This window comes from Acipenser ruthenus, chromosome 21 (genome assembly GCF_902713425.1).
Source record: "Acipenser ruthenus chromosome 21, fAciRut3.2 maternal haplotype, whole genome shotgun sequence".
NCBI classification, from domain to species: domain Eukaryota; kingdom Metazoa; phylum Chordata; class Actinopteri; order Acipenseriformes; family Acipenseridae; genus Acipenser; species Acipenser ruthenus.
Window position 1 is genome coordinate 21,616,385 of NC_081209.1, and position 288,358 is coordinate 21,904,742.

A 288,358-nucleotide genomic window follows, 5' to 3' on the forward strand; every position below is an offset into this window, starting at 1 on the left:
TAACTAGAACCTTAATTGAACTGACAATTTGCTTAATTAGACCTTGTAAATTGTTTTCAGCTCCTAAAAAGTTGCAGAGTTCATGTTACTTATAAAATGTTATAGCTAACTTGAAATCTGAAACTGTTTAAGAGCTGAAAACAGGTAAAAAGGTCTAATTAAGCAAATGATTAGTTCAATTAAGGGTCTAGTTAAGTAATTGAGAGTTCAGTTTGAATGAAAATCTGAAGACACAGGTGGTCCCCAGGACCAGGGTTGGGAACCACTGGTCTAGCGTGTCACTAGAGTTGAACACCGGGAACTTCTGTTAACACACCCAGGCAACACCTGTTTCACGTGCACACGCGCAGGCTTCAGAAAGGTTAATGTCTACAAAACAGTTTCCTTTGTTGTATAGAGATGCAGTTTGTCAGTAGTACAAAGTTGCTTTTTGTTGTTAGAAGGAAGAATTTTTTTTTTTTTTTTTTTGTGTATGGAATCTTAACATCGCATTTAGAATTGAATACATTGAATCGTAAACTATGGAATCCTAAACTATTAAAAAGCCATTTCAACCCAAAGCAAGATTAGCATTGGTGCTTTAAAGGTTCATAGTTTTGGACGTATAAATTCTGTATTTGAAATTTGAGGGTGTTTGTGCGAAAATGTTTTGTGCAGCCTTTTTGTTTTTGTGTCTAGTGAACTACTGTGTATTTAGTATGGTACTCATTTGAGATGGACTTCAAATTACACTGGAGCGAGCACCACTAATGATTCTTTCAAGAACCTGTACCATGAAATTGTTGTCACTGTAATGACAATGGCAGCATTGTCATTTTATATATATCAGTATTCACATTCACTTTTCTTCACTGGGCTCAGCTGGACAGAAGAGATGCTGAGAGCTCAGCGAGCACATGGCTAACTGGCCCAAGGCCAGTTGGCAGCAGCCAAATAAAACTTAACTCAAAGCATTGTGAGTGCTAATGCCTTAAAGCTATAGTATTTCTTTACATCATATACAGAACGTGCCTGGGAGCCTGCAGTGCTTATAGTAACAGCTTGTCTGTTACAGAGTTGTAAGTTTATGTGCAGTATAAAAATAGATGATCTTAATACATGATTTAGCAGTGATTACTCTAATAACCTGACATCCTTTATAACATGCAGTAACATTCAATTCTACCACTGACCTTATTTTTAAGTTGTTTTTAATTGAAAACTAAAAATGTTCTTTAAGAGTTTGATAGGCATGAAGCGTTTAACAATGACTGCATACATGCCAACAGTCCCTATATGGTTGGGACAGTCCTGATTTCCTAGCAAATGTCCCGTGTCCCAATGCATAGTAAGAAAGTCCTGATATTTACCCGTAGAAAAAAATTATTCATTCTGCACAGTAGAGTTAGTGAAAACCACACGATGTGCTCTTCGTGCGTCTGACACATCTGCTGATCACTAACTTATACAAAGGTAAGAACGCTTCATTATGTCTATTTTACTGTCATGATGGTCGTGTGGTGTTGAGTTGGAGGGATACGTCTATTATATGATAATGAGTGGTTTTTGTGTATGACCCCTCCCATGTGTATGATGCATATGACACCTATGAGATAAACAAACTGGACTGTCAAATGGTCTGCTGATGGTACACATATATAAAATACAAGCTTTAATGTCAAACTGAACATGTTTGCGGGCCCTGTAGTGTGTGATTTTACCTACCAATGTACCCACTTGAAATATTTAGAAAATGGCCACAAACTTTAAAAAATACACGACTTTCTTCCCTTTTATTGGCTATATTTAAATGTTGCTCTCAAAATGCAAAAACCAACAGTGGGAAGTTCTTAGAAACCACGCAGGCCGAATTGTGCCACTTGTAAAACTTACTGCAAATGTGTGTTCTTTCAGAGTTACAACCACATTTAAGCTATTTTTAAAACTTAAACCGGAACACAAACAGCAACAAATGACTTTTATATCAACACGGGTGTATTTATTCTGCATGTCAGACTTTGTGTGCGCTAAGCTATACCGAGACTGGTACGATATATTTATACAACGTGACACATCACCTGCATCACAATAAGCATGCGCCTATACTGCAAAAAAGAAAAACAAAACATCTGCATAATGCTATTTCAAAGAAGCACTGGTCAAATCATTTAGCAAAATCGTTTTTTTTACGAAGAAATTGTAAGCCTTTATCAAATGTTCACCAACACGTTAAAACTATTGTCTGACAAAATCCAACTTTGTTTGCACTGCAAGTTAAAACTACACCCTTTTGGATATGATCTTCGCCAATGAAAATGTAGCCTGTGTCTATGACGCCTCTGCCATATGTTCTAAAGCGCCACGCCCCCAACGTGGATAGAAACGGCACTAACTAGACTGCAGAACCTTATAATACTGTCACCATGCTAGAAAGAAGGTAGAAGAAAGGATGGGAGTTTTAATTTTAAATTCATTTAACTTTCTAAATATTCTTTGATTGACAAAATTACAAACAAACTGGGACCGTCTCATCAGATGAATCAGGCTCTTTTTTTTCCTTTAACCGTTTCCCCAACAGGATACCTTTATTTTGTTTCCAGTTTGGGATTGATCATACATTGTTTTTTGTTTTTGTTTTATGAGAAACCTACCTCCATAACACAGCGTCACACAAAGGGATCCACAGACAACAGACGCATTTTGAATTTGCATGCCATAAAAAGGGTATTCGTATATTTTTAACGAAATGGCAACAGCAGCCCGTGTGGACCATTTTGCAGCAGAGTGCCTTGTATCAATGTCCAGCCGTGCGATTGTCCATGGTCCAAAAGGGAATATAGATATCAAACCAGAAGTAATGTCAGCCCCGAGAAACGGAGAGGATACTAATGAAGCAAATAAAGACCCACTGCTGAAAGATAACTCGTCTCTCTTTGTGGTGGCCAGAATTTTGGCTGACCTAAACCAGCAGACCCCCAGCAATCATGCAGATCAGGCAAAAATAAAAGAAGAAAACAACCCAAAAACCCCTCCCAGAGAAGATGCCGGGTTTCAAAGTGTCTCCTTGCCCAGCAAACGTGATGGAAACACTGCCACACCTACCATCTACACCGACCCCGGTCCCAAACAAAGAAACAAGCGTGGGAGAAGCCGAATTGAGCACGAATCTCCCCAGAAAAAGCACAAATGCCACTATTCAGGTTGTGAAAAAGTTTATGGCAAATCGTCCCATCTTAAAGCCCACCTCAGGACACATACAGGTCAGTTTCACTTTTAAGTAAACATTTTGTTGAATAATATTCATTGTCAAGTTTCCTGCTACGAACTTCTCTTAATCTGTAAACGATTGTGTTTTTGCAAAGTCATTGAACGTCAATGCTGAGAAAATACTGAAAACACAGAATAAAAAAAAGCATATTTGCTGCTTTTGATAATCAGACTAGCAACTCCACCCACTTCACAGTATTTCAGTTTCCCCTAGCAGAACAAAGAGCATATAGATGACAAATAAAAACGAAGACAATCTTTATTTATTGCGTGAAATATCCAGAAAGCAATATTGTTTACATGTACTAATTTAATTGTACTTAAATTAATTGTACTACTTAAATTAGTCTAGTGAATGTCCTGTAGTTTACAGCTGTATCATAGTACTTCAACGAAAGCTAAGTTTGCTGTCTTTTCAGCTCAGAACAGCCGGCGACAGAACGCCCACATTACATTAGGTCTAGTTCATATTTTATCTTTTCCCAATTAAACCGTCGTCGTTGTTAAAATAGTTAAGAAAGGGAATTATCTAGTCGTATGAACCCAAATAATAATGTACAGCATTGGCTGCAATACAACAAGTATACTTTTAAATGTAAAAACGATTACCGGTACTTTTTTTTTTTTTTTTTTTTTTTTTTAAACTCATACACTTCCAAATGGCTGTAGCTACCCATAATACAAAAGACAAAAAAAAAAAGATGTTACATGTAAATTGCTACGTGTGATGTAACCAGTCATAAAGTATTCATCAGCGTAACCTCACCAGTCTCCTGACTAAAATAAATAAATAAATAGCCGTCTTAAAAAAACACTAAAAAGAAAGTTCACAAAATAGGACATCGGTTTAAATGGCACAACGTAATTCTTTAATTATTCGTACCGATATATATATATTACACAGAGTGTTACTGTCTTTTCGATTGTTTGGCATATTATATAGATTAAATAATGTTAAAAGGGGGCTGGAGAGCGAGTTGTGCAGTTCCCTGTCTGGGCTTCAGCTCTTTGTTGTGACGTGCCACACCCCCGCGAGCCAGGCTTCCAGCTGATCTGGCCAGCAACAGACACAGCTAGCAGAGCTCAGAGACTGCTGCTCTCCACCAGGAGGGTGGGGGTGAACAGAAACCCAGTGAAAAGTAACATTTATACTGATTAGATTCCAGGTTTAAAAAAACAAAACAATAGTAAATATGGGGATAAAATACACTATTTAATAAAACTGTACACAATTCTGAACCTGGTGTTTTGATTCCACATCACTCATGCTGATATCTGATAATAGATAATACTGTTTGAACGGGATGGTGGTTTTCATGGTAATCCTGTTCCTATCATTGATTTTAAGTTGTCAAATCCCTTCAACATTTATTGGCAATGTATTAATTGAAGAGGCTTTAACAGAACCATCAAGAGACTTATTATTATTACCCGCAATGGCAACACAATCTGACTACCGTGGTGCCATTCTGTAACTTGAAAATTTGTAGCTGCCTTTGTCTTATCTTTGTAACGTCACTGCCATTGGCGATCATTCTCTAAGGGTGCACTTCCAATGGTTTACTAGGACATTAGTATGCATTTACCATGTGCTTGTTAAACTTTTTTCAGCAATGAAGACTATGTGCATGTGTTGGGGCCTGTGCAGTGTATGCAACAGGAAGCTCAATTTACAAACACTGTCCAAAAGTATGCCCATCCCACTCAACACTATATATACAGTCTCACTATAAAAGTGTAAAAGCCCAATTATTACTCCATGTACAGTACACCCCACATGCTTAGTATAAGGACACCTTTTTATGTTTAAGTTCTGTTACTAATACAGCAGTTGATAGAATGCCTACCCATTTACTGTTGTGAATTTCTCCCAGGTTTGGATGCACTTGAGTACCATTTTAACCATGGGTTCAGTGCACATGCAGGGAGGGTGTATGAGGTGAAGTGGGTGGAAGATGCAAGTCTCTTTCGTGGTTTGAGCTGCAGCCTTGATGTGGTGCTCAAGAGACTGCATTTTAAAAAGACGATTCTCTTTGTCTCCATTATTCTTGGAGGACTACATGTTTGTAGCTGTAACTAACTAGAAGACATTTCTTATCATGAATTGAACTACATGAACAAGCCTTTTCCTGAGCACTTTTTGCATCATCAGAAGCAATGGGGAGGGTTGATACTATTCAAAAAGGTCCCACCCTCTTAAAGTTACCTTAAAAAGGTTTGAATAGCCTTGTGTTATGTACAGTCGTTTTAACTAACAACACTGCCATGTTGCTCCTGGCAATTGCACACCAGCAACATTCATCTCTAGTGGCTATTGACCTACACACAGCAGGAGATTGCTGTTAACAGTCTATTATGTAACTTCCAGCAATTACCTAATGCTGCTGTCATTTCTCATCTTTTGATGCATGGACTAAGATCATCTACAGATCATCAGATGAGCATCATCTTTTGGTGATCTGTACACTAGCCCACAATAAAAGGTGTCTCCACAGACATGTCATGCAGTAACTGTCATATGGATTTATTAACAAAACATCTGCAAGCTACATAACCAGGTGTCGCATTTGAACATATTGTGAAAGCTCTGTCAGTGTTCCTATTTTTCTATCACCTCTGAGCGCACTTCAGCATCATTAAGGTATGTCTTAAACAGAACCGTGAGGAGAGGAAAGGATGGAATACAAATGAATAAACCTACCAGAAGCGGAATGCTGAATCTATCCAAGCCCAGTTGAGAGTCATGTGTGTATCTAAAGTGCAGCATGTGGAAGAAACAAATAGAGACACTTTATCTCAACTCTTATAATCTCACCCACCTTGCATTCTGTGGTAACTCATAAACTTGCAGCCCTGATCTTGTAAAATAGTGGGCTGTCTGTCTTTACTGTTGCATTTGCTGCATATTCTACATTATGGTAGTACATGTGCTTGTATAAATAGCCCAGGTTAAATTACTAACCCCCCCCCCCCCTTAAAGGAGCACAATCCTTCCCTTTTCCATGACTTTGATTGCAAAACCGCTGCAGTTAATATGCCCCCCCCCCCCTGTAACCGCAAGAAAAGACTTTTGGGAAAACAACTATTGCAGACAACCAGTCTAGACTGCACAATGAATTTATACATTGTAATATATTTAGATATGTGGGTAACTATAAACTTACCCAAAGTGTATAACTTATGGGTAATTATGACCTATGGTGAAATTGTTACTACTTTGAAGTAAGGCCTTTTTTTGGTGTTTTATGCTTGTTCTATCAAGTATGGCTTTCATGTGATTCATTTTGCCTTTGCTTGTTTTTAATGTAGCCTTGGTGCAACTTCCACACAATTAGAGTAAAGGGAATATCCTTTACACAAGAGGCCAATGGCAATGCTTAACAGTTTTAACCCAGAGAAAAGAGCCAGTAACCAAAAAGACATACAATTTGTAGATAATTCCCCCCCCCCCCATATGTGTTAGAACTAACTATCTACATTTTCAATTCCTGAACCTGTTAGTTGTTCTGGGGTGTTTTAATACACATGTATAATATATGTGTAGTAGCAGTATGCCAATGCTAAAACCAGTTTAAGTTGCCTGTAGCACATTGTACACAGGTGCTGGCGTGTAAGATGGCCACGTTGGCCCTTCATGTCTGGGTTTGGCCAAGCTTGCTTTAAGCAGTGTATGACACCTGAGCCCATGTGTGGCTGTTTAGCAATTATATCTGAGCTGCTTTAAAACTGTGTAGTCTAGACAACTAGAAGTTAACCAAACATTAAAACAGAGGTGTATTTATGTTATTGTCTCATCTGTGAATGGTGATACAGCCTTCCCTCCAGAAGCAAATGCCTCAATGCAGAAAATATTTGTCTGAGCCCATGACAAATATACCGTAATCATTCTTTGCCAGAACCGCAACTTTTCTGTCACACATTGCATCATCTACATTCTCTAAGTATGTCATTTTAAATATAAAAAATAGGACCAAACCTGGCATTTTACTAACTTATGAAGACAAAAATACTAGTACAGTAACACAGTTACAGAAGTTCGTCACAGATTTCCTTTCTTTAAGGATTTAAACAGTGGTGTTATTTAGACCCGCCACCATTTAATAGACCCCTCGTGCTTTAACATTGAGAACAGTAAATCAGAACGAGAGCACACATTCACTGTGAATGAGACCTTGTCTCAGTGAGTAACATTCCGGTTCACTGTAAAGAAGCCCATTCAGTACCGTGCCATGAGCAATACATTGTTTTTGTTCTGAGGACTGGGGGTCTACTCAACTAAAGCCAATGGTTAGGTCATTGAAATGAGATCCTTTGTTAGGTTATGAAAGCAAACACCAGCATGCCGGTCTCTGTAGAACAGACATAATTTAAACGCTAAAATAAGATACTCCGCTATTTAAATTAATAGACACACACTAGAAGCTTTACTTGTGTACAAGGGTTAGCCAACAAAAATTGGAAACACTTGCAATATATCGTACAGACGTTTGTGTAAATGGGTTCTCTCTCACATTCATTTGGTATGTTAGGAGACAAAGAGCGTGCTGCCCTTTAATAAATTAGTTATCACTACGAATGTTGCATTGCCTTAGTTGCATTTCTAGGTTTTTTTTGTTGGGAACAGAAACGAGTTGTTAAATGCAGCTGTTGCTCCGTAATAAGGCCTTATGAGAAACACCTTTGTTTGATTAAAAGAAAGCCACAATAGCTTCAGTCCGAGTGGGGGTCTCGCGTTCTCATATTAATGTCAGTTGTTTGGTAACAGTCGAGTGAAACAATGAGCTCACCGTCTCATTTGTTCAGTAATCAGAGAATGTAGGTCATTTCAGTTCAGGCCTGAGTCAGCCTGGCATATCCTGTGGCTTTCAGTTCTTGCGCATTCAGCAGGTTTGCAGAGCCTCTACCAGGGAGCAAGGGAAAAGGTTTTCCCAGCCCATAGACACAGAAACGTCAGTATGAAGGTGGAGTGCTATTTCTTTCTAACCAAACAGCACATCATGGAGTGTACATTTACACTTTGGAGTAAAAGCTTTGGAAGCAAACCTCAGTGTTAATGGATTCAAATAGGGTCTAATTATGCATATCCTGGGCTTAGGATTTGCATGGCTACTTAGTTTCATAAGCATCACAGCTGTGTCATGTGGAGGAGGGGACTGCAGACCCACTAAATATTGTAAACAGATGCACAGTAATATAAGTGTTTGTAATTGTTTATATTCATGTTTTAGAAAATAAAACACAGCTATAGTTGAAGATGGATACAAAAATAAGTAATGTAGACTAGTCTTGTTTTAAAGTTTGTCATTATAGCAGCATTGTGTCAAATTGGTGAATAACCTATGAACTGTTATATTGTAAAATATATAATAAAATGTTCCTTCTGCCTTAACATGTAATGCTAAATGGCAGGCCATTAAGTAGCAAATGCATGCCTTTGTATGAGTGGTATGAGTGTGAGAAATTGTAATTTTTGTTTCCTGTTTGTGTGGGCTAGTTTCTGTTGTTATTCACGCATCATTACTTCAATAAATCACTGTACCTTGATGATATTCACAATAATCATTGTAGTATTGCAGGTTACCTCATATACAGTAATGCCCAACCATTGTAGATAACATACTACATGAAGCTTCTAGTAGTGCAGAGGGTGGGGTAAGAGGGCAGCGAAATGTATCACCTTTGCTGTCTTCTTAGTAATTATGCCTGGATAACTGGAACTCTGTCTGGAGACCTTGAGGCTCAGTACAGGATAATGATTCTCCTAATGCTGGAAGTGCACCAGTGTGCAGTACCTGGTGTGCTGGCAGGATAAACAACTGGACAGGTATCTGGAAAATGTATTACATTGTCATAATCATGTTTTCCTTGGGGTTCCACCTGTTAACACTTCCATTTTTTTCAACCTTCACTGAATATGTGTTGTTTATATCATTTTCTGTTTGCCTTTTTAGTGGTATTAGTTTCTAATACCACTTTTTTTTTTTTTTAAATTGTATTTTTATTTTCAAAAGTTTAAACTATAACATATTGGGGAATGTTCATACATTTTTTTATCATGTTGATTTTATAAATAATGTATTTGTGTATTAGAACGACCTTGTACTTAATTTAAAAACTACACAATACACTAAGGCTGCTGCAGCACCTATATTTGGCTTGCATATTGTTGGCAATGGTCTAAACATTTATTTTTATTATTTCACTATTGGTAGGGTGAAAGGGTTTCTCAGTGCCTTGTTTTCTTCGATAATCAATCTCTCATGAGAATCTGTAGATGGCAGTTGAGCCCCTGCGTGTTGGAGTCTGGAATTCTCAAAATAGAACAGCGAGTTCCTTGGGAGTTGGTGCTACTAAACCGAGCCAAGATTAGAAAAACCACAAGGCTTGAGCTGGAACTTCATTTGCATAATGTTTTTTACACCCAGCATCCTGACATAACCTTTCCAGGCTGTAAACAGCATTAATAAGTTCAAGGCTCATGCTCTCCTCCCGGAGGCTCAAACCTAAAAGCTAATTGGTTGCAAATGCTTATTTTCTTTGTTGGCATCCAGTTAGCTCCCATGCATGCAGAATGGTGCTTTTTAATTATGGTCTTGATGTTGTTTTATAGCTAAGACTTTTATATGGTAATAAAATATATTTTACTTGTAGTCTAAAGACCAGTTTATTTATTTTATTCTTTTCACCTGGTAGGCTATTCCATACATTCATAACTGACCGTGTAAAAAGTGCTTCCAAACTTCTGAAATTTAATTTGGTTTACATTTATGCCCTGTCTAGGTCATACTGTGGCCTGTGTGCACTTGATGGCTATTCTATGGTTTGCTTAAATAAGTAAAACCTGGAAATGCTCAAACTTCTCAATGCAACGAATGACCTTTTTCAATCTCTGTACGCAAAAAAGACTGGGTATGTGAGAAGCAAAGTATAAAATGGTTTAGGTTGTAAACTTTATGGTCACATCCCTTTTTGAAGTTCGATCAAACCAAACCATCACAAAGCTGCTGAACTCTATAGCACCTTCCACAATGGCATGACTGGGACGACCTGCAGACTCAGCATTTACAGCCTGTTCCACTTCTGCTTTGAGAACCTGTGCAAATGAGACAGACGACCTCCAGTGTGGCTGCATGCAAACAGCTTCATTATGTTGTGTCCTGTTTCAGTAGCATGCAGATTGTAGCAGGTTTGGGTGTAAAGTTACCAAACATCTGTGTCTGATCTTCCACATTACATGAGCACCTCTGCTGTGAACAGCCTTTTGTCTCAGGCTGCTGAAAATGGGACCATAATACCGCAAACGAACGTGCTGCCTCGGATAAGCCAGTGCCTCGCTGCTAATCATTTCTGATATTTTGAGATTAAGTGTTGTGATTCCACCCTAATGTGCTCATCAGCTCCATCATGAGTTAATCTAAAGCTCACTAAAAAATCAGCCTCCACTATTTCAATGACAAAAAGGAAAACTTTTAATCAGAAACGGTACATTTAGAAAACACTAGAACACTTGGACAAAGGCTATAATATCTGTTTTACAGTCTGCCTAGACTTGGAGGAATATTTTCAATGTACTGCCTTGTGCAAAATCCCTCCCCCACTTCCCACACACACATTTTATACAATCAAAGGAAGAAAAATGTTGTACGTTGATTCGTAGATACAGATGGGCATGTTGTTTTGAATTTAATTCAGTGTTGAAATCAGATTAAGCTTTGTTATAGTAAATAAAATAGAAAAAACTATGAGCACGTCCACACACAAAAACACACTCCTTCGATTTCAGCCATGAACGCTTAAATACAGACAACTCAATTGCAGATGCACCAAGTAAAACACAGCAGGGGTTTAATCAATTTATGGACAGGGTTTTGATAAACTAAAAAAAGCCTGCCATAACATTGTCAATAGGGTGTAGGACTCTCATGGGCAACCAACGTTATTTGGCTTGACTTTTTATATTTCTATTGTGACTGCAACAGGCATGAAGGGCTTAAATATATGATCAAATACAGGATGCTTGGAATTCTATTTGCATAATAAAGTAATCAGGGATGTGAGGGACAGCCAATTTGCACAAGGCCTGTAATAAAGAATAATTGGTTTATGGCGTCTTCAATGATTTTATAACATTTACGAAGATTTAAATGAAATGGCCCCCTGAAGTGCTTCCCCAGCGGCCCACGTAATGCTGTGCTCTCCTCGTGTACACAGAACTTGTTTCCCCTGCCCAGCAGCCTTAGGATGGTGCTTAAACAGGACTTTCTAGGCAACCAGTCTTTTTAAGACCCCAGCAGAACAATGCTGAGGTCTGCAGGGTTTAAATTACAACAGGCAGGAAGAGAGAGATCAGCAGCTTTGTGAGTTAGCCTTCAGGAAGTCCCATACTTCAGCCCTGGGATTCAGAAAAAGGGATAGTAATGGGATACACATTGAGATATACTGTGCTTACTCTTATTCAGTGCCTCATACATTTATGGAGCTGTGCTCATCTCGGTTGTCTAACATTGTGATTTACTTTAATGTGCTAAATGAATGGGTTGGCCAACCTAGATCTACAGTGACTACTGGGACTGCAGAGAAGAAAGAGGAAATTATGTAACGGTATCTGTTTCAGCGAATCAAGTATAACCCCCCAAACAGGACACTCATGCAGCCAACAGCACTGAAGAAAATGCTGAACAGTATAACTATGGTAGTATAACTATGGTAACAAAGTACTATAACATATAGTGGATTCAGATAACTACTGTACATTTATGAAGGAGTGCATCTTTCAAATGAAAACCCCCTGGTTTTCATTTACATTTAAATACCCTTTTGAGTGTATTTTTAAACTGGATTCATAAGCATGTAATTTGTGAACGAGGCCTTTTCATTGTATCAAACTGTGGGGCAATATTCCAAGGACTAAAGATGTTTTAAAATAACATGAGTGGATATTGAAGCAAAGTGAGTCCTGATTGTTGAGTACATGTTTAAAGACATTCCACACAAGCAATGATGAAAATGTATAACATACAAAACAAAGCTGAGCCAAAATTGAAGTGTAGTTCTTTTGGCCCTGCCTCCATCTATGCTCAACAATCTCTATAAGTTATCTACATTTGTAGAGCTTCATATAAACAAACATTCTCTGAGACTGGGGCTCCCGAGTGGCGCATCCAGTAAAGGCGCTCCGCGCGGATGTGCCCTATAGTCTGGAGATCGCAGGTTCGAATCCAGGCTATGTCACAGCCAACCGTGACTGGGAATTCCTAGGAGGCGGCGCACAATTGGCTGAGCACTGCCCGGCTAGGGAGGGCTTAGGTCAGCTGGGGAATCCACGGCTCACCGCGCATCAGCAACCCCTGTGGCCGATAGGGCGCCTGTGGTTCTGCAGTGGAGCCGCCAGATCTGTGTTGTCCTCCGGCACTATAGGTCTGGTGGCATTGCTGTGGATCTGCAGTGTGAAAAATGACGGCATGGCAGGAGCACGTTTCGGAGGACGCGTGTTCCAGCCGCCGTTTCCCGAGTCGGTGGGGGGGTTGCGAGCGGGGAGCCGAGGATACAGATAATAATTGGGCATACTAAATTGGGGAGAAAACCGGGGTAAAAAAATTGGTGAGGACTAAATTAAAAAAAAAAAAAAAACATTCTCTGAGACTGGTTGTTTTGTCTTTTTTTTCTCAGTAAAAAACTTTCTTTTGTTGTTTTAATTTAATCCATACTGGTGTATTTTCCATTAAAGAAGTCTTTTATTTAAAAAAAAAAGAAAAAAAAAAACTTTTATTCAAATTCCTCAGAATTGCATAGTCCCACTAACTCCTTGGTTTTACCAGTTTTATATCCCGCTATAAAGTATGGTAACTCTCAGCACATCCCAATCTGCTTGCTACAGAGGCAAGCTCTGCCTAACCTTTATTCCAAAGACAGGGTGCTTCCAAACTATTAATCTTACACAATTCTTGCTGTCTTCTATTTGGCATTCCTATGCAGCCACACTTTAGTCCTTCTTGCAACTTATTTAGCACCAAATAATTCAATAAACTGTATCATCAGTCAGAGTGTGCAGCAGAGTACAAGAAAAGCAAGGCCCAGCAGGAGCTCTGTTGTCTGTGGTGGAACACCAGGGTGTGATTTGATGGGGGGAATGGGGGGGATTTTCCTGGCTCTGCTTTTTTTTTATCCCTGGGACTGCACTTCTTCGGGAAATTTGAAACCCATTTAAAATTATAAATGTATGCTGCATCGGTTTTACGCAAACTGACTTAAAAAAAATCTCAGTCTTAGCACTTCAGATCCATAAGATCAGTAGCACATTGTATGAACATGATTTACAAAATGGAGTTTGGTTTCACTGGAGCCGGATGGTAAAGTTCGGCTGTATAAAGTGGATCAGGCTCGGATTCCACTCACCCGTCATTGTCATCCAACAGTAGTGCTGTATGCACCGTAGCAAGGCAAATTGACCAATGAAAATCAACAGCTGGTGTATTTCAAACTGTTATTTTTTATTATCATCGGAAATGCATACTATTACTAAAGAAAAAATAAATGAAGACAGAACGCTAAAAATGCTTTGTAGCCCCAGAGCCAAAGACTGGAACTTTTACCCACCGAGTTACCCACGAGTCACCCGCTGAGCAGAGTGGAGAAAAAAGGCCAAGATTAACAACAATTAACTTCTGTAGATTAAGCTGTTAAAATACATATGCTGTATTATGTTCCATTTATTGTTGTTACACTCTGTGTAGTTATCAATGAGGTTATGTGCAACAGTGCAAGTATTTGTCATGAGTGTGTTTTAACATTATTTTAGTTGCTGTAACGTAGGTAGTTTTTGTTATTGACTTTTGGTACTGTATCCAAAATAATAATAACTGTATTTACCCTGCATGATGGCAGATGTTTTATCAGTTGGTTCAGTATAAATAAGTAACCTAGTGATTCTCTTAACTGTTTAAATTGTGTACTACAGATGTATCAAGGCTTGCCCTGATGTTTTGAAGGCCACATGTACACTGTGTTTACACTTACAAGTTTGGGTCACAGATTGCTTTGCTATGGCTAGCAGTAAAGGTTCTTATCGGATTCAACACCTGCTCACACTTAGTGTGCATGTTTTCAGCACAAGCAAGGGAGTGGAAATGCTTTCACTGGTTCGGTACACAACCATGAACCGAATCACCTCAAACGTCAGTAATACAAATTTCTATTCCTTTATACATACCTCTATTATGGTACGATATATCAAGTATCACGATTCATTGTGTATCACCCCTACTTATATTTAATAATAATGTTATTGTTTAAAGTTGATCAGAGTAGCTAGATGTCCAGAGGCAATTCTTTAAAAATAAAATAAAAACACATTCTTAATGGTGCCTGACATGGAGGAAACCCCCCTGCCACTAATGTAACATTTCATAGAACACAGAGCTGCAACATGCACACTGGTGGAATAAGCTTTTTTAAATAGGGCCCAAAAACCTGTACACGCCTGTGACGGGGTACACCTGTGCATATTTTGTATGTGTTGTATTATGATTTAAATATATTGTTTAGTGTTTAAAAACATGTTATATTGTTTTACAGCATGGATGGGGTTAAAATCCCCCATCCAGTTAAAATTCGTGCGTAATGTGACCATCTCCCAATGAATCAAGTAATTACCAATTAGGAGATGGCCACATATATAAAAATGAAGCAGCCACTCCTGTTGGGTGAATGACAGTTGGAGAGTTTGAAGAAAGGAGATGGAGAGACAGTAAGCATTATAAAACTGAAAACAATTGCTATTTGTGCTGGCTTTACAACAGCATGATACTTGTTATAATTATTGTCTGTTTTGTTTTGGCTAACGTGTCTTCTTGTTTATGAAGTTTTTTTGTTTTGTTTTAGTTGATAAATACGAGCTCATTAGCGACTCGCCCCCCGCAGGCCTTGTGTGTGCTTGTATTTCCTAGTCTGTAACGTCCCCACCAAGCCGTCCTGTTCACAAAGTCCCAGTAAACTGACTGAGACGAAATATGAAAAACTGTCAATGAATGCTTACTTTGTATTACTGTTGGGGAACTGGAACGACAGACAAACCCGTAGATACTTTTTACAGAAAATACAGGCATTTTCTAAAGATGAGGGTAATAATCAGTACCTCCCTCTTGGTAAAAAATGTCAATAACACTAGTCTTGGTCTATAAAAAAACAGGAACTGGAGCGGTTCTAGCATTTTGAGTCATTCAGCCTTCATTTGTCTGTCTATACAGATAAAGATCAAATAGAGACACACGAATCATATAGGCCTTCTGTATTGGAGGTAAATTGAGTAACTTTATGCCCCAACCATGACTGTTTATCCTAGGGCTAACACCCCCTCTCCCCTTTCTCAAAATAAATAGGTGTCTAAATCAACAATGTGAATGATATTCCAACTGGTTCATGCAGTTTCAAGCCCATAAGGAGTGTTAAATGTGTTACAGGGTAGAAAAAATGAATGGCCTTGGAATATCAACTTTACCATAGAAAATTGGCACAACCAGTTATTTTTTGTTCCTAGCTTTAGAAACTGAACTGAACTTCCAACACCTCCCGACCCTTCAGAAACCCTTAACAATACAGAGTTCTAAAGAAAAATAATTAAAACATTGAATCGCTTGATTCCGTACAAGACCCACAGTATTCTGAACTAAGCTTTTCATACTCGCTGTTGTTACACAAAAGGAATATGAAGTGCCTCCCACACAGTTAGAAAAAGTAAAACCACACAAATATCACTGATAGTTGACAAGAAGCTAACGTCGAGTTTCATATTCTTAAACCTTTCCTATACTGTTAAAATACATCCCTGTCTTTTTAATCTTCATAAAATTATAAAAGAAAAAATTACAATTACTATATTCCACCTCTGGATGTAAATCACGGTAAACCACTTTTTCATGATATGGACAACTGTAATGTGTAATTCACTATACTATAAATTAATATGTTGTCTGGAGGGTGCCTCTTCTTGTCATTATAAAACACTCATGAGAAGGAGCATATTAATGTTTAGGATTTGCCATAATCCCAGTACATTTTCTCCTGTGTACAGATGTCATCTGGTGCATTGAATTTACGGCACAATTCTAAGTTAAAAAAATTAGATGACTTCTCTTAATAGACAGCCTGTGCACAACACACAAACTTTTATATTACAATGATTTTCTGTGTCCCAGTTTATAAAGGCAAAGAGCTAGAAATTTGACATGATTTGTTCTCCTGTTCTTGAGTTTGTCCAGCACCCTGAGGTTAACGCTTCTGTGAAAGGAGATCAGTAAACATCTTTATAATGCGGGCTCTCCCAACAGTACAGTTCCCTCATAGCATTGTGCACTGAATGAGTTGTAGCTATGAGGACCTTTCCCCTGCACGTGCTGTTATCTTAACTCCAAATTTATGCCCGATCCACACAACCTAAATAATCGCTTCAGCGCATGTTGAAACCATGTGATTGCCATTCACTTCCTTAACAATCTATTTAGTGAAATTGGGAATCTATTACATTTGGTCAATTAATTACACATCATCATCCTTAGAAAGATTAGCACAGTAATATGTTTTAAAGGTTTAAAGTATTCAGAACAAATCAATGACAGATACAAGTCAGGAAGGAGGGACATTGCTCAACTGCACTGGGAAACTTTTTTTTTTTTTTTAAATGGGAAAGGGGTGAAGTCAAAGTGAATTGAGTAAGCATTTCCACTGTTTTTCCAGTGTTTATTGGCTATACACACAATTTCATTTGTATCATTTATTGATTTAAAATTGAAAATCAGAAGCCCTAATTATATAGCAATTGCTACTACAACGATGCTCTCTGTTTTTCATATTCTGTATATAAAATATGAATGTTACCATGGAAACGTATTTTGTCTCTTTTCAGGACCCCATTTCCCGGAGGGCATATCTAGGTAATAGCGGGGCAGTTGGAAACAGGTTACAACAACCCTAACACAGTCTGCAATAAAGCATAAAGTTACAGGAAGCTTCGAGTTTGCTCTTTTGTTTATTCGGTTAGCAAAGAATGATCAGAAATCAAACAATTGGTAGCTAAAATATAAAACACATATGGGTAAATGCTCATTACTATGGAAACACAGTTTGTGTTTTCAAACCAAACACAATATGTAGAACTGTTCACAATTATATAACAATATCCTACTAGACTACACTTCCTTGTGACCCTCTGGCAGCTTCCTGAGTTTATTTTGCAGCCACAACAAAGGGGGCCACTGGAACACAAAACGAAAGAACATCTGCAGATACATTTATTTACATCTAAATCTCCTTGATATACAGGCATTGGGCAGGGTTTCCCAATCCTGGTCCTGGGGACCCACTGTGTCTTCTGGTTTTCATTCCAACTGAGTTCTCAATTACTTAATTGAACCCTTAATTGAATTATTTATTAGCTTTAATTAGACCTTTTTAATTGTTTCCAGTTCATAAACAGTTGGAGAGTTCAAGTTAACTATACCGTTTTATAAGTAACTTGGCAACTTTTTAGGAGCCGAGAACAATTAAAAAGGTCTAATTAAGCACATTATTAGTTCAATTAAGGGTTTAATTAAGTAATTGAGAACTTGGTTGGAATGAAAACCAGAAGACACAGGGGGTCCCCAGGACCAGGATTGGGAAACCCTGCCCTAGAGAGCCAGAGTTGTGCACCCCAACTGTAAGAATTCTATAGGGTAGCAACTGGTATTCTAATGGTATTGTGTAAGCCTCTTTCTGCACGCTTTTTTTGTTTTTTAAAAGATAATGGAACATGTTTGAGCACTCGTTGATATGAAAGATGAGTGGAGCATTTAAACTGTTGCAGATATGATCTTCTTCACTGTGCTACTAATAGCGACCACAGAGCAAAACAATAATAGGTCTACGCAGAGACACCAAGTCATCCCCATACTCTGTGTCTGCACTCAGTATGGTTTTTGCTGAGGTCAGGGCTTTGCATTCAGAGGGAGGCCCGTGATATGCAAACAAGCTTCCATGAGAAGGCCGTGTCGATGAGAACGTGGGTTGCCCTTCAATCCCACCAACCTGCAAGTGCCATATGTGATGGAATGTGGTTAAAACAAAGCTTTAGGCTCCCCAGACATGATGCCACGAGGGGATTCCTTCAAAAGTGCTTTGTTCAACAATGCCATTCAGTCAAACGAAATACTTATGATGGAGCAGTTTGAAGTTTTACTGGTATTTCTTTTACGTTTCTTTTTGCACTGCTCACAATTATTTCACTTTACCTCACCCTTCAAAGACCTCTTTGAAACAATGCAGACAAAGGCCACGTTGTGCCGTTTCAGGTAAACAGGAAGAGTTTCAGCTGCAGATCTCTAACATGCAGCTGTGTGTTTTTTTTCCATGTTGATGAATGGTTCAACCGAAATCAGATAACACCAGGAGCTGCTGTAAATGACCAGGATTATGAGCAATGCACGCATTAGGATGCTGGGAATAGACACAAGTAGGAATTAAAAAAGGGGTTTCTGAGTGGTGCTATTAGATATTATGCTGTTAAGATCATCCAAATGTATTCTTATTCAGGTGCTGTACAAAATAAGTTTAGCATTGAAAGCTGTTAATTGTTTTGACAGAACTGTACTTTCCGAGGATTAAACTTGCTGCAAGTGTGCGCTGACTCGAGCAAATGAGCAGTGGTTTACTGTAGACACATAAATCATTGGCCAAGGCTGGAACAGATGTAGCTAGTTAATTGAGCAACGGTAGTAGCATTGATTTAGTTAATATCAATATCTTGTTTAGGGAGTTTTGCTAACTGAGTGCAGAATTAATTATCCAACGCATTTAAATCAAGATGCCAAATTTACTTTTTTTTTATTTTTGGCACTTGTAAGCAAAATTCCCTTCTTACAGACTTGTTGTATTGCTCCTGCATAATTGTGTGTGTGTTTGAGTAGGGTGCACTGTATCAGTCCCCTGTGGAATCATATGATGATAGCATTTGTGACCTTCATGTTCTTATGTGTATGTGTCCAGGTGCTGAAGTTACACGTTACTTACCGTATCACTATTTGATAAACCAGTGATAATGCACTTATTTTCACACAATCTGGCATGTGTTTTTTGCATTGTTTACTGAACCACTGGCACTGAGCGAGAACATTTATGTAACTACTGTACCTGTAACATAACCACATCCCTTCAAGCCATATACTGTCTGGTTGCTAGCTAGTTAGGTTCACATGCCTGATAAGACTCTCATACAGGGTAATTAGGTCACTGTGTTCACCAAAATAAAGCAACAGTCAAAAGCTTCCTAATTACTTCTCTCATTCTAAGAAAGGCAGCCTGGTGTGTTAACCCATGGCAGTGATTCAGAAAATCTCTTGCTTATCAGCAGGGTGTGATGTCACAGTGAACACCAGAACCTGCCAGAAAGCAACAAGCAAAAAAAAATTCTGACTAGAATTTGTCAATCACCCAAAGGCATCCTTCGTGTTTTTTCAAAGGAACAAGATGTACTTGATGCAGCCTATCCTTGGCATGCTCTCAACACTATGTTCTTTTTAAAAGCTGGAGTACAAGGACTGTATTTAAGTACTGTGGTCACATTGCCTACAAATGAAATACAATAAAAGTACATTTGTAAAGATTCAGCAAACATAACATTTGTTTGGACCTAGAGGCATTATATGGGTGCAAAATCCTCAACACCTACCATAGCATTGTCAATGGGGTGTACTGTAGAGCCATTACAGCTAGGTCAAATGGTGCTAGTTTGACTGGAAAGCGTTTAAAATGCTCAGGCATGTTTCACAATCGCTTTCTATCTATCTATCTATCTATCCATCTATCCATCTATCTATCTATCTATCTATCTATCTATCTATCTATCTATCTATACACTGATTTATAGTTCAAATGTATACCATAATGGTTCAAGAATGACATCTTTACATGCAAGTGGACTCTTTTAGATGCAGAATGTGTTATTCTGAATAAGGCAGGGTTTGAGTCTGCACAGCAAAGAGCCTCATTCCAATCTTCATTTAAACTTTACCAGCACAAGACACATAGGTTCAAGTTTGAAATGCATTTTGAAAATGTATGTTTCATTTCTCGTGTTGCTGCGTACTACTTTTTGAGGTGAACAAAATTATTGCAGTTTATAAATTGGTTTCTGGGGGGTATTCTTCAGATTCAAATACTAGTATTCTCTCAATCAGACCTCTAAGATAAGGCTCAGTGAAGTTGGTCTAGTTCAGCACCAGATGTCATATGGGATCAAGTCCGGGTGATCAGTTTTGAGTAGCTGGTTTGCCTGATTTACTGTATAAATAGGTTACGCTGTATGTGCGAGAGGTCTAGTTCGTTAACCCTATAAATGCTGTAAGTGAATTTACTTGAAGGGGAAACTCTTTGATTGCTTTGATTACAGTTCAAGCGTCCACGCAGCTTATAGGAACAAAACTAAAATCTTGCTGCTGACTTTTCAACTGAGCCATCCGGGTAATTGAAGCATTTAAAACAAAATACGAATCTGTACGTAACAAAACTGGGACTGGAATTTTAAAGTTATTGGGTAAATAAATAAGCAACAGGTGAAGTAACAAATATGACTGGGTAAAGATAGCACCTGTAACCTTATTATAAATATGAGGTCCTACATATCCATAAGTACATGTCTTGCAGAAAACAAAATACAGGGCTAGAATTGAACTGTACTTGTCTGCCGTACAAAATAACATTGGGCAAAAAAAAGCACAAAAAGGGTAGCCAGTTGTCATAGATTCAATTATAAACTCAAGATGAGGGGGCCCCATAACACAGGCTGTGTATTGAGCTATTGAACACGGGATGATGTAAGTGTCTGTCAGAGGCTTGGTGCTGCAGAACTCATCAGGAGACAAATCCGTTAAGATCAGGGTGCAGACTTGGGTTGTCTAGACTTGCTTTGCCTAGTAATTATTATGGCTTTGTAGCCTAACAGTAAGCGGGGGTAAGGGAGCTCCCTGTATGCAAAGTTACATAAGTAAGGGAGAGAGGGAGGCAGCTTAGATGTGGCTTTGTGTGGTTTGGTTCTTTCAAATAGTTGGGGGGGGTGCTGTCAGGGCATTAACTTTAAAAAAACAACATCAGCACGCCTATGAACATTCGACGCACAGCTAACAACAGTTCTTCAAATGCTTAGATAATGGTGCTATCACAACAGAATCACTTGAAAGCATTTTGTCACAGTTTGAACACAGATTGTCCTATGAACGGGTTGTTACGAATGCTGGCTGTGTTAGTACAGCAAATTATATGTGCTTTGTGTTTAGTACAGTGACAATACTGGTCTTAAGAATTCTGTTACACTAGGGTTGTGCTAAAGATATGTACCTTTCCCTTTGAAGAGTAGCATTGCTATAGCCAATAGCCGCACAATATCGAGCGGTTAGTGGAGGCACCCATACGTAATAATGTCACTTGCTATAAAATCCATAACTGCTGGATGAATTGTGAGGTGCATGGTGCACTGGATCAGAAAGACATTATGAACTAAGTAATGACCCACTAGAAATGATCATCTCCCAAAGTACTACATGTCACACTTGCCTATTATATCTTCAGAATTGCTTGCCAGAGTTTGATGAAGCTTTACATGGATATTTGAAAGCTTTATCTTGAGAATCTGGTTTTCCTAAAACTGGCCACATCTTAAGTGCAATTCATGTATGTAGGTCAGCTATTGATGTCTGTATGTTGGGGATATGTACAGTATGTTACTAGGCACACTTTGTCATGTGATTGGAGTTTGAAGTTTTACTGGTATTTCTTTTATCATCTTTTATCATCAAGAGAACTTTAAAGAGGAAATGGTTTTAGCCACAACATTTTTGCAAATGTAATACTGGTAACATACCTGACAGTTAATACTGTCCCTTATACTGTGCTGTATAGCGAGTCTCTTATTGTATAAGAGATGTCATCTCCTGCAGTTTGGATAAGAAGACTGCAAAGCGAACCAGCTTAAAAAACTGTGAGAAATGTCACACCACAGATTAACTTCTTATAAATCACAAAGCCACTACTAGGGAACTACTACAGTACAGTATTATGCCACGGTTGCTTGATTTCTTATATATCATTTATAATGGTCTAATAATGTTACGTCTCTTATGGTTCTTTTGAGCTAGAGGACTGCTGAGTGTATTGCAAGTAGTGGCTTTGATTTACTAATCTCTGTTGAAGGTTATGGTGCTTCTGCAGTGTATTATCTCATTGGGGTGTGGTACTAGGTGGGCTGAACAATAGCTGGGTCTGGAACCATATCTGGGATATCACCGCTTTGATCACAAACCTTGTCCTATGAGCTGTTTGTGCGATTACCATCGCTGGCTCTGTTAGTAACATAACTGCACTAGTATATCCTGCAGCTCTTTCCATCGATTGTGAGCACTGCAGCAGCATTTTTTATTTTTATTTATTTTACTTTTCCATCAATGCTTCTGGCACTAAACCATGCCATTTATACATGAATGTTAGTAGTGCTGTAAGGACTTTGTGAAATGCTACAGGACTGTCACTTTTAGCCTATGCAATAAGAATAGTTTTCCAAGCGGATTTGGGAAGTGAAGAATCAGTAGAGGTCTATGTACTTTTTCTAACTGACCTCCTCCTGTTCAGATAACGCAATGTAAGGAATGTGCAGTGTACAGTACCATACTGTTCTCCCTTTTAACTGCATTAAACCAATAGGCCCCTGTTCTGTTCTGTTCTGTTTCCGCACTGTGTGTACCCAGGCTGATCGATCTTGTTTTCTAGGAGCTGTCTTATTGATTTAACCCCTTTTCCAATTTGTTAACAACAACCGCTGACGAGGAATGCCTCTGAGCAACCTGTGAATTTGTCGGCGTTCAGACTCTCGGATGCCTTCTACAAGTAACGATTTGCTGAAAGGAGCAGCACACAGCTGTTACTTTGAGAGAGAACTGTGTGTTTGGACAGCATCTCTGCCAGTGAAGGATATTCGTGCTAGGTGTTTTTATTGCATTGTGCATGTTACAGGAGACATTTGACACACCTGTCTCCGCGCTGTCAGGTGTAGGGCTGCCACCCTTCCTTGCTCATTGCGGTTGACTAACAGGTTGGTGCATGTTTTATATATCGCAATACCAGGAATCCCACTTGCATAACAAATTAATCAATCAGTCATGCGAGGGAGGGACTGCCCATTTCACCAAAGTGTGTGCTATATATGGCAGGTAACCCCTGTTTTATGTCACAGATCACAAGATTCCTCCAATCAAAATAACAGTTCCTATGATGAGGTGAACTAGCTGTGCAGGGTGATTTATGGGATAGTAGAGTGTGGGTCTGTTTTACAGAATGAATTGGGATGAACTGATCTAGTGCTTTATAAATGTCATATCCTCACGGCTTTTCTTGCAGCCCAATCAAATTGAGATAACAATAACACTGCTATTACTTCCTTAGTGACAGGCTCTTTATTGTACAACTACTTTACTGCTTGAACATACCTACTGTGTCTTTGCTCCCATCTACACCAGTTTAAAAGCTATGTATACCACATCCTGATACATAAACTTTATGTTAAAGAAAAGCCTGTAACAATGCACAGTACAAAGGTTTGTACTGTTAAGTTAGAAACACCTTCAATATGTAGCACATACAAGTGCAAAAGGCAAAACCTGACACATGTTCTGAATATATATATAAAAGCTGCATTACCCTTCGTAAAATATAACCCTTTTTTGTTGACTTTCCGCTACTGCCTTCACCAGTGTTAGGTATTACTTCTCTTATTGTATCAGTAACACATGCGTTTCCCTGTTGCAAGATACAGTCATGATAGGGAAGATGGCAGATTAAAGACTTTAGTTGGTGCTTGGTTGGCAGATGATTGCCTGTCAAGACCTACATACATTTAAAATGTAACAACAGAACCTTCCCTTTTTAAAGTGTTGTTTCAATTTTTAGTGCTGCATTTCATCATTCATCAGATGTATTTCTGTAGTATGAAAAACGGGTTATTCTTACTGACAGTCAGCGGTATATCATTAAAGCTTCTCTGCTACTAAAGGTATCAGGTGCAGCTCTTGTTAAACTCCAGGGCTGCCTCATGGTAACAGGAACCTCTGCGCTGTCCTTGAACCACTCACCTTGTCTGCACAATCAGCATTTCCCATGGGCTATTTATTCAACAGGTGATTTGCCATCATATTAAGCCTGCTGCAGTTGTGTGTGTACCATCTATCTTGAGTGTCAAATACACTTCATGTTTTTTTATAGGAAATGCTGCCTATGTGCCCTCAGGTGTTATAACATATTTATAAGCTGTCTGTATACTTGTAGGGCATTCACTCTCCTGAATTTTACTTGGTATATCATTATATCCATTTATGTATTTATTTTTTGCTTTGCCTCTTTAGGTGAGCGCCCCTTTCCGTGCACCTGGCCCAACTGCAGCAAGAAGTTTGCCCGATCGGACGAGCTTGCCCGCCACTACCGCACCCACACCGGAGAGAAGAAGTTCGGCTGCCCGCTGTGTGAGAAGCGCTTCATGCGCAGTGACCACCTGATGAAGCACGCCCGGCGCCACGCCGATTTCGAGCCTGGCATGCTCAAGAGGCCCCACAGCGCTGGCACCCGCACGGGCTCCCTCAGCGACTACAGCCGCTCGGATGCTTCCAGCCCCACCCTCAGTCCAGCCAGCTCGCCTTAAGCCCTCCTTGCACTGGACGCCCGCACTTTTGCCTCGGCCCGACACTTACGTTGCACGTTTTGTGAGCACCCCTCTGCTGTTAATCTGCTTACTGTACTGTACTGCATACGTAGCTGCCTAATATTAGTGCAATCTCTCGGGCAAATACTCTCCAACCTCTCCTGGCTTCTGGATGTATTTCTAGCTCTATAATTGTAGTGCTTTTGTTTTTTTTAGTTTTTTTTTCCCTGTTTTATAACTTTGCTTCAGAGATCTGTTAAAGGTATATTTAAATGTATTTTAAACAAACAAACAAACAAACAAAAAAAAACAAAAAAATAATCATGTCTACACCTCAGGATAACTTATAACTGATTGCACAATACAAGCATCACTTTACTCTTTGAAATTCAGCTGTGTTTGAATTTTGTTCCCCTCTCAGGGATGGCCTATCATGTTGAAAGAATGAACACAATGAAGATACACCCTTACTACAGCCTTACAGTCAACAAGATTTGCACTCTTGACCTTTTTTTTTTTTTTTAATTATTTTTTGTTTAGTTACAGTTAGTTTTCACGCTGTCGAGGAAAACTAGCACTGGAATTATTATTAAGTTAATCTAAGGGTTTTTCATATTAGAAATAATACTTACCAGACAAAAGTGGGGGACTAAAGGAAATAAAGGACCACTTGCTGATACTTTTGCGACTGGAAATAACACACCTTTTTTTATTTTCATTTCAACAAAACATTTCTCTGGGCCCAAGAGATTCGGTTCAGGCTTGTGGCAACCCAAACCACAATGCCTTGACACAGGTCTATATGGTATTTAAAGGGAATTCCTTCACTCTGTAAGGAATCATAGGTTAAACAATGGTCTATTTTCATTTGTAAAAGCTGACGAACCTGATCAAATTTCTGCCTGTTGGAAAGCAGCTGTTTCATAGTTTTAAAACATACAGATGAAATGCTTTTTATTACTGGGAAGGAGGCGAGACCTTATTCATCAGACTAGCCGAACAATCATGTTCCCTTTTCTACAAGAATCGGCTGCACTTGAATATTAGAGTAGCACTGACTTTCATTTCGTTTTCCTATGCACATCTCTACCTTTGGTTTTGCAGGTGTTGAACAGGACCATCTGTAGAATTATCCTACTCAACTACCCTATTTTAGCTTCTTAGTCAACTTTGTTGGGTCACTGCTCGCATTTGTAAATACCTGTATCCCACAAGGAATAATTTACAGCATACAAAGAGGAATTTAAGTTTTAAAGCTCCTGATTTCTGCTTTTCATGCAGCAGGAATTCAAAATCTAAAGCCAAAAGGAAGGCATGATGCAATTTTATTAAATTTGCAAAAGCAGTGCCAAATCATTACAGCTTTCTGAATCATGCTAATTTGTTGTTCTCTCTCCCCATCAATTTTTAAACTTGTTGGAAAAAAATAAATAAATAAATCAGTGATTTAATTAATGAAGGTACCCCTCAGGCATGAAAAATTGATTGCTTGGGCCCAATGCTTGCAGAAGAAAGTTATAGAGAATTAAGACTCTCTTGGAATGAAGGGGAAGGTAATTGTTGCCAAGACGAATATATGAAACCTTTCTCAGTGCTTCATTAACTACAAGGAAAAATGTGGGAATTCAATTAATTATTTACAGTAAAATACTTTTTTGTTTTTGTTAAAGGAGTCAATTTTCTTACCTCTTAGCACTAATAAATTTGTCCCTCGTCTCCCTTTTGTTTTGTTGAATATCTTGTGCTTGTATTTTACACTTCAATTTGGAATATGCAGATATTTCAAAGACAATGCTTTAGAAGTAAGTTACTGCTGCATGTGACCTAAAGAAGAGGAAATGATATCAGAAAGAAACCATTTAAATAAAAAAAATGATCTGTAGATCCTGAATGTAAGAGGAGAAGAAGCAAAATAATAGGGAGATCTTCAATGCTAGAAAAGAGGGATAATTTTGCTCATTTAAAGAACGTGTAAACCTTTGCTTATGAGGGGCGGAATGAAGGAATGTCCAGTACAGTGTCTACACACAAAGGAAAAATAATAAAATATAAAGCACATCACAGGCCTATTCAAATTAGCATCTAATTTGGCATAACTGTGGTGGTTGTTTTGTCACAGAGGAACATGGAAAAGGATTACCTTTCAATCTGATTGATTAACAAGGGGAATGGGTGACTCTCATTTTGTTGGTCTGAAAAAATAACACATCACCCCTTCTCCTTGGTTTTTCGAGGACCAATATGACTACACACTGCTGTATGATTTATTCTATACGGTACTTTTATAATACGCTGTAATCACAAATGCTTTCAGACAGGATGAGCATTAAAGGGCAGATATTGTGAGAAGGATACATGGAGTCAGTAATGGAATAGAATACCAGTCATTCAAAAGGAATTTAGTTTTGGAAACTATCAAATAGCAGCTTTCAAACCATGACCATAGACATCTGAATTCTGAATTTGCTTCTATACAAATGCATGTAGTGTATTTGCCCTAGAGAGTACTTTTCAAGGGTTTAAAAAAGTGAAATATTTAGTGGATGCATAGTACATATACTTTTTACTGTCAACAAGTCTGTGAATTAACAGAATTGTGAAAGGACCTTTGGTGCAAACAGATTTGTTCTGATAAGAATTTGCTCTCTGGGTCCTTAAGGTGTTGGTGAGTCTAGGCTGTCAGGGCCTGCCAAGTCCCCACTGCTATTGTGGTGCTGCACGCCCTCGTTAGAGACAGGAGAGAAGTGGGAATAGTACCTCAGCTGTAAACTGAGAGGAATGCTTCTCATGAAGGAAGCAGGTGTGAGTGTGTGTGTGAATGGGCTGCCTTGTCTGTGTGCCTCCCCCAAGGGCCTCTCCTCTGGGCCACCAAAAGGCACATAATCAGCTCTTTTATTTGTGTTTTATAAGCCAACTCCTCTTACAAAAATATACTGCAATAAACTGCAGCATGACACAGCATTTAAGAGCACAGTAATGTTGTGTTGCTCTCTGGTGAAGTAATACTGCAGGAGAAACGCCAACTTGAGTATGCTTGTGTCCTAATTACCATGTATCTTATCTAGAACCTTTGGTCCCATAGCCAATGACTTCAGGCCCCATGGCTATAAACCAGTTTGATCTAGAAAACAAGACACTGAAGGCAGTCCTTGATAGTACAAGCTAAGGGAATTATTCCAGGAATGATGAAAGGAGGAACAAACTGGAATATGAAATCCTAATCCTCAGATCAAACTGATCCCAAAGCAGACTTGGTGGGCACTGTTCAAATCCAACTAAAGACTCTCACAATTTGACAGTTATTAGACTGTTTCTTCATGTGTCTTCAAATACCTCTTTTCTTAAGTGTTTTGAAATTCTTTTTAGATTGGTATTTAAACCCAGCTCAGTAACACTTTACAAGTGGGCTGGAACGAGGCTGTTCATATGACAAATTGATCATGAATTGATGATAGCTTCTTTGGAATTAAATCGGAAATACTGTTTTAGTTCATCAAGTTTCCCGTAATTAACCCATACGTATCCTTTCAGAATATCACCATTTCAAAAAACAGCATATTGGGTGCTGTTGCTTAGTCTGCATTAAAGCAAGTATTTTTGTAACCGTAGAAACAGCAACCACCGTGTTTTCAACTATTAGCCTTTTCACTGGTTAAATATATAGTTCAGCAATATGTCCTTTTAATGTAGGTATTCACACAACAGAGAACTACATTTTGACTCCAGACTTGCAACAGGCACTTTCTTTTTTATCAGCATTTTAAGTAATGGGCATTATGGGCCTTTTTTGCAAAGCTTTACGGACCGTTTTAAGTAATATTTTTTAAGGCCTGTTTTTTATAGAGTGTTAATTTGTAATTTAATATATCAAATGTGCTTTAAAAAACAATTCTTAACAAAACAATTCTCTAAAATGGTCCTTTGTGAATTGGGCCCCGTATTTCAGGTGGTCCTTTATTCCCCCTTGGGTAGATCTAATAGGTTCTTGTTTATTTAACAGCTACAGTGTTTCAGGGGGGTGTACCATGTATCCAAGTATATATTATTATTATTATTATTATTATTATTATTATTATTATTATTATTATTATTATTTTAATAAAAGGCCTATCCGCTTTCAGTAGGGAGCTGTCATGTTATTGTACAAAGAACCACGAATGAACAGAAATGCAAAAATTGACTGAAAAGAGATGGGTATTTTCTTTTAAAATCTAATGTATATGTGTGTTTTATATTTACCTGTTGTTGGTTTATCATACAATTTCTAGGTCAGTATGAAATCTGGGGAAACACTGTTTTTATTTTGTGTTTTGTAACTTACAATTTGTCTACTGGAGAAGCCATTTTGGCAGCATGCAGAGTGGTTTCAATGCATTTGACAGTGTCTCGCTGGGTTAAACAAACCCAAACCCAAGTTGTGCCACCTTCTCCTGAAACTAAAACTCCCTTTTGAAGCTACTTATTGGAGGGTGTGCTAAGGCTTATGACAAAGAAAGGAATTCTCCAAGCTTTTAAATTCAGGCAACTATTTTCTTGTTATGCTTTTTTTATGTTTTTGTTTTGTTTGTTTTTTTGTAAATGTGTATTCAATAGCTTTGAACAGATTTAATCCACTTCATACTGTATTCAGTATACTCCGAGACCATAGCATTGTGAAGTAGTATAGCGCCATCTCATTTTTATGTTTTTTATTGGCTAGGTAAAAAAAAAAAAAAGAGGGTCCAGGAGTTATATGTTTGTACAGGATAACACATGTATTTGGTTAATACAACAAGACTCCAGTTTACCATGCTTAAATCAAATTTGACGACCATTTCTTTCTCTTCCCAAGCTCGCTTTCTGAAGCGAAAACAGTTTGAATTCTGGTTTTGGTCTGCAAATAGTGACCACACAAATTTTAGTCTATTAGTGGTGCTGCACCCCTCATCCCAGCACAGTAATATAATCGGTGAAATTAACTTTTTACTCTGAGACGACAAGGAATGTGCACAACCTTACAGTCAGCTACTTAGAAGGTCTGAAAGGATTTTTAAATGGACTCTGCCCTCAGCTTTAACATTTTTAGTATTATTTTACCAAAATAAATTCCAAAAAACTTGCTTTAAAACGTCCCTGTATAAAATTTTAACCTGTATTCGTATCCAATACATTCTGTTAGTTTACATCCTTATCATTATTCACTTATGAAATGTATAAGGTGACCATGTGGCTCCGTGTTCAGTGGGACAGTTTGGAGTAGTTCAGGCTTTTCAACTCACAGCCCAGTGCATTCTGGTAAGCGTAGTCCTGCTTCTCTTAAAGGAAAGAATGGTACCTGAGACAGGTAAAACGTACCAGAATGCACTGGGTTGCCATTTGAAAAGCCTGAACTGTCCCAGCTGAACACACAGCCATATGGTCACCTTAGAAATGTATGGGGTTTATGTTAAACATGGTCTGGCACTTAGAAGCCATTTTGGTGGTAGTTGTGTTTTAATTCAAACTTTTAAAAAAATTAACAGAAAGCTGTGATCTAAATGAAAAACACTAGCTAATAATAATAATAATAATAATAATAATAATAATAATAATAATAATAATAATAATAATAAACAATTACCAAAAATCCGCGGATGAAAAAATATTTAAAATATTTGATGGTGCCACATTGTACTTAATTAAACACGTCTTTATTTCCATTACATTAAATAACAAACAAATACAAATTACAATAATCCAAATTTGTCGGCACAAGAAATGCTCTAGTTTTGTAGGTGTGCGTGTGTTTTGTTATACGTATGTACAGCACTGTGTATGTAGGATAGGGTATGTCTTTGTCCCTTGCATTTAGAATTCTTTGGCTTGATACAACTGGGATTTGTGTCTAACCAACCCATTGGGTTCAGGTGGGTCTAGTTTGAAACATTTAGAATGTAGTGTATGTTTCTATACAATAAACTTTGCAGTTGTGTGTGTCATAGCTCTACAAACCTGTAGATTTGAATCTTCTGTTCTTTTCAAAGTGAATGCATACCCATTCCAAAGGATTACATTTAATCTGTTTGCTGCTTTGCATTAAAGCAACTTGTCATTGTTTTTGTATTGTTTGTACTGTACTTTTGACTATGAGCTGTGAGCAGTAGATTTAGGTACTTTTTAATTGCAGTTTTAACACATTTCTTGTTCTGTGTATTTGATTAAATTTTTTTTTTCTTTCTTTCATATATATATATATATATATATATATATATATATATATATATATATATATATATATATATATATATAAACTTTACCTATGTAGCAGGCTGGTCCGTTGTTTGGAAATCGATTGAAATACAATTAGTGTATTAAAAGTTGGCTTAAAGGGAATTTTTTCAGTTAAATTATTTTTTTTTAGATGTACAAAAACAGGCTTTTGATATTGGTTTAAAAGCACCTTTTTTTTTTTTTTTGGTTTGTTTAAAAAAAAAAAAAAAAAAAAAAAATTGCTACAGTTTGATATTGTGATTGACGTGCTTGGTGATGTGCTGAAATAACGTTTTGGTAATAAAAATGCAATGATTTTACCAGTCAGGTTTTTTTCAGGAATACAGATTACTGTAGTTATATAGTGTTTATTTTATAGGAAGTGTGACATGTCTATGTAACCAATATATAATTCTTTAAGTGAGTTAAAAGACTAACTCCTGATTTAAACAACAAAACATTTATAGTATCACAGCCTCTACTGGTACTATAGTTTAGATTACATTCAGGCCTAGACTTCAAGTGGGAAGGATGTAAAAAGGAAAGCATCTCTGATTGTACTCCAGCTTTCATCTGTTAAGCTTCTTTCTAATAAACTCATTGAGCTAATATGGCTATTCTACCAACTGAGCATGGGATTGTTAATGCCTGCCTTGTTCCATTATAAAATGCAAATTTAATTTAGAAACTCAAAACCACCTGAACGAAAAACAAAATGATTTCAAAGTACCAACCAGCTTTCAAACGTTTGCTGGCACCTGAGAGTTTTTCCCATGTAAATGTATGAAATATATAAACTTACAATAATTTGGGCGGTTTAGAATCTGTATCACCGTGAGATAAACTGTGCAGAAATATAGATTGTTATATGACTAAGAAATACAGCATTACCGGTTTAAAATAAAAAAAAGTATAATTAATAAAGGGCCAGACATGGGTACTAATACAAGTCCTCCTAAAGTTTGTTGTGGGGTATGGTACTGAAGAGTGCTATGAAAAGGATCTTTCACAATCAGAATAATCAATTAGTGGTTTATTAATAACAAAAATAAGTGCCCTACACAAACTGCATTTCTTTCCCCATGTTAGCGAATTCCAGCATCTTCTTTAATATCTTGCAAGCAGAATTGCATATTACTTAATAATGAACAAAGCCTGCTTTTTAAGGAATTGTTTTATAATTTTGAATTCACCATGCGATGCCTGTTTTAGTGACCTGCCGGTGCTGCTGTTTTTTTAAAAATGTGTGAAGCACCAGTGTTACTTGCTTTGTAATTTTAACTTCTGCTTAATGTGGGCCAGTTTTATTTTCCATAAAGACATCCAATGTGCAGTGTATCATATTTTTTCAATCAACCAAAATCACTACATTGAAGTATTACAGTTGTACAGTTCCATAGATTATATGTACATATAAATGTGCTGGTCTGTTGTTTCTCTGCTGTACCTTTTTATTATGTATGTATTTTTTACTTGGTAGATTATATATTGTGACTATGTCCTATGCAAAAGAAAATTAACAGAATTGTAACATATTTTTTGTTGTCTTAACTTGTATGCATGAATTAGTGAAGTTTACATTTGGAAATAAATTCTTAAATAAGAAGATGTGTGTTCCTCTTTTTCTAAGGTGTTTGAAGGATATTTATTCATAAAATAATGAATGATGCCCCAGCCAGACTGCTCAATTAAAGGAGTTATAACAAGGATTCTAAATTCGTTATCTTAACTTTTCTCTTAACTGTTAGCATGATTATTTCAGGAACCCCATGTTTTTCATGTATAATTTTAAATGTAGCGACTTTTTGATTTATGATTGTTTTAAGTTATGCATATGAGTTATAATGTTTTTTTTTTTCTGTAAATGCTTTAGTGTAATTAAGGTACGGATTGGATTTACAAAGACATTCACAAAGACAACCGTTGAATCGTTTGTTTACTAGACTTAGAATACATTTTTAATTTCACTCAAAATGTTCAGATAACTTTTTAATGAGTAAATGTACTCAAAAGCCCTTGCTCATTATAAAAAAAACACAGCTTTGGAAAACCTGGCCTTTTAATGAGAGAAAACTGAATGTGAAGCCCTACTTCACCTATGGGATTGGTGCAGCAGTTTTCCATAGGGGGGAAACCGGTTTTTAATGAAGCTCAGTTTCCCGAGGAGGTTTTTACTATACCCAGGTGCTTTATTGTCCCCTGAACACCAGAGCCCCACTCTTCACTACCTGTAATTTACTGCAGTACAGGTGTGGCTCCTGTGTTTCCATGGAGTTCATGGCACAAGACAAAAGGGGCTTTGGTATGGATCCTGTGCTGTGCAGTGCTCTATACATCAGATACACTGGAAGGACACATCTTAGACTACTGTAGGTGGGTGTCGGAGGTCCCCTTCTGGGCTAGAAACGAGGACTGCATCTCCCTTTGTATAAATGGCATCCTAATTATTAAACATGGAGATGGGAGATTTTGGGTGGTGTGTGAACTAGCACATTGGAGCTTAAAATGACAGTTCAAACAGGGTTCCATTCTAGAGCTAGAGTGCGCACCAAGGTATACTTATTTATTGTAAGAGCTCTTCATTGAAACATCATTCAAGCTTGTCGATATCCAAAAGGTAAGCGAACAAGCTTGGCGTCAATCATATACATCACCCGCCTTTCAGGGTAACATCCAATCAGAAAATAATTTTGATTCTGATTCGTTAAAACCAAGTTTAGCATTAATTGCCGCCTAGGTCCTTATTGGAACATTGTACCACAAAAGACAGAAGATAATTAATAAACAACCAACATTTTAATAAAAGCTTTTGATCCCTTCATATACAGCTCTATTCGTAGTGTGTGCCAATGCTCCGGTCCTGGTTCGAGGACTCAAATACCTACTACATTATTATTATTATTATTATTATTATTATTATTATTATTATTATTATTTATTTCTTAGCAGACACCCTTATCCAGGGCGACTTACAATTGTTACAAGATATACTATATACTACCCCGTAAGAAGCACTATCACCACATTAACACTATTGTCAATAAAATCACATGTGTAAACTCTGCAGTCAATGTGCTTACTGAGACCACTTATCATGTTAAATAGTCAATAAAAATAAAAGGGAAAAGTGGGGCATGCATTGGAAGTATTATTTTCGTCACTGCTTTTCGCATATTGATCATTTACTGGAAGTATTATAATTGCAATACATGGACCCGTATTTCCAGGAAATGTTGTCATTCTCACCAGCTCAACTAGATCTACTGAAAGGAAGTGAGACTGAAATTGACACATCATATCATTTTACACATTTTACTATAAGGAGCCGTCTATTAATAAAACATATCTAAACATGTTATTACTGTTTTAATATTATATTGCAAGTGGACAGCTTCAGTGAATGTAACCAGCATGCAGGGGTTATATAACCCTGCAAATATGAAGTCCCTACCTCAAATGGTGGTATATTGCCAAAGCATTTACCACCAAGTTACAAAAATAAAGCAAGACGTTGATATACAAGCTCATACATTTTTGCCACTGCAGTTCTGTAACATTAGCATGGTGAGTGTGGTGGTAAATGTGTTATGAATATAGACCTAATTAAAAAAACACTGCAGTGCTCCTCTGTTATAAAGCTGCCCTTTATACTGCGGAACAGGTTTTAAGTCGGTATGGTCATGGATCTCATTTGCCCCACAGTGCCATTACACTAGCACTTGTATTCTCATTATAAGGTGGAACACAAATGGCTCTTGACTACAACACTATATGCTTTGTGCTGAAAAGAAATCTTCTGGGGAAGACACGTTGTCAGAAAACCAATGAACAGCAAAAAAGAGTACTTCACATTCACATGTGCCTAAAGAGTGGCAAACATTCAGAGGGGAAATCATTAACATATAGGGTGTTTATCAAATCATTTATTTAATGAATCCCTCAGATAGATTTTGACAGAATAATAACAACAAAAATAAAATAAAATAAGAGAGCTTTAATTTTAAGAAGGCACCCTTCAACGAGACTAGGTTAGCACGTACAGTAAGGGACATATATTATCATAAATAGCATGGCCCTGTTACATGTAAATTCAATAATACATGACCCTACATACTGAGTAATGTAAACATGCAACTTGTTTTTTAATTTTAGCAACATATGAGGATTTTTATGTATCTCTTGTGACACCAGCTGTCTGCTAGCATGCTTGATGTCAGTTAGCCCTGTAGGTTACCCAAAGCAACCAAATAGGATAAGGAGGGGTTGCAGTGCTGTTGACGTGCAAGCTGCAAGAGGAGCACGGTTCAGTATTTCCGGCTGAAAATGTGGGAAAGAATATAGACCAGTAGTCACTGTCCCAGCTATATAGAGTGCTCCTGTGCAAAACATTAGTACAGTATAGTGCATGACAGAGCTGATTAATCCCAAACCAGGGATCTGATGACAGTTTAAACTGGTCTTTTTATTTTGTAATAGTTTATAAAAAAAGGTTACTATATATGAACTAACTGTTAACAACATTTGTACACCATTTGTTAACATGTTAGCAAGCTGGTTGCTAAAAATAAAAAACTATAACAGTGCCGTGTGAACAGGATGTGATGTCAGACCAGGAAATGCAGGACACAGTATTGTGAGTACATGCGCTGGTACGCAGATTTATTAAACAAACAAAGTAAATATTTAGACAAAACAAAACGGCACATTGGCCAAAATAAACAAACAAAAACCAGTGAATTAACCCCAAAACAAATATCGTGCTGGTCCTCCAGCATGAATAGCAATTGTTTTATATTTTCTGTTTGTTTCTTCCATTGTCCAGTACAAACTCATCAACCCCGAGTGAGAAATTTGTGATGCTTTTAAGCAGCTGTGTTGGGACTTGATTGCTAATCATTCAGTCTTGCCTTGGCACAGTCTGCACATGAAGTAATTGTGACTTTCTCGTGGCCACATAACAACATACATATTAAATCACCCGTGCTACACAACCCAAACTATACAAAACAACCCAAATACACCCATGGGGCGGGGTTACTCTGTCACATGCCTCTTAAAATAACGTGATCCATTTGAGGAGACTTGTAGTTATGGCAAATTAAACTAATCCTATATAAGTACCATATTGAAACTATAGTAAATACTGTTCTTTTACTTTTACTATTAGGTATTGCACATCATAGAAGGTGGAAGTTGTAATGTTGGACTGTATAATGTGAAGTAGTGAACCTGTAGGGCAAAGGCAAAGTTTTTGGAAAGATTAAAACCATAAACCATTTTATTATATTCAACTACCAATAAACAGCAAGGAACAGGAACATTATTGTCCTGAGCAAAAAGTTTTATACTTTTCAAAGTGTTCGCAATTTTGCCTTTGCACTTGCATTGTCATGGTAATTATTAGAGATTTGAAATTCAAATGATGTTATTGATGCACAATGCGACTGACATAATGTTAAATGCATGCATTCATGAGCCGAACACTCTTTTAATGATAAACTTGAGGCTAATATATTCATGCACAGTTTTTAAATGCACAACATCAACATGCTTTTATACAGATTGCAGGCCTTTAAAACTATCAACAGTCAACCAAATGGAAAACCAATTGCAGTGGTTTTAATAATGCAGAGCTGATGTATGATGTGATAAAAAAAATCAGGTTTAGTGTTTGTTTTAGTGGTGTTTCAAAATAAAAATATTGACCAATATCCAAGTTAGATCTAACAGGTACTGACACAGCATGATTGAGGCAGACCAGATTTTAATGTGCCTCCCCAGGTGAGATTTAAATATCAGCAACAGGTTGATTGTTTTTTGTTTTTAAATAAATGTACCCCTTTTTTTCTCCCTAATTTAGAATGTCTAATTATGTTCCCATCACCGCTGCAACTCTCCACAACGGCTCAGGAAAACTGAAGATCAGTGGACATCCTCCAATCCCACCGTCAAGACAATTGCCCCTTTATACCCAGGATCACAACAGCGGATACCGGAGAGCTACTGACCCTGGAGGCCTAGTCCTGCAGGTGTCTTTCCTGATTTTACCTTCCAAACCCATGGGTCAGTTTTCAAAATGATTATGAAAGCATAATTTATGCAGGCAGTTATACAGTGTTGTGTATACTTTATGAAGGTGTTATGAAGCCTACATACTGTCCTATTTAAATGACCAAACCACATGTTTCCTCTCAGTTGAGAGAACAGTTTGCTGGGTGAACAGTTTCTAAAATAAGCCAACAAGACATTTGGCTACTTTATGTGACGTGGTCTGGGATTAATGTCAGAACCTGTCCTTGTAGTCTAGTCTCAGAACTTAGCCAGCAGGGCTTCACTTGTGTTCAGCTTTATCAGTGGGTTATCATCCTCTGTTAAATAATTGATAAACCCTGGCAGTCCTCCATCTGTTTATATAACCAGAGAGGTTGAGTATCCAGTTCAAAGTGTGCGTGTGAGGGGGGAGGGGAGGGTGGGGCTTATGATCCACTAAATCTACCTGCTGAAGAGCCCCTAGACTCAGAGAAAGATGGCTTGTGATGGAAAGCCCTTGACTGAATAGTATAACTATAGCATTCACCCTGGGGCATGGGGGTCGATCTGTGACAGAAATCACATCCTGTTGAATTATGCATATATTGCAGGAGGCAGTGCAATTACAGTGCAATTTCCATTGTAATCATAAAGCTTTTTTACTGGAACTTGAACTGATAATATGCAAATCCAAGGAACCAAAAAGCAACACAAGTTTAAAAACTGGATCTTGTATGATTTATACAACGAACTGGCCCCCTTTGTGACCTGCTATGAAAGGAATACTGTATTTGCCAGCTCATTGAGTTCAGGTGGCTCTGATTACATCTTTTGGTTTTACATTTCCAGGTGTATCTGGTGAAAACATCCTGATTAATGTTTATGTGGATGTGGCTTACTTATTTTTTAGCATCCTTCTCATAACATCCACTATACAACTTACTTTAGGTTATATTAATAACAACATAGTCAAGATTTAACACATAGTTTATTGGTACATTCTTTAATTCACAATGAATTCACATGAAGGATGAATTGAGAAAGACAAATGCGTGTCATAGAAGTGTATTTCAGTATATCACCTTTTAAGTTTTTTATAGTTATGGATGAATGATTCAACACATACAGTGTACTAATGTCTGTTCCTTAAACAATGATCTATGAAGTTTATTTTGTTTTACTGATCTTTGCTGTTGTTTTAAATAACCAGTGGAAATAAACTGAAAAGAATTACAATGGCACTGAGCTTTATAATCAAATGCAAAGTCTTCACTTTTTCAAAGCATGCAATAAACTAGCAGCTGTCCCTAGTAATGACATTTGTCAAGGCCTTGGTTTTGTGGATTTTAGATAGACCAAGATGGTGGACGAGAAGTGCAAAGAGACAGCAAATCTACACCGAGACGTAGCTGCAACCAGGGGACTGAAATGGAGTGGTAACATCAGAGAAAGGGGTGGTGGGGACATCTAAAAAAACTGCAGCCGCATTACAAACCAGGCAGGCGCATCGTTCAGAAAGCATCTGCCGGAGGTAGATACTGTACATTTTAATAGGAAAGGCTGAATATGTATTTAAAATGGATTGAAAATAGACTTTCTTTCTACCTGGTCTTTTTCAGTAGCAGACGTTGGCTAGTCCATGTCTCTCCAGCCCCAGCCTTCCTCTGTTATTATCTACTGAGGTAATTCTTGTCTCCCCAGAAGCTAGCAGAATGGAATAGACTGGAAATATAGGAACATACAAGAAACTGCCATGTATACAGTGCACTGTGACATTGTTATTATCTGCCTACAGGAATGCTGTGTGCCAGTTCAAACCGCCTACACATTATAGTTACAACCTCAGACAGAAATCAGCAGTCAAACTGCCAGGGTGTGTGGGTCTGAATCTGTAACATATGTATTACAGGCAGTGTTATTTATTTAAAGACTCTGCTTATACACACAGCGAAGAAGTGCATATAATACTAAGTGCCATGGAAATTATCATATGTGAATGCTTTCTTATTCATACTTGACCAAATATCTGTACAGGTGGTATCAAAAAATGTCAAGCGGAAAGGCCTCAAAGAAAATTAGACAAAATGAAAGGTTCCTGAGTTATTTTCAGTTTCCATTCTACGTGTCGTTAGCCAATGACCGTGCATGTACATGATTTGGGACTGTTTTGCAGAAATCAAAATCAGAGTATTATTTTTTTAAAAGACCACTTCCGTTTGTATGACTTGAAACCGTTAACCCAATAACACTATTCCAAGAAACTATGTTTACATGACTTTTAAAACCAGATTTACTTTTAGATAAACTATTTTGTCTGTATTGGAATTTTTGTGTGTAAGTAACCACGCCAACAAACTTCCAACTGTTCTGTGTTACATACCAAGGCTGTGGGATGAGGCCTGTTCCCAGATAAGAATAAATTAAAGACAGACATGGATACAAATCTTGAATAGTTAATGTTTGTCCAGGAAAAAGTATCCAGAAAGCATTGGGGGGGGGGGGGGGGGGGGGGGGGGTGTTATAAAATTACAGGATGAAAATTAGGACTGCCACTTAAGAATGAGATTCAATCACAATTGGCGTTTTCAACTTATTTTCAAAAACAAACCAAAAAAAAAAAAACACCCACTTAATTTCCAGTAAAGCATGCAGCATAAATTAAATGTAATAACAGGAAGGAATGATACATCTGCTATTTAAGATTACATGTATTCATTTGAGTTTTTGTTGTACACTGGAATGGTTGAAAAGAGTCGATAAAATATGTATTATGATTTATTGTAATCTTCATTGTAAATCTTTCATGTCATTTTTGAAACAGTTGATTTCATGTCTGTCAAGATCATATTAGTTTAATATAAAAACAAAATTTAGATACCTAAAGCACTCTCATTGGTGTTTAATACATGAGTTAGTCATGGTCAGATTAACCATCAGGTTTATTTAATGATGATGAATTTGTGTGGTCTTATATATATAAAAAATAATATTTATTGAAATATTTGTAGTGTCATTTCTTTCAACACACTCACTGTAAAAAGTGTTTGCTGTCTTGCTTGTGGCACACTTCTAACAACTTACATACTGCCTGTTAACCCCTTTAAACCTGAACTGCTTCAATTACTTTATTGAATTGACCCTAGACATCTCCTCAACTGAGCTGAAGCATTACCTAATTAAGGTCACCTGTGAAATTAATCATCTCTGCCGTTTGTTTTGATTTTGTTTTTGTTTGCTAGTGATGTGACTGGTTTTGGTTTGCTTACTTTTCTGTTGTAAATAATCCAGGATTTACAACAAGAGGAGTATGATACTTTGGACAAAAGGGAACCTGGCTTTCCAGTGATACGTTGTGTATAATAGTGGGCGATGGGGCATTGTGTTACCGTAGCATTTCATTTCATGAAAACGTACTGTATAGTAAAGGAAGGTTAGGAAACTGTATCCCTTTGACCTCCATGTTGGCTTTAGCTGCACTGTGGTCTACTGGCAATACTGATTATGTTTGAACCACAATGACAGCAGTTTCCTCTTGCTCGTACAGTGGGTTTTGTCAGCTGTCTGTGTGTGTGGAGGAGGAGATTTAAACGGAGGTTGTCCACACTGTAATGTCCTATTCATACTGTAATATATTACCACATATGGTTAATAACAATTACTACAAACTTTTTTATGCTGTGCAATATAAAATCATATCGGACCCCAGTTAGCACTAATCTTTAAGTAACTAAAGTTACCATGTATATATTCAGCCCTGCCAGTCTCCCACATGAACAAGGTTGTTGAAAAAGGTCTTTGGAATCTGGTGGAAATGCTGTTTGTGATAATTCCAGCTTTTGAATTTAGAACAGGGGCTTTTATTGTAGGCTTACAATGAAAAGTTCCAAGCACTGGATTTTAATACATGCGCCAGAAGCCTTTTAAACCACGACCTATCACGAATAGCAAATGAATATTAAACTCGGAGACAGCTGTATAGAAAGGGGCTCAGAAGTGCACTTAGGAGTGGAACTTTGTGGGAGTAAGTGTTTGCGCTATGAAAGGGGAGGGGGGTTCAAATGACATTTGTATTTGTGACGAGGTAGGCTGAAGCTCTCTGTAGGAAGGAATCGTTTAAACTGACTCTTTTTGTGTGCGTGTGTGTGTGTACCAATTATTGCACCCACGCTGAATATTTTTAAGCCAAAAGCAGGAAAGCTGGAGAGGAGAAGTCCTTTATGCTGAACACAGACCAGTGTTCTGTCAGGCTGTTTGACATTTTACGTGGGCTGCTTTAAACTGTTCCCATCCTTTTAACCTATTTTTAAGAGATCCTGCCTTCCACACAGTCAGTGAGTGTTCTTGAGTACTGCTGGTGGAGTAGCCAATAGCCACAGCCACAGACACATTACCTGAGGGTGTACAGTGTGCAGTCAGTGCCACCCAATCAGGGAATACCAGCGTATATCCATGAGGCCTCACTCGACCCAAAGACATTGGAATTTAACCCACATTCCGACCCTCCATGGCATGACGTCTCTAGACTGTTAAATTTGCATTTGTACTAACATATTTCACAGGGAAGAACATGAGGGAATGCTTGTAACATTTTGGCTGTTGCTTGTTATAACAAAATAAGGGATGTGAAACACAGACAGTATCAATGATTCATGAAATATCTTTATCGTTTACAGAGGTGCGGTGTGACACATGATCAAAAGCACTACATTGCTCCTTTCAGTCTTGTAATGGTTTGTGCATCATGAATAAATGTGATTTACAGTTGGTATGTATGGATACTATGTCATCTAAGTTTTGCTTTTTATCATCAAGGATCCTTTTATTTGACTGTTTTAGCAGCCCAACACCATTAGATATGCATCATATCCTGACTTTATTACACCCCTAATTAACATTATAGGAAAAACAAACCTGGAAATAGCTGATATACACTACTGTTGATAATTGTATACTGGACTCCTACATTAGGTAAAAAAATGTTGGTGACTATTATACCAAATGATGGCATGAATGATTAAAGACACAATGGGGGAAAGAAAGTTACAAAACACATTTTTAAGGGCATTTGATTTCAATATAAAAGATAAGGTAATTTGTCTCCTTAGAAAAAAAGTGACTTGAGAGAATGATATATGGTATGGGACATAATGTATTTTTTATTATTATTTTTTTACAAAAATCTGATAATTGGGAGTCAATGGGGAATTTCAGCTGAACTGTTACACACAAGTGATAATAAGCATATGGAACAATTTACTTAGGAAGGCCATTGAAGTAGAGAGTATGGCTGGCCATTAGCTAGATGCATGTATTGATAATGAGAGATTAAAAGGGGTACAGGGAGAGAGCAGCACAAGGGTAATAAGGAAGCCAAACACAAGGGGTAGACTTGTCAGGTCTAATGGCCATTTCCTGTACAACTTCTTATGTTTTAACTGCTCCAAAACGTTTGTAAATAATCAACTCTTGGCTTTTTCCACTATGACTACATACTGAAAACAAATAAGCTGGCATCTGTACATGGTCCTCACCACTGTATCTAATGTGTTCAAGTACAGCAATGTAAAATAAATGGAACACTGCAGCTAATAAATTGTAAAACACTTGGCATGGTTATGAAATATTTACTGTTCAGTTCCCCTTTGTAAATCATTTTCTGTTTCAGTCATCAGATCCTGGAGGCTTTTAAAATGCATACGTTTAAAGAATCCCTGGGGCCTTAAAAAGACACTTAAACAAGTCTTCTCTTTACGTTTGAAGGGTCATTCCATTCCACTTTTAACAGATACAATGAGATAATGAACTACTTTAGTGTTTGGACCAGGGTTGGAACAAAGACCAGGACTGGACGGGCCAACTTTGGCCACCACTGGTTTAGATGGTACACCATTAACCTGTACACTTACAACCAGGGTGGGGTCAATTCCTGTATTTCAGTTTTTAAAATCAATTCCCAATTCCAATTCCTTTGAAGGAACTGGAATTGGAATTCATATTTTAGAGACATAATTATTGTTGTGACTGTTCAACTGCTTTCATTTGAAGCCAATTTAATTGACTAACAGTGACTTCAATTTAAGCAGTTTGTTGCCGTTGTAAGAAGCTGATTTTAACTGAATATTTCTAATTGCAATTTGTATCAATGGTGTGTTGGAATTTATTAAAAATGATTGGGAATTGGAGATTGGGAATTGATTTTAAAAGGGAATTGAACCCAACCTTGCCTACTACACCATGTTATATGTTATATATTTCTTAACTGTTGTATTTCTTGCATCTGTCAGGGCCAGTGTTGATTCAAGGAAAACTGTTTATTTTTTTGTTTTTAAACCCTTGTTGTGAGTTGTTTTAAATACACTGTTTTTCAGGAATATTTTGGAAGCTGTTCTAGACCGTTGTTGTTGGCATCTTTAAGTAATTGAAAGCTTTGTGAATAGGGTTCAAAAACGTGGACTTTTCTCCTTTCAAAAAGTAGGATCAAAATACTGACCAAGGTGAAGGCTTTGGAAATATGCCACGTTGTTTTTTGGTATTAGTAGTTCTTATGAAAAATATTAAAACAGTTTAAAGAACTGATGTCCCAGGTCACATAAAAAAATCCAGATTCCAGGAACTCCAGAACTATGATTGCAAATAACATAAAAGGTAAGGGAAAGCTTAAAAAATAAGTTAACTGTAATTTAAAAGCATTGTTCTTTCATGCCTTACAAAATATAAATGAATCATTCATCCCATATTTCTTTCTTGCCAGTAGACCATTTATGTGAAAAAGCTATGTGATGAATGGGAACTGAATGTACCAACAGCTGAATCTGCATTTAACCCACACACAAAGAGATTTCTGCTACAAAGTGATTTCACCCGCATGTTTACTCTGAGGCTAAATTTCAGTTTTCCATTAAATAATCTACTTTTAATGCAAGTGTTTTTTTTATGGCTAATATTGATTAATGCTGTACAAAAACATGAATATTTATTAGCAACCTCACCACCTCCTATTGTGTTACCTTTTTTAATCAAGTAGATTACTTAGAGCAAGAACAGCTGCCACTAAAATGACATGAAAGACTAGATTATAATTGGGGGGGGGGGGGGGTGGGGGGGGGGGGTTAGAGGTAGATTCCAGTGGCAAAACTGAGCTTTAACTACATTGGATTTCAGAGTATTATTTGCATTTTTATTGTAAAGGGTATACATTTTAGACACTGGCCCGTATTATTAAGTTGGAATGACGTGCACAATGAATTTGATTTAAAAAAAAAAAAAACTGCTAGAAATTTAGAAAATGCATTTCCTTAGAGAGCTCATCTGGATTGGTTTCAACTGTCTTGCAATTATATAATGGCTCAAAGTTTGGTTTCATCTTACATTTTTCACAAATTCACATTACCGTTTATTTGCATGGAATTGTAATGTTCAGAAGCTGCAATGCATCAGTAGGGATCCACTTTCCCCTAGTAACATGTGTTGAAAATACCCCTGCTTTTAAGGTTAGTATATTAGCTGGGGTGACTGGCAATTGTGTTATATGTCCATGTGTTATTGAAACACATTTGTGCTTTTTTAATGGGAAGGGTTGTGTTTTTTTGGTTTTCAATTAAGTCTTTACTTAAAAAAAATTTTTTTTAAAAGAAATAACGAAGCATTCAGTGTGGGTCTCTATTTCTGTTTGTAAGTCCTGTTAGGGGTTTTCATACCCTGATAAACCACAGCTGGATTTTTAGAGCATTTTACAGCACCACAGAATCCTCCTAGATTGCATCAACCAGGTGGATTCTATGGGGTGAATTCTACAGGGCAGTAAAAGGCTCTAATTAGATGTCCAGGTTTGTTCCCAATGCTGTAAAATGCTTGAAAATCCAGCTGTGACTTATCCTGGATGATCAAATCAACCTCTTAGTTTGTTGTTTGATTTTATAAAGGCAACAAGAACAGAGCTGATGGAAAGGCAAATGTTTTTATCTCCACTGTTTTAAAAGGTAGAACATGTTTTTTAAAAGTATGATATTGTTCAACATCCACTTCCCCCCTTTCTTTTAAAAGACTGCAAACTGGCAAGTAATGCCAGTGCTGACTAGTTAATTTTACATATGGAACCAATACCTAGTTCTACACAGAATCGGTTCTTAGTTCCTCTGCTGTTGTAAGACAGGATACAATAGGAAATGCTATATTCTATATTCTGACTCATTCCAGCTCAAGTAGACCCAGTTCTGGTAAGGTGTTTTCCCCCATTTGTGGTTGATGATACATAAACCACCTGTGATTGAGAAAATAATGCCAGGGCAGGTGTCCTGTACATTCAAAAGAAGAGCTGTGTAGCTCATGTCGTACATGGTGTGAACTGTCTGAAAGAGGAAAATATACCCATTTTCATGACCTTATTTTTTCATGGAGGAGGGGATAGCATTTTCCAACAAAAAGTAATTTTAATAGACTGAAGTCATTGATGTAAAAAGTCGATTAACCCCAAATCTGTTCACTTCAGCTGGAATGTGATATGTAAACTGTTATTTAATACTGTTCTGAAAATTGTTTTTAAAACAAAAGCTGCCAACCTTCATTCTGGGAACTTGGGCTGTTCAGTAGCTTGTTACTTTGGTTAGCCACTTGCACACATTTCTACTGATAACTATCTTGCCTGGTACAAATTGTTTCTGGGACGGTGAAGTCCAATTTTATGCAACTCCCCATGTATCACTCGCATGAGGTCAAACATTGTAAACAAACATTAAACCAGTAACCTTCAAAGCCCCAAATGCTAGCATGCTATCCACAGTGTAAACCAAACCAATAAACTATTCTTTCACAGTTACATTACACACATTGCTTTTGCTTTCTAGTTTTCACATGCCCACCCCTTCCATTGAAATGACCATTTCAGTAAACTGCTGATAACCCAATAGTCACAGCAATCAAGTTACCAGTACGTTACATCTTGTTGGTGAAAAATGTCATGCATATTTCACTCAGATTGGATACACAACACTTAGCTGCAGATTTTTTCAGATCAGTCCATGTATATTGGATGGAGTACTGATGATTGTGAAGGCCATTCCAGAACTTTCTTTTTTCTTCCAGAATTCCTGAGTTGACTTGGCTGTATGCTTTTGGATCGTTGACGTTTTGGAAGATAAACTGTCTGCCAATCAGCCTACGAGCGATTGGTATCATTGTACTTTGTAGAGTGCTTTGATACATGGCTGCATTAAGTTGATCTTCAATCATATGAATGTCTCCAGTCCTTGACCTGTAAAATCACCTCCATGTCATGTTCAAACCACGTCCATGTTTAATGGTAGGTACGTTCTCTTCATTGAAAGCTTTCCCTTTTTTTTCTCCAAACATACTGAGATCCATTTTTGGGGAACATTTTTATTTGTCTCATTGGACCAGAGAATTTTGAAGAATGCTTCAGATTCCTGTTCATATTTTTTTGTAAATTTTGTCCGGTTTGTTTTATGACTTTTCTTTTAAAAGTGGTTTGTAGTGAGGTCTATGTGCATGCAACTCTTCTGTGCTCAGGTGCCTTTGTACACCATTATGCCTAATGCTTCTAAATCGTTCTTCAAGTCCTTGGCTTTTAATGTTGCCATTTGTTTTAGCTGCTCAGATAATTCTACTACCTGCTTACCTGTAATTTTCTTTGGGCGCCCACTTCTTTCAAGCATTTCAGTTGAATTTGTTGTGGTGCTTCTTGATTATTGCTCTGATTTGTGGATTTTGGTATTCCATTCTTCTTTGATACTCTTCTGTAACGATTTCCTTTGTTGTAGTCTGCTATGGGTGCTTTTCTTAAACATGAATCCAGCTATTTTGTCTTGACCATCATCTGCTGTGTTGCCAAAACGTTCAATAGATGTTGGAAACCATTATCTGTTTTTCTGGCTATTGACTTTACAATGCAGCTTAGTTACTGTATAATGGTTTTCAATCAATTCATATATTTTTTAATTAGTTCTATTACATTTTTACAGACTTTTAATGTAAATGTCCCAATACTTAAAAATTTGAAATTAAGAGCTTTTTTTATTTATTTATTTTTTTTAATAAAGATGGTTTGTTTTTAATCTTTTTCATAATAATTAGTGGCTAATCATCTTAATATATAAAGAAGAAAGTTTGTCTGTCTGTCTTCCTTTATGCATTCGGAACCTGCAGGAGCCAGTGCAACCACACTTTGCATGGCCTCCTCTTTCATCCAGGGGAAGGTTGAGGGCTATGTTTGGATCCAAAATGTTGACCCCGGGGTACTTTATTTAGTTACCGCATTGCTGGATCACAGCAATAGCCATGTATCTCAAATTAAAGAAACCCACAAAACCAAAAAAATAAATAAATTAAAAGAACAAAAATGTTAAAAAAATTTAAAATGGCAAAAACCAAAAAAAAAAAAAAAAAAGTGGTAAGGGGTCCGAGCGCACTGTGTGACACCCAAGATCGGTAACTTATAGGAAACCATAAGGCTACCGTTCCCCAATTTGTCACGCATGAAATATTGAAATATTGAATTTCCCCGGGCAACGGCGGGTACTTCAGCTAGTGTTCACTAAATGCTTGTATTTTCTCTAATGATCTTATATTAAGTGTAGGGTGCCAATACTTTTGTCTGTGACTGTATAAGAACCAAACCTTCAGACTCCATAATAAAAAGCGCTTAACACTCCATCATTTGTAAGAAAGTATTGCCTTCTAAACTTTCGAATGACAGTAGGAAGGCTGACTGGGTGCCAAAACAAGAATCTCAACCCTAATTCAAAACAAGTACTAACCTACCCTGCTTTATATTGGATGTTGTAGAGTGGTGTAAGGATTGTAATACTATCAATAAAGCTGTTAAGCAAATCAAAGTCTGTTTTATGAACTAGCAATTATAGAGCAGCACTTGTCCCTTTTTTATTTATGACAATAAAAAGTGCTTTTCCTGGTACCACACCCTTGTTTAACAAGTAACCAAAACAGCACAGACAGTTTCCTATGTCTGCAGTTCAGAATACACTATCATAAGATGGTATTTACTAAATTTAGTTACAGGATATTGTAGGTTATTTAAATAAATAACTTCAACATAGAATAACACTGAACGAATGAACAAGGTTATGTACAGTAGCTACGGGACTAAATGACACTGACCATAATATTTTATAGAGTAAAACTAGGTTGTGTTTAAATTAGCAATAATGCATCTGAAATGAAGTGATGTTAAAACATTGCTGTTTAGTGTAATGTTAAGAACTGTGTCTTACTGTATCTGGTAAGCTGATTTGTATGGTTCATATGTTCTGGATCATTAACCAGCTGTGAATGAGGCCTAAAGGATAACCCTGCAGAGGTTTGCAGAAACTTATAAAGCAGGAATAAAACTGAGACATCTTCAGCTGAACATCCAATCCTTGCTGTATATTCAAATAACAGCCATGCTGCTGGTCAGGGTGGGGGTCTAGTCCTTTTTTTCAAATCAATTCCCGATTCTAATTTCCATTGTAATCAATTCCAATTCCTTTTACGACATTGGCTTTATTGAGCAAATATTTATACAACTTGTCAAACACATGCAATTACACAATTACAATGTAAATATATCCCATCAATTCGACTTGCTGTTACTACAAATCATCATGAGCTGCTCAAGTGTAGAATCTGTCAGGTTACACCTTTCTGGGCGGAGGCTTTCCCAGCACCTGTTGAAGTTTTTTTTTTTGGCATCGCAGCAAAAATCTACCTGCCTCTCCTGTTACATAACTATCTGATAGGCTTGGTTAGTCTCCGAGTCCAGTTAAAAGCACACTCCCCTAACCTGGCAGAACATGTTAGTCCCTGCACTTCCTCCTGGAGCATAAATTACTGGAACACAATAATTTATGAGAGACTGATGCTGATTTGTCACCAAGAAAAAGGCTTTCATATACGCAGGGGAGGCCCAGGGCTCCCGAAATGCATATTATTACATTTGGCACCCATCTAACCTCTAAACCTGCACCCTAAGGACAGACAAACAATGGGAGCGTTTACAAAGTATAAAATACCTATTTATACAGCAGAGTATATAGAAAAAATAAATCTGCAGTGTATTTAAGATACGGAACGCCTCCAGGCTTCTAGAACCTGTTGCTTATTGTTACTGACTGTACTCGGTTTTGTTAACCACATTGTCACTAAAGTCCCCCTGTTCCTGGTCTGGCAGCTTCTAAAAGCATATTACATCACTAAGGCAATAAGATAATCCTCTACACTACTGCATTTACAGCACTACATCTCTATATTCATTTCCCAAGAACAATTTAATAGGACACAGCAGTGCAATCATTTTCTTAAATTGCACTGTAAACTATGGAATTCCTGCCCCATAATTTAACTTTATAAGTACATATTGTAGTATACCAATCTGCTTTGTCTGCATACATCACGCTTAAGGGATATCAAAGTGTGAGCACATTTTCAGCATTCCTCAATATCGAGCTGGAAGCTCGTTGACATCCGCTGGGTGTAAAGAGGTGATTGGCTTGATCGTGGGATTGGAGGGCGCCAATTGACCTTCAGTTCTCCTGAGCTGTTGTGGGGATTGCTTCGGTGTGGGTATGTAATTGGACATTCTAAATTGGGGAGAAAGAACAGACCACTTTGTGCACCAAGGTTTATTAAAAAAACATCTAACAGTGCATGGGAGTCTTTCCGTCTTTAAAATATCCACAGCAGGGCACTATTTTCAGCGTCAGCATTTAGATCCACTACCTTTTACATACAGTAACTCGAATAGCTCTCCTAAAGGCCTATTCAATTGATCTAAATGCTGCTGTCGTTTAAATCATTAAGATTTGTCTAAGTAAAGTGCAAGGTTTCATATTAAACAGTGGTGGTTTTCAGTTCCGCCAGTGTTTTAGATCAATAAATAGACTCCATTGTCTGTAATGTAAATCAAGTCTAATTTATACAGGATTATTGGTTATAACCACGTCACTTCAATCGGTTACTTTTCAGCAGAATCAGGTTTTAATTTTTCACCAATACTGGCAAGGTTAATTGACCCTTGTGGAAATGTTTCCACAACAGCAGGATGGCTTACAGGTGCAGTAATTATCTGACACAGTGCAGTCTCTACTGGTTGCACCTGGATGCTTTGTATTTCAGTATTTCATGTCTCAGGGTTGCAATGGAAACTCTTTGTTTGTGGTTGAAAAGGGGAGTTCTCCAATTAAAGACATTCTTTAAGGGAGAATGCAAACAAAGGAAACTTTCATACCACTTCTTATAGAAACTTCTCAAGCAACAAGTTTGTGGGGACATTTTTCCATAACGGCATCAGATCAATTTAAGTCTGAGAAACTTCAAATAAATGCTTGTTAATGTCAAGTAGTTACCTTGTGTGTCCTGGCATTTGATTGGCTTTGACTAATTCTCTTGTTATGGTGTGGTTTCTATTGCTGATACCTTCAGTTCCACTAAAGTTCAATAGGCACTGAGAGGATACACAGTGTTTCTGGGTGAGTAATGCAGAAATAATCAATATGTGAGGGAAGACATCAACACTGACGGATGAATCCTTGCGTTTATGTCTTTTCTCATAAATTGATTATTTTTGACTTGCCCACCAAGAACCATAATGTTTTCTGTTTATCCCCATTTGTAATTAACCATTTACTTCAGATAATATGTTTAATTAATTTAGTTTAAACGATAAAAAAATGCTGTTGCTCTAGTCAAAGCTGCCATTAATATGAAGAATAAATCACCACAGAGCAGCACTCGCCTCCATGTTATTCCCCCCGATGCTGTCTGTCAAAGGACCACCATTCATCTTTCCCACAGATTGAGTGCAGGATGACACAGGGTTTGAACACAGGAGAGCAGGCTCCTCAAAAGATGGTTCAAAAATAAGAAACGGTCTTGGAAATGAAACTTCACAATGATAGCCTATAAAACAGCAGGGGTTGGCTGAGTTTTAAACGGAGTATACCTTTAACAATAGCACAAGTGGTAACAGTGGTAAACTTGGTTTAACAGGTTTAGCAACAGCTCTCAATTAAAGTGTACCACTGGAAACAGTGTTGCTCTGCTGAATGGATAGATAATGTGAAGCCATCACTCTTTAAAGTGATTGTAGCTAGCAAAATGATTCCTTATATTTTCCACTTCACGCACTCCCAATACAATCGAATGTCTCAAATGTGTAGTGTTTGAAAGAAATCTATTTTTTTTTTTTTTTTAGCAAACCTGTATTTTCATTTTAAAACATGGTACCAGGTACTATAGTAGGTCAAATAAATTCCTGTTGCTTTTAGATAGTCCTGCACTTTCATGGTCAATGCACCTGCCAGGAAAGGGTCATTGCCCCGCCCCTTCAAGGCCTTCTTTCCTGTCAGTAACGATCCTGCAGCTTTTCCCCTAATGACTGACATGCTTGACCCCGAAGACACTGTTTAGGTGAAATAATCTAGGCAGTGCAAGTGTAACAGATTTTCTGGAAGACAAGACAAGCAAACTGAGAACGTTCTAGTGCAGCCTAGATGTCCTGTTTTTAAAATAAAAATACATGTTTTGATATCGTACTGTGTGTTTCTTTCAAAACTGCACTTTTGAGACCTATATAGAGAATGAGAAAGCAGGACAGGTAGGATTTCTTTTTTTTTTTTTTTTTAGCTACAAACACTTTAAAAGCAGAATTGTGAAAGCAGGGAACGGTAAACGCGTGGTTTGAACACAGGTTTGTCTTGCATTGTTTAGATAGTGTGGATAGAGTAAATCTGTTGCCAGACCTTTTGCAGGTTATCGTTTTAAGGGAGGGACTAGGAGAGTAACCTTCAGAGTCCTTATTGCATAGTTTTCAAAATAAATTCCCAAAGTGGAGTGAGTTAATCCGGTAGTCAATAAGCAGCTCAGTGCAGTAGATGGTATTGATTTATTAACAGCAAGACTTGGTCATGTCATATATAACTGAACAAAATGTCTTTAAACTTTGGAAGCCAGCGATTCTATTGTGTAACATGAAAATTGTCCAGATTCAGAGCAGATGGCAATTTAAATTCCAGTATGCCAGATTTCCATCTGCCACTGGGAACTTGTTCATTTCAGCAGATCAAGATCCCATCTATTTTAATTGGGACTCTATCAGCCCCCGGATTGGAGGCTAGCAGAACTTAATCTCTCACACTTGCGCTGATGATGGAAGTTACCTAATGCGTGACCAATGTGAAGGACACGAGAGGCAGGTTCTAAATCTGACTGCAGACAACATGTGGGCAGAACATGGAGGCTGTGAATATAATATACTGTCAGGGAAATATAGGAGGCTGGTAAAATGATTTCTAATCAGCAGTTATACAAAAACACGACCCAAAGGTGAGCTTTGACTGTTGTGTGATGTCGTTGCAGATCAGATTGGATAAAGCAGAGGTAACCGGCGGCAGCCTCAGTCTGAAATGGGAACACGATCAGATGAGACCTGGATCCATGGTACAGATGGAAATGTTGTGTTCATTTGACCTTTTACACACATGGCCTTACTGAGGAGTCAAACAAATTTCATAACACAAACTGAAGGCTTTACAACGGGAATATTTTATTTCTTTATTTTTGTCTCCTTTTGTAAGGTTTTGACTGACAAACATGGCAGTATAATAATAATAACTAAACAGGCTTTTGTTGTTTTGTTGCAATTGTTGTAGTGACTGGCAATTGTGCAGAGTAAGTGACGTGTGTGTTTTTTTTGTGTGTTTTTTTTCAGAGTGGATTTCTTACGTTAGTCCTGCGCACCATTTCACCTAATAGTCTTTGGTAGGGAACCCTAGCTTTTAATATAGGGGATGAATATCAAATATGTAGGGTTAGGCCCCCTGTTCCCCTTAGCAAAAGCCTTTGTAAGGTATGATTGAATAACACGTGAATGGGTCTGCAGAGGTGCACAAGCAGAGGTCTTGTTGCAGTGCTTCCCTCTTAAATAGAGGGCTGTATCTTGTGGGTTTAGCACAATGCAGAATTCACTTCTAATAGTCTACATTGGTACCACTTGTCACTGATTATCCCTTGCAAAACAGTAACATACTAATTCTATACACAAGCATAGTGCAATAATATGATGCTAGTTAATTACTGCTAGCCTGCTAAGTGTGTTTTATTACAAGTGGAAGACCCAGAGACCACAGTATGTGACACTAGGATCAATTTGAAAGAGTTCAGAGGTATTTTTTTTATTTTTTTTATTTAACACAAGACCTGCATAGCTGTCAGATCTGGATTTGGTCACTCTGTTCAGATTTTGAACAAAGGATTGGTAGTGACGTGTGTATTCAGTTACCATGTCACACTGGAGCACTGTAACTGTAGTAGAAAGTGCCAGTCTGCATTTAGTAATTTTGTATACGCTTCTCCCATGGTTATTTACATGTGATCAGATAAGTCAGTGCCAGTTTTAGTAGCTGCATGTAATAAGGTGTTTAAAAAATAAATAAATAAAATAAAATAAACAATTTCATGCCCATCCCTGTATGTATATAATGACAGCTTGTCCAGAACATAAGTTAAACTTAAAGTAATATATAGAGAATAAAAAATAAAGCAACTTCATGTATATGAATTATTACATGTCTCATCTACCAAAAGCTAAATATTCATAACCTAAAACACTTCTTTACAAAGCTCTTATTTTTTCTTTTTTTTTTCAAGGTTATTTTCTTCTAACAGTTCTGCAGTAAAACAACCTACCAAAGTGACAACTGTGTCCGTAAGAAAAAGCGCAATATTGCTTTGCGGCATTTTGTGAAAATAATATAAAAATAATTTCTATATTACAATTTAACCTTGGCTTGTAAATTCCCAACATATCACATTCTCTAGTCCACAAACAAAACACACAAACACCTCTCTGTTTTTTTTTTTAAAACAATAAACTATTCTTTTTTTCATTATTTACATCAGCATCTAATGTGCAAATGAATAATTTAAAGTAGTGTACAATTCTCAAATTAATATAAAACAATATTTTACATTTCTAACGGTGAGAGTCCATGAAACTTGCATACAAAGAAGGAAGATAACTGCAGTATGAGTACAAATATAATTTGAGCTGAAAAAACAGTTACAGTCATGGTCAGGGAGAACATTCAGTACAGTACATTACACTATAGCATTTTGCATACCAATACATTTAAGTGCAGCCAAACACAATGTACTAACTTGGAACACTTTAATAAACTGTACCTGTGTGCTACTACACTAAACAGTGGAACTGACCTTTCGGAGTGACTGAAAAATCGTGAGTATATTTTGATGTCTATTGTAAATTAGACTGTAGCAGCACTTCTCAGAGTTGGTTTGCTGTACAGCATCACCTGAAGTATCGTTAATGCATAAATGGACCAGAGCTTGACAGGAGCGCCTGCCTGTCTGCTATTTAGAGATCAATTTGATCACCATTTTACAACACTGGGTATCCTCCTGGATTGTATCAGCCTCATTGTTGGTGTTGGAAGCTGCAGGTCAACCTTTGCCAAGCCATGTTTTAACATAATCTGCAGGTTTGAACAATACAAGTGGCTGACTAATCTGAAGAAGCGGTAGGTTTTTGTTGGTTCATACGGTTCATGATTTGCAAACTGTACAGTTCACACCTGTCAGACAAAAAGGTACCGGATCTGGGATCAGGTGCAATACGGCACAAATGAACCCCTACGTAGATATCCTAGAATTACCACTAAAAATAGGTGCCAGCTCCCTCAGCGCTTTAAAAATGTGCTGTAATAAAATCTGTGGATCAAATTCCCCCACTTGGTCATACGGCCACCGCACAGTGCAGCATGTCAGTTTTGACAGAATTCAGGCGTTCAATTCCATTGAGAAAAATATTTAAGCAAGCAATTGCAGCTATTACTATTGCTAAATCTGTAACGCCAAAACCTCTAGGATACATCCAATTCAGGCTGGTTCATACCGCGATCGCGCATCCGTAGCTAAGGGAGATTACTCGTCTTGATAATCATGTGACCTCTCTCTGCTCGCCCGATAGACAGTGATCGCCAGGGTTGAATTCTAGCTGGTTGCATTGCACAACCATCTAGTCGCAAGACTGAAGTATGAACCAGCATTTATGTTCGGGTGTGTAAAAGATCACTGTGGTAGTCTTATCTGTTACCTTTATTAAGCTATAGCCATATTATTCTAATACCTGTCAATCTGGTGGCAGTAGGACTATTAATGCTGGCGGGCAGTGCATTAAACTTTACAAGCTAATCAAAGGAACTGTCTGTCGGGCACACCTACCATATATACTGAAGCCTGCATAATAATTTTACAACATTAAATACATATTTTCAGTGTAGCCTAACTTGGGTGATGCCTTTAATGTAGGTTGTTACTTCTCGTCAGCGTTTTCTAGTTGGTTGTTTTGATCACCAAGCTGCACTCCTGTGTGTCTTTGCCTGTGCATAATGTGTCATGAACACTATTTCCTTTAATGTAGAACTTAAATTAGCAAGCAAAAAGCTCTGGGGAGTATTCTATTTCACTATACTATACCTGAGAACAACTGCAAATCTATACTTTTCAAATGGGCAAAATCCATTTTTTAAAATTGTTTTTTGGCACGTGTGTTCTACAGGAATTTGTGCATGTTAGCAGCAACTGCTTTTTATATCTATCACAAGCGTAGCAGTGAGAGGAAAAAAGAAAACTAGCATTTTTACTTAGAATTGTCGCTGACTAATGTAAAGCAGCAGGATTTAGCAAGCAGTTTAAACAAACAGATTTAAAAACCTGTGTTGACTTTATTTTTTAGATTTCGGCTGCCAGACATCTTGTCAGGTTACAGACATGGCTTGGATCTGCAGTCTGCTGTATTGCTTAAACCAAACTGAGTTTCTATGGCTTTTTTTTTCTTAACCTGTACAAAACCATAGGGAGAAGCCTTATGGTAGCATTATAATACATACATTTACACCAATGCCTTTATTGCTGTAAGAAATGACTTCCAAACATTTGTATTTTTCTGGAGTTTAAATTTAATTTCTAATGAGTTAAACATCCATGAAGACATAAGGATTTATTTTTATGGACATAGTCAATTGTACACATCCTTCTTACTCTGATAATTTGGTTCAACGTGTTGATTTCTACTGATCCTTTTTTTTATCTCTTTGCACGTCATCCCTGATCTTTGCTTTACCCAGATATTTGTTATCTTTTATGTGCTACACACTGTGTTTTTCTCACAGTGCAGCAATTATTTATGTTTATGCCAAAGAAGTTGTCAGCAATTAAGAGCAACAGGGTAAAGTGTGGGTAACCTTTTTGATTTATTGAACTAAAATGTATCTCTAAACTAAATTTTGGAAAAATAAAAATCCCTGGCCAAAGCTGTAAATGGAATTCTCAGCTCCACAAAGTGTAATATCAAGTGACAGTGTCCCTTGATATTGAGAGTAGTATTGAGAGAAGTAACAAGAAAAAAAACATAAAACAGTTATTTGTAATAGAGTAGGACATTTGTTATGATCTACTGTAGATAATTCACTAAGTGCTGAGGAGAAGATTCTATCCTTTAGTGCTTCAGGACAAAAGAGGACTCCTGTTGACGCTGCTTCAACCAGCTGATAACGTGGGCTGGTGCTGCAGTATAGACTATCCAAGCCTGTGGTTCTTGCCTTCCTTTTCTCTATGTTTCATCTCCTCTTTGTAGCAGTACGAACAGAAGTTGTCAGTCTCTGACCGGCCGTAAAAGGAACAGTTCTCCTTCTTGCACCGTTTTTGTTGGATCAAGTAGGGTGGGCACACTGTGCTGTGACCTTTGGTTCTGTCATGGTTTAACCAGGCCTGGGGAGAATCCTCGTCTGCATATTCCAAACAGTCCCGAACATCGTTCGCATTGAAGCCATTGGTGTAAGTGTGGGATTTGTGATCCCCAGGCATGGAGTAGGACAGAGACTCTACCGTGTTCACTGTACGGATCCCTGACAAGCGAGCCGGGCTGTAGCTCTGAGAGGACAGTGAGCGGTTCTGCTGGGGATATGTGGCACACGTCTTTAGGGTGCCAACTTTGGGCTTGTATGTGTTGTCCTGGAAGTTTGAGGACTTCAAGTTGACATCTCCAAGATGAATGACACTTTGCCTCTGGATAGGTGGGGTATGGCTATAGTGGGCAGATACTGGGATGGGCCCAGATTTCTTAGCACCATTGCTAGGCGAGGAGAAAGAGCCCGGTGTGGGGCTGTGCCGATCCTGCAGTTTCAAAACCAGCTGCGAAGTATGGCTTTGGTGCAAGACTGGAGAGGAGTCCTCTCGCGGTGAGCTTTCTGCCTTTTCTTTCTGGAACGTTTCCTGCTCTGGTTTCTTTGCAGCTGTCCCATTGACAACTGGCTTCTTTTCAGACTCCTTCCTCTTCTGCTCCTGCTCTGCACTGAATCGTTCCTGGGCGTTGGTTAGGTAAAAGCTAATCATCTCCTCATGGAACTGGTGTCTATGGCTGGTCAGAAGTAGACCTGCGAAGATGAACTTTCGTTCCCCTTGCATGGCTGCTCTGAGGATGTTCAGACTCAGCTTCACGTCGGTGCTGTACTTCCATTGGTCTGACTGTTTCTCACCAGGGGGTTTCACTGAGCTGTTGCGCTTCTCCACTGGAGATGTTCCTGATGCCCTATCGGTGGGAGATGGGCTGGTAGTCTTTTCCGACGGGGAGGTGCTGGAGGACTGTCCGGATTCCTCTTTGCTCCCTTTGCGGGATTTTGATTCCTTCTTCTTGTTCTTCTCGCCGTTTTCCCCATTCCGGCCATTACTCAAGTTGGATTTGTTGATTTTTCCATGAACCAGGCCCCCCAGCCCTCCCATGTTCTTCTTCAGCTTGATCCCCAGGGTTTTGCTAAGACTTCCAAGTTTGTTAGCTACAGAGTCTGTCCGGTTCTTGTCTTTCTCCTTCCTCTGCTTGTCCTTCTCCTTTTCTTTGCTGGGCTTGCCGTTGTTGATGTTGGAGTTGCTGCAGACAGATTCTCGGTCGGAGTCCATGGAGTCAGCCAGCGACTGGACGTCCTCGCCCGCTGAGGCTGTGGGAGACTCTGGCTGAGCCAGAGGAGCCTGAAAGGGGAATAAGATTACAGTGCTAGTCATGATTTTTCCCAAATTCAACGTCAAGTTGAAGGTTTTACCTTGCCATGTTAGAAAGCAGGTGATTTGCCACCATAAGAAGGTTCACAATAGCACTTGTCTTTTTATTATGCTTGCAGTCATCATGAGTGGTTCTCATTCTCTAATATTGGGTTAAAATAATTGCTCTATAAATCTGTCTTTTATAGACTTTGAGCTTGATTTTGAGCGTGTCTGGAAAATTCTAACTGCCTAGCAGTGGAAAGACTTCCTTAGTCCTTTCAAACCATGTGACAATGTGACCTTTCAACTCAGCTGGCCCAACCTTCTCTGTATGTATAGAGGTGGAGTAGATGGGACCATCGAAGTTGCAAGGCAGTTTTGAAGGGAATAAGGAAGTTTGTTCAATGCTAGGCAATTAGACTTCTCCAGACAAGCAGGCACAGGTTCAGACAGAGGTGGAGAAAAATGTTAATAACTCAATATTGGGTCAGCAGATATTCTCTATCATATACTACCCCTCAATCATTCAAGCAACAGATCTGAGAAATGAAACATATAAAACAAGCTGCATACCCTTGTTTCAGATGGAATGCGGATCCATGTTACATTCATGTAGTTGTGTAGCAGGTTAAGCTTTGCTTCCAAAGACAGGATAAGACTACAGGTGGGGGAGAAGAAGAGACATTTCAATTAACAACCACTGACATTTTTCAAATGAATTTCCAGACATGCCCTTTTAGCCCTAAAGCTCAGCCTCTTTCTGTATTATAAAGTCGCGAGAGCTTAAAATCAGAGATGTTTACTGTGCATGTATGCTATTGACTCCCTAAGAATAATACAAGTACACGCTGTGGATATTCTATAGGGCCAGAATAGCACAGTTTTGACTTTATTAGGTGTCCAAAAGGATCTGGAGACACAAGTGACCATTCTTCAATGATGACCAATTTCAATTCCTTCAAGGAGTTTGGAGTTTGAAATCTACAGCAAAGATAATACTCCAATATGGCCATTAGCACCACAACCTCTGAGATTTTCTCAATATGAAAAATCTGTCATTTGCGCTGTCTTGTAGGATAGGACGAGTGAGTAGTTAATAAATAAAAAACGTCTTCGCCGACCGCGCCTTTTGAACAGCTGTGCAAATCAACCGGCAAAAATCAGCAGATCAAATGAGGCCCAGATTTTAAGTTATTTTGATTTATGTAGAGGAAGAATTCAACAAATTCTGGATGTGTATATAGTCAACAAAATGCTGCATCAAAGAAAATACACATTTATTACCAGAGAAATTCATCAACATACTACATGCATAACAAATCAAATACAACCCAACATACATATGAGGCTGTCATTCCATTTCTGGTTTTTGGTGACAATGAAAAAATGAACTGAACTAACAAAAGAATTACAGCCTTATTATGTACAGTGGGGTATATATTATTTCTAATGTAATATCTTCCAAAAAACCCAAGCGATAAAAAGAGATCAGCCAGTTCAATTTGATTAGATTTTTTTGTGTGCAGCCCTGTATGTTCGGTGCACTTATTCTAGCCCAACATGAGTAAACATGGCTTAATCTTGTATCACTATTGATTTCATTATTTAAATGGAACATGCCGGCCTGTTAGCTTCATTACAATACTGAATCATTGGGTCCAGGCGTCCTGAAGAGCAAAACCTCATGAATAAACTTAATGCCATAATGTCTTTAGAAACCGACACGTCTACTTATGAGAAAGTAGCTCGGAGGTACCCAAGTGTCTCAGGGATACGTCCTCATTTAAATTCACTACAAAGACTAATTATGCCTGTTCTAAGCAAATGCTTGATTAGTATTTCTGTACTTCTATCAAAATTAATGAAGAGCAAATTATGTAGAAGAGACCGAGTATACTCCTTTTGTCTTGAGAATTTAAATTTAAAAGCAGGATTTCGAGTCTTGTGTTTACCATTTCCAGCTGCATGACTTACTTGGCCAGTTTGGTGTTGTCGCTGTCATCCTTCCCCCACTCCCAGTCCTTCCCAGGATCAACAGCAAAGTGCAGTGGCAGCAGCTTGTGTTCAGAGTCAGTCAGAGGAATTACCGCTAGAGAGAAGAAGAGCAGAGGATTTATTCGGAGATTCTGGAAGACTGAAGAGACCGAGGCACTAGTTTAAAGGATTTCCTCTTGACTGTTCATTGTTGGAAGGCCTGACAGTTTCTTTATTAGTGAGACCACGAGCAGTACATTTGGGACATGTTACCAGGTTTACACACACAAACTCTTGTACCGTTTGCTCTTGCTTCAGTGGGTGCCTGTTGGAAATGTAAAGAATGTAAATACTGCCATACATGGTTTTAAATATTTGGTAATATTTTATGAGGGTTTACTTCACAAGGTCATTTTGAAACTACCAGTTTAAAAATGTTTGCTTCACATAGTGACAGAGTAGCCAGAAAGCTTCAAAAGAGGGAGGAAGCTTGTGCACCTGCAACTAAAACTACTGGTAAGACAATGATGTCTGGTTTCTGGGTGTACAGGCTAGACTGAAACCACATTTTAGTGTAAAGTCTTTAAACTGCAGCTTTAAGACAGGGTATCATCAAAACAAGAGTTGAGTTGCAGGATACATTTTTTTATCTTTTTTTTGTATCTGTGTAAACATATCTTGTGTGTCCTGACCACATTACACATCACGCCCCCAGATCGGTACATATGTAAATGTATATGGCTGGCGCGACAGTCTGGCTCTAGGGATCTGCCCCTATCATCTGATTTGCAAACACAAGCTGTATATTCTACAACATGAACTACATTTCACAAGTGATTTCTAAATGTTTGTATAATTCACTATTTTAATGGATTAGATGATCACTCTCCGCATCTCAACTGGATTAGTAAACCGCTCTTCTAATCCAGTTATAACCTGGCTTTCACAGTCTTTCTGCACCTGCCTGCTTATCCTGTAGTCAGGAAAACTGGAAATGTACATCGGTGGCGTTTTAGTGCGGTTTGCTTATATAGCTGTTTAAGACAGGCCAAGCACATTTCCTGATAATTAATTAGGCTAAGCTGTTTCTCTGCATGGAAAGGGTCAGAGAGACGGGTTTATAAGAACCCTGAAAAGTATACAGTGTTCATCAACTTCCAACCCTGTCATACGTTGCTACACTAGGTGGCACCCAGGTTTTTGGTTGGGATCATAATGTTTAAGCAATATTGTACATGTTAAGATTAGTCTAACCAGTGCTTGACAAAGCAGACTGACTGGAGAAGCATACACAATCTTGTGGGATATCTAAGCAAATGTATGAAGTTTGTACCCTCATCATTGTAATGTCTGAACAGAAAAAAACGAAGGTATGTGTGTTGCTTCATTTTTGTTTTGTCTTCAATAGAGCAAGAGCATACTGTCGCAAGCTGAAATGTATGTGCATTTTTCACACCAAATAAACATGAGTGAAATATTTCACTGAGCAGTTAGGAGACACGTTTCCCTTCTCTGTTACTCAAAGCGGTTTCTAACATGCATGTCCTCTGTTTTATTGTCGGATACAGACAGGCAGCAGCTAAGCAGGTTTCACAATACCATTTAAGATGTGCGCTTGATAACTGGTAACTGTAGCTATCATGCAACAGTTGCCATTCCTGCATAGAAGTTTTTCAATATATTTTAAAATAACAGTATAGAATAATAACCTGTTTACTGTGAATGTACTACATGCACATTTATATTCCAGTCTTAAATACCACTCCTCCCCCCAAAAAAAATAAAACACACACAAAGGCTACAATACTTTTACAGATGTCGGTACCATGGAAATGTATGTATGAGAATACACAGTATGTGGAATAACTAATTGTACAAATGTCCATGCAAGGTTTAATCATGTTGGGTTTCCCAAGATACAGCCCAACCACGACTTCTGCACAGGTCACGATGACCTTTAGAACCTCAAGGACCTTGTGATTAGGGATGTCATGCCTGCACCGAGTTACAACACAGAGTTCCATCCCTGTCCGACGTGGAAAGCACCATATAGGTCAGCAAAAGTTATTTTGGCGGCTGCCTGACAAACAACAAAGATGTTGATACAGGGGGAATGGTTTGCAGGAGCCATGAGAGGTGCTGTGCTATGAGTAAACAGTGGTGCTTGTAGAAACGTGTACAGGCAATGTCAGATCAGATGGGTAACATGTTGTCTAAATAGTTATCAAAATACATTTTTCATTCAGCCATGCATACAGGGTTGGGGGTCGATTCCTGTTTTTCAATCCTGAACATTTTTCCTTTTGTCAGCTATGTCAGCAACAACACTCAAGTGTGTTGCAAACAGGTTCAGCCGATTATTTGTCTTTTGAATGCAAACATCGAGTGTCTGATACTCAAGGGCTGAATTTGATGGTATCCATGGCAACACCAGCATGTCATCCTATCAGATGTGACCTTGTTTTCTGTACAGGTATTCCACAGGTAGGCTGATATAATTGGTTAGGGCCACTGTCTGGGTTAAGAGAGAGAGCAAAATGCTGTGTTTACACAACAGTATTTGTTTAAAAATAAGAAAAAAGGTGGACCTGATTTTGTGTTGCAGAAAATACATGGGTGACATACTTATCATAAGTAACTTATGTGATGCTGTTTTAGGTGTCTGGAACAAAACAATGTTTTCTTTCCTTCTTCTTGGGTGTTTTTAGGTATCGGGTGTAAACCCAGATGCCTTTTTTTTAAAGCTAGGTTTTATTTGACCATCTTTGTAATGTGTTTGTTTTTACAAGAATATTAACATTTCAACACAAATTAGTTTGAATTCAGTGCCAAAATGAAAACCCCCCAATCGTCATTCACATGCACATGCACTGTTGGGTTACACAAGTCTGCCCTCTAGTGGGAAACAGCAGCACCTACAAGAAGCTCCCATCAACACACCCATGTTTACATGTCATTGTCTTGCCACAGTAGAGTGACTAGCTGTTACACTTAAACAGAAAAGAAAAGTTCAGAGGCAGGGATGAAAGTAGCTTGGTATCCAAGGGTCCAGGACTGACTTTTAGCAGAAAAAAGTCCTACTCTAATATTTACTGAAGGATCTCAAGCTGCTAATGTACAGGTGCTGTTTAACATAAATACATGGGCATTAGCAGTTTGAGTGTAAATGTGTTTATCTACGCAGTGTGGAATTTGAAGGATATATTTTTAATGCTTTCTCCATGTAATTCTCTACCCCTGAAATATCAATAATATTGGACTTGATCAGATCAAAAGATACACATAGGCAGGCTTTGTTCAGAAGCAACAATCCTGTCAAATGTACTCCTGTCTTCATTCATAATAATGATGATGCAGTATTTATCCCCAAAACAACAAACAATTAAAACTGAAATGCATTTGTCCAGGAAATGTATTTCCTATATTCCTTTCTAAACTGCACTCATTCCACAGTTGTAAGATTTAAACACCTGAACCTAACCTTTGTCACGAGTAACATTTCATAATTGTTTTTCCTGATTGGATCCATGATTGATTGGGACGCAGTTGTAATAGATGTGTCGTGCACATATTTTATACTGGCAGTCTGATTTGTAATTTTTTTTTTTTTTAAGGGAGAATGCTTTCTTGTAACACAATTGTGGGTGTTTTGTTCCCACACCATTATTGATCTGTACTGCTATTTCAAGCAACTCTTTATACCAAAGCGATCCAGAAGATGGCAACAAAGCAAAGCTCTATTTTACCACAACAAAACAACAGCCTTCCGGTGACTATGACAGCATGATCATTTTTTGCACCACATAGAGTGTGGCTGAAGGGCACTGTTCTGCCATCTGTGCCTCCTAAGACTGTGTTTGTGTGTGAACGTGATAAACATAAAACCCGGGGAGCATGTCGTTTGCACCAACAGCCTCATTTGTGGGCCGAAGAAAAAGTTACGCAAAAGCTGCAAGCAATGTTCAATGTGTTTAATTCAGGAGCTAACTTCTGTCTTGGCATATATAATCATGGTTTGTGCGTAACCATGGAAACCTGGTTTGCGTTTTGACAATCTGTGCTTACTGCATTAATAACACTCGCTAAATGAAACAAGCTTGGGTTCTTTGATACCACAGAAAATTCAATTTGTTGTATTGTGAAATGAATGTGTTAAATCTATTCATTCTGCAACGCAATACACGGATTAATCTTGAAAGAGCAAATTGATTAAGAAACTGAGGTGCTGATTTGTCCGCTTGACAACATTTCTAAATGGTTTCACGTTATCTCTAGGGAGGTAACATTCATGTCAACCTTCAGTGACAGCTATCAATAGTATTCAAGGCAGGTATACTTAAACCTACCTCTCATTGCAGTCTCAGATTTATGCAAATACTTCATGCAGCTTTTATAACACACTGACTTCGCAACTGCGTATTTCTGGCAGACTGAGGCAGAATCGTGGCTTTGAAACTGGCTACGACGCTGCATGCAAAATTGAGATGGATTTACAGCGGGAGGTGGTACATTGTAAAAAGCAGAGAATGCTGGACACTCTTATTTTAAAATGGTGTTCTTTAGAATTGATTGTAAGTACAACACATATTTTTGCTTTACTCATTGTAAGGTCAGTTGTAGTATATCATTGTGTAGTATTATTTAAGCCTACTTCTTTTTTTTTTTTTGTTTTACACACCTGTGAAGTAAACGTGTGAAGTTCTAAGTTTGGGTATTTCATGTTTCTCATGTTAATTTGTTAACACTAACATTTAAAACACATGTATTTCAGCACCATATTTGTACAACTACAGTATATATCGTTCCATATAAATACATACAAACGGGCTTTTTAGCAACTTTCGGTTAATTACAACGTTTTGCTGGGAGAGGTTGTTAAGAGAGGTCTGTAGTATTTTATTATTATTATTTGTTTATTTAGCAGACGCCTTTATCCAAGGCGACCTACAGAGACTAGGGTGTGTGAACTATGATTCAGCTGCATAGTCACTTACAACTACATCTCACCCGAAAGACGGAGCACAAGGAGGTTAAGTGACTTGCTCAGGGTCACACAATGAGTCAGTGCCTGATGTGGGATTTGAACCGGGGACCTCCTGGTTACAAGCCCTTTTCTTTAACCACTGGACCACACAGCCTCCTATGTAATAAAGCTACCATAGACCTAGAAATGTTATAATATGATTTGTATATGTTTAACATATGCTTATATCCTGATGTAACTATCACTGACACTGTTATCTGCTCTGTTATTGAATCGTATTTTGTCATATACTTGTACTTGCTAGAACTGAAGTCATTGTATTTTATCTTGCTCTTAATTGTATTAATACTTGTACTGTTCTTGAAATGTATTTTTGTTTATGACTGTAAGTCGCCTTGGATAAGAGCGTCTCCTAAGAAATTAATTAATTAATTAATAATAATAATAATAATAATAATAATAATAATAATAATAATAATAATAATAATAATAAGCAGCATCAAATATAATTTTATAATTCATGAAATAGCCTACCAGAAGAAATAGTAGGATCTAAAAAACACAGGAAACACTAAAACAATTAAATTGAATGGCTGCTTCTTATTCTTACGTAAAATGCTATGATAGTTTAAAAGAAAGAAAGAAAGAAAGAAAGAAAGAAAGAAAGAAAGAAAGAAAGAAAGAAATTTAAACTTTTAAAATCCTGGGTATAAATAATTTACCCGATTTCAGTCTATTAGATTCAATACTTATCTAAGTTGTTCTGTCATCGCCGTTACTTTGACTGACATAATTTATTAGACTAATATCATGCCTAATAGCCTGGAATCAACTATCCTGGGCATAATACTTGGGGCTAAACAGCCCACACTGCCTGATGTAGAAGTGGTGCTCTAACCATGAATATGCTGCTTCTATTACCCTGAGCACTAGATCAAAATTACAGCACTTGGTGCCAAAGTAAACCTCAAGGCTTTTAATACTGGAAGCAAGACCAAAAATAATCTTGCGAGTTGACACAGGCTCAATTTACACATACGTCAGCATGCCACAGCAGCAAAAACAGCCAAATGGAACCAATTATTCCTGGCTTATTTGAGGGGTCATTCAGGTACTGCCTGTGTGCTTTGGACACCTCTGTACTTCAGTAAATGTGTCCTTGTGTGACATGAAGTGGCAGCGACTGCTCTTAGTCCTATTAGACCTATTAGTCCAACCAAGTTTCTGTATTTCTAGCCATCTCTGAGAAATTTAATATTTATCAACATAGTCTTCAGTCACTTGATTGAACTGCTCCTTACTCCATTATAGTCTAGTAAATGTATCCTTGGATTCCCGTCTAAACGTACCAGTGATGTGCCAGTCTATGGGGTTGTTTTGGGACTTTTAGTATCCGTCCCAAAATGTACAGTGAGGCGGGGTCTGTGTGTGCTATATATGCCATTGTCTAGTCAGAACAATTAAAAATGTACAGTGAAGCGGGGTCTGTGTGTGCTATATATGCCATTGTCTAGTCAGAACAATTAAAAATGTACAGTGAAGCGGGGTCTGTGTGTGCTATATATGCCATTGTCTAGTCAGAACAATTAAAAATGTACAGTGAAGTGGGGTCTGTGTGTGCTATATATGCCATTGTCTAGTCAGAACAATTAAAAGTGGTATATATGTTAAGTGCACTGTGCCTTTCACATCTGGAGGCCTCACAAGTTAGCTTAGTCCCACAGTTTTTCAGCACAGTTATCATTGATATATCTAGAGGTTAAAAACATGGCACTGAAATGGTTAATGCTCACTGAACATCACTTGTAATGAACTGCGAGAATCAAAGACTACAACTGTGTACCAGCTATAAAGAGAATGTGGTCTGTATCACAGATATGGCCAGAGTTTAAAGCAATGCAGCAGTGAAGGGGGACAACACAGACAATGGAACTTAAACCCATTTAATCCCACCAGTCACAATTGTGACCAAAAACTACAGACTACAGCTAACTACCAAACATTAAGACAATAACTCTGTGTACTGTCTCAATGCAGCTTCATATTATTAGCCATATTAGGTCTGAGGTCATGAAGGGTTTAAATAACCCTAAAAACATGAAGTCATTACCTCAAGTGGATTATGACATACTAGGGTTTTATGAGATATTAGCAGTGGTGGGTTCAACGGTGGGTTGACAAACTCATACTAGCTCCCCTTATGAAGGGGGAGCTCTAATATCTCATAGTTCTGTAAATCTGTCTACTTCAGGTTAATGAGTAAACGAGTGAAGCAGATCTGTAATGCATGAATAATTCAAATAAAATTGTGTGTAGAAGGGCAAAGTAAATATGAAACCTTGAAGGCTCCTTAAGAAGGTCAGTGAAACAAACTCCACAGCTCTTCAGAGTCTCACCCGGGGAGACCGAGAGCACGAGTCACTTTCTTCATTTAGAGTGCCTCTGTGTGTCGCTCTGTATAAGGCTGCCCAGATGTTTGCTGTGCTGGCTGGCTAGATTTGCTTTGCTCTAATTGTTAGTCTCAATGTGAAACCATGCTCCTGGCACCAATTCAAGGCATCTTGGCATGATGCTGGAAAAGCTTGGTGGGTGCCAGGATTTGTAATCGGTTTGATCTCTTCCAGCTTCAAAGCTGCGGAGTCCCGACAGACTCCGGTAGTACTTTCGGTTTACTCTTCCTCCCAGAGTCCTTCCCTTTTATAGTGAATTAACCACCACCCTATTAGGGAGCATTTTTTATGTCAGCTGTTCGTTTCTCAGAAAAATTACTTTGACATTACAGATACTGGCAAGTGTTATCTTACGATGTACTGTAACACATGGTCATTATTATTATTATTATTATTATTATTATTAGAAACGTGTTGCTTGTGAATGTTTAGTGATCATGAAAGATGAGGCACATCCCTGTTGGTATCATGGCAGCTTCACCTCACAGCTTGGGGACCGAACCTCAATCCGAACCTAAACATCCCTGCAATTCAGTCCTGGTTTTCTCTCAATCCCAGACTGAGAAGTATAATTCCAAATGGGAATGTCAGGAGTTACTATTTTAGTGGAGACATTTATTCTATTTTCATCCCCCAACAGAGTGAAGAACATATGTGATACAGAAATAGCAAACATTATTATACACGGCTATGTGTTATACAAGGGAGCAGTTTATACTTCTAACAACGGAATTTGCTTGTTACACAAAAAAAAACAAAAAAAAACTGGTGAACAATATATACAAAATATTACAGTAAACAGAACTTGACATTGAGAAAGTAATACCAATTTTTTCATGTCCAGTTTCTTGTACTGTATGTTACCAGGTAAAACTCCACAATTAATCTATTCTAATTGGTAATCTACAATTCAGTCCACATCTGGGATTTCATCTGGTAAAGTTAGCTATTATTCAACAGTAAGCAGACTATTCCATACACGCGTGCGTCTGGGTTGCAGCAGGGCAATGGGTCAATAAGGCAATTTCGTGCTCAGTATGCATAATGCTAAATACAGAGAACATAAATGTATTAATGAGCAACGCAAGCGCAAAGAGCGTCTTCTGTCTGTAGACCTGTGCTCACTCCCTGTGCTAACACACAGCAAGCTTTCGGTGTTGAACAGGAACTGTACAGTAACAGTACAGGGGGTGACAAAGTACCCTCATTTGGGACACGGCACACGATTAGACAACAGAATTGTGCAAAAAACATGAATTACCTGATGTGACCTACAATGATTTAAAGCTCTTTGTAGGATTTTTGACAGTGCCGATTTTTGCCCTTGAAGTTATCTGGAAATGTCAGGGAAGTTTCTCAAAGAGGTTGTCCAATTCTTTAAGCCAGTGACCCTCAAAGCTATGTCAATACCTTTTCAAATCTTTTTCATGCTTCACCAGCAGCCTCTTGAGAGGTGATTTAAGTAAATCATTAAGGAACAAACCTGCTGCTCAACCCACATCCTATCAAATCAAGCGAGGCAGGCAGGCAGGCAGGACTGTGAAGCCATGTCGAGTCAATACCAAAGAACTGTATTAGCTGGGAGGCCAATTTAACAAAAGGCAAAGTGTCTTGGTTATTTCTTTGAGAATTATAATTACATTTTTGCAGCATGTTCTTCATGGATATAGACTGTATTGCTAAATTATTATTATCTTGTTATTTATTGTTTTTATTGAGGTATTGTCTCTCTCTCTCTCTCTCTCTCTCTCTCTCTCTCTCTCTCTACAGTACTAACTCACTGTGGCAACAATTACCCATTTAAAACACATTTGTATTTCTACTTTATACGTTGTATGTACTTGGTGTACCAATATACAGCAGCAGTGTTGAAATCCATTGATTTTTGGAGGTGGTAATAGTATGACCATTACCTGAAGGGCATGCTGGAAGAGGTATACTGTAGGTATCTTTGTTATTTTGTACCCTGCAATGTGTCGCGACTTTAAGCAACACTTTTGGCAAGCACGTCTCCAGCCCAGCTGACACCCTGGGTTCTCTGACAGACTGCTGTGCTGCATTTGACAGGCAAACCACTACATTAAAAATAAGCACAATCCGATGTGTCAATACCAAAGCAGGAACTCTAGCTGTTTAACTCATTAGTGCTGTGTTGAATGGATTCTTATTGATCCTGTTATCCTGGTGTTCTTGTACCGAGAATTGACAAGGAAGTAGTTTCCTGTGTGGCTTAAACAAAACGAGAGCTGCGTGCTCACAAGCTTTTCTCTATAGACACTGTGAAAACCTTCTTAGCTGCCTTTCACTCGACCAACACCCTAAAGACACTTTTTAAATCTATGCAATAGTGGATCTAAATACTAGCACCCAAAAACTTGAAACCTCCTCTACTGTCGACCTTTCTTTTTAAAATGATATTGCTTTCAGTTTTTATAAGGGGATCAATTCTAGGGATTAATACAGAGTTTAAGTAGAGTTTTAAAATATGTAAAACAATGAAAACCACAAACAACTCTTTTTATACAATTATCAAATCAGCCTTGACACAAGGAAACTTAGAAACAAAAAAATGCAAACACTGTATAATTAAAAAAAAAATCTCCTCAGCATATTTGCTGATGAGAAAAGTGGCTAAAAGGTAATGTTGTTGTTAGTAGAAAGGATATATTTTAGAAAATAGTCTCTACAACTCCAATGCACCAGACCATGCCACTCAACTTTAGAAATCCTTTCAGTCTAACCCTACCAGTGCACTGAAGGGTTTGGCTTGTTTTTTTTTTATTATTTTCCCCTCCCTCATACCTTGTTCCCGTTGCTGGTCCTTCTGCTCCATGGATACCAGTGCAGAGAAGTGGGCCTGGTCATAGGCCAGGACAAGCGGGGAGCAATGGCAGCGGTTAGGTGGGACTTCCAGAGGTAAATAGATGCCTCCAAATGGAATTGGTGCAAATGCTGAAACATTATAAAAATTGTACATTTGTAGACCATTGTAAATATGCTATAAATATTAAGTCGGCAAGAAAAAGTCAGAAAAAAGTTACTGTACAAAGTTTTGAAACTCTCAATAGCTTGTGCTAAAGAATATGCTCACCAATGTCTTAGATAAGCGGTCCTCTAGACCGATGTTTTAATAAAGTGAGTTGACACACTTTTCCCAGTTCTCTTTTTGTGGAGCAAACAGTGAAAACCATCAAGTTAATTGCAGACTGTCAACTGAACCCAAAAATGCAATACATTTACTTAAAATGTACTAAAATGATTTTCCTTAAATGCTACAGCCTCAATATTAGTGAATATTCATGATATATAAACAGTTAAAATAGTTAAAAGGTCCTTTTCTGTTTTTTGTTTTCTTTCATTCTTTTACAACTCCCCCCCAAAACAAACTAAAATGAAATGTATTTTGCAGCTATTGTTATTGTCTTACACGTTTTCCAAATCTTTTCAATTCCCTTTGACATTTGGTCTTGCTATGTAAATATCAAACCCATTATAAATGTACATTAAAACTAAATATCACTTAAAAGAATATGTCATTTACAGGCCCTGGTATATACATGTTTAAATGGTAACTCTAAATCAGCATGTTTAGCATCTCTTTTTCCCCTAGGCCCGCTCCAGTTATTGATTTAAATCACCTTCTAAATCTATTATAGGGAGTGTGAGGGGGTGTGGGGGGGGGGTGTCTTGCAGCATACTTAATGACTTCAGCTACAGTATACTGTAATAGCATTAGAAAGGGATCTGGACTTGCCTTCTCCCCCAGAGTCTCTGAGCATGGTGTCCGCCACCACCACGATGGGCCGTCGCAGCACGTGAGCCAACACAAAAACATGGAACTCTTCCAGACTTTCATACACAGGGTCCTCCAAATTGTCAACACTGAGAAATACAGAAAGCACAGGCTAAGGGGGTTGAGCAAAACCATTCTTACCTGCTGTACACGTTGCTATATAGGTAGGTTTCAAATGTGCAATTTTGAAAACGTATGGCAAACATGCATTTCAAATTTTAAAATATCATCTGGTTCCATACTAGGGTAAAGAAATCTCTAATGGCAAGTTTTCCTAGATCCTTTCACTTGGGTGATGAAATTGTGCCCATCCTTTCAGCTCTGCCTTTCCTGTAATTTATTAGTGGCTTCCCCTATTGACTGCCATGATTTACAACCAGTAAAATGCTTTGTCCTTGAACGATGCCACTACGTCCACACCAAAGTCTTTGGAGAGATGTGTGCTATGAAGGTCCACACGGAAACATTTTCACATGTTTGCAGCACTTGAAAGCTGCTTTAAAATGTCCTTATAAATAGCATTTTAAACAAGGGGGAGGTAAAGCTTCTTTATAGTTTAGGGCAATATATTAGTTGTATATTTATGTGTGCAAGCTTGAGTACACACTGTTTTTAAATGTTTGTTTCTATGAAAGCCTGTGACTCTCATAACTTGTGAATCTTGTTGAATTGCTACGAAAATGCATATAAGCATTCATAAGTGCAATTGCAAATTTATTATAACAAGCCTTTCTGCAAAACAATGGCTAGATCTAGGTGCGTAAGCATCTGTGTGCTTCCACTGGCATGACCTGTGCTGTCAGACAAAACCCTTCGAGTTATATCTGGCATAAGTGAAGTCATATTCAGAATAACAACCAGTATTCTGATTAAGACATGTGGATGGGTGTGTTGCTATTATTCCTAATACTTTTGTTATAATTGATTTGCTTATTTGTTTAAAAGGATTATACCAGGATTTTATTTCATTTACAAAGGTGTCTTTGAACGGTTTGCTGTCGACCACATCTGATCACATGCAAATTAGGCAGAAAACATGTAAATGGGAAATTCTCACTATTTGATGGTATTGCATATTCAAGCTTGATAGCAGATCATACTCAATATGAGCAAATGTTGATAATGAGAGGGCAAGTTCTGCACAGTGCATACAGTTATCAGCCTTGTAAATTAGCTACACTGTCTATAGAAAATTAATCGGATGTCTGCACTGTCAGTCTTGTAGTCCTGCCTTCTCCCATACGCTTTCATTAACTAGGTCAATTCGCCTCAGCAGTGTCTTTGGCGTCAAAGAATTCTTCCGGCTGAAAAGTATGTCAGTCAACCACCTTGAAGGGGTTGGGGACAATTTCACTCCAGGTGACCAAGGAAGTGCAAGACTACCTGAAAGTAAATCTTGGATACAGAGATTATTAACCTTGTACAGTGTAAAAAAATAAATAAATAAATAAATAAACCACATGCTTATTTATAAAAAAACAAACATTTGAGACCTATATAGGAAATTGAAGTGTCTGACCCTTAAGATTTATGGAATTGTTGAGTTAGCTATAACCACTTTAACCTCCAGTTTCAATGACTTTCAGATACTCTTGGTTTGAGCTGGGTTAATTAAAACCTGCTACAAAAGGCCAATGCATCAGGCTAGCTTCCTACCCAGTCCTCTGTCTCTTGCATACCTCTTTTATTATTTTTTTTGCTCTCATCTGTCTTTAGTGGCTAACGCAATCATTGCTCTCCACTCACAGGCAAAGTAATCACCAGAGTCTGCTGCGTGCAAAATGAATGACTTCTCCTTTGGAGCTACTGCTGAGATAGGTACTTATAAAACCTTTCAGACTGCAGCGTAGAGCAATGATCCTTGTGCGCTGCTCTTTTAAAGTACAATAAGGTAGTGTCCACAAGCATTCAGCCAGTAGCTGCAGATAAATGGCTAGCCAGAAGCAAAATTTCACATCGGTAATCTTTCTTTTTAGTTTTTAGTTTCTTACGGAAAGATTTACCACTCCTTCCAACAGGATAGAAGGCTCAATAATCGTGCTATAATTGTGCTTGCATTGTTAAGAATATGAGAATAGCTCTGTGTATGTAGAACAGTCACATGGTTGCAACTGGATTATCTAAGAAAAATTAAACACACTCTAACAGATTGGTTTAAGTACTCCATTAGCAGTATTAGGTAGATAGATTGACATCTACTTGGGTTAAAACACAATGTTATCACTTTTTTCTTATCTGACAAATTGGCCAAACTGGTTCAATCTTAGATTAAGTATAGGTCAGTCAGCCAGCCATGCAAGAATCATCTAGTGCACAGCAGTGCCAAGCACAGCCTACATTTTGACTCATTTTTGGGACCCTGATTATAAAATGCATTAATAGTCTGTCTGCTGAGCAGTACATGCCTCCCTTGAAGACTGCATGCTGCTAATCAAGTTGAAATCCTTAAATATCCCGCTGTTTGAGCTGCTCTTCTGTTCTAGTTGCCTCCCACAGGCATACAGTACATAATGTAGGCTATATCTGCAAGAACACTGCTGTCTGTTGCCAGCACAACAAAAGAAAACCTGATCCAAAGAGGCAGATCACGAGATGGCGCTGGCTCTTCTAAAAAGACACTTTGGCTAATCTAGCCTAAAGTTACATGTCGGTTGAAAGCACCTTTAACACAGTTTATGAGCAATTACAAGAACCACTCAGAATTACTGTAACAAATAGTTAAGAGGACAGTTTTAAAAAGAAAAGAGCTTCTTTACATGCTCTTGAAATGTCTGCATCATACTTTCAAGTGCTTTGGCACTTTAGGATAAACTGGAGTGAAAGTTACAAAAGCAGAAATAATATATTTTGATATTACTGTAGGATAGAGAAAAGAAGTATGACTGGATGTCCCAGAACACTAAATTATTTATGATGTACTGTATCTGCAAATAAACACACAACACCCACCATTCGCCTGTGCTGGGTAGTGGGGTCTTTCCTTTCTATTGGTGCAACAGTTATCTTTACATGCACACGCCTCGGTTGTTTTATAATGTTTCCACTCTGTGTTGTGCTTTTAAAACAAGCAGTCAGAAACAGCTACAGCACCAGCTTTGCGCAATATATTTAGAGGTAAAGCTGTAACCGTGGTTCTGTTGCTACAGTTACAGCTCTTTATCGTTTATGGGAGATTTGTCCTCCAGCTTTGAGAATAGGTGACAATCAGGGTTAAAGTTTTAATCTACCTACATCAATTGATTGGAACCGGTGATCTCCAAGCTATGGGGCGCACCCTGCACCCCGGGGGAGTGCCCTTATTGGATTCGCCACTCGGGAGCCCATCAATTGATCATGTTTTAGCTCTCATACTATCCCTATGATATAATACAGCCTCTTCAAAAATAATACAACATCTTTGCGGGATTTTAAAATGGGGACCCTTATGCACAGATTGTCCTACTGTTTGTCTTTCACACTCTACATGGTGAGCATAATAATCTTCATCAAACTTTTATCATACACTCCGAGCCTCCTACAGACTATCAGATTTCATTTCGATGTAATTTCATAGTTTTGATTTAACAGAAATACATTTTACATTTCTGGTACGATTGAGGACCCTCTGTAATAAATATAATGCATTTGTTTTATGTCTTTGAGTCCTCCGTTCGTAATACGTTTGGGTCCAAACTTATGTGGTAAGAAATATATCTTTAAAAATAAATGTATTCAAGATGTTCTGCTTCGCCAACGTTCAGAATGATATACTAATATGCCTATCTATCGTTCAAGGTTGAATATGATCTACAGTTTGATTAATATCTAGTCACAGTAGGGACTCCAGCCAATCGAGTACAGTATGTCACGACTGCTGATACAAAATTATAACTGCCAGAAACATTACCTTCTGTATAGTGCATTCACCGTATGCACACTGAAAAATCTAAGTCATCCAAGTTGTTGTTGAAGAAACAAAAAATATAGTAAATGAAGGTGGATTTTAACATGTCGTACTGTTCAGGTCAATTAGGGAATGCAATTTGCTCAAACTCCCTGGCAGTGCATTATTGTAATTATTAATATACTGTAATAACATGCAGAGGAGTTCAGGTTCCAGGAACTCCTGATTTCATGCTTGCAATCTTAAAGGTTTAATAAGCTTCTTGACATTTTAATTAGTGCCTTGAAGTATAACAGAAACAATCTCAAAGAATTGCATACAAGGTTTAAATGGAATACATTAATGGGAATTTTGGTGTGGGGCATGTTCTCCTGGTGTACCCTGGGTCCCCTGATTACTCTGGAAGGTCGAACGAATTACTTTGTTTCTTGATTCCCTGGTGGTGAACAAGTTTAATTTGTTAAAACGAATTACTTCTAGATTCCTTACTGTTTTAAAATAATGTATAAACAAAGAGTCAAAGAAAAAAAAAATAAGAAGAATAAGCATTACTTTTAGTTTAGGGTTAAACACATGTTTTCCATGTTCTATAAACCGAATATTCCATTAAGGAGTACTGTGTTTATTTAATTACTACTGTAGTCCACTGAATAGACATATTGACGGTTATGTTGTATTTTTCTTTGTATAAACTTCTATCTGGACAGTTCCCTTTAAGAATGTCAGGGTGAAGGGTGAGACTGGCTCTTTCTTCTATGAGGTCAGACGCTGTTACATGACCTGCATTCCAGGGCTAGAGCAGCAGACGTGGCTCGCCACAAGGCAACAGCACTCGGCACTCCAACTTCCTGTCTCTGCCATGCTGCTTCCTCTTGCTGTCGTCTCATTTACAAAGGGGTGCTTGTCTGCAGGATACTTTTTTACACACATTACCCAATTCTGTGAAGGACAAACCTTCTCTCTTAACCCCTTAAAAAAACCTAAAAATAGAAAGTTACTTGAGCCAGGAGGGAAGGCTCCAACCCAACCGCAGGTGTAAGATATATTGGAACAGGGCCTACCTCACACTAAAGCAATGTTAAACTCATGTAAACAGTTTACACGGTATAGCAAATGGCTAACCCGTGCAAAAAAATACAGATATATACTGGTAATCTATAACCTCTTGTAGACAGCTGTAGATTTGTCAGCCAATCACAGTGCCAGTTTTGCTGTGTGTGTTCTACACAACAAACAAAACCCCATTTGTGACACGAACTGTAGCGTAGCAGCGGTCAGTTTACTTCTACTCATGCTGACATTCCCTCACACAGACGTTCTCTGTCCTATAACCCTATTCTATGCCATGACTCTTGCTGCTTGAACTTGTATACAAACCTACATACAGATATTCAGAACCAATACACAAATATATGCTACTTCACAGAAAATACAACTGCCTTTTGCCCTATATTAGGAAACAACATAAATAACCAGAATATATCAAAAGTAGTTTTCTTGTGACATCAAATTATACATGTGTTGACAGTACTGTACGTTTTTAAATCATACAAACGGTGCCTCAGAAGGAAAACACATCGTTTTATATTTCTAATAAGTCACATGTTCAGAATGAAAAGAGGGTTTACAATCCTGACAGACTTGACAAACCAATTCCTCGCCTCCGTGAGGAAAGCTCAGTTCGGTTTAACAGGAGGTCCGGCCCTACGGCTTTTGGTAATGAATTCAAAAGCCTGGAAAAAAGGTCAGAGAGACTTAATTGCGTTCCTCCAGTCAAACACCCAAACTGTTAATCTCCACTGACCTTTAATAAATGTAGTAATACATCTACATCAAGCTGTATTTACCAAATCTGTGATGTAAGCATGCCATTTTATATCCCGGCATTGCTCCTTCCTTGACAGTCTGTTGAAAAAGCGCATGAATCAACTGTGTGGACTGAAAAGGCTAATTGTCTCTGCAACATCAAGCAACTATGTCAATGCACATCTACAGCACCTCTTTGTGCACTTACTACTTTTGCTTCTACACGGCTTAAAAGACTGGATACTTTGTGTGCTGACAAGCAAGAATGTCTGCTGGGGTACCATTCTACTAATGACATGTATTACTGCAGCTGCCTACTAGATGGGTGGTGGCACATTCAACGGTTTATTCAAATAAATCTTACTCCATGAAATCACACAAAGATTTTGAAGCAGAATGAGTAAATGTATGACCTTGAGGCACCTCGATGTCATTCAAGCATAAGAGGTCAGCAAGTTACACTCTACTGGAGCGGAATAGCAGATTGTCAAGCAGTACATAGTGCAATAGTACTAATATACTGTCAACTGAGAATTACAAAAATACTTTGTTGCATTTACTGACAGGGCTCAGAAAAAACCACTGTGCAATGTGAGAGCTCAGTGCCACAACATGCTGCACAGAACATGCGGATAGCTATAACAAGCAAAGGCAAGCACGCATTTGAGATATTTGCCAAGTCATATGTTGCACATGTATAATTCATCTTCAATCCAATGAGACATCCCCTTTTAAATGGTGCAGTCATGAACTCTTTGACAAGAGGTTTCACTCACGCTCCACCGCTGCCTCCATTCTTGCTGAAGTGTGTGCGCGGTTCACTGGAAGCCAGCTTGAGCAGCTCACTCCACTCCTTCTCCCACTCGTCTTCTGTGTAAACTAAACCAGACTTGGGAAGAAAACAGAGCAAGATTCACACCAACAGTCCTAGCATTTTCTGTCACTATTACCCATTTCAGTTACCCCTGCAGCAGTAGTGTTGGAGCGGAGTCCTGCTCAGCCGCACTGCAGATATAATGGTGACTACTCTACTAATGAAAGGGTGTATCCATGTTTAAGTGGATGCACTCCTGTAGAGGTACACAACCAGACTGCAGTACCTTTAGTGACTATCACTTAAATTGAAAATATGTTAGCTTTAGACTTTTTGTTTTCAATTGCCTCAGTAGAAAGAGCAAACAGCCAAAAGATGAGATTTATTTAATTAGCTGTACACCCTTTAAATATATACTGTATTCATAAAGACAGAAACAAATCCATTAAATCCCTAATTACTGCAATAGAGCAACCAAAGTAGACTACATTGTGTTTAAAAATAGTGTTCATTTTTATAGTATTTGGATAGTTAGAAAAGCACCAGTTTGTGTTCGTGCCAATAAAATACCAGCCCGAAACTTTTTCAGTAAGTGCCTTTCGGTTATATTTGGTCCTACATGACATCTAAAAGCCTACAGGGGCCTTGGCCATTCTGAATACATTGCCTGTTTACCGGCTGAAAGAGAAACAAAGGGCATTACATTCAGCGTCCCAGCTACTCTTTAAATGATCCTAATTGTTCAAACTCAGGCATTTGAACGCATACAGAATAGAGAGATTATTTAAAGCACTCGTTAAAATTCTCTTTCAGCCTATTTTAAAACCCAGGGAATACATATTTTGTTAATTAGTTGGCTATAGCAGAATGATAAACCTTTAATTTCCTCTCCCTCTTTGTAATTTAGAGAACTGCATACAGCAAATAATAACATCAGAAAACTTGACTATTATCAGTGTTGTACAAGAACGTTTTAATTAACTGTCATGTTAGAGTATAACAGGCACCTTTTTTTCAAATTAAGTTGTTATTTGGCTGTGTGCTACATGCAAGGTGCACTGGTTATAGTTAAGGGATGATCGCAACATCACACATGGGATGAACGTTATAATCTGACCATTGCTATACACGTTTCTTTAAAAGAGTATCATTCAAGTTTGAAATCTAGAACATTGCAAATACATACTTGCTAAGATTTCACAAAACACTGAAGTCCCTGAATAGTATCCTGACTATGAATGCCCTGTTGATTGGAGCGATTCACAGAAGCTCTGGGTTCACAGTTACCTCTAAATCGGCTGACTGGCACCTTGTCCTGACATGCCATTCCAGCTGATCCCACAGGGGCTTGATCAGATTGAGTCTGACAGTGATGGTCATGGAAGGGTCAGCAAATCTGCATGGCAAGCTGGGATAGGAGTGGATGGGCATTATCTTTTTGGGATGTCACATAACACTAATTTAGAATAGGCCAGTGGAAGGCCATGTTAGAGGAGTAACTAGGTGGGCATTGGGGGGCACAGGGTAATAATACAATGCATTTTATTCCCCAAACCTATACATTAATACAGGTTATCACACTTCCATTTATAAAATTTGCTAAATCCTCCTTCCAACGTCAAGTGTACTGTTTTTCTTTTGAGACAGCCTGTGGCCTGTGGCCTGTGGGCAGTTAGGATGAAAGCTGGATCTGGGAAAAATATGGTGCCAAAGATGATATCCGTTGTCTGCATGGATCAGGTGGTACATTGTCAGAAAATGCCTAATATTGCCACAGCTGATGGTTCTGTGTGTTTGTGTCTCTAGTAGTGGAGTATTGGCTCAACACGTGAGTAACTAGTAATGCATCACGCAGATGGCGGCAGACAGTGTCTATGAAGACGTGATCCATAAGTGAGTGATGTACTGGCCCAGCCTGAGGTCTTCAACCCTGGAGCACCTGTGACCTATGCCTGTGTCATTAAACCATGTGGCCACCTGGCAGGCAGTCATGTCCGTTTGATGCATCTGAAACGTCCAATTCTATCCACCGGACATCAGCCTGTACATCTTGCAAATCCCTTTGTAAAGCTGGACACTATCATGCATTTTATTTTTTGTATCCTGTCCATCAAGTTTCTTGTATATCAGTAGAGAAAACATGTCTCAACAGGTACCAATAATGTGCATTTTTAACAAATTAGAAAGCAAAAGAAGTCAATCTGAGTTCTTCAACGAACTGATAAACGTGGAAGTGTTCTCTTGATAAATATATCACTTCAACTGCAAAACCAACTAAAAATAATTTTAAAACATTTACAATCTGTTAATCTGGTTATATACCTTCACATTCCTGAGTTCTCCTCTTTATTAGCCTATCCTCTTTAAAAAGCAAACAGTGTGACTGCAGGTAGTCATGGCATTTTGAACAAAGCAGCACTTTATATCAAGAATTTGAGTCTCCTAAAACAAGACAGGCAATGGCTGACCAGGGAAATTAAGAACTGGGGTGTGTAGATCTACTGTAGTATTGATTTACTGTTTGCTTTCAAACTTGCTTGCTTGAGCACATATCCTGTCAAACTTTTGGTTAAACAAACATTTGGAAACGTTACACTAAAAAACAAACAAAAAAAGACCTTTAGAAAAGAAGTCAAATCACCACCCAGGGTTTTGTATAATCTAGAGAGGTTCCCGCATCTGTGTTCCTGTTAGTGTCAAAACCTGACACAGTAGTACTGCATTTCTCATTGCTGTCTTGTCCAGGGTGTCAGAGCTTTTACGGTTCACTGTACTAAAGTAGAAATCCTAGTTATTAAAATACCCAAGATAGTTGCTGCTTTAATACCACATTATTTACAAACGGACCTCCTTGTTTTGCTGCGTTTGTTGCCATCTCCACCGTCTCTTCAAGGCATCACGCTCAGCACCACTCTTCATCATAGCATAGAGGGATTTCCTCAACACCAAGTCCCTGTCATGGAAACCCCACATTCCTGCAAAGCACAAAGCATTTTTTAAGGACTGAATTATTTATTAGCTCGGAGAGGAACTGGTCGGTCTTAATGGGCTAAAATGTAATATATTATTTTAGTTTACCTTGGAATATTTGTTATGCGGGTCTTAAATTGTTGGTTATGAAAGTCAAATTTTATAATTACAGGGAATTCTTAACAATAAACAGATAATACTGGATCATGGGAGAATAACAAATAGAAATATTGAGCCCTGAAAGTTCAATGGGACACTTTTATAAAATCTACATTTTCCTAATGTTTAGTTTCTTATCTGTTTAATATCCTATAATGTCTGATCTGATTCCCTATTGTTTCTTAGATCATTATTTGCTAAGCTTAAAAAAGACTAGGCTAACTGGGGGGAAGCGATGTGGAAAAGCATATTCGCTTTTCTCTGTGCACTGAAGCGTGTACGACACAGATATATTTATTTTACTATCTTACTTACACACCTAACAATGCTACATATAAAAATAGTGAATTAGTAAAGGGTCCTCAGAGTAAAATATAGAACAATTTACTATCAACATGGCCTAAGTATGAATTACCCAAATTATTGAGTAATCAAATTGTGAAATATCGAGGGAGCACTGTACTTAGAAATAAGGAAGAGTACACTTTAATTGGGCTTTTATTCAGAAAGTCCCTATCCTATCAATTCCAGGATACTTCTAGGAATACACTATACTCCTTATGTTCGTATTGACTACATACCCTGGCACACTAAGTATATATTATCCATAGTAAGTCATGGGGATCTTGGGTCAGTAAAAGGACATGTCTAGCTAATACCAAGAGAAGCCCAATTTGAGTTAATTTGAAGTAACCAGTGGGGGTTTATGGGACAACTGTGCAACACCGCATGGCAGAGTCAGTGCTGAAGAGTGTCTAAAACCAAGGCTTCTCCTCAGACCTTTAGCACGATGTATTGCCCCACTGTTTTTCTTCCTTAAGGCAGCACGACTGCCATGCGTGTCTGTCTTTGAGTGTAAATCCCAGTGTACAACCCCCAGGAAATATTACACTTGCCCCCAAACAGAAAAGTGTGTCCATTCGACTATCCATAGCCATTTCAGACATGTCTTGTCAGACATGCTTTACATCTGCAAGTTTGCCTGGCTCTATGTCTCCTTCCTCTTTTATCTTAGAATGTCTGATCTTTTTTGACACAAGAATTGATTAGCGCACTGAGCTGCATGGCTGAAGGTAGTTGGTTTGAGCCCCAGTGGCCATGCATCTGATAGTAAGCATGCAGTACCTACTGTAACTCCTGTTTTGATGACTACTATTATTACCAGGAATTCTTAAAAACAGGTTAGCACAAAACATTTTCCAAGTACTGGCACCCAAATGTGTAAAATGTGACTGACAGTAATATTTCCAATGTACATGTTAATTTAGTTTTTGTTTCTAAAAGAACTGTTAGAATTCCAACTAGTGAACCTTAGTTTGGAAAACCTTTGATAATCCAACCTTCTATCACCATAAAGATGGTTTCCAGTGGAGCAGCCTCTTATTTGCATATTTGTAACAACATACCGTGCCTCTAAAAAATATGCTCGTAACCTTTTCTCAAAGAAATAAAGCACTCCCTCATTATAGTGGCTCTTTATACACCGGTTGTAAAATGCTACAGTCATGATTCCCCTAATTGCATTTGTATACATGTTATAAGACAGAACCCAAGTAGCACACAGTCTCTCAACTGTGGATCTTGACTACTGTGTTAAAAAGAGCACTTTATAGCACACGGGTGGGCAACTCTGGCTCTTCCAGTGCAAGTCTTTGTTCCAATGTTTTTAATTGTTTGATTGAATTAAATTAAAACATCTGTCCATGTCTAAACCAGTTTCATTATACTTCCTGAACCTGGAATAGAATGGCCCCCCAGGCCCAGTTTCCCAGACCTGGCATATAAGCAAGTGGAGCCGACAGTTGAAATGTCCAGAGCTTCGCATGTATTTTGCTCTTACCTAAAGAGGCTGCGTGTAAGAGACAGTTTCCATCCCCGGTCGTGGCCAACGGAAGAAGACGCTTGCAGCTGGTGCACATGGTGGCCCACCAGTTTAGACGACCTGAAGACACAAACAGCTTCATGAGTTAACAGTGCAATGCTGTATGGAGCCTGAACCGTGCATTGCATGGGAATATCTCATTGTTTAGACTTTGTTTGTTTATTTAACCCTATTAGTACTGATATTTTTGTCGAGCTGAAGAATATGAAATTCAGTTATTTAATTCAAAAAGGAACTCCTACATTGAGTATACATGAGGACGGTGACATACATATACATTGGTAAATGGGACTTTACCAATTTAAGAACCCTAAAAGGTGCTAAGATAAGGTGGGACCTTGAGGTCCTGCCAGGACTGAAAGGGGTATGTAAAAAGTAAAGAAACTGCTTAGTTCGGAAGACAAACCTTGGTGTCTCTTTTAATATACTGTATTATACAGGGTGATTCTAAATTGGCTGATAAGCAGACACGATTGAACAGTATCTGTAATTTCTGTGTTTTCTCAAATAAATGTATATTGACTTTTGAATCACATCTAGGGTTTTTAATGAATAAACACAGAAGTTACTGTTCAAACTTGTCCAATGACTATTGATTCACCCTGTGTATCTGATCATATGCAGCATTTTGTGTTGTTGTTAACAAAGCAGTGAAATATTGTATAGGTTTGACATACAGGTATACTAGCATCACAATTGGACAAGTGGTCTCTAGATATCTGTAAAAATGTAAGCTTGACATACAGACAGGTGACAAGAGGCACAGACAGACTCCATATACTCCCAGATTCTGATGCACTCAGTAACGTGCCAAACAATTACCAAATAAGTTTAATCATTATTGGACATGATGTTATAAATGCAAATACAGGTCCACTTCCGTTATATACCGATCGCCAGGAATAATAAACACAGATTCAACGAAATACAGCAGCAACATACAATGAAGTACAACTTATATGTTCAGAGTGAAGCTTGGTATGATTTACTCCTTCCAGCAGCTGCCAGGAGTCACAAGGTATTGCAAACCTATTTCAAACAACCACTCAGAGCTGTCAAATCTGCCTTTGCATTGGATCCTATGGGTGCCTTATATTCCCACTTATCGGGAACAGGGGAAAGAGAGGTAAGGTATCTTAACCGTAGCACAGTTAAAGGTATAAAACATTTTCTAGATTTTAATGTGCAAGGCTGGACAATTTGTGATTCAGGTCGTATCCATTTATTTACCCACATACAATGAGTTAATACATTCTTTATGCAGTCTTTGTGCGCTGATTGTTGCCTTTCTATTTCCCTTCATGGCTGTGGCATTTAAGCAGGATTTTAGTTTTCATTCTTAACATTGTTAACACGATCAAAAATATATTATTTATTGTATGGAGAAAATGACTACCTCCGTCTAACAGCAGTAATTGTACGTCCTTCAGTGAAAGAACAAAATAAAGAGAAAAAAGCACTATGCTTTATTAAGGCGGATATGGGAGCTACCTCCCAATGGTGCCTGGGAGGCTATTCATCATGTAATATTGCCCTTGGTGTAGGGCCATGGATGACAGAGCATCTAAAGCAAAGCAGTACATCCAGAGCCTATTATAGTGGAGTGCATAATAAGTGCGTCCTCCGCAAGAGACTGCAGTAGTAAGGATGTCAATGACTGTCAGGTCTGTGAACAGAATTAGGTCAAATAGCCTGGCTTTGTGAAGCTGTTCATATTTGGGCTCACTGACAACATGCTGAACGTCACAGGTGCTGTATCTTGCTCTGAGAACTTGCGCTTGCTGACACACATTACAGCAACGACACAGTGGGATACGGGTGTGGAGGAAATGTAGACACAACAACGTACAGGCCTTCATCTATCAAAACCCATCATGCCGTAGGTAAATGAAGGACAACTGGGCATCATAAATCTGAACCCAAGAAATGTCTTCTAAAACAGAATTTAAATGCCAATAATCTATTACAATGCAATAACTTACGGCAGTGTTTCTCAAATGCAGCTACCAAGCAACCCATCAATGAACCTTGGTAATGGAGACTGCTGTGCAGGTTTCAGTCCATGTCATTGTTGTTGTTGTTGTGGTTCTATTAGCCAGACATTCATTCTGTGCTGTATAATTGGCACTTGTCTTTGGCACAGACTGCCCTGCCTCTGACAGAACTGTGACTCGGCTAAGATGACGTAATGATGACCCAGTTGAGTGCCATCCTGTGACTGGGCTTGTCCCAATTTACCTGACTTGCTTCTCTCTTTACTATTTTATGTTGAGTTGTAGTATTCTTAAAGATGTAGTTTATTAAATTAAAAAAGTCTCTGATGGTACAATACAATAAAACAGTCCACTCCACCGAGTTGTCCCAGTCCTAATACATGCATTGCTTTGTCGTCTTGCTTACTAAAACTGTAGCTCAAGCGAATAACAAAATATTTTGTTTTTGGCTGTGACTTGTAGGCAAAACTCCCATTTTATAGACCGTTGTCCTTTCAGTGCTCTGTGACTATTCCTAGTATCTTTTTCTCCATAAAGTATTTTTAACCACATAAAGTTTAAACTTGATGTATTTTTAATAAATGTATCAAGGACAACACACAGCATGACAGTAAGATGCTTGGCTGATACTCATTTAAGCAAATTAAAGATTCATTGCAGTCTAGTTCCGTGCAAGCTAGATGACATTAGCTGCAGATTTTGCTGAACTAATAGAATACTGAATTGGACAAAAGGAGAACATTAATAACACAAAGAGAGACGTTTACAGAAAACGTTAATAACGAGAGCCATTAAAACTGCACAGGAAAGGCACAGTGTGCTTCCAATTGCTTGCAAATGAAAATAATGAATGTGCTGATGCGTTTAAGCTGCATAATAAGAAAAAAAATGAAAAGATAAACTGTCTGCTTCCAATAGTATTACAACATGTTGTATCTTGTATTTTTTTGCTAACACCATAATCTTGCGCTTAGTTTTCAATAGCCGGTATGGACACAATCAAAAGAGATCTGTCTTATACTGTACATGGCTTGTATGTACATACAGTACCACATATTGACTGATATTTACAGTGCTGCCCCCATTACATTTCTTTAATCACAAATGTCTTGATGGAATATTTGAGTACTTCTGATCACCCTATGATTGAGTGTTCAAAGTGTTTTAGAAAACAAAAGAATTTGTGGACTTCCATTTATTATATAGGTTTCAAATGTGCAGTTTGAAATACAAACATGTGGTTTCATTTTAAAACCTGATATATTGTACCAATACGAAGTTCATGAAATATCTTTTCAGAAGTCTTGCTTTAAGTTTGTCTTCCTTACTCATTTTACCTGGGTAGTGAAGCTGTCTCCACCTCTTCAATGCCTTCATTTCCTGTCATTTACCAACCCGCTGCTTGACTGTAATGACTGACTATTTTTGTAGCCAGTAACCTGCTTTAACCCCAAAGCTGCTGAGGTGAAATGACCTGGGATCTGATACAGTAACAGTGTCCCTCAAATTAAGGTAAGCAAACAGATACATTTCTTTAATCTAGTGTAATATCAGATATACTATGTATATATATATATAGGGTTTATTTTGTTAACTACAAACACTGGTTGTTGAATTTGCCTTTCAGTCTTGTGAGACCTTGACTCACCTGCTTGTTCTAACGCCACCATGGTTGACTGTTCTATCAAGTCCCGCTCAATAAAGCTCCGGAAGTCTTCACTATACACGCTGAGGTCGGGTAGCTGGAATGTGTAAATAGGCATCTCCAGAGGGAACAGCTCGCTGCTGCACTCGCTCACAACGTGGGAGCGAGCCAGGGAGACTATGGCTGAGCTTGCGTGAGAGATTCCCCGGGAGAGACGCTTTTCTGGGATGAGAATAGACAGCATCATTAGGATCGCAGCACACTGTTGCCAACTCACAACTCTCATTTTTATCCCTAATGTTCATTCAAGGTGTTACTGAAAAATCAGGAACAATGGTACTGCATTTCATAATATGGGTTGTCCCTCCAGGAATTTGCTGCTTTTCTTTCACATGCGTTGATACATTATACAGAGCTTACTTTAAATCGGAAGCTAAACCAAAAATAATGGGCAATATTCCCAAAGATTTAACAAAGCTTTAGTTTCTGGTTTCACAGAACCTAACTAGCACTAATCATGGACAACCTTGTGTTACCTTAGGTAAGGTAGTCCAAGTTTTTAATCAAGGTCTATGAAATCAACTGGTAGTCTTATACTAAAAAAAAAGTTATCTTCACTACTAATAAAGCAGTCTGCAGTTCGAACTGTCTGCTTTGTTGCAACAGCTAAATAATCCATAAAGCTCTGCGACGTGGTGATCAGAAAATTGATCTTCGCATTAAAAAAAAAGAAAAGTTGGGGAACTTTAAAGGTCAGACCATCATGCATCATGGAAGAGGGTGTTTTAAAGAGTGTCTAGTGTTTTAAAATTTCGAAATTTCAAATGAAAAATTACTACAGTAACATGAAGAAAATACCCTTTAAAAAGGGATGATAACCAAGGCTTTGCAATCCATTTTGCACCCCTTTTTAGCATTAGAAAAAGATCTTCTAACAGAAGAAAATGGTCATCAATAATAATAATACTGGTAGAAGAAAATAGATTTTTAACCCATGGTTAGAACTTCTTTAAGATACAAGCCTGACATCTAGGTTCAGCATCTTGAAATATGAATCATTTTTAATCCTTTACCACCGTAAGAGTTACAGCATTTGCGCTAAGCATTTTAACGGTATCAAGTGGAATGAACAGTCAGACGTCCCGTCAGCAAACAATCGATTGAGTAGCTCTGGTGCAGCTGTGATGGCATTTCTCCTGTCGCATGCAGTGAGTATCAGTCCAATTGGAAGAGTGCTGCCTGACGGTGGTATAATGAGCTATAATAATTACCTTGAGCAATGTCATCCTGTCTCTGAACACCAGTCTGCTCGATCTTGTTCAGTGGCTGGGGTTGATCCCGCTGCTGCTGTTTGTAGTACCGTCCCTCGTTGAAGACCTGGGGGAGATTGGCAGTGTGGACCTGTCGCAGCTGCTCATAGTCATTCAAGGCAGCACTCAAGTCCCAGTTTTTACCTGCAGAAAGAACCAACACACTCAGTTAGCAGTAAATGAAATCAGCCACATGTATTCAATTAGCAAGTGCTATAAATGTATGTGTGAACGTCACCATGACTGAAGAATCTTTGTCAGTAATGAGGACTCGCTTAAAAACAGAGCACAGTGGATATCAATCGGAGAATCTTACTTCATTTCTTAGGAAATCCTGCTAATGTATAACACTGCATTGGCTTTTAATCCAATTTACTTACTTCATGTTAGAGAGCACAACCTGCTAGTCCTTCTTCTTTGTTATGAAACCATTTTGTATTTTTTTTTAGGCTATACAGTGAAACATCACAGATCAGAAGAGAACAGCAAAGGATATTTTTGTGTTGAATATCTTTGATTTTATTAATGCCAGTGCTAGTAAAAGGTACAAAATAAAGGTCTTAAATAAAAATATATATACACACACACACACACACACACACACACACACACACACACACACACACAAAATAAGGATTATTTGGTAAGAAAAACTAAATGCACCAGAGGGATTGACCTGTGCTGATTTTATCTGAATTATAACAACTTTATTTCTATGTAAATTGTGTTTAAAAAAAAAACAAAAAAAAAAACACCAGCTGCATTACTGGTACTTGTCCCAGCTGTGATTTTAAAAGGATCAGGGATTTCATTTGTGTGGAGATATTTTCTAGGCAAGTGGTTTTACAAGCCATCATTAAAAAAACAAATGCTATTAAAATCAATGGTGTTGTAGATCACAAAAGCAAACCCCACAGTTAACTGACTAAAATGTGGGATGCTTTCCTAGACAAAATGTTTATTTTATATTATATATATATATATATATATATATATATATATATATATATATATATATATAGCTGGCTCTTTGAGCTAAAATCAGCATCTTACTTTACAGCATCACACTTGCCTAAAACTTTTGCACAGTACTGTATATATATATATATATATATATATATATATATATATATATATATATATATATATATATACAGTACTGTGCAAAAAGTTTTAGGCAGGTGTGAAAAAATGCTGTAAAAGTAAGAATGCTTTCAAAAATAGACATGTTAATAGATTATATTTATCAATTAAAATGCACTAAATGCAAAGTGAGTGAACAGAAGAAAAATCTAAATCAAATCCAATCCATATTTGGTGTGACCACCCTTTGCCTTCAAAACAGCATCAATTCTTCTTGGTACACTTGCACAAAGTCAGGGATTTTGTAGGCATATAGTCAGGTGTATGATTAAACAATTATACCAAACAGGTGCTAATGATCATCAATTCAATATGTAGGTTGAAACACAATCATTAACTGAAACAGAAACAGCTGTGTAGGAGGAATAAAACTGGGTGATGAACAGCCAAACTCAGCTAACAAGGTGAGGTTGCTGAAGACAGTTTACTGTCAAAAGTCATACACCATGGCAAGACTGAGCACAGCAACAAGACACAAGGTAGTTATACTGCATCAGCAAGGTCTCTCCCAGGCAGAAATTTCAAGGCAGACAGGGGTTTCCAGATGTGCTGTCCAAGCTCTTTTGAAGAAGCACAAAGAAACGGGCAACGTTGAGGACCGTAGACGCAGTGGTCAGCCAAGGAAACTTACTGCAGCAGATGAGACACATCATGCTTAGTTCCCTTCGCAATCGGAAGATGTCCAGCAGTGCCATCAGCTCAGAATTGGCAGAAAACAGTGGGACCCTGGTACACCCATCTACTGTCCGGAGAAGTCTGGTCAGAAGTGGCCTTCATGGAAGACTTGCGGCCAAAAAGCCATACCTCCGACGTGGAAACAAGGCCAAGCGACTCAACTATGCACGAAAACACAGGAACTGGGGTGCAGAAAAATGGCAGCAGGTGCTCTGGACTGATGAGTCAAAATTTGAAATATTTGGCTGTAGCAGAAGGCAGTTTGTTTGCCGAAGGGCTGGAGAGCGGTACACAAATGAGTGTCTGCAGGCAACAGTGAAGCATGTATTTCTGCAAATGGAGTTGGGGATTTGGTCAGAATTAATGGTCTCCTCAATGCTGAGAAGTACAGGCAGATACTTATCCATCATGCAATACCATCAGGGAGGCATCTGATTGGCCCCAAATTTATTCTGCAGCATGACAACGACCCCAAACATACAGCGAAAGTCATTAAGAACTATCTTCAGCGTAAAGAAGAACAAGGAGTCCTGGAAGTGATGGTATGGCCCCCACAGAGCCCTGATCTCAACATCATCGAGTCTGTCTGGGATTACATGAAGAGAGAGAAGCAACTGAAGCTGCCTAAATCCACAGAAGAACTGTGGTTAGTTCTCCAAGATGTTTGGGCCAACCTACCTGCCGAGTTCCTTCAAAAACTGTGTGCAAGTGTACCTAGAAGAATTGATGCTGTTTTGAAGGCAAAGGATGGTCACACCAAATATTGATTTGATGTAGATTTTTCTTCTGTTCACTCACTTTGCATTTTGTTAATTGATAAATATAAACTATTAACATGTCTATTTTTGAAAGCATTCTTACTTTACAGCATCACACTTGCCTAAAACTTTTGCACAGTACTGTATATATATATATATATATATATATATATATATATATATATATATATATATATATATGAGGAAGCTATAATGCTACAAGATACACTCGTGTCTTAAGCCCATTTAAAATTTAAACAGTGCAGTACTTTATTAGTGTCTCAACACATTCTTCCATTAAAAATAATACTGGTTATAATAGAGATCACGCTCAGTCAGATAATAAAAGGGTAGTTCTGGTGCATCACAGAGACATCCTGTTAGTATTTGAGATGTTTTGGTTGGTTTTACCCAGTAGCATCATCCAAGTAAAGTAATGATATGGAACCCTGTAGAAGGGCGAGGCACGGGTGTGTGTGTGTGTAGGGGAGGAATATTGAGTGGCAGGGAGGGAGTTAAAATCCTCCCAGCAAAAACACGTTGTAATGTGGCTGGAGCCAGGAACTGAATAAGTGAGTAAATGATTAATTAAAGCTCCAGTCACAGGTGTATAAACAGGGTGATCACGGGTGTTAGATATATTTAGTGTTGAAGTTAATGTCGGTGAAGATGTTTCATGTTGTTGTGTCCGTGTCCTGTGTGTTTATGTTCGTGAGTTTTTGTTAGACCTTTTGTTTTGGCCCTTGTATCTGTTATTTTGTTAATGTGTTTTGTTTGTTTAGTGTTTTGTTTATTTGTTGTTTAGTAAAGTGCGCATTAGCACTTAAACGTTCTGCTTCTGTGTCCGAGTCTCACTTTCTGGTGAACAACAGCCTTGCCAGTGACCCTGTCACAAACCCAAAACATTACTCTACACATTGTCAATTTACGGGCAAATCACAGTGTGTAAATAGGCAACATAAAATCATTTTCAAAAAGCCTTCTTTACTGTGGTAACAACACTTGTTTAGCTTCAAAAATATGTAGAATAAACTCATCTGAACCAGTTGGCCTCAGCCCCTTTACAGATAAGTGTTTTTTTTTATTGTAACCAGTACCATACTGGCTCCTTTTAACTGAAATTGCAATTTTAGACAGAAATCCCTCCAAGGAACCCAAGACATTAAAGTCAGTGAAAATACAGTAGACACGGCACTTGGCACCATCTCAATGTGTTTCACTTCAGATTCAGAGCTTAGAGCTACTCAACATGGTGGCAAGAGACAGCCCAATTATAATGAGTCACAGGAAAATACAAGTTACAGTGCTGGAATAAACCAAAAGCGACGTTCACAAAGGGGTTGAATAAAGGCCCTCAATTTGACAGATTTAGAGCAAACTGGTATAAAAAAAAAAATCCTTTAAGACAACTAAAGCCCTTTTCTTTAACCACTGGACCACACAACCTCCTCTACTTCTGAGTAGATCTGGTACACCAGAATTAAACCATTAATATCATCAATAAGAAATACTGCATAAAACAAATGTAATATTTCTTACATCCACTAGGGGCAGATAGTTCATACTCGTATCACGTTTCTTTTAATGTAAGAACTACTGTAATCGGCTACCTCATCCTTTTCTACCCCAAAGAATAATAGCCTGCTCTCCACAGTGTCCAACTGACATTTATGAAATGCACTCACAAAACAACTGTCCTGTTTACTATTATTGTCTTTGATTTTACCTGGAGTCATTACAAGCTAACATTGGTAAATCCCAACATTTCAAATAATTTAATTAAGTATGCAATTCATTTTTTAAAATTGTAAAAAAAAAAAAAAAGACAAGTTATCTAGAAAATAAATATTAAACCGTGATTTGTTTTCTCACCAACTCTGTTTCATTCAATACAATACTTTAGTGTCTGCTTTAAAAAAAAAAAAAAAATTATATATATATATATATATATTATTAGCAGCCACAGTAAAATGATCTAAAAAATGTTCTTAGACATCCAAAAACTTTATTAGTTAAAAGTCTGATCCCAGGGCTTCAGGACCTCCCTTACTGAGGTGTACTGTATATTATTAAAATGACCGGACACCTGGTAAATCTGCTGTGAACTGATTACACTTAACAGAGCATGAATAGGTCATACCCAAGACTGTAGAGTTACTAATAGGAATTGTTCATGAAGCTATAGGGGAGGAACAATGTATTTAACATTTAAACTCCTGGCTCTTAGTCATATGAATAATAATAATAATAATAATAATAATAATAATAATAATAATAATAATAATAATAATAATAATTATACGTAATTGAAGGTGTAGTATGAGTTTCAAGCCATGTGATCCCTTGAAATCTTTTGTTTATAAATGTACTTTGTGCATCTATTATGTATGAGTAGATCTTGATGTAAATAGAGTGCAGGTGACTCACTGAATTGATAACTGTTCCAGACCTCCCTCTTCAGCTGCATATCAATCACAGAACTTCAGCTGCTATAATTGGAATTGATTGCGCTTCATTTTTCAAGGAGAAAAGGCCTCTGCCCAATTGAGTTGTCATGATTTTCCAGCTCAGCTGTCTTTTAAAAGTTTGAATTCATATCAGACCGTGCATCTCGGAGCATGCAGCCCTAGGCAACGGTTCTCATGATAGGATTATTCTGCTAGACAATTCTGAATAAACAGCTCTGCAATTTACTGTATTGCAATTTGAAATTGTATTGGATACACAAATGGGCAATAGGCAGTCAGCCTTTTATGTTAAAAACATAGCACACATTACCCACCATTGCTTTAAATGCAAAAGAAAGATGTCTGTATCATGAAAAACTACATTACCAAGTGGTGTACAGTACACACACACAACCTGTGGACTATGACAGACTCTGAAACCCTCAAGCATGTGCCAAACGAAATTCATACTATACAGTCACATAACTGCCTCTGTATATACCCAGATTCTGAAACTTGTGCAAAAGAATGCCCTTACCAAGTTTCCATGCTGCTGATAGTAAGTTTGACATATGTACTTTCATCCATATTTACATTGCTTGACCGTTTTGTTAGGACCTTTATCTAACACCGGGTTGGGCCACTGGATGCTCAAATCAGATTGAGATCCAGGGATTGTGGTGGAAAAGTACTTTGCCTGAAGTTTTTGTTATACTCATCAAACCATTCAAGCACAATTCTGGCACAGTGGATGGGGGCATAACCATCTTGAAAGTAGCCATCGCCATCAGGGTACAAGTGCAGCATTGTTGGGCGGACTTGACTTATTTAAGCATTGACGCAACAATGCTTAAATAAACTACAGCATTCAAAGTAAACAAGCAATCTAGGGAGAACATGCCTTATAACTAATAAACTTGCCCAGAGTTGACAATTCAAATGTATGCCGTTGGAAGGAATGACAATAGATGATGTTGCCATTTTGTGTGTGTGTGTGTGTGTGTGTGTTTTAACCTATATAAACTATCTGCTGATCCACAGCAAGTATAGAAAGAGCAATAATGAGAAACAAATCCTATCACCTGTGTTCAAGTATAAGAGAAGAAAGCACACTTCACATGAGAGAGAGAGAGAGAGAGAGAGACAACTGAACAAATAAGACCAGATATTATTCACAAAAACAGATCAGCAGAGTGAAATGAAATGTCTAGGAAATAGTGGCGACAGAAAAGGGCTTCTTTCTTATATCTTTTTTTTTTTTTTTTTAATCTTTCAGTTTTATGTTTTACAGTTACAGTTCAAAACCCCTCTTTAAGGGCACCTCAGTAAAAAAAAACACCTATTTTTCACAGTTATCATTTGCTCTTTTTGATTGCTTCTCTACACTGGCTTACCACATAAGAGCCTGCTTTTGACTTACAAAACACTAGGGCCTGGCACCTGATTATCTAAAAGAGCTTTTGTCCCTATGTGTACCTAGACGTGCTTTAAGGTGAGCAGACTGTGGTCTTCTGTCCCTCCCAAAGATATTAAGACAAAAAGGAAAGGAGTAAGATCTTTTAGTTAAAATGCTCCCAGATTATGGAATAAACTACCATCTGACATTAGAGATGAAGAGTCACTTAATATTTTTAAATCAAGTTTAAAAACTCACTTTTAGACCAGCATTTTATACAACATTTTAAGTGTTCTTTTTATTTATCTACTAATATTGACGTTTTAGTTTGGTAGTAGTAACAGTAAAACTAATAAAAAAATGCTGAATTATTACATGGCTCAATAAAGTGTTAAATGGCTAAATAAACTGTCTAACTGTGGTATTAATTTGTTACAGTAAACACTTAATAGGGAGAGGTTTCACTGTACAGCATGTTGTTGTTATTATTATTACAAATAGGGCCCTATTCGCAAAGGTATAATTAATTTTAAAAAATGTATGGCAGTGACTGTCTTCATGGGTTCAAATACAAAATGAGAGCTACTGTATTAGTATCTGTCGTATTGTGATACTGTAGTGTCATGAAAACATCAAATAGTCACATCCACCACATGTAAACATTTTACCTCATATATTGAATTTCTGTGAGAAAAGTACTGTAGCTCCTAAAATAGATGGGGGTTTTTTTGGTCTTTGTTTTTCTTCTTGTGTGCAGAGGGATTTCATACCAAGATACAGGTGATGAGGTCACAGGCAGGTTACATTTTAAGGTTAAACTAAGGGCACACTGTTACTGTCGCTTAAAAAAAAGCCCCTGCCTGAAAACTTTGATTTGGAATTGAATTGCTTCAGAAATTAGGTTAATGCTTATTCCTTAGTGTGTTCAGACAAAGGTCAACACAAAAATCAATGTTTATAGTTATGAGTTTGGACTAAGCAACATTTTGCTGCACACGACAAGCATTCTTTATTGCCTGCACTGCAGGAGCTTTGTAGAAGTAGTTAATGTATCAAGTGCACTACTCCTCTTGAAACAAGAAATAAATAATGACCACTGCCTTGGAAGAAGGCCAAGTCAGTTCTTAGGGTGGGCTGATTTCATGCTGGTTTCTGTAATATTCCAAACCTGACCTGCAATTTCATCACAACAGTACTTAGTGTTTTGCGATTTAGAAGCTTTTTCTTTATTACTGTTCGAATGCTCAAGCAAGAAGGCATTAAACTGATTTAATGCTTAACCCAATGTTAAGTACAATCTTTATATTACTATTCCAAATTATTCCAAACTTTGAGGACAGCCTATTCCTCAACTGAGGATGGAATGTGTTATTGAGAAACACTTGAGGGTCTCAGAGTGGCTCACCTGTATTCACTGGGGATTCCACAGGGAGCATTGCATTGGCTCTGGTGCTCCTGCATATGAGGGGAAACAAAACCGTTGGGGCTATTTCTCCCCATCATGCTACAGTGAGCTCCTGGGATCTGTGTAAATGAGTTTGGGGGGTCTTCACTATTGGGTATCTTATTGTCAGATAGTGAACCCATCCTGGTTCCCATCCTGGTTAGTGTTTGCTACAGTGTTTGCTACAGTGATAATCAGAAGGCTTCACTCTTCAGTGCTCTCAATCTGGTTCCTTTCACTAGCAAACTAGCCTTCCTTTCACGGTTTATTATTCAGAAACTATTTCCGGTGTAGGCTCAATACGCAGTACCTTATAATATTTGCCTTCAGAAATGAAAATGCTATAGAACAATAAGGTCATTACTTTGTCACTTCCCAGCAGATGGTGATTTTTCTTGAATTCCTGCTGCTTACTTGGAGACAGTTTGGAGTACACCATTTAATATGGAGTACAACATTTAACAGGGGCAGCAGTGTGGAGTAGTGGTTAGGGCTCTGGACTCTTGACCGGAGGGTTGTGGGTTCAATCCCTGGTGGGTGACACTGCTGCTGTACCCTTGAGCAAGGTACTTTACCTAGATTGCTCCAGTAAAAACCCAACTGAATAAATGGGTAATTGTATGTAAAAAATAATGTGTAAAAAAGAATGTAATTGTATGTAAAAATAATGTGATATCTTGTAACAATTGTAAGTCGCCCTGGACAAGGGTGTCTGCTAAGAAATAAATAATAATAATAATAACATTTAATGTGTTGTGCTGAAGCCTTACTCTGCTCTCTGGAAATACAATTCATGCAAAAGGACTGCAATAACAAAAAGTTCAAAAGACAGCTTTCTATATCAACTTTTTTAACCTTTCTATTTCCAAGACCTGCTCTCATACTAGTTTAAGAAATATGTACTGATGTAAACTTGCAAACAAACTCACATACTTTAGGCAAACGCACATTTGTAATGTAGCAATCTGTGCCTACTCTACTTTATCAGACCATCGCTATGACAACAGACAAGGACCACTGTGCTGGTTAGAATAAAAATACGCCCATGGAATATATTATTTTAGTAGCGAGTGACTTAATAAAAGTCATTATATATATATATATATATCATTTATTTTTTATTTTATTTTTCATTTTATTTTTTTGTAATGTAAAAATTCAGAAGTAACTCAACAGTAAAGTAACTCTACAAACCTAAATCAGTGGAGCATTAACCTAGAGGGTAATCTCCTCTCTGAATTAAGACTCTGTCTCTAAGAGAATCTGACAGTAGAACTTGCATCCATCAATGGTGTGCCCCAATGACTACTCTCAAATGCCTTGCTGAAGTCAGAGTAACACTCCTGTTTAGTGTAGATCCCTGCAGCTCCCTACTAACCCTCTTGATGCCCTTTTTAATCCACTACAGTTTGTGGTTTGTGAGGACCTACAGTATGGCAACAAAATGAGGAGCCCACATGCCCAATAAAATTGGCCACCAGTCAGTAATTAGGTCACCTCCATCTAACAGACATTTGCATCAAGAGTTATCACTCAACAAAAACCTGAAAGAAAGTTTTGAAGCAATCATGGTCAGTCAACCATTTTGGATAGGTCAAAGTCAAGTTCACCCAACAAATTCAGCATTGCTGGTGGTTCTACCTTCCAAGCTTTCACAACACCGTCCCAGAGACACAGCAGCAACCAAGATATTAAGCAGGCAGACAGTCTGATTATTTGAACCTTGGAAACCTGTATATTCTCATCATTTTCTGTTGCTTTTCTATGCTTTTAGATGTGAATTATTGAACACTTTGTGTGCAAGTTTACTTCCCATTCCTCTTCCAGTACTTATTGGAGGTATGTGCTTAAAGTAAATGCATAATATTAAATAAATAAATACCAGTAATGGTGGAGGATTTAACGGTTTACTTTTATCTATAAATTTATTAATCTGCAATAAATAATTATGTCAAAGCGTACTATTGATGCCCAGATGTGGCTCCAAATATCTGACTAATGGAGGCCCATGAATCTGGCCAGTAAAAGAATGATACATTATTACATTACCACAAGGCCTGCATCATCAAACAAAATGTCTTGGTACTATGGAATCAACCGCTATTCACACAAAGGGTACAGGAGCTGAAGGAAAACCTGACATCACAGTGCCCAGTTTCATTTTAATTTGGAGTACAATAGTCTGCAAGGTGCAGTGTTTATGTTTTTGTATATTCCCTATTGATTCTTATCCAGCCATTTCCCTTTAACTGCAGTAAATCTTTAGAGGCTTGGGAAACCACAAACCATAAATCATGGCAGGATACAATTTAACATTATGAAATAACACTGTCAGTTTCACAGTCATCCAGAGAGCTGCACTGTATGTACAGCCCTTGCTAAAAGGTTTTACTGTGAATGTACAGAGTGATTCATGTTTTGTTTACAGGAAATTACTTTACAAGATGTTAATCCTAAAGTAAATGTAAATTCAACTGTCATTTTATTGATCTTTCACCTTTCACCTCTGTATCTGTTTTTACCTGTTTGTGATACACTGCCATTACGGATTCTGTCCTGCCCCCTGACGGTGAGATAAGAAGAGGTTGAAAGCTCTAAAACTACAAATGCAGACAAGCTCAGCTCTCAGATCTTTCGACTTGGCACCTACATCACCTTCTCTATACATCTAGAGTAGGCTGGGTTAGTTCAAAGGTCAAATTATCACATGAAATGAATAAGAAAAAAATACTTGTATATAATTTGAAAATGGGACAATTATTCATTCAGGGTTACCAGGTTATTAAAGTAGGCAACAAGTAAGCCCACCCCATACACCACAGCCCAGCAAGGGTGGATTGAATACCTGTACCTCTTAGAAACAGCTGCATGGAACAAGCTAATCATCTGTCTGGAAGGTAAGGTTGAATGAAACCTGCTGTTTAACATTACGTTAACATATTCAATTACATACCACTTTGAAGTTTTCCATATACTTAATGAGAAACTGACATTTAAAAATGTGATATTTCAAAATCTAACATTAAATACTACTACTAACATTACTACTAATATGGCTTCCGGTACACTTTTGCGATACCATTTTGTAGTTTCTTGGATCACATGATGTTAAGTAAAAGATCTAAATTATGTTCAAATTAAAAAAAACTTTTGGCCATAGCTGTACACACCCCACAGTCCAATTGAAATCCTATGGCAGGTATATCATCTTACACTTCTTTATGACAAACAATGACACGAGAATAGAGAATAGATATCTCCCAACCCTCTTGCTAACTGGTATAGTGAACGGTCAGCCCATTCTTAGGCAGATGCAGTGCTGCAGTTCAGGATTTTGAGAACATATATGGGAATGTCAGATTCATAAAACCACTGTCATAAATATGGCGAGAGTATGACAGTCTGGTTTATGGTGATGGAAGCTCTCTGTCAAGTGTTGTTTCCAATATGGACGTTGTCCATTTGAGAACAGGAATTTTAGATGTTTTATATTTTAAAAAGGAGAACAGCCAAAAGCAGCAATTCCACAGGGACTGCCATACCAGTTCTCAGAGGGCAGCTTGCATAAAGAAGCCAATATTAACATTTCAAATGCCACTTAGAAACAGAAACCATCTCATTAGATTTCCTTTCTGTTTGAAATAATCTTTCACCACATACATTTTTTTTTTAATAAATATTAAATGGAGCAATTTTACAACAGCTGCTTCCAGGGTGTGAAAAAAAGGTACACTTAGGACCCAATTAAAAACGACACCTGGTCCAGCCAGCAGGTACAGGAGGAGGCATATGGCAATGTTGACTATGTATGAGAAAAAGGCTATTATATTGGAATCCCCATCCTGCCAATAGAGGGAATTGGCGCACAAAAAACACATGGTAACTTTTTCCACTAAATGCCTAGGAATCGATTGCTTTTAAGGACTGTACTGTAATTAGATTCAGCTATATGGGGACAGTGTGTGCTTTGTGTTGAGAGCCACAGGGATAGCATATTGAACTGCTGTTTGTAACAAAAGATGCTAAAATTTAGCCTTCAATAAGCCCAACCAATTTTTCATGACATCATGACCTAGATTCTAATACTGTCAAGAACATGTGTGAATGTGTGTCCATCCCAAGATTCACTGTAATTGGATGACCAATTCTCATGGTATTACAAAAACAAATGTGCATGTAGCAAATATACAATCACCCGTTGTCATTCATAAAGAGTAAACAACATGGATCTTAAATTCGGAGAGAAGCTTGTGTAAAGAAAGGGAGGGTTTAATTGCACCTGAACTGTAGATTGTCAGTGGTTACAACCCAAATGAAAACAGTCACATCGTATTTTTCTCAATCAAGATTGCCTATGATTACATTATGGGTGCATGTTTGGCACTGGTTCAGCTTTTCCAAGAACAACCAAATATCCCAATTGTGGTCTGCCAGGCTAATGCCCTAGCTGCATTAAACAGCGATATTTTTTTTAGTGTAGGGCACTAAGCCACAGTACCACAGAAAGTGACACTTTGACAGTGAAATGAGCAACTGTACAACCCAGCCCTGACCTGACCTGACCTTTCTCCTGGATTATCATTCCCAAAAATCAATTGGTTTCTCAAGCACTGAAACCTCCACCTACATGCATTGCATTCTACACTCATTCAAGAGTTAAAATGCACCCTTATTTCCTGTATACTTAAAGTTTAAAAGATAAAGTAGCTTCAAAAAGCATTTTTCCCTTTTAATTTATATTTTTTGCAATCGTTCTGCGTTGTTCTTATTGAAGGATCTGCTCTTCAGTACTATTTTCCCACAGACGCCTGTAACATAAACTAGATCAACCTACAAGTATCTTTTACATTAGTAAGCGCCAGCGCATATACTGCCCAGTGGTGTATTGCCAGGAAACTTCATCCATACGGTATGATGATACAAGTTCAAATCGTGTGTTCACTGTATTGCAGAAGTTCATTGATTTACACACCATGGGGTAGATGTAAGTATAGGCGCAGTGCAAAATAGTTGCCTGGCCACAATGCACAGTACAATTTTAATATACAAAAACAGTTCTAAAACAGGTACCATTTTAATAACAGAAAAACCTAAACAGTGTTATTAATGTGATTTCAATTTCATTCAAAACTGAGCATTATAGGGGATGGAAGTGCATGACAGGTCACCTTTTTCATAGCTAAGTTTAGAATCAAATCAGAGAGCCAGTGTCTCCGACAGCTAAAACTAACAAAAGGAAAGATTTTAAAGCTCTGGCAAGTTGACAAGTTTCTATTTATTCTTGATCCATTTTTGTTGATGTTTCCTCTTGTCATTTTCTCTGGCAGTCAAAGGTGTACGAAAAGGAGAGACAGCTGTAGTTGGCTCTGCTGTATGTATACTGTGCTCTTAAACAGCAGGAGGTCATGCTAAATGCTATTGTAGGACAACAAGCTGCTAACCTTGTGGTCTGCAGAAAGCCTGTTTTCTTCCACATGCATGCTGACAGGGGTTCTGAGAATGGTTCCCAAAGCACCAAACACAGTACTAAATCCAGTTTTTTCCTCTAGAGAGTGATACCACACACACCCAAGGCATCCAAAAAGGGCTTGGGACAGTAAATGCAGGGAAGGAATAGGTAAGATAATCTATTATCAGAAAGTGCAGGAGACAGACACTGCTTGACCACTTTAATAGGACCAGTACCTAATATCAGGTTGGGCCACCTTTGTTACAGAACATAGTTCTGCAGGGAGCAAACATCACATCACAGGATCAAGCTAATTTGCATCACTAATTCATGGCGATGCCAAATCCACTCTGAAGACAGGTACTCATACAGTGGCCAGGCCAGGCATTTATACTGCAGTGAAGGGGTTGATGCAGCCGCAAAGGCAAGGGTTACAACTTTAAGGCGAATTCAATATTGGCACAAGCCCAGGGCCTTCTTTGAACTCGGACCCAAGCTACGGTGAACAAGCAGGTTCAGCAAGAATATAAATAGAAAAATAGAGCAGGCCAATTCTCAAACTGGACCGCGCCTCACTAACATTTTTCAAATGAGCATGAGGAATTTCAGACAGGAACATAACGCTGTGAAGTTCCTATAATTAGATGTTATAAAATGCCTTTCGTTGATTGCACAGGATAACTACATACAGTACAGTATGCATTCTAAGGTTCACACAGAATTCATATTCACCAACGCTAGTAACCTACGTATCCTCTGCCAGTTATCTAATGCAATTAACATTACAAGGGTTAGTATCACTATGACCTACAGTCACCACATCTAGAACAGTATATCACAAAATGCCAATGCATGTGTAAATTCATAAAAAACAAAAAACAGCAGCAGCTTCTCTATGCTTTTCCCCATGGTGCATTTATCATATGCCATGCTTCGTAATATGCTTTACCATACACTTCTGAGCTTTACAATGCTAAGCTATGCTTTACAATGCCGTCACTATGCTTTATAACCCATTTAAAAATGAACCATAACCACAGAAGCCTTTTTTAATTTAATTATTGGACTTCTGAGGCATGTCCATGAAAACAGAGAAATGAAAATAATATTGGAATCTAATCTGTAAAACATAATATCCATTGTTTAAAATTGTGAGGCATTGCTGACGTGACCTTCAATGGACTGTGGTATCGACAATAACCTAATTCACACATCCTTGCAACCTGTAAACTAGTCTGTCTACTGCCAGTGCCACTGTTGAGTTTATTGAAAATGAGCAGCATGTTTATTAGTTATCTTACTAAACTGAAGTGCAAGTAATGTGCACGAAGAAATATTTTTAGCATAAAAAAATAGATAGTTATACATGCAGCAGGAGCAGCACGTATGCTACAGTGGTGAAATATCATCACAGAAACGTTATCAGTCTAAACCTGATTTAGGATGCAACTTGACATAAGAATTTACAGTGAAAATAAAAACACAAGATGGTCTTTACAGCACACTATATGAATGTTACTGGTACCAATTCACTTTTTTCATGGAACAGAGTACAGTTCCATTTGGTTAAAATGACGGACAGATGCCCCCATATACCCACAACCCCAGCAGGCGTTAACACTGTAATTGGTAAACATTTGACATTAGTGCTTATTTTCTGCAGTTGGCAGCTGTCAAGCAGGCAGCGGTATAGAAAATGTTGCTGTAAAAGATGTCGATGCAGTGCACACTGGTAATTACACAGCTGCTTGGTTAACTCGTATTGTCAGTTAAGCAAAGAGCTCAAGCTGTAAGAGCTGTAATGTGTGAGATAGTATGAAAACAGATTCAGTATATGGCGTCATAAAGGAAACACATTTTCAGGGACCTCATTGATAAAATGGAGACCCTCGTGTGCTGATTGAGTCCATCCATCCATCACACTCTACATGGTGAACATTATAACTGCCTTGATTCTTCACCAAACTTTTATACAGTCCTACATTTCGGATTGCAATTGGCTGTAATCCGTTAAACTCTTGATTGTTATACAATTATTTTTAACCTTACCCAAAATAGGCATTTCCCACAGTCTAAAGGGTTAATGTTTACAATTTTGAAACACACCACAATGTGACATATCAAGCAATCTCTGTTGAAAAGGAATCCTCTTTCTTGGACCTCTCTTCCAAATCCTTGTCCCAGACTTCTTTAAGGGGAGGGGGGTTCTATGGTTTTACTAATTCTTGACAGACACCTTTCCAATTTGCAACAAAGGTTTCAATCTCAATGTATGCTGCAAGAAACAAATATTACAAGTAGGTCTCTGTTGTGCTACTGCAACATATACTCTGGGTAAGAGTACCCTTGAAGTACCAATGGGCTGCATTTACAAATGACAGAAAAACTGCTTTTTAAACCACCTTTTGCAGCGCTTAAAACCCAGGACTCCAGAGAAGAAACGTGCAGGATACCAACCAACACACAACACCATACCATTACTGCTATGACTACTAAAACCAGTTATCAGATTCATTCTTGCCAATAGCCCTGGCGCCACAAATTGGATAAAAACTGAGGAAGCTTTGAAAATCACTACTGTAACAAATATGTCTGGATTGTGTTTCATTGAGGGGGTCTACGACATGAACAGGGACTCTGACAGCAGTGTACCCGGTATTAACTCACCCCAGCCCCCCTGGGAGACATCGCTTACCTTCCAGCAGGTCTCTTGCCAGACCAGGTTCTGCCCCTGTGGACCGAACAAAGTCTGACAGGACCGCATCCATATCAAGAGTCATGTGATCATGTAGAGGTGCTGCCCGACCCGCAGCAGAACCTGTAGTCGTCACCAGGCTGTTAATCTCTCATCTGTAATATTGAAGCATTCATTTTAGTTAAGGAACTAGATATACTGTGTGTTTGTGCATTTATCTGCATATAAACATACCGTGTCCTGTGATAATCAACTATATATTCTGAAAGTGATTGTTAAGCATTGGCTATCGATGCTTAAAACTGCAGTGTCCCAAAGCCATGTTCACTCTGAATCTAAAAAAGAATGGTACATTATGCAATAGTTAGCAATCTCTACTTTTTCAGTTCAGCTTGTTTCTGTTACCCAAAGTTTTATGTTTTAACACACTCCGAGCCAAATAAGCATGCCCCTTATAGTTCAAGCTTTGTTATAGCAAGCATAAGAGACATTTCTACTACTGATAACCCTTATTTAAGTTAATGCATCTTGTGTAGGGTGTCTCCTATCGTATACAAGATGTCATCTCATGCCATGTGGGTTCTGTTCACTCAAACAGCGCAAAATGACATCTCTTCTAATAAGAGAACTCCTACAAACAACATTTGAACTTCTCACAAATCACAAAAAAACATAATAGGAAGTAAATTATTAAAAATAAAAGTGCTGTTGTTTTTGTATGAGATTCAGGATTGAGACATGTGGCTTATGTTAAAACTATGAAAAACAAAAGGTGGAACACTAATGACGCTAGAAGCTGGGTCAATCGTCAGTAAATAGTCAATACAAAAAACTTTAGAGTAAGTCAAAGTAAATACACCTATAGGACCCTGAAGTACCTCAAAGGTCAATGTCATTCAAGCTCGAATAATGATTTACTGAAGGCTGAAGAAACCATTTTCAACAGGATTTGACCCCTCATATTATTCATAAAATAAAAACGGGGGTTTTGATCAATAAAACGCTATAAATACTGCATGTTCCCCCTATTCTGTAAAAATGTTTTCCGGTAGAAAATACTGTATGCTGCAGGTACCCTGAGACTTGAAACAGCACATACATCCACTATACAGTACATATAAAATGATATTTTTCTTAATGTAAAACATACAACAACTATCAGTGTGCCTTTTTTACATTCATCATACTGGCCTTTATTTTCCCCTAGAGGCAAACGGCATGAGAAACCAGATTTGTTTTAAAAGGAAAAAAAAAAAATAATACTAATTTTACTACACTTAACTACAAAATAATATAATCCAAGGTCACTTAGCAAGTTGTTGGTTTCTTATTTTGTAACATTAACATGAAACCTTTTCTCCTTTTCAAAAATAGTTAAACTTGGGAGTAAAAGCTTTGAAAATGTGGTTTGAGATTTCTTAGAAAAGAAACATTTAATCATACTACAAAAAGGGAGACCACAACACTTACACAAATGGAATATTAGCATCCACTGTTGTGCAAACCAATATAAAAAGAGACACCACTGCCGATTATGGTTTAAGCCTAAACTCTCTGCATGAAAACAATCGATTATTCAAAAGAAACGTATATACCACAATGCTATCAATAACAGAGCACTCTACTCAGACATTACAGGTTGCACTCACACACTGTTAGTGTTACCGGAGCACAGGTTCCATCCACCAGTACATGCAGACTAAATATCCCTTGGGCATCTCAAGAAAATTCAGTTTTACCTGGAAGCACCTGCTGGGTCAGTCCACTCCGCAGGGGACAGGATGTGTTAACCAAAGCCCTGACATGAATATCTGTGATGCAGTCATGGAAAGAAAAAAAAAAAGATGAGTGACTTTATTGATGACCCCTCTGTGCTCAGTAGGAAGTAAAGCTTCCTTTGTCGAGTGAGTCGTTTGTGCCGAGCGATGCACTATGAATTCAGCGGCTTGCTGTCAGCAGTTTGTACCATCCACTAGCTGAGAAAAGTAACAATCCCACTAGTGTGTGATAATGACTCACGTCCTAGGAACCAAAAGCATGTTCTGAGGCAACTACTGAAACCTGCAAATGAAATGCAAATGCTGTCTTGTTTTTTTTTTATTATTAAGAATTTCCACCCTGTTTTTTTTTTTTTTTTTTGCATAACAGTTCAAGCATAAGCGAAATCATTAATAAAACGGAAACATTAGGTCACTTTGAATTTTACAGCCGTATTTGAAAAACAACCTCTTCAGACCTTGCACTATATACGGTATTAGGGAGATTTGATGTTAATAATAAATGTCTGCTTGACTTTTGGTTGATAATGTAATGATCCTACTGCAGGTTATTTAGAGTTTCCTGCCTGAAACATCACACGCAGTAGCTTTACCTTTGTGTTGAAGAGCTTTATTTATTATTATAATCTTTACAGATTATTTGCTTATTCTAGTTTTTAAATAGACTCATTTTGGTTTATACAGTACAATGCTGTAAATACAAATACATACTATGAAACGGGTTGATCAGTGTGAGGTACAGCTATGTCATAAGATGTCACTTTGAGCTTTTATCATGAGAAATAGTTGGCAATTGCAGACGGTTAATTCAGCGATGCTTCTTTGGAAACAAAAAAAAAACCAGTTACTAGGTACAGCAGGTGAGAAAATAACGTTGCCATGACACTTTTCGTAATGACTTTAATTTGTTTTTTCTAATGCACTGTATTTTGTTTTTTTTTAAAAAGTGAAGTAAAATAAAACACCAACATTTTGAAACCATTAAAATATTTTTTTAGAATGAATACATGGTAGAAATTATAACCATTTTATGAACCCTTGAAGGAGGTCCTGAAATGCTCAAAGCATAAAATGTCAATCTTAAAGCAATTTTGCTACTTTGGTGAAAATGATGGTTCACAGTCAAATTATCCCGAAACTAGGTCTGCCTAAGCACTGCCGGACCTAAGTGAAATGGGATGAAAGTCCTTTAGGACCGCAAATTTCAGAGAAGATTGTGAAAAATATTTGTTTATTTGAGTTCACAAAATCGTAGGTCACTGTCCTAAGTAACTTTTTTGCATTCCCCCCCCCCCCCCCCCCCGTGTATAGTTCGGTATACTTTATTTTTTATATTTAAGTTAGGTATACAACAAGTTACCCAGTTAATAATAATTATTAGGTCGTTTTATGGTAGTCAGTCCCACAGAGCGAAAATAAGGGCACAATGCTGGATTCAACTTTGTTATTAGTATGAGTATTAGAACAAAGTGCAAGTACAACATTCAGAACATTACACCGTGTAACAATTTTTTTATTTATTTTTTTGTTCCTGGGTAGTAAGTGTTATTTTCTAATTGCTTATGCCTCAAAAGTATAGAAACTGGCTATTATTCCCCACAAACTTTGCTTTTGTGAACAGGACAGTGATATTTTGAAATTTACCTATTTTCAATAACATTCCAGATAGATTCAGTGGTGAGTAAACTTGGAGTAACTTCTAGAACTTTCTAGAAGTTACTCCAAGTAACTTTCCAGTAATAAAAATAGTAGTATAAATACAGGGGCCTTAAGCCCACCAGTTCAGTTTAGTTCCAGCTGCCTAAGTGGATACATATCTGCATTTTTCTGAGATGGCATCAAGGTCATAGGAGACTTCAAAATGGTGGCATTCCTGATGGGTCTCCAAGGCGGTTTTACCAAGTTTCCCTGCTATCTTTGCCTTTGGGACAGCAGGGACACCAAGGCGCACTACCACAGGCGGGACTGGCCACAGCAGACCGAGTTCTCTGTGGGGAGGAACGTCAAGTGGGAGCCACTGGTGGACCCCCGGAAGGTGCTGATGCCACCACTGCACATCAAATTGGGCCTTATGAAACAATTTGTCAGAGCTCTAGATAAGGAGTCGGCAGCCTTCAAGTACCTTCAAGACTTCTTCCCTAAGCTGTCTGAGGCAAAGGTCAAAGCTGGTGTCTTCATCGGACCACAGATAAAGAAGATCCTGGAGTGCAATGAATTCCCCAAGAAGCTCACTAGTAAGGAGAAAGCGGCTTGGAACAGCTTTGTCGCAGTGGTTCGGGGCTTCCTGGGAAATCACAAGGCCGAAAACTATGTGGAGCTGGTTGAGACTCTGGTGAAGAACTACGGCACAATGGGCTGTAGGATGTCCCTCAAAGTCCATATCCTTGATGCTCATCTTGATAAATTCAAGGAGAACATGGGAGCGTACTCGGAGGAGCAAGGCGAGCGCTTCCACCAGGATATACTGGACTTTGAACGCCGCTATCAAGGACAGTATAACGAGAACATGATGGGAGACTACATTTGGGGGCTGATTCGTGAAAGTGATTTACAGTATAATCGTAAATCTCGAAAAACTACTCACTTCTAAATCTTTTGTAGTCATTTTTGTATTACTTTAGTATAAATACATGTTAATTTGGATTCATCTGTTGTTTTTTTCTGACTTTATGTGAACGAAAAGACACAAATTCGCCTGTTTTCTCATTGGAAATAGGTAAATTTCAAAATATCACTGTCCTGGTCACAAAAGCAAAGTTTGTGGGGAATAATAGCCATTTTCTATACTTTTGAGGCATAAGCAATTAGGAAATAACACTTACTACCCAGGAACAAAAATTGTGTTACATAGTGTTATTATTCAAGTTATCAAATATATCAAATATATGTATAGATATTGGGTCTGGTACTGTTACACAGCACTGTCTGTGTTTGATGCAGTGCTGCAACGGATTCTGACCCATGACGGTGAGATAAGGCTACAAGCTCTAAAAGTGCAAAAGTAGCCCAGCTCTTTTGTACAAGGTTTGAAGACAGCTTGCACCTGTTCCAGATGGGCCACCTCCAAAGTGTGAGGGGAAAAGGGGGAGAACGATAAGGAATATTGAGTCTATTTATCTCATTGACGTCTGCTGTAAGAGGATAGCATATTTGTCTGGTTAAGACAATCTTTATTTTGTTCGGGGTTGAAAGCATTTCTCTCTTGTGTTTTTGTATTCCCCCCCCCAGAGAGCAGGGAGGTGTATGTTTCACCACAGTTTTGTTATTAAATTGTTGTGGGTAGAAATCTGATTAATGATGGCAGGCAGACAATTTGAGAATGCAGGCTCATTTCTGTGAAACTCAATTCACTTTCTGCCAGCACATTACTTTACAGATTGCATTAGTAAAAAGGTTTTAAGTGTCCAGACAGAACAGCTTTACAGTACCCCTGTGGGTAGCCAGACTCCAGAGTTAGGATCTTACACAGTACCCCTGCGGGTAACCAGACTCCAGTGTTAGGATCTTATACAGTACCCCTGCAGGTAGCTAGGCTCCAGTTAGGATCTTATACAGTACCCCTGCGGGTAACCAGACTCCAGATTTAGGATCTTATTATTATTATTATTATTATTATTTATTTCTTAGCAGACGCCCTTATCCAGGGCGACTTACAATTGTTACAAGATATCACATTATTTTTACATACAATTACCCATTTATACAGTTGGGTTTTTACTGGAGCAATCTAGGTAAAGTACCTTGCTCAAGGGTACAGCAGCAGTGTCCCCCACTGGGGATTGAACCCACAACCCGCCGGTCAAGAGTCCAGAGCCCTAACCACTACTACACACTGCTGCCCTTATACAGAACCCCTGCGGGTAGCCAGACTCCAGAGTTAGGATCTTATACAGTACCCCTGCGGGTAACCAGACTCCAGAGTTAGGATCTTATACAGTACCCCTGCAGGTAGCTAGGCTCCAGTTAGGATCTTATACAGTACCCCTGCGGGTAACCAGACTCCAGAGTTAGGATCTTATACAGTACCCCTGTGGGTAGCCAGGCTCCAGAGTTAGGATCTTATACAGTACCCCTGCGGGTAACCAGACTCCAGAGTTAGGATCTTATACACCCCTGTGGGTAGCTAGGCTCCAGAGTTAGGATCTTGCTAAAAACAAAACTCTACTGAGACTAGATCCGTATTGCTTTGGGTGTGCTCAGATGTTCAGGAACTGATAGCAAAAAAAAAAAAAAAAAAGCTTTTATCTTTACAGGCGCTGTATAGAAATAAAAAAATAAATAAATCACTATTGTGGTTCCTGGACAATTGTGTGGAGGAGGGGGATATCTTAGGCTTATGATGTAATCAAGCAGGCTATATTTATCTTGCAGAAGCACACTGGCAGTAAAAGAATAGTTGTGAAATAGAGACCTCACTGTTCTAATGCACAGCAACAACCACAATAAGGGTCATGAACGGTGCTAAAGGTATCATTATGAAAACTAAACCCAGTGCTCGTCTGACGGTGACAGTCGTTACACCCCGCTAGTAATCACCCAAATCTTATGATGCGACACCAAAAAAACGACAAATCAAATTAAGACTCATTCTAGTAGACAGAATGGTGCTAGCACGATTTACGGCCCATTTTAGGTAGGGAAAATATTGTCTTAGCAGTCATTGCAGTGGTTAAAGAAAAGGGCTGTAACGAGGAGGTCCCCGGTTCAAATCCCACCTCAGCCTCTGACTCATTGTGTGACCCTGAGCAAGTCACTTAACCTCCTTGTGCTCTGTCTTTCGGGTGAGACATAGTTGTAAGTGACTCTGCAGCTGATGCATAGTTCACACACCCTAGTCTCTGTAAGTCGCCTTGGATAAAGGCGTCTGCTAAATAAACAAATAATAATAATAATAATAATAATAATAATAATAATAAATTGACCTGTATTGAGAGTTAGGGCTCTTGTTCATTTTCGACACAGTGCCGTGGGATCTTAGAAATCCACAAGACCTTGGTTTATTGTGTCTTCTGAAAGAAGACACTTTCTACAGCGCCTGCTGGGGCCGAGGTGAATACCTTAAAAGGAAAAGTCAGTCCATTCTTAGAAGACACCCAGCTACTAACTTCTGAAATACAGATCTGAAATACAGATCTGAAATTTCTTATCAAGGAAATGTGTACACCACTAAAAATAAAACAAAGACACCACTGAATGGCTTTAAAAGGAATTGGTACAACTGTTACTCACAGATCTGAATACATGACAAAGCAAAGGTTCATCACAAAAACAATTTTATCAGGACTTTTTATCAGAAATCTTCCGCTGTGCCAAGCAGCTGGTATTAACCACGCAAAGCTGTTATTATAAGAGTTAAAAACAGAAACATTTAGTTCAAGCAGCTTCTCACAAACGTTTTAATAATCTAGGAAACTCTGTGATACAGTCAGAATCCATGTCACAGTAAGAGATGAATCATTAACTGCTCTGTACCCTGGATGGCTCTAATTATTGTGCATAACTAATTACCAGGATGGTGTAGTGTCACTGTAGTGGTGGTGGTGGTGGTTTCTGAAGAAGGCTGTTATTGTGCTTAAATTAGCTTGCATTGACAAAGTGACCATATTTGGACTATTTATACATAATTTCAACAATCTTGAACCATTCCATAAACACGTATGAAGGCATTAGCCGAATCATTATTCTATTTATTACGTTTCTTATAGTTGTACCTCATATATTTACCCTGTGATTGAATTTCCATTATGGCACTGCTATTTTTATCACAGCTTTTAAAAAAACAAATGACAATTATTATTATTTAATGCAAACACTGCACACATGTGTGTAATTATTTAATGATAATGCTGAATAAAATGCCCAGAACAATCCGTTATATGTTTCACAGTTGTTGCTTGTTTTGATAGTTGGTACTTTGTAAAAGGATAGACGTAACACAATAAAAATGTAATCCTAGGCTTAATATGCTGAACTGGTAAAACTTAGCAACAGTAGGGAAAATAACATGTACGCCTGTCCCTACTAATTCGGTACACATGCCTTTATAGTCCATGGGCCAGTCCGTGGTACCACATGATCGTCATACCAGTGAACAAGGATGGTAAACCCATGCTAGAAATGCATGCTGCACACTCCAAATGAGTAGCTTTATCAATTTACACGTGTTTGAAGTTTTACACGTGTTTGCAACGGTATGAGCCAGGACCCAAATTTTAAATCCGACTATATTATGCAATACGCATCAAATCATTATTAACTATACACCACTCTTTAAGCTCAAAGGTCTGTGCCCACTGGCTCAAAAATCAAATTGCTACAGTGATGGAATAGCATTATTTTTTTCAGTTTTGAAGCTGGTTTGGAAGGTATAGATATCCAGCATACATATTTGGAATCTACAGATAATACGCTTTTTGGAAAGTAGTGTTTCATTTGGTACCTCCATTTGGTACCAAATCGGCCAAAATTTGGGTCCTGGCTCATGGACTTTTATACATTTTATTATTTCCCATGAAATAGCTTAACCTTCATATTTACTCCAACACAGTAGTAACTGAGTCTATAATTTATACTTAAAAGGGAAAAATTGTATAAGCTTGTTATATTTTTTCCCTGCAGAAATATGATTTATCAGTAAGTAAAGGGGATTACAGGAGTATAGCAAAAATGTAAACTTGCTACCTCCTTTTAAAACACAGGCATGTAATCTAAATCCGCTACGACAAGTATATTTGGCTTTTCGTTTTGCATACTGTTTATTATTATTGGGTTCATGGTTTCACTCCAGACTGTAATCAGTGGTTATGAATCAAAATAACAGATCTTCCCCAAAAGCCCAGATTTTCAAATTGAAATGTTCTAGTTTCGATACTTGATTTAGACCAATGCGGACTAATTCAAGTGCCCTTTTACTGCAGTGGAAATGTTTAGTTCATTCTATAACGGAACAAGTGTGTGCTCCACCTTTGCCCTACTGATTAGATGCACTTGAGAACTCCACTCAGCATTTTCCTCTACCTAAAGGTTAATTGACACATCACCCATTATGAGCACAAACATTTGCTTATTGCAATTACTCCAATGCTGTGGTTTATTTTTTTTGGAAAAGTCTGTGTCAAAGTGCTTTTACCTGAGTTCTGCTCCTCAGTTCTAGTTTCCTGTCACAGACATTTGTAACAAAGACTAGATCAGCCAAAGTAGCATTATAGATGGAATAACTAATATAAAAACACTGTGACTGATCTAGACTTTGTTTCATGTGTCTATGGCAGGACATGAGAACTAAAAAAAAACCACTAAAGTTTTACAAAAAAATACTTAAATATAAATGGCAAACATTTTAACGAGAAGTCTCTCTCAGTGTCTAGAACCTTTGATTCAATTTTTCTAGTAGTGTTTGTTTTTTCTTCTTTTTTAATTCTCGCTTGTCAAATATTGAAACTGCACATATTTTCATGATTCCATGAGGTTTTGTTGATTTTTTTGGACATCCTAACTTCAATATCAATTACCTATAATTATGTGCATTATAAAATATGAAGATGAAGTGAATCTACCAATGAAGTGACTATTTAGCACTGTAAGCGTGATGTGTGCAAAATGATGTTCCTGCCGGTTTTGTTTTCTTTTTTCTTGTGCAGATCGTTCACAAGATGATGACTATCATCATTTTATTTAAAAACATCTGCCTGGGAAAACCTCAGCTGAACAGCAGCTCAAATGCCTGATCAGCAGTTTGTATACAAGGTAGCAACTGCTACCTATACTGGCTTGGGAGTACCTGTAGCTAGGCAACAGTAGACATACTTTATACCACATGCAAAAGGATTCTGATAATAACTCCTGTTGAGAATTTGGCTACATACATCATATCGAAACATAATGTGTATGTCCAAGGAAATACTAAACATGGCAGAGTTATAATTTTCTGGATATATAGTCATAACCCCAATTTAGGAAAAATCATCAAGTGTCATTACATCATAACCAGCTGTAAATGTATTGCTGATGACACTTAATGTAGAGTGCAACTAAACTCTGGTATGATGATGGGACGCACTGGCATCCCTTAATCCTGCTTTACATGAACACTATGAGCAACTAAACCATGAACTGAAATTAACCACCAACTTTATACCAGTCAGTCAGTTACAAAGGAAATACTGTGACAAGGGACAAGACACGGCCAGTGTAAAGGAAGAACAGCAAACAAACACACTGTGCTGAACTTACTTCTACCCCAGTTGAGACATTCATAAATCTGGCAACCAGAAGACACAACTCCACCAATGAAACATCATTCAAATAGTGCCTGGTTTCATGACCTTCATGTGAAGGAACTGTGGAACCTCCTAACATTCTAATGTGAAATGCCAGCGACATTTTAACCCTGATTAACTTTTTAGGTCACGGTGCATTATGGGGTAGGGCGCTCACTACAATCTGGTATAACGTTATTCAAGAGCAATGCAGCATCAAAGCCTCTCATGACACAAGTCCCAAACCAGCTTATATCATACAGCACTCAATCCTATAGAACAGGGGTGGCCAACCCTGGCCCTGGAGAGCCACAATCCTGCAGGATTTCTGGGTATATTTTAAACTTCCCCAAACTGAAATAATGCCTAACAAAATAACTAATGTAAATCAGGTATGTGTGAGGTGTCAGGTCAAGGTAATATGCACATATCTGACATTCAGTCTAGGCTTGAAAAGGGGGTCCTGATTTTCCAACATCCATGCTTTAGAATGGTGCATGATCGCCACAGACACCAACTGGAAAGGAGTATCAATGAGGGCCTGTACACACATGCAGTGTAATGGTAATTCCGTGACCTTTGCTTTATACAGGAACTTGCCCGTTCCAAAAGTAACATTGCAACATTATTAAAATGTCACAATGGACCTTGAGCATTACTTACTTTTTATTTTGTTCTCTTCACTGTGGTTTCATTGAGGAAGCCCCCTGGTATTCGACGTGCTTCACAGTCTCCAAGGCAGGGTAGGCAGGTAATGAAGCTGACCCCTATTTATGAGACCTGCAAGACAAAGAGAGGTATTGTGTCCAACTGCTGTATATCAACTGAGCAGATACAGCGCTGTAGTTCATACATGTGGTGTGTTGCTCTTGATCCCTGATGCTTTTTTTCTTTTTCATAATCATACAGACCCACGCACACACACATGGATTTGGTAAATTTGCAGTTAACTTTAAAAAAATGTGAATTAATTTATTAGGAATACAGTCCAGGTATTTGCATATAACCTTTCAAAAAATCTGGTATTTCTTACAAGCACCCTGCTGCTAAAAAGCAGGTTCTGTCTTCCTCATCTCACTGGATTACACATTGTGTGTGCGAATTCAACTCTCCAAACTCACTGTGTGTCACATTCACATGCACTGCAACAATGCAGCACTATGAATCAGAACAGATCGATGTGCTGCCTAAATATTCACGAAGCACTAATGATAAAGTGATTTGTGCTAAAAAAAAAAATATTAATAATAATACGTAGGTCTCAAATGTGCAGTTTTGCAAGAAACACATGTGACAGCAGACATGTATTTTCATTTTAAAACATCTGTTTCTACATTAGGTTTAAGATAGTTCTAAGACGAAATGCCTTGCTCTTAGGGCATCTGTTAAACGTGCACTTCACTTCACCTCTGGGCCACTACATGTTTGTGGCTGAAAGCATGTCAGTTATTAGGGGAAGCAGCTAGTTGGCAATGCCAGGAAAGAAGCTTTTAAAGAGGTGGGTGAATGACCAAGGAAAAGATGGTTTACAAACCTAGAATGCTTTAATCTAATGCAGTACTGGGCATACATGTTTACTGTAACATGTGTGTCTTTTGAAGCTGCACGTTTCAGACCTATAAAACGAATGGAAGTGCACACCAGATTTTTGGAATTCTTTTGCTAGCAACAATCTCTTAAAGGACCTTTCTGAGATGTTAAACACAAATAGATGAGAAATGAAAAAAATAGGATTTGCAATCGTATTAGAACTGGTTTAGCAGCCATTTTGCAACATGCAATACATTTTTTTATGGATATTGAACAACTGGATTACTTTTATATGGTAACACATTAACTGCTGATCTAGATGATATATATATATTTTTAAATTACTATTCACTTCCAAATGAATCAAGGGGAAATCTAATTAAACTATATAGAAATATACATAAATTGAATCAATGGAAAAACTTAATTAGAACATTAAATCAGAAAACACACTGTGCCATGAAATTGAAATATAGTGAATGTATTGCGTCTTCCACATGAAAAAGTGAACAAGTCTCGCTTAACGCTTAAGAAATAGAAATATCTACAATAAAAACAAGTGGAAAAATGAAGTCTGCATGATTCATGAGTGAGGGAGGAAACAGTGGGCAGGTTTTTAGTCAGGAACAAATAATCTCAACTACAACCACACACACAGGGCTGGGAAAGCAATACTGGCAGACAGCATACCATGCTAATGTTAAATGATGTCATTACAGTATACAATAAAGAATGCTGTGACAATGGTGGAGTGGTACTGCCATAGGATTGCCCTTTTGCAAGTGTACCCTACCCATAAAGCTTCTAATACTGTAGTTTATGGGCCAATAGTAGCTTGGAATCCATGACAACAGGATTTTCATACTGTGAGGCAAAAAATACCTCTAATGCCCAAGGTACTATATTTAAGTACTTTATTAACAGCTTAATATACATGTTTATACAATGCTCAAGGTTGTTTCAGCCAATCTGAGCACACATAGACTACGCAAGAAAAGCACAAATCCAACCCAAACCATGTCAATATATTCTCAACCATACTGCTAAATGTTGAATTATAGTAGTGCAGTTATATGACGGCCCCGGACAAAACTTGCATCACAGTTGAATTGGTAGCATCTTAAGTCCCGCAGTTCAGTTCAAGCACATTTTGGGATTTGTTGGTAAAGTTCTGCCTCCGCCCAGCTGCACCGCATCCTTTAAGCCGAGGAGGCTGCTGTACCTGCGCAGGACTAGCCATTGCTGAGCTCACAAGGAAAGAACTGGTTAGAAAGAACCCTAAACTTTAACGTCAAAAGTTTTGCAAAAATTAAACAATCGAGTTGCATTACCTGGTGACCTCGGGAATGATTACACCTGACCAGTGCAAACACTCACCTTTGTCTTGTCTTCACTAGTGCTGGCCACATGTAAATATTCCCTTGGTAACCAGGCACTTCTTATTCCATATATATATAATGTAAAAGTATTATTAAAGGCATTATACTGTAGGGCAGGTAATAAACTAAAAACACTCCAGCAGAATTAACTTTGTGCATGTAGCATAACAGAAGTTCAAACTATACAAGCGTATGCGTCTTTCAGGAGAAGGAAGCAACACAGCAAGCAATGCTACAATGCAAAAAGTATAAACAACAGGGTAGCAGTGCTATAGGAAATACAATAGCTGGACCAGACTAATGACTATAAAACCAGAAGGAACAGGCTGTTTAGTAACTAGCTACCATAATAATACACTATAGCAAGTAAAGTCATTTCAACTGTTTCACGTTAACAATGTTAAGAGGACAGACATCCTGCAGGGCGTATCTCAATGGGGAAACACTCTACTCAAGACTATTATTTGAACTGGTTTTACAATTCAGATCAAATTCTCTCCACAGTAGGCTCTACAAGGCTGATGTTGAGGCAAATTATTGCCATAATTGGATGCTTTGAGGCTGTGCTACAGACTGCACAGGAGATCAGGAATTGTTGCCACCCATGCTCTAGCTAAACTCAAAGCACTCTGTGAACACAAGACAGCACTTCAGAGCTGCTAACAAAGTGAAGAACTAAAAATTTACAAAGTAAACCCCCCCCCCAAAATTAAAAAAAAAATTGCTAGGATTCAAATTTGTAGGGGTGGGGACAATTTTGCCCTCCAGATGAAATGACCAATGAAGTGCAACACTTCTGTATACTGTATCTGAAAGCATGACTTGCAAACAGAGATTTCTTTGTGGATTTTTTGTGTTACAATAACTGTCAACAGGTTATGTATATAGCTCTATGTAAAATAGTATACAGTACAGGTACAGTATATAAAATGCATGCTCTTTTAAAACACAGATTGTTGTAATTTATTTTTCCATTCATTATGCACAGCTAACTACAATTTCAAGTGGTCTCTGCAGGGCTGGAGTGCTCTGGGCGATCCATTGCAAGCCCTTGGAATCCCTTGTTTCGTGTGACCCATTTAGCACACTTTTTGGTGTCCCCATTTTCTTAGAATACCGTCACTGCAATATCAAGCTGGTATTTTAAAGCTGTATTAACTTTATGTACTCCCTGATGTGGTATTTGCAAGTTTAATGCCAGTAAGCAATTGTATGACTTTTATTTAGATTATACAATGTATGGTTGTCAGTCTGTACTTTTTTTTTTGTCAGACATTCAACCACAAAATTTTAAAAATAAATAAAAAAAATGGAACCCCCGTTGGTAAACAACCACTGGTATAGCAATTCTACATTACTCAAAACCAACAGCAACTCCCTTTTAGATTCACTGTTCTGTGTAAACACAAATACCCCATTATAGATGCATGCTCTAACCGTTATTAATGAAAGGTGCATTACTTAATCTAGAGTTCCCTTACCGTGATGACTGCTCAAAGCTTATTAACATGTCTTGGTTTAGGATGAGAATTTCACATTTCTTCACTGCCAAGTGAAAAAGAGTAAATCGTTCTGGCAAAATGGGGGACAGGCTTTCTTAAAAGAAATGTAAAAGAAATGGCCTTGTCACTGTTATAGCCAAAACTTAGGGGTTGATTTGATCTACCTGTACCCCTCCTAAGATAAACCACAGCTGGATTGTAGTGGAATATTTAATTTATTTATTTTTTAATTTAGTGTGTCCAATTATAATTTTCCCCCCTGATTTGCTCCCAATTTGGAATGCCCAATCGCTTTTCTCCTCATGGCTCAGGAGACCCGAAGATTCAATGGCCATCCTCCGATCCCACGACCAAGCCAGCTTTCTTTATCACCCAAGAATTCGAGAGTGGATGTCAGCGAGCTACCAACCTCTGGAGGACAAAGGCCAGCCCTGCAGGTGTCCGCTCTGAACTTACTGGGTGCCTGGCCAGCAGGGTTCGCTGTAGAGAGCGATGAGGAGAAACCGTCCCTGCCGGTTTCACCTCCCTAACCCACTGGAGCGCAAATACCAATGCAACACTCCCTTCAGCCCCCAGCAAAGACAGGCCTACTTCACACAGCCAGGACGTGAACCTGTGCTGTATGACTCCCCCTTCATACGACAATGCTACCAGGTGAGCTACTCGGGGACCCCTTGTTGGAATATTTTACAGCACTGGGGAATCACCCTGCATGCATTAACCACCTATACTTGTTTATTCTGGGATTACCCATAAAAACAGGTTGTTGGTGCCGTGCAAGAAGATTGCATGGTTCTGTAAAATGCTCTAATAAAATCCAGCTGTGACTATTCCCAGCTGGGTAAAGATTGATTAAATCAACACTTGTGTTTCTTATTGTTTTACCTTGTAGGATGGGAGTTAAATCCACAGCTTCAAAAACTAATGACTCAGTTCTTGGAGTTGTCGCCTTTTAAGTTAAAATATATTTGAGGTTCAGCACCCACTTTTGTACATCATATATTGTTGTCTTGTTAAAGAGCAAATATTTACAGTATTCATTTTTGTTTTTCAGAAACTGTAGAAATCCAGTTTAGCCAATGGACCTTTTTAATAATAAAAACTCTTTCAGATTCATACATTTTTACTGGGTATCTAACAGTTGAAATTGTTTTAGGTGACAAAACATGAACATATTTTGTAAAAAAAATTACAAAACAAAAACACAAGAATCTCCAAAGTTAAAAGTACAACTGGCCTGCACTCTAACCTGACCTTTTCTGCAAATGAATTCCATCCATTGTTTTAAAAAGAGTGAAGAGCTGCAGTACTCTATGTTGAATAATATACACAGTATGAAGTGCACTTGGGGAAAAAGGCATGGGCTTTGCTAAATGCAAATCAGACCTATATACTGTATCCTTGCCTGAAAGGCATTACAAAGTAAAATAAAGCCAAAACCCAATCTTTGATTACTGATACCATACCTTTAATTAACTAATAATGAACATGTTCCACCATCCACCAGTCAGGTCACAAGACAGAGTTAAGAAAAAAAAAAAGGAATTCTCACCAACACCCACTCCGTTTTTCGCAGTTAATTATCAGAAGGTTTATTTTGTATTGCAGAATGAATGTGTGCATCTCGACCAGTCACCACTTGGAATGCTGCCAGCTCCCCAGCGTATTCCGACTCTGTGATGATGATGGTTTTTCCAGAGGGAAGAGCAGCAGCTCCCTGCCTTGAGAGGCATCAGACCTTGTCAGACCATGACTGCGCCAAACTGCACAATCTGTTACTTGAGATATGCTTGAAACACCAGTTTACAGAGGGTAGCCCAGTGGTAATTCTGGGGGATTAAATACCCCCAAACCCCTTCAACGACCAGCATGTGATTACCTTTGCATTGAAGATATCAGTGATTCAGTCAGTATATATTTAATAGTAAGATTCGAATCAACTTAAGATGCATTACAATGAGGATTTCTAGGAAGAGTTGTAATCTGTTAATCTGCAAACAGATCCATTATGTGGCGACAGGAAGTGTTTATCTGAATGTTATGATTCCGGTTTTACTTGCTGTTTTCAGGTTTAAAAGAAAAAGAAATTGGGTTTAATCAGATTTTTCTTTTTTTGTAATACAAAAAACAATTTCTGATTTTTAATATACTTTAAAATGCCTTAATTGCTTTTACAAATCCTTGTCATTGGTTAAAGTATTCATGATTTATAATAGCTACACAATATCAACAAATAGCTGTGCCAGATTACTAACTTATTTATATTTATATTTTCATGTGGCTGGTCTGCTCCATGCTAAAAAAAAAAAAGGTTTTAAATTATATTCAATTTTGGCTTCTGGCACATGCAAGTTGCAGTGTTCGTACCAATGTTCCGACTAAATCTAGGTCAACAAGGCTCCTAATCTAGCCAACACCTCCCCCCCCCCCCCCCCCCCCTCTTCCAAATAGTTCTTAACTTTCAAAAAGTCTTCTAACTGTACTTCATCACCTCTGTAACTGAGAATGTGTTCCACGTTGGTCCTACCACAGGCCTTGAATAATCATGTTACTCTCTCTCAAACCAATTAAAACAGGCAGTTCTTGACAGTGGAGAACTTTAGACAACACCAACAGCATGTTGTTAATAAAACTCTCAGAAGGCCTTAGCTTTAAGGGAAATATTTGATATGCTGGTTCCTCCCTTAAAAAAAAAATAAATAAAAAATAAAAAAAATGACATATTTTCTCAGTAATTAACATTTTTTTTCAGATGCATTTCTTTTTTAGTAATTAATCCTCATTTTAATCTCTGTACCACTAAATATGTAATGTCTGGTTTATGCAACATAATTCATAAAATCTTACAGAAGAATGGTTTACTAGTTATGTGACAGGAAAGTAGGGTGGGATAGAACAGCACACACCAACATAAGTCAAAACAGGAAACACAGTCATGAAAAAGTGCACTGCACATAAAGGAACACTGAATAAATAAGAAAAAGTATAACCTAGCACTTTAGGATTATTCGTGTTATGAGATTTTCTCTTTGTCATAATTTTCTTCTGACTAGTCTCAGTCTGGGTTTAAATGCAAGCCAAAATTAATTTGAAATAGTTTCTGCATTCAAATTCGATTAAAAAAGAATTATTTTAACATTCAAAATGCTTGCATGAAGAGGAATGTGCATGCTTGGATGAATGTTAACTTAATGTGTTTATATTACAAAAGGAGAAAAATTATTTAGCTAATGAAGCTAAGATGGAATCATCTGATAAAGAAAAACAATGCATTAATAATAATAAAGAAGAAGATAATATTTGGTGAGGATAGCATTTATTTACTGTGAACCTGCCAAGGCTGCTACCCCTATGAATACATTTCATTAAGTCAGGTGGGAACAAATCTAACACATAAGGAATGAACGATGGTGTAATTCTGAAGACAAAATAGAATAAGTGTTAACTGCTAAGAATCACCACCTTGGCAATACATTTGCATGTCCCAATCTGCACTGAAGTCTCTAAGAAATGTGTGTGAAACAACAATTAAACACATACAATCAAAATAAGACATACATACATGCCAATACATGTTGGTTAAATTTAATCTGACAGTTATTTTAAATCTAACAGTATACCTAGACAAACAAATAGTCCTGTCCACTTTATAGATCTTTCAAAGAACCCAAAGCATGTAGGGCATTATTCTTGATGAGCTACAGTACCTTATTCAAATTTACAATACTATAGTACAGAAGCATGTTCAATGACTGTGCTGACCCGGGCTTTCAGAATAACAAAAGCTAGTAGTGTATTTTAAGATCTGAAACAAATGCATAATACAGTATGATAATCTGTCTTGTGCTGAGATTAACGTTCAAGCTTGCAAAGCAGAGATCTTTATTAAATGAATTGTTCTGACTTGCCACTAATGTTTACAGACCCTCCAGCAGGAAATAGGTTATGACTATGTATCTGTTTGGCAGTATGGTTAGGCTTCTGGCCACCCAATAACTCATAGTCAGTGGTCTCAAAATATTCAGTATATGCGAGTCATGCAGGCTGAAGCAGAACTATGAAAGAAATCGTGTGTTTAGTGCTGTTAGCTGGTTCAGAGCATATTGCTATAGATTAACACTGGGGGGTTAACACCCACTAAGAAAACCCTTGTCTTAGCACTGCATCTATATTAAACAAACACACGCTTAATGCTGAAGGTATACAGAGTCACCGAACATACGCTGCGCATCTTGCTGGTGCTATTCTAGCAGAGGTCACAGGTGTACTGGTGTTTTTAATATCCAACAAGGTCACACTAAGTTACATGCTCAGTAGAAGGTAACTCTCCCACATCCCGACACATCTGTCTGCCCCACATGCACTGAACTGGGTCATCATTACCTAGATTTGAGTATCCTTGACAACTTGTGATAAGTAGCGCCCTTATCAGGTTACATTGGTTTCTAAGATGTATCCTGAATTGTTAGAAGGACATACTGGTGCCAGCATTATCTCCATTGCTGGAGATGTTCACCAGGCAGCAGGCAATTCACCAGCCTTTCTTTTTTGGAGGTTAAGCCCACCACACAACGTAGTGCAATTGGCAGTCTCTGCTCGAGTGAGGTCCAGGACTGAATGGCAAGGTGTGTTCAGGTCAGAATTGAGGCGTGCTGTGAGGGGACGAGGGGAAGAGGGGAAGCTCTCATGGTGTCTGCCAGCAAGGTGCCTACCTATCTGTTTCTCACATTACATGAACACTAAATTCACAAGCACCAAAAATACTTCAGAAGCCTGACAATCAAAAAAAAAAAAACATATTGTTTAGGTAAAAAATAAGTTAAATATTAGAACTAATAGTCTGAAACTGGCTATCTCAAATCTTACCTGCAAAAAAAAAAAAAAAGCTGCTGTACTCCAAAATGAGTATTTGCAAAATGTGACTGATTATCGAGGTGTATGTCGAATGCTGGTAACACTTTTTTCGAAATCTACAATGGTTTTTCTAATTCGTCCGATGGTTGGTCCATGTTTGGGGTACAGATTGTATTATGCAAGGTGTACTCTAGACCGCACTACATCATTTCCAAGCAGTATTCTGGGAAGGAGAAACCAGCGCTCATGGCAGCGAATGAGGACTCATTGGGGGTTGTACATATGTTTAAACAAACTGAAAAATGTGAGAGGCCCACCAAGATAGAAACAAAGTGCATAGCTAACCAGGGAAGCTGAATTCAGGGAAGATAAATATGACTTTAAACAACACTTCCCTTTTAACAATCTACTTTAAACCTGCTCCATTTTCTTCTGAGAACATGACAAAGCGTGAAATCAGCTGCTATACTGCAAAGCCAAATGCAAATTGATGCTTTTTTAAGCACAAACTTAACATGTGTTGAAAGACCCTGTGCTGATAAGCCATCTGGTCCAATAATCATATCCACAAAAGAATAAAAAGAAGAGGAAGACGAAGTGAAAGAAACGTGCAATGGCTTCCACGGTGCTATGCAATCAGTGGTTCAGGTGTTCCATGGTGTTATGCAATCAGTGATTCAGGTGTTCCATGGTGTTATGCAATCAGTGATTCAGGCGTTCCATGGTGTTATGCAATCAGTGGTTCAGGTGTTCCATGGTGCTATGCAATCAGTGGTTCAGGTGTTCCATGGTGTTATGCAATCAGTGATTCAGGTGTTCCATGGTGCTATGCAATCAGTGATTCAGGTGTTCCATGGTGCTATGCAATCAGTGGTTCAGGTGTTCCATGGTGCTATGCAATCAGCGGTTCAGGTGTTCCATGGTGCTATGCAATCAGCGGTTCAGGTGTTCCATGGTGCTATGCAATCAGCGGTTCAGGTGTTCCATGGTGCTATGCAACCAGCGGTTCAGGTGTTCCATGGTGTTATGCAATCAGTGATTCAGGTGTTCCATGGTGCTATGCAATCAGTGATTCAGGCGTTCCATGGTGCTATGCAATCAGTGGTTCAGGTGTTCCATGGTGCTATGCAATCAGCGGTTCAGGTGTTCCATGGTGCTATGCAATCAGTGATTCAGGTGTTCCATGGTGTTATGCAATCAGTGATTCAGGTGTTCCATGGTGCTATGCAATCAGCGGTTCAGGTGTTCCATGGTGCTATGCAACCAGCGGTTCAGGTGTTCCATGGTGTTATGCAATCAGTGATTCAGGTGTTCCATGGTGCTATGCAATCAGCGGTTCAGGTGTTCCATGGTGCTATGCAATCAGTGGTTCAGGCGTTCCATGGTGCTATGCAATCAGCGGTTCAGGTGTTCCATGGTGCTATGCAATCAGTGATTCAGGCGTTCCATGGTGCTATGCAATCAGTGATTCAGGCGTTCCATGGTGCTATGCAATCAGTGATTCAGGCGTTCCATGGTGCTATGCAATCAGTGGTTCAGGTGTTCCATGGTGATATGTAAATCAGAATTCAGGTGTTCCATGGTGTTATGCAATCAGTGATTCAGGTGTTCCATGGTGCTATGCAATCAGTGATTCAGGTGTTCCATGGTGCTATGCAATCAGTGATTCAGGTGTTCCATTGTGTTATGCAATCAGTGATTCAGGTGTTCCATGGTGCTATGCAATCAGTGATTCAGGTGTTCCATGGTGTTATGCAATCAGTGATTCAGGTGTTCCATGGTGCTATGCAATCAGTGATTCAGGTGTTCCATGGTGTTATGCAATCAGTGATTCACGTGTTCCATGGTGCTATGCAATCAGTGATTCAGGCGTTCCATGGTGCTATGCAATCAGCGATTCAGGCGTTCCATGGTGATATGCAATCAGTGGTTCAGGTGTTCCATGGTGATATGTAAATCAGTAATTCAGGTGTTCCATGGTGTTATGCAATCAGTGATTCAGGTGTTCCATGGTGCTATGCAATCAGTGATTCAGGTGTTCCATGGTGTTATGCAATCAGTGATTCACGTGTTCCATGGTGCTATGCAATCAGTGATTCAGGTGTTCCATGGTGCTATGCAATCAGTGGTTCAGGTGTTCCATGGTGATATGCAATCAGTGGTTCAGGTGTTCCATGGTGATATGTAAATCAGTAATTCAGGTGTTCCATGGTGCTATGCAATCAGTGATTCAGGTGTTCCATGGTGTTATGCAATCAGTGATTCACGTGTTCCATGGTGCTATGCAATCAGTGATTCAGGCGTTCCATGGTGCTATGCAATCAGCGATTCAGGCGTTCCATAGTGCTATGCAATCCGTGGTTTGTGCAGACATCCGTTTGGGATGGAAACTTTTCCCAGGACAGCATAATCATCTGAAATCCTCTAGTGATGCTCGAAGGTGGTCTGGGTACAGTAAGAATCATTGGTCATGCACAAGTGGTTAAATATTCTACTGAAAGAACAAAAGATTTCAACTTTGGAAAGGAACACACACCAGGATTTTGGATACAGAAGCACCTGCCAGCTGAGTAGCCTTAATCACAGTCTGTTGGATAATGTCACTGAATGTAACATGAAGCCTTTATACATTACAGAATACGTTCCAGGGATGGGTGTATAACAAATTAATCATGTGAGGGACAGCTCATTTACACGGAGGTGTGAGAAGCATGTCACACCATGTTCTATGTAGGTTGCTGGTGGTTTATAGTTCATATGTATGCCTTAAAAAACGACAACTTTTGTTTCTGCTACTATGACATAAAAAAAGAAGCTGTAACCAATCAAAAACGATAAAACAAGTGGAATCTCTGCTATTCATTGGGATTCCAAATCCTGCCATCCTGTAATGGTACAGTACAGTTTGGATAAACAGAAGTCAGAAAGAGTCCATTGACAGCACAACAGCAGTTACAATTAAACTCAGGGTGGATGCACTTAACTTTTTTATTAATTAAACAGGATCTTCAAAACAAGGAAAGACACAGTATACAAGGAAAGACACAGTCTCGCTAGTATACGATCCTCGAATCTGTCTCAAATTGTATCCACACGGAACATTACAATCTCCTCATACACTCAATGCGCCCTGTACTTATCTCTTGAATACACACAATTTCACTGTTGATATATTTTTAATTGATGTCTTAGTGCACACAAATATCTTCGAAAGCATTGCAGGCTCACTCTGATTGGCCCCAACACCACTGGCGTGCACTCTCGTCTTTTTCTTCATAAACTTGTACCACAGCTGTTATTTTTAGATAATAAATATTCCTGTAAACATCATTATCTAAAGTCGTTTGCTGTTTATAGTTTCCTTTAGAACTTCTAAAATTTGAATTTTTATAACACTTAGAAATGAAAACCACATCCTAAACAAAAACAAAAAAAAATATCCAGCATTTTTATTACTTTCTGTAAATGTGATGAGTAAAACTCATCTAATCTCAGATATTAATTTTAACACCCATCTGCAATAATATTACACAATCTCTTACATTGTTTTACCACTAGGATTAAATACGATATTGAGGGCCTATCTGAGCTAAACCCTGAACCAACTAATACTAGCTGTGGAAGTCATTTCTCTACCAAATACATCACTTCTGGATTAACAAAACAAAACAAAAAGTCAACATGGTCATGGTTTTTATACATGCAAGGGAGAGATGGTTGTCTCCACGTATTGTTTACTAACCTTTTAGTAAACAACACAATCAGAACTTAGGCAGCAGTGTGGAGTAGTGGTTAGGGCTCTGGACTCTTGACCGGAGGGTCATGGGTTCAAATCCCGGTGGGGACACTGCTGCTGTACCCTTGAGCAAGGTACTTTACCTAAATTGCTCCAGTAAAAACCCAACTGTATAAATGGGTAATTGTATGTAAAAATAATGTGATATCTTGTAAGTCGCCCTGGATAAGGGCGTCTGCTAAGAAATAAATTATTATTATTATTATTATTATTATTATTATTATGTTCCCGCAGTGCCACGGTAAAAAATTGAAACTTTTACAATGCTCTATTTGTTAAAGCGTTCTACAGACCCACAACATCAAATTACCAAAAGAGGAGTCGGGTGCTGTCAGTTGTCCTCTACAGATGAGTTCTGCTTGCTGCTGTACATCTAGGCTTACCACTGCACCTGGCTTTGCAATCCAGCATGCTGACTCGTAACTGCAAAGATAACAGAAATGGAGACGTAGTGCTGCTGCATCAGCATGCACGTCACTGTTTAACACCAAAGGTGAAATCATGTAGGCCTACAAAAACAGATTTGGTATTTCAAATCCGGTCATGTATTATGGATGGTGCTGCTCCCAAAGTAGAAAGCACTGTTCAGCTTGAACAGCTTGGACATTTCATTTGTTTAACCTTTTAATTCCGATAACACAATTCCTGAATTTGCAGCAATCTTTTATAGTGGCAGAGTAGGAGGAGGATGTGGGCAGGGCAGAGGCCCTGTACACTAAGAAATGTGTGTTTTGTGGCTGCCTATGCACAGCTACAGGTGAATGTAATTGTTTAATTAGTGTGGGGATTGTGTAAGTGTTGAATTGGTTTATTGAAAAGTGTGGAGTGTGGCCAGGTGGTATTTGAATGATTGATCAATAACCCTCGGTCACTCCCTATAAAAAAGGACAAAGGAATAAATGTTTGGTGTGGGCTGTGTAGGAGAAGGAGAAGGAGAAGGAGAAGGAGAAGGAGAAGGAGAAGGAGAAGGAGAAGTGTAACGAGTAACGAGTGAGATAGCAATGCTTGGGTGCTGTTTTGTTTATTTTGAAGAGTTCTGTGTGTAGTTCTTTTATTTTTTTTTTGCAGAAATAACTATTGTTGTGTGCTCTGTGTGAAGAGGATAACTGACCTCAAATCTAAAATCCTGGTCCAACCCTTAACAAAAGATATTGTAGGATACCATACTCCTAAGTTGTTACTGCTATGCTAGTGATGTTGGAGAAAGGTCTGTGTACATTCTGGCCAATCGTTTTTGCATTCTAAATCGGAAATCAGAAAACCAGAAAAGCACTTGTTTTTTCTATTTCGGTTTTTCATAAAAACAAAAATCGACCCGTTTTTCATTTTCCAATTTCTGAGTTTAAAGTACAAAAACTGATTCAGGCTTGTTTCCCATTTTTCATATTGTTTTTTGTAAAAAAGTATTCGAAATGGAATAATCTGTAATACAAAACTAAATAGACCATTTAAAAAAAAAAAAAAAAGTACTGATGCATGCTCTACTCGTATCAAATGTGTCTCGTTGTTATGACAGCAGTGTGGCGTAGTGGTTAGGGCTCTGGACTCTTGTCCGGAGGGTCGTGGCTTCAATCCCAGGTGGGGGACACTGCTGCTGCTGTACCCTTGAGCAAGGTACTTTACCTAGGTTGCTCCAGTAAAAACCCAACTGTATAAATGGTTAATTTTATGTAAAATAATGTGATATCTTGTACCAATTGTAAGTCGCCCTGGATAAGAGCGTCTGCTAAGAAATAAATAATAATGACGTTTTCTGCAGTGAAACAAATTGGGTACCCCTGAAAGGGGAGCTCTAAACATACGTGAGCACCCTGGACAAATGTGCTATGATAATATAATCCAGTTAAGTTTATAAAGTTAATTTATAAAGCCGGATATAAATATTAAGAACCGTAGGCTACCTGGATTGTTTCCCTTTATGTGAAGGCGTATTATGTTTAGTATTATTATAATGCACTGTACCTGAGTGATACAAGGATGATTATTATATTAACTTAATGTAGCCCTACGGCTGTATTGTAATACAGTACTTTGTAACAACTGCTAAATTAATTAAAAAATAATGTTGGTAAACAGACAGAACACTTCCACGACAATAATCACAGGCGCATCATCATAACAGCGGGACACAGAGAGCTGGCCGTGTCTGACCTTTTTTTTTTTTTTTTTAAGTTCTTGAAGGAGCTACATAATTTAAGATATTAAATGTTGTGGAGTGTTTTCATGCTGCAGTGGGGGGTTCTTTTGTAACAGAATATGGAGAAGGGTGGGGGTGAATTCTGTTTACAGTTTCGCACTGTATCGCAGTTCTGTCTTTTGTAAGAGCTGCAAACCGCAGGGAGAGAGGACATGTTAGCATCTTACAAAGCTTGCCATAGGATCACTAAAGGGGGCTGGCACGCTTGGTTGAATAGGTCTGTCCCTCTTCCGATACGTTAGTATATCTATCTTTATTGTCTCTCCAGATATCTGCTTGAATAAAGACTACCTTCTTTATCACCGACTCTTGGAGATTGATTTCATTTTCCGTCCCTGCATTCTGTTATTTATTTTTGTATTAGATTATTCTATTTCGAATACTTCGTTACAAAAAGCAATATGAAAAATGGGAAAACAAGTCTGAATCAGTTTTTGTATTTTAAACTCAGAAGTTGGAAAATGAAAAACGGGTCGATTTTTGTTTTTATGAAAAACAGAAATAGAAAAACGAGTCATTTTCTGGTTTTCCGATTTCCGATTTAGAATGCAAAAACGATTATAAATCTACATTGATAATATTTGCATAGTTTTCAGTGTGAATGTTGCCTGTATTACCCTTTTATTGTGGTCACACAATTCCCTTCACAATCATACCTGTAAACTGCATTTTAAAGTTAAATAAAAAAAACACACATTCTCTATCAATCATTTTGTAAATATTTTGCAATGGTTTATTCTCATAAATTTCTATGAGCTAACACAAAGTATTACATTATTTTTAAGTACAATCCAATAATATGGAACCAAGCAGTAATGAAGTGATTAGTGGTAGCACACCTGTAGCCATTTCACTAATGAACTTCATTTGGCAGTTGAGGGTGTAGGTAGCATAAAGTTACTAACTAAGCAGTTAATGCAGTCCTGTTTTTTGTTGAGGCTTGAATCACTCAGAATTGCTGCTCAGCTAATAATAGTACTGTATAATATCAAAACATCTTCTTAACTTACCATGAGTGTTAATCTCGAGGACAGCTTTGCCGGTTCTTCACACAGACATAACGCAATTCCTTGGAGCTCCCACAATATCAAAATCAAATCCTGCTGCCTGACAAAATCTCTGAAGTATCGCTGAACTAGATGGAGAAAAGTCGAGAAAAAAAAAACATTAAAAATAGGAAGCTTCTTATTTAAAATCATATCTTTAAAAGGATCTATACCAAGTCAATTCAACATTTGGAACAAATACGTTTACTGCAATGTCAGTACTCCAGCTTCTATCATTTGTTCTGCTGCTGGTCAGTTAATTGTATAATGAAAACAGCAAGACTGAAAAAGCATGCAATGTAAGTTTTTACATATTTGGTACTGTAACATACTTGACAAAAGAAGGTTTCTACTTAGTTGCATGTACAGTACTGTTATCAAGGAGGTTATATACTTAGCACTTTGTGGCAAACAACAATTAGAGCATTACCAAATTAGGCAAGGCCAGTACAATCTCTATTGATGAATGCACATTTTCAGGCTCTGGTCCAGTGTCCTTAAAGCTACAGTACACTGTCCCACCTTGTTCAGTTATACATTAAAAATAGAATTACAATGGTGTTCAGAAGTTTGGAAACAACAAATGATTTACAGCAAGACTAGGGGTAGGGATTGTATTGCCCATTTTCCTCACTCAGACCCCAGCTTACTAAACACCCTGGTATCTCGGAATAGATAAATTGCAGCAGTGGGAGGTTATAAAAAAAAAAAAAGAGCACCATTTTTTTTTCTCTCAAATGGTGTTTTTGTTACAGTAATTTTACACAAAATATGCAAAACATCTTTTTAAAGCCATATTGGGCACACCAAAGGAAAAGCCTGGGTATGAACCACCAACTATAGCCAAAGCAATCATAAACAGCTGTGTTTTAAGCATTACCATATTATTTCCATCATACCATTATCATAGCCTCATCTTCAAGCAGTTGGCAGTCATTTTATTACTTGATTTCTTCAATTTAGCCATAAGGTTGCTGGCCATGCTAAAGTGGACAGCCACGGATCAACCAGTTTATGACAGAAAAAGACTACATAGTAATATCTTGATTCACGTAACTTTTAATCTGTGTCGTGGATATTAGTCGGTGATTTTATTGAACAATTTATCTTAAGGTCCAGAACTAAAGGCTGAATCAGCTTTTTTACTGGCAATGTGACAATACGGTTCAAGCAAAAACATCATATGAACACCATGTTAGGGAAAGAATTTGCAAAAATGCAAAAACACAAGGCTTATCTGAGGCCCGTTTGATGTAACACTCTTTATTTTTAAACATCAAGTAATGGCGTGAGAAAATCAAGTTTTAATTAGTCTGCTGTGACCAGAATACGCCTCAAGGCCCAAGTAAAAATAACAATGAGAATGCATTCCTTAAGGGAAACATTTTAAATCCCACAGAGATATGCACATTAAAAAAAAAACATGGTAAACCCATGCTAAACTATGGTGTGGTAAATTCACAGTCTAACCAAATTTATTGTGGGAAACTTTCATAAGGAGCTCTGCAAGGATTTGTTTATATATCGCTTTGTTTACAGGTCAGAGTAAATGGAGAACAATCTGAGGATTAGCCAAGTTTAGGGAAACAATGCTGATATTGCGTTAACCAGAAAATCTGTCAAATAAGTTTTTAACTTAATAGATCCACTCAATAATATCTAGTCTTTTAGATTTTGACAGGTTTTTCTGGAGTAGGGTGACCACCCATCCCGCCTTGGACAGGACAGTCCTGATATTGGGGGTCAGTGTCCATTTCCCAGAAATCCTCTGCCTTCCTGCCAGATTGCCCAGATTCCTTGAGTTACATCTGAAAGAACGTTCAGTATATGTTGTGTGCAGTCTCTGCGTTTTCCTGTTGTACTGGGCACTTCCAAAATACTACTAGACAGGGTTAAAGGTGGGGAAGTAATCACACGTTATTCACATGTTGTTCAGAGAGTTGCCACATGGAGTTGAAGTGTAATCTGTGTTCATTTAACTTGGTATATATCCGAGTTGGGAAACTTTTCCAGAGCTCTATGAATCCGACAGTGGTGAGAATAAAACTAAATACGCCAAGTTATGAAGAGAATGTAGGAGGTCCTGAGCTCTACTTGTGGCCAGGGGGTTGAGTCACACAGTCTAAACGGAGTCCTGGCTGGAAGATGTACTGTCAACCACATCCTATTAGGCCCACTGGAGCAGGTGGGAAGAATATCACAAACAGCACACATTCCATTGCTCAGAGGCACTTGTTATGAATCCAGCATCTCAACAACACAGACTACTGTAGGTTTGCCAATGAGGATGACCATTTTTTTCCATTGCAACAAAATGTCATCACTGTGTTTTGGTGCTGTGTTTTTTTTTTTTGGTTTTTTTTTTCAAAATGAGGAAGGAAAATATAAATAAACAAATGACGCCATTCATCTGAGCCATTTAGCATTTCAAAAGACTTAAATGTCAGCTGCCCATATAAAACTATGAAATAACAGGTCTGTGTTTTAAAAAGGCTTAGCTATTAAATAGACATTGAGATACAGCTCTAGGTTTTAACAAACCAAGTTTTAACAATGCAGTTTACAGCATACAAGTAATCCCTGCGAGTAACATACACAGACATACCTGTAATCCCTCGCTATTCACTTTCATTGGAATTCCAAATGGCTCTTTTTGGATACACAAATGTCACAACGTTTTTTTCCAATGACAGTGTAGGGACAGCAGCCTGCCACGCTCAATGACCGATTCGGTTGAAGCAGAACAGAAGCTGCACCTAACTGGACCTTAAACTCTTGTCATACTGTACAATAGCCTGTATAATAGCTAGAACTAGAAGACGTACAGTATCAAGGCTACGTAACACATTTGCAATTACAAGTAGGAGAATTTCTACCTACCAGAGCAGATACTAGTGGACAACTTTGATGGACAACCCTACAGTTTACAGTTTAGATAAATACAGATATATACACAAACAATGACATACAGAAAGACTGTCAAACAAAGCCTCCCTATCCCCCATATAATGACACATTATATAACTTGTGCTGAAGAAGGTCCTTGGTATGTTTTATCCCTATTGGAAAAGCAGTGATCTAGCTACTGTATATGCAAATCTCTAATATTACAAGTAGGGTCATCGCCAGTGGAAAACTAGTGGATAACCATAAAATGTTTATATTATACTTTAAACAAATGCATACAAAATAAGGGCTGGCTTAGTGTGAAAGGATTGTTTAAAAGTATCTTAATTCATACATTTTGGCTGCTTTAAATCATACTTTTGGACTTGCCTCTGTTTAAAAATGGAGCTCTAGGAAAGCACATTTCTACTCTTTCATCAAATGCAATTAAGACCCTGCCATTATCTGAACAGCCTGGACAATCTTACAGTTCTGCCTGAATAAATTGTGCAATACATTTTAAATGCTAGAAGCAGAACATTTGAATTGAAGGAAATATCATCATGAAAAGGGTAATTATAAAAACAAAAATAATAATTGAAACGGTTTATGAATTAACCCATTATGTAAGGACAGGCTACATTGTAATTTGTTGGAGCATTTTTAACTATATTGCTATGATAACTTTGTTAATTTTGTTAACCACAAAAGTTAAGTCTAAATGTAATGTATCAAATTACATAAATACCGCTTGTTCAAAGACAAATTATTTTTTTATTTAATGGGTTAAAAACAGTAGGAAATGCACTACATATGTATAACAGCACCGTGGTAGAGTTTCTATATTACAGAATCTAGTCTGGGACACACTCTGTTGTCTATGCTTACCAACTGTCCGTTTGAGAGAAGTGGTCCCCTTGAGATTGCTGGATGAAATTCACTTTGTGATGACAACCTTCTGCTCTTGCATGTGTTCACCATTCCACATCAAACATTAATATGCTTGCACTGACATAGTTTTAGATCACAGTACACAGACTGCAGGTTTACATTTGTTTTGTTTTTATATTGTCAGTGTCTTCTTGCTAACAGTGAGAGAGATCAGTGGCAGACAGGTACAGTGCAAGAAATGGCATGGACTTAAGGTCCTGTACCGTAGTCCCTGCACAGCTCAGCCTACAGCACAGAAATGCTAACACAATCAAAACATCAAATCAAGTGTAAACATGCATACTGGTTCAAATCCTATTAGAAATTAAACAGAATGGTCAGCGACTAGCAGCCCACCAACACAGTGTGTGAGGACACTGTGGGACATGCCATCTGTTTCACTTTCTAGAAAGTAAGGGTTCTTTATAGAATCGGAAATAATAAGTCTGCCAGATTCTCAGTAACATCCACGCGAATTAAAAGAGCATCCTTATCTTTCCCCAGCATGCAATAATGTGAACTAACCTGACGCAATATCAACATACAACACACGCAACCACTATATGTCACAACAAAGTAGAGAATCATAACCTACATCCACAGAATGTAAATATAAAAATGTAAAAGTATGTATTTCTGCAGACAAGCACCTCACACTATCTCCATATTCTGATACGTTCAATAACTTGTGGTTAAACAAAGACACATGCACTGGCTCCTACACTGTGCAATGGGGATATTTTTTATTCCTTATTGTCCTGAAATATATGTATCAGTACAGAGGCTGCATGGGAGCAAACCAGTGTCCATTCACTCATCAAACAAGCCTCTTAACTGTTCAGCTCAGCTAACCAGCAGGGGGCAGTGCATCACACAGCACTGGAGCTTAGCTGACAGTAGGGTCTATTGTCTTAATTGTATTTTTCAGAACACTTATTGAACCAGCTTGCTACTGAAACACAGGTAATCCACATTGGGCTATTACCCATGGCAACAAAACTGCAAAAACAACTACTTCCATGTGAAGAGTAACAGACTGACCATCCATCTGTGAATTTCATGGTATTCCACCGTCAGCTGGTCCCTTGCATGTGCTGACACCCTCCCCAGTTAAAAAGAGGTCATGCGGGTTTTGTTCCGACAGACAGCGGACTGACATTCAGGCAGCCAAACACATTCCAAGGCATTTTCCTCATCAGCTGATGCCAGATTCATCTGATAACTCAAGACTCAATTTCTCCATCAAGGATGCAGAGCAGAGTGCAGAGATGACCCCCGGGCTCAGGCTCAAGCTTTTCAGTTACATATATTAAAGAGAAAACAGGAAGACATGCTGCCTGAACTCCATGAATATAAAAAACATCCAGTTCAGTTCCCAGAAACTCATTCCAAGTGAGCTTCTCGTTTTCCTGCTGTCTACTCTGTCTGGCACCACAGTGGTACAAAGATAATGTTAAAGAACTACTCTCAAACTGCTGGCGCTATATAATGCTCTTACATAGCAGAATTAATGTGGCGGACAGCTTAAAATAATGAGGAAAATGCTAAACATAAAATATGTTATTAAGTGATAAAGGGGCTATGAGTCTGGGAATAATGGAGTCAATTACTCTACTTATGACCTGACTGTTTGTTTTTTAACATACAAAAGGGTCTTAATAAGGTCCTGTTCCCAGGAAAATAAAACATTACAGGGTCTAATTTAAAGATCTAAACACTGCTGTCCTTAAAGTCTATTTGAATCCCACTGTTTTCACAAGTTCTGCAGTGTAACTGCAGTGAGACCAACCAGCTGATCTTAACTCAGATAGTTTGAAAGTGAGCATCTGCTGTGTGTGTATAAATGACAGTGCACTGCAGAAAAGGCTGTTCTGTATTGTGTGCATACAAGCCTGGATAGACTCGAGATTGATGTGTCAGCTCACTTCTCTCATCTTCTGGTCTGTCAGCCAGGAAAACAGACCTTTGAAAATGACACGTCACCAAAAACCATGCACCTAGTTCTGACAACGCACAGTGCCATCCGAGTAATGCCAAGTCTTAGGAACACAAACACCGCTTTGATTTTGTTATCCTGTTTTACCATATACCTTACACAAACCGTACACAAAAAATATGAGTTTACAGTAATTATTGAGAATGCAGAGCACATAATTACAGACGTGTAGGTTACCTACATTGTGATGCTGTCGAGATCTTCAGCTAAGAAGTGTCACGAATTTGGATCATAATTGGATAAGTACAATAGTTCATCTCTATTTTTTGTTATTTATTTATTTTTTTATAACACCAATAAAATTGAGAGAAAAAAAAAAAACACCTAAAAAGGTAGCTTCAGTTTTTGAGATGCAAGTGTGACAAATACACTGCCTGACCTCTTTAATATAACCTTACCTAATGTCTAGCCACCCTGATCACAGCCTAGAGAGGAGGTGGTACAGACTCCACAGGGTGCTAGAAGGTGTGTTGTGGGACATTAATCCATTCAATCGCTAATATTTTAATACTGCTGTGCTGGTGGTGAGGTAAACAGTTGATCGGGATGACAAATGGGACAATCAAATTAATCTCAGACATGCTCACTTTGAGATCTAGAGATGGCCATGGGAGAAGCCTGAAGTCTCTGTCATGCTCCTCAAACCAGTCTGCACAATTCAGGCATGCTGCTTGCCAGAACTATCGCCACCAGGGTACATGTGCAGGATTGATCCTGATCTGCAACAATGCTTAAGTAAACTACAGCATTCGTTCTGTCTTTCAGGGCAAGGTATACTAGGAGAACATGCACCACACCAGGGCAATGTAAATCCAATCAAAAGTCCTAAAAAAAGTGGCAGTCTATATCCACTGCATCTCAGTCCGGGAACATTCTTACTCAGGGGATAAGAAACGAGCAAAAAACTCATGATTTTCATGCTGGATATCCCTACAACATATAACCACAGAAAGAAAATTAAATGAGTGAGGGCAATGGGGCAGCTTCATTATCCAGGGGAAATGCTTTACTTTCTGACAAACAAACAGAAAAGCTGTCATGGTTTGCATGCCTGCTGACAGTTAAATATATATTTGCACTTCAAAAAGAATGAGCGAGTCCCAATTTGGATGATCTGCATCAGAAGATGACGGTTATACCAGATTTAAAGACCTCATTTCACATTCTAATGCCCGACAAACCCAAGCATGAATGGAACCCAGGTTAGTTTGTGCTGATCTTGACAGCTTTGCAGCGCTCAGAAGGATGCCAGATAGTTCAATAAAAGAAGTAAAGCCCTTTGCATCTGGGATGTGCCAGGGCAGATGCTAATGTAAAGCCCTGTAGGTTTTTACAATAAGGTTACCCCCTGTACAGAAAGAGGTGAATGGGAGCATCTGAAATAGACAATGCTCAGACTTGTCAGCTGTGTTGACAGTATAGCAATGCTATACATAAAGGTGACTCACAAATACGCTCCAGAGCCCACAATGCAGATTTCCTTCAGTTTTCAATACAAACCGCAGGGTGGGCAGAATGCAGAAGTTCAAAAGTGTGCTTCACTTATTAACAGAAATCTTCTCTCGGGATCCCAGACTCCCACAGCCTCCGTACTTCTAAACCATTATTAAGTTGCTTCCTAACAGTGAAATAACAGGATATTCCCAGATGATTACAGTACAGTAAGTAGCTTCTCAAGTCATTTTCAATAGCGTTTGTGCATTTCCTTTAATATTGCATGGTGTTTGCAACCCTTCTAAGTGGTTCTGTTGCTCTAAAATTGAGTTCTTGTCATTTTTTTTCTTTATATCAGCCTTTACCCAACTTTGAACTTCCGGAGAAGTTGGGACTGAACAACCTTCCTCATTCCATTCAAAATCTTACTGTTCAACTCTGCCAGCCCGCCTACTCTACAGTTACATAGACAGGGAGAGTAGTTTTGAAAGAGTGCATTGTCACCTGACCTGAATGGAATGAGAAAGGTAGCTCAGGTAAAGACTGATAGAGAAGAAATGAGAACCCAATATAGGAACCCAGGCCCTCTGCAGGATTGCAAACACAGTGAATAGCAAGAGCAATTACAAAGACATTTGAAACTACTTTCTCTTTAAATAGAACATTACAGTCACATCTGCATTCAATAACAGAAGTCTATTTTGACCACTATGATGAAGGCCTGTGTAAAATATTCCCAATGTTAAATAAAAGACCACTATCAGATGATCCCTTGAGGGGTTGTTACACCCGGGTTGAACATAGAACAGAATCTACTCCGGAGAAGTGTTATTTGTATAGAGTAGAATTATAATACAAATATGGCAATATAATATAATATAATATACTATAATATTAGAGGTAAATGGTGTATTCTATGCTTATTATTCATATTTATTAGTTTGTACCTTGCAGCAAGGCAATATTGCTTTCATAACGTTCTTGGAGATAAGAATTTTTCAGAAAGTGTAGTGGAATCCATGGATACCGTTTAGTTTCGACATGTCGTAAAATGTAAGTGAGTATCACTCTGAAACATGCAGCCATCCATGCACAGCAATTCCTACAGCTGTTTGTTTTGGCCCTAACAAAAATCACTGTAACACTGAGACTTTGTCTCCAGTGAGGAAAAGCAAAGGGTTCTGAATCTTTAATGCACACACACGTTTCTGTACTGATGAAGCTATATGAGCAAAAATAGCCATTTAATGTTTATTTTTAAAATTTTAGTATGCCCAATTATTTTATCCTGTTTCTTTCCCAATTTAGAATGTCCAATTCCCTCACCGCAGAATTCCCCTCAACAGCTCGGGAGAACTGAAGGTTGTGTGCATTCCAATTGCCTCTACCTCAAAGAGACCAGCCCAACTGGTGGCCCCTTTAAGGAGAAGCAGTCCCTGCTGATTTGTCTCCCTAACCCACAGGAGCACAGCCAGGATGTGTATCTGTGCACCCCTGACAGACCACCATCTGTGCCGTTACAAAGTTAGCCACTTTGGTACCCATTATGTCATATCTACTGCTTCGTTACAACAGACCTTTTTTTTCTTTAAATTTGCCCACTATCAGTGGCCTTAAACATTAAAACAAACCCCACACACTCTATTAATCTAGAGAAACGTGGTGAATTACAAAATTTGAATTCAAAATGAATCTGCACAGAAGGAACATTGGCAAGCTTCCACAGGGCCAGCTTTATTATCCCAACTTCTGAAATCCCATTCTTAATATTTCTGTTAGGATCAAGATGTCACATGCAAAAAAATAAAAGGCATCAGATTAGTGCTGTCCTGGCTGCTGTTTAACCAATAGTAATTGGTTAACGATAGTTAAGCAAGAACTATACCTTTGCATAAAATACCTCAGTATTAGTCACACTAAAAGTTGTGTATTGTGTTCAAATCAAATCGACGCCTACAAAGAAAACCACTATAGTAGCAGTAATTCATACAAGACAGGTGCTGCCAGTCCTACTAAGAGACTGCAGTCACATACTGAACTGCACAGTGCAATGAATGCCTCAATTCAAGAGAAAACATCAGGACATCAATAACTGCTCAATGTCAAAAGTGAACCAGTCTCCTTTGAAACTTTAAGCACGTATCCTCAATTTATGCAAAACTGACGCAGTCCACTCAGTTCCCGATACGTTTAATGATCTGTAACATGGTGCATTTGGAAAATAAGATGCCCCCTCATATTAGCTTTAACAAAAAAAGTAATCTTCCCTCGTCAGACAGTATTCTTGGAAATAAAGGTTGACAGACTGAACAAGTTGTGAGCTTTAATGTAAAACAGCACTGAAACTTGGCTGGAAGCAACAGAAGAGCATGAAGATCAGGAAAAGCGATGGTATGTTTGTCACTCTGCAGCATGCTGCTTTCACACTGACCCTCAGTGGCACGTGATGCCAGCACCGATCTGAAACAAGGGGTCAGCTACTATTTGGTCCTGTTTCCAATTTTGTCTTCTGTTCCTGCTTTATACTGCTCTGCAGCGCATCATTTTTCCACGGATATAACTGTAAACTAGTGGAGTCAAGTGAACTTCCTTGTAATTACTTATCAGGTAAACTCAATGAAAATCATGTCCATACTGAAATACATCTCGGGTTCAGCAGGTTACATTTATGAATGCAAACCTACACCTCATGCATGCTCAACCTTTCTGTTTTATTCAGAAACTAACAGTAGGACACTAATATTGGTCGATTGCTTCATTTCACATGAGCAAGACTGACGCACAGTTGTGCAGCTAGACGTTACAGCATGCATGTGCTTTAAAATGCACTTCAATACAACATGCTTGAATTTGATATTTATGGGTCGTTCCATGCCAAATCAGCAGGCTATAAGGCTATAGTACTATAATCCACAGAAATCACCAGCAGCATCACTAGTTTCCTAGCTGCATTATTTTTAGGGATATGGATTTTTTCACCCAACCTGTGTAAATGCCTATATGTGGAAAAAGGCAGGTTTACATTGTAAAAACATGGTGAACAGTCTTAAGCAGGGGTCACTAAATTTAACAATGGGGCAAGAGGATTCTGCATAAAACTGTCTTGGGCATTTCACTATCCTGCAGTACGATTGACACATAAGCACTAGGCTGATTTTGAAATTGCAAACAATAACGTCATACTTACCTTCATAAAAATCACAATGATGTTTATCAGATTTAAATATGCAGTTCTCACAAAGTAATACAAAAAATGACCTAAATATGTACAAGTCTCTCCGCTATAACCCACTGGGATATTTAATCCCCCGCTAGGTCAGACATGCAGAAAACCTTTATGCAGAGGTCAAACAGGGTTTAACCCATGGCCATATGTGCACATCTCAGCTATTTCTTTCAGGATCCTTCTTCACCTGCTTGGTCATCAGGATTAAGCCACAGCAATTGTTTCAATACATCAGATTTCTTTGAAGGTGAAGCTGGGTCCTGCTGACTATTCATTTTACTGTGTCTCACTTGGTTTAGTTTTATTGCAAACCTATTCCTGTGTTTCCAGAGTGGCCTCCTTAATATTACATCCTAAAGAGGTTATTCATTTGTATCTGCTGTGATCAGGTGTGGCATGATTCACAGTTAGAGCAAATACAATTTACAGTCTGATGATGACAAACCCTGCTACCAGTACAGCTGTACAGTATGGATTGCTAATATCTTAACCTTCCAAGCACTTATGAGCAATTATTACACTATCACGAGGATCCTCTGTATGTGAATGCAAAGGTTTTCTTCTGTCTCTTCTGTGACACGCGTGCACACACACACAAAAAAAACTGGTTCTTAAAACAAAAAAGGTTTACTGTGAAATTCCTCTAAAATGGTATCAGCATAACATCATTTGGAAAAAAAATACAATACAATGGCAATACACTTTTTGATATACAGTTTTTTGTTTTACATTCTGAGCCATGTTGTCATTTACAACCTCCTAGTGTTCTCTGACAAAGTCCTGTGCCCAGCAGGCTAAACTACATTTTAAATTGAATAGCACGGTAAGGCACTTTTCAGTGTCAGAACCTGGTATCTATTCACGTTTTTTAGAGGACGGCATCTGATGAATTTGAGAAGAGGCCATACAGACCCATTACTTCATGTGCAGCTCAAATCACATGCCATACTACAGCTACTGTAGTAACTACAGTACAAAGCTACTTCAAATCTACCACTAGCCAGTTTTTATTTAGCATGCCCCTTATAAAAGTTTACCAGTCAATTTGCATGGCCATTTTGCACTTTTCCCATGCTTTTCCCATGGTTATACTATGCATTTACCATAGTTTAACATTGTTTGCCATGTTTATTAATATGCTTTACTATGCAATATTTCTCTGGGTTATCTATGCTTTACCATGCTTTATTACACTTCGCTCTGCTTTTCCTATGGTAAACTTTTGTATGAGACTGTGTACAGTGCATGCCATTCTCTCTGAGATTCACATTGTTTTGTGTTCAGCTCACAGTCTTCCTTCAGTAATAAATGGGGGGATGTTTTCTTGGCCATGGTAATCAGTAACGGCTGGTTAAACCCTGAAGGTGATTCAAAACATGCTGATTGACAGGTGTGCAAGCCCATCCAGAGAATGCTGACCCGTCACAGACGCAATGTTCTTTGGTTGCATAACTCGATTTAGCAGACGCACATGGACAAATATGGGAGGGGTTCAGCTGAACAGCTCCCAAAAGAAAGATGCAACGCAAACCAATACAAAATAGCAGAAATGGATCCTGACAGTCAGTCACTTTCTAGGGTACACAGCAAGGGCCTGTGCTATCAGCTGTTCAGAGATGGGACATATAAAGTGCAATTATACCGTTTTGAACAGTGGAATGCTGCACAAGAAGCAATGGGTGTTGGGGGATTTGTAGTTGGCACAATGTCTGGAGATCCAAAGATGAAACTGTGCTTACATTAACCTGGACCTGATTGGCCTACCAACAGCCTGACTTGGTTTATTATAGAGATTTTACGAGCTTCTACCAACCCTATACATTTGTAATGGATGTGCAATGGATGTATTGCTTATTTTTTTGAATGTAATAAGATTGAGTTTTATTGTGTGATTTTTATCATTTTTACTGTTGCGCTGTCCCTTTAAACCCCAGGGAGACTACTGGTCTCCATAGTAATTGCAGTGCTAATTCGTAATGGGGCCAGCTGTATAAAAACAGGTGGGGTTAATCAGCCAGAGAGCAACCGGGTTTGAGCGATTTGTGAGTTTGAGAGCACGGGTCCGGGAACTACTGTTTGGTAAGAATTGTAACTTTCCAAGTGTAATACTGAGGCGCTGTGAATTGAATAGTTTGCTCCGCTCTATATTGGAGTGGTTTCAGTGAAGTATCCCCCGTGCTCTTAGACGTCGGTCGCAATTGTATGGGGTTGATTACAAAAGAGAATGTGCATTGTCTGTATTCTGAGTTGGTAATTACGATCCTGTGAATTTTGATGTAATATTTGAGCGCTGCATACGAACTTCTTTTCTGTGTTATTGGTTGTTTGACTTTTAGAGTAGCGTCTTTGTCCTGATTATCCTAACTGTAATTGTGTATGTGTTTACAATGTATAGTTATAAAAGGCCTGTTAACTTTTGATCGCACACCTGCACTTTATCCACCTGTGTATTAACTAAAATAGCGGCTATTGGAGGGGTTTAAGCATTAGGTATTTTTTAGGTTGCATGAAGTTTTCTGTTCTTTTTCTATGAAAATCACCGATTATTAGTTTTTTTTAAGTGTGTTATTTAAGGTTTAATATTTTATCGTTTGGGATTGTGTTTGTGGAAACCACTATTTGCTTTGAAGGCTGTTACTTAAAAGTGTTATTGTGCTGTGAATTATTATCTTTTTATTTAGAAGTGTTGGTGTGACATTATTTAGTTTAAAGTATCCTAGTGCTTAGGGTCTGATGGGATCGCTCTTGGTTAAAAATCTGCTGCTATAGTTTAAAGGTTGCTGCTATCAAATCTGCTGCTATAGGTAAAGGCTGTGATATTTTGTTTAAATAAAATTCTTGTTGTTTTTATACCTTGTTGTCCTCACTTTACACACTATGTTGTCTTGATTGTTAAAGAACCTGTTATTTATTTGGAGTTATATTAGCTTCAAATTGGCATAGTCATTGATTCTACTTAATTGTTTATTTAAGAGTCAGTTTAATTATAGGGATAACCGAGGGGGTTATCCTTGGTTAACTATTGAACGGTGTATGGGAGGTGGGCGCTACACATTCATACCTTGAAGTTTTTAGCATTATCTATAGTGTCTAGTTACTAATGAGGCCATGGTAATCCCAGTATTTGTATTTGATGTAAAAAAAATAAAATAAAAAATAAAAAAAATTGAACCAAAACAGTATGTAGTAAAAAAGGAGGTCTACTTTATTTGTTTATTTTTGTTTACACTGGCAGGTGTCACTTATAACTTGATACTGCAGGTACAGTAGTAGCAAAAAATCCTGTTTAGTTAAAGTGGCAAGTTTTGGTTGTCTGCAATTGAAATGACCAGAAAAATCTATTTATTTTTTATTATTAACACAGGAGTACTAAGTGAGAACAATGGATGCATGCAATTAACAGTGAGTAAAGATTTCCATTGTATTAGAAAATGTTACAGTTATGAAAAAATGAAAACTTGTCAAAGCACCACCACAATTCAAATCAACACATAATGAAATCTTCTGACAGCTGCTATTAAAGAAATAAAAGGAGGCGGCATTTGGTACAGAAATGTGTATGAGCCTCTGCAGTGAATCATTTCAATGGAACAAAACAGACAACGTAAGCATGCATTTGAGTATAACTGGCCTCTATAATGAAGACTATATTGCTGACTGCTTAAGTGACTCAGGGGTCAATGTCATAGTCCCCAACACATTTAGCATAGACGGTATATTTAACCTTGCAAATATGAAGTTGAAACGTCATATGCTATCTGAGATAATGGACTGACACTGAAGCTTTGTATATTTCTGATACGAAAGAGTTAACCTATCTTCTATGATACCCACGATTGGCCTGGAGAATCACAAAATCCAGTTGTGTAGAGTATGATGCCAAAGCATTAAGTCTTTATCATCAAATAAAAGTCAAGCGACCTCAATATGTCAGCCTTCTTAGGTTTTGTGCTTGTGAGCCATATTCAGAAACACTTGAGTGTTAATGTACACAGTGTGAAAAACCATTGATGTGGCTTGACTGCAAGACTCCAAATTGTGTGTTTGACTTAATCAAACTTAATTATGTTAAATGTACTCTGTGCTGTTAAAAGCTACAAACAACACATATAAATTGCTGTAGCTTCTTACAGGATGGGGTTAAACTTGAATACGGTCTCTTGTGCTGTTGCTGAAGAGTCTTCTTGAAGAAATGTCTGTCTAAATTCCCTCAAAAACATTCCCTTCTTGAAACCCAAACCGGGGACACTGCCTGCATGCAGGGGCGTGAATAAGTTACATGGTCTGAAACTGGTAAACAACAAAACCAGAAGGGACCGTTTCTCCTCTTCGCACTGCAGCGGACTCTACGTACCAGGTGTCTAGTGAGCTCAGGCAGGCACCTGCAAGGCTGGCCTTTGTCCTCCAGAGGCTGGTAGTTTGCTGACATGCGCTCGCGAGTTCCTGGGTGTAATAGAGGAAATTGGCTTGGTCGTGGGATCGGAGAACGCCCACTGAACCTTCAGTTCTGGTGAACCGTGTGGGGAATTGATGCGGTAAGTAAACAAATGAGATTGATCACGTCTGGTTGAGTCAGGTTATTTGTTTGTAGATGCAACAGAAACATTTAATGCATTTTGATTAAAATGTTTTCTGGCACACCAGGCATTAAACTTATGTAAAATATGCTTGCCTTCAGCTAGCAGTATATCTGGATATCCAACTAGCGATGCTGAATGTAATTGAAATCAGAGCACACCAAGCTGCTGGCAAGCAAACATTTGGTAGATCAGATTAAAAAAAAAGTCATCATCTCACAAACCACAACCTTTAAAAGGATTGCTAACCGGGCCTTTCAAATATTCTGCTTGGCAGAATATTGTGGAAGATTTATTAGCTTGGCTTGTTTGTTGTTTTCCTACTTTGAGACACACAGATCAAGTACTGTACCACTCTGTATTTACTCAGGTACTTCAGTAATATTTCCCGTACTGTGGGTATCAGAAAGAAGCAGACACATCAATAAATATGCATTAAATGTTAAAAAGAAAAAAAAAAAACACACAAGCACTCACAGACCAGTGATAATGTTGCTAGTGTCAGGAAAGAATTTGCTTCTAAGGCCTTATTTGCATTCTTACTTTATCCAACGTATCTTTCAGTAAGTCTGTTGATATTAAAGAATGTATTACCACATGGGTTTTGGATACCTCTGACTGCTGCAACCTGCACCAGAGTACTGCCTGCCAGACCACAGGCCAAACATAAGAGTGGGGCAAACACAGAGCTCTGTGTGAGGTATTTATTTACAACTTGCTGCTGGCCTGCGCTGAGGAACAATTGTACAGCAGCGGCGGTGAGGTTCAATGAAGTGAGAGCCATCCTGTCACACTGCAAGAAGTACATTTTGAGAATATGGTTCAGAACTAATTCTACACAACAAGGGTACAGTCTCCTCAGATCAGAGGCAGCTATTGGGCTGAGCTTTGACAGTCACACAACATCAGTGCCTAGCCTGTTGACAGAGACGTCATGAAATTCAACATGCCTGTAGGTACCTTTTAAGTAGGTAGGAGGAGAGCTCAGATGTTCAGAGGTCAGAGGTCTCCCATACAGCTCAGAGAGCTGCATACACTAGAGGCTATGAAGCTTAAATCCTTGCCTTCCCTCACACATATGATGCTAGTGAAATGAAAACACCGGAAGCGTCCTCTGGTCAAAGCTTCTCAACACCTCGAGGCTGATTGGACAGCGAGCGTGACGTTAAGGGTGTAAATGTAACAAGCCCCAGGAACCACTTCAAAAGATGGGGCTGGAGGAGCAGTCGGAGAGCAACTAGTACTTTAGACCGTCTTCCCTGTCACACAGCCTTCAAGCGCGTTCTGTTCTTCCACAGCGCTGTCTGACATCTTGAACTTCAAGTCAATCAGCATCAGAAGTTGTATCCATTCGTACATCCTTTGGCAATGTGCCCTCAGAAAACACATTTTCTGACAAGTATAGAAAACACATCAATACCAAGGATGCACTTCCCCTATGTATATAAATGAATGAAATACACAGATCCTGATTACCTTACGTAAAGAAGTCCAAGATTAATGCTACCCAGGGTCTGTAAATCGTAGAATCTACATTGCATGGATGGCTAAAAGATGAAAAACTATGAGTTTCTGTGTGTCTCCTTCCTTCATTTTCCACCGTACGCTACAATATTAATTTGTCTTGTGGGCATTGTAAATCATTTCAGGAACAAAAATGCCAATATTCATTATAAGATGAAACACAAATAATGTGGTCTCCTAATTATGGACCCTTACAACTGCATTATAACTGGGGTATCACTGTACTTAATTGGTTAGTTACTTTTGTATTAACTGAATGTCACAACTATCCAGATATATGGACTACTCATTTTACAACCTGAAAACGGATGTGATAATACTGACAAGACAGATAGCATGCAAACTGCACATCTTTGTATAATTACTAGAAATATGAAAAGAGGATGGGGCAAATTATAACTTGGCCCCTTTAGTCAATATTTGAGAGGTCTCCAGTTCATCTCAATCACTGTCTTTATGTAATACATCTTCAGCAAGGAAGAACAAAAACCAAGATTGTATCCATAGTTTGACACCCTATCTATCATCAGATGTTTTGCATGAGTGTGTAGATCTGTATTGAAATCATGAGTAGAATGGAGATCAAATAATCATATACTTGTAGCAATACCCTAGTTTTCACATAACATGCGATCCTGTATAGAGTCACAGTAGTTGCTTTGCCCATTTTAAACTTGGCAGACTCTCAACTGTACTGTATAGTACAAATATTCAAATATTGGTCACAGCATTACCACATATGTATATATTTGTATGTGTGGAGTCACTTAATCTGCTTCTGCTTATGAAACATCTCACCAGCAAAGCTATTAAAACGCTGGCTCACAACTTGATCATTTGAAATAACTGCAGATCCTGTCTGACTGGCTGAGCCAACATACTAACCTCTACATTACGTCCACTTCACAGCATTCAGAGGACGGCCCCAGGCTCAGCCAATAGAGTTCATGTTAGGGCTGTGGCTGTACAGTCGCCTCCTGTCCACACTCACTATGATCTCCTGCTCCAGCATGCTTCTATCTCTGCTCAGTCAAGGCTCGTCTATTGTGTGTCCCACTTCCCCAAATCCCATCATTTTAGAGAGGCAGCCTATTGTGCGTTTTCCTCATTTGGTGATTAAATGCCCCCATCAATTCTTCAAGCAGGTGCACTTGAAGCGACCAGCCAGGCACTGAAAACACATTTGTTCATTCCTTGCTTGGCCGGCTCTGTGATTGATTGATTGATTGATTGATTGATTGAAGTGCTGTTAAATGAGCAGACAAACCAGTGAGTTGTATTCAGTTCTATGCAGCTCCTAAAAAAGTGAGATTGAACTTATTGAATTAATATGGAGAGCATGTTGGTTTAATAAAGTTAACAGGAGATTTCTTTGTTCACCCAAATATTGCTCATGTAGAGAAAAAGAAAAAGCACAGGAAACCTAAAATAAGTCAAAACATCAGACACACAAATACATAGTGTAGTTTGTTTTATATATATATATATATATATATATATATATATATATATTAAAATGGTTTCCTACTGTTACTACCCTGTCTATATATTGTTTAATTTTATAAAACTGCATTTGATCTACATAGACTACATTTTGAATGGTTTATTCTGGTTCTGCAGCTCTACCCAGGGCAGATGCTAAATTTCTTGATGTAGAGCACAGATTTTAAATGTCAGCACATTCAGATTTCTCTTGAGTAATGAAGTGAATATGCTTATGCTGAGAAGGTGAGCTCCGGTCAACTCAGGTTCTACCTGGTTATTGCTACAGAACCAATACGTATCACTATCCACCAAATACGTTTTTATTTTAAAATGGAACTACAAAGACCAGGGAAGTGATATGTTAAAAAAAAATATTACTGACGGGCACCTTTACTTCAGAAGATTGACTGATGCTTAGTTCAGCCTGTTTAGAAATATCAGGAAATGACACTAGTCAGCATTAAATGTAGACAGCATTTCCACATATCATCAGTATATGCAAAACCCTTAATTCCTACCAAACTTGATCAACTTAACACTATATAATAAATTAGGTGATGGCCCAGCTGTGCACAACAATATAAGACATACCAATATCCCATACCTTAGTGACTTGACTTTTACCTTGAAAGGTTATCCTAGTTCCACGCTGGGAGGCACAATGGTGTGACTGAAAGGTTAAAAAGAGTAAGTATTTTTCTTACTGTCCTGTTTTCTATGCTATTTCAACCATTCTGCATTGTTCTTATTATCATGGGTTCCAAACACAGCTGTCACAGATAATATAAACTTATCACACACACACCACAGATCAGGTCAGGGTACATGACATCATCCTTTAACAAAGATGCAGTGCTCCGCTTATTGCTTTTTGCAATAGTTACAACATCCTGTGGAACACAATAGCTTAGAAGTTCTTGAGGGATATTGTTTCTGAATGACAGCACTTTACAGTACAGCATCAGTTCACAGCTTGGGAGCTACATACCTCTTTAGTTCATGTTTATCAAGTACCAGATGTGTTCTGTTGGTTTCATGTCAGAGAACTGGTCAATCCACAGCATGGATTTTGCTCTGTGTTCCTTTCCACTAAGTGGCTGTGTGTGGGAGCACCATCTTCTATGAACAGCAGCCAGCATAAGAATTGCAATGTTTTAGTGGACTGTCTGAAGATAGCCTTTATTTACTGATGAACTCAGTCAGTGTTTGGGTCTCAGTGTAGTATACAAAGCATCACATTATGGAATCCGTAATGGTCCACTAATGATTGTGTTTTATACAGAATACAGATCCTAAAAATGGTCCCAGAGAAACTAAAAAATAACTCACAGGGAGTCCTTTCTCTAAGAGTGTAGTTTAATGATAAGAACCACAGCTTTGTTAATATAAAGCAAGCTGGGTGGTAGCCCGCTTTGTAAACCTAAAAGAAAATCTAAAAATATTTAAAGCTTTCTGTTTGTTTTCATGGACAAAAGTCCATGTGATGTAATTAAAAACACTTTACATTATTCACAGTATCTTATTTTCAAATCTGCCATCTACTAACATGAAAAAGTGCATAGAAAATATTATAGGTATAACCACAGGGTGAGTGTACAGGGCAATAATGTGACTCGTGAATAGATAACTGCTGAGACAATTAGGAGGAATCATGCTACTGCTGAGTGTGCAAACTGTATGGTTATCAGTATTATACTGCTCGTTGTTCAACAGTTGATATTGGTGTTCATACTGGAACACAGACTGCTGGTTACCTCTCTGTGTGGACTGCGCTGTGCAAGCTGCGTCACAAGTAATCAAATATTCCAGCGTTTTATTTTGCCATCGTGTTGCTTAAATGCTAAGGAAGCTGTGGGTTGGAGATAATCTTTAATTTAAACATGCCAAGGTTGTATCTAGTGCCTCAGCTGGTTATAAGCAGAGCACAGCAGTTGGATCATGACCACATAACTTCAGCTTCAATGGTGTGAATAGAAGACCAAAACTAAATATCACAGGAATAGGTACGCTTTACAATAATTACACACAGTATTTACCAATAACTTACTCTGACTCACAATACGTTTGGATTTCAAAACACCAGCACTTTTACAATAAAAATGTAGAGTTTAATTACACGTGCATGTTTACAACCATTTTCTCAACGCGCAAGTTCATCCCTAGATTCTGCTTCTTTGGACATTTGTCTTGTTAGCTGAGCATTTTCAGGCCTAAAATGATAAAAAAAATAAAATAAAATAAAAAGAGCCTTACAGTAAAAATGTTGTCATCTCACTCATAATTTCTTGGCTATTTCAATGTGTAAATGATTATCTCTCCCTTTTTCTTGCAGTTTCGACTTCCACCAAAGGCTCCTAAACATCCAAATCTTAAAGGGCGGATGGCTCCTTAGTACTAAAAATTAAGAAAACAATTGCACTGTGCATAATTTTATATATAATCTCTGAAGACTAAATAAGGGGGTTAAGTGCACCTAAGCTTTAAATTATGTTATTACCAACATTCCTGGACTATGACAGGTTTCAGTCCTTTCACCATCTGCTTAGTCAGCACTCAACATCAGGTGTGATATAACCCTCCCTTTTCCCCCTCAGCACATCTTTCATTCTGGTTTCTTCTCTCCCTGTAGAGGTAGATGGGACTCCTGACACCTCATCAGCACAGTGACAAACTGAGAAGAAAAATACAGTTTATATATTTTCAGTTTCCACAGCACTCAACCACTGTCCCAGGCACCTGCCCATGTTTCTTTCTGGGTATTGTCATAAATATAATTAGTTGTAACCCCAACTGCACATCAGTCTGTAGAATAGGCCTGCAAAAAAGTCAAGACACACCCTGATATATTTACTTACAGTATATCTCTGACAAGAAGTACAGACTTAAAGTACACAAACATTGATTAACTTGACTTAATTCTTTAGTTTTACCACTTAATGTATGACTGAGTATACTGTATGTTGGATGAGTGGGTCTGTTCAGACCTGCTATGCATACTGAACCAAAAAAACAGAGCCATCAAAGCGTCCCTAGCCTAAGCATAATGGGGAGTGGCATGGTTCTGATGAATCAGGAGTAAAGATGGTTCAGAATGTCAGTCCCTCTCCCTCACAAGCTGTAGTGATGGGAAGATTGACAGAGTTTGTGGGCGTCATGTCAGCATGATTGCAAATCAATAACCCACCAGTTTTGCTTTGGATGTCATTGGAAGCGTCCGTGTGGTGTAGTGTTCTACTACAGAAATGTTTTCTTTTTTCAAAAGCCAACCTTTGCATTATGTAATAGGAGCTTTATGTTTCAATTATGAGTACTGAATTATACCCTAAATTAACCCCCACCCCCACAATCATCTCTAGTGATTTGTGTATTATAAAACATCAAAATAAAATCACTATAATAACTGACCGAATGTAAACCCTGAGACTCCTTCCTGTATTTCACACTGACCTACTTTGGATTATGTTACTTATCATGTGATTTATTTCTTTATATCTGGAAACTTGCAGTTTGCCTGTATTCCTAGAAAGCTGTTTTGGTGTATTGCGTGTAGTAAAAGCCTACCTTATTAATATGAAAAAAAAGAATACTGAATGAATTATATAAAACATATATCCATGAAAACATTTCTGCATGTATTACTGAGGGGTTCAGAACAGAACTGTCTTTCCTTACAAAAAATAAAATAAAAAAAAACTCACACAGAGATAAATGAATAGGGGGTTGGGGATGGGTTGGTTTAAATTGGTTCAATAGACTGCAATCAAGGGGTCACAAAATAGAAAGTATAGCATAAGTAATAGTTACCAGTACATCTTTCCTTCAGATTTTCTCAATGCGAGCTTCAGGGCCTACCATCACTCATCCAAAGCACACTGCTCTTTCAATTAACTTAATACAATAGTAAGATAAATAGTCTGTAGCGTCAATGAATGGAATTGCTTACGGAGTCTAAGTCCAAGTGATTTCAGCAGAAGGCTACAGACTCAGAGCTTCCTAGATGATCAAGAGAATCATAGAATACAGCGTGTAACCAGTATGAACCCTATATCTAACAACTGTAGGTAAAGCAGAGGGGCGACTTTCTTTAATAAGGCGTTTACAGCTAGAACATGGGGGAAAAAAGTGTATATGCCACAGGGACAGCCCAGACATCCACCATAACATTGTCAATCGATCCACCATGGGCAGCACTGGTTCAGTATGAGGAATCTGCAAACTGGTTATAGGTGACCAGTAATGACTGCCTCCAATTCCTAAACAGGAGGAAATCAGTAGCAAAGTCAGTTCTCCAGGAAAGCTTCTAAACCTAGAGTCAATCCTTTTTGCAGTTCTGGATACAGAAACACCTGGTAACCATCCATTAAATGTGAAAGGCAGTACCTTTGTATGAACGTATCTGCTTCAAATCAATGGAATCACCCTGAAAAGTATGTTAGAAATAGCACATTGCTGAAACATACAGTATGCTAAGTTTTATACACGGCTCTATATAGCCAGTGTGCACCTGGCCTAGAGGAACCACCTTCAAGGTAAGATAGCATAGGTATTGGCTTCTATAACATTCACCCTCTTTTTTTTGCTATGCGACTTACACTTCGAAACATGACTTATTGAGCATTGTTCCTAATAAGATTATTAATACATAAATAAATGATTATAATATTAAATTACATCATATAAAATCTCATCAAATAGAAATTGAATCGATTCAAAAGATAATTACTAATACAATACCTTCCACGTACGATAATGTGGACTTGCTTTTGAAGAAGGATATTTAAATGGAAGAGACGACAGAAGATAAATGTACCCGAGGAAAGCAAGCAAGCAAGCAAACTACAACCCACACAACGCAGTTGTCTCCATTAACCACAAACACACCTCCTATTAAAATAAAAGAAACAAGAAAGCCAATGCACACCAGCATCTGTATGCAATAACCCTGTATTATTAATACTTTCTGTTGTATTAAAGCAATTGTATTTACTGGGTAGCGGAGTAAATGAACAGCACAATGTTAATGTAAAACAATAAAGACAATGTACTGTCCTTGGGGTAGGAAGGCACAGCCACACATTACTGGCTGATGAAGATTAATGGTTGTAGTAAGGAACCCATTTTATTTAATTGTTATTGAACAGTGGTAGTTAAACACAAAGCCCTCTTATTAGTTTTGCTGCTGAACCACATACAAAATGATGCCCAGTTGCCCTTTCCAGTGCTTCTGCAGACTCTCTGCAATAATTTCTAGTTGATAATAAATTGACTCGATTCATATTAAAAATGATAGCAGAGCAAATTTTACAGGACGGGGCTAAATTCTGAAAGCTATTTCCTCCAATTCATCATTAGCACGATTTTTCCAGAAAGGAGAAACACACCCACTAAAGATACCAAACCAGAAATAAACAACCAAGACTTAATTCAGGGGCTTGATTGAAGTTCTTATTTGTTTTAGAGGTTTTTTTACTTGGTATATTTTTCCCCACCATTCAGCAAAAGAATTGCACTAATGACAGTAACGGAGTAAACAGCTTTGAGAATCTATAGCCCTAGATGACATAAAAAGAGCAACTTGGTGCGAGTATGAAATGTGACTCTTATTTGATTCCCTTTGTATGTTTTCTGTTTCAGCCATCACATCCTCATGACTTATTTAAAACTCAGGATGTTTAAAGCACCCCTGTGGCCTCAATAGAGCTCTCAAACACGTCTTCTCCCGAAGTACAGCTGGTACACAAGAGTGTAACCATTAACATGCCCCCCCTGCAACATGAACCCTAACTGCAGGTGTTGAGGTGTGACAGGGCAACAGTTACACTCTAGTGTACCAACTGTACTTACGTTTGAGAGCTATAGAGAGGCCACAGGGGGGATTTAAACTTGAGATTTTAAAAAGTCACTAGGATGTGATCACTGAAATAGAAATTGATAGCTGACAATATTCCCTTAACAGAAATATAAAAACATAGATAATTGCTTTTGATCTTAGATTTGAGTGTTTAATGGTTGGACAGTTTGCAGTATTTTTTTATTTTTTTTTATTTTAGTAGATGCCTTTATCCTTTATATGGGCTTTGAAGGGATACTATTATCACACGTGCAATTTTACAGATTTGTATCACTCCTTGGGGTGCATCATAATCTGCTTCGTTAGCATTTTGTTCATAAAAGGAATATTTACACAGGAGTGCTCTTTGCCTAAATCCAATGCATGGCAAATATCAGGAAATGAATGCATAAATAATTCAAGACTGTTTTAGCATAATAGATATAATACAGACAAGTGCAAGCAGCAAGGCTGATATTGTTACCAGGTTGGCTAGATGACATAACACATACTGACATGGTAAAATAAAAGAGATTCATAATGCATTATTCCCATTAATACAGTTGTAGAGACTCATAGGTCCAATTTACTAGGCATTTGCTGGAAAATGTTTTTCTGAAAGTTTTTAATTATGGCTCTACTATCCTTATTGCAGCTTGAAAATGTACCGAAAACACCAGAACTTTGATAACCTTGTGCAGTGGATATTATTATCATTATTATATATTTTTTTGTATTGTCTTTTATAGTTGAACGTTAGTACCGTTATTTACATTAACGTTTTAACTTAAATCCACTACCACAGACAATTTTTTCCTTCCTATGTGCTAGAAATTGTAACTGAATCATTAAAATAACAATAATAATCTCAAACCAGATCACGAAGTAAAAATGTTCTAGGCTATGCAGTTTCCTGAATGGTCTTCTAAGACTTGCTCTGTTGAGACAGGTGGAAGGCATTAAGGGTTGCTCTTGGCTGCTGAAGACATTACTTGCCGAGTTCTTCCTCATCTACCCTCATTAAGTCCAGTGCTTTAGGTGTGCATTTTGCTTCTACTTCTGGCATCAGTCATTCATTTGGGACAAAACCCCCATGACCCTAACCGACATGAAAAGCTGGTATCCAAATAAAGCTCCCATTGAGGCAGAGTAGTTGAGCCATTACAATTTTTACATTGAGCTTTAAGAGTCACACCTGAGTCTAATTAGGCCAGTCACAGTGGAAAAAAAAACAACTCAGGTGTGCCTCATTAAAAGGTTATTAACCAGGCTTTTACCTCTCATTAGAGCACCTTTCTTACATGTCCCTTCAGGGTATATAGTTTATTACTTCACTTCCACTTTGACTCTGGTAAAGTCCATTTATACAGCTACCACACTATAGATTCACTTCCTGTGCAGCAAATATTACATCAGATATAAATGGTTTTATTAGAGCACTTTACAGTACCAGGGAATCCACCTGGGTTGTATCAATCACCTTTTTTATTAACCAAGGATAGGTTATTGATTCAATAAATGCTCTAATAATCCAGCTGTGGCTTTTTCCGGTATGGTATGGGTTGATCAGATCCACTCCTAAAAATAAATCAACTTATATTGGCTCTCTTTGCTTAGATAATTTTCATACATCAATACTGAGCTGCAACCACCCTATGTGATGCTTCCTATCCTGCTGTGTCCTTCCCAAGGTAACGCAGAGCTTTTTAAACAGACTAGACTGCTCTTTATATTGGAAGGTCATACTGTTTTTTAACCATGCAGATTTTCCACTTGGCCTCAACCATGACCTGAGGAGACCTATACTGGCAGGAGGAGGGTGGTTCACGGACTTCCCATGGTTATTCAATCTAGGGCTTCCCTTTCAGAACACACTGGCAAACGAGTCAGATTCAACAACAATGTTACAGTTAGAGACTGCTCTGACTCTCACACAACCACAACTCTTTTTTTATTGTTTTATTTTATTTATTTCTTAGCAGACGCCCTTACCCAGGGCGACTAACAGTTGTACAAAAAAATACATATCAAGAATTACAGTACAATTAAGAGCAAGATACAAAATACAATGACTTCGGTCCTTCAGTTTGAATTCAGATCACCGGCAGTAAACGGTGGCAGTTAAGGCCACTGAGCAAATTATCTCCCACACGCTACAGTGAATGCTGATCACTTTGTGTGTTTAGTTGAATTTAGTGCTTTAGTTGGAAGTGCAGCTGAAAAACAGAATGCTACACCTACCGTATATGTCAAATACAGAAACCAACTTACGTCGAATGTTGCCATCTGCTACACTTGCACAGCTGGAGGTAACGAACTGACAAAATGATGAGCACTAGTGATCAAACAAAGCAACATTCATTACCCTTGTGATCTTAAAGCTATTTCATGGAAGGGTGCAGACAGTTCTTAACAAGGTTCATAAGCAACCCGGAAATCCCAAACGGCAGGTCTAGGTTAATTAGGTCTTGACTTTGAGAAACATTCTATATGTAGGGCTCCTGAAATACACCCCCAATCATAAATTAGCAGCCCTGAAGATGAAATAAATAAAAATGTACTGATTTTGGTGACCTAATTTACCATAGTAGGGTCTTGTGTCTGGTGGACTCCCATTCTAGTGCTTCACTCTTAAAGATACTCAAAGAGTTTGGGTAATGGAGCTTAATTAATTGAGTCTCAAAAAATGTGGATTTTGTTTATTCTGTCAGTTGCTGCATGTTTTGTTTTCAAGGCCATGATAACAATTACAATCAAATGAATTGACAAAATTAATGTGTCAAAATTAAACTAAATATATTCCCTCCTACTGTTTTCACAGTATAATGGAAATACAAATAAAGCTAGACTCTCTGATTGCACAAACCCCCTATGTGTCTTCCAGTTACTGGTACAGCCTCAGATTACTTCTCCATCAATCCCCTTACCGTGATCTTCAATGTCAACTATGTACAGGACTGTGGAACCACTGTTTGAATGGTGTCACAATGGTATGCTGAATAAATGAGTGGGATCCTTGAACTTCTGACAAGGCTTTGGGATCAATCAGCTTCTAGGACCTGGACAAGCAAAATAGCTGATTTGAATTTTTTTGCCATTTTCCACAAAACTTATCACAGTCTGGCACAGACACCAAACTTCACTAAACATTCAAGATACTGTTGTGGAACCAGTGCTGTTACTCCAGTGCCTTTCACTAAACCTTAATTCAACCAATACAAACAAACAAACAACAACAAAAGAGACCCAGTCTGTCGAGCAAGTCTGGCATTCTTTAAAAGCTTTTCAGCTTTTTTGCAGAAAAAAACAAATGTCAAGGTTCATTTCAAATGCCAAAAATGCACAAGACTTGAACAACCCAGTTTATGACTCTGTTCTGGTCTCAGAAGAATACACAACCTAGAACAACAAAAGCATTTTTAACTATATAACTTTTCACAAAACTTCAAGGGAAGTTATGCCTCTTATCTGTATTTAAAGGGTAAGAGATGGGATCAAATATGTGGGTCATGATTTTACTCAACGTTTAAAATGAAGAATTAACCTACAACCTTATTATAGATCAGTATTTACACAGACAAAACATAGTACAGTTACCCAGAGTAAATACAACACAGAGACCTCTGGGTAAAATTTTTTATTAAATATATACACATTTTTAGAAAGAAAGAAAGAACGAAAGAAAGAAAGAAAAACCACTACTAAGCATAGAAGAGTTCAAGATTTTTAGAAATTGTCTCATTTCCCCCAGATATCCCTATTTTGGAGGCTTGGACGGTGTACAGTAATTACAGAGCTGATGCTTAGAATGATTTCTTGCTTTTGAGGTGATATTAAAAGAAGGGAGTAGGTCTTTCAAATCATATTATTGGGAGTGGCATCCATGCCATGCCATGCCATGCCAAGCTCTTAAGACCATTGTGCTAATTACCCAGGAGGAGAGTTTTCAAACGATACAAAAGACAAAAACAAAGTAAGCTGGTTCCAATCATCTCCAGTTCCTCTGAGAATAAACAGACAGGGGGGAATCACAAGGACAGCTTCCAGCAAGCAAGACTGCCTGACATTCTAACAACTGCTCATTCAAGAACAGCCTTCATTGAATAAAGCTACTTACATTCCACATTCTGAATTGTTCAAATTAAAAATGTTACCAATATTTGTGTTACTAAATTGTATTTATACAAAACCTGGCTCATACAGTAAAGGGCAATTTTCATAAAATGATTATATCTTAAACTAAAAGCATACTTACGTGATTTTTTTTTCCTCTCCTTCGGGCATTTACAGTACATTTGATTAGATTGTGGATCAGAAATGGGTCATTCTCTAAAATGTCTGTCTAGAATATTTTACTTTTTAATAAATGTATCGAATTTTTTCACTTTAAAACGTTCCTTCTAGTTCTGAATGAGTCACAGTATAAAACATAAATTAGTGGCAGAGACCCAAGTATTAACTGTAATGGTTTGCGATTTAGTGAAATTCACTATTGTTTCATGTTGTATTTGTTTTATATGACTCACCACTCAACATGTCAGATGGGAGAAAAGTAATATTCTACATCATTAGAAGCAGCTCTACTAATATAATTAACATTAACACAGTGATGCAACAACAGTATTTTACTCAGCTAACTGTTTCAGACCCCTACAGATACACCTGTTTATATTCTGCCCTTCTGTGCTTTTTGGGGCTTCTGGGCACTAAAAAGTCCTGCCACACCTGGTGCAAGGTATATAAAAACAATGCTACTAGCACGTGGAAAGGCTAGTTATGTATACGCTGGTCCCAGCAGGGCAGAACACGTTTGGCAAAGCACAGTAGCTAGACCGTGTTTGTTTAAAACTAGGTTGCAGGCATGTTTAAAAGACATGTAAACTACGTACATTAGCACGAACATACTGTATATGAGTATTCACACGTTCTGACGTGCCACACCGTCGTTACATTTCAACGCACAATGCATTTCTTGTGAATAGAAACCTCAACAGGAGCACTGAAGTCTTAATGAAATACTGTTGCGTTTACTGTTTAAAGTTCCTGTCATGTGCTGTATAATGTGCTGCCTTTTCACATCACCGTCGTTTGTTCTGCGCCTTATGTATCAGATAATGAACACGTATTGCAAATTAACGGTGTACTACTACAACGCATTTGTAGCAAATGCCACCTGATCAATGTCGAAACTAAAAGTCACGCTTTCTGGAAACCCTAATTCACACAGCCAAAAGTATATATAGCTGTGTTCCATTATGTTCATTGTCTGTCCTGGAATATTACATAAAGAGGGGAATCGTTTTAAAACTGTAACAGTCAGTTCCAGTTGCATACAAAATCACGAATCCAGCGAATACCTACAAACTAGTAGCTTATCAAAAGAAAACACCCCTGCGTAGACCTATATACAGGTATCCTTCCAAAACAAAAGCAGCGCACCTTATCCTTACACATGTTTGCGGTGAGTTTTTTTTTTTCGTCTAAATAATTAAAATGACAAAGTTGGTTGGTGTGCTTTGACAGGTAACATCGTTATAGTCTTTTTGTCCACACTGTTAATTTTGCACATTAGATCGTTATCTATGAAGGTGCCTTCATCCTGACATCCTAAAACATAACATCAACTCCTACGTTTGTTGGAGAGCCTAATGTGATTTATGCTTAGATACTTTTTACAAAAACAAAACCAGCACATAACCTGCACCATGCAAATTGACACCGGCACGTACTGAATTAGGAAGATCTGAATGCACCTGTTTCGGGTCCGCACTGATTCAAACAGCTGACTCTATTAAATAATTAATATTTACAAGTTATCGATGGCTATAAAATAAACATTGTATCTTACCAGCGTATATTCAGTCATTACTCCCCATCTCCATGTTTTCCTCTGGCTGCTAAGTGAATACCCGATTCAGCCCCTATAATAGACAAGCAACCCCGTCTCTTGCTCTATCTTTTTTCGCTCTCCCTCTCTCTCATCCTGTCATTCTCCGCTGCAGCAGAAGCACAGTCACTCCTCCCCCTATCCCTTCCACACCATGACGTCAAGCTCCCATAACACCCGCCCCCATACACTATCTCATTGGTGTTCTGTTCACCCGTCGTGTCGGTTGTGAAAAAAACGTACGCTGCTGTTTGTCTGATTTAACGTCTGTTACCTTCGAGGTTTTTTTTTTCTTTTTGCAAGACAGTGGGGGTCAAAATGGCGTAGCGAGCCACTGCATTCGAGGCTGTTTTAATGCACAGCTGGTTGAGGCCAGCGGGTGGCGCCCGGTCCTTCAATACAGAAAAGTGAAAGGACAGGCACTGCTCCACTTTTTTCCACCGAGTCTGTGTTAGCTAACAAAGGCAGATGGAAAGCATTGTTTTGCGTGCTAGGAAAATAAGTAACACTCTTGTGCAATATCGGGATAACAGATTTTGTTGTACCACTGTATACATTCTTTGATCCAGCCTAGAATACTGAACATTCCAGCAATAATAGTCAGCTGGTGCCCAGCAAGTGTTAATTGGAAAATAATTGTACTGGTTTCTTACTGGGTACCCAGGTTATATAGAAGGCGAATATATGTAAAGCATTGCATTCAGTTATAAAACAGTAAGTTGGTGGTCATATCAGAGAATGGGATCATTTAAAAGGGAACTAGTCACTTTACCCCCTAAGGAAAAAGCAGGAACAAATAACAGTAACAGTTTATTGCAACCACAATTCAAATGGAAAGGAGTGAGCATGGCCTTAACGATTAGAGAGTGCAGGCAAACACACTTAGAGAATCAATACATTCTACAAATACTGAACCTTTAAACACACGCTTGAAGACATGGGCAAATGGCTCAAATATCTTATTGTAGATATAGAGAAAAACTAGACCCTACCTTTAACATTTTTTTTTGCTAGCAACCTTTTAGCCTGTGAATAGGGCAGGGATGAATTGGCTACTATCCATGTAAAACAAAATACAATTCTATGACAAGAAAGGGCAAACAAATTATTCCATAGAGCTATTTGATTTAGTTGGCCGTCAATCTATTATTTACAAGTCATTCAGCCCCACCAAGAACGAGGATTTATGGAAATACGGTCTTTAGAAAAGTCCCTTGAACTGCCATAACTCTGTTGACAAAATAAAGCCTAGCTTTAACTTGCAGTCACCCTTACAAGCATCAGTTGCAATGCAGTGGCTCTGTGCTTATACTAGCTTGGCTAAGGGCAGCTACAATTGCATACAACACTGGTAGAACGGGACAACAGTGTTAACATTTTCATATAAAGTGGATTGCAGTGGTGCTTTAGGCCTATCCCTTGGTAGACTTCCCTACAGAGGTTATTAGAAAGTCTTGCCTCTTGGATTCTCCCACTCTTTCTCTCTGTAAGCTGCATAAAGAGTTCATAGCCACACTCTGTGATACCAGTTAGAAAATTGCATGTTTTAGCATTAAACAGATGGAACACAGCACTCTCCCGTTTAACTAGTGAATATAATCCAGCAAAGCAGCCAGTACCTTTGCTGCCACCATTTTAGTCACAACCCTCCACTAGTAAACTATTATTTTCAGAATGTATGATTCAGGGCTCTATTCACAACCCTGGCAGTTTTGCTTTGGCCTTTCTGCCGGGGGTCGTTGTGCTTTGTGTTCCCAAAAGAGTTTCGACAGTGAGATTGGAGGGCTTACGATGACCTTGAGTCCTCCTGGTCAATAAGTGGGTTTCAGCGGAGAGGAGGCATTCAAAATGGACATTTGCAATTGGGTTGAAAAAATAAATACAAATAAGTGGCTGTTCAGAGCAGCCTAGTTGAAGGTACAGAGGCAGTGTGGGCAGAGCTTTGGAAATTGGAAGGAGAGTTCTGATGATCTGCTGCTGGAAGCCCCCATATGAATAGCAAGCAGAGGAGAAAGAGCTAGCAGCAGAAATTGCTAAGTAAATTATGTAATGCTTTTCTGTCAGTTAGTAGCTTCCTGCTGTTGCTTGTTCCTGGAATAAATTATTAAAAGGTATAGTGCTGTAAGTGCAGTAGATTTACTGTAAGGATGTTGGTTTACAGCATATGTTAAACATATACAAATCATATTATAAAATTTTAGGTCTATGGTAGCTTTATTACATAGGAGGCTGTGTGGTCCAGTGGTTAAAGAAAAAGGGCTTGTAACCAGGAGGTCCCCGGTTCAAATCCCACCTCAGTCACTGACTCATTGTGTGACCCTGAGCAAGTCACTTAACCTCCTTGTGCTCCGTCTTTCGGGTGAGACGTAATTGTAAGTGACTCTGCAGCTGATGCATAGTTCACACACCCTAGTCTCTGTAAGTCGCCTTGGATAAGGGCGTCTGCTAAATAAACAAATTATAATAATAATTACATTTTTTAATAGCAGAGAAAGGCTGTTGTTCTGTATTGGACCGAAATCTACTGTGAACTTTGGAAGCTGAAGCTCTGCTCCTAACAGCTGCTAAGTCTTTTCTGGGTCAAACCAAACTTCCCATTGCAGGTTGTTGTCTAGCATATGATCATAGCAGAATTACACATTCTGTGTAGCTTCTGAGACTGCCAAACATGTTACAAGAAGAGAGAGAAATTATTAGAGTTTAATGAAGCACTTTCAAAGTGTTTTTAAAACAATGCTTTTTCTGGAAGGATAAAACAATACAAAATAAATAATAAACAAGGCAGTTTTCTTTCAGAACGAATAGTAAGTAGCTACATTGATGTTCTTTAAGACGAAACAAAATTGGTACGGTAAGCCATTGAGTTTTCTGGTATTGTCTCCCTGGAGAGATCAGACTTCCAATAGTTGTAACGAGTTGCACAGTGCACCTTAACAATGTATCTTAGTCCAACAATAATTAACAAATTTAGACCCAGGTATGTTTTAATTAAAGGTAAAATAAAGAGACTGCTAAACTGTGTTAAATTGTGTTGTGGTTTTGGGGTATAGACTATGGCCCACTGGGGGCTAAACTGAGACCACCAAACTTCATTCACCCCCAGAACCGGTTTTATGCCTCCAGAGTGTGAAATGCATGATAAACTAATGGATTAGCCTGCTGCACCGCCTAGCCACCAGAGATTATATTTGCATAACAAAGTAATCAGTCAAGTGAATGTGCACAGCCCATTTACACAAAAGCGTTACAGATTTTAGGTGTCTTTATCAGATGCCTTTTTATATTTTTGGACCATATATGTTGTAATTATAATATAGAAATTATATCAAAAAAACAAAAAAATAATGATAAATAAGTCTTGGTGGTTAATATTCTGCAATTTCAAGGACATCTTTGGAAATTACGTATTGCCCTTATCCTTGTGTGAAATATTGTACTATTATTATTATTATTATTTGTTTATTTAGCAGATGCCTGCATCAGCTGCAGAGTCACTTACAATTACGTCTCACCCGAAAGACGGAGCACAAGTGATTTGCTCAGGGTCACACAATGAGTCAGTGGCAGAGGTGAGATTAGAACCGGGGACCTCCTGGTTACAAGCCCATTTCTTTAACCACTGGACCACACAGCCTCCTAACTAAATAACAAAATAAACAGCCATTGTAACTAAATAAACAAGAATTACCCTAATGGAAGGGCAGCTATATTGAATCAGTGTAATCCTTACCCCCTTCTGCTCATTGTTTTCTCTTATTGTCTAAAAGGCAGGGTAGTCCTATGAAATTTAAATCACATCTCACTCACACTGCAAGACTTTTGCTGGCACTAAATTCCTAATCTAAACGCGCTCTGTGTGCTAAGGGTGAAGTAAGGCAATGCAATCTACTGGTTGGGTATTGTGCTTGTGAATGAGAGGCAGTGGCCACCTTCTATCTTATCATCCCAAAATGTCAATACAGAGGGCCTTTAAAAGCATAGGTTCTACTTGTTTGCCTTGAAAATGCAGCACAGATCACTTTGATGTTAACGTTTAAGGTGAAAGACAATGTTTGTTACATTGTTGAGCAGGTGGAAATGGAGCAAAACACAAGAGAGAGAGAGAGAAGCAGTGGCTTCACTAGAAACAGTAACTGAGCCGGCCTGCCCAGTGAACAAAACAGTAAACTAATCTAGTATACTGATATGAATAGATATTTCAATACTATGATATCCATCACTTTTCATATTTATTGTTCATTTAAATTTGGTTATAAGGGGTAAAATGTGTCTTCTTAAAATGTAGTTAACAGCATCCACCACTAGAGGTCCTTAAATTCACATCTGCATTCTGTACACCTGTGAAAAGTTTCCATTTTTTCACGGTTTACCATCTATGTAATTAACGCCTGTAATGCATTTCCTCCAATACTATATCTGTGTTGTGGAATTCCTTCTGAAATTAGAGGGATTAATGGACCTCTAGTTTAAGTACTGTACAATGCACATGTGTATGGCAAGTGTTTTTTTCCCGTCATACATTGAGACAATTATTCTGTGACTATTCAGCCATGAAATTGTTGTGTGGCTGAGAATAATGAAACAAATTATTCATGCATGAACTGAAAAACAGTAAGGGGTTGCATTTCTACACACAACACCACCAATCAACGATTAAATACAGGTAGTGCACCTTAAAAAGAAAAAGAAAACATCCACATGTCTATATGAAAAATAGTGTGGATAAATCAAAACGTGTGTTATTGGGTATATAAGCACAATAACACATCAGGACGGCCTAAATTATAGTACAGTACACAGGACAAAACACTACAAAGAGTTCAAAACTCTAAAATATGTATTGGACATTCATAAAGAATACATGCCATCAATTATATATTTGATACATAGCAAGGCCACAAATCTGAATATCGAAAATATAGAGGTTCTGATTTATTGATTTATTTATTGGAGTTTACATTTTTTTGGTTTAACTATTTATTTTTGCACATGCACACAGAGAAAGCTGAAATTATATTTTTATCAAACTCCTAAAACAAATAAAACATTCCAAAGCTTCCAATTTGAATTATACTTCTGTGTAAACCACTTATTTAAAATGGATGCTGCAAATGTAAAAAAATATTGTAAACTGTATTTATTATCTTTTTTTGTAAGCGCAATACAGATAAAACTGTTACCTACACATTTTTATATCACACAATAGAAATGCTATACTGTAACACTATTATACATTTAAAATACATTTAAAATGATTCATTATTTATATTTTGTATTGCAGAATTCATAAAAAAATGATTAACAGTTTATTGCGTATGTTCTCGATTTGTTTATCATTATTATTATTATTATTATTATTATTATTATTATTATTATTATTATTATTATTATTCTGATTATCATTATGTATTTGTTTTAACTGCAAATTATATATGACAGTTGATGGAGTTGTCCACAATATACGTCATTAACGAGATTCTATTAAGAGTGTGTTTATATTTAATGCTAAGGATTTTATTCTTTGGATTATTAAATGTATCAGTCTCCACAAGGTAAATCTTAAATTGAGATGTCAGGAACAACGGTGAGCGCTCTCAATTACCGAGTCATTTATTTAAGAACAGCACCTCTATTTTTTACAAAAGTGAACAATTTGGTCATTCAAGTCAGTTCCGGTGACCAACCCCCATAAACAAACTAGTCAAACCTGTCTGAGCTCTGATTACAAAGCGCTAACCCACACTACTGAAGAGCAAACCAGCGGACCTGTATGCTGCGGTGTGCACCTGCAAGCATCAACCTTGGTTTAGTTATTTTTATCCTCTTGCTGATAATTTGTTCCACGGTGCAAGCTCAGAAAAATGAAACGTTTGCAAGGAGTATGTTTTGCACTTTGCTTTGGATTTGTGCAAAATACACTTGCTCTCTTTTGCCCGAGCGGACAATTTGCTTTGAAGCATCAGTGTGTTGGTTGCCATCCTACCTGTTGGGAATGCAACGGACACGAGCTGTTTGAGTGCACAAAATGTGGCGTCGGTAAGTATCTCCGGTGTGCTCGTGCGGGTCTGTAACAGGATTGTAGTTTCTGTTTGTGTCCTGAGACAATTAAAAACTGAACAATAGGCAATTGCCGGTGAGTTGCAATTAACTAATCAGCTAGTAAACTCCAGAGAGGATTACAAGTAAATGATTAAGCAGCCGCAATTTACGTGTCGCTTTGGTGACCAGTTAATTTAGGTTTCACTGTATTAAGCACAAATACTATTGGGAAGCAACTACTGTGTGTGTGTGTGAGAGAGTGTTTATTTATATTGTAGAGAGGAAATACAACATGGTGAGAATAAAAATGTACGGTATGCTACTGTATAAAACACGTATAAAGTAATTGTAATTGACGGAGCTCAACTGTGTCGCTTTAATGAATTGCTAAAAACAAGTTGTACTTGTGAAAGGTATATTGTTAAACATTCATATCTTTAAACTCTCGATTATAAAATCTGAGTTAAAACTGGAAGGATCTCAAGAGTCATATTTTAGAATGTAGTCCATTATATATATATAAAAAGGTCCCTGTTTTAAAATAAGAAAGAGTACTGTAGAGGTCTCTGTTTTATTACTTGGCTAGTTTTGGGAAACCAACAGGTGTTTTCTACTTTAAAAAAATTGGAGTTAAAGACTGGAATAAATATTTTGAAAACATTCCCCAGTCAAGTAAACAATCGAAAAGTTGTTTTTCTTGTGCATTTATGATTGTCATTTGTTTTTCTAATTCAATAATGTCAACTATATTTTGAGATATATGCAATATAGTAAATTAACATTGAATTGGAGGAGTGAGTTTCTGAGATGAATCCAGCATTCTTTTAAATTAAATCACACACACACACACACACAAAAGTAAATGGCAAGAGGTAATGAACTTGAAAGAACTTGGCTACCAATTTGTATGCACAGCTGCTAAAAGTCTGACAAAAAAAGACACACCTTACTTTATCTGCATGACAAAATAATAAGCTTTTGATATGAGATCAATGCCAGGTGAACTTTAATTCAAACTTTTAAAATAAAAATGATTGATGGCTTGATAATTCTGAAATGCATTCTTGTTTTAATTTGGCTGGGAGATTATTTTTCTTCTTAAAGGGGTAGCCTGAAATTCATAGCCCTGTCTGATTTTTGTGGTCGGACATGTTTACCTACATGCCCCTTTAAACCCTAATCTTCCATATGCAAACAAAGAGACAACGCCTGTCTGGGAAAAGCAGCATGCACACTTCCTGGAGATGTACAAATACATTCAATTAATTAAGGCAAATGCTATCTAACGAGTTGCTACAGCCTATTTAAAATTTAGCAAAACACTTTATTTTACATAGTGCGAAAAGAAGTATTTTGTGTTTGCTACTTAATTCACAACAAAAAGTGCCAGGCAGGGAACAGTGTAAGACTCACATAGAGCCGAGCCATTACAGGTTTTCTCAGCCTTGATTCAATCAAAATAATGGCAGCGCCATAGCCATAATCATTTACAGCTGTAGCCCCATAATCTTTGTTTTAATGTCATTCATTTTAAGTTACACATTCAAAGTATAGGTGCAGCGTCTGATTAAGCAAAGTTGTGTGTAAGTAATATCACACAAAAAGCTGTAGTGGCTCAAATTGCTATGCATTGGGAGGGGGTCTTTGATTGTACATTGTTTTGAACAGCACCCCACTGAAACTTGTGTAAGGAAAAAAAGCAGTTCACAGATGATCTTTGCAAGATTTGTTTTTTTGTGTAGAACCATCAGACGAGGTAGTTGTGGCTTTCTTTCCAGCATAACATTTACATAAAGCTCTCTGTCTTCTCCGTGGAAAGTGAAATATCAACACTGTTTTTTTCCTCTTCCCTAAGGTAATCCAGCTACTGTGTTTAGGACAGTGGAATGTTATCATGCAGGGGTTGGCTGATTGTATTGCAGTCACAGCCACTTAATAAAATGCCTGGATAGTTGCTTTTGTTTCCTGCTTTCAAACAATTGCTGAGAGGCATAGTTTAATTTAAGTTTTCCACCTTTCTATGGAAGTCAAGCCAGGATAAGTTATAAAGTGAAGAGTCTTTTAATGTACATTATAATATTACATGAATAAAATTCATGCTTTATAAAAAAACACATGAATATATTTATGCCAAAATGTTATTTCAACAGTCAGGTATTTTCATAATACTTCACATTCTATCTGCCTTGTAATATGCCTAGGTCAATTAATACAGTAGCCTCTGATACACAGACAGAACCTGAATGGATAAAAAGCCTACTGCATAACTGAAAATCCTCCACTTTCATCTCTGGATTTGAACTTCTTTATCCCTGTATTTACTAAAGCTAAAGAGCAAGTAGCTTATCGTGGCCTATGTATCTTATATGCCTGACATTAGGAAGAGACCTAGAAAGATCACTGTGTATATTCTCACCAGTGCCCCCCCAAGTTTTTGAAGCCCCTGGTGAAAACTGTTTATCCAGATCGTATCTGATAACACCACCAGTGAAAACTGGATAGCAGTTCTCTCCAGTGGCTAAGAACTGTGCTTTGAAATGGGACATGCTTCGGCATGACAGAAAAGCCAAAAGCAGGCATACTCTGACCTTTCCATAATGTGGATTCAGAACCACACTCTTGTAATGTGATAGCCCTGGCAACAAGCCCCGTGAGCAATGTCTCTCCACAGGTATCTGATACCTTTGGCTCAGTACTCCCACTCACAGCCCTTTCTCTACACAAAACAATACAAAGAATGCCTGTGCCCCATTCTGATTGCGGAACACCACTCTCAGTGGCTGCCCACGCCACAAAAATGTCCAAGACAGCTTTATTTTTTTAATTTTGCCAGGAAGTAACTGGAGATTAGAAATCTTTTTTAGAAGTGAGATCTGAGCAAGAAAACCGTGAATAAACATCATCATCCCTTAGCATCATCTACTTCAAATATCCTAAATAATAAACTTGTCTCGCAACTAAACATCGATTCGTCGGCCATGCATGTTTTCAATTGTGTTTGAAGGCTTTTGTGAAGTCTACTTTACAGAAAGCTTCTTGCTTTTTAAGAATGAGGTTTTGCATATATTCTTGTACTATGTATACTAATATACAGGTGCATGTTTACGTTTTAAGGATTTGGGTGAGGTCTATACGTTTTAAAATAAATAATAAAACGGATTTTCACAGAAATAGTGATGACAGAGAGTGAAATACTAGGAATGTTGCAATGACTTTGCAGTGTTGAACTTTTTTTTTTTTTTTAATTGGAATTTTAAAGAGAATGGAACCCATTCCTGAACTTTCCTTTTTTGGAAGACAGCGGGTGATTCCAATTATCTTTCTATGCTAGTCTGTAGATTTTGGACATTTTTAACTGCTCATTTGTGGGCATAGTCCTTTTAAACAATCACCTCTGGTGTGGATGTTGGCATTGTTGAAATTAATTGAGTCTTTGCCTGCAAGATACTGTAAATACAGCATAATGGAGCTTGGCCTAAGGTAATAGTATGTCGAGAAGGGCATCATCTTTATAATAGTGCTACTTGATACTGTCACAACTGGTATACTACTATTACCAACGACTCAAAACTGATTTATTCAGTGTGGCTTTTCTAAGTACCATTACATTTTCTGCATTATGAAGTCTATACTGTAGCAGTCTGAACCGAGTTGTACATTATTTATTAGCAGTAATTAAGTAGTACACCAGTAACCATTCAGTAATACATTAATAGTGTAAGTGGAACAAACATAAGCAAATATTTAAAGAGTAAGTAGCTTCAAATATCATTTTAATTGCTTTTTTTCCCCATTTCTCTTATTACTGTGTGGTGTTTGCCACCATTCTGCAGGGTTCTGTGTTTTGGAGTTCCAATATTGAGTTATCCTTGTTTTTCTAAAACTGGTCCCCAGCTAGCTTTGAGCCCCATGTGTCCCATCTACTCTCTGTCCATATAAATATATTCTGCAGTCAGAGCTCAAAGCCAGATAAAGGCAGACTTAGAGAACAAATCACGATAACCACTGCATTCTATTGTGAACAGCCTTTTTGTCCTCGGCAATCCTTAAAGTAAAGGTATCATTACAGTGGAAACAATCCAGGTCCTTTGTTGGTTTAGTGGTGCTGAAGGAGTAACGCTTCTGTGTGTGTGTGTTTAAATCAAACAAAACCCCTCATCCAGGTCATAGATACTTTGTATTGCACTCTTTCAATCAAGAGGAGTTTGACACTCATATACTTTCAGAAAATGGCTCCTCTTATTAACTGTTTACTGAAGTGACAACTAAGTAACAGACAGAGCCGTGGCCTGGGCTGCAAGTATTAAGCTTTTCTACCAGCGGCTTATTATTTGTCAGTGGTCAGTGTTGGAAAGCAACAATTAATCCCTAAAGCTGCAATTCATTTTTTAATTTTTTTTTTTTTTATATATATATATGATAGGGCATCTCCAGCTCTAATTTTACCTGGTATTGTGATGTCTCTTTTTTAACCCACAAAGTGGTTGATTCAATAAATCTGATAAGACTATAGTAAGCAGACATCCGAGAAATGTATGTTGGTATGCAACCGAGCAGAGTTATGGGACACTTTGTATCAGAATTACAGTCTCTTAAAGCAGCTCCAGGCTTGTCAATCCGTTTCCAGAATTCTTTTGTTTTGTGTTTTTTTTTTTCCAGATGAAGACGGGCAGGAGCGCTTTTTCCACCGAGGTCGCTGCCGGCTGCACTGCCCCAGAGGGTTCTACCCTGAGCAGGACCGGTTCACCTGTGAGCCCTGCATGGTAAACTGTGAGCTGTGTGCCGACGCCAAGGTCTGCGCCAAGTGCACAGGAAACTACAAGCTTCAAAGTGGAGTCTGCCAGACCACAGAATGTAAAGAAGGTAGACCACGGTTAATTTCTACAGCAGTGAGAGCTGACTGGGCAATCCTTTGTGATCCAGTTTTGTATAAATGTTTTACTAAAATAGAGTATGTTACCTCAGCTGTCATTTTAATAGTTTATTTTTATTATTATTATTATTATTATTATTATTATTATTATTATTATTATTATTATTATTTTATATAACATTTCTCTTACCATTTGACAGTGTTTGCAAACAGCCTCATGCTGCAGTATTCAAATCATGTGACAGTGGGACCTTTCAACTCAATATCGGAGTAACAGAAGAACCCAAAAAACACTGATTGCACCATAAAATAGGAAGTGAAATGTGAACAATGAAATTAAAATGTACACCGAAAAAACATTCCTAAGGATTTATCTTGAATAGAATATATTTATCAAAAAAGAAAATGCATGCACATTTTGAAATGTGAAAATGCATGTACGTTATGACAGCTTTCTTTATTTGATGTTGTTAAGTAGGGTTATCAATCTAGAAACAGTTGAAACAGGTACTGGGTTTCCGTTAAAGAGCTGGGATTGCTGAAAGGGTCTGTCTGGTGTTCAGGGCCAGATTGGTGCTTTAATGGCTGTGTTACTGTTACAGGGCAGGTGGAAGATCCTGAAACCAGAGAATGCATTGATTGTGAAACTGGATGTGAAACATGCTCTGCAGGTAGGCATGCATTCGACGGGTATACCCTTTAAATCTGATCTCGTTTAAAGTACTTATCAATGTATTAATCGAACTGGAATAAAAATCTGCACTTGGCAACGTATCAAGAAGAATGGTAGTGCTTCAGCACATGCACACATACATTCATTAATGCCAGATAATCATAACCTACAAACTTTGCAAAGCTGTATCTTTTGAATCTTTGCAATTTAAATGATAACTTTAGCCCAATAAACAAATAATTCCATTATACTACATTTGCCAGTATGTTCAGTAATTTCAGAAATTCTTGTTCCTTGTGAGCTATAACCGGGCAATACAAAAGTTGTCAATGGGACAATAGTTCATTGTAGTTGATTCAATTCCTGGGAGCTAATGAGAGAAATATTTTATTATTATTATTATTATTATTATTATTATTATTATTATTATTATTATTATTATTATTATTACAGGAAGTGAAAATAAGATCCTTGACTTTTTTTTTCAGGGCTTGAAAAAATTGTTACCAGGTTATAATGTAAAATATAATAAAACAATGCAGTAAACAGTAACCCAGGGTATTATAATTTAGTACTGAGCTTGATTATGGTTCACTGCAGCTTTTAAAAATCATTTTTCCTCTCACACAGGTGACCCAGAACTTTGCCAAAGTTGCATGGAAGGCTATTTCTTGTAAGTAATGGTCCATTTTGCATCATCTACCTTAGCATTTAGTACCGACAGGCTACTGTTGAAGTCTTTCTGGAAGATCATTCTCCTGAACATCAGGTTACCTTAAAGTACCCTACCAATGACTGTTTTACTGAAATGCTATTTTAAGAGGTACTTTTCTTAGTTTTTTTAACTGTTAAAAAGCTAGTTTACTTCTAATATATATATATATATATATATATATATATATATATATATATATATATATATATATATATATATATATACACACTACATAATAAGATGGATATAATAAGTTAATTGCTAAATATTACTACAGCAACTTATTTAAAAGAGAATTTCAGTCAACTTAACCCCATTTCAATGGTGCGATTGATTTGGAATTGATAATCCCTAAATTAGGGTTTGAAGAGTTTTAGCTAACCTTTGTATTACTTTAAAAATAGATTGCTATATGTGAACTAATGATTCACAAAGAATTAACATTTGTTAATGTGTTTGTAAACAAGGCAGTTAGTTAATAAACAGTTAATAAACTACATAGTGTCTCTTAAATAAAGCGTGACCATGATTTGACCGTTTAATTTTTGTTCTTGATGGAAGAGAGAAAGAGGGAGTCACACTCGTTGCTAATTCAGGCTGCTCTGAACCCACAAAGGTTCAGTGGGTTTGGTGGCTGGTTAATACAGGCTTTGAGTTTGTGTTGAACCATTCTTAAAGTTGTATTATTGAAGACTTTGTGCCATGGTGTAAAGCCTGCTTGACTTCAAATAAATTGCAGCTTTCTGTAAACACAATGTATTCTCAGAGGCCTGTCCTATTAGTATCCTCAAAATGAATGGAAGGGAGCATACTACATACAGCAGACTGCTGAGTTCAAGTCAAAACCCAATAAGCTGTATCGGTATGTTAATTATTGCCATTTGTGCCCATAGGGCCGATAAATGTTCTAGCAGATAGCGGTGCAAAATCATAGCTAGTTTTAAATAAGCAGTCCTTGGCTCAGACCAGAACTAGAAAACATGAAGAAAACACCCTTCTTGATATGTCTAGCCCTTTTAAAGTACCAAATTGTTAAACCTCAAATGAAAGACATGCTCTAAACCAAAAAAAAGAGCTACAACAAACTTAGTTATTTTAAGTATCATTCTTTACCAAGCGGGCAAGTATTTTAAAATATATTTAACAGGTTATTAATGTTCAATGGTGTTCTGCTATTAAATGACTGTGATCGCAGTGCTTGAATAATACAACAGGTGTTCTCCGAGTGCCTGTCTTCCAGTCAGCATCACGGGACACAGAAAGCATTCACCTGTTTCTCCAGCTCTCCAGGCCCTGGTTTATATGATAGGGCGTGTCTCCAGCTCTAATGTTACCTGGATGCTATTGTGAGGTTTCTATTGAATGGTGGCTAAAGGCTACAGGCTGTGTTGTCAAAGCTGGAAAATCAGACATGATTAAGCTCCTTTTTTGTAGTAAGGTCTTTGATCATGATCTTGAGTTTTAGATTTTAAAGACATCTCAGATTTTCTCTTATATCATACAGACATGTTTTTCGTGTTGTCAGACTAAAAGAATCTCTCTTGAACGGAATACTCTAAAAAGATTAGTAAATAGAGGGATTGTCAAATTACAAACCCATTAATGAAATGGCTGAGTTTGTTTATTTCTCGTTTGGTAACCTTATTGGGCATTTTTTTCTGAAAAATGACGATTTGGATTAAAGCTTGGAAATCGGGCCTTTTGTTTACCTCTTATTGAAGTGCATAACATTTATTATTCATGAAAATTTTTACATGTGTAGTAAAAGAACCAGAAAAACAGTATATTAATATAGAGTATCTTATATATTAAACTTGTTTTCATAAAGACTATTTAATTACCTCATGAGTTAATTAATTGTGAATTGATATTTTGGGAAGCAACAGGCTGCTGAGTAAAGTTGGCATTTACCCTTTCTCGCCTGTCCTTTTTTTTTCCCCCCTAGATACAGACACCAGTGTCGCCGGGGCTGCCCACAAAAGACCTATGGGGATGAGGGCAGGAAGATGTGCTTTTCCTGTCCAACTCCCTGCATTGACTGCAGGAGTGACAGCCTCTGCCTGTCCTGCCAGGCTGGTCATTATTTAAGTGGTAAGAAAGACAGCCATAAATGCATTTCCATATACAATACATTTCCTTAGACACCTTCTGCATGATGAAAGACCATCTGCATGAAATCATGCCCTTTGAAATATTAATGATTTAAAGTATACCTTGTAATGATGTTGCGCTGTAATGCGCCTTTAAGGTGTTATATTTAAAAGCGCTCCCCTCTGCCAGCACACTTTCTCTCTGAACCATAATGTTGCTTACCCTGATATTTTACCTGAGTTTCTACAACACCTTCCAATTTGGATAGCAAATCACAGCTGTGTGGGGGAACAGGACCCCATACACTGTGCAAACCAAACTGATGCAAATGATGGTGCCAGGAACTATGAAGTTATTTCCTTGGGCCATCTGACATCCGACAAGCTGTTTCTCAGTAACTTGCATGGAAATAGCCTGGATTCTGAATGTACATCGCACTCACATAACTGTAGATTAACCTAATACGTTTGATTTTTTAAACTTCATAAGTCTAAGTATTGCCAAGTAGAAATGCAGGGATTCAAGTTTGTTTATTGTGCATAGTATTTTCAAAGCATTTTACAGTCAGAGCAAGCTACCTGATGTACATGCAGACAGTAAACAGTACAGTTGTTCTCATCCAGACCCTCTACAAACCGGGATTCTGTCAAAATGGCATCATTTTCAGGTCCCATCCAAATCCAATTTGAAATGAATGGTGTGATAAATTCTACAATTCAGAACCTGTCTATTCTTGACTCAGTTGTAGTACAATATATTGTGTGAATACAATGTGGAGCACTGTGGAGTAGTGGTTAGGGCTCTGGACTCTTGACCGGAGGGTTGTGGGTTCAATCCCAGGTGGGGGACACTGCTGCTGTACCCTTGAGCAAGGTACTTTACCTAGATTGCTCCAGTAAAAACCCAACTGTATAAATGGGTAATTGTATGTAAAAATAATGTGATTTCTTGTAACAATTTTAAGTCACCTGGATAAGGGCGACTGCTAAGAAATACATAATAATAATATTATAGATATAGAGTAAAATCCTTGTTTACATAATGAAGAATGTAACACTGAAATGAAAGGAGTCTTTGAAAATCATGGCAGACCTGGACAGTAATTATTCTACTGCATGTACTCTCATTTAGTTTTTGAATGTGTTCAAATAGTTTTTTGTAAGTAAAGTATTAGATTTTCCAGTACCACTGTAAACCATTTTCTGGTCCCAAGCGATGCTGGATTAGGTTTACTGTGTATTGCACCAATCACTTTTCAAAATTGCAGTATATTCGTGTTTACCGTTATTCCAATCACTGCTAGAATACTTTTCTTATCAATTTTAATCTCCCTATCAGAAGTTTCCACATACTGAGAGGACTTGTGTGTGTGTGCATGCATCTCTTGGTTTCCATCTGCCACAGTTATTTGAAAATGAGTGACTTTTGTTTCCAGGGGGAAACAGAGCAAAACAAAACAAAGAAAGTATGTAAATAATACAAAGAGGCTGGTACCAAATCTCAAGCAACATCTAATGAAATGTGGGTGTGTTGTGGAGTGTTAAGGAGTTGCCAAACAGAAGGATGATGTCAGACAGAAGATTATTTTCAGCATGCAGGGGATGTTCACCTTTAACCTTTGACTGCAAATGGAATAGGCAGCAGCCCCACGTTGATATTGGAACAAGCTGCAGCAGTTTCGTTGTTTGGAAGTAAAGGTTAAAGCAGGCTATTCTCTTCCATCCACTTTCTCAAAACAAGCTGTTTCTAACAAGCTGATAATTCTCACAATTACTCAGATTACTTTGGGGTGCTTTGACCCCACACTCCCTGTTAGACACCCAGAGAGCAAGCATACAATGTGGACTCCAGAGAGTGGTGAGCTAATAGTATTGCAGGAACTCATCATGCCCTGCCATATGCTTCACCCACAGATGGATCTTGTGTAAAGCAATGTCCGGATGGCACCTACGGCGAACCAAACAGCTGGCGCTGCGAATCCTGCCACGGCTCCTGCCAGACCTGCCACGGGTTGCTGCCGAAGAACTGCGATTCCTGCCCTCAAGGGAACCTGCCTATGTATGGCCAGTGCCCCACTGTCAGCTGTGTGGAGGGCCAGTATATGGATGGTAAATCTGACTCCTTTGATTATGCTGTAAAGAAAATCCTGTCCCTCCCAATAAGCACACTGTCTTCTAACTTACATACAATATGTTGTAGTTTGCACAAGCATTGCTGTTCATTTTCTTTCTTTCTTTCTTTCTTTCTTTCTTTCTTTCTTTCTTTCTTTCTTTCTTTTTTTTCTTTCAAATCAATTAGCATATTTATTAATGGTGCTTTTGTGCATGCACCATAATCTTTTTTCAGTTATTTATAGAATGCTTGGATTAAGCCACTCTAAGCACAACACTGCCCTCAACTGGACACAAATAGAAAAATAATCAACAGTCCGGTATATCTCGGTTTAACTGCTGGAACGCCACTGTGATTTGTAAAGTAAAAATGATTTAATTGTGTTAAACAAATCAAACCCAACCAGGTCTGGGGATTGTAACTAAGGACTGAGATAAATGATATAAATGTTAATTTCTGTAAGAATCCCAAGACTTTGCCAGTGTAATCAAAAGCAATGGAATTGCCGGCTTTAGTTTCATGCCAAATGCACAATTCAGTATAAGTTCATGATGAGTGTGTACTGTTCTCACCCTGCCGCTCTCCTCTTCCTAGCTGCTGACAGTAAGTGTTACAGCTGTGATGTCTCCTGCAAGACCTGCTTCGGACCTCAGGCACTGGACTGTTCCTCGTGTTGTACTGGTAAGCCTGTTTAAACAAACAAACAAACCTAAAACTGCAACCCCTATGTGAAACTGCCACGTCTCACAAGAAAGCCCTCTTTTAATGATACATCGTTCACATTGTTGCATCATTTGGACAATGGTTGACCAAGAGTTTAGGTTGGTGTTTTTCTTTCATCAATAATTTAATGATTTACTCAACTTTTCAATTCAGTGAAATGGCTCTGAATGTGCATACCCTCATGATATTGATGCCTGTTTCCAATCTTCCAAATGTGTTAACAACATTAATTCAGTAGTTCGGGACAAACACCAATCACAAAATGTTTTAGTACAAATATTTATTGTAGAGAATGCGGAGTATGCGATTTAACAGAAAAGTATGCTGTATATACACATTCATTTGGCATCAAACCTAACTTGGTTTGAGGGTTCGCTGCCTGGCCAACTGGACGAGGCTGAGACCCCCATTTGATAAAACATAAAAACTGTTGTTAAGAAAGGTGGAGATGGGGAGGTGGTGGGTTACGATGAAATCAAAACGCAACTGAGAGATAAGTGAAGAGGGTATTTATAGTGCTAACAATTTAAATTAGCTAATGTGTAAATTGAATGATTCAATTTGGTGATGCGGAGATTGGTGTCTGACCCTCCTCCCGAACTTTAATTATAAATTTCATTTCAGTAGTTCGGGACAAACACCAATCACAAAATGTTTTAGTACAAATATTTATTGTAGAGAATGCGGAGTATGCGATTTAACAGAAAAGTATGCTGTATATACACATTCATTTGGCATCAAACCTAACTTGGTTTGAGGGTTCGCTGCCTGGCCAACTGGACGAGGCTGAGACCCCCAAAAAGAACAAGCCGGTCTCAATGCCACAATTAGAATTGAATATAGCCCACTTGAAGGTTTAGCCAACCTTTAACAAATGATCATCAGCACGCAGGAGAGGAAAACAAAACCCATTTTTTGGGAAATAAACCTCTGGGAATCCATGGCTGATTCGATTGCCCTTCCTCCAGGCAGGCTACTAACACTTAAGAGCACATTTCTGTAAAAGCATTTTTAGGCTCCATAATATTTGTTATGTAAACTTGGTAAGCACTGGAGGATCAACGACCTAACCGTTTGATAAGAGTGTCTGGAACTCAGTGGGAAAAAGCTGCTACGATTCTGAAGGAAGGACCGGAAAACTGCTCAGCTGCGAATCCGGACCTGGAAATAAATCAGGTGAAAGAAGAACAAATGTTGGGTGACGATTGTTCAGTTTTCGTTAATAAACAGCGGGCCTGAGGGTGATGCGCCCTGAGAAAGATGGAGATGGGACATGGGAGTTTAATTTATAAACAAAATTGAAAAGCTTTCTCTAATCTTCCTGGTCCGTTTTACTTCTTTTGAGCAGGAAGGAAAGGGTATCAGATGAGGGGATTGCTAGGTCAGAGATTAAGGGGTGAATCTGGGGGTTGAATTTGAGAGCGATGTAGACTCCCAGCACCTATGGGAACCCAAGAAGGCCAAGAAAAAGAGCTGTAAGGTTTTATCTAAAACAGGCAGGAGTAGCTGGAGCAGATGAGAGGCACCAAGAGAGTACGTTGATGGCAATAGGTAGGCAAGCAGGAGGAGAAAGAGATTCTGATAGTTGAAGCCCTTTCAGGATTAGTGAAATTTGTGAGTTGCAGAGTGTAGAGCTGGGACACTGAAATTGAGTTGAGTTTGTAGAAAAACTTGATGCCGGAAATTCAAATCTTATAGCTCTGTTCTTAAGGGACATAAAACAGGATGACACTACGGGCACTGGAAATGATGGAAAGGAATGTTGAATGCAAAGTGAAATTTTAAAGCAATTCCAGGATGACCGGTACATTTGCAGTGAGCGGGGATTGATGCTGAGAAGAGTGGTTTCTTGAGCCTGCAGAAATCAGGGAATGCAGCAGGTGGCTCACATGAATGTGTCTGAGTTTGCAGGAGGTCGTCTTCGGAAGCCAATGCTCTGAATCTCTGCGTTTGGAAACGAGAAAGAGAATCAATTATATTCAGGTGGCCGAGAATGTGTTGAGCTCTGAAAATGAACTGATGAGTAACAGATAAACAGGTAATCCTTCTGAATATTCTCATTATATGGTGGGAGAATGAACGATCTTGTTAAAGATTTAGACTGAAGGTGAATTGTGAGTGGAGAAGAATGGATTTTGAGCCCAGAAGACCCCCAAAAGGAGTGCGGCTACAGCAAATGGACACACTTTGCGCAATGACGAGGAGTGATCGGTTATAGGAATAATGCTGAATTCGTTGGGCCATGGAGCAGAAAACCAATTTTCCCTTGTAGTATCCTCCAAAGCCAAGAGAGGGAGCTGCATCTTTGAACGGCTGAATGTCTTTGTGCAGCAGGAGACAGTTGTCGTAAAAGAAAGTACTGCATTCCTTTCTTTTAGTAGGAGCTCCCACAGGCGGAGTTCCTTGCGAAAAAAAAGGAACCAAACCATAAGTATGACATCATTGAGGGAATCGACAGAAAGGATCAAATAAAGAGAAGGTAGGAGATAAAAGCTCTGCCTCGAGGATTTATCCTCATTGCGTACAAATTGCAAAGCATATGACATGGTTTATTTAAATTTCAAGAAAGCTTTTGACAAAGTCCCACATAAAAGATTAATTTCTCATATTGAACGCAGTAGGGATTCAATGAAATGCATGCACGTGGATTAGGGAGTAGTTAACATGTAGAAAACAGAAGGCCTCCAGAGTATGCAGTATTGCGGCCCTGACTGATATTCAAAGAAATGGGAATGGTTTTGAAAGTGTTTGAATAAACTGCCGGTAAGCTGAAAGAAGAAAAGCATCTCACAGAGAAGAGACCACTATGGGGTCGTGCTGGACACCCATGGCGGCCAGGGAGGTCACTGCAGGGGCCTGCTGAATGCCTGCAGTGAGGGGAGGGTAGCCTAAAAGGTTACATTTGGAAGACCGCGGAGGTAAGGAATAGAAGGGGGCAGTGGGGCCCTGTTGAAGCTCGCAGCTGGTAGAAACCCGTTTGACAGAGAAGGGAGCACTATGGGGGCCTGCTGGACGCCCATAGTGGCCAGCAAGGTCACTGCAGGGGCCTGCAGTGATGGGGGGTGGGGAATGCGGGAGCAGCCGCACCCAACTGTAATTACTGATTAGAGGAGACATCAAAAATAGAGCAAGGTAACCAGTGGTGTATTACAGGGATCAGTATTAGGTCCTCTGCTATTCCTAATCTACATAATGATTTAGATTATGGCATAGTAAGCAGACTTGTTAAATTTGCACACAACACAAAAATAGGTGGAGTGGCAAACACTGTTGCAGCAGCGAAGGTCATTCAAAATGATCTAGACAGCATTCAGAACTGGGCAAGCACATGGCAAATGACATTTAATAGAGAAGTTTAAAGTACTGCACACAGGCAAGAAAAATGTGCATTATAAATATCATATGGAAGATACTGAAATTGAAGGAATCTTTGAAAAAGACCTAGGAGTTTATGTTGACTCAGAAATGTCTTCATCTAGACAATGTGGGGAAGCTGTAAAAAGGCCAACAAGATGCTCGGATATATTGTGAAAAGTTTTGAATTTAAAATCAAGGGAAGTAATGTTAAAAATGTACAATGCATTAGTAAGACCTCACCTAGAATACTGTGTTCAGTTCTTGACACTTCATTAAAAGAAAAAGGATATTGCTGCTCCAGAAAGAGTGCAAAGAACAGCGACCTGTCCCGGATTTAAAACACATGTCGTATGCAGACCGGACCGGACAGAAAAGTGGAAATATAAAAAATACAATCCCCTGAGGACAGGCTCAATGGGCATGAAAATGTGTTTGATATATTGGCTTTAGCCAGTCATGCGTTTTTCCCAGCAATTTTGATTAAGAATATGGTGTGGTCGATTTGCATATTGCAGGGAGCAATCTTCGTGAGGGACTGTTGATGCTGGGTGTGGTGGAGTTACGGTGAGCGAAAATGAAGGAAGTTACAGGCAGAATAGCACAGGTTCCTTCAATGAAGTTATTACAAATCTGGCAAAACAATCTCTGGATACAAATGCTCAAAACTGCCGATGAGCAGTGAGGGAAGGGAACCAGAAAGGTTAGGGAACCTGCAGTGAGAGAAGGGAACCAGAAAGGTTATAGTTAGAGGTGAAGGGAGCACTATGGGGGCCTGCTGGACGCCCATAGTGGCCAAAGAGATCACTGCAGGGGCCTGCTGGACGCCTGCAGTGAGGGAAGGGAACCAGAAAGGTTATAGTTAGAGGTGAAGGGAGCACTATGGGGGCCTGCTGGACGCCCATAGTGGCCAAAGAGGTCATTGCAGGGGCCTGCTGGACGCCTGCAGTGAGGGAAGGGAGCCAGAAAGGTTATAGTTGGAGGTGAAGGGAGCACTATGGGGGCCTGCTGGACGCCCATAGTGGCCAAAGAGGTCATTGCAGGGGCCTGCTGGACACCTGCAGTGAGGGAAAGGAACCAGAAAGGTTATATTTGGAGGTGACGGGAGCACTATGGGGGCCTGCTGGACGCCCATAGTGGCCAAAGAGATCACTGCAGGGGCCTGCTGGACGCCTGCAGTGATGAGGGGGTGTAACCAGAAGGTTACAGATGCATATTATACAACAGTGGCGGGTGTCGAAACCCCAGGATAGATCGCGGGAGCAGCCGCTCCTAACTGTAAAAACAATCTCTGGAAACAAATGCTCAAAACTGCTGAAGCACAGAAAGATAAGCATTTCACAGAGAAAGGATCACTATGATGGCCTGCTGGACGCCCATAGTGGCAAAAGAGGTCACTGCAGGGGCCTGCTGGACGCCTGCAGTGAGGGGAGGTAACCTGAAAGGTTATAGTTGGAGCCAGAATGCTCAGGAACTGCTAAATGAGCCTTTGATTGACAGGTGCGATGGTCCTGCTTTCGGATTTTTTCGGTAGTAGAAGCGCTTCGTGGAGATGCAGTCGGTGCGGGGGAGGTGTTTCAAGTCCGCTTATAATACGCGGAAATTGGGCTTGCTTCTTGAGTCGCGGGTTGGAATTTGTAAAAACACCCATACTGACATGGGTTGGGCTTGTTTTGTGATACTTGGCAACACTGGGTAAAGCAACGATCAGTGCTGACGTCATAGCGCCTGCGACGGGAAGGATGAAATAAAGTAAACTAATTCTCCTTACGTGCTGTAGATTTGAATGGGATGTTGTTGCTACGAAGATAAAGCTGGAGCCGGGAGATCGTCCAGTCTCTGATTTCAGGAGTTGCGGAGGAACGAGTGGCCAGGCAGGAGCCATGGCAGACAGGAGAAGCTGACATCTGGGAAGAGAAGTTTGGAGTGGTAATACCGCCGACCGAAGTTGTGGTGGAGTTGGCCCGGGAAGGGCTGGTTGAACTGGTTGCGAGGATCTCAGCTCCGGGGAAACAGCAAACAGATCGTCATCCGTCGAAACGGAATAATCCAGAATGCAGACCATGATGCGTGCATGTACGATGAAATCAAAACGCAACTGAGAGATAAGTGAAGAGGGTATTTATAGTGCTAACAATTTAAATTAGCTAATGTGTAAATTGAATGATTCAATTTGGTGATGCGGAGATTGGTGTCTGACCCTCCTCCCGAACTTTAATTATAAATTTCATAAAGAAATTACTTTCTTGGAAAAACTATTCTAAAACTTATTTTGCGGCAATGTGGTTTCCGTTGTCCTTGCCACTGAACTAAACGGGCAATAAACACATTGCGCTTGCTAAGGGAAACAAATGGGGATTCTCTTTTACCTTCTTCATTATCCTGTTTTTGGGTTTTTTTTTGGAAAAAAAACATCAATAAACCAGTGCAGTATTTAACGAGGGTGTGTACGAAAACAGAATTCTTTAACAAGTAATCTATTTTTAAACCTTTATGGGGCATGTCATATTTTTATCATAAATACCAAAGGGAGTTGTTTTCTGTATTGTTTCTTTTTTTCCAGGTTATTTCCTTGACCAGGAGGGGGCCTGTGTGGAGCACTGCCCTGTGGGCTACTTCATCAACCCTGCCACCCAGCTGTGTGAAGAATGCTCTGCAAACTGTGAGAGCTGCGAGGGGGCCACTGAGAAGTGCCTCAGCTGCAAGAAGGGACCATTCAGTCTCTTCCTCCATCAGGGGAATTGCTGGTCTAACTGCCCAGAGTGAGCGATCTTCCATTTCGAAATATTATACTGTGTGTCTCAAATCAAGGTCATTCTCTAATTAGCCAAATATCACTGAATAGAAACAAACATGCTCATTTATAAATGCCAGAGGTATACTTTGTTTTCCAGTGATTGCTCTTACAGTAAATTACCATATTCATTTTTTTTAAAAATATTGAAATCCTTTATTCTTTTCTAAAAGTCTCTTTTTAATCCTATATGGGATACAGCATTGGTCTGCTTGTGTGGTACTCGCAGTTGCTGCAGTTCTGGTTCTCCCCAGCAGGAGTCACTGCTGCAGTGGAGTTCTACAATTGGTGGTGTGCAGAGGAGGTGCTTAATTATGGGTCCCATGATCGCCAAGTTGAAAACAGTTTGTATCCAGTCAAATCTGAATTTTCTGAACCAAAGGCATGCCATCCCCCCCCCCCCCGAGAGGTTCACTTATACTGTAGTATTTACTTTAATATCTTTATGTAGGGGTTACTTTGAAAGTGCAGAGGGCACATGTGAAGCTTGCGACAGCCTTTGCCTGAGCTGCGATGAGAATAAAAGTAACTGCATGTCATGTGCTGCGGGGCTGTACCTGGAGAATGGGCGCTGCAGTCCTAACTGCTCAGTCAAGTACTACCCTGATGTGGATGGGACCTGCAGACGCTGCCCGGCACACTGTCACACCTGCACTGATGGGAAAACCTGTAAAGGTACGCGTTTGGTTATTATTGGCTCTGGCTGCTCAGCAGCATTTTATCTGGATCAGCCGCCCACATGTTACTGTAAAATCTTTCTAAAGATGATCTTCTGTAGGCTGCTTTAGCTCCAGCTGCCAACCACTCTACATGCGATGTCAAACTAACAAGGATGGATTTTTACATTCCCCTTACTGTTTTATTGATTGATTTAAATGTAATGAAGAAGGCAGTTCAGTCACAGAACTTGTGTACTGCAGACAACCTGAGAGGCAGGTAAAGGCAGATCTAAAGAAAAATTTTAAATAAATATTGGAGGAACAGAAACACTCGGAATTATTGCAAAACCATACAATTGCATGTGGAATGTAAAAAAGCAATTAAGCAAAATGTCTACTTACTCTTCAAGTCTGACCTTCCAAGGGGAACCATTTAGACATAAATAAATACATTGGGTTATGCAGTCCTGCTCTGAGAAGTAGACAGGCAGATGTATGTGGTCAGGCTGCAGTATGATTTATTTTCATCAGAAATAGGTCATACCTGGTTAATTGATATTTTCTAAAGTGTTGATAACATTCCTCTGCAGCATGCAGCTATCTGTACCTGCTTCTCAATGGCGTGTGCAAGGCCACCTGTCCTAAAGGGTATTTTGAGGACTTGGACCAGGGGAAGTGTATCCCGTGCCACTCTACCTGTGCAAGCTGCTCTGGGACACAGCATGACGACTGTGACAGCTGCTCCTCCCTGTACCCGAGGCTGTACGAGGGGCAGTGCTCCGTGGAGTGCCCTGCTGGAACTTACTATGAGTCATCAGCCAAGGAATGCCAGGGTAAGGAAACAGTGCAAACAATAGGAGAGGAAGTGATTGATTGTACTATGATACTAAGTTGACATGTGGTGAGAAGGGTGTCTCCTATTGTAGATTGGGTGAGGAGACTAGATGGCACTGTGTGCTATTAAAAAATAAAATATGTATTTTTTTTTATCTTGTCTCAAACCACATCTCTAGCAACAGATTAAACATGACAAGCTGATAGAAAAATAAAGTAGTTTCCTCAGCCTGCAAACACACCAACAGTAGAGACGATTTGACTCCACACAAGTGCATGGTATAGTTACTGTATATTATTGCAAAATGTGGTTTGGAAAATACACTGATTTAAATAACCCTAGATCCCAATGGCCAAGTGGTTTGTAAACATTGGCCAACCCATTGACGTACAGTAATTGCTTGTATTTTGTCCATTTTGTCTAACCATCCATTCAGGGTTATATCATATTCCTAAAGAGAAAGATCCCAGTGCTCCCATCTGCTTCTTTTAGTTACCTGGTGGTAATTCTTTTTCTGCAGTTCCGGTATTTTGGGCCATTTTCTTGTTCTGAAACAAACCTATTGCTTTCCACATTGTGTATTAAACTAGCCGCAGATTTATTGTTTTGGGTTATCATTTACTCTTTTCAGTGGCTCTTTTTTCATTGAGGAAAATCAACCCAATACTGCCAATGTTGGTGTTTATATCTAATATATACACTAACTGCTATGGGAAACATAATTCGTTCCTTGCAAAAACGAATATCTCTATTCAATAAAAAAACACTGTTCAGTGCAAATGCATTTACTTCTATTGGAAGATGAGTCACAAATGCAAAACATTTCCAAAACTAGGACATTTAATTTTCATGTGATCTATTTGTATCAGATCTACTTTCATCTGATCTACTTGTATCACTGATAATTGCTGAAATATATTATAAAATAAGAAATAGTGCCTTTTGTGTTAATAGGAATGCTATTGATAACATTTTTGTTTTGCTTCTAAGCACTGGTGTTTTATTTCAAGCCTTTTGAGTTTCATTTTAGGGTAGAACATAACTCGCTTCATACATTCAATATAAAATATTTGTATTTAATTTTTTAGAATGGATAACAGTTAGATCAAGAAGGTTATTGTTTTATTTCTCTGTGAATGGAAAAATGTAGAAAGTTATTTCACAATAAGTCCATTCCAGTTTTCAATCCTTGCCAGGTTCATCTACAATCATGATTTAAAGCCATGGTCCTGTTTTTCAAGCTGTTCCTGTTTTAGCAAAGCTTTGAAAATCATGAGATCTTCTGCAGACCACCCCCATTTAATAACAACCCAGATTCTTAATCCTTACAATTACACACCCCTGCTGTTTGCCAGCGCACAGTACAGACAGTACACAGAAAAATGGAAATCAGCTATTAAGATGTCTGGTTTTTTATTCCACCTACTTTGCATAGATGCTTATTACTTACTATTAATCATTATAAACTATTCAAATCATTTATAATCCAGTGGTTTATAATCGAGGGATGTATGGTACTGTACTTGCAATCTAATCTGCGATGTACAACTGTTCATCCATCAATGACCGGTATAAAGGAAATGAAAACTAACTTGAGGTCTGTCTTTCAGAATGTGATCGGACTTGTACTGGTTGTACCGGACCAGAGCTGACAGACTGTACAAAGTGTAAGAAGGGGCTTGCCCTGGATCCTGATACGATGATGTGTGGGGTGACCGGGGATTCCAACTGCCCTCCTAAAACGTTCCTGCATGATGACAAGTTTACCTGCATGGCCTGCCACAAGCAGTGCGAGTCCTGCAATGGGCCCAATGCCAACGACTGCCAGACCTGCGCTCTACCCAACTACCTGTACAGTAAGCATGCTGATCTCATCTTGGACCGTTTTTACAGTTGTTTATCATTGCATCCCCCTTAAAAGATGAATTCTACCCACGATATATCTTCATTTCCTTTCCTCCAGATGGCACGTGTCTAAGGGTCTGCTCAGCTGGCACATTCGAGTCCAGTGAAGAAGCTGATGGTGTTGAGCTAGGTTTCTGTTCTGCCTGTGACCATGTCTGTGCCACTTGTACAGGAGCATCCCCTAAAGACTGTACAACATGTTCTTCAGGCTATTTCAAATTCATGCGTCTCTGTATTTTACACTGTCCAGCTGGGTGAGAAATATTTAATCATTTGGGTATTGTGTCATCTAATATACATGTATAAAAGTTGGGAAAAATCATAAGCCACGTTATTTTGTTTGTAGCCTTTTTAGAAATCTAGGGCTGTATTCAAAAGTTCTTGTTTTTAGAAGGGAGCTAAATGTTGTAACAGATGACACATGACATTACAGACATTGTCTTTAACTGTAGACTGTGTCTTGTGTCTGTTTTGCATGTAGCCGTTATTGTCTTGCCAGTCTTGCGATGAGACTTTAATTAACACCAGCTTTCAATTGCAGGTATTATCGCAGAACTACCCGCTGTGAGAAATGTGACCCGTCATGCCGGCTGTGCTCAGGCCCCGGGCCTCAGGCTTGCCTGCCCTGTCCTCCCCACATGCTGCAGCTGGACGGGACTAGGCAGTGTGTGGAGCACTGCCCAGAGAGATTTTACCAAGAGAACGACAAGTGCAAGCAGTGCCACACAAGCTGCAAAACATGTAAAGGTAATACAGCTTTTGCTGGGTTTTTTTTAAATTTCTTTTTACATAACTATATAAGTTTACAGTTGAGGAAAGGGACCAAATGTATTAATATGTAAATGTGTTCGTTTACAGTACTGTATATTACTTGTATAGTGATATTATTTATATATAGTATTGATGTTTAGCTGGATTTCATTTCTAGGGGGAGAGGGTGTGCAAACTGTAGGTTTCTTAGGATTTCTGAGAATCTGCAGTCAGCCACAGTAAAACCATTTTTTATTTTCTATATTCTGGGTGCAAGTCAGTACCAGCGGTATATTTTGGTAGTGTTTGTAATAACAACTGCACAGTACAAAATGAGTCATTTTGTTGTTTTGGTGGCTCTGTTTGCCCATACAGACTACACTCCGCAGGGCTGTCTGACCTGTGATTGGGGAAGTACATTACAGAACGGGATCTGCTACCCTCGCTGTGAGGAACAGCGCTACCTCTCAGAGGATGTAAGTAACACACACCACAGCAGCCAAACCCAACCTGCCATTCCAAAAAAAAAAAAGTTCCAAATAAAATCTGGGGTTAGATGCAGTGAATGTATTGCATGTGAAAGGCGGAGGGGTTGACAGCATTGAAAGTGGTCTGCTTTGTTCCTTACCCAACCGATTTGTAATCCCAAGTTGTATAATTGTGACGGTGGTTTAGGATAAGGTTGTACACTTTCAATAGCAGTTGTTAACTGGCTGGAACCACAAGGACAGAGACTATGGCATCTGCTGTATATCTGTAACGACGTGACCAATTGAACTGTTTTGCAATATTTGTTTCAGTGATATGGAAATATACTGATTAATATTTAGCTAAACCTTTTAACAATATATACTTTGTAAGTTACAGGTTTGGCTTTCACATCTTACTTTGTTGGTGCTTTTATGATTTACTGTATATTATAATTTGACAAGGCAATGAAGGCACCCGGAACAACATATGTCACACAGTTTTCCTTTACTGATGTCTAGAAAACCATGGAGGAAGGTCCTTTAATGATACTGATGGTTTTAATTTAGCATTTTCAAGCATGGCAGGGATGCATTACTAACATGCTTGTTCTGTTTCTATTTACCCGCTAGGAGGTCTGCAAACTTTGTGACAGCTCCTGCAGACACTGTTCTGGTCCAGGCCCCAATCAGTGTGTGAGTTGCAAACCGAACTTTGCTCTGCACCCAACTGAAAAACGATGCATTGAGTGCTGTGAGTCTGAGGTGAATCAGACTGACTGCTGTCTTTGCACTACTAACTCAGGTAAAGAAGCATGTGTGAATAGCAAAAACAACAGGCAGTGCATGTTCTTATAATGTTTACTTGCAAGCAAAGGTAAGGGATTTTAAGCAATCAACTGTTTTCAATTTAATCAATGTGCGACACAGTCTGTTTATTATTTACCGGACTTGTGACATGTGAAGCATTGCCTCAGTGAGTCATTCCCTCCAGGCACTTCCTTGTGTGTTTTATAATCACTAGTTTGAGCTTTTGGATTGTGTGTGCTGCTACCCATTCCAATTAAAACACTGGGATTATTTAAAGAAAAAAAACAGTGCAAAAAAGATACAAGGACACCTTGCACAAAACATAATCCCTGCAGTATTTTTTTTTCATACCTTACAAATGCCTTGTGTGATCCATGCATTACTTGCATCATCAAAGCATTGCACTGCATGTATGTTTCTTTGGTATGGGTAAGCAGTTAAGAAAGATTGGCACCAAGAACAACTTCAGCTTGCCACTAACATCAGTCTGTTAATACAATACTTTTGTTTATCGACGGAGTTAACTAAGAACCAGAATTTTCCAAGTTGTCTTCAGAAGGTATATTCATTTTAAAAATGAGTTGGTCAGTGAAGCAATTGTTTAAAGAGGTGTTAAGGAAGGTGCTGCTCGCATTTATTTAACTTGTATTTTGTCTATAAAGCTGTGATGGCTAATGCCGACTACAATGGATCAGTATGCAAAGCATCCTTTTTGTTTTTTATCCACAGAAGTAGTAACTCTTATTTTCTGTTTGCCAGCTCTGTGTGTAGAGCGTCCACATCCTGAGCCGGAGAGGAGGCTAATGTTGGAGAACATGAACTCACTGGCGATCTCCCATGTGTCTGCTACAGTGCCTGCTCTGGTAATGCTGGTCCTGGTGATCACATTGGCCGTGTTGGGTCTGTACCGGGCTCGGGCCAGGAAGAAGCTGTGCTGGAAATTGAGTTACGAGAGGCTGAGTGGCAGTGCTGATCCCAATGCTTCGTACCGACGTGACATGCTGCATGGCGTTCCGGACCCTGACGACAGTGCTGACGAGGCCGATGTGGTCTACACCAGCAGGGACGGCACAGTGTACCGCCGATACAACTTCATAAAGGCTCAGGATGAGGAGGCAGAGGGGCATGAAGATCAGGCTGCTTATTTAAACAAGGCAAGGTGTTAGACCGCCTTGGCAAAACCAATGTCAAGCTCAAATATTTTTAAACCGTTGATGAACAATTTGAGTTCTGGTGTTGGCAAACAATTGCATTAGCTCTACGAGTGTCTCGTCATTATGATCATGGTAATATCATAGCATAGGAAAGATTCTAAACCAGAAGGTTTGAGCTGTACAGTGTGAGTTTTTATAAGATAATCACTTGTTTTGGCTGCATTATGTTATCCCTAATTTCTACATTTCATTTTCTAATTTTAATAATATCATTTGCCCATTACTTTGCCTTTTAAACACTACTGCTTATCAACTGTTTCACATGCCCATTTTGCAAGGCAGCCTTTATAACTGTTAATTTTTGTTTGTGTGCACGTCACAGTTGGTGGAAGTTATGTCTGCCAGTTTCAGAAAGCAGTGTTGAAGAGAGATTTCAGGCTTTGAAAGTATGTAAAGGTAATGTATAGTGCCCCATACAGTGTAATTAGTATTATTTACATTTAATTGAATCAGGTTTTTATGTTTTAAAAGCATTGTTGACAATAAGAGTTATATACATGTTATCAACTAAGGGGCACTTTGCCTTAAATTCTACCCTTTTTATAACATTTAATGTTATATATTTTTGATACATACAAAGCACAGATAATGAGATTCCCTCACACATGGTTGTCAAGCTGCAGTAGGCTATACAACAAGACTCTCTGGTATTTTTATTACACCATTACGGAGTATCACAGCAGGCCAGGTCTAGCTTTTAAGTTGTACTTACTGGCAGCAACACATTAGTTAAATAATATATGAAAGCTAGCATAATATTAAAAGAATTGTATGGAAACTGAGAATCCTCTACTTTCATAGAGATCTTTTAATAGTTTGTATTGAGGGGGCTGAACTAAAACTAACAAGTTCAGTGGAGATTGAGCACTAAAGAGAATTGCATTCATTTTGAATGCTGTATTTTAAGGAAGATTACTGCGATAAACTTACTAACTTGACCTGTTAGGACTAAGCATAAGTTCATGTACCTGTTGATAGTAGTAAGACAAATGTTAGTTAATGCTATTGAAACCTTGTGATTTTGTATTTTGTGTATCCAAAATAAAAAATAGCCTGACAAAAACGTTTTGTTTTTTTTTTTACCCACAAAAAATGTCCATTGGACATATACAGTAATCTGTTTTGTATCTGCCCGTCACATAGCCACCCTACCCGTTTATCCACCATGATCAACCTCTTCAGCAAAGTTTATTATTGAATAGAGAAGATTATTTCAGTTATTGTAGATCCTACCAAAGTTTTCCGTATGCTGCCATTGCTGGTTGTGTCACGTGAGCTGTTCAATGTGTTGATATGTAAATAAATCCTGTTCGCCTGCGGGGTGTATCATCTTCAACCTCCATCTCGATCTCCTGCCTGTCACTCAGCAGTGAATGCACGCACCCACATGGGCTACCTTGTCACAAGTATTAATACCCTGTATCTTTCTAAACAAGGGATTTAGGGGGCTCCCTAATAAAAGCTGAATCTCAAAACAATAATTGTGTGAATATAGTAATTGTTACAGCTGTGTAATGGTATTTAAAACAGGATTCATTCATGCGACTTTTTACATATCCCCCCTTACTCTGGTCCCATCGCAGTCAGATATGCAACAGATTATTGTACTAGTACCTCCAGTCTTAAAAAATGTCTTAAGTGTGTGTTATATTATTACTAATGCATACTCAAGTAATCACCTCCCTCTACAAACATCCTTGTATGGCTGTGTGACAGAAATATAATGAGTTCTGGTTGTAAATCCCCCTCCTGACCTGTGAGGGTTCTAAGTAGCAAAAGGGAAAGGCTTTGTACGGGTTGGCCTGACAGTTCATTTCCTGGGTCGGCCTGGAAGAAGGCAAGACTCTGTTGCAGGAACGTATTGACCCGGAAGGTAAACGAGGTAGCAGCTGCAGGCTGCAATCGTTTACCAAGGGGTCATGCATGATCACATAAAGGGGCCAGAGAATTGTAAATCTTTTCCTTTGCTTGGTTTTTATTGAGAGACTGGAAGGACCGTGTGAGACGCAGAGAAAGCGTACGGGAAAATATTTGTGAGTGTTTTGTTTGTTTGTTCCTGTCTGTTTAGTAACTGTGTTTTTGTTATATAGCACTAGACAGCTAAACACAAATCTGGAGCTGTCGCCAAGGGCCGCACAAAACCGGATCAACACATCACTACAGTCACGATTAACATTGTTATCAGCACTTGTTCACAAGTATAGCACGTATTATATTGTACTTCACCACAAGCACTGAGAGCACTCACTTTGGACTTGTGATCGTGTGTGTGTCTAATTGTGTGTTAGTACTGTGCTTATTATTTACAGGACTGCAACCCTTTTGACTACTGTGCAATACACATTGTTGCGTATTGCCAGTTCATTATTATTTGCTGGCTGGTCATCAGACCATTGGATTAAAAATCATTAAATCAACCATTTCACCCATACTTTGTTGTCTGCTTGTTCTTGGGATTACTGCATCCGCACCACACCTGCTACTAATTACCACTTTGCCACAGGCTGTTATCTAAGAATGTTATGGGGGAAAAAATTACACAATTTGAATATTGAAATCAACTTATAATTGACTTTACAACCTTCGCAGAATACAATAATTTGATTTTATTCTGTAACACTGTGCTTGACGGTTAGTGAGCAAGTAGACATTTAAAGCATTTAACAACACATGCTGCATGCAGAAACCAGCCCTGTCTGACCACAATGCACCACACTGTACAGACCAGATGTGGCCGGTAAGCATTAAAGAACCTTTCTAAATACAGCACATGTATATTTACAGGAAACAATTTCTGTGTTTTGTACAATAGCTATACATCCCATGTACTAGAATAATTCAAATAAACACCAATAGTGTGAAGAGATACAGCTAGAATTTCACCTGATGTTATTTTTTTCTTTGCAAAATACAGGTACAGTACCTTCTACCCTTGTTAAAAGTGACTCTGGGTGTTTCAGTGGAGAAGGCGGTTTGCAAACCAAACAGAAGACTGCTGTGTATTGTGAGGAAAGAGCGGTGTCGCTTTTAAGGAATGGAGGGAAACTACACAACCCAGAATCCCGAGTACCAATTAATTGGGAGGGGTTACTGGGTTTATAAGGAAGCAAGGAAGAACAATCGAGGCAATGGGTGATCGTGGGGAACTCCGCCATATTGTCCTGTGGAAAGAAACCTGTAATCTTCAGTGTGCTGTAGAAGATTGGAAGGTAAAGTGAACCTTTGTATTTAAAAATAGTTTGGCATTCAGTTAATGCAAGTGCGTTTCTCCTCTTGGTGAGGTAGCCTTTTGTTTTGTTAAAGGTGGATTATTACTTGTGAAACGTTTTGTTTTTGAAGTTTATATTACTTCTCAGTGATCGATTTTTAAGGGATTCCGCGGTGTGTAGTTGTGCGCCGTCACAACAGCAGTGTCTGTTTTTACGTGTTGTAACACGGGACCAGGAGGTGTGCTGGTTATTCACACACGGCAGAGACAGCAAAATAAATCAGTCACAAGGGAGTCGTCAGACTTGAGTTATAAGACGCTGTTTATTTTGAACACTGGTAGGAGACACTTTGCATAGAGTTTGCACAGGAAAGGTGGACACGTGGTTTTTGGTTTGTTTCCAACTTGCATCTGTGGACAACCGGGAGTTGGCTGCCGGGGTTCTTCCCCACAGTCTGGATACAATTTATTGCCTTCTGTATTCCTGTCTCTGGACGTCCGGGGTCACTGCATTTTGTGTTCCTGGAACCCTTCTTAAGGAGGGGACTTAACCTGTGCTTACCTGTGTTTAAGAATTACTCCAGCAGAGGGAGCATGTTTTCTACTTACCTGTGTTACAGGATTACCCCAGCAGAGGGAGCACGTTTTCTACTTACCTGTGTTACAGGATCACTCCAGGAGAGGGAACCTGTCCTGCAGTACAGAACGACTCTGGCAAAGGGAGTTGGTCCTGCGCTTACCGGTGTCAACTGACTCACTCCAGGAGAAGGAGTCTCTTTACTGCTCATTGGGCTACACGTCAACTCTGGCCAGTGAGGTTCGCTCCGGTTGGATCTGTTACAGGCCAACACTTGTAGGCCTGTAGTAGCCTTGAAGTAGCTTAGAGAGGGTCAAAGAAGTGAGTTAGTCAGAGGCCCGTACAGGGCTTAGGCTATAGTAGAAACTGTTTATTTGTATAAATATTGTAAAAAAATAAAATATACTTGCCTGAGAATATAACGAGTCTGTGCCGGTTGGTGGGAGCGGGAAACCAGTGTCAATCAGTACTCCGACACTTGATCTTTTACAGTATCTACACTCATTTAGAAGAAATATAAAGCAATTATAAAAATAACCATTTCCTTTTATGTGACTAAAATGTTTTGTCCTACAGTGCGACTGTGTCCTTATACCATACAAGGGATACATGGTACATGGTTGCTAAATACTGTTACGCTCCACACAATTCTTTTTGCTCAGGTCATCATTCATATTACCACACTAGAAATACTTTTTTTCTTTTCAAAATGTTATTGAAGAGCACCTGGCAGTATTGCAATACATTGGTCTCAGATATTTGTAGGTTTAATGTGTCATGACTGGGGTGTTGCTCTGGATCTGGCCGTTTCAGAGGGCTGACTTCAGGTCCCAGTTTGTTGCAACAGTTCCTCTCTGAACAAGCTCTTTGTACTGTTTGTATTCACTTTCATCAAGTTTCTCCCTGGCAGTAGCTATGTCTGAATAAATGGCCGCAGTTTATTAAGTAAACAGAAGCATTAGCCACAGTGTTCTCTTAACAAATACCATATAATACCTGTCTGTTTTCAATAGAACTGCATAGCCACAAATAAGTGGCTGTTCAGAGCAGCCTAGTTGAAGGTACAGAGGCAGTGTGGAAGCTGGAAGGAGAGTTCTGATGATCTGCTGCTGGAAGCCCCCATATGAATAGCAAGCAGAGGAGAAAGAGCTAGCAGCAGAAATTGCTAAGTAAATTATGTAATGCTTTTCTGTCAGTTAGTAGCTTCCTGCTGCTGCTTGTTCCTGGAATAAATTATTAAAAGGTATAGTGCTGTAAATGCAGTAGATTTACTGTACGGATGTTGGTTTACAGCATATGTTAAACATATACAAATCATATTATAACATTTCTAGGTCTATGGTAGCTTTATTACATAGGAGGCTGTGTGGTCCAGTGGTTAAAGAAAAGGGCTTGTAACCAAGAGATCGCCGGTTCAAATCCCACCTCAGCCACTGACTCATTGTGTGACCCTAAGCAAGTCACTTAACCTCCTTGTGGTCCGTCTTTCGGGTGAAACGTAATTGTAAGTGACTCTGCAGCTGATGCATAGTTCACACACCCTAGTTTCTGTATGTCGCCTTGGATAAAGGCGTCTGTTAAATAAACAAATAATAATAATAACAATAGTTCCTGCATAAGAGTTCCACTGAACTGGTTATGCATCAAGGCCATAAGTGCCATTAGAGGGGCTCCCGAGTGGCACATCCAGTAAAAGCACTCGCTGGAGTGCAGGATGCGCTCTATAGCCTGGACGTCGCAAGTTCGAGTCCAGGCTATTCTACAGCCGACCGTGGACGGGAGCTTCCAAGGGGCGGCGCTCAATTGGCCGAGCGTCGCCTGGGGTGAGGGAGGGTTAGGTCGGCCAGGGTGTCCTCGGCTCACCGCGCACCAGCGACCCCTGTAGTCTGGCCGGGCGCCTGCGGGCTTGCCTGTAAGCTGCCCAGAGCTGCGTTGTCCTCCGACGATGTAGCTCTGAGGCGGCTGCACGGTGAGTTCGCAGTATGTAAAGAAGCGGGCGGCTGACAGCACACGCTTCGGAGGACAGCGTGTGTTCATCTTCGCCCCTCCCGAGTCTTTTCTCTTTAATAAATGCTTAATTATTAATCAGTTCTCTGTATTGTGAAATGTCCTGCTAAAAACTTCCTCCATGATACCATATTCTTTACCATTTTTGCACAATGCTTTAATGTGCTTTCCTTTTTCCTTGTAGTAAGCTTTGAAAAGTACACAATACAAAAAAAAACCCAGAATAATAACCTAATAAGCATTTTTCAAATAAAACGATGTACACAGCAAACATGACACTTACCAAGTGAATTAAAATCCTTGTGGTCTGATGAATCCCAGAATAACAATACTAAGCTCTTTTCCATAAAAATCTTTGTTGGGTTCCTAAGTGGCGCATCCAGTAAAGGCACGCCACGTGGAGTGCAGGATACACCCTATAGCCTGGAGGTCGCAGGTTCAAATCCAGGGTACGTCATTGCTGACCATGACCGGGGGTTCCTAGAGAGCAGTGCACAATTGGCTGAGCGTCGCCCGGGCAGGGAGGGAAAGTTTAGGGGTGAGAATTAAGAAAGATATTGAGGAGGAGGTAACATTGAAAGTCGTATAGGAAGGGTGAGACAAAAAAATATAAACTCTGTCATCAGTCCATGGTGTTTTAAAAATCCAGTGATTGATTTGTATTTATTAAAAGTTAAAGAGAAGGAGGAAAGAGGGGTTTTCTGTGAACTTGCAGGGAAATGGGTAAACTGTGTATGGGAAAATTACTGTAAGATTTTTACAGATGGGTCTAAAAATACATATAATGGTAGGATTGGAGCAGCTTATTACTTTCCAGAATATGAGGTAGGAAAATGTGTACGTATTACACATAACGTGTCTATTATGATGGCTGAACTCATATGGATTCTTTTGGCATTACAATGGATTATAGAGGTTAAGGTAGAGAGGGCAGTCATTTTTTTCAGATTCGTTATCAGGGCTACAGGCAATTAAAAATGAAGGAAAAGGGGGTAGAAGGGATTTAGCACAGGAGGTAATGTATCTAAGTGTCAGAATGTGTGTGTTTAGGATTGTATGTGGTTTTTGTGTGGATTCCATTGCATATAGGAATAGAGGGGAATGAGAGGGCAGATGGGTTAGCAAAGATGGCAGTGAAGAAAGTGAATGTGGGCATGGATGTTCATTATGGGTTAAGAGAATATTATAAAATAATAGAAAACATTATAGTGAATGAATGGCAGAATATGTGGAATAGGGAAAAAGGGCATAAATTATATAAATCACAACATAGTCAGTTTGTGGGAAGGATGGTATGGAGGGAATAGACAGGAGGAAGTTAACCTAATAAGGTTATAGGACATTCAACTTTAAATGAACATTTTTATAGAATTGGAGTGCATGAGAATGGGTTATGTATGAGATGTGGGGTTATGGAAACTGGTACACTTGATGGTTGAATGTGCTAGATATAGGGAAGTGAGATTAGAGGTAGGAGGAGAGTGAGGGCTTTGAATATTCCGAATAATTTTTTTTTCGGGACGGCATGGGGGATGGTAATAGAATAGATAGGGGTATGGTCAGGTATATAGGGAAATTCATTAAGAAAACAGGGAGATTTAAACAGTCTAAAGATTTAAAAGTCAAGTTCAGCTATGCCTAAACTTTGTATTGCGGTAGGTTGTTCTAATATAGCTAGTGACGGATAAGCCTCTTCAAATTGCCACCAGGCGAGAAACTTCGGGCTGAATGGGTTAGGCAAGTAAGGCGAACTCGCTATCATTTTATAACTCAGCACTCAGTACTTTGTAGTGCACATTTCACAGAGGAATGTTTTGACAACCAGACAGCTCTGATAACATCATTTTTAATTCATGTGTAACACAAACAGAAACTTATACAGGATGCGGTACCCACAGTATTTAAAAGAAAAGTCTCAGCACATCCTGCTCATCGAGTCCGACCATCTGATAGGAACAGTACAAGCACTAAGCCCGTGCAATTATTGGACCAGCACACCCAAACACACTGCTGTGTGCAAACTTCAAAGAAAGCGAGTAAGTTGTGTTTGTTTACTATTTTGTACGTATCCTGTAGAAGAATTAAGCCGTCTGTGCCATAACATTCATTAACTCTAGGGCAGTGGACCTCAAAGCCGTGCCCGCGAAGCCAGACCATCGTGTCCGCGGCAGCTGTACTCATATGGGTCATTCCACGAATAGAGGACATTTTGTGTCCCTCTAACATATTTTTGAAAAGTTTTGAATTAACATTCAACTAAACTTATCTGCTGTTTATATGTGTGTTATCTAATAATAAAGCACAATGTCAGTCATCCAAGGTTTTTTTTTATGTATTAAAAACACTTTTATGTCTAAGAAGATCAGCATTCTGCCATGTCCCCAATAATGATCTTTCAACTTCTATTGAGCATATAACCCATAAAATCCAAACATGTTCTCAAAATCTCACCAATATTATAAAGTCCCATTGTCTTCTTACTGTTCAGATACATATATTTTTATATTAATTAATCTGTAATAAAAAATGCAATTTTTTTTGTGTCCCTCAATCCACTGTCAACCCTGTTACTATGATGAAACTCCCCTATAAAAAAATGGTACTGTTCCTCAAGTCATGTGATTCTAAGGAAGTAACATCATTTGGTGAGTAAAGGCCAACCCTGTTACCGTCAAGTGAAGAGTCTTGGGAGATGGTACGACGGGGATTTAAAGGACACAGTTCGTGTGGGAGAAGTTAGACAGCAAGCAGTGGAAGGGTTGAAGAGCATAGACAGCTGCGCTCTACCAGGCAAACTAAAACTCTGGTGCTTTCAGTCTACTGCCGAGGTTGCTGTGGCCACTGACTGTGTACAAGGTTTCTTTGACAACAGAAAGATTAAGTGGAAGCTTTAATCAGTTCATACATCAGGAAATGGTTGGGAGTTCCACGCTGCCTCAGCAGAGTGGGACTTTATGGTAAAGGAATACTGCAGCTACCAGTCTCCGCTCTAACCAAGGAGTTTAAGTGCGCCAAGGTCAGACTGGAAATGGCATTAGTAGAGTCACGTGACAAATGCGTAAGGGAGGCAGCACCTGTGTTGAAAACTGGAAGAAAGTGGGCAGCAAAGAAAGCTGTGGAAGATGCAAAGGCTGCCCTTCGAATTGGTGATATCATGGGGCAAGTTCAGCATGGAAGAGGGGGTCTTGGTCTCAGTTCAGCTCCTCCTACATGGCACAAGGCAGCCCCAGCTCAAAGGAGGAAGCTGGTAGTCAACGAGGTGCAAAAGCAGGAGGAGAGGATGAGGTGTATACAGGCCATTTCCCAGGCCAAGCAGGGAGAATGGATGAGATGGGAGAGTGTGGAACTACGCAAGATTGGCTGGCAAGACCTATGGTCAATGGAACAGAGCAGGATCAGTTTTCTCATCAGATCAACATATGATGTTCTCCCATCACCACAGAACCTAAACCTCTGGGTAGGAGAGGATCCCTCATGTCCTTTGTGTTCATCACCTGCAACATTAAGGCACATTTTGACAGGATGTAAGGTGGCTCTTAGCCAAGGACGGTTTACTTGGCGCCATGACCAGGTGCTGCGATGTTTGGCCTTAGCATTGGAAGACAAGCGTAACATGACCAATAAGTTGCCACCTGTTCCATCAAAACATTACACACAAAAGATAACATTCCTCCGCCCAGGAGAGCAACCACCAAGAAAAGGTGTTAAAACCAATCCTCGCCCAGGACAACTGGAAGCTGCTAGAGACTGGAAAATGCTGGCAGATGTTGGTCAACGGCTTATTTTTCCACCTGAGATTGCCACCACTAACCTTCGACCAGATATTGTCTTGTGGTCTGGATCAGCACGCCTTGTTCACCTGGTAGAGTTAACAGTGCCATGGGAGGATGCTGTAGATGAGGCGTATGAGAGGAAGAAACTGCGGTATGCTCAACTAGCCACTGAAGCGGAACAGCGAGGATGGAGAGTCCGGGTTTACCCAGTGGAAGTGGGTTGTCGAGGATTTGTGGCACACTCTACAACCCGGTTTCTCAGAGACGTCGGATTCAGTGGCCAAGAGTTGCGTCGCACAGTGAAGAACTTATCTGAAGCAGCAGAGAGGAGCAGCAACTGGCTGTGGTTGAGACGGAAAGATTCTGGCTGGGGATCTCAAGCACAATAGAAAGAAAGAAACGCTGATGTACAGGTAAGTAAGCTGGGCTGAGTTGAGTGGGGGACGGAGGGGGGTGATGCTGGGACTCTAGAATCACCGTCGAGCCCTCTTGAGGTGTCGTGGGCTAGTCGACGAAACACTGAGGATGGAAGGTGCCCACTTGAAGACCCCAGAGATGTACCCTACTTAGCTCAATCCAGACGGTTGTCATGCTGATGCGCTGGCGAGGCCGCACTGTGGTTGATCCCCGGAGCCAGCATTTCAGCCGTTGTGTGTGCTGATGCGCCAGGGAGGCAAAATAAGCTGATCCCTGGAGCCAGCATTACACTTCAGCCATTAACACCAGACAGAAGGATATCTACATCATCATATGGAAGGAAACGTAAATGGATGGAGACACATATGGATCACATTAGTTTACTGTAAAGCTACGTCTTAGTTGGTGCTTATCTTGGCTAGAGCCGAGTTCAAATCAGCATGAAGTTTTAACATCTACTCTCAATGGAGAGTAGATACAACTCTAATACAACTCACACAGTTTCAGTCAAACAAAAAATGAGGTTTCTTCTACAAGAGCAACATTGGAATCAACCGCAGTGCCGAAATCGGATTCAAGCACTGGGACAGCTGCAGGATCAAGCATGGAGCCCACACCAGAGTGCTCAGCACCGTTGAAAAAAAAATAAAGTGGAATTTACCCAGGCAGGCAAGCACACATTTTTTATCACAGTGGGAACATGACTATTTTGCAGTTGCGATGTGTGTATTATTTGTCTGAAAGTCCTCCCTAATAAAAGCTACAACTTAAACATGCATTGGTACAAATCAGAATACAAAGACATGTACCCATTGGACAGCAGTGCCAGAAAGAAGAAAATAGCAGAGCTTAAAGCCTGTTTGAGTTTTCAACAAAGTACGCTGCGCAAAACAGGGAACCAGGCAGAAGTGGTGACCGAGGCGCCGTTCCGAATTGCATGGGTACTAGCCAGAAGAAAAAAAAACAAACGTTTACAGATGGGCAACTGTGCAGTTAGAGTTGCTGGAGTTTCAAAATGACCTTTCTTTGCCACAGTGCTACAAATCCAGCAACAAGAGGGCTGACTTTTGGCTGAAGGTACCAAGAGATCAATACCCGTGTTTGGCATCTTCCAGCCTAAAAATACTTTGTATGTTCTCAAGCACATACTTCATTTTCCGTGATGAATGTTGTTAAAAACAAGCTGCAGAATTGCTTGGGATGTGACAGATTGGAGCACTGTATCAGGATCGCCACCACATCCTTTCAACCACATTACAGGCGTCTTGTGCAGCAGATCAACAAACCAAGAATTTCTTCACAAAAATAAGGTATTTACGGGATATATACTTTCTTTATTGTTGGTCCGGTTTGAAGTTTATACCACCTTGTCTTTGTAATCGAATAATAAATAGTGCTTCATAAAAAAGGCAACGGAAAAGTAATTATTTAACAGTGGTCAAATCTTTACACTGGATCAGATGTTTTATACACCTAACATAGTGTATCCAGGTGATAACACAAGTATGGAAGGTATTGTTTTAAAACACATAGTTGGCAGTATACATCAGCGTGCCTTCAATGAGCCAGGTTGGACAGATATATGCCCACGTCCAAATTACTTTGAGGACCACTGCTCTAGGGCCTATAGCAATTAATAGCCAAGGTACAGCTAGTCACTTCATTTAAAGTTTGGGTTGCAACCACATCGAAATGCATTATTATTATTATTATTATTATTATCATTATTATTATTATTATTATTATTATTATTATTATTATTATTATTATTATTATTATTTCAAAAATGTTTAAAACAAACAATAAAAGCAATAAGTATCATCTTTATCAAAAATAATAATTTTAACTGTCTTAACTTTTCAAGTTGGTTGCTGATCTCATTTCACCAAAGCAGGCAGAGCAGCATACACCAGAGGTACAGGAAACTGACATGGATGATGATGGCTATGTAATGGGAGTCATATTTTCCATCCCTGTATATAGATAGTTGAGAGATTAATTGATTAAAATAACTCAGAAAGGTATTTTTAGGACATTAGGACCTTCTCTTGATCAAACGTCAGGGGCTGAGTCATTCATTATTGATTCTGCAACTGTCACCGTGGAAGTTGTGAGCTGGGTTGGATCCCCTCATTTCAAAAAGCAGGTAAGTGATCATTATTTCTTAATGAATTACATTTGTTCCCTATTATTTTCCCCAACACCAAGCTCATCTGAACTTTCGCTAAAGCACTGGTTTTCAAATTTGGTCAAAGATATATATTACTGTACAAAGATTTTAGAGAAATTACTTTAGCTAAAAACTATATAAGAGGCTCTCTGTATTATGTGCACTGAAAAAAAAATAAAGCTTAGGAGTATGCGAGAAAACATTGGGCACATTCAGAATCTGACTGCAATGATCTTATTGCAAGTATTGGGAAATATGTGCACTCAATTCCTAAGTGTGTACATTTGTACTGTTGGAGGGGTACAGAAAAGCACAAGGACAGCCTACCCACATTTCACTGCACCAATGATTTTGTCTTGTTCCTGTACTGTATTCAGATTAGGCTACCCATGATGTGTAATTTTGCGTAACAATAATAAGAAAAAAACTTCCTTATTGGAGTAAATCAAATCAAGTAGCACAGCCCAAAGGAATTCAGTCCCATGCACTTGTGCCCGGAACGAGCATTGGTTTAAGGTAGACTACAATTTAGCTATATATATATAGTGTGATTCAGCAAAATATTTTGTAATTTGTATGCACAGTATTGGATTGATTCATTATAATAACGAAATTTCATAGAATGGCACTGTCTTGTACAAAGTGGATCACTAATGCATTTTTTAAGAAGTCTTGTTTATTCATGTTAGTCTTTTTATTCATGGTCCTGCAGCTGCAATTTTGGAGGCAGCCCTGCAAGCCCACTGACAATGCAGAGAGATCAGTTCATCTGCTCAGTGGAAAGAATCAGGATTTCCTCAGTAACTGCTCCAGAATCATCAAAGGGGACGTGGAAGCCATTGAGCATGCACTCTTGAGCCAATTACTTATTGCAAATAAGAAAAAGCCTTTAACTGAGAATGACTATTTGGACATGACTGTGGATTGTTCTGCCTTTTTAAAAAACAGAAGATTCCTTACCTTCCCACTCAGCCAGGAGGAAACAGACTTCCCAATCGCCTACTCCCTTGTGGTGCATGAGAAAATCGAGATGTTTGAAAGGCTTCTGAGGGCCATTTACAATCCCCAGAATGTATACTGTGTCCATGTAGACCAGAAGTCTCCAGAGAACTTCACCAAGGCTGTGAGAGCCATCGTGTCCTGCTTGCCGAATGTCTTTGTTGCCAGTAAGCTGGAGAAAGTGGTCTATGCTTCTTGGTCACGGGTGCAGGCTGATCTGAACTGTATGAAGGATCTTCTTGCAACAGCTGTCCAATGGAGGTATCTTCTGAACACCTGCGGGACTGACTTTCCTATCAAGACCAATGCTGAGATAGTCCGATCCCTCAAATTGCTGAACGGCAAGAATAACTTAGAGTCTGAAACTACCCCAGAGTATAAGAAAAAACGTTGGAGATACCACTACGAGGTCACGGATTCCGTAAGCAGGACTGATACAAAGAAGAGCCCACCTCCTATTAGCACCCCAATGTTCTCAGGCAGTGCTTACTTTGTCATCACCAGGGAGTTTGTGGAGTACCTGCTTGAAAACCCTGAAGCACAGAAGCTTATTGAATGGGAAAAGGATACCTACAGCCCTGATGAGCACCTCTGGGCCACTCTCCAAAGAATGCCTGGGGTACCGGGCTCCAACCCACCAAATGGAAAATTCCATGCCTCAGATATGATCTCCATTGCCCGGCTAGTGAAATGGTCATTCTTGGAAGGAGATGTCAGTAAAGGGGCTACCTATCCACGCTGCACTGGGATTTATCAAAGATTAGTTTGCATCTACGGCTCTGGGGATCTTCAGTGGATACTCGGACATCATCATCTCTGCCAATAAATTTGACACTCAAGTGGATGACATTGCAATCCAATGTCTTGAAGAGCATCTCAGGCGCAAGGCTGTTTATGGAGAAGGTTTATAGACACTGTGATTAGCCTGAACTGGGACTTGAGAATTATATAAATGGGGAGAGGTTTATTATTAAAGTGGTAATGGAAATGTATAAGTTTTCATATTAATAATTATGTTTCCTTTAAAATTACACTAAAACTAGTAAGAGATAATGGTATGTATGGCTTTATATTTCTGAGCATTTATTGTTTTAAATGCTGTTCTTGTTTGTTCAATAATACAGTTTAGTTTGTACTGGAATTTCATTTTTTCCTAAATACATATTTGACTACTATGAAAAAAAGAACTTCAGTGGTTCAATAATTAGGGGATTTCAAAAGATAATCTGTTTAGCACCTGTAGTTTAAGCCTTATATGATTTACTAGTGAATACTATAGACAATGACAAGTATTGATTACAGTACAACAAATTATACTATTTATTTAATAACATTCCATTACTGCATAGTGATATAACAGCAAACAATTAAAGCAAAATATATTCTTATACAGATTATATTATTCAATTAGTTTATACCATAACACAAATAGAGTGATCAGTTTCTACTTGCACCCTGGGAACTCTTCTGCAAGGCAGGGCACTAAGCTAATTACTGTTATCAACTTGGTGACATCACCACCTGTTTCCTCAACACACAACTTTAAGTGCATTCATGACCTTATTAGTTAGATTATATCAGAGTCATCATAACCTGCCCTGTATCTAATCATCTGCTAAGTTCGAGTAACCTATTAATGTTCTCAAACCATTCTTTACATTACATTAACGAGTTCTTGCTAAACCTGTCCTATTTACCACTAAATGTACTAATAACAGGATTTTCTCCTTCGCTGTGCAAAACTTGCACTCCCAGTTGCTTCTGTTCTACACACTCTTGCATACTTACACAACTTATTTAAACATACGTGGACTCTTTCTTTAGCAAAGTACAGTCTAGTTGTTCATACATAGTTTTCTACATTTCCCAATATTTTCCTACAACATAAAAGACATGGGTCGAGACTTTTTTTACTTCTTTTTTTACAATATATACTTAATAGTATTTCCTTGCACTTATTTAGCAACACATGGAAGGAAAATTTCATTTTCTCATTTTCTCTGTCTGTTTTGAAGAATTGTGGACGCCCTGCAAGTTAAGCTTCAGAATAATTAGATAAATTACCGATAGAAAAAACCTCTGCTGTACAAAATATGTCGAGCAAAGTTTATAAAGAAAGAAATTCAGTTATTGTACAAAGTCTTATGTTAAGTATTTTTCCTTACACACCTAGTCTTCAGTTACAGTATAAAATTGATATTAAAAAGGTCTATATTTTTGCTGTTCTATGCATTAAGGTACATCCAACACTATAAATGTAGGCACACACGTTTCCTCCCCTTTAAAGACTTCTTGTCACTCAGGTCACACACAACTAAATAAACCACCTATAATAAGAAGGTTATAAAAGTCATAATCTCCACTGCTGAACGTACTGTAGACAATCAGTGGTGTTAAATGTGCTGTTTTATTTTGCCACAGAATTAATTTTGTCTTGTTTACAAAGTTTGTTGCAAGCTGCAGCAGAACTCAATAGAGAATACAGTGGGGCTCGGGCACAGAAATATCGCGAGTGCACGTCCAGCGATCTTTTAAAAACTGCATCTGTACAAGCATGGAATAATGTGGGGATACAGAATTCTATGGGGTAATGTTACAGAAACACCTGTCAGAACAATCTGATTTTGAGATACATGCCTCGGTTCTAATGTTAGTGAGTGAAGTTTTTCCAGTCAAATCTGCATATGTAAAAAAAAAACTAAAAAAAAAACATAATCGTTTTGGGTTCTTCCTTGAGTTAGAGCCCTAGGCACATGACTAGTTTGCCTAAGCGTGAATCCGACCCTGAGCTCATGTGTGTCTTATTAAACTTGTAATAAAAACAAGAATGGATCAAACCACTTGGCTATGTAATGGGAGTCATATTTTCCATCCCTGTATATAGATAGTTGAGAGATTAATTGATTAAAATAACTCAGAAAGGTATTTTTAGGACATTAGGACCTTCTCTTGATCAAACGTCAGGGGCTGAGTCATTCATTATTGATTCTGCAACTGTCACCGTGGAAGTTGTGAGCTGGGTTGGATCCCCTCATTTCAAAAAGCAGGTAAGTGATCATTATTTCTTAATGAATTACATTTGTTCCCTATTATTTTCCCCAACACCAAGCTCATCTGAACTTTCGTTAAAGCACTGGTTTTCAAATCTGGTCAAAGATATATATTACTGTACAAAGATTTTAGAGAAATTACTTTAGCTAAAAACTATATAAGAGGCTCTCTGTATTATGTGCACTGAAAAAAAAAAAGCTTAGGAGTATGCGAGAAAACATTGGGAACATTCAGAATCTGACTGCAATGATCTTATTGCAAGTATTGGGAAATATGTGCACTCAATTCCTAAGTGTGTACATTTGTACTGTTGGAGGGGTACAGAAAAGCACAAGGACAGCCTACCCACATTTCACTGCACCAATGATTTTGTCTTGTTCCTGTACTGTATTCAGATTAGGCTATCCATGATGTGTAATTTTGCATAACAATAATAAGAAAAAAACGTCCTTATTGGAGTAAATTAAATCAACTAGCACAGCCCAAAGGAATTCAGTCCCATGCACTTGTGCCCGGAACGAGCATTGGTTTAAGGTAGACTACAATTTAGCTATATATATATAGTGTGATTCAGCAAAATATTTTGTAATTTGTATGCACAGTATTGGATTGATTCATTATAATAACAAAATTTCATAGAATGGCACTGTCTTGTACAAAGTGGATCACTAATGCATTTTTTAAGAAGTCTTGTTTATTCATGTTAGTCTTTTTATTCATGGTCCTGCAGCTGCAATTTTGGAGGCAGCCCTGCAAGCCCACTGACATTGCAGAGAGATCAGTTCATCTGCTCAGTGGAAAGAATCAGGATTTCCTCAGTAACTGCTCCAGAATCATCAAAGGGGACGTGGAAGCCATTGAGCATGCACTCTTGAGCCAATTACTTATTGCAAATAAGAAAAAGCCTTTAACTGAGAATGACTATTTGGACATGACTGTGGATTGTTCTGCCTTTGTAAAAAACAGAAGATTCCTTACCTTCCCACTCAGCCAGGAGGAAACAGACTTCCCAATCGCCTACTCCATTGTGGTGCATGAGAAAATCGAGATGTTTGAAAGGCTTCTGAGGGCCATTTACAATCCCCAGAATGTATACTGTGTCCATGTATACCAGAAGTCTCCAGAGAACTTCACCAAGGCTGTGAGAGCCATCGTGTCCTGCTTGCCGAATGTCTTTGTTGCCAGTAAGCTGGAGAAAGTGGTCTATGCTTCTTGGTCACGGGTGCAGGCTGATCTGAACTGTATGAAGGATCTTCTTGCAACAGCTGTCCAATGGAGGTATCTTCTGAACACCTGCGGGACTGACTTTCCTATCAAGACCAATGCTGAGATAGTCCGATCCCTCAAATTGCTGAACGGCAAGAATAACTTAGAGTCTGAAACTACCCCAGAGTATAAGAAAAAACGTTGGAGATACCACTACGAGGTCACGGATTCCGTAAGCAGGACTGATACAAAGAAGAGCCCACCTCCTATTAGCACCCCAATGTTCTCAGGCAGTGCTTACTTTGTTGTCACCAGGGAGTTTGTGGAGTACCTGCTTGAAAACCCTGAAGCACAGAAGTTTTTTGAATGGGAAAAGGATACCTACAGCCCTGATGAGCACGTCTGGGCCACTCTCCAAAGAATGCCTGGGGTACCGGGCTCCAACCCACCAAATGAACAATTCCATGTCTCAGATATGATCTCCATTGCCCGGCTAGTGAAATGGTCATTCTTGGAAGGAGATGTCAGTAAAGGGGCTTCCTATCCACGCTGCACTGGGATTTATCAAAGATTAGTTTGCATCTACGGCTCTGGGGATCTTCAGTGGATACTCGGACATCATCATCTCTTTGCCAATAAATTTGACACTCAAGTGGATGACATTGCAATCCAATGTCTTGAAGAGCATCTCAGGCGCAAGGCTGTTTATGGAGAAGGTTTATAGACACTGTGATTAGCCTGAACTGGGACTTGAGAATTATATAAACGGGGAGAGGTTTATTATTAAAGTGGTAATGGAAATGTATAAGTTTTCATATTAATAATTATGTTTCCTTTAAAATTACACTAAATCTAGTAAGAGATAATGGTATGTATGGCTTTATATTTCTGAGCATTTATTGTTTTAAATGCTGTTCTTGTTTGTTCAATAATACAGTTTAGTTTGTACTGGAATTTCATTTTTTCCTAAATACATATTTGACTACTATGAAAAAAAGAACTTCAGTGGTTCAATAATTAGGGGATTTCAAAAGATAATCTGTTTAGCACCTGTAGTTTAAGCCTTATATGATTTACAGTACAACAAATTATACTATTTATTTAATAACATTCCAATTATTGCATAGTGATATAACAGCAAACAATTAAAGCAAAATATATTCTTATACAGATTATATTATTCAATTAGTTTATACCATAACACAAATAGACTGATCAGTTTCTACCTGCATACCGGGAAATCTTCTGCAAGGCAGGGCACTAAGCTATTTACAGTTATTACAGATAATGGTAGGGTTGGAGCAGCTTATTACATTCCAGAATTTCAGGTAGGAAATGTATTACAGATAACATGTCTGCACTGCACACACACACACACACTCACGCAGACACACACTAACGGCGTGCCCCGTACCCTCACAATACACGGAACCTTAACAGGACGTAACAAACAACGTCCAGGATGCTGCCATCGCCAGGGTCGTTACATAGCCCCCACCCCCCTTAGTCCCTCGTCCCCGAGGGAAGAACAAAGTCTCAGAAACGACCCTGGAGGCGATGATGTCTTTGCGGGCGGGAGCCCTGTGTGGAGGACGGGCTCCTGTCAGCCACTGGGGACAGGAAAACTGAACCGTCAGGGGAAGAACCCTCAACCCTGGGGGTGGGAGGACTGTTAGGGCGGGGTGGATCAGGAGGGGGCAGGGGAGGATTGTCAGGAGTTGCTGGGTTGGACGGTGCTGGGTGTCGTCCGAGGTAGGGGGCCAGCAGATCCCGGTGCAGCACTACCTTGCGTCCTCTGGGAGGCAGCTGCACCCGGTAGGCCACGTCCCCGATCCTCTCCAGGACATGGCAAGGACCAAGCTAGTGGCTGTCCAATTGGCGGCCAGCGTGCGGTTGAACCTCTCCACCAGTGCGTCGCTCTGAGGGTGCAGAGGGGTGGTCCGCGTCTTCTTGATGCCCAGGCGCCGGCACATCCCGGCAAAGACCCGGGACTCAAAGTTGCGTCCTTGGTCAGAATGCAACTCTTGAGGGACCCCGAACCGGCTGAAGAACCCCTCCAGCAGTGTTTCAGCGACCGTCTCTGCCTCCTGGTCTGGCAAAGCGTACGCCTCTGGCCACTTAGTGAGGTAATCGAGGGCCACCAGAACGAACCGGTTCCCCCTCTCGGAGCGTGGAAAGGGGCCTAGTACGTCCACGGCAACCCTCTCCATAGGCCCCCCGACCTGGTACTGCTGGAGCGGGGCGTGCGACCGGCCCTGGGGTCCTTTCCGGGCAGTGCAGATGTCACAGCGTCGGCAGTGGTCCTCCATGTCTCACCTGCACTGCCCCCAGTAGAACGACTGGCGGAGCCGCCTCAGGGTCTTCGTCACTCCAAAATGGCCAGTGCCTGGGGTCCTATGATGGGCCTCTAGAACCTCCTGGCGCATCGCCCCCGGGACAACCACCTGCCACCTCACCTCCCCTGTAGCTGGCACCTTCCACTGCCACTGAAGGACTCTGTCATGCAAGGCCAACCCGCTCCACTGAGCCCACAGTCCCCGAGTGGCGGTGGAAAAAGGGGCCACCTCCTCCCAGGGAGGCCTTCGCTGCTCCTCTAGCAATTGTAGTATGGGGCGGAGGTCCGGGTCTCGGTCCTGATGGGCTCTCCAATCCACCCTCTCAGCCGATACTCCCACCCGGCATTGCTCTTCCCCCTGGTGGGACAGCTCTGCTTCCCTCTCCTCCTTTCTGCTGCAATGGGCGCATCCCTCCCGGGCACAGGGACGACGGGACAGCGCGTCCGCATTGGCGTGCTTCTCACCAGCCCGGTGTTGGATCCGGTACTGAAACGCCTGGAGCTGCTCGATACAACGGGCGACCTGTCCCTCCAGCTCCCGGAACGTCAGGAGCCACTGCAGGGCAGCGTGGTCTGTGCGAATGGTGAAGGGGAGCCCGCAGAGATAGTGGCGGAAGTGGCAGACCCCCTCCACCACTGCAAGCAGCTCCCGTCGGGTGACGCAATACCGGCGCTCCGCCTTGCTGAGCGACCAGCTAAAATACGCCACCACATGCTCCCCTTCCGGACCCGGCTGGGATAAGACAGCCCCGATCCCCTCGTTGCTCGCATCCGTGTCCAGCAGGAAGGGAGAACGGACATCCGGGGGAGCCAGCACCGGGGACTGGCACAGTGCATGTTGCAGGGAGGCGAACGCCTCCTGGCACGCCGGGGTCCACTCAAAGGGCTCGTCTTTCCTCAGGAGGCGGTGTCCAGTGTCCACGAGAGCAGTGCACGGGACCCCCTCAATGCGGACGGGGACATGGCAGAAGTCCCCGGCAGTGGTCCTTCCTACCGCTCACGCCGAACGAGTCGAGGAGGGGGAGCTGGACCATGCCCCTGGGAGCGAGAGTGGTCAGCAGAAGAGGCGGTTGGGGCAGCAAACCGGACCTGCTGACGTAGAGCGGTCGGGGTCAGTCCACGAACAAAGGCCTCGACAGCCAGGTCCTCCTGGGTGGCTGGCGGGAACGTTGGGTACCCCCTCCGGGCCAGGTACCGGACATCAGCAGTCAGTACGCCCAGTTTCTCTCCGGGAGCTCTAGTGCGGTTGGCCAGCTGCAGGCGCAACCCGACTGCGGGCTCCACTCTCCCAAAACGGCGTTCGAGAGCTGCGGTTAGCACCTCGTATTGGGCCACCTCGTCTGGGCCCAAGTCCAGCAGAACCTGCAGCGCTTCTCCCTCTAATGCAGCCGCCAACTGTCCTGTTTCTCCGTCGGCCCCCAGTCATTAGTGAGCGCTGCCATCCTGAATTTGACGTGGTACGCCTCCCACGGCGATCTACCGTCATAGCGGCCTACTTTCACTGCCTGCCGGCTCGCCTCTGGCAACATGTTCCCCCCACACCGCATATTCTCTCTCCCGTGATCGGCACAGGGCCCATGTCGGGGCTTAACGTCACGCTCTCTTGTCAGACACACGCTCAGTTCAGCAACCAATGTCCCATAGCTACTACAGCCATTTAGATCGACGGTGGTTAAACAATGTAAAGCCTCTTCTTCTAAACAAGCAATTAAATTACTGGCTTTCTCTCTGTCTGTCCAGTTGTTTACCATTGCCATCATTTCAAACTGCTTTACAAAGTCTCGCCAACCGGCCTTACCGTTGTTCTGCAGACGGCTGTAATAAACCCCCTTGTTGACATTCTGCTGCAGGGCGGGCGTGTCCGATGGTGACGCTGCCTCCTCCTTGACGCGCACTCGCGCTCCTCCTATCTCTGTGGCCGATGACGTCCTTGCGGCGGCCGAAGAATCTCCTTCTCCCTCGATGACGATGGCGCAGTGCCCCTCAGCCTGCGGGGCAGTCTGTCTGTCTCCCAGCTCTGCCATCTTGATCCCTCTTTCCTCTTTCGCCCAAGGGTTCTTGCACCTCCCTCGCTCCATGTTCTCTCCTCCCCATGCAGCGCCCATTCTCGGGTCGCTCCTGACCCTCAGCTCAGCGACCAGCTCCTCCAGTCTGGCTCGCAGCTCGTCTCCTCTCATCTCTCTCGCGTCCGCCATCTTCTCCCTCTTGCTTCTGTTTCACCCCTCGTGGCAGGCGCTGTACAAACACCAATGTAGCGTTTGTGCTATGGGGGTGAGACAGACTCGGGGGAGACCAGATGAGGTTCCACGTACTTTTATTTTTAATTTTTTAATAACACAGCGAAACCCTGTTTGGGCCGGGGTTCACGCCAAAATAACAAATAGCTGTCTCTCTCTCTTTTACACCGCAGACTCACTGGGGGTTCACACACTGCTTCACCGACAAGCACTCTCTCAGCCGGTACTCTGTCCCTCGCAGTCTCTCTCCAGTCAGACATTCACACACGTTCTCCCGCTCGCGGCTCCCCACCCCCCCAGTCCTACTTATAGCCTCTGGGGGAACCGCCCACTGCACGCAGACACACACTAACGGCGTGCCCCGTATCCTCACAATACACGGAACCTTAACAGGACGTAACAAACAAGACAAACATAACGTCCAGGATGCTGCCATCGCCAGGGTCGTTACAGTATGGAGGGAACAGACATTCCAGACTGCGGAGAAAACCGGGGTAAAACCATTGGCGACGACTAAATTTATATTAAATTCACTGGGCGTGAGCTGGGGGGGGGGAAGGATAAGGCAGAAGAAGTAGCAAGGAGCAGTTAGTAGGACAGAATGTGGTCACCGACTGGGGCCGACGCTGCCGACATCACAGGGGCGGAGGAACCGGCAACCGGAAACAGGATAGAAAAGAGGTTACCGACTGGGGCCGACGCTGTCGACATCCCAGGGGCGGAGGACCCGGCAACCGGAAACAGGATAGAAAAGAGGTCACCGACTGGGGCCGACGCTGTCGACATCCCAGGGGCGGAGGACCCGGCAACCTGAAAACACATATGAGGGTTATGACTTGAAAAGCCGCCCCTCGGGAGGAGATGAGAGAGGTACCCAGCATCTGAGGCTTCTGTAAGGGGCGCTCGTAAAACCCCTGATTGGCCGAGACATCACGCTGCCTGGGACCTGAAAATAAGGACAAAGCATTGAGGTTAGTATAGGACTCGGCACGAGTGACCACGTCCTGAAGAGAGGCAGAATAGAAGAGAGCCTCGAGTGAGATGAGCGCAGGAGCTGCGACAGGACAGAGTTTGGCCGGGGGTCCGCTCTGACTCACGTGGTGAGAACCTATGAAGGTAAGGGAGGTGGCTGCCTAGCCCTGAGGTCGGGGAAGTGAGCCTCACTTGCCCCCCAGAGATGACCGATGTGAAGGCATGTAGAAGGTGGAGGAGGGGAGGAGGAGGAAAAACGAAACACTAGACAGAAAAGGTGCAGGTGATCAGGTCTTAAATAGTAAATAGAAACTAATTAACTGGAGATTAGAAAATTGAAAGATTAGAGATTAGCCGCCCCCCTCCAGCTCCACGCCCCCCGAACCTCGCAAGCTAACATAAAAAAAAAAACACAACTTTGTTAAACTTCTCAAAAATGTGTACTTCCTAAAAACAAGCAACAAGATCAAAGTAAAGACCAACTCCATTAGGTGAAGAAAAACAAGTCGTGTAGTTTACAACACTGGGAGCAGGGCACCAGCTAACTTTAAATGTGTAAACAAACGGATATAGCAAGTGCTAAAAAGGAAGCCTAACTTTAGTAACATTGAAATTAGAACGCTAATTTAGCTTTATGTTGAATATAAAGACAAATGCTAAGCAGAACACCACAATCATTGAAAAAACAACAGCGTAGAAGTAGTTTTTTTTTTTTGTGTGTGTTTTTTTTTAACTCTGTGGACTGCAGTACAATGTAAAACATCTACTGTTGACTTTCTGTGGATGGAGTAACGTCAACATTTGCACTGACCATTAAAAGTACAACCAGGTATGTTCTTTGTTTTGAATTATTTACAGGTTATTGAATAAACCAAGTAACTTGAGCAAAGAAATCTCTTCATGGAGATTGTTTGTACACTTAGTGAAAACAATTTAAAAAGATTTAAAAGTCAAGTTCAGCTATGCCTAAACGTTGTGTTGCGGCAGGTTGTTCTAATATAGCCACTGACGGATAAGCCTCTTCAAATTGCCACCAGGCGAGGAACTTCGGGCTGAATGGGTTAGGCAAGTAAGGCGAACTCTATCATTTTATAATTATTATTATTATTGTTATGTATTTCTTAGCAGACACAATGTTTTGACAATCACACAGCTCTGATAACATCATTTTTAATTAATGTGTAACGCAAACGGAAACTTAAACATGGTATTTAAAAGAAAAGTCTCAGCACGTCCTGCACATCGAGTCCGACCTGATCAACTACTGACAGGAAAAGTACAAGCTCTACGCCCATGCAAATATGGACCAGCACACCCAAACGCACTGCTGTGTGCAAACTTCAAAGAAAGCGAGTAAGTTGTGTTTGTTTACTTTTGTGTACGTATCCTGTAGAAGAATTAAGCCGTCTGTGCCATAACATTCATTAACTCTAGGGCAGTGGACCTCAAAGTCGTGCCCGCGGCAGCTGTACTCATATATGGGTCATTCCACGAATAGAGGACATTTTGTGTCCCTCTAACATATTTTTGAAAAGTTTTGAATTAACATTAATCTAAACTTATCTGCTGTTTATATGTGTGATTATCTAATAATAAAGCACAATGTCAGTCATCCAAGTTTTTTTTTTTAAGTATTAAAAACACTTTTATGTCTAAGATCAGCATTCTGCCATGTCCCCAATAATGATCTTTCAGCTTCTATTGAGCATATAACCCATAAAATCCAAACATGTTCTCAAAATCTCACCAATATTATAAAGTCCACATTGTCTTCTTACTGTTCAGATACATATCTTTTTATATTAATTAATCTGTAATAAAAAAAAATACAATTTATTCATGTCCCTCAATCCACTGTCAACCCTGTTACTATGATGAAACTCCCCTATAAAAAAATGGTACTGTTCCTCATGTGATTTCAGAGTAACAGGGTTGACATAAATACATGTAAATGCAAATTACACAAAATAATTTGCATTTACATGTATTTATCTGGCCAGCTCGAGAGGGTATGATATGGTACATGTTTGATGACATCATTCGCTTAATTCCACCTCCCCTGCCGGTCACTGCGCGCCATGTCGAAATTCAGAGAGACATATGGTCTGAGCTTGTTGGGTAGATCTTTGTCCAGAGTAGTTCATCTGAATATATTAGGCCATGTGGTGACTTAAAGACTGACTAGTGACTTTATGAGCTTAAAGGTAACTTTATGATTTTGTTTTTATGGTCATTTGCCAAAACTATTAAAACAATGTATAAACTAAGAAATTGAAAGCAACAGGCTAAGTTTTAAGAAAGTTTTTCTAATGCATTTATATATATATATATATATATATATATATATATATATATATATATATATATATATCTCAAATAACAGTTTGAAGTTGTTAAAGAGTTTAATGATTTTTATGAATTAAGTAACAGTTTAAAGTTTTTAAGGGGTTTTAGAGCTTAGAACTTCTGAATATTATGCCTTTGGTGTTTTATGTTTAAGCAATGTTTTTAATAAAAATCTGTTATTTTTTCACTGGATCTCTTGTCCTCCTTGTGTCTGTTACCTTAGGTCCCTGCCTCTAAAAAGTTGAAAATATTAAATTAGAACCAAACTATAAGAGTCATTAAACTAACCTATTTTGTCCCTGTCAACCCTGTTACTGTTGTCAACACTGTTACCAAAGTGTCAACCCTGTTACTTGTAAATATTTTATTGAAATTGTAGGATTTGACAAATAATAACACTTGTACTTGTTTGTATTTTTTAATAGAGTAGAGAGCAATGATCCAACCTGAAAATTGGGGTGTAATTCTCCTGCCATTTATAACTTTTTAAAGAAAATGTGAGTGCTTTGACGTGCAAAATTTAATTCTATGGCTTAATCATTAGAAATTTTTTTTAATTTTTTTTTTTAAATATTCATATTTTGGAAATAAACTTAGTGTAACAAGGGACAGTTTATGTATAACAAAATGCTGGACTTATCATAAATATGTACTGAAATCAATTTCAAACTATTATGTAAATGTTTGTAACAGGGTTGACATTACATATAGAACATGAATAGATAAATTGCTCTTAATTAAGAGAATTTAACATCCTGAGATGGCACGATACCTTTTTCTGAAAGTTTAACATGTCCTTTTTCTGACAGAATGTTAAAAAGTTGGAAAATAATGTAAAAGAAAATCAAAAATCTAAAATGTCCTCTATTCTAATGACCTCTATATATATATATATATATACACACACACACACACACAGTGGCTCTCAAAGGTATTCACCCCCCTTGGACTTTTCCACATTTTATTGTGTTACAACATGGAATCAAAATGGATTTAATTAGTGAGTTAATGAGTTTTTGCCACTGATCAACACAAAAAGTCCATAATGTCAAGTATAAGTAAAGTAATACAAGTCAGTTTGCCCTGAAATTATTCTAAGTGGATTGCTTGATTCTTACAAGCAGAGTTAGTATAGGAATGATTTTGTCCCAGTGGTTTTGATCTCTATATGCGTTTGATTCTTAAAGCATTAATTCTTATAAACTGTGTTATTTTGTATTTTGTGAATTGTTTCTCCCATCCAACCTTTAGGATTGCAAGGGTATCACTGTGTGGTTGTGGCGTGACAAAGTCTTTGACTGGTGGTGCAGCTGACACCACCCAAGAGAGATGAGAAAACAGCACTACTGCAATCACAGGAAACACGATTGAACAGATTATACACGTACATATTGTACTACTGAAAAGATCATTTATTTGCATACTGTGGCAGAGCGGAGGCTCTGCACGTGTGTGTGTGTGTGTTTGGTGACAGGTGGCCATCTTGGCTCTGGAGTGAAGGGATAGCCTGGGGCCAAGATGGCCACTTTTGCACGGCCTGAACAGTAGAAGCAATACCGAGACAGTTTCCAGCTGGGTCAGTAGGGGGCGCTATCCCACCCTGACACCATGTTGCGTAGCTGCCGGATCAAGGCTGGCCCTTGAATTAGTTGATCCAAACATGGAAACTGCAGTTCAACGCTTCCTTGTGCACTTTTATTATTCCAAAACAAACACAAGTACAAACAGGGTTTTAAACAAAAGCACTTGAAACACTACAAAACAGCGTCCAAGCTACAGCTATCCGGGGAACTCTTTCTCTCTCTCTGTTTGGCCGCCAGCCACCAAACACACGCGCACATGTAGACGTGCAGAGCATCTACTCTGTAACACACATCCATACATACATTCACAAGGTTTGGGCTTTTTCAAATTCTAGTGCAATCTTCAGGGCAGTGCTGTTGAGGCCAGCTGATTGCATGTTGCATATTATGGTGACCACCACTCCTCTTGGTGGGGACCCCCAGGTGGAAACTGCTGCCCTCTCGCTGCATTCAGGGAGCACAAGCAGTACACTTCTGGCTCCCACAGCACCCCTATGTGTGAGACGTAGTGGCGCAGGCTCCGGCACTGTCCACACTGTTGCTTCTTCTCTACCACCGCCCAGCCCATGCCGTATTTGCCATCCTGTGGACAAGAAGCCACCTCCAGCCCACTTGTATGAGTTGTCGACATAAGGGCAGTTTACTAGATGGCCTCTTTTATTAAAAGCATAAAACCTGAAAGAATAAAAAAAACCCTTTTCTTACATATCTTTCAGAATATGGCTTTGTTTATAACTTATAAACAGTGGCAGATCTTAATACACCGCCATTCAAATTCAAATAAAAAATACTCCCTGAATTTTGATGTGTTGTGTTGTAAAGAAGCTCACTTGTACTGTGAGAGGTGTTTAAAGTGTTTTTCTAATGAGTTCAGTGGCATTGTTATTAAGATCACGGTTTAGATCAATTGAGTAGACCCTGAATTCTGTAAGCATCTTTTGCTGCATCCAAAAAGTTAGTGTAAACTTAGTGCTCAAGAAAGGTATGCGCCAAAATTGAAATTGAATTCAAAGATAGGTTGTTTCTTGATGAAACAGTTAAAATCCTATTTCAGATATTGTGTTAGTTTGGGTGTTGTTTTCTTTGTCCCTTGTGTAAATGTCATCAGGAGATTACAGTACATTATCAGCATTTACCTTGATCTGTTATATATAATGGGGTCATTTTTATCCGGCACTGTGTTCAACATTCCCAGTTCCCGGAACAGCTTCATCATGTGATCCAGGAATTTCTGTCCCGAAGCTCTCTCCACTACAGTGCTAAGAAGGGTGAAGGCATGGGTAGAGTATAAGAATTGACTTCCTTAAAAACCAAAAGCACACTTTGCTTCAGCTCTTATTATAACAATGCTTTTTTTTGTATACAGTTAGCTTGACACAAATTCTTCATGTACAATGCATTTGTATATAAATAAATACATTTTGGGAGTAGTATGTAGATTTATAAATGTGCCAAACTGGTATTTTTCTTGGACCAGTAGACTTGCTAGTTCAAACCAGTTGGGATTTGATAATACTCATTTCAATCTGTAACATGCTAAAAATGTCTGTCTAGTCTGTGTTGTGCGAATTTTGCCTACAAGTGATGGCCAAAAATTAAATATTTATTATGGAAGTTATTTATGCAAAGTTTTTATTTTTTGTATGTAGGCTGATTTGTGCATTTTTAATGGTCATTTTTGTGTCCATTTTTAAATGTAAGCACATTAATGTGAGTACAAAATTCCATTGATACACATGGAAAACTTTAAGAATGCGGTAATACACAAGTGAATTCCTACAAGCATACCCTATGATAGTAAAAAGGTGAAACAACTCCCATATTAAATATTTCATTTTTGGCCACCACTTGTAGGCAAAATTCCCATCTAATAGCTACAGAACCCAGACATAATAGACAATAATAGCCACACGTATTTTAAAACAAACGTACTAAGTAAATATCCAAAATGAAGACAAGGCAGGTGTAATTTCAGCTAACCTGGTTTAAAGATCAGAGGATCATTTTTGAACAGATTCAGGGCCTGGATTACATTTTCAAACTTGACTTTCAGGTAGTATTCCTCCTGCTCAAACTCCTTTTTCTTTGCAGGGTTTTTTGCGTTGCTGCATTCATGTCTTCTGGTTTGGCTATACTGCTTTGCCTCATCCCAGGCTGTTTATCCTTCTCCTCATCCTCAACTTCTTTCTCTTCAGAAACTGTAGTCCCAGTTTTCTTATCCCCCTCTAAGACTCTGTTGAGTTTTTCCTTTTCATCTTTCACTTTCTTAGGATCCTTCTCATAGTGGCGGATTCCACTTAAATGCGACACCAACATTTTCGTTGTTATTGTCACCTGACATGTAGAAACAACAAAGACAATGTGCTGATTTGGGTAATTAAACAAGTAAAATATTACTGTTGTAACAGTTTTTTTTTTTAAGTTTGTTTTTATTTAACTACTTATTTAAGATGCAATATTAAAAGTTAAGGGACATTAGTATTATGATGATTTCATTATTGTGTTGCATTCATAATTTAGAATTTAGTTGTTAGTAACCTTTTTTTTCTTTTTTGGAAAAACTTATACACGTGCTAGCACAACACCTGCACTATAGTGACACCTGTTGGTAGGAAAGGAAAAAACATCTCACAGGAAGACTACTGTACCTGCATCCCTACAGATACCAGACATGACACTGCCTATAATGGGAAACTCAGACACCACTCCAGAAGCTTAAATATAAAATACTTTATAATGCATAGATACTTTATAAATAGCTGGTTACAACTCAAGATTTAAATATGTTCTTTGTGGATAACACATTTTTTTGTCATCTCAAAGTTAGGCCATTGAACCAATGTAAAAACCAGGTTGCCTACTCAAATTTCATGCACGATGCTACATAAACGAGCAGTACACGCGCATTAAAAGATCTGTGAATTGCATATTGTCAAATATTAGTTGACATAAATATTTAAGCCAGCTATGGTCCAAAGAAAGACTTTGAGCAAAGAGCTCAAATATAATTTTGCATTGTTCTTTGTTGACCAAAATGAACTTACAGGTTCACCTTCGTACTCTTTCTCAGGAAATTCTGGCAGATATTTCTGCACTGGGGCATCAAGTTCCAGCTTGCCTTCCTCCCACAGCTTGGCAACAGCAGCCATGGTGAGCGACTTGCTGATACTGGCGATTCCCTTCACTGTCTCCGGTTTACATGGCACCCGGTTCTCCACATCAGCATAGCCTAGTCCTGAATGAAAGAACACACTGACTTGATACAGCATGTAATAAGAACCGTCTCAGAACTATCAGGTGCCATTGTTTGTAGCAGGCAAACAGGTGATAATAGTTTTTATAATTTTTTCGCCTTACAGGTGTTGGACAAAATAACAAGATGCCTCCATGAGCAGTCAGGATGACACTGATTTAACAAATCTGCAAGGTGAACCCGTTATGTTGAACATGTGGCTATATGTGTGTAAACATAATGTTTGTGTACATAGGAAATACCAAGCATGGCAGAAATGTGTGTACTGTATATGTTCATTGGACCAAGTTAGAAGAAAGGTGATTATCTAACTGTAGAATGGCCCATGTATATGATAACAATAAAAGCACAGGGTATTGACAGACTCAGCCTGCTTATTCATGACAGCAAGGCACATATTTAAACCGGTTCCTTCTGAAAAAATACTAATTTGTGTGATCATGGATTTGCCCTTGATCAGCCAGTTGTAATATATGACAGAATGATGGGGATCAGCCTATTTACACCAAGAATGTGCTACATGTGGCAGGTGTTTCAAACTTCCCCTGTCCTGTATGGTATGTTAAAGACTCATTTTTAACCTCCAGCATCCTTTGGTTTGGTCGCTATGGCAACATTGGCTTGCCCACACTACAGTACCACAGGTTTGTGGATTTTATCGAAAATATAACAATATAAAAGGCATCAGGTAGTAACACAGGTTTAACTTGGGAAGACTAATCTGTACTGACCTTCAGTCCATACCTGCTTTCCATCCACAGAGACCCCAACAACTATCCCTGGAGCTCCTACTTCATCCTACACACAGGAGCATTGAAAGAAGAGCAGTCAGATACTCTTCCATCCATTCGTGGTACTGAAGGTGCCTTGCTTCAAGAGCGGGAGACTTTAAGAACATAATGCGACCATCCCCCATTCTTGTACTGACAATGATTGGTTTGATTGGTACTCAGGGAATCATAGAATACAGCTGTGCACAAAATGTTAAAGACAATAACTCAGCATACTGTCTCTATAGTATACCCAAGAAACTAAAACAAGTCAAATGATCTCATTGTCAAGTTCACCAACATATTTAGCTTGCAGTGACTTGCTCCACTGTAGCAGATCAGGACATATTGAAATGAAATGCTTACCTGATACATTTGAACCACCTAAATCAGAATCACATAAGTAGTTTAACACAAAGGCTGTGGGCCTGCTGCCAATTAAAGCATACCACCAGAGGTATGGAGTTAGGGTGGCTGATATTGTGTTTGGCACTAAAGGTTACTCAGACAAATACACAGGCTTGTTAATGTATTTCCAAGTCTTTACAGCTGCAGTACTGGACCCTGCACTGTCTCATGCAACTGTGCATTAGTTGACCACAAAGTCCAAACTGTACAGGTCTCCGTCTGCCACCGACCCCTTTGCTATTCTTTAAAGAGAACAGCAATACCAAGGTCGTCTGAATCCGCTTCGACACAGGAACAGCAGCAAAGCATGTACGTAGTTAACGTTACATTGATATCATATGCTCACAATTTTCTAATTTATTTTAGGTCTGCTGCTGGCATCATAACGCTCATTTTTTGTAGACCTAGAAAAAAAAATCTTTATTTAAATGTAGGTCTATACGTTGGTGACAAAATATCACGTCACTGTTGCACCACTATAGTTTCCAGTCCTGTTAAAAGAATTTGTGAGGCAAGCATACACTACCAACCCGATACCAATTTAGGCTCACCTGTATTAACATTAATAACAGACTCCACAACATTTGCTCAATACCTTTATCCTTTGAAGTAAATCGATGCTGACACCTATCGCGTCTGCATATCTGCTTTTATCTTTTGTTCCTTCATCGGCAGCACCAACTTCTTGACATTTCGATTTGTTAACAACAAACACAATCTCTTTCAGTCCAAAAACGATCGTCAGTCCTACACCGAATCCGAAAAACCAAACTCTGGGCCGCCTGAATACATTGTAAAGGGAATGAGAGTCATGGTACCGGAATGTCCGACTTTGGTTTGGCACAGGAGATCCACCAGGCAGTCCCTGATTATTGATGTTGTTGTTATTATCGTGACGAGTTTGTTTTCTCGCTTCTGCTGTCCAGTAGGAAAGGCAATTTTCCTAAATATCTCTGCCTTGCAAATGACAGACGTTTAAACGCATCGTAAAATAACCGTGACATCTTAGACAAATATTAAATATATATATACAATATCTTTAAAATAAATCCTGATAGATACCAACTAGAGCTTTACTCTGTACCAAAACTACACAAGCCGTAATAATCAATCCACGATTCAGACATCACATGTTGAATGTAGAAGTTAGGATGTTTAAACATTACCGGTGTGGTACAGTACATCGTCATAATGTGGTACGCGTAACCATTTAACGCCAGAAAACGGTACGCTGTTAATGTTGTGATTGACTACTGCACAAATCACTACGAACATTCATACAGTAAAAACATATGTAAAAATAAAATACTTATTTAGCCTAAATTTAATCTAAATTTAAACCTGTAATCTATAATTGAAATGTTTTCAAGGTAAGGAATAATATTAAAACAAACTGAAACTACGATTAAACTGATTAAACGGATTAAAGGTTTATGTGTTAAACACAAAATAACAACCTGCCTTCAGGGCTGGGTGTAAGAAAAAATATTCCTTAAAACAGCTGTTTTAACAAAGCATGGGCCTTGACTCACTGGATAATCCTTTATACAGAAACCAATATAAATGCATATCAACTAAAATAATTGAGAATGGCTAACACAATTATGAAGTATTCGTGGAAACCGTGTATTGGTCTTTCTCCAAATAATCCCACAAATGTTCAGTGAATTTGAGGTCTGTACTGTGTGATTGGTTTGCATTTTGTACTCTTTTTCTATTCTATTTTCCTTTAAAAAAAAATGCAGTAATTATTATCAGGCACTAGAGGGACACTTAAACCCGCAGACTGTTCTGTACTTTATGTTACTGAGAAAATGTATTACAAAAAAAATATTGAATGCTAGGTGGAAAAGATCCTGTAGGTGTCGCTCTTGCACAACAATTACCTTTTATGATGAGTCAAACCATATAACTAAAATCAGTCTCTTGCCAGATTTCATTGAGAGAAAGAAATTTATCACATAGACCCATTATGTATTTTTTCTTAGACACCTGACCCCTTTTGTTAGTATATTGGTTTGGTGAACCTGTAAAAGCAGGTCCAGCATTGCCAGACATTGTGGATTGTGATATCATACTGAACATGTGTCCTGTGGTCAAAACATTCCACAACAGTAAAAAGCCCAGGTCTGTTGCATACTGTATATTTGACATCTCTTGAAACAGAAAATCAAAGAAGGGATGCATTTCATTGGACCAAGCTGAAATAAGAACATAACATAAGAAAGTTTACAAACGAGAGGAGGCCATTCAGCCCATCTTGCGCGTTTGGTTGTTAGTAGCTTATTGATCCCAGAATCTCATCAAGCAGCTTCTTGAAGGATCCCAGGGTGTCAGCTTCAACAACATTACTGGGGAGTCGGACTGCTATTGAGAATAATAAATGCATACTGATAGATTGTTCTCAATGTGCTGCTGCTGGTGTTAATAACACTCCCGTGTTCTAGCAGATAGACCGCAGCATGCATCGCTGAGGAATGCGACAAGTTCAAACACGCTGCTAAGCATGGAGGAATCTCTAGACTGAGCAGCACAGCATTAAACACTCCAGTCCATGTGGTAACTATCACCAATTTAGAATTCACTCATAGCCATGTGAAGAACCTACTCTGTATGCTGGCAGTAATTACACCACAAGCTGTACAGCATATGATCAAAGAAAAGATGCATAAATGCAAAGTATGATATTGAAACTAGTCAGACATGTAGTCTAATACATTTTGATACCAGTACCAGTAAAGTGTCCAAAGTGATTTGTTTAAACAAGGTTTAAAACCAGTTTAGTGTTGTGGCACTTTGCTTTGTTTAGAGCATTTTCTAATATGCAAGCACCAGACCTCCACAATTTGGCATTCAAATGTAGTTGTTTCCTGAGGCAGTTCTTTTGGCTGCACTGATGCAGAGTGCATGTACCTTAATTGAGACATCACAGTTCCACCTTTGTATACCTATCAGGTGCAAATGCATTTTCACATGACCCTTTGTTTCACAGATGTATTTAGCATTACAGCTATGGCTTGGGATTGTGTACATGTGAGAAAGCTCTTGCGTATTTTAAGCTTTAAAGCTTCAATGAACCAAAAGTATGCCCCTTTATATGGAAACAAGCAGACTGACTTACGATGTTGGGGTTATCACAGCATATACCCATTCTGTACTATATCACAGGGTATATCATCTTGAAATCCCTATAAAAGTAAGTAGACCAGTCCATTTGACTGTGCTATAATAATAATAAGTTACAGATACTGTTCAAAATGGTCAATTCTTCCTGTGCCATTTGAATCACCCTGTGTGTACCTTGCAGGGATGGGAGGGTATGGATAAAATATCCAAGGTCCATTGTACCTTACTAACAATATTTTTAAAATGACATGAGGGCACAATACCTGACATATTTAAGTAATTAAAAACTTTGTAAACGTACCCCTTCTTTGCTGCCCCCAATGGGTTTTAAAAGACAATGTCCCACTGCTAGATTGCCTTCTGGGAAGCAATAAAAACACCACTGGACTGGTTTATATCCCAGTTGCCTGGGGTTACAAGGACCTTTGACCCTTGACATTCACTTTCCAAGAAACACATTCCTGCCTCTTTTTATATGGAGGCAATGCAAGAATGAAAATACAGTGTCATTAATATTTTAGACGAATCTCTTGTTTCTGATTAGCAATATTTGTTTCAAGTTTTCTTGCACAATACTTGGTAACTTGTTTGAAACAGCAGGTCTTTTTTACTTGCATAACAGGACTGTCAGAAACTATCAAGGGGGATTGCTTCAGAATATATGTTTGCATTCAAAAGCACTTCCCATTAAGTGATAATAATCACACTGTAATTGTATATTAATTACATTGCAAATAAACAACTATAAACTATGAAAGCTTGCTGTGCCGGTCCTGTGGATAAACAAAAGACGATTCTCAGTTTCCTGCATTCAAATTCTCACCAAAAAACGAATTCCTGTTGACCTCTGTGCCCTGGAAAACTTTAATTCCAAGAACATTGATTTCCTAACCCTTGCACCCTAGGGATCAGTCCTGTGAGAAAAGAAACATGCTGCAAAAGACTGTCTGACAAGCTAAACAGACTGTTAAGCGACTGTTCCTAGAGATATTGAAAGGCTGAGTAATTTAAAGAGTAAATGCTTAGTGTCAAGAAGGATACAGAGATCACACATAACAATGATTTATCATCTACAACTCAAAGGTTCCTCGGTTCCCAAGATATATCTGGGCAAATAATGGAAAAACCTGCCATATGTAGCACATGTCTGTGTAGATACGCTCTCCCTCCTGTTTCCACTGATTCGGTTGTATGGAAAAGCTGGGTCTCCTTATTGCCATTATCAGTCATGACAGTAAGAGAACCGATTTTACAGACTGTGGTGAGATAACAGAATCCTTCCTTTGTTTTCCTGGTCTTATGTCTGGTTGTACCTGCTCTACCATGGTCCACAGCTGTTGTTTTGGAATCCTTGCTATCAATGTTCATGCCAGAAGTAAATACCTTAAAACTGATGCCTGGAACTATCAGTCACCGGGAACCAAGTCATGCTGGTGTTAAAAGCCTAGCCCACTGTTAATCAAGATACACAAGCTGAATAAGGGTATTTAGAAATAGCCAGCTGGCACAGGTTTCTCCTAAATAAAACAATGACATTTCAACTTGCCATTAGCGTAATGACGTTCACACACATATTTGTCGTTTGCCACGCTATTTTCATTTTGACTCATGTCAACATGGCCTGTTTGCTACAATCCCCATTCACTTCCTGTGTTACAGGTCATTGGACCCATGCTGATTCTACATGGCTTCCTATGGGAAACATGGTACACTGGTTGCTATTGCCTGTAGTGCAGAGGGTGAACTTAAAGCATTGTGGCAGGAGAACTGAGCTTCACAATATTGCTCTCAGAAACATGTCTAACCTCCAAGTACACCTGGTACACCAGAGTGCAACTATTAATCTGCACCCTGCATTCTGTCCCTAGCAGATGTAGTATATACCACGTGTTCTATGGGATAGTCCTTACAGATGCATTTCTTACATCCACAAGGGGCAGTAGTGCTGTAGAGGGACGGGTTAATACATGACATGACTCTGAGAGCACAGCTTTGAGCAATTTCTCAGTAAAGAAGAAAAATGCACCTAAGCTTCTGGCTAGCTGTGATTATAATAGGAGTTAACTGTTTTTGCTCAGATTAGGTGCCATACAGGGGGCTTGGCTGGAGGGGCTTGGTACCTTGACACACAAAACGCTAGTTCTACAGACAGTCTAAGTTACTTACTTGCAAGACTTTGATAACTGGAGATGACATGCACTGGTACTGATGGTTTCAATGTGTCCCCTTGCAGAAAAAGTGCAGATTTGTACACTGTTTAAAAGTGTTGTAAATGAGGTCCTATATGTGTGACTAATGTACACATGAATGTGTTTCTATGTAAAGCTAGACTGTCTACACTATTTATACAGATCTGTTACATACATATACAGTATATTCATTAAATAAACCTGACTTAGATATCAAAAGTTTCTTGTAAAAAAGACATTCAATTTAGGCTGTTAAGGTTTAAATGTTTAAACTATACCTGTAAACGAATCCTATTGTTTTTACAAAATATTCAACTGAACCTGTCTTGAGAGGATCTTCCATTGATTTTTACTTTTTTTTTTTTCAAAAAGTTGAATCATTTTATAGTATCTTTATGCATTGTAACAAGTGTAATTGAATGTGAAAATCTATGTACAATTTGAATTAAATACAAAAGTAAAATATAAAGATGAAATCAAGTCTACTTCTTCGTTGAAAATGTGTATGACAGTTTAAATGGTAAATAGACATTTACACAGATGTGTTAATACATGAATTATAGCCTTATATTCAAATACAGTTGACTAAAATGGTTTTTGTTTTAAATAAATGTATTAGAATGATTGTTGGTTGTTTTAAAAGGTGATAATAAAGCTTAATTTAAACCTCCTACTATTTATTTGCATTTAACCAAACTGTGCAGTTGTGGACAAAGGTTGTAATTCTTGGCTAATTATATTGTATGTCAACAAAGAACATTTTTACAAATTCCACTAAGCAGTGGAAACAACAGCCCAACTATAACTATGAGCAGCATTATCTCCAGGTTCTATGGCTCTAATCTGTCAAGCTTCAATACACAAACACACCCATGAATTGTCAAAACTCATGGCCTACATTTCCAACTGTGGCAAATTGCACACTCCTTAGTAAATTCAAGATTGCTACACTGTAAAAAAGAAACAGTTTGAAACAACTAACTAGTAACTACTATCCATCATCATCATGCTGTTTATATTTCATATATGGAGTTCCTTCCACGAAATTCCTCTTACAAGCCTTTGCTGCAGAATAACATGATAAGAGCATAGCAACACAGAGTATAGCAAATGTATAATGGAAGCTTGGCACAGCAAATAAATAACCTGGGAAAGTGTTGTGGCATACATGCTACAGTATGGCACTTGAGATCTGTGGGGATGGTGGTGGTTTGATCAACTGAAATATCAAACTCTCTTTAACAAAACATGCCTTAAAACAGTCCTTCCGTTTTTGTAAATAGAGCCCTTAATGTATATGAGACAGATTTAGCAGCCTTCTGTGAAATACAGGTTGGGGGTACAGTTGTCACCTGTCCCTGTTTTCCCTGGATCGACCCGGTTCTGAGGGCTTGTCTTTTATGTTTTGAACATTGCTTTTTATTATTTGTTTATTTAGCAGACGCCTTGATCCAAGGTGACTTACAGAGACTAGGGGGTGTGAACTATGCATCAGCTGCAGAGTCACTTACAATTACATCTCACCCGAAAGACGGAGCACAAGGAGGTTAAGTGACTTGCTCAGGGTCACACAATGAGTCAGTGGCTGAGGTGGGATTTGAACCGGGGACCTCCTGGTTACAAGGCCTTTTCTTTAACCACTGGACCACACAGCCTCCTTATAAAATATATCTTTGAATATAAAGAGACACTGTATTAAAAAAACAACGCACAACAATGTGCTGGAAACAGAAAGTTGTGCCCTTGAAAATCACTTCCCCCTCTAATTTTCAATGTAGGTCCAATGCAGTGAAAAAAGTTCCTGCAAAGTGTGTTGATTTTCTGACGTAGGTATGCATGGTCCTTAGCTGAGAAAAACAAAGTTGTGACTGGAGCTTCAGTCAAAGGGCAGCAGTGTGGAGTAGTGGTTAGGGCTCTGGACTCCTGACCGTAGGGTTGTGGGTTCAATCCCAGGGGTGGGGCACTGCTGTTGTACCCTTGAGCAAGGTACTTTACCTAGATTGCTCCAGTAAAAACCCAACTGTATAAATGGGTAATTGTATATAAAAAGAATGTGATATCTTGAAATAATTGTACGTCGCCCTGGATAAGGGCGTCTGCTAAGAAATGTAGTAATATCCAAGACCGTTTGTAGCTGTAGTTACATACGTTATAGCAGCATGCTGTCAGAAAGGTTATGCACTTGCAAGCAAATTACTTTTTGGCATCTGCAGCCATAACAGTATGATTATTTTTGTTAATGTTTATGTAAATATGTATTTTATTATTTAAAATGTATAATGAATTAATAATTTTGGTACTGTATAACTGTACATTCAAACTAAATGACATTTATTCATCTTCTGATTCTTCAATAACTATTTTGAAATTATAAGAATGACCCACTGTCAGAAATACTTTGTAAAGCTGTGACGATGCTGTCTCTATATCCCAATGGGCTCTTCATACAAAGACCCCCTCCACCACACACACACACACACACACACATATTCAGCTTTAATAAAGGTATTACAATAAAAATAAAGAAAAAAAAAGTTAAATATTATGATTAGAATTATTTATGACTCTGTGTTAACAACACCGAGCGACCAACATACAATGCAGTTATCCAAAAAAAGGTCCGGGAGAGTTCAACTGAGGATTTAGCAACTTGAGGGGAATCTATGTGAAAAGCCCTGAAGAACTACTTACGCTTTTTAAAAGATCCATTCAGTTTGATACATACCCGCTGAGATTTTGTGCAGTTAAGCAAACCATGGGGGATTGAGCATCTTCATTAGCATGCTGTTGTCATGAAATACCCACTTGAAAGTTTTCATTCGCTACAATTAACACAGTGACCATGAAATAAAGCTTGCAAGTGAAGTTCTGCGGTGGACAACTCAGAAAACAAAAACCTATTCAACTCCATCAAGCAGCCTACATATCCAGATGAATATCCTCCCCAAGACAGGAAACAAAGTCTTCCATTAAACACTACAGGCCTCTTAAAATAACTCAGTGCCTGTTATCTCTCCTATACAAGCCCAGCCTGGAGAGAAAAGCAGCTTGTTGATTAAAGGCAGTGTCGCTGATTAAAACCCCTCAGAACTAAGTGAGTGAAAGCTAAATTGCTGAAAGGCAGTTAAATAAACACTTCATGGCAAATAGCTCTATTAAAACATCTTTCTATAGAGCCCAGGGTGAGCCAGCTGGGGTAATGAATCCCACCCAGCCACTGTTATTTAAATGTGGATTTAAATACTTATCACAGAGGTTGATCTGACCTTGGGATACGCCTGCCATTGCATCTCCTATTTACGTAGCCATTGACTCTTAGGTGCTGGGGGGTGAAGCATGAGTTTGGGAAAAAGTGTGCTTCCAGGTTTATGTTTAAATACAACTCTCACCAGCCAGTAAACAACAAGACAAGGGGTCACTCGTTTTTTCAATACAAGTTGTATGTGAGACCCATTGGCAACAAACAACATTTTCTCTGTTTTTTTCTAGTGTTTTTTTTAATGTGTGCAATTATTATAAATCATTTTTAAATCTTGAGTTTTTGCATTTTTGGAACAGTGAGTAAAGTGAGGTGATTTAAGCTGACTCCTGCGAGCAGGCCTCATCCTTGGCCTGTTTTTGTGTAGTGCCAAATGTGTCAAATCGTTTAGTGGTATATGTACTGCACACGGATGGCTTGTGACCTTTGTTGCATTCACCCACTGAGCCAGTTACCCCTTTACTTATTCCTTTTTGTTAAATATGTGCGTGCTATGTTCTAAAGAACAGAAGCCAAAATCATTTGATAGCCTCTTCAATAGACTGCGCGTTGCACTGTGAAGAAATGACAATAACAGTACTCTCTTACTTTGTATTTCAATCTCACGTCATTTTAAAAGGTGCAAGCAAATAGCTGTTGCTCTGTGATATTTATAAACTGTCATACAGCACACCCACTGAAACCACACAAACAACTTGGCTTACTTACATCCTCTCAAAAAATACCACTTCTTGTGAGCACAGAGAAACATATACCGGTATTAATATATTTCGCAGTGCATATCAAAGGATGTTTCAATGCTGAATTTTACAAACACTTACAAAGGGTCAATAGAACCTCTAAACCATAATAAGTTACACTATAAAACACATTCCATTCTATAATTGTCTAAAAAATGACAGCAACAAAATATTAACATAGGTGTTTGTGTATAAAGACATTTTTAAAACGTGATCTAATGGCTGCATTTGGCTCAGATGTCAGGTTTCTCACACAGACACTGCTGTATGATATACTTTTAGCAAAATACATTGAAATGTCACGTTACACTTCAAAATACAGGTACATTAACTGCATTAGTTAGCACACAATGCTGTGATTGTGAGGATGGAACAGCATACATTAACAACATGTATTTAGCAAGGTTACTTTCCTGACCATATCATTCTGTTGTAAGTCCATGCACTGAATAATGTAATTACAGTGTAACTAAAGTGTACTTCATGTACCTGTATTTTGAAGCGTATCAGAAATATCTAATACACACTGTATAGTATTCTTGTCTTTTATGTAAAAAATGTGGGGTCACCAAAGTGATCAATGTAGTTTTTATCACTACCAAAACAATGTCCCACATGCCTGAGGTGGCTTTGACTGATGCAAAACACTTCACTGATCAGTTGTTAATTTTTAGGGTTTAGTAACCTCAATGCACTACTCTAAATCAGGTATACTTGTGTACACTAGTTATTTTTTTGTCATAATTTTAATAAGCATTTTTCACTGTGTTTTAGCAAGCAGGCATATCTGTTTTGAATGTCAATCATGACCATGCCTGAACCAAAGGCAAAGGCACACTCATGACAATATGTATTTTTCTAACTTGCGAAAGCCAGGCCTCAGCTAAAAGGAAATCTAATAATGCAAGACGGGCAGATTGCCATTTCTCCAAAAGTGCTGTGCTTCTAGCTAAAAGTGTGTTTTCTTCTGCCAAGAGCAATTCAATTGCATCTTGTACAAATACTTGTTTGTAAAACATCCTGATGCTGTTCTTGGGGAATTAAAGCTAACTCATGGACATGTGTGACAGGCTGGCTGCAGGGAGGAACTCAGACCAGAGAGAGAGAAACACACAGACAGACGGTGGTGATGAGAAGCTGCGTGCAAATGGTAGCACTCAGCGTTTATTAAACGAAATAAAAGGTTTAAACAGACAGAACACAAAACAGGACACGGCGCTTGAGGCCAAAATAAACAGTCAAACAAAACGAACTAACACTTAACAAACGGTGCACGGAGACAAACAAACACGGTGAGAACAAACACTTTACGTTTTATTTTGCTTTTCTTTCTCCTTCTCTCTCTCCCGTTCTCCACTCTCGAACACCCAACCCCGAGTGAATGAAAATGTGTCTATATATACTGTTGTGCTGGGATTCAATTGCTAATTATTCACTTGAATCCCAGCACGTGAATGAATTACGTGCAACCCCGTGCTCACATATTACATACTTTAAATGCATGTGAAGTGATTTGTGCCATCCTCGTGCCTAAATACAAATCTACATTTTTAAATACACGTGAAACACAGACCCGTTTATATCCCGTGTACAAATGACTATACTCCAACATTTACACACAAAATACAACATATAACACACACATGCACACAGAGGCGGGGCACATTGCCACAACATGTTACCCACTCTACTGGCACAGCTAATGAATACTGCACACTGTAAAGAATGATTGGAATTATTATTGTGACATTCTGGATCCACAATGCATCCGGTAAGGTTTAAAAGTCACGTAGGGTAGCTCTCGTACAATATTATGAGAGACATGCAAAATGCAGCTGCCCCTCAGATAACAACTCACTCAGAAATTGTAAGTTTAGATTACCGTAATAAACATAGGATTAGTTCAGAAAGGGGGCTCACAAGAATCTAATAACATGGTTAAATAGACTCATGAAAATGTCATTATGATACTCCATTACAGGTTTAATTACTAACTTAGCTTTTTTTATTATTATCATTATTATTTTAAACAGTTTAGGTAAAATGTTTTATAAAGATTACAGTCAGGAAATGTCTTGTGCTTCCCTAAGCTAAAACAGAGCTTACATTTGGCATGTTTACTGTGTGGAGCTGCCTGTAGTCATAGACCATTTAGTTCTCCGAGCAGAAAGCAGCTAAAACTACCTACAGCAATGTAGACCGCTGGCAAGCCAACAATGACTGGCTGAAGCACCACACACAAACAATGATGAAAGAGTGTAGTATCACCCAGGAATCATATTTTAGTGTCAAATTGAACAGGATTGTGAGACATTGCAGCTTTAAATTATGAATCTGGGTAGTTTAAGGAATTTAGTATACTGTAGTAAAACTGATTTTTCATGATTTTACCTTCATTTAAACAACATACTGTGCTTCTGTCACATAGTAAAAACAAAAAGAAAATCACAACAGACAAAATTTTAGAAAATTTTCCCCAAAAAGTGTGCTTTTATTTTATATTTAATATCATTATACAATGTTTTATTTTACTTTATATAAGGTATATATTTAACACGTCTCAAAATAAAATGTGTAAAATAGGTGAGGCACTACCAAATGTATTATTCTCATAACTTTAAAACAAAATAAAATACATAATGCAATAATCTCCCCAAGGTTAATTTATCATTGAGTTTTTCAAACCTTCAGTTTAACAAAAAAAAAAAACACCTATTTTTAAAGTTAATGTTGCCACACATTTTGTAAAGAGCTTTTGGTTTGCAAAATAAATATATTCTAGAGTGAAAATAATCCCTTTCTAAATATGGCACTCCGCTATTTCACAAATTGCTACTGCCTGCATAATATAAAAAGATACCTACTGCCTATGATATGTATCTTACATTTTCTTTGCATCTTGGTTTTTTTTTTTTTTTACAGTAGCACCTGTATACTCCTGAAGTTTGTCATCTAACATGCAAAAAAAAAAAAAAAAACAAAAAAAAAAAACAAAACAGTACCCTGCCTCCCACCCCACATAATGTATAGAAAGTACAAAAAATCATTCACTGGGTTTAAAGAAACAATGTGTGTTGATATATAGTGACAAATTTGCTCCTTTTTTGTCAAAACTATTCAGAAATAAAGTCTCTTTAAAAATGCACAGCCCAAGCATTTATTTCTAGGAATGCAACATGAACAGATTCTTCTTTCATTGCAAATAAAATATTCATACTAGAGCAAAAAAAAAAAATCATAATTATAATAAAAAATAATAAACATCATCATGCCCTATGTTGCAAAATAACCCAATACAAAATGTAGACAGCATTAAATTTAAATATCAGTTTGTATCTATACTAGTGTTCCTCTCCTTTGGCTTGCCATAGGAAGAGCTGCCCCTATCCCCGGGCCTCTGTCCTGTGTCGGAGATCCAGAGAACATGGAATGGTGTAATATACAACTGTATTCATGGTGCAATTTCAAAGGCTTTTCTGTCTTTTCCAGGGGTTTCATGGCAAGCGAGGTGCAATAGTGGGAGTGAACACAAGCTTTCACAGATTGTTCAGTTCCAGAAGAGTCTGATCCAGCATCTGGTGCATATTGAGGTTCTCTTCTTTAGCCTGTGCCAGTTTCTCTGTTAGATCAGCAAGTAAAACATATTATAAATCAACTGGGGGGGGGGGGGGGGGGGAAACAAAAACAACAACAACTGCACAAGCTGCCTTTAAAAGGCATCTTCCAAGAAGCAAAAAGCATGCAGGGCTCACGTCTCCTGATACGTTCAATTTACAGCAGTCTTCAGTCAATAGGCTACAATTAAAACAATGGAGTGTTTTTTTTTGGTTTGTTTTTTTTAAATGGAGGTTTTCTGCTGGTATAACATAATTTTTTTCAATTAACGTTATCACATTTTACATGCACACTTAATAAAGTAGTACCATGAACATACACTTTGAGTAACATCTATTCTGGTGCAGTCATAACCCAGAATCATTCAGTGCATACAACAAACATACATTACTGTTTATTTCAGACCTACGACAAGTTCAAATCGGTTAGACATGCGAAATTCAAATCCAGAAATTTGTCAAGACATGATTACCTGGTATTCAATTTTGTTTGCTAATTATAAAGCTCTGATTGAACAACATTTTGAAGGCTTTTTTGGTTTTCTACAGTGCTCTCAAACTAGTTCATTATGTAGTATTCAGTTGTGAGAATGTTATGCATGTATATATTATATACAACTTTATAATATATCTTTTTTTACTTCACACCAGTGGTCACATTAGCTCAAGGTCATACACTGTACAACAAATACAAGTTAACATATAACCAGGCTACTCTTAATCCTCATTCAAGGCCAGTTTTAGTTCATTAGTAAGAACATGTTTTTTCTCAAGTTGCTGGTAGAGCCGATCTGCAGTCAGTAAGCAGGTTAAGAGAAAGAAGAGAGAAAAAGAATCAGAAAAGTGTTAAGCAAAAGACACAATAGCATGCAATTGGGGAAACTGTTAAGACTCTCACTGCAAACCAGTAACAGTTGAAATGCCATACTACACCTTTTTTGCAGAGGAATAGCAGTCCAGAGAAGAACGGGTGATCTGGTAGCTTAAGCTTTTTTATTTTAGATAACCAAGGTCAAACTAGATTCAGAATGCAGACCCCATTATCCTTTTAGCACTCAAATAGCATATTATGAGCAATATTAGGTCTCAACCATCACAGTATGGAAATAGAACTTCACTTAAACAAACTGATGTAAATGAATAAATTACACTTAGCAGCGATAACCTGATGGGGTATAAGCCGTCAAACTGAGGCAACTCCATATGTCACAAACCTAAGGGGTCCACTCCTGATTGCTTTAATCTGAATTGAACTGCACTATGTATCAGTGTATTTACAGTGTGTATAAACGGAAAACCTCAAGTTAAATATGGCAACTTTCAGCAAAATTGAAACTTTTATAAAATACAATTGTTCAAACAATGTAAGGATATTTCCGGTACTGGGTGGCAGAGCATGGGTGACAGCTTTACAAACCTGCATTAAACTAGGGATAAAAGAAGCAAAACCAGTCCAAACTAATCCCAGCTGCTGTTTGGCAACACAGCATTTGTGGATGATTGAATCAAGATAAAGTGCAGTTTTTCTTTAAGGGTCTTGTGTACACAACAAACAGTTTCCCTTTGAGTTTTAAGCACCACAATCATGTTGAATTTTACATGGAAATATATTCCCTTGCTGTTGGGCTACTGCATTCTCCCACAGCCTTGTAGGCTCTGAATTTGTTGACAGTCCAGTTTGTTTGCATTACTCAGAGAAGATTGAAGGGACACAAACTTCCTTGCCCCTTGAAATCTGTTTCCTAGCTTGACACTCTGTGAAAAAACACATACTATTGGAAGTAGTAGATGGTTTGTTTAAACTAAAAACATTTCACAAGAAACATCGACAGACCTTGTTTATTCAACATGGCCTTACAAGGTCTGAAAGCCAAACAGACCAATTATTGCGCAGCAAAGCTCTAGAATTTCCTGCTTGACTAAGTGAATTCCGTTGGGATGGCTTTCTCCCGTCATTGGAAGTGTAGATTGTAGAATAAACTATGCCGAGATAGGCAAAACACTGCAGTCTATATCAGTACAGTGAAATGATTTCTATATTAAGGACAAAATAAAGACCTACTGCACTGCTCAAAGGCAAATTTCACTACCTGTTTCACTTTGCAAATTTCTGATGCAAATCTATTGAGGATATGTGGCTGTGGGTACCTGGGGTTTGTGTGTAAAATACATACACAAATAAATAAATAAATAAATAAATAAATAAATAAATACAGACTCACACAAAAGCATCTATGATGTCTACATATCATAACCAACATTGCTGAATCCTATTCATACCACACAAGACAAAATGAGCCAGCAAAAAAGATTAATCCCTGATGATTCTGAAAGCATACGTTCTTAGTTTATTAGAGCATCTTAACAATAATATAGCATAGAGAAAGAGAGAGAGAAAACAATAGATACAGAGTTCATAGAGATAGAAGGAAGTTTATTTTACATAGAGCAAAATGATTTCAAAGGGTCTGTACAAGAGAAGGAATACATGACAATGACTGCTAAATTGTGAAACAGGGTGCTAATATGGGTAGAAGCACAGAAAGGATGGAGAAAGGGGTTAAGAACTTGAGAAACGCTGGAGAGAGCAGAATGAGGGCAATTCTGCCTGCTGGAGACGTCTTTGGTGTTTTGCAGGGTAAACAATTTATCTGTGTGAAAAATAAGGTGAACAAAAGCATGAAGGGATAGCCTCAAAAATAATCTGCCAGCAAAGCAAAAAAAAATAATAAAGCAAAGCAACTGATTGATAGCATAGAACCAAAGCAGGGCATTGCTAATTAAATAAACTGTTTTGGCCAACAATAATCTATCATGGTAAAAAAGTGCAGTGATTCATTCTTATTGTGCCTGAAAATCTGAGTGTTACCAAATTCATTAACTTTGTAATGATATTCTAAATCTCTCACTCTCCAGTTCATTGCCAATCAGTTTCTATCCGATCGATTTTCTTTCTGCCTATTCCTGTATTGTTTAGGGATGCAGGGTTTTTAGCATAGATCTGCATGCAAAGACTTGTCTTTCTAATGCTGCTGGCTGCATGCGTCTCCCTTCTAGTAGGACAGAACAAATGGACACTGGCTCCAGTAGCATATACCAGGGGGTTGAACTTATAACAACTTAAACTTGACCAATCAGCATTACTTGGGTGCTCCAATCAGTTTAAGTATTCACAGGCAAAGGCATAACAGCAGAACACAAAAAAAGAAAACCAAGCAGTGGCTTAACGCATGCAACTCTGCGGGAGGCTTTGCTTTGCTCTCCAGATCTGGGAAACCGAAGGCTTCGATCAACCAGCCCTTGTGGGTAACAGTTAGTGGAATAAACAAGTCAATTCTGTTAAAAGTTCAAAGAAAAGGGTAACATATTGCAGAGGGAAAAGAGATAGAAACAAGTTATGAACCCGTTTAAAATGTCTTTCATTCACGCATTTGATGGGTTACCATCTGTAGATGGGGGTCTCTTTTTAGCATGCAGGGTTCTGAAGTGAGATAACCCAATAGCTTTAAAAAAGAGGTTGTTTTCTGAAGCAATCAAGGATGGGAATAAAACTTAAAGTTTGAGTCAATACAGGTGTCACTACTGCGGATTAGGCAAACTTTAAAAAGATCACAAAGTTTTATTTCCCTCCTCGAAGTACCAGAGTGAACAGTTCCACAATACAAACATACTGGATTTTTTGACAAACAAAGCAATTAACCATTTGATAATTATACAAAAGGTTAGAAAAGAATTTAGTCCATTTGACTTCTGTTTACCAAGTAACGGAACCAATGCGTATGCCATACCCACTCGTGTATCAATCATTTCACTTGATAGTCCAAATACTGCTTTATGGGCAGTAGTGACAAGAAAAAATAAATACAAAATATGTGACGTCATTGTCTATATTTTCTTTCAATATCTTATTCCAAAACTCATTACTACCATATGGGGGAATCAAACTTACTTTAGCAGGGTATGGCATTAATGCAGTAATAGTCTCTATTGAAGTGACAGTATTTGGCAAAATAATATGGAGCGCAAAAATAATTACCCAAGTTATCATATTTGTTCTCCAGCATTATTGTTCCATACAGTCCACCAAACAGAGGTTATTTAATACTGTGAAATACTCAGTGCAAATGCTGTACTTTCCTTCCATATGAAAAAGAAAACGCAGCAACCGAAAGATATTTCCAGTTCTCCCAAACGCAAACCAAAAACAATGGTCCATTAGATGTTGTATAAACAGAAGTGAAAATAAGGATATAGATAGGCTGGTGAAGGTATGTGCAAGGTAGTACAGGAGGCCATGAAGGTACAGAAGCAAGCAGGCACACAGTAGGAGATTTACATTGAAGTCATGTCGTTGAGAGCGTGGTCCAGCTCCTCGCTGATTGCTTTGTACTTCAGTTTCTGAGCGTACAACTCATCTACAGGGGGTGCAGCGCAAGGCAGAGGGTGAGAAGAGGAGGGAGATGGAGTGATCAGGTGATGGAGGATGAAGGCAGGGACAGACCACCCAACCCAGCAGGAAGTGTGACAGAGCACAGCAGGAAAGGTGACAGCCAACCAGAAAACAGTGGAGAAAAGGAAAGAAAAAAAGACGGGCAAACAATTAACAAGGAACCGAATGGAGCTTAGTACAGTATAAGGTTATCCTTGGAATGCTCCACACACCACCAAGTCAGGAAGAGAACAACTTTTTTTTTTTTTTTTTAACTGATCAGAAGCTTAACTGAACTGAACATGGATCTTTACATAGAACATTTTCTAGACAAGCCTAACAAAAAAACAGGCACTAGAACGGCAACAAGTATCAGCACATCGGCCAGAATTATAGACTTTTGAGTGAGTAAGCCCTTAACTAGAACACACCTAAAGCTATGGAGATTACTTTAGATTTGTGATGAAACACTAAATAGAAAACGCATTCGAGAAGTGTACAATTGGCTGAAATAAGCCACAAACAGCAACTGGTGCACATCACAAATGTTTTCAGTTTGCCACAATGTCCAAGGCACAAACCGAATTGTACACATATAATTAAATTCTCATTGCTGCCCTATCCATTACAGTTTGACATCAATGGTTCCATTCATAGACAGATGGCGCTCATCTCTTTTGAACATGTGCCACTGATATATTTTGAACTAATTTCTAAATGAACACCCCTACAAACAGAGAGCATTAAATAATGACAATATGGGAAAGCTCGCTAAAGAAGTTATTTTGAAATGGAAACAGGAAAAGTAAATAGAAGTACTGGTCTGGATTGAATAGGCAAGAACACTAGTTTTATAAAATGATGCATTTGATCATTTAAAACAGTTTAAAACAAGAAAGCCATGTAAAAGTCATACCTTCCAAGTCATCAATGCTCTTCTCAAGCTTGGCAACGGTCCTCTCAGCGAACTCAGCACGGGTCTCAGCCTGCAATGGTAGAGAGGCTTGAGCACTGGCCCCTTCACAACGCCACAAAGCAAAATCAAGAAGGAACATCTAATGAAATGTTAATGCTGCGCTATCCATCACTCACCTCCTTCAGTTTGTCAGTGAGGACCTTGATCTCCTCCTCATACTTGTCTTCCTTCTGTGAGTACTGTGGGTAGATTGCATAGGACATTTTAGAATGAGACGCAAACCAGTGCTTCAAACAACTACTAGAACTAGGGTGTTGATCGGACTGACTTTTTTTTGTAACTACCTCGTTTTTTGCTTTGTTTCTTATTAGCTGTACTATTCGGAAACATCTGTGCAGATCACATTCTGTTAAACCAGCTTAATAAATAACTGATAAAACATACTGAAAAATGATTGTTTACCTTAACTTGCTTATGACTGTGTATTTTAAAGTTATGGTAAAACATGATAAAGTGACCGATAGATGAAAACATGATTTTAAACAGGTCTGTTTTAATTGTCTAAAGTGTGTCGGATCTTAAAAAGAAACCCCTTAACCATGTCCCATTGTGGTTTAGCAATTTTAATTAGCAGTTCAATTAACCGCTAGTGGGGGAATAAATTGCAGTATTGTAATATTATAGAATTATTTAAATCTGTCGTTTAGATCATCAGAACAGAGCCCTATTTTAGGTTACAGATGTAGCTTCTTGGTATCAGACTGGTTGAATGGGTCACTGGCCTACCTTCTCGGCCTGTGCCTCCAGTGACTTCAGGTTGTTGGTCACAGTTTTCAATTCTTCTTCAAGCTCAGCACATTTGCTGTTATTTTAGAAACAGATTGAAGAATGGACGGATGGAGGCAGAAGTAGAGAATGATTGGAAAGACAGACAGAGAGACAGAATGCACAAAACAGAAACAGGAAAAGTGGAAGAGAGAAAAAAAGGAGGGGAAAAAATTAACTAAAAATACAGAGAACAAGAGGGGGCCTGAAAGTAGCGGACGGCAGCAAGGTTATGACAATTCTGTTCATTCAAATCGGTTTGAATACCATGCGCCTGCATTTCATAGATCCTTGGTCAGGCAAATTTCCATTTAGAGAGGAAAACAAAAAAAGTGAAATGAAGGTGCGAGCAGGAAAGGAAGCAGTGAAGATTCATCCAAAATGTGAAAGCGTAGATGCAGTTAGGATGGACAGCTTTCATTAGTAACTGTACCTTTTCCTCCCCAGCAATTTTTGACTTAAAGATATGTTCAAGTGTTCTTAGCTCTTGGTCCGCAATCTTGACTCGGCTGTTAGTGAATATATGCAATGCACAAGGCCGTACAAAAGAAAAAAATGAGCATGCAACAATTTTTTTTTTAATATATATATTACATGCAGTTAAAACAAAGTGCAACTGTATGACAAACGACAGTGTTTAAAATGTAATCTGAGAAACATTTCTGTGTGCAAATAAACCATAGAAATGCAAACAAACATTATGTGGGTGAATTGCAATATTAGACATGCTTGATGTTATTTAGCCAAACATAAAAGCTTTGTGTTGAAGAAAAAAAGCTCTTACCCTTCTGACAGCTCAGCACGCTCCTCAGTACGCTCCAGATCACTCTCAATGATCACCAGCTTACGTGCAACCTTTAGGTAAAGCACAGGCAAAGGTCAGCTTTATAGTGAGGATTACCGTCACCACATCGTACTTGAACATGGGCTACTAGAAATGGAAACATGTGCCAATCACTGGGCAGAAAGAAACTAATCAATCCAAATGATACATATTTAAGCAGACAGCACTTTGCTTCTGATTAAAATAAAAATGAAGTGGGAAGCTCAGTGTTAAATTACAGCAAGGGATTTTTAAATGTCTAAAAGGGTCGCTTACTTATTGATTTGGTGGGGTCTGTGTACACCCCAAAATCAAATTTGGGAGACTAGATCTAAGCAGAGATCCAAAATTATACCAACAGGTTTTGTCAAGTTTTTACAATTTCAGTTTTGATTTCCCCATACAAGAGAAGGTCAGTCAGTCAGTCATCCTCCGCCAGCCACATGATAAAAACTCACCTCTTCATATTTGCGGTCAGCCTCCTCAGCAATGTGCTTGGCCTCTTTAAGCTGGATCTCCTGCAGCTCCATCTTCTCCTCATCCTTCAGGGCTCTGTTCTCAATAACCTTCATGCCTCTATAATAAAGAAAGCAGTAAAGTTAGGAAGGATAGATTACAAACGCTACTGTTACACAACAAAATCACTTGATCCTATATGCATAGCGCAAGCGACCAAAACATTACTCTCAACACTGCAGACCTATATACAGGTCTAAGAAAGATAACTCGGTAAACTAACCTAAACTACACATTCTAGTATTTATTTTCAGTATTAAAAATACATTGAAACTATTCAATTATTGCTGCAAAGAGTCAATGGGAAGAAGTGGCTTCTTTCTACAACAGCATCACTGAAAAATTACTTTTATCATTGCAAATGACAGTTAGGAGTTTTGACATACATTATGTTTTTCACTCCATGTATCGTAGGCAGGGGTACCTGTTTTTTTTTACTGAAGTGTTATAAACTGTGTATACAAAAGAAAATTATTCAGTCATTCTGCCACTCTGCAATGCTTTAATGAGCACTAGTTGTCAGCCAATAGAAGGGTTGCATTACCTCCTAAGTATTGGGCACCACTGTCAACATTAAAACCATCAGAATGCTGCAGGTTCACAGGGGCAAAGTGCCACACTAACTTTGTAATCCCCCTCTACAGTGGTAACACCCTTACAATGAAACTGCGCTGATGATAAGCACGATCACTGATAGCCATCAGCTGCTGCACTCTATGTCACTCCATCACGGAGAGCTGGGAGCCCCACCTTCCCTGCCAGAGCTATCTGGGTAAATGTAGAAGGGGGGATTTCTCTTTACACACCTCTCACTCTCATCAGCTGCCTTCTCAGCCTCCTCCAGCTTCTGCAGGGCAGTGGCCAGTCGCTCCTGAGCACGATCCAACTCCTCCTCAACCAGCTGGATGCGTCTGTTCAGGGAAGCTACATCAGCCTCAGCCTAGACCAAGAAGGGAAGCAGCACCACATAAAACTCCTGCTGTGCTAGATTTGTCATCAGGATCCTCTGCACAGAGCCTGGGTGGACTTGTCACACTGTACATGTTAAATACATCAGATCACTCTCCAGTATGGTAAGTTTTGGTGTATCAGGGAACACATCTAATTTGTTTAATGAATTAAAATAGGTAACGTGATCTGTTAATGGTACAACTCAGGTGCACAGGAATGAAAAGTTATGGTACACTGGGTGGCGATTATGAATGCATGGACCTAAACTAATAATGATGTTAAAGGCCAAAATAAAGTTCAACACAAAGATATACAGATTCTATCCTGTTGTTCACAAAACTGAATCTAAGCAGTCAGATTCATAACCCTTTTTACATATGCAAAACATAGGGCTACTGGTTTGTGTGCTGGCATAGTGTAGTTTTGCTTCGCTCCTCAAAAAAAAAAAAATCTATTGAGTCCAGAAAGCATAGAAACCAATCATAAACACATGTTTTACTGTAAGTAAAACAAATCGCCCTTAAATCAGAGAAAGGGGTTCCAAACTCCTACTCCTCTGCTGAAAGTGAGAGTGTTCTTGACTAGTATAATTCAGCCCAGATGTAGACTTTTCTGAAATAAAAATATATTTATTGAGTTCTGGAGGTTTTTACAGAGAAGCTACACTGTTCTTTAGTCTTAATTTTAACTTGCATTCCAACCAAACTTCCCTTGAAGAGTAGAAGTTGAGTATTCTTTGTATAAATTCTCAATTTTAAAAAGTTTGAAACTAACAAATTAGTGGTCCATGTGTATATGGTAGAATTTGACTGTACTTTCGGGCTAGTGAAGTAAATGACTCAAAATAAAACTAGCCCGATGGTTTATTTTTAGTAGCTAGGAAACAATAAGACAACTTTGTACAGCACTAGACCAATGCTATGCTGCAGTATCAAATAAGCAAATAAGGTTTTGTGACATTTTTGTTTGTTTTACAAGCATGACGCATGATTACTGTAATATAGATGCATATAAATGAAAGAACTAATAATGAGCAAAGGTCTAGCTAGTATTTCCTAACTTTTTCACTAACTCTGCTAAACTATAATTTTGGCTTGCCCTAGCTGCTCTACCCATACAACACTGCTTCACCAAGTACTTATCTCCTTATAAGGAAATTTAAAAAGCAGTGGTGGGAAATCAAGTGGCCCCCTGTTCTAAGATAAACAGACTTTTCTTACATATAAGGCTGTGTCGGAGTACAGCATCCCTATCTCAGAGTTCCATCCCGACACTACTTTCATAACCCTTGTCATTCTTCATTAAGATGAAACATGTTAGCTGTCCATTGTTTAGAGTCTGTCTATCACAGCAGCTGGGATTTGTATTAATGTGATTAATTTGTGAAATCAGCACATTTCATTATGATTAATATTTTTTTTTTGTAATAAAGTAGTGGTTGCACGTCATGAGTTAAGCATCACAGGAATGATGAAGACAAAAAACATTCATTCCGTCACCCATGGCTTGCACATGCCTTACAAGGAGATCATCTTCATATTTCTGTAGTAGTATTTGTCATGCAGGAAGTATGCAAACTGCCCTTCCTTTATAACACCCAGAGTGAATTCTGGGTGAGGTGTTTTACAATCCAAAATGATTCAATGTAGATTTCCTAACTGCTGCCTAACAAATACCACATCACACAGTGAAAGGAATTACCTCCGAGATATTGGATCATCAGAAACAGGAACATTTGTCCCTGTTATTCAACTAATAAAACCAGCTTAACCACAAGAAGACAGTCTCGGGTTAATCATTTTTATAGGTGTGAAAAATGCCAAGCAGTGTCATTTAAAAACATAATTATACAACATTCCTGAAATTCCAAACAGATATCAGTAGATTTGCAATAAAACTGTACATGTAATGAAGTGATGTGTGTAACCTGTCACAGTTGTTTTGTGTCTTATTTCCTACTAAAACACACACTTTCAAAGTCCAAAATCTGTGTCTATATCTGTGTAGCAGTACACTCAATCAGATTAACTGACTATGTAGCAGGCCTCCTACAGTTAGAAAGCTCACCTAACAAAATCTGTGTGTACATAAGAATCACTTTGTCCTAGGTGAGAAGGCCTAGATAGAGGTGACAAGCTAGTTTCCTGTTCGCTGTTTACAGTCATAATTTTGCTTTCTCTTTGCCAAAGCTTGCACTGAGGACAAAGACAATAGTTACAACCTTGCTGCACAGCGTACAAGGCTGCCAGTTTGATGACAGTTGTTAGGTGGGCAACTGCACATCATACCAGGCATGATTTAATCGTCCACCTGCTGCTAACGCCTAGTATCTACTACATGATACTGTCTTTAAAAAAGAAAAGCAACACCGATTCATTTAAACTATATAGTGCTTAAGCTTAGGTTAAATACATTTGCTGTTCTATTTTATTTAAGTATGACTGTTGTCATAATAGCAATGCATGATACACAAAAAAGCTCGCCTTAAAACAAAAGTATCCACATAAACAAATATTGCCTGTAATAACATTATCATAGTTCATATTATCATCCATACATGGCCAAACCCGTCCTAATTGAACTCATATACACAAGCTTACAGACTCTCTGGCTTTTCTTTCCAAATCCAGCTCTTTTTGCAGCCGCTCAGCTTTGTCTTCTGCAGAATCTGCCTGTCCCTGCAGGCTCTTTATTTTCCTTTTTACGGCTTCAAGAGACGTTAAACCGGACATAATTGTAATAGCGGTGTATTCGATAATCTATGCTAGTTAAGACTCAATGTTTTAAGACACAGAGCGTACGTAGTAACGCCACAACGTTGTTCAGCAGCTATAGCTGCCTAGATCTGCTAGAATGAGACTTCCGGTACTCAGAGCAGAACGTCAGCGCTGCTCTGAGTACCGGAAGTAACCTTGTTTTCATTACAGAGACTTGATGAGGAAACCAAATATATGGTGGCAACTTTGTCATGACACTTTGCCTATTTCCGATAACGTCATCTCCGCGTGTGTAAGCCGACCTAAAAATCGTCTGATAATAAAAGTGAAAAACATCATTATTTAAAAAAAAAAAAAAGTCCACGCCCAGCATTCCTATAGCGCATTTCAGTGTCTAAGTATTGACTGCCACCTGCTGGCAAATGTGAAGCATTACGCCACAACTAAACAGCCAATCAGAAAAGTTAAGATATTACTTTCAAAGTCTACCTTTCCCTTTACTTGGGTTATTTTGGTATTATTGAAAAAGTATTTTACTGCATATACTGTTTAGTTAGGTTTAGCAAACTTAATTATTTTAACAATATAAAAACAAAAGTTTATATGCCCATTATTATTATTATTATTATTATTATTATTATTATTATTATTATTATTGTCGATATCGTTTGAATCAAAACACAAGTAGCCTATAAACCAGAACTAAGAAATCACATGGAAATACGTTGAGAGGTGACAGAACATTGTGTCAATGGCAGACGCAGTTTCTTTCTTTTGCCAGCAAGAGTTGCTGCGCTACAGAAAAGAAGTGTCTCATGAAGGGGAGGACATCAATGCTACAGTAACAGCAGAGTCTGCAGCAGCAACAGTAGGACTCTACAAGTACTTGAAGACTTTACAGAAACCTGCTCCTGACAACTGATTAACACGTGTTGTTGAGATTGCTATTTTTAAGGATGAAATCACAAAAATCTTGTCTGGGTTAGGGAAAACAGTCTAAAATAAAACTACAGCTGTGAAAAGCAAAAATCGATTTCATTGTATTTAAAGAACTGTATATTAATCGACCGCATGCAGTTCCTAGTTACAACGCCTTGTACATTTACAGTGCAGTTATTATTATTGTGATGGAAAAGACTAGAAACACTACCATTATTATTATGTCTACAAACGTACATTCTGAGTTCTGTTTTCCTATGTCAAACCTATACATAAATAGTTAGCATAGTTTTCCTTATAAGGAGTATCTTCTACTGAACTACAGATCTCCATTCTACATATGGCAGACGGTGAGATTTAGCCAACTGTAAATTAGTACTATATGTCTCGCTTTTTGTATAGACGAGGATCTGCAATTATTGCAGAATACCTCAGCGATCATGTGATCTGTCAGTTATTCACAGGTTAACAGTTTAGCAGTCCAACAATAATTTGAATGGAATATCTCAATTATGACATATGCTTCTTCAATTGCAAGGGGTTGAAACTATGTGAATAGGGGTCGAGGTTTAAATGTTAAACATGAGGGACATTCCTTTTTAACTGCAGTGCGCTTTGGGTGTCTTAAATTATTGGAGGCAGAAGACAAGGGGTCGCTCTAACTTTACCATATAAAGCACTGCGCTATATATATCCACCAGCTTCTCGAGACTGCACAGTTAGCAGATTTCATCTTCCAGCCTGGGTCTCCGTTCTGGAGATGTATCTTTTACTTGGCATGCATGAATATAAGCGTATATTATTTGAAGTAAACCAATTCCCCGGGGTTATTAATAAGGGGGGGGGGGGGGGGGGGGGGGGGACTAATTATTTAACACATTTTCTTTTCCCATTTGTGAGTGAAACGTGATTTAAAATGACAAGCATCTCGATTTACGACACACCAGACATATCAAAACAAAACCCTTTCAGTTTTACAAAGTCGCTGTTTAACCTGCTTAACCAGGTGAATTTGACAGGTATGCTACTAAAATGGAGTGCAGGTGTTACAGGCTTGTTGTGAAGCAGTGAAAAGCAGGAAAGGTGGGTGTGAGTGCCTGTACTTACATCGGTGGCTTTCTTCTCGGCCAGTTCCAGTTTCTCCTGGGCATCTTTCAATGCCTCAGAGTATTTGTCCAGCTCATCTTCAGTTCCCTTGAGCTTTTTCTGCAGAGCCACCAGCTCATCGTCAAGCTGATGTTTTTATTTTTATTTTTTTTTTTTTTAGAGGTTCAATAAAGATGTAGGGTGTGCAGCAGGAGACAGGGAGCGTGAGCGCGCACAGAGAGAGCGCGCGGAGGCACAGACAGAAAAGAGAAAGAAAAAAAGAGACAAGCAGTTAGAAAAGATGTTTCTGGATAACCAAATACCTTTGTGGCGTTTTCGTCAGAACTTAGCAATTTTTCTTCAGCAGACTGGAACCCCTCGAGCAGTCTATCTCTGTCGTCTTCGGTAACACGTAATTTCTTTTCCAATTCATTAATTTCATCCTCTAACTAGATATGTATATAAAATGAAAGACTTGCTCAGACAATTATACATGAATAACGCGAATTCATCATTATGATTAGTTAAAAGGCTGTCTACTAACATATTGAAATCAACACTGTCTAAATGTATTAATTTACAGAAACGCACATCATGTAAACGTATTTGTAATACAATGCAACAGTGCTATCCCTACAAACTACATACCTTAAAGATATGTATCTTATACGATAAAAAAATGTTTTCTGAGTTCACTTGTATCTGATTGCCATACAACTGCAATAAACTCATTCATTCACTGATCTTTATTCTTTTCCTGTTGCCTTTCTTTAAATCTACAGGTTGTATCCATTACAACTTCCTTTAAAATATTCCATATATGAGAAAGTATATAACCAAATCTCTTTAGATTCTTTAAAACAAATCATATTGCACGATTCCTTAATTTGTATATCAAGGTCTTCGGAATACTGTACTAATAATCCATATTGCAGAGCTGCTCCGTTAGGACTTTAAGCATTGTTTCAAAACACCGGGGCGCGTTTTTTTTTAAGGCAGACCTGTTTGCTCCTGTCCTCGGCTGCCTTCTTGTCTGACTCAGCCTGCTCAGCTCTGTCCAAGGCATTTTCCTTGTCGAGCTTGAGCATCTGCATCTTCTTCTTGATGGCATCCATGGCGGTTTAGTGTTTGTGTGCACAAAGTGCCTCCAAAAGAAACTAAAATGAAGAGGGTGGCCGGACAGAGGCTAAGAGCGACCGTGCTGTACTGAACGCTGAGCTGAAGTGCAAGCTCTCTGTGGATGTACCCTCTCAAATATGTACTTTCGCTGGGGGATGATTGAATTCCTTTGGTCATCCAATGCTTTTTTGGAAGCGGTTTCTCCTTGCCCCTACCCCTAGCCCTATCTTTTTTATGGATCTGTCAGGCGATTCGCTGTTCCCAAACATTTGACCGCTTATAGGACTATATATGGGATCCGAGGGGCAAGCAGGCAACCCCCACTAAGAAGTACGTTCCTATTTCTAAACACAGAAACTAAGTTAAACCGCTGGAAGACATTGCAGTGGGAGATATCAAGGCGTTGAAGTTAAGGAATAAGAAAAGTTTTTCTTAAAGCGTTAGACTTAGCAGCTTTTTTGACAGCTGCCGTTTAACTGGTTAGGACCATTAAACCAATTCTTGTTTGGTTAAGACTGACTTCAGTTAGACTCCTTTCCTTTGATGACTAAACTAGAAAAAAATAATAATAGCATATCTCAAGTATATTATTATTATTATTATTATTATTATTATTATTATTATTATTATTATTATTATTATTTTGCCTAAGGTACTGTTTATATGAATTTACAAAATGTTATCAAATACATCTTTATCGACTATTTCACTTTCTTTTTTTAAATTTAAACTAATAATAAAATAACGGATTGTTTGTGTGTTAAATTGTGTCAGCGCCCAGACCGATGTATAGCACGTATTTACTAAATTAACTTTTTTTTGTCACATTATTTCCAAATGATCTATGCCTAGGCACAACACAATAACAACCACAAAACAGCACCTTAGAAGTCATCATCAATACAGTAATGTGATATGTGTGTATTTTCTCGGTTCAATAATGCTTTGTCAGAGCAGTGCAAAGTAGTACTTAAACCCATTAGCAATTAGTGTACTCCTGAGAGCCCACATTCCGTGTAGTCAAGATGCTGACACTTTAAGAGATGTAAGTCTTGTATGCCAAGGAGAGAATCATGTTGACAGCCTTAGCAGAATTGTTTGCAATTTGTATAACATAATATATGAGTGTATTTCTCTGACAGTACCATTAAACTCACAGGCCTTCTCGGGGAGAAAAAAGTACTTCAGAATTTTAACAGTCCACAGGATTATTATTATTATTATTATTATTATTATTTATTTCTTAGCAGACGCCCTTATCCAGGGCGACTTACAATCGCAAGCAAATACATTCAAGTGTTACAATATAAGTCATACAATAAGAACAAGAAATACAATAATTCTCAAGTGTGACAAACCACAATTCAATAATACAGCAGATAATAGTGAAAGTTACATCAGGATATGATTAAATAGTGATAGTTACATCAGGATATGATTAAGTACAAAATACTACAGATTAAACACTTGGCAGGATGACAGGGACACCACAAAACAGCTGTCATACACACAACTGACACAATAACAGTGAAGTCACTAAACTACAAGCAGTTCCGTTTAATTGATGCTTAATTGATGCTCTATTCTGTTTAAAAACTACCTAATTAAATTAATTTTTCTTGTATAGCTAAGATAACTAAAAAAAATATTGGGCATTGCAAAAGACACCATTGAAGTGGGCAATATAGTAAATACCATACACGGCTGCTGGACGGCTGCTGTTTGGCTTTTCTTTCTCAGCTGCCACTCAGTTCCTTCGCGCTGCAGTTACTTCGGGGGTATTTTTAGTGCCTAGCACCTGCCTTTATCAGTAAGGACAGACTGCGGCACCGCACCAAGTGGTCCGGGTCTCACACTATGAGGTAGTTCCTTAAAATAAATCCGCAGAAGGACCTGTTATCTTCAGACTAGTTGGGTTATTTATTTATTTATTTTTTTGTTTATTAGTTTATTATCATTTCATTCTAATTTACATAAACAGCTGCACTACTAAATGTAGTGATATGCGTGTTAAGTTATAAAGATATAACGATATAAATATAGATACATCCCTGATTATCTGTGTAGTGGATTCTCTTTAAAATTGAATGACTTAAAACATTTCCACCCATCAAACGCATATTGGCTACAGTGAAACCTGCAGACATACAGCCTGTCCACAAAATGTAACGTGTTTCGTGTATTGGCTATGCCTTCAATTGCATCAAAATAGGTGCTCAATGTTCTCCTGTTTGTATTCAATAAATTCATTTATATATATATGAATTTATTGAATATTAAATTAGAGTTTCTTTTTTATTTTATTTTCAGAGAAAAAGAAGGCTGTGTGTGTTTCATTTAAACCTCAAAATGTGGGACCTTGGGATGAAAGATTTATGATTTAATTGATTTTGTGAACTTTAACACTAATTTCTCCATACTTTTCCATGGAAATGCTTCATATCCAGTGTCAGATGGAATGGAATAAAGCACACTGGTAGCACTGGCAATATAGCCATGTTGCGGTCTCTAAAAGCAAGCTTATGGAACAACACCATAGGGCTGCCATCTCTGTAGAGGTGTTCTAATTGTGGATTTAATTACTGCCTTGGTCAAAATAAAAGTTTTAACTTTAGTATTATTCACAAGTGATGTCAATCACTACAGCAGTGTTATAATAAAACATGATTCGTTGGTCTCTGTTTAGGACTTCACTGCATGGCTTATTATTCTGTGAGCTCCACTGTATCAGAAGTTGGACTTTGTTTACATACATAGTTTTTTTTATGCCACTTTCTTTGGCCAAAAACAACTTGATATGTTGACAGTTCAGTACATGTTATTAAATAACTTGAAGCATGAAACAAAACAAACATTCTTTCCACTTATATTTGTTATGTTCATAATATTTATAGGAAATACAAACAGCTTTTATATTTTCACCATTGGCTCATAAGGTAACGATCATCAAAAAAAAAAAAAAATATGGAAAAAATAAATGTGTTCATCTGAATGTATCATTTAGAAATCAGATAGCAGACAGGGACTGTCTAACCCTACACGAAGCACGCTTTTGTAGCTGAACCCCCATTTTGGAGGGGTGTCTGAATGCCTCAGGATCTCACTGCAGTTGCTTTACCTATCTTGTATGTGTAAAATATAGAGATTATTAATAATGAACGTTTGAGGTATATTCATCAACAGTGATAAATGAACACTATTAATCACATTATCAAATTTTCTGACTTGACAGAGGGGGTGAGGTATGTAGCGATTATGATATGAGGGTAGAGTTTGAAAATGAATCCTGATAGTGTTTCTTTAAGTTCCTATCAGCATTTTATCCCTGTGGTGATCCTAATTGATATCTGTCTTCTTGAACGCATTGCAATCCTGTCTTTCAATGGAAGGGATTGTCTTTTTGTTTGGCATTTTGAATTGATTGGCAGGTTTCAATCTTAGTTTCTCATCACGGAGATGTGTGTGTTTTTCCAATTGCAACACTCCTCTATCCCTTAGTAACTGTTGCTACGGTGCAGAGGTTTTGTAACATGTACAAACCAAATTAAACTAATGTATTTTGTGGGATTTGCATGCTGTTACACATTATTATATGGTTTGTATAGTGTTGTATGGCCACCTTGTTAATTATCACATTTCTTCATGAAACAATATAATACGTTTTGGTTGTTTTTATATACTGATGTCATAAAACATTATGGTACTGGGCCATTCCATTAAAAAGAGCTACATCTGATGGATAAGTCATCAATATCAGACATATGGCCAGCACATGATTTGTGTGGTGTATCCTAATACACAGAGCTTTGCCAGTAGTCTATTATTGATGACCTTTTTGAGTTTAACAAACTTTACATATCCATTGGTACTGTTAACTGACTACCACTGTCCCACTATTACACTTCTAAAGGGATAGTAGCAGCCACTGTCACTGAAACCAGCAAGACAATAATCAGTCAGCAGGGCTTTAGTAATGTCAGTGTACAGTTAATAATAATATCCAGTTAGTTTACCTAATGGGTGAATACAAGCCTTAGTTAAAAAGTAATCTTCTCGATTAACATTTTCCAGCAAATGGGTCCTTATTGCACAGGAAGCGAATTTATAGTGTGCTGGTGTGATGTATAGTACAAATAAAGTTTGTAAAAGTCTTATATATATATATATATATATATATTTTTTTTTTTCAAAATTACAGCAATATAGCTTTAAGGTTTTTGCTTTTTTTACACACGTTTCTTCCCAGTTATTTGTTTTATGAGTGTGTGTGTGTAAGCCAAGAGCATTTAGATGTAACAGTCAATCATTTCTCTTTGTAAAACAGCATGGAATAAAGTTGTTTAGTTTTCCCGTATGTTCTGTGTGCAATTATACTTGCAACTCCACTACAAAATAAAACTTGATTGGAATGGAGAAATGCCTCCCTATACAGTATGTGTGTGTGAGAGAGATAAAGAACGAGAGAGTCGTCAAAGATGTCGTCAAAGGTCAACTTTGTGTCAACACTTTGTGCTTAAGCATTTGTTTATTTCTTTCTAAATAAAACCCGATTTCTACCCGAATATTTATTCTTTCTTGATTATATATAAAAAAAATCCACCCGATTTCACCCTACCTGATTAAAAAAAAAAAAACATTCACACGAATTTGGAAAATAATGTCACCCAAAAATCAGACGCCCTAGTTATTCTCTTTAAGCAATCTGCAGTTTGCTAATACTACTATGAAGTGTATAAATTTACTGTGACCAGCTCCTTATAAAGACCAGCTTCCCATTAAGGCCACACTGTCTTAATTAAGACCGTTTCTTCTCGGTGACTTTGGTGGTCGTAATAGAGAGAACCAACTTTACTGTACTTCTAAATTGCAGTTTTCAGTTTTACCAGCATAGTAACTTAAGTAAGGGGTGGCATGCCAAGTTCAATGCAGCTGTGTATAAAAGATGTATGCAGTTGTGTACATGCTACTGAATATATTTAGAGAGTTAATACAAAAATAAAACAGCAAAATGAAGGTGTGTGTGTGGAAGGAGGTATTGTTTTGAGCTAGCTCTGTCTATGGGGTGAGTCAGTCCTAGTTATCTCCATTGGGAGAACACTTATCAGCTGGAAGGACAGTGTTTACATTTTTTTCAAAGGCCTGTTTTGTTTAAGCCACATGCTCTCCATGCTGATAAAGCTCAAAGGCTTATTGTGTGTTGTAATATGAACCGAAGTTCACAGCTCCTAATGGGCTCTGAATCTGAGTAATGTCTGTGCAGGTCCATGCAGCATAGCAGGCCTCAGCTGTTACTACGAATTCAAATACATGATGAGGCATTGACAAGTTTAATTACAAGAGACACTCCAAATTCATTCTTTCAAAAGTCTACACGGTAATTGGTTTTGAAAGACAAAATAATTAAATATGGGTGCCAAATGTGTAAATTCACAACCCCAAACTGTATATTTTATTTTTAAACGTTGGTGCTTGTGAATTTAGTGTCCATGAAAGAGGAGGGACTATGGCTACTGTCACAACCCTGCAAGCACACCTCAATCTTGACCTGAACACTCCCTGCCGTTCCGTCCAGGGCCTTTCTCACTTGGGTTAAGCTGAGACCACCAAACTCATTGTGTCCCGGGCTGGATTTGAACCCAAATCTTTTTTTTTTTGTATTCCGTTATTACCAGACTTAAACAACATTTAATAGTCTGTAATACTCATAGGCTGTCAGCTGCTTTTTACTTGTGGGTTATAACAATAAAGAATGCGTCTCATTAACTAAAATGAAATAAACTACCACTTGCATCTTTCTTGGAGGTATAATTAGGTGAAATATGATGTGCATGCAAATTATTATTATTTATTTCTTAGCAGACGCCCTTATCCAGGGCGACTTACAATCGTAAGCAAATACATTTCAAGTGTTACAATATAAGTAATACAATAAGAGCAAGATGTAATCTTAAAATGATCTGTACTGTATATGTTTCTTTTATATATCAAATACCTGGGCTGAAAATCTGCATTTGTTCTGCATGTTTACAGCAATCATCTCCCTTGACTAAACATAAGCACAGAATTACTTAAAAAGGGTATTGTGCTGCTTTAAATCTCAAATATAGGGGCTTTTTCAATAGCATTGAATTTGTCAAATTGTATGTGTTCAAAAGAGCTGCACAATTGATATTTTTACTGAGCTACAGTACACAATATTAACCATTTATTCACTGCAACGGCAGTAATTACAGGTTAATTCAAATTAGGTTATAATGCTTTGTCATGGCGTTAACCCATTAACGTTCCCAGTTTGCATATTTTACAAGTATCAAGTGATCACAACTTAAGTTTTAGAAACATGTTACTTGTTCGAATACAGTCTCTTTCTCTCGTTTAATTTCACAGATAATATGCACCAGAAACGTATTCACTCCCTGACAAACTTACATTGCGCTTGTGAGAAAATTATCTCAATGAGCCAAAGATTCCCTTGGTGCTTCATAAACCAGAGATCCATACTGAACAATTGGGTACATTTTATGCAAAAGATAGGAAAGTTTTTTTTTTTTTTTAAAGCCTACACCTTGTGAAATATGTGATTGTATAGAGGGATTATAATGCCTCCTTGATTGATGTGAATCCACATGGGCTATGATCCATAAAGCCATTAGGTTTGGAATGGTCGACTTTTCATTTCTGATCCCACTTTGTCATTAGATTTGGGACTGTTTCCAACTCTGGCATGATGTGAAATGCTTCACATTTATTATGATTATAAAAGCTTGACCTCAAATTACTGCCGTGTCATCACAGGAAAACTAGAGATTACACATGTAGTGGTGTCTACATCGGATACAGGGGGTGGGCAAAAAAACTAAAACATGTGTGAGGGTCCCCAGTGTCTCATCCAGGGTGGTACATGATCATTCCTCAGTGATTATAGTCGACTTCAGGGAAGCTGGAGGTTGAAATCGGCAGTAAAAATCTGGTCTGGTCCCTGGAGTCGTCACTGTTTTTTTGTCAAATCTCTTGGTTTGTACTACACAGTCTATTGTGGTTAAACCCAGCTGTTATAAAAAATAAAAATAAAAAACTGAACTATACAGTTTCTGCTTGTTTTGTTTCCCAGTGTTAGTGTCCAGCTTTTTGAAGAGCACTGTTTTTGGTTTCCTCTGTTCTATGTATCTGTCTCTTCCGAGCATACTGTAGATGATGTGTCAAACCTCCCTATCTGGTACAGACAGAGCCATTGCTTCCTGTGTTTATGGAATGTCTGCAAAAACCACCAGGGCATTTTTTAAAGACTTGCATGGCCTTGCCCTCTTTTTGCTGCTTGTTTAGCTCTAGTTATTTCAATGAAGGTTTTTGTGTATTTTGTTTTTCTCCTGGAACGGTTGCATGGAAACTGTAATCTTGCTTTGTTTATCACATATGTGCACAGGCATTTTGAAGTAAAATGTTATTTGGTAGCATTCTACATGAAACTTTGCTACCCAAGCTGGCTTTTACATTGGTTCTGTTGGGAAAACGGGCAGGCTGAGGAAATGTCTTAATTTCCACGGAGTACATTTTCAACTTCAAGCCGTTTTTCCTATAGAACCAGTTAAAGACAGATTGTCTAGCCAAGTTTAAAGTGCAGTGCTACAGAAAATAACTGCAGACAATAATCCTGTGCTTATATTCTATGAAGGGGGAATTGTCAGCTCTCAATTGATATAACCATTTTTACAGAAATGTCATTTTTCAAGCCAGCTGTGGACAATAAAAAGGCCTTATCCTTTAGAATAGGGCAGATGGAGTTGCAAGTTAAAGCTCAATTTGTAGCGTAGCTACAGACTCAAATTAGAATAAGTCTAAGTTTTAATCTAAAGACCTTTTTACTTGTTTTCAGCACAGCTAACCAAACTTTTAGCCTAATATTATTATTATTATTATTATTATTATTATTATTATTATTTAGTTGAAGTAGTAGTAGTAGTAGTAGTAGTAGTAGTAGTCGTCATATTTTCTTTCTATAACTCTTTTAAGATGTCCCAGGAACAACAGAGCTCCACCTCTTCTTCCACTGCACAGAACTGGAATGAATTGCTAGCATCAATTGGCATATTGTGCAATAAGTAATGGATATAGTTAACAAATAACGCATATCTATTTTTTAAGTAGTAAAACTTGTACTAATTTTATTTTATATACTTTTGTGTGTGTGTCTGTGCGTGCGTACGTGTGTGTGTGTGTGTGTGTGTGTGTGTGTGTGTTTGAACGGTAACGAGACACAAACAAGTAATGCGTGATAATTCGGAATGCTAATTATTTTTTCTTATTGCTGTATTAAAATAGTTTATGCTGTTTCTTGTTTCTAATAAGATAATATTGGAAACGGATAATATTAAACTGAGGTTCAGTGGTGCAGCAGCAATTTTTGGAGAAGCATATTTTACACTTTTAAAGTAACAAGTTACTTAATTTATTACAGCAAGTTATTTTTTTATTATAATATTGACAAGCAAATTACTTTTCAGGGCCACAAGGAAAAACCCTGCTTGCAAATAACATGTTCTTAAGCATTTAGTTTATTGTTCCTAGCTTTCTAGCATCAACACTAAGACAGTGGCCAGTTAAACTAAAAACTTTTCACACCTTTATCTATAGTGTGCATTTATTTTGTCATTATTATTATTATTATTATTATTATTATTATTATTATTATTATTATTATTATTGACAAAAATAATCAGTAATATACAGTATTTCTTCAAGAAATGAATCAGTATATGTAACAGATTACATTTTAGAGCCAGTAATCAGTAGGACATTACTTACTTTTTCAAGTAATATTCACATTGTTGTGTACTTTAGGGGGGTATCTTCAAAGTTGAAGCATGATGATGATGACTAGCAGCAGTAAGGGCTTATCTACAAGTTGCACATTTAGGGAAAAGGGAGTCAGCGTTCAGTTAATACTGAAAGTTTACTATTGTATTGTATTCTGTGCAGAATGATTGACATTCACCTGGTGTCCCTTGTATACGCATCACTTCATCTGCCATTGCATTTTTGTTGGCATGTTTCTGCCACACCACAAGTTGGTATTAACAAAACCTGTTCAGCATGTTTACTTTTTATCTGCATTTAATGGAAGAGGAACAGGACCCATTTCTTTCAAGTATCTATTCAATCTCAGCTGCATGAAAAAACAGGGCCTGCGATACTAACCCTTGCAGGACAAATTATTAATATGAATTCATTTAGGTTTGAGCAAATTCTACAGGCAGCTAAATCAGGGAACTGAGTGACACAACATCTGTCGGTTTGTTGTATCAAATTATGGGCAGTTTCCTGAACAGCTCCTTGTCGTTTCCCATCTTCCCACCAGTGTTTAAATCTGTGGGCATCCAAGGAAGAGTAAACCTTGTAACCTGTGTTAACAAGAGGTCCGGATTCTTCTTGTTTTTTTTTATTTATCCCTTATAGATTATTATTATTATTATTATTATTATTATTATTATTATTATTATTTATTTCTTCACAGATGCCCTTATCCAGGGCGACTTACAATTGTTACAAAATATCACTGTACAAAGTGTCACATTACAAAATATCACATTATAAAATATCACATTACAGATAAGAGCAATTCTAAGGTACAGTAACATCAGTAGAAAATAACATCAAATCAGAGCACATGTTTATCTGTCGTGTTTTCACAAGGCAGCTGCATGGTCCCGCAGGCAGAGTTCAATGGCACCATGTTTTATTACTATGTACTTGAACTATCATGTGTGTTTCTTTCCTGAGCAAGGAGAGACCCCTTTCTGAATGACTGGTACTTCTCTATAGCCTTTCCTCTGCTGTGTGTGACCGGAGCACAGGGCAGCAACCCTGCAAGACTGCATCTCTTCAGCTGACTGGGTTAGTCAGGGAGGGGAGTGTCGGAGAGCTCCCTTGCATACCATCTGCCGTTTTCTGCAGACACTGAGCAGATATATATATAGCCACACAAGACCTGCACCAGCTATTTACAGATCAGACAGCACCATCCATGGGCATATTCATTTATGACAGTACATGCAGTGGCTTACACTGCAACCTTACCCTATGTGAAATGTGATCTTAACTCTTTAAACTGCGTCAGAGGGGTCCTGTCTCTTCACACCAGCAAGACAATGCATTGCTATAGGACAGGATTAATTAAATACTGTATGCTTTACACGATGACACAGTAAGAGGTCCACAAAGATGATTTCCATATCAATTTTTCTGTGAATGTCTGCTATCACAAATGTCTGCTATCACAAGGGGAGGGTGTATCTATAGAAATATATATTCTCTGTCAAGAATGTTTACTATCAATATAAAATATTAAAAGAAGCATTGGGGAATTTGAAGTGTATGCGATGAAGCAAAACCAAGTCAGGCTGGTATTTTTATGATTATTACTAAAGCAGTCTTAGCTTTTCAGTTTGTATTTTACATATTTCGACAGCCTTTAGGAACTTTATATTAACCATTAACATTGGAGACTTAAGTATTGCAATTAGAATAGAAAATGATACTCAAATGTGATTTTATAGTTTTCAACCCCCAGTTGTTCTTCCTATAGTCATCCATACCAATGCTTACCAATGCTTTTCAGAGTGTAGTTGTTGTAGTATTACAACCTGTGAGTGAATTAATATATGGATATAGACAGTAATGTGTAATACATACAAATCATACCGTCTCATATGCGAGACTCATACTGTACTGTATGTCTGTTTTCTATGGGTTGTTGGTAGAAGATAAATCCATAGCTTTGTATTTTACAAACATGGGTGTTCTTTCTATGAGCGTACTATACTGTTAACTTTTCATTGAAATGGATTCACTTAGAAGGAAGCAGCAGTGAAAGTTCTGGAAAATTCCCAGACGAAAGCTAGTGCTAATTGCCTTTTATGGGCAAGTTGGCCATTGAGTATTAAACTGCTGCCAATTTAGGCCAGGCCTTCTTTTGTGTTTTCCCTAAAGCAGCTTCTCTACAGTGCATTACCCACCTTGTATTGCTTTGACAAACTGGCAGCAGGGTGCAAAAGCATGTCACCATGTAGTAATAAAGTCTTGCTTATACAGATGTTGCTGTTGAATTATATAATGTACAATGGAAGTTTTAACCATAGCCAGATCTATGCATTGAATACATTCCTAGTTTAACATGCTTCCTTGTGGTTTAACCAAGTAAGGGTGTTCTTTGGATTAGTAGGGTTTTGCTTTAGTTTTCTGCACTTTAAAATGACATGGTAGAAATCCATTTTGTGACAAATATCAGTAATTAAAGGGTGCTTGACCAGAAATATGTTGTGTTTGGTGAATAATGAGTCTTTTTTTTCTAGTGGTCTGTGGTCTGTTGCAGTAATTGTAACATTTTTGAAATTGCAGTGAGCGGCCCCTCCCCATGTGTTTGGATTTGTTTTTCTTATGCACAGCTGAAGAAACATTGCTGTCTTTTTTTTTCAGCGTCGGTGATACAGCTTGTTGCTATGAAGAAAAATGCGCTGGAATTTTGATGGTGTGTTTTCTGTCTTTCTTTTAAATGCGGTTACTAAATTATTACAATTTGCATAAGTCAATGGGCAAGTTCATGTATTTGCCACAGAACAAATACTGTACGCACCACTGTGAAAATTTGGCAGGTATGCAAAATTATAAATCGCTTATAAGAAATCAGTTGCAGATATATCAAAATTCCATTATATCTTATCCTGTTTACATATGTCAAATTGCAGCACACTTCTTAAGCTAAAATTAGGGGGTCATTCCAGCTCAAGTGAAGCACATTCTGGGGAGGTATTTCCTCCTCCTGTGGTTAAGTCATTTTTTCGGTGTGAGGAAGACTTAATGCACAGCAGGCTGTGCATTAAGTCTATAGACAGGTGAAGAATGTTAATATGGTACTGCTTCTAGCTTCTTGCTATACAGTAGGTGCACGCAGGGCTCTCCATTATAGTCAAATAGGGTTCAGTTCAAAGAAGTCTAATAAGTAGTGGTACTTAACTTTGGCCCTCGAGATCAATTCCAGTCCTGATCTTTATTCCAACCAGGTCTAAATGAGTTAATTGCCTCTTAGCAGCTTCAGTTAACTACATTAGAACTTGCTTGAAGTAAAAACCTGGACTGGATTAAATCTCGAGGGCCAGAGTTGAGTACCTGGTATGCAATGTAATTCCTATCGTACATAGCATCCATATTATTCCTTAGCTGTAGTTTTGGCTACAGGGACACAGCATCCCATCCCAAATGACACTTGCATTTCCAAAACCTGCTATCCATGCTGTTGCTATTTATCTGCATTAGCTGAAGCATGTGAGCAGCATTTACCAGCACCTTTAGAAGAAGTACAGAATTGACTAGTAGTGTTTTATGTGTTTTTACTGAATCTTACAAAATGTGAATATTAAAAGGCCATGCTCTTTAGAAGTACTAATACAAATGCGGATTCAGTCTCGACTCTAACCGATGAACACAATTCACAGTTAGCATATCCAGTGTAGAAGAAATACAAGCCTTTGTATAAGGGAGGCTGTGTGGTCCAGTGGTTAAAGAAATGGGCTTGTAACCAGGAGGTCCCCGGTTCAAATCCCACCTCAGCTACTGACTCACTGTGTGACCCCGAGCAAGTCACTTAACCTCCTTGTGCTCCATCTTTCGGGTGAGACGTAGTGGTAAGTGACTCTGCAGCTGATGCATAGTTCACCCACCCTAGTCTTTGTAAGTCACTTTGGATAAAGGCGTCTGCTAAATAAACAAATAATAATAATAATAATATGTGTCTTTGTGTACTGAAGCTCAAACAGTGCTGGGGAGGGACATTCCAATGTGATGTGGATTTATTAAACTGCAATTGTAAATGCACTTTTGTGCACTATTTGTGGGAAATGGCAGCTACCCATGGCATATATAGTACTGTACATACAGTAGTATTCAATGGCGCAAGTAGTTTGATACAGTTGTACAACATTGCTACAGTCACATAGCTTGAATAGTGACAGTCTTTGCAGGAGCCAAAAAGCTTTGGCGTTTTAGTTGAAAGCACATGACAAAGGAGATGGTTACACTGGAGATGTTCCCCATGTTAGTATTACAGATTTAAAAGACTTTGTGACTCTATTAATTGTTTCCTGAGGAATTTGCTTCCTGGTTGGTTTGTGGTGCTAGAAACTCAAAGTCATCTGGTGTTTTTCAGGCACATTAGGAGACGGGCTTGGGGATATAATATACCACACCGAAAAAAGTAAAAAATAAAAATGTGAACACCACAAAGCATATAATAATTGGCAGCTATTGAAATATTTTCCATTCTCTGTGTCTAGGAGTTGAACAGTCACAGATACTGCACTAGTTTCTCGCCTCTTCGAGTGTGATAGGTTACGATTGGGCAGAATTTTATCACCTTAGCAAAACAGTCTGAGGAAACGTCCTCACCCATCTGTTCCTGCCACTCCTGACCTTCTTAAATAGAGAAGTTCAGTCTCTATTTAAAGTCATTTCGTTGGTTCAACACCTTTCATAACAACATTGGGATTTTTTCTAAGGCAATGATCAGAGATGTGTAGATCACAGCTATGTGTTATTTTCTCAAAGTTGGCACTCATAGAACAAAAATGATAAAGACGGAGAGAGTTTACCCAGATTGCTCTCTGACATTTGCTGTCTCTGTGAACAAGCCTCTTTACGGACATCTATTCAAAGGACTTGTATGAAAGCAAGCGAAGGAATGTTTTATTAAGCCCACAGCCTGTGCTTTGTGTGATACCGTGTGATAATGGTTTTGCTGTAACTCTGTGCCACCCCAGTTACATAAATGAAACTGTGACTTCACAGTGACCTGGGCTTTCTGTTTACACAGATGCCCTGCCAGCCTCAAGTAAAACTGTCAGAATGTTTTGTTTTGTTATCCCAGTTTCTGCACTGTACAACAGTGACTTGCTAACCACATTTAAATTACATATCCGTGTTCAGTTTGTCACTTACTGCTTTGAAACACAAGAGACACCAGCCACCCCCAAGGGAAGGACAATCTAAACTTGAGCTTTCAGGCTGCACTTCCAGTAAATCTGAAGCAGATTCCAAATGAGAGCTCACTGCTGCTATAGTTGTACCTTTGTCAATAGGTGTTGAGTCCTGGTGGATAACTGGTACTTAGCATTAATATTTCTTGAAGTCAATAAGGATAATTAAGGGTTAATCACGAATGTGTTTTTTAACCTTTTTAAGAATAATTTCAGGTCCTGACGCTACCTCATCTCCAGTGCCTCTTATATGATAATGCTATGTTTAATCTGTACCTACAGCTTTTTTAATGTAGTTTATCTCCTTGCACCAGAAGTGCGTAAATTGAATTGACAAAAGGTTTACTTTAGAGGACTGTGTTGGATTTTAACATTTCTATAAAATCCAGTTATAAAAACTGCTTCAAAGTGAAATAAAACTATGCAATAAAAAGAAACCATACAAAAGGTTAAAGGGAAAGTGCATGATGACTTTCCAGAACCTAATTCAAAGCACACCATGAGTTGCTGCTACACCCACTGTTTTTTCATTACAACGTTTTCCTCTTTTCTTTTTCCCACATCCTGTGCTCTGCGACATGTTCTAAAGACATACGTTCAATTACCCACTGCATGGTTTATGACATGGAGGCGCTCATCTCCTTTAATACTCTCTGCTTCTATAGATACATGGCAGTAAGCTGTCCAATTACATACGGATTTATGAAGTAAAATTAATTATCTACAGTGATGCAAAACTTAGCCATAGCTGTACATGGAAGTATTTTAATTTTAATATATATCACAAACCTTTTCTGCTTTTAATGACTTTTGATATCGACAATGGCAATCCAACCCATTGACTTCTATTATGATTATTATTATTATTATTATTATTATTATTATTATTATTATTATTATTATATAGTAATAATAGCTGAAAATCGTGGGTTTTGATTGTTAAAAAGCTCTTTTGTCTATTTACTTAAGAACATGTCATACCCGCATACACTTCCTTTTGCTATAAAAAAGCAAGCCACGTCACATACCAGCATTTTATCATTGATTTCATTTTTATTCGTGAAAAAATTGTTGGGCTTTTTTTCCTGCCATAAAACCAGCTGAAGTTTCCCTTTGTCGACCTGGGAGAGGTACAACTAAGCATTGCATTACATTGCAGACAGCCCTGATCCCCCGGCACTCAGAGGCCTCAGCAGAATTCAATTTAGTGAGACTCTGCCAATTTACTGTACAGCACCAGCACTGTCTGAAATCACTTTCTGTATCGTAACACTTCAAGAATTGGCTGATTTGTTACAAAGAAGAGACAAATGGAGTAAATCAAGTCACAGGATAATAAAACTGTAAGTTTGGTGAGGTTTTTTTGTGTTCTTTCTTTCTTTTAACAAGATATGCAGCTGTGGCCGTGTAATTCACAGTGTAACAGAGTGCCTCAGAGTTTTAAATCAAGACCTATCCAAAATTAGGCTGGGCTACAAGCTGAGGCTCAATATAGCTCAGCACTCGGTGCTGACTCGGAAATACCTCCTCTTCTCTCAGTTACACCAAACTGATACAAAGAATGACTTAAAGTGGCCTTACCCTCAGCATAGCAAGACATGGGCCGCAGTAAGAACGAATGCCAGTAAAACACTGATGAGGAGATACATAGCAAGCTGTCAGTATTATTCGAAACCTTTACAGTTCTCCAGTACAAAAAATATTATCTCGATAGTTGCTTGCCATATTTTCTTGTTTTCCCATGTTCTTTTAGTTATTTATTTTTTTAAAATCTTTTTAGGATAGCATCTAAAGTGTCTTAATTTTTTCCCCCCTTTTAACGTGTGTTCATTATAAGAAGGGTTTGTTATAGTGAAGTTAATCTGTATATATATATATATATATATATATATATATATATATATATATATATATATATATTTCTAGTAGTCAGTAGTGCATGCTTAAAAACATACCTGAATTACAAACATCACACCCGACATTCTAGACAATATCCTAGCTAACATGGATCAATATGTATGAATCACCCTGTGTAGATACGTGTTTATAACTCTTTTTGTACACAGTACAGACTTGCACATCAGAATATCTTGAAATATAGAGGGCAGTGAATTAGCACACTGCAAACTATCATCAACTTATGCCTAATAAGTATTGCATCGTGAAATAAGAAGGTGGCACTGTGTAGTTCGATGTCCAGATCTCTCAACACTATTAGACATTTACAAGCTTAGTCATCAGCTACTAATGTTTGCATAGCGAATGCTCTCTAATACCAAGCTGCAGGTCTTTGGAATGCATTACCTAGCTCTTTCCGAACATTAGGAACTTATCTTTATTTCAGCAAAGCCTTGTTTAGCATGTTATTTCAACACTCTAGCTCTACTAGATGTCCTGATTTCAACTACTGCATATGGATCTCCTGCTGTGGCAGGATGCTTGTTCAAATTAGATAGTGTATCAAATCCAGTGTTAATATATATTTTTTACGATAGAAATAATAAAAGGGGCACGAATTCTGTGAGTTAAAACAGGGTTGTCAAACTCCAGTACCCATGGACCACAGGGTCAAAATGTTTCTAACTACTTAAGAAAGGGTCAGACTACCTAAGAAACATTTTGAAGCCTGGTGTTAAATGTGTCCAATTAATCAAATAATTAGACCAATTAAGTAATTGAGAGCTCGGGTGGAACGAAAGCCAGAAGACACTGCTGGCCTCCAGGAAGTGAGTTTGACACCCTTGATTTAAACCATTGGGACTTCGAACAAGCATCTTTTCCATTTACCATTTATATGCTTTGCTTAGTTTCCAATGGAAATAACAGTGTGTTTGTGTATATCTGTATGTGTGTGTGGGGGGGTCTCTAATTTTCTTCCTACAGTTTCTATAACTATCACTATCACTTTTTCTAAATACAACATCAACTGCAATAGAAGTTCACCAAGTGAACTTCATAATTGTGGTGTGAACCAGTAAGTTTAAACCAGCAGTAATTGCCTGGTATTTATTTCCAACGAGAGGAATGCAAATTGCTGTGCGTCTTAAAAAGTCCAGACAAACGAGCAATGTCAGATCTTTATTAAACATTCACAGTTCCAGGTCTTATTGTGCCCCTCAATGCATTACCACAACTTCACTTTGACACTTAAAAGGAACACAATGTCTGACTTAAATCTTTAAGATGTTTCTATACCTTAATCACAATTACCCAAGATGACTGCTGCTGCAATTACTGTTGCTCAGCAGCTGCATGCAAATATTCAATTTATAAAACCTTTAATAGCATCTGAACTGAGGCTAAAATTTAAAACACCACGGTCCCTGAAGGTGTAATTGATGACAGAGCCACAGGGTGGCGCAGTGGGTGGCTCCCTGACGGAAATACAGGACAGCGAAGACTCAGGGTGTCGTTGGATTGGTTTTGTTACTTGACTTTTTGCCTCTGGCTACTATAAAGAAAACTCATTCCTCAAACCAAAATGAAGGGTTCCATTTGGAAAGACATGTTTTGTGTCTACTTATAATAATGGAATCCCTCTTGGAGACAAATGGTGGCCACTAAGAAATGATAACCAATTATCTCTTATTACCATATAACATAATTTACCATATGTGACAGTCTGGCTCGCAGTGGTGTGGTGGATGACGTCACGGACCAGGAAGTAACTGACTCCAAACAGTGGATGGGCGGGTGAAACTGAGTGCAAAAGCACTCAGCGTATTTAATAACAAACAAACAAAAGGGCACGAGGGCCAAACGAATAAATAAACAAACAAGTAAGTGCCGTGCTGGATTATCCAGCACGTATTAGCAATTGTTTTTTAAGTATTATTCCTTCTCTCCGCTCCCCGTACTCTCTACTCCAACACCCCAACATCAAGTGCAGAGAGCTGCAGGTTTATATACTCTGGCCGAGGGATTAACTAGTTGGTAATTATCTTATTATCCCCCGGCCAGAGTCTGCACGCGTTTGGTAAGGATGCATGACTGTCAGCTATTTAAGTAATCAGTAGCTGATCAGCCATGCATCCTCACGGGGTTTTTAAATAATAATAAAAGACGCGGCGCTTTTACCCGCGCCGCAAACAAAAATACAAATAATAATAAATAGGGGCGGGACACTCCGCCACACATGCCCCCCCTTGTGCGCAGCACACATGGCCCCAACGGCCACCTCCCCCCTCAGTCTTAAAGTCCCGGAAGAGGGGGAAGCAAGTTACTTCTGGGGGGTGGCCATGGTGGAATCTCTGGCACCCCCCCATTCTTCGTGGCCGGCAGTTCCCTCTTCCGGGGCTCCCGCCACACTCTATCCTGCCGCGAAAGTGCGGCTGGGGAAGCTGGTCTCCTGACCTCTCCCCCCTTCTCCATGGCCGGCAGTTCCCCTCCGTGGGGCTCCGACCACATGATCTCCAGCCGCGAAAGTGCGGCTGGGGGAGCTGGTCTCCTGACCTCCCCCCCTTTCTTCATTTCTGGCAGCTCCCTTTCATGGAGCTCCGGCCATCGTGTAGCGACCCCAGGCGAAGCAGGATCCCTGGCGACCCCAGGCAAAGCCGGACCCTCGACGACCCCAGGCGAAGCAGGATCCCTGGCGACCCCAGGCGACGGCAGCAGCAGCGGACCCTCGGAAGGCGACGGCAGCAGCAGCGGACCCTCGGAAGGCGACGGCAGCAGCAGCGGACCCTCGGAAGGCGACGGCAGCAGCAGCGGACCCTCGTAAGGCGACGGCAGCAGCAGCGGACCCTCGGAAGGCGACGGCAGCAGCAGCGGACCCTCGGAAGGCGAACTCGGGAGGGGAGCCCCTGGCCATGGAGGCGGCAGCGGGAGCTCCACTTCTCCCTCGTACCCTGTGTCCTGTGGAGAACAAAAGGCAGCCCCAGGCGATGCAGAACAGCCATCCCCAGGCAATGGCGATGGTGGGAGGGGAAAGCAGTCCTCCCACAGCGGCTGAGACGGAACCAGCAGGTATTTACCCTCTGCTGGTGGAGCTGGGAGTGGCAAGCAGTCCTCCCACGGCGGCTGAGGCGGAACCAGCAGGTATTCATCCTCTGCTGGTGGAGGTGGGAGGGGCAAGCAGTCCTCCCACGACGGTTGAGGCAGAACCAGCAGGCATTCACCCTCTGCTGGTGGAGGTGGGAGGGGCAAGCAGTCCTCCCACGACGGTGGAGGCGGAACCAGCAGGCATTCACCCTCTGCTGGTGGAGGTGGGAGGGGCAAGCAGTCCTCCCACGACGGTGGATGTGGAACCAGCAGGCATTCACCCTCTGCTGGTGGAGGTGGCGGAGGCAGAGGCAGCTCTTGCTGCTCTGCTCCTGGTGATGGTGGAGACAGAAGCAGCTCCTGCTGCTCTGCTCCTGGTGGTGGTGGAGACAGAGGCAGCTCCTGCTGCTCTGCTCCTGGTGGTGGTGGAGGCAGAGGCGATGGGGCGGATGCTGGCCACTCAGAGGGAGGCTGTGGCGGTGCTGGCTCCCTCTGCTGTGGCGGCTGGGCTGGTGTGTGCCGTGCTCCCTTCAGCAGCATAAATAGAGGCTGCTGGGGAACACCAGCATCCTGCCCTTCTCCCCCCCAGAAAAATTCAGGGGGTTGAGCCTGTAACTCCTCCCCTTCTGGCTCTTGGGACTGCAGCTTGGGTCCTAAGGCTGTGGAAGCGCAGACTTCCACCTCTTGGGCTATGGACGCACCGACTCCCCCCTCTTTGGGCTGTGGACGCACCGACTCCTCCCTCTTGGGCTGTGGACGCACCGACTCCTCCCTCTTGGGCTGTGGATGCACCGACTCCCCCCTCTTAGGCGTAGGACGTTCGGGCTCCTCCCACTCGGGCGTAGGACGTTCGGGCTCCTCCCACTCGGGCGTAGGACGTTCGGGCTCCTCCCACTCGGGCGTAGGACGTTCGGGCTCCTCCCACTCGGGCGTAGGACGTTCGGGCTCCTCCCACTCGGGCGTAGGACGTTCGGGCTCCTCCCACTCGGGCGTAGGACGTTCGGGCTCCTCCCCAGGCTGTGGAGGCGAAACCAGCAGGCATTCTCCCTCTGCTGGTGGAGACGGTAGCGATGGCTCCTCTCCCTCTGATGCTGGAGACGGTAGCGATGGCTCCTCTCCCTCTGATGCTGGAGACGGCAGCGATGGCTCCTCTCCCTCTGGCGCTGGAGACGGCAGCGATGGCTCCTCTCCCTCTGGCGCTGGAGACGGCAGCGATGGCTCCTCTCCCTCTGGCGCTGGAGACGGCAGCGATGGCTCCTCTCCCTCTGGCGCTGGAGACGGCAGCGATGGCTCCTCTCCCTCTGGCGCTGGAGACGGCAGCGATGGCTCCTCTCCCTCTGGCGCTGGAGACGGCAGCGATGGCTCCTCTCCCTTTTGTGCTGGAGATGGCAGCAGCAGGGTCTCTCCCATATCCGCAGCCAGGTAGTTGAACACCATGGCTGCGATGTCTGGGAGGGAAGCTGGGTGGTGTTGCTGTTCCCAGGCCTCCCAGCGCTCCCCATCTCTTGCCCACAGGAGGTTGATCACTGCAGGGAGGGCTTCCTCATAATCCCTCCCCGGCTCCACCAGCCAGTCCCAGACTCCCTCAGAGGAGAGTGCATTCGTCCTCTTTGGAGGATGCAGGTCCTCCCTCACTGGACGCTCTGGCTCCTCTTTCTCCTGCCATGGAGGGGGTTGGTCGGGTGCTATGTGACCCACCTCCCCAACAGCGAAGCACCACTCCTCACCTTTCAAGCAGGTGGGGCAGACGTCCAGCATGGTTGAGCTACAGTGGGACCTGCGACCGGCCCCACGCTGCTGTAGCTGCTGCTTCCTCCGTCCGCTTCTTCCCATATTTTTTTTTTTTTTTTTTCCCAAAAAACACACAAAAACACTTCGAAAAAAAAACGAACAAAAAAACGAGCTTTTCTTTCCTGGTCCGGTTATTGGAGGCGTTTGTTTTGTCCCACGCAGGACACCATATGTGACAGTCTGGCTCGCAGTGGTGTGGTGGATGACGTCACGGACCAGGAAGTAACTGAATCCAAACAGTGGATGGGCGGGTGAAACTGAGTGCAAAAGCACTCAGCGTATTTAATAACAAACAAACAAAAGGTCACGAGGGCCAAACGAATAAATAAACAAACAAGTAAGTGCCGTGCTGGATTATCCAGCACGTATTAGCAATTGTTTTTTAAGTATTATTCCTTCTCTCCGCTCCCCGTACTCTCTACTCCAACACCCCAACATCAAGTGCAGAGAGCTGCAGGTTTATATACTCTGGCCGAGGGATTAACTAGTTGGTAATTATCTTATTATCCCCCGGCCAGAGTCTGCACGCGTTTGGTAAGGATGCATGACTGTCAGCTATTTAAGTAATCAGTAGCTGATCAGCCATGCATCCTCACGGGGTTTTTAAATAATAATAAAAGACGCGGCGCTTTTACCCGCGCCGCAAACAAAAATACAAATAATAATAAATAGGGGCGGGACACTCCGCCACACCATATTACATAATTTACCATATTACATAATTTACTACACCAGAGAAAAAGTTAAGCAGGGGGAAGCGTCCTGAGCTTTTTAAAAGAATGTCCCCCAATAGCTTCACATTGTACTGACACATTGCACTGACAAATAGGAACTAGTCAATAAGATCAGGATCCACCTGGTGGATATACCTACCTAACTGATTAGGGGTTAAAAAAAAAAATGGATGTGAATCTTCATACTGGAATGAGTTAATAGAAGCAGCAAAACCACATCTGGAAAGACGTATAACAGTTGTAAGAATTGTAGAACGATGTCTGGCCTCCTTTCACCACAAATACGGGCACAGTATTCTGTAAAAGTAAATTAAGACTGACATCATTGCTCTGCAAAGTGGGTAATCTGGCTCATCTCCTTAAAATAGTAAATGTACAATACTGCAGAAGGCAATAGTCTACACACAACCATTTATGTCTGTCATCTTGGTTTATCCAGAAGAGAAGAGAATCGCTTTGTATATAAGATGGAGGCACGGTGTTTACACTATACTTAGAGGAGCCATTCCTTGGCAAACTCCACCCCTGTTAACAGTGCTATGGACTCTTCCAAAGTTTTCATTTATTATGACGGTAACCTGATGCTGTGTACTCAACCAGTACATCGGAATATTAGAGTTCTGAAACAGGGTACAAAGATGACAGCACAGCAATCCATTGCATTTGCTTTAAAAACGTAAACACCGGAAAGTTTATCACAGGGCTGGATATGTGCATTTGACTTAACCCTTTAAATCCTTCTAAATAGAAACCGCAGTTATGACACTTGGCCCTGGGTGGCTGTTGTAGGAATATCACCACGACCCTTCAGCTGAAACTCCCAGGTATTCTTGTATTGTCTGCTCAATGCAGGCACTGTTTGTTTTGAGGAGGGCTACCACACAGCCACTTCAGACAGTTTTATTGCTTTTTAAATGTTTTTTATTTGTTTTTATTTAGCCACACTGCTAAAATACTCTAACATTTGTGAACACATACCCATTCACTTTTGAATAGCCTGCATTCTGAGAGATTAAATGAACAGAGGAAACATCTCCCATTGCGTATGGGTGAGCATGCATGCAGGAAAGTGAGGTATAGGATCATATTTCTTATATTGCAGCACAGTACCTCAGTGTGAGACCTTTTCTTGAGTAGTAGTAGCCTGTCTGAAATTACTGTTTTAATGATTTATTTATATTTTAAATAAAATTCCCTTTTTATTTATATGCAAATAATTGATATTGAGGGGATATTAGGTACAGACAAGGTAATAGCCCTAGGCTATACTACAGTAGGATTAAAATACATTTAAATCTGTGAATATGCTATTGATTTGCTTGGATAAAAAAGCTATTTGATTGTATTTCAGTGGACTGAATTGTGGGAGAAAATCTGTAAAAACGGAATCATACATTTCGCTGGGAATTTCTCAGTAAAAAAAATAAAGGGCCTTACACAGGTATTCTTAAAAAAAAAAAAAACTTTTTTAATAAGCTATTGCAGACATACCAGCTGTCAAAGAGTTTCCTGTAAGCACTAAAGTGAAAACAGCTTCCTGCTGGAGTAAATATGCGAATGAACACCAGAAACCTGAGAAACTGATTTTGTGTGTGGCTGCTGCCCATATTTAGTCATGCAGAGTACAGTCCATTCACTGCAAGCATGCCCATATCCTTTTGGTTCCAGGTCTTGTTGTGCCCCTCAGTGGCATGACAAACATCTTTCTAAAGGAAAAGAACAATTACTGGACAACTAGCATTTTTTGTCTGGAGCACCATCTTTCTGTCTGACAGGAAATTCCCACCCTAATGAAACTTAGTAAAATATTATAACAAACATTTCAGCAAGAAGTATTTATTAGTTTTTTTTCATCTGTTATTTGATCCATTTATTTATTTTCATAACCAGTCTTGGCAATGAACGGTCCACGTTCAGAAAGTCAGACACCCCCAAAGGCTTAAATGTTTGCCTGAAATGTAATTGAATTTTTTATAGTCATCCTACCATGATATTACAAAATGAGTAAGAAACACTTCCATTAATTCAAGCATCCAACTGCACCTAAGTTGTTTTCTACTGTTTTTGTAACATTTGTATTTATTTTTTAAAAAACAGATCTGGTTTTCATAAACCTAGAGAGTGAAGGAAGCACAAAATGGCAGAGGGAGTTTTGTGACTGAATGGCAGAATCCAAAGTGCAATTCCAGTCTTGACAGCTCCTTCCCTTTCCTGCCACCCTGGCAGTTCCTCCACACATTCCTGCTCTCATTCTCAAATTGCTGCTTGACGAGTATAAATAGTCTCTGAACCAGCCTTGGATATTTGTAAGAAAATTAATGAGAAAAGAAGATGATGTTATCTGAACTCAGCGCTTACTGATCTTGGAACCGCTTCTTACAGAAAAGTAGGAAAAGTCTGAAGAAACTAGACTGGAATGAGGTTACTGCAGGCCCTATTACATGCTATTAAGACTTAATTGAAAATCCTGCTTATACAAATTGATCTGTCCCACACAAAAAAATATATACAAATACAAATAAGACCAGAATACATACTAGTAAAAATAAAAGTTGAAATCATATATAGGGTAAATGAAGGGATGGTCCAGCGGGTGTCCAAATTGCTACATTGCTATGTGTATCTGTGTCTTTAGCGATTAGATAGTCTGAGGGTGTGCTATCGTGTGGCTTCTACTAGCGGCACATGCTGGTAATAGGAGGTAGCTTGCAGTGACCCAACCCGCAAGAGCTGCTCTGGAAACAACACCTCCACAACACTGTAGGGAAACTCAGCTTTTGCCCTTCATGTATTGCTCTGAGTAGTTTCTTTCAAATTTGAGTCTGTTTTATTCCTTTTAAGAACTTTGTCTTCAAAATAGGGCTCCATTGAGGTCACTTACAGGTAATATGACCCACCACCTGTGGATTAGGTGAGGTCATAACACTGCAAGTGAATGGGGAGGGGAAGTAGTTATTCTATAAAGCCAATAGTGCTGTGGCAGTGAAAAAAAGTCAAAAGAAGAAAATAATGTTTTAATGCAAGTAGGAGGTAAGGATTCTTTTTTTGGCTTTCGCACCTGATAGATTCTTACAAATGCTTTTTAACTGAATAAGGCCCTTCTTGCAGGGTGCCTCGTTTTAGCTGATTCAGGTTTAACCCAATTAAATGTTTGCAGGTAAAAATTCCATCCATATTGATACTATTCTTTTTTATCCATTGCATTTGTATGTATAGACCTTTTTGGCCTCTCTACTGAAGTTTTGAATGTTGGTGAAATATGATAACTCTTGACTTATTCTCCTTGGCAAGGATTAGATTGTGAGAAGGCCTCCCCTTTCTTTCATGTGGGTTTAGCACGTCGAATGACTCTGCCACTCAGTTAACACTTACAAGGCTGGCAGGAATCTATGGGACAAGCAGAAACCCCAACCATCATCTTAATGTGGCTCTGTGCATTGTATTTCATTTTATTTTCACAGCAATGAGGAATCAGAAGAATTTTCATCAATCCCAACCCGACTAGGGGGGATTTAAGTACTATTAACTTAATTCAACACATTTGGAAATGTGAGGGTCGGAGGTGGTATATGTCTTGTTTATAGTAATTATAACGGGTACTATACATTTCACAAACGTGAGCATTTTATTAAACAGGAATTTGGTTAATCTGATTTCTATATTATATACTTCAAAGGGATCACCAAGGTGCAGCTGTTTTCCATATCTTTGCTAGTGAAGGCAATTTCACAAAAATGCTTTCATCTGACCCAGAAGGAATGAGTATACCCCTTTCATACATTCCAAATGGCATTTTTTCTACCTTCCAACAAGTATTGCGAGAGATGCTAAATGCAGAACAACTGGGGATGGGGCATTTGTTGCAGTTTTTTTTAATTTTTTTTTACCTCACTCAGACCCTAAATAAGTAGATAATCATCCCCTCAAATACAGACACAAGATAATAATAAGCAAACTATTTCACAAGTGCAGTGGTACCCCAAAATGCTATCCATTATATTTCTACAGCAGCCTAAGAGCATTGAAGGTTTATGGGCATCCTCTGATCCCACTGCCAAACCAGTATTTTCACCAGCAGATCAACAGTGGAAATCGCTGTTGACAGGATACTTGCAGGACAAACGCCGGCCCTGCAAGTATCCACTAAAACTCACCTTGCCAGATGGGGTTGCTGTTCCTGTCAAGTTTGTCTCCCCAACCGTGGGGAGCACCAGGCCTATGTGACACTAACTGTGGGATACCCAGCTTGGCACTATCAGGATGCAAACCTGTGCTGTCTTGACTACATGACTCGCCCTGCACATTCCACTGTCGTGACTGTACAAGGTCAGTCATTCAGAACGCCAGGGGGATGGGGCATTTCTTTCCGGTTTTACCCCACTTGCGCCCCTTGTTCACTAAAGAGTACTGCACATTTTTCTGATCCATATGTGTAAACCAGAGTCAAAGTTCAGTTAATAAAAACAAAGGTTTTGTCTAGTAAATTGCAATTGCAATACTAAGGGACTCCTCATACTTTTTAATATATATATATATATTTTATTCAGCAACTATGGACTGAATTCCTGAGTGTACATATGGGTTTAGTAAAACATGCTGCAGTGTTAACTTGCAATACAGGGGCTGCCAAGGAGTTACCAGTGACAGATCAGTAAACTTGCGAGAGATGGCCAAATATGGCCTTAGTTAAATGACTTGGAATGCCTGCTTGCTCCTGCGTCACACCTCCATGCGAAACACCAGTTCAGGTGCAGACAGGGAGTTCATAATGTAGTCAGGATCTCCTGAATGGTTTTCTGTGTTCTTCCTTCTCTTTAAACCACGTTCATGTTAAGGCACGTTTCATTTGATTTCCACAGCCTTTTTAACAGTTTTATCCAACGATAAAAGCAACTAAACAGCGTTCAATCAAAGCTGAACTTCAGGAAACTGCACTTCTATTAGTAGAGAACTACTGTAGCAATACCTATGCTGAATAGAATATGTTTTATGGTAAAAAAGGAAACATTTTCTGGTACATTTTGTTCTCTCTATCTGTATATTTATTTATGGTCGCTTTCAATGAACATTGCTATGTAGGGTTATGTGTATAGTTATTGCTTGAATTGTCTGTCTGAAATTTTGAAGCACCACAGTGAGATTAATAACGAATTTTATTTTGCTGTACTGTTCTGTTTCCACTGGGACTAACAGGTTCTTTAATTGAACAGCGTGCTTAACTAAATGCTTCCAATTTGCCGGCAGCCTCCTCGTGCACCGTTTCCTCGTAATTATGCAATGTTCTTGTTAGGCAGATTTCACTCAAACACTAATATAGTCATTTTAATCATGCAAGCTTCAAGGGCATTAAGTTTCACTGGCAGAGTTTACAGACAGTTTTGGCGGTTTGGAGTAAAAATCTCAAGATCAATTCAAGTATTGTTCAGTTCACATTACAGTAAATTATCTGTACAAAAACTTTAATATGCTCCTGTGAATGTCCGTCTTGTCCAGAGTTGTACATATGGCTATAGTCTGCCACTGCATGAATATTAGCCCATTACTATCTTGACTGAATTTCAGCACAGCTTAACAAAGCAAGTGATTCCAGACTTGTCAAAGGAGGACAAAAAGTTGCTCAAATTCTTAGTGTCTATACCAGGTGTCACTTTCAGTGTTGGGTACTTTCAGAAATGGTTAACCAGAAAGTCCCAGTATAGCTTGAGTTAATCCGTAATAACAAAAATGGGTAGCTTCATAAAAAAGTTAAGCTGATGTGAAGTACATTTTGAGAGTCTTGCTCATAAGTTTTCATCACCATGTATGAATGTTTAGCCTGGAGGAGTGATGTGCTTTTTGGCACACTTGGTTCTCTGTCATTCAGAAACAAAGATTCCAAACTTCTGTTATTCAATAGCTCCACGTTGGAATCTGCAGCCCTATACATTAAGCATGGAAACTATATTAGGACCTCACAGTGCAAAGTGAGTCATTTAAAGGCAGCACACAACTCCTGTTTAATGTATTGTGGTGACACCTACTGTCAAGAATGTAAATGGACATCTAAAATATGTTTGTCTTACGTTGAAAAAGAATGTTACAAACAGCTTTTTTTCGGGTTAAATGCTGTGGAAACGCACTCATTACAATAAGCATTTCAATCGAAGCTGTATTTATTAAACGTCAAGGAACCAGCCTCGTTCAACAGATTAGACGCCATTATTTAGTGTCTGTGAATTAAAATGGCATTCAGATATCCCCTGTATCTACTCTTTAGAGACGTGATAAAAACAAATACTAGTCGTCGAAGGAATGGTTGGTCTTTATGAGAACCCTCTTGGTAAACTGTTTTTTCTATCTGCTTGGAGTTGTGTTGGTAATGCTTATTGTTTGTATATGTTTAAAGTCAAAGGTCAATTTGTATTTGGAAACTAACTATTACATATTAAGTTGTACTGTATACTGTACACATTCTTCACGGTTTCCATGGAAAACAGGGAGGAGGGTGGGTGAAAATGAATTGAGGGCTGCCTTTTTGTCTAAAGGTTATATAAGAGTCAATCCTTTTAGCCTTGAACAGTCAGTAGGCAGGTTGTTAATTAATGTGAGACTACATTGCTGTTCTGCTATTGGGACAGGGAGAAGGCTTGAATTTACACTAAAATTGCCAAATTGACGACCTCAAATACACACTTACCCTATATACAGTCTTTTCAAATTCAGCTACAAGCCCCCTAAAAATACTAAACTACGCTGTGTCTCTTAAACAAGGTAGGCCCCTCAAGAGCAGGAAGAATTGATCCACCTCTGAGAATGAAATATCCTAAGGCGAGAGTGGACCACTCAGCTATTTCCATGTAAAGCAAATGCCAAGTCTTATCATGCATTGCTCTAACAGAGAACTGGGCAACCGTGCCAGGGATTTATTTTGTTTGGCTGGAGTCTATGGGGCTGATGTAAGGATAGATGTAGTGCAAACAATTGTGGCTGCAAAATCCAAATCGCCTAGCGGCCAGGCAATTAATTTGCACTGTGGCCTGTGTATGTTTAACAGCAATGCAAATTACTCAACACACACAAATAATGAGCTGCAGTGATGATAATGAGGGTCTCAATGAGCGCCGCCTGTGCATTGGGCTCTTGGGGGACGGAAAAAAAAAGAAACGGCTGAGGTCACAGCATGAAATTGAGTTATTTGGAAAAGCCTCAGCTAACATCAGTTATGCTACCAAAGAGGTCATATGGTCCTCTATAGTGGAGAAAGTCAATTCTGTCAGTGTTACCAGGAGGAGAGTCAACCAGGTGATGAAAAGGTGAAATTCCGCAATTAGGTCTCGGATGATCTGAAGAGCGAGACGATAATGCATTAGCACTGCATCCTCCAGCATCCCAAACAAAGTGACCCTGGGTTTGAATATGCAGTGTCTTCTCCGTCTTGCCCTTCTCTTCCAAAAGCTTCTCTTCCTGTCCTCAACAAGAGCCAAGTATCGCTGCATCAGGAAGTGTACCACAGCAGCCATCTTGAGGCCAATGACAGGTCTCTGAAGGTATGTGGTTTTATGCAATTCTTTATTACTCACTTCTACAATGGTCTGCACCTTGTAAGAGGAGGTGCAAGGTTTTTGGAGGGTCACAATTGCCAAGTGCAAGGCAAAATCCTTACATTTCATAATGTTTGCGCTCGCTTAGTATTCCAAATCCATGCTATTTTCTTCATTTGAATATCATTTATATGGATTAATGATGGCAAAGTGCTAATTTGATAACGGGTGCAGAATGGTGCGTGAAAACCATTCTTTACATACACTGCATTTTTAGTGGCCGCTAAAGTCCCAATTTGCAACCGCTAAACATGGTTTGACTGTGCAAAATGCTGATTTTGGCCACAATATGGGTGTTTTGCAGCTGGAAATCACTTTGTATGTATTCTTACATCAAACATGTCTGGTAAAATGTAAATCTTAAGGGGGACTTTTTTTGTGTTTGTAATAAGACCAGTGACACTGGCTATGAAGCTCAACACATAGAAAATAGAGCTTTACCATCAGTGTGGATAGGAAAACACCAAGAAAATTATCATTTTTAGTCTTCGGTTTCTTATTTTATACTGAGGCATCATAAAAGAATCTGAAAGGCCATATTTGCATAATTAAGTTACATTTAGACAACTTTTGTGGTTAACATAATTAAGAGTAAGTGAACATAATTGTAGGTAAAGCGAACATTAACACAACAGGTGGATGCCAGTTAAAAATGCTCCAAAAATTATAAAAAGTACCGTCCTCAAATGAGAACAATGGTACTAAATGGGTTAAGCCTCATCACACAATCAACACAATAAATCTAGACTGAGAAAAGCCTAGGTCAGGGTGTTCAAGTCAGGAATGTGATGGCTTGCATGGACTGTGGCCAGCCATTGTTTGACTAAATGAAGGTGCTACCTTGATGGAGAGTATATATGGCCTGCTTTGCAGAAATGCCAAAAGTGACAAAATAAAACAAACCCATTTTCTTTGAAACCTCTTTATTTTGGTGAATACAAAAAAATATTTTTTGTGGCCAGATAAATAGCATACATACAGCATTACAACATGTTTATAGTCTATTTGTAGTTCTGGTTAATATTTTTCATTTTGTCTATTTAAAAAAAAGACACATGAAAATTAAAACTTATGATGATTTTTTTTGTTTGTTTTAAAATACATCATACCAAACAGATTTACATATTTTAATAACGTCATCACATTTAATTGTTTTTCAGCTCCTTTCATAGTGGCTTAAGAAGAAAAAATAAAATAGAGGCAGTTGCCTAAAATAGACAAAAACTAGTAACATACAAGAACTAAGCGGACAGTACAGTTTGACCTAGGCTGCCTGCCTTACTTAAGGTATAATGCATCTTGGCACATGCTAATGGAATGCTGTACACAGAAAGGTCTACACCAGCACATCTTATTTTCTAATGAAAGACACCCGGTTAACTTGCGAGGTAAGCAAAGAAACAAGGCAGATTACTAGGAGGCTCATGCAAGGAGGCGAGACAAGAACAGTACAGCCTGCGTGGGTAATTGCAGAACTGCTGAACAGAAACAGAGGTCTGAGTGAGTAGGGCTGTGCGTGGAGGCCGCCTTCTTTATAGCAGATAGAGGCTATTTAAGTGCGATTAGACTAAGGCACTAAAAAGCTACACAGACCATACGAAACGGCAAAAAAGACCCAGTGTTAATAAGCCAAGCAGCATCTTGTGACTCAATAAAGACTCTCTAAATTTCTTGTTGTTTTGCAACAGTAGCATGAGTAATAATAAACACAACTTCTAAAGCCATGTACACAGTGACAGAAGTAGGCTTTCTGCCACCCTAGGCAAACTAACCGTATATACCCATACAAATACATAGCTCTGTTTTGAGAATATGGCTCATTGTAAAAGTGGTCAGCTGAACCATTTGGGAATACTGTAAACTGTCTAATACACTGAAAGATGCATACTGTAGGAAAATACACATTTAAGGATATTTCTATTGTTTGCAGCAGTGCATTCCGAAATGGGCCACATTTTCAAAACATAGTGACATTAAACTACATTTTCACATTCAGGTACATTTGAAAACAAAAGTGAACTTATGTAATTCACATACTGTATTTAAAAACAAAGGGCACTGAAGATTATACAGGGGTAGCCAATGCCTAGTTATAACACTGTTATAACACCATCATCTCAGTTGTAACGCATGAATAGGACACTCATGTGACCACTTGAAACAAGAGCTGGCTGCATCCTGTAGCTCTTTCTTTAAATTGTTGCTAGCCTTCTGACTAAAACTGACTGCCCATGTATGCCAAAAATGCAAAGCTTGGCAGGACTCAAATAATGCCATCAGCATTCGAATGCAAAGTATCCTCTGTTCACATTTCACTCTGTTATATTTCTGAAAAGACTGTAAAAGTTTTTCGAAAACTATGCAGCTTGCAACACAGTGGTAAGACCGAATGCATTGTCTCTGCACTCGTACACATGGAAGAACAGTTTTGAAATACTCCACTATGTCATGAACTTTAGAAAGTAATCTACATTACTGATCTATAATAAAAAATATAATTCCTATAATCTCAATACGTCATTGCATGGGAACAGCCACAGGTGTTTCTTCTTTATTTTTTATTTCAAAATAAACTAATTCAACCTTTATTTGGGGAGGGGAAAAAACTGCATTTTTTTGCTTCCTACTTAGTGTGCGCTATCTCGTTAGATTAACTACTCTATAAACTTCCCTGATATGTACTGTATATGTAAGTCCATGCAAGGCAGGGTGGAGGGGATTTGGGAAGTTAAAACTAACTATCTATCTATCTTGTTCTAACCTACCTCTTCAAACAGTCTACTTCCCAGTGCAATATTATATCTATTACATGGCTGTGTTTGATAGGTAGGCACTTCTGAACAGGTTTGGCTCAATTACAGTATTGTAGTAGGTAGATGCATTTCAAAAGGGACAGTATATACCTTCCACTCCACCTGTATTATAAGCAACAGGACAAGCAGTGTGTGTTTGTTATAATAATGAGGTGCACATTAGCCTTATAAACGTGTTATTTTATCCCTATAATGAAGGTGGAGGGGGTTTATTTATCTATTTTAATTAGATTTAAAAACAGTACAGCAGCATTTTTGTTAGTAAACATACAAAGGTGTGCATATATTAATATTTGTAGGGATATGCCTTTATAATATTAGTTTTTGTGTACCTCTCCAAGTACATCAACTTTGCAGTTCATTGCAACTTTTTAAAACTCCACAAAGCTCATAAAACGCAAATAGGTTTTTGCATTTAGGCAGCTGCATCTGTGTTGCTAAATGGATGGTGAGTTATGGAGAAAAAGCCAATGCATTTTTAAGCTTTTTGAAGTGGTATCCTAAGGAATCAATTATTATGATTATGGTTATAAAAATATGATTAGTTGTTACACTCACCCACCAGCATCCATTTGTCATCACACACCATTTAATGTTCTCTATGGCAATTGTACCTCACTGTAAATTCATTAGCAACCTGGGTTGCATCACATATATAAAAAGGTGAATTGCCTTAGTCTCTGTAAACTGCAAATAACTGTTATATGCCTGTCCTGCAGAAATGCATGCCATGGAAAGGAAAAACATTTCCCAGTCTGTAACAGCCTTACAAAAGGTTGGTCTGTATTGGTGTATGCATAGATATAAACAGTCACAAAAGCATTACAAACTGTGATGTTCAATTTGCACGCAGTTCATAGAAGCGCACTGAAAGCAATTTACGAAAATTCCCTTTGCAGATGTAACAAATCGTATATTCATAATCTGCTTTACAGAACAGATTTTTATTGCAGATATTGTAGCGAGTTATCAGTTGGGCACTAGAAATGTTGCTTATCTACTGTACAGTGAAGCATATGTAGACAATACACACACAGACACATTACTGTCAACTACTATACTAGTTACAGGTATACTGTCCCTTTGAATTGAAAAGATTAAGATATTGCAAAGTTCTTTTGTTTAGTTCTCGTCCTCCCTCAGTTCTGTCGGCAGGAACTTGTACTGCTGCTGCCGGATCTGCGCCAGTTTCTTCCTCGCCTCCTCCAACTCCCTCTCTTTCCTTAACATCTCCTCCTGCGCGGCAATGATCTGTATCAGAGAGCACAGGTCAGTCAGGGGTCCGTCACTCCATGTACAGCACACTCACATTATTCACAGTACGTACACTCACTCTGACTGTGAACTAAAGGGATGGAATATTAAGTAACCTAGTTCTTATCTGTCTACTTTGTTCTACTAATGTAACATGGCAGAGGCTGGGCACGAATAGCAGTGCATCATAAAACACTGCCTGTTACACTAACTGGATTAAGCATAATAATAATTACAAAGAATACTGAATGATTGAGATACGTGGACTAGTACTTGTCAAGTAAGCTTATAAAATCTACTGAGTGTTGTTCGACCCTTTGTGTCAATGATTTGTTTTTTTTTTTTTAAGTTGGAAAGCCCTTGAAACAAGATTTACAGTGATATGACTAATCGTTGGTGTAGTTCATTCCCCTAATGAGCGTCCATTGCAAAACGGATTTTGTAAACAACGAAATATCCAGAAATAAGACGTCCCATTAAACTGGCTTGGGGGTTGGCTACATCTAAAATACAAGATGTATTAAGGCAGAGTTAACAACATGTAGTTTGGTTTTAGTGGGGTGATGTTAATTTGCAGTCCCATGCTTTATTTACTGTACTTGCAACAAATTAAAATGAGCTGTTCATGTTTCCCTTTTGGAAGAAAGTTGCCATCAAATGTATATCAATTGTCCACTTCAAAAAACCCACTGTTGAAACAGACGTGCGTTTTTAAAAATCTGGCAACGTGCTACCCTTTTTCAACCCTAAGTGGTTCATGGAATTCTAGATCTGCTGCGTGAGTGGAAATTACTGTAGAGCATTGAGGATTCAAGTTTGCAAACACAGTCCAAATCTAAAGGGCACTTGGAGTCTGGGATATGCTGACATTAAACATTGTAGGACCTACAGTACAGTAGATACATTCAGGGACTTTAAACAGAAGAGCTGGTTTTCTTAATGGCCAAATGCTAGATCAGTGACATTCGACTGATAAACCGCACTAGCTATATGAAAACTCGCATGGAACAATACATCTGTAGGATAGAAAAAAAAAATTTAAATCCCATTTTGATTAATTAAATTAAGTCTGCAGTTCACAAACCCCTTTTAAAACTATATTAGAGACGGTTGAAGTTTATTCACAGTTTAAAAAAGCACCCTTTAACAATACATTCCTTAAATACTTCAAGTACAAAACTATTCTAGAATGTCTGAAGGATCCAAATTCAGGTCGATGGGAAATGTTTTTTGTGGCGTCTGTCGCTACCCTGACAAAGGTGCAAGACCTCTAACCAGCATGGAATCCATACCTGCGCTATTCCACCAACAAATTTCGTTTTGACCACCACGTCAGCGGCATCATTCTTGTCGAACGCCGCCTTCTGAGCTGCTCTGACCAGGTTATCCGACGCTCGCTTCACAGCATTCCCAGCAGCCTTTGAGAGGGAAAACAGTTGCACTATTAAGAAAGGGAGCTGTACTGCTGATAAAAAAAAACTTTGTATAGACTTTAACTTGTGTGAACTAAAATGTACTTGAAGAACAAGAAACAGCAAAATATTAGCCAACATCCCCAGGCCCTGGACATACAGAAAAAAGAGGCTGAAAACAGTAGGTAGAAAGAGGGGTATTGTTAATGCTTTAAAACTAGTCTTAAAAAAAAAAAGGGAAAAAGCAAAATAGTAGCCACATTTGTTAATATAAACAAGGAAAATATGTTTTGGACACAGCGTTGCTTTAAAAGCTCTGTAAAACATTTTCCCTTCCCTCTAGTTAACAGTGTGGTCTGGAGGAATGCACGTTTTTTTTATAGGAATTTTTTTTTTTTTTTTCTTCTTCATACATAGTGTGCGCCACAGCTTGAAATATATGAACTTTGAATAAGGCACCACTGGCACAAAAATATCCACTTTCTCAAAGATATTTATTGTTAAAGAAAGCTCTACTTTGCGTCTACTAGCTCAGGCACTTTCTGAAGAACCTCTATAACATGCTGGAATGCCTTCTGCGTGTAATGTGTTACCTACCTGTAGTCTTCTCATTGCCTCAGAGTCCTGGTCTGCCTTCACTTTACATGCTACTAGTAGTTGTGCTGTCGACGCAGCCACCTGTTTGGCAGAGGAGATCAGTTTCTCCTCGCTGGCATGGCCCTGGACAGATGCATTGGCTGCCTCACACAGATTGCTGGTAGCAGCTGCCACCATACGAGCCTAAAATGAATACAGAACACAAGGACTGGTAAATGCACTAAATACAAACAATGTACACAATGCAGATTGTATCAAACTGGGAACAAAGGAAATCAGTGCCTTTGCATTAACTCATCAAAAAGCCAGGTATGATGTGGAGCAAGTCATTTGAAGAGACGATACTCACAGCAGATATAAGACCTTGTGACCACTGACCGTCGTCTACAGCATTGGCAGGGATAGATCCAACCTGTAGCACAAAAACACACGGTTCAGAGCAGCTTGAGGTGGAACACAGCCCTCGAAAGACAGCGGTTAAAAATGCTTTAAAATTGACTTGCACAGTAATTACTGTTTAGTGATTTAAATTTTAAGATAACGTTTAAAAAAGTTAAAAAAACTTTTTACTCCTACTTTATTTTTCTAAAATGGCACGCCCCAGTGGAGAATGCTTTCAGTACTGTCAAGCATTCTGATGTGATAGAGCTCTTTCAGTCAAAGCAAACTCATAGTCTGGAAAGGAGTCGGGCTCTAATTCCAGTTGCTGAGGCAGCCAAGAGCGTCTCCAGCTTGAGGTTAAACAGCCCCAAAATATTAAACAGAACAGTTGTTCAAGCAACTGCAATTCACACTGTTGTGGAGGTCGGTAACAATTAGCAGTGTCTTTTCTATTTGCAACCTTCTAAAACTTTAAAATAACTGCCCACAAACATTTATAATTTAAAACAGTATTCAAAATTCCTTGCTTTGGGTTCATTTTTCTAACATTTCTCCTCACACTATATACAGTTCAGCACGGATATTCATCTGTCAGTGGTAACATAGTGCTGCATCTATTTAGATAGAGAAAAATAAAAAATACATACAAATCAGTAAACAATTCCTTTGCTGAAGCTCAGGAAACTGATAAAAATGGCTTTTTCATGCCAAACAGTTGCTTAAAACGGAAGTCATCTACATGAAATAATGTCAAAAAGACTTAAAATTGGTTTCTCATAAGGATAAGGTTTGATCAGACTGAACCAAGGCACTGTCTCGCTTGGGTAAGCAACTGTACGAAATGTCTGGAGATTAAGGAGTATATATTTCTATACTGTATGGTCTCCTCTGTACTCACCTTTCCCTGTGCCACCAGCTCTCTCTGTGCTGCTGATGCCGATTTCACCAGAGCGCTGGTTGCCGCGGCGATGGATTTGGCCGCCTCCAAGATCTGCTCCTCAAAGTCCAGGTTTTCATCCGCTTGCTGTAAGCAAAACAAAATGACCATATATACATCCGGAACTGGCAAAGAAAGCCACGAGGATCACGATTACCAGCAAATTAAATGTAGTTTTTGATCCAGTTACTAAAAGCTACCAAGTTTTATCATCATTACATGCACTTTGAATTTTTCTTCAAAATGAATGAATGAATGTGGATTTATGGTTGCGCATGAATGTATTTTTTATACAATTCCATATTCAGTTTTAAAATGCCATCATGTAAGAACAATAATATGTTAACATAAAAATTGTGTGCCACTTTACAGCTTAACAACTTAAGCACCAACCACAAAAGCTGTTTCTACCCGTGTATGATCTGTTTGAATAAACCTGGAAAGTTACATATGGATTTATAGGAAACCAGGCTAACACCAAGTCTGTTTAAATCTACCTTTGGCATATACTTAACACTTAAACACTCCTCTCCAGCTTCAGTGTCATACACTAGCAGACCACTTTAATGGAACCCCATAGTGCGAGGCATGGTATTGATCACTCTGAAAGACTCATTTATAAGGTACCATCCACCCTTACAGATGTGTGTGTGTGTGTGTGTGTGTGAGAGAGAATTATTTAGAGAGCATGACAGATTTCAGGGATCATCCAAGGCCACCACAATCTGTGGAACGCAATCAAGTGGAGCATGTTTGGGATTAATTTGAATGATGCGTTCGCCATTACAATCCACTGCCTACCTCTCTTGCACCACCGCGTTCTACAGGTACATTTTGTTTCAAGGCTTGTTAAAGGGCTTATTACAAGCTAAGATCATCCAACAGTTCAGTTTTAAATCAGTACCCAATGGAAAGAAAGAACCCCTGTAAGGATTCATGTATTTGTTGATTGATATTTATACTACTGGAGATTATTTTTACCCTGTATTTTAAGAAAACAGCAAATAAAACTACACATCTATATTCAGGCCACAAATAAAAAAGAAGAAAAAAATCAAATCAATTGCCCTCATTGCCTGACCTTCCTAATGGCGACACCTTCAGGAGATAAGAGGGACTGCAGTGCCTGGATTTCAGCTCCAGTACCTGCTCCTGGGTTAACAAGTATGATCAAGGCAACATTGGCACTTTACATGCCTCGCTACAATTTCATCTCCACTATTGCAACCTACAAACCACAACACAAGGAGACCGAGGGTTTGTACGGCAACCACTAAAATCATGGTTTCCTGTGCAAGATATCGTTTTGACCTTAGAAAGAAGATGCCCTACAAAACAGACACCAATACGGCATGAGCTTTCTAAGGCTAAGATCAAACAAAATAAAACCTAAAAAGCTTCTCTTCTGCGCTTGCCAGGGTAACAACAGAATTTCATCACGTTATGAGTCTTTCTTAGGAAATCCAAACATAACAGCAGGAGAAAAGCTAACATTGCTACTTTGGCTCCGACGCACAAGAACATCAGCATGAAGCACTTTACAACAGAACACAAAGCATAAACGTCTGGAGACAGGGCAGGACACTGTAGGAATATGTTTGATATATAGTTGGATTGAATAACAACCTAATATATCAAACATATCACACAGAGTCCTGCAGAGCAGGCTTCCAGGTTTGATATCGGCTTGAAACAGTGGGGCATGCTGCCACGAGTGAAAACACACCGCCTAATGCTGGGGATGAGGGGCGGGGTGGGGGGAGACAGGAGAACTGGGAAGGGAAGGTGTAGAGGATTGATGGGATGGGGGGTCTTCCTTGACTTTGTGGACTGTGTTTCCGACACAGTCCTTAAAATCAGCAAACAGGAAAGCCTCTCCATCATACCATAGTTAAAGCTATGCACTAGCTAAAAGTATAGCGTAGGCATAATTATGTATCCATCTGCATGCTACCCTAAAAACATGACAGCAATAGCCATTTTTACTTCTTGTGTTGAACCCATGTGGAATATTGATGAGTACGTAATTATGACGAAATCTACTTTTTCACAATTTGGAAAAATGGCATTCCCCTTTGTTAATTTGTGTTTCTGGGCAATAGCAGAACTTGAAAATGTACTGAGAAATTGGCTAACAAATGAAAGCATAGGACAGGTGTGTTTCAAGGAGGGAGCTACCTAAAAGCTACCTTTTTTTTGACTGTCAACAAAGCATGCTTTCTGGTAGAGTACAGTGCAAAAAAGGCTAAACTCTGGAAGAAGTACACAGCAATACATTTTATTTTTTATATGAAACTGAATATGGATTGTGGGACTCAGCAGCTTAGATCATGTTATCCTAGATGCCTCTATAGGTGTAGCTGGTGTTACTGAATGTAGCTACTATTTTCTAAGAGTGGAGCAACCATCAGAAAAATGGTGTTATCAGAACTATCAATTGATGTTGTATCCTGGTGAAAACCAACTACTACTGCAGGGGTATCTAGGATATATAAAAAAAAAACTGCCTGGACACTCAATCTCTGTTTTATTTCAACACCCCATCTCCTCGTACTGAGCAGTCATGTTTATCCAATCAACAAACAGACAGACAGACAGACAGACAGACAGACAGGCACAAATCTCATGAGGGAATCTTACAAGACAATCATATTCCAGAAACAGTGGCTACTTTAATATCAAGTCCTGTCTTTTTTTCCCAGGACTTTCTGGCTGTCAGCTACAAGCAGTACAGTCTTTAATATTCACACAAACCAATGCAAATGGAGAACACTTTAGTCAGGCTTGTTACAACTAGAAACCTACAGATGTGATGGCCGAGTTCAGTAAATTGCATTTCGTATGTTAGTGTTCCAATTCTTAGATAGGCATTTTTTTGTACATTGCTGGTTAAACAGACAGAGGAGCCATGAGAAAGAGCACACAGCACATTCTTGGCCATTATATCCTGTCTGAACTGAATGCCTAGGCCTGACTGCCCGAGTCATCTCCCTTTGTACAAGTGTACTGTAAATCTCAACTGTCGACTATACAGCTAACAACTGTTTTGAGATATTTGCCATGATGGGTGTTCCAGAAATATACAGGGGGTTGAAAAAACTATAGAACACCTGCTATTTGTAGGACACACTTTTACGTGAATGGACTCACCTGACCTACAGTATTCATTTGCTGTACAAACAGCAGCTCTTGACATATATTCAGGAAAGTATAAA

General features: G+C 38.8%; 6 protein-coding genes and 2 pseudogenes across 23 annotated transcripts in view; 4 read left to right on the forward strand and 4 right to left on the reverse strand.

Annotated features, from left to right (window-relative positions):
* The first annotated feature begins 2,352 nt into the window (after positions 1-2,352).
* LOC117428108 (Krueppel-like factor 13) lies at positions 2,353-32,789 on the forward strand. Its single transcript, XM_034046723.3, has 2 exons — positions 2,353-3,239; positions 24,663-32,789. Exons 1-2 carry the CDS (start codon positions 2,726-2,728, stop codon positions 24,953-24,955), a joined length of 807 nt encoding a protein of 268 aa, XP_033902614.3. The 5' UTR covers positions 2,353-2,725; the 3' UTR covers positions 24,956-32,789.
* A 23,145-nt stretch (positions 32,790-55,934) lies between these two features.
* Positions 55,935-166,116, reverse strand: LOC117964287 (OTU domain-containing protein 7A-like). 5 transcript variants are annotated; one of them, XM_058995040.1, is made up of 17 exons: positions 160,027-160,209; positions 157,106-157,237; positions 130,255-130,379; positions 127,358-127,470; positions 114,650-114,766; positions 105,690-105,761; positions 103,951-104,105; positions 87,905-88,087; positions 86,637-86,855; positions 82,953-83,054; positions 80,831-80,958; positions 77,946-78,058; positions 71,442-71,569; positions 70,490-70,639; positions 60,254-60,368; positions 58,853-58,937; positions 55,935-58,267 (listed from the first exon to the last, which is right to left on the reverse strand). In XM_058995040.1, exons 7-17 carry the CDS (start codon positions 104,033-104,035, stop codon positions 56,822-56,824), a joined length of 2,754 nt encoding a protein of 917 aa, XP_058851023.1. In that variant the 5' UTR covers positions 104,036-104,105; positions 105,690-105,761; positions 114,650-114,766; positions 127,358-127,470; positions 130,255-130,379; positions 157,106-157,237; positions 160,027-160,209; the 3' UTR covers positions 55,935-56,821. The 5 variants fall into 5 exon arrangements, with proteins under 5 accessions (XP_058851023.1, XP_058851024.1, XP_058851019.1 ...); XM_058995041.1 differs by lacking the exons at positions 157,106-157,237; positions 160,027-160,209 and adding an exon at positions 166,049-166,116; XM_058995036.1 differs by lacking the exon at positions 157,106-157,237.
* On the forward strand, positions 165,751-191,204 carry LOC117428317 (proprotein convertase subtilisin/kexin type 5-like). The gene is made up of 16 exons (XM_058995035.1): positions 165,751-166,101; positions 170,764-170,967; positions 171,580-171,648; positions 172,281-172,323; positions 174,311-174,456; positions 176,370-176,564; positions 177,163-177,249; positions 183,209-183,407; positions 183,891-184,114; positions 184,689-184,931; positions 186,544-186,789; positions 186,897-187,092; positions 187,380-187,585; positions 187,964-188,064; positions 188,689-188,860; positions 189,625-191,204. The coding sequence occupies exons 1-16, from the start codon at positions 165,927-165,929 to the stop codon at positions 190,029-190,031; spliced, it is 2,913 nt and encodes a 970-aa protein (XP_058851018.1). The 5' UTR covers positions 165,751-165,926; the 3' UTR covers positions 190,032-191,204.
* An 11,487-nt stretch (positions 191,205-202,691) lies between these two features.
* Positions 202,692-204,371, forward strand: LOC131699123 (beta-1,3-galactosyl-O-glycosyl-glycoprotein beta-1,6-N-acetylglucosaminyltransferase 3-like; annotated as a pseudogene).
* A 133-nt stretch (positions 204,372-204,504) lies between these two features.
* LOC117427993 (beta-1,3-galactosyl-O-glycosyl-glycoprotein beta-1,6-N-acetylglucosaminyltransferase 3-like) lies at positions 204,505-208,441 on the forward strand. The gene has a single exon (XM_058995042.1). The coding sequence runs from the start codon at positions 206,922-206,924 to the stop codon at positions 208,209-208,211; it is 1,290 nt and encodes a 429-aa protein (XP_058851025.1). The 5' UTR covers positions 204,505-206,921; the 3' UTR covers positions 208,212-208,441.
* Positions 208,442-216,307: 7,866 nt separating this feature from the next.
* LOC117964333 (serine beta-lactamase-like protein LACTB, mitochondrial) lies at positions 216,308-222,575 on the reverse strand (annotated as a pseudogene).
* Positions 222,576-233,165: 10,590 nt separating this feature from the next.
* LOC117428394 (tropomyosin alpha-1 chain) lies at positions 233,166-248,771 on the reverse strand. Of its 10 annotated transcripts, none has more exons than XM_034047355.3 (10): positions 248,523-248,771; positions 247,845-247,970; positions 247,543-247,668; positions 242,635-242,768; positions 241,771-241,888; positions 241,274-241,344; positions 240,451-240,526; positions 239,841-239,903; positions 239,665-239,734; positions 233,166-234,324 (listed from the first exon to the last, which is right to left on the reverse strand). In XM_034047355.3, exons 1-10 carry the CDS (start codon positions 248,634-248,636, stop codon positions 234,242-234,244), a joined length of 981 nt encoding a protein of 326 aa, XP_033903246.1. In that variant the 5' UTR covers positions 248,637-248,771; the 3' UTR covers positions 233,166-234,241. The 10 variants fall into 10 exon arrangements, with proteins under 10 accessions (XP_033903246.1, XP_034757916.1, XP_033903240.1 ...); XM_058995043.1 differs by lacking the exons at positions 233,166-234,324; positions 247,543-247,668 and adding exons at positions 236,733-236,970; positions 238,656-238,734 and having other exon boundaries at positions 248,523-248,770; XM_034047347.3 differs by lacking the exons at positions 233,166-234,324; positions 247,845-247,970 and adding exons at positions 236,733-236,970; positions 238,656-238,734 and having other exon boundaries at positions 248,523-248,768.
* A 29,884-nt stretch (positions 248,772-278,655) lies between these two features.
* LOC117428050 (talin-2-like) overlaps positions 278,656-288,358 on the reverse strand; it is a 126,229-nt gene continuing 116,526 nt past the window's right edge. For all 5 annotated transcript variants that reach the window (XM_058995050.1, XM_058995046.1, XM_058995047.1 and 2 more), the window contains 5 exons: positions 285,105-285,230; positions 284,175-284,237; positions 283,826-284,008; positions 283,109-283,234; positions 278,656-281,813 (listed from right to left, as the gene is read on the reverse strand). In XM_058995050.1, the coding sequence (XP_058851033.1) occupies positions 281,685-281,813; positions 283,109-283,234; positions 283,826-284,008; positions 284,175-284,237; positions 285,105-285,230 (627 nt within the window). In that variant the 3' untranslated portion in view covers positions 278,656-281,684. The remainder of the gene's footprint in view (positions 281,814-283,108; positions 283,235-283,825; positions 284,009-284,174; positions 284,238-285,104; positions 285,231-288,358) is intronic.

Coding starts and splice junctions, on each gene's coding strand:
- LOC117428108 (XM_034046723.3), top strand. CDS start 2,726: ATGGCAACAGCAGCCCGTGTGGACCATTTTGCAGCAGAGTGCCTTGTA. Junction 3,240..24,662: donor CCACCTCAGGACACATACAG/GTCAGTTTCACT, acceptor TTGCCTCTTTAG/GTGAGCGCCCCTTTCCGTGC.
- LOC117964287 (XM_058995041.1), bottom strand. CDS start 104,035: ATGACTCTTGATATGGATGCGGTCCTGTCAGACTTTGTTCGGTCCACA. Junction 78,059..80,830: donor AAACGCAGCAAAACAAGGAG/GTCCGTTTGTAA, acceptor TTTCTTCCCAAG/TCTGGTTTAGTTTACACAGA. Junction 58,268..58,852: donor GCATTCCATCTGAAACAAGG/GTATGCAGCTTG, acceptor TTCCCCTTTCAG/GCTCCTCTGGCTCAGCCAGA.
- LOC117428317 (XM_058995035.1), top strand. CDS start 165,927: ATGAAACGTTTGCAAGGAGTATGTTTTGCACTTTGCTTTGGATTTGTG. Junction 172,324..174,310: donor TGCATGGAAGGCTATTTCTT/GTAAGTAATGGT, acceptor TTTCCCCCCTAG/ATACAGACACCAGTGTCGCC. Junction 177,250..183,208: donor CTGTTCCTCGTGTTGTACTG/GTAAGCCTGTTT, acceptor CTTTTTTTCCAG/GTTATTTCCTTGACCAGGAG.
- LOC117427993 (XM_058995042.1), top strand. CDS start 206,922: ATGGCACTGTCTTGTACAAAGTGGATCACTAATGCATTTTTTAAGAAG.
- LOC117428394 (XM_034047355.3), bottom strand. CDS start 248,636: ATGGATGCCATCAAGAAGAAGATGCAGATGCTCAAGCTCGACAAGGAA. Junction 247,971..248,522: donor CCGAGGACAGGAGCAAACAG/GTCTGCCTTAAA, acceptor ATACATATCTAG/TTAGAGGATGAAATTAATGA. Junction 241,889..242,634: donor GCAGCTGATGAGAGTGAGAG/GTGTGTAAAGAG, acceptor TCTTTATTATAG/AGGCATGAAGGTTATTGAGA.